General features: G+C 40.7%; 1 protein-coding gene and 1 long non-coding RNA gene across 2 annotated transcripts; one reads left to right on the forward strand and one right to left on the reverse strand.

The window, feature by feature from the left end:
* Positions 1–656: 656 nt before the first annotated feature.
* Positions 657–188714, forward strand: DISC1 (DISC1 scaffold protein). The gene is given in 15 exon segments (XM_059841603.1): positions 657–765; positions 19245–20221; positions 23690–23759; positions 56131–56281; positions 59609–59738; positions 64016–64251; positions 77871–77925; positions 83011–83113; positions 93969–94157; positions 145846–145906; positions 164663–164906; positions 169956–170000; positions 178031–178147; positions 186034–186132; positions 186134–188714. Coding segments are annotated over 15 exon segments (2595 nt in total). The 5' UTR covers positions 657–689; the 3' UTR covers positions 186176–188714.
* Positions 178143–207484, reverse strand: LOC132324941 (uncharacterized). The gene is made up of 3 exons (XR_009485777.1): positions 207328–207484; positions 184728–184851; positions 178143–182907 (listed from the first exon to the last, which is right to left on the reverse strand). It is a non-coding gene; the product is annotated as an uncharacterized LOC132324941 (long non-coding RNA).
* Positions 207485–287879: the final 80395 nt, after the last annotated feature.

Genomic DNA, 287879 nt, shown 5'->3' on the forward strand with positions numbered 1-287879 from the left:
CATGGAGCTCCTGGACCGAGTCCAGTGGAGGGATACAGGGATGATTAAGGGTATGGAGCATCTCCCCTGTGAGGAGAGGCTGAGGGAGCTGGACCTCTTCAGCCTCAAGAGAAACAACTGAGAGGGAACATTATCCATGTGTTTAAGTATCTGAGGGGAGGGTGCCAAGAGGACAAAAGGCAATGGGCAGAAACCAATGCATAGGAAATTCCACCTGAATATGAGGAAGAACTTTACTCTCAGAGCACGGGAACAGATTGTGCGAAGACGCTGTGGAGTCTCCCTAACTGGAGATACTCGAGAACCATCTGGACACAATTCCGTGCCATGAGCTCTAAGATGACCCTGCTTGAGCAGAGAGTTGGACCGCTGCGGTCCCTTCCAATCAGACCGATTCTGTGATTCCCTGTTTCCTCGCCCGCCCAACTTAACGCCGCAGACCTGCGGGAACAGAGCCCGCACAGCCTGGGACCGCTGCGCGGGCGGGACCCTGGAGAGCCCGGGCTCCCTGGGGCAGGACCGGCCGCACCGCACCGCACCACCCTCCGCAGCCGGAGCCCGTCCCGCCCGCCGCCCTCTCCTTCCCCGGGGCGGCGGAGCTGCCTGGAGCCCGCCCCCGGCGGGGAGTGGCCGGGCCAGGGCCGCTTTCCGCCGGCTGCGGGCCGGGCCCGGGGCCGGGATCGGGCGGGATGTGGCGGCCGCAGCCCCGGCCGGGCGGTACCGACAGGCGGCGCCGCGGCGGCGGCGGGGACGCGGCGGGCCCAGGTGAGCGGGGCCGGAGCACCGCGGGGAGGAAGGGAGGAGGCGGGGGGTGCCCGCCCGGAGAGCTCCGCAGGAGCCCCGGGGCGCGGGGCACCCCCGGCGGGGCCGGGGCCGGCAGCGCTGCTCCCCGCTGGAGGGGCCGGGCGGCTCCACTCGGCTGGGTGCTGCCCTCGGGCTGGGAGCAGCGGCAGCGCTTGGGAATCGCTTTGAGTATGGGGAGCATATAGTTGTGGTTTTTTTTTTTTTCCTTCTTCTTTTTAGTGACGAAAAAAAAAAAACTCTACCCGGATCTTTCATTTCACAGTCCGAAAGTTTTAGGATTTTTGAAGTTTTTTTAGTTTTTTAAAAAAAAATTTAAGCCCCTGGTGATGGTGGCATTTATTTCGCGGTTAATGCAGTCTAAGAAAGGGTCTTGCGACTTTGAGATAACGTAGCTATCATTTTTATATCATAACTCAAAAAATAAGATGCTTTGATTTTGCTTCAGCCCGTGTGGGCGCAGTTATAGTGAAGACATTAATGGTTTATTTGGTATGGTTTGTTTGTTTATTTTTAAAATAACCAACTGCGAAGAGGGAAGTAATGGTGCTCTTAGAAAAGTCACCTACGTTATCTCTCCCGTCCCGGCTTAAGTAAGAAAACTGCCTTAGTGGACACTCTGTGTGTATACTTTTATAAATAAATGAATCTTACAAGACCATGACCTCTAATGTGGATGAACTGCTCTCCTTTTCTCTTAGAGCAGCGGCAATTAATTGGTCTAAAAAGGCTGGAGCCACAGGGAAATTCTGGAAAAAACTACTTCACCTTTCCCAGGACAACTGGGAAAGAAAGGTGTATTTCTCACTAGGTGTGTCTGCTGTCTATTGGGTTGTTTGGGATACTTGGTTCTCCCAGCTCCATGAGTCCATCAAGACTTCCCGCAAACACTTCAGTCATCCTTGCCAACAGTTTAATAGAAAACGGCTCATTCCTGTTTTGGTAATCCACATTAATCTTTGTGTACACTGCTTGAATAACTTCTTGCTATGCTTTTGAATTAATTATGCTAGCGTTTTAAGAGTTCTGCGGTGAAGTGCTTTTATAATAAAGGCTTTCACAAAATATGCTGCAGAAGGTGTAGCAGCAAGTGCTGCTGCTAATTTGAAGTAATGAATGTTTTCAAAGAAATGGGTGAAGTCCCCTGGGATGCATTATCTCTTGTTTTGTCCTTTCCTATTGGTTCATTTACTTGCTAATTTGCTATTGGCTTTACAGTAACTCCTGAAAATGGGAAAAGTTCTACTTATTAAAACTTTTCTTAGTGTTTAAATACTGAAGTCCCTTTAATGATGTTGTGTGTTCCCCCATCTCATTGCTGAAGTTGAAATTGTTCTGGTTCATTCTGGGAAGGCATTGACAATGGTTTTCCAGTTGAAGCCCTATTCATAGGGCTTCTAGGTCCTTATGAAATTGCGAAGTAGGAGTGTTTAAAATAAATATTTGATTTAAAAGAAAAAAAAGGTTGAGAGTAGAGATTTGTGGTTACTTAAAATATTGTGATCATGGGAAGTTGAAGGAAATGTGCAAGAACCACCAAATGTTTGTGTGCAGTGTTTTGTATACTTGAGATTAAGACCATATCCAATGTCTTTTTTTTCTTCCCAGTGCTTGACACTATCAGAGTTATCTATTTTCTTTATAGCTCTCTTTGAGATTGGGCTCCAGAAATGGCATGTCCTCATACATGACACTGGAGATTACAGTGCAGCAGCACTCTAAAAAACAGTCAGAGGCAAGTATTGTATTGCCACTGGCTTCCTCCCTCTTTAAATTTAGATAAATCGTCCTTTGTTCCCTTCATTAAAGGGAAGTCAAAACTTTGGGCCTAAGCTGCTTCTGGTGGAATTGTAGTGGGTTCATGAAGAAAAGAGGATTTATTAGCATCAGGATAAATTAATTGTGATGAACAGGAGGACAGAAAACACTGCAAACAATGTTTTGTACTGACAAAAGCGAAAACCCTAAAGGTTAATTCTGACTTTGTTCACAAATTAGGCACACTTGGTTAGGCTTTTTTTGCTTGCTGTGGCTGGGGCCTTTGACAGCTTCTGAACCAGCTGACCTTTCAAGTGTGATTTACTCGAGTGTGGGACGCCTCACGGGTGCTCCTCGGGAGTTATGATTTTTTTCTTTTCCCATTTTAGCCTTGTGTTTCTTTGAGAAAACCCCTCTTCCCAATTGAGCAGAGACAGGCTGTGACCTTTCCTGGTTTTGGCCATATTGCATATGAATGATTCCTGTGGAAAGGGCTTTTCTTACCTCCTTTGGAGTATTGGCCTCCAAGGTGAACGGGAAGGGACCTGCAGAGTTGCCATAGCGATTTCCAAGTTCATCCTCAGCATCTTGTGTCTCTTTCCAGAAAGCAGCCCTTTCATGCCGCGTCACTTAGATTAGGGTTGAACCCAGGGTTTCTTGTAATACTATTCAATATTCTTGAAGGAAAACTGCTGCAAAACCCTGATGTATTCGGAATGAATGCGCCCTTTGTAAACCAGCAGTCACACGAGGGAAAACTTGGCCCTCTGGCACTGAACAAAGGCTGCTGTTCCTATTTTAAGCATAGTAGTATCCTTTTTTGAAGGTGTTTCCTTAATTCTGTGTCATGTTAACTATTTAACACACCATGTAATTTCCTTTTTTCTTTTCCTTTACCATATAGGTGTGGATTCCATTAAGAGCTCACCTGAAAAATGCTTTCAGGGAGAGATATCAAGCCTGCAAGCTACTGATGCTGTGGAAGCTGGGATCCACTATGGATATACTTTGTTTGCTAAACATGAGTTTTCTGTATGGAAATAGAATTAGCTATTGACACGGAGTTACTTCCCTATTTATTGATGCTGAGAATGTGAAGTGGCTTAATGAGTAATCTGAAGTCTGCAGGCAGAGGGGTGAGATCATGTGCTTGCCTGAAGTAGGGTTTCTTTGTTCGGTGTGATTCCTTTGGGACTTGCAGAATTTGGATTCTGCCTCCCCTTTGTACGTACTGTAAAATGCTGCTTGCTGTGTTTCAGACCCTCCTTCATCTCACAGCCAAGCTTCCTTCCAGAACACCTCTTATTATCTCTGTGTGATTTGTTTCTAATTGGGACCCAGCTGTCTAATGAGTATGATCAATGGTGCTTTCTGATTTTTCTCACCACCTCCTCCCTTCCTCTCTTGCTGCCTTACAAATAGGTCTCTTAGTTGTGTCGTGCCAGAGTCAGGGTAAATTGTCTTGTTACCCTGCTCTTTTTGCCCTCTGTCACTATGTTTGTTTGTAACACTGACAAGTGTAAAAAAAAACAAACTAAATTAGACTTTACCTTGAATAGTAAATATTTACTACATAAACAGCTGTGTACTCGGAATAAGGGATGGGAAGTGGAAAATATGTTTTCTTAGTACTGCTTAGTTAGCTCCTCTAAAGTTGTATGCACTACCTGTGTTTATGGATTGAATGAAAGAGCAACCAAGTCAGAACTACAACTGAGCAAAAGTTTGTTAAACTCACTGTATGTATGCTTAGATTATAAAATCTCCTTGGGAAAGAGCTGTGTGGGAAAAGTGGCTCCTTGAAATAAGGAGCAGAATGGATGTGGCATATGTGACCTTTCTCTGTTCTCTGCAATGGCTGAAGAGTTGGTTGTTTGGAGGGGTTTAATGTGCTCTTGTTGAAAGTTTTCCTTTGCTGGGCTGGGAGGTCAGTGGGGCAGGAAACCAATCCAGAGGAAAATCTCTTAGTAGTGACACTTTGAGGCAACCTGTGGAGTGAAAAGTCCAGAGGTTGATAGTGAGTATTGTAAAACTAAATAAAATGAAAAGGTTAGTATCTGTGAGAGAGGCAGGAACTGGGAGTTAATACCATTAGATAACATTTTCTGAATCATTTTGCAAGTCACCAGATCTGTGTAAGGTGAGGCATGTGGCACTGGTGTAGCTTTTCAAGACCCTGCTTAATGGTGAATAATAATACTAATGGAAAATTAGGATCAGATAATAGTGATGTTTTGAATGTGTCTGTAGATAATGAAGTTTGTCAATGGCTTCACAACTTTATTGCTTAATGGGGTGAGTACCACAGTCCTTAGCTCAATTCATCTATCTGACAGCAACTTGAGTTTAAATTACCAGTCTGATGATGTTGAAAATCATCAGACTGGTCTGAAAAATATGCTTTAAGCAATAAAGGAAACAATTTTTAACATCTTTTTGTTAGTTTTTTGGGAAGCCATCAACTCTCCAGAGAGCGTGGGAAGGGGAAGAATAGCTTTTTCGTGATAGTAAACTGCTTTCTTGCTGTTTTAGTGGGATACTTCAAGTATTTTGTTTCTGTTCTGGTGGTAAGCATTCTTCCCACTGAGATAGCAGCTCAGTCTTATGGGTTATCATTACTGCAGAAATGCAGGCACTTGGAGTGGTGCTGGGGAAGACTACTTGCAAGGCCAAATGCTCATAGCCACAGACTTTTCCTTTTTGTTATGGCTATCTAATTCTTGTGCTTGGTTGTTCCCCTTCCTCCACATATAAATATTCTACCTCAGGGAAACACCATGAGGTTCAAAGAAAGGAACATCCCTGAGCCTGTTCAGGGTGGTAAATTGAGGTAGCCTCAGCTCCATAAAACATATCTGACTTTTTGTTGCAAGAGCTAGGCTGATCATATAAACTTAATTTCTCCCTGTTAGAGAGTATGTCTTTGGGGACAGGAGCTTTCCATTCTCTGTTACGATTTTGGACAAAGGTGGTTACTGAGGCAGGAATGAGATTGAATTTCATGGTGCTGGTCTGTTTCAGGTGCTTCCTTTTGCTAGTGGCCCGTGGAGATCGCAGTGATGGAAGGAAATGGGAAGCACAGCTGTTTGCTGGGGCTTGACTTTTCCCATTGAATGAGTAGTGCATTAACCCGTCAGTATTTGCATTAATGGCTCAGGCTGAGCTGTGGCTGTGTTGCGTTCCCTGCTCTGCTCCTGGAGAGCCATGGGCACACCAGTCTCAGGGGGGTGTGACACACAGCTGCAGAGTTTGGTGATATTTTACATTGCTGTAGTAAGATTTCCTTGCTGTTAACATCCTTTTGGTTGCTGTGTCTAGTGTGGGTATGGTGCTGATATCTGTGCTTCAACAGTGATGTGGGGTCTCAGGAGCATCAGGTGCTCTTGGATGCCTTGGATGGTTCCAGGCCATGCTGCCACTGCAGTGGGACAGCGCTGTTTTAGCAGGGCACCATGCTGAAACTTTGCTCCTGTTCTGCCAGAATCCTTGTTTAGGAGAGCAGGACATTTTAATTTGCTCAGAGCAGTGAAAATCTTGAGGACACCCTCACTGAAATAGTGTAAAAAGGATCTGATTACTGTTGCCTGGGGTGCAGAACCAGAGCAGCTGATCCTCTGTGTGGTTTTGCTCCCAAAGTAGTTAATAATCTACAGTTATTGTGTTTCCCTTTCCCTGGGAGAGCCTGAACATGGCCATGGTGAGAGAGCTGCTGTAGTGTTCCCACACATGTGGCTGCTGGGGACTTGTACAGACTTGGCTGGGAGAGAAGAGCTGCTCCAGTTAATGGTTTCCTCTGAGCAGTCCGTCAGAACTGGATATCTGCTTCCTGTGGGAATGAAGATTGGGGGAAAATCCTGTTTTGCCAGGGGGTCTCGAGTTGCTGTAAGCTAAGAAAAGATCAGCTTCAACTTCTTTTTTTTTTTTTTTTTATGTATGCAGTCAGCACTAGCAGTAAGGTATTTGCTCTTTTAGCTAATTGAGAATTTTCCTACTATGGTGCCAGCTTTTGCCAATGACACAGTTTTCCATGGGATCATCTGTTCCAGGGTCAAGTTAGGATCTATTTCATGTTAGCCAAGGAAGTGCTTTCTGCCCACCTTGAGTATAGCTATGATGTAGATTTTCAGGAGTAGATTTGTTACTGTCTTTTCCTTTGTGAGGTAGGACTGGCAGGTAAAAACCAGCCTTGTTGTTTTGGGAAGAATAATCCATAAGACTTCTGATTGCCCTTTGTGAAACCAACTGGCTTGTCCTGTTGTACTTCAAGGCCTTGTGTTTATCTTTTAAAGTGAGGTTAGTAAGGTTTTCCATCTTTGGGCTAAGTAGGCAGTGTATATTCATGTCATTCACTTTCTGAGTTAATTTCATACTATTTTAAAATAATTTATCTTTGTTATGAGTAGCGAGCATGGTGTGTAGCAGCTGTTCTGCTGTGTTTCTGGTGAGTTTGGCCTGGCCCTGAATTTCTTGATGTGAGAGTCCAGACTTTTCTCCTGAATCTGGATGCGCACACACTTCTTGTGTTACTGCTTCATGTGCTGCCATGCCCTAGTGAAACTTTGTGTGCTTTGCCTAGGCATAGCACAATTGGAGGTTGGAAGCCTGGGCATTAAGTGTGACCCTTGCAAGTTTAGATTGGCTGTGGTATTAATGCTGAGAGGCCAGCATGACTCTTCAGTGCGTGCCATGAGAAGTACATGGTGTTGCTGTCTTTCCTGCAGGTCTCTAAGGAGTAATTGTTCTAGGTGTTAGTTGATCTCTAATGGCTTGGAAATCGTGATGTAAAATATGGGAGGAGTTTTTAAAAGGAGGATTACAAGGCAGGGGGCAAGTAGGGAATCATGCCAGGAGTAATAATAATAAAAATAAAGCAGACCAGGTGAAGACAATGCAGAGGATATGGGGAATTCTGGGTAGCAGCCTGTGTACGTATTTTGAGCACCAGCATTGCTAAAAAGTGGAACAAGAAAGAGACCAGCCCCCTCAAATTGTACTAAACCAAGAAAGAGAAGAAATAGAAATAGCAGTGCTTGCTACTTAATTCAGTTATAGATAACATACAGATCTCTGGCATAGTTTTGTCTGTCTGATACATCTGTGTGGCAGAGTGTTCAGGCGTGACTTTTTACATGCTCATGTCATAATCAGACTTCACGGACTGGCTAGGGTAGAGGCAGTATTCCCTGGGCAGAAGTGGTCTTCCCCCTCCCTTTGCTGGGAAATCTGTGAGACAGGCAGGTTTTGCTGCAGCTGTTCAGACGTGATGTTAGTTTTTTTGTGTGTAATGCCCTTGGCACCATTTAAGGGATTATGTTTTTGAAAGGCAAGTGTCTTCAGAGAGTTGTAGTCTCACAGATGGCTCCATCTTGTCTTCCAGTTGGCAAGCAGCCTAGGAATAAGTATCAAAATAATTTTTAATACAGCAAAGAGAAATGCTTGCCAATGTTTGTACAGCCAATAAAAAGCCTCAGTAATAAAGATTTTGCGAAATAACTGCAATAGATCAAAGTGACATTTAAGTGATGCTCATGAGCATCATTTAATCGCCAGCTAACTGCTAAAGGCCTGCTGCTGTGGAACAATTGGAGTTCCTGTGCTGTTATGCTTTACTGTATCTGTCTTGCTTAAGGCCCTGACCATCACTGAAGCTTGTAATTTCTCTCTCTCTCTGTGAGTGAGGGATGGTTAAATGCTGTTTGAGAACTTACTTATTTCTAGTATTGAACTTTATTCTGAATTTTGTTTCTAGAAAGTGAGCTGTCTTCAGCTTCCAGGATGTGATGGAACTATTGTTTACTAACTTCTAGTGACTCCTTTGTGGAGTTATAAATCAGAGAAGTTGCTTTCTTGCAAGGTTGGATGCATCTCCACAGATCACACTCTTGAACTTTTGTTGTGCGTATAGTTAACTAGTGAAATACTGCAAATCCTGAGACATGTATTTAAATCTTAGAAGTATGTTAGGATAGTTTGGGTTCAAGGGAACCTCAGATGATCTCTGGTCCAATTCCCTGCTGAAAGCAGCACTGACTCTGGGGTTGTGTCACATTGCTCAGAGCTTTTATCTTGTTGGGCCTTGAAAACCTCCAAAGATATTACAGCCTCTCTGGGTAGCCTGCTTCACTTCTCAGCTGCCCTCAGGGTGAAAAAGTTTTTCTTTGTATCCAGTTTCCTATTTTTAGTTATGCCCGTCTCTATCTTGTCCTGCCCCTCTGCACTGCTGCGTATGGGTTGCTGTAATCCTCACTATTGTTATGTGGCCTCTTCAGAGCCTTGCTACTAGAAGAGGGTAATTAGGGTAATTTCTAACATTTTAGAAGTCTTGGAGTAGCACACTTGCATTCTTTGATTTGCTTTCCTTCCTACAGCATAAAATAGCACTGTACTTATTGAGATTTACTGTTGCTGCAAGTATGTCTTTATACCCAAAGAGGGCATTCTAACCTTAAAGATGTTCTTAGTTCTGCCTTGCTGGCTTTCTCTGGTACAGTCCTTGCTTATGACTCAGACTTTAGGGTAATTTAAGACATTTCATATGTTTTTGTTCAGTGAAGCACTATGACACTTTTATTGCTCAGAAATGAAAATCTCATTCTTCTCAGTATCTCTCATGGTTTTGTTGTCACCTCCTTGTTTTTGTAAGGCTAGTCATGCCTAAGGTGTTCCTGCTCACAGAGGGCTGGAGAGAGAGGATGCTTTCTAGGTTGAGCAACTATGGCAAGTACATCCAAAATACTGCGAGTTTTCCTTTCTGCCTAGTCAGGAGGAAATTTTAAAAGATTTCCAACATAAAAAGGTAGCACTGTTCCACTCAGTAGTTAAAGGAGCCTGGCAATTAACTATCTATGTCAATAGACTATCTTAGTGGATTTGCTTGACACAGCTATTTTATAAATCTGTTTTCCAGTCTCAGATCTCAGACTTTTTTAGATTTAGAGTACAAAAACGTAGACAGATGCAAGTCAGTATAGACAAAGAGTCCTCTGAATATGATGTTTGTATTTGCTTCATGTTTCTGGTGAAAAATAGAAGTTAAACCTGAGGTTTCCAATAAAAATTCACCAGACAGAATAGCATTATTGCAGTATCTGCCTCAAGGGGACCTGCAACTCTAAGGTTTGATAGCTTAGATGATATAAAGATAAAATTCTATCTGAGTGCTGCTTTTCAATCTCCAACCTTTTCCATGAAGACAGGAGTTCTAAAGGTACAAAGCTTTAGGTGTATTCTGATAGTGAAAATACTTAGCTGTCTTTCAGGAGTCCTGTGTTAGTCCTTTGTTCTGTCTTGGGCATGCTTTGGCTGGGATAAGTTGTGTAGTTTCTCACATGGTCTGCTTCAACCACAAAGCAAATGCATCAGATTACTGCTGTATCTCAGAACTCATGAGATCGAATGTCTCTGAAATTGTGTTTCCTTTTCTTGAAAGGAAGCTACAGCAGCTCTGCCTGCTGCTTCTTAATAATAGTACTTGTCAGGAGTTACGTGTGTAAACCTGAAAGAAGCAGAAGAAATTCCAAATTACACAGGGACCTATCCCATGTACCTGAAAGGGATATGCAAATATGAGCTACCTCACACATGACCCTGCTGATCCTGGATTATGAATTCAGGTTTTCTAAAGCAAATAATACTGCTTTAGAGTTGGAAGTAATGAGTTAACAATCTGTATTTATTCTTTAAAACTATCTGAATGACACTTGAAGTTTTCCTCTGCCAAGCTTTTTGTTGCTGAAGCAGATCTGTTCAGGTGTGTGTGTGTTTAATGCCATATGGTACATTCTGCACCTTCTTTATCCACTTAAAATGCTAAGATGGATCTGGAATATGTTGACCTGAAAAACTGTTCACTGGCTTATTCTTTTAATACAGAGAATATTTTTGAGAGGTCTGATTTTTGTGTTGAGTGCAGTATCCTGCCAAGTCCCTGGCACCCAAGAAACAAGCTATGTCATATAGGGGTACAATTTCTTTGAGGATTAATGCTGTGCTTTCATTTACTTTGGTAATGAAAGCAGATAGGTAAGATTCAGTGAAAGGTGGCAGATTCTGTGTTTGTACTTGGGTAGTAGTACTTATGTGAATCACAAACAGCATGTGACAGAAATATGTTAAACTTCTGGCAGAAGTCTGAGCTTTTGTTGAGCAGCACAGACAGGCGTTAGTAAGAGTAGCCTGTGTTATTAGCTAATGTATGTTAGCCCAGGGAGAATGTCAGAGTAAATTGTGACAGGTAATTATCTTGATTTCCTAGACATGAATAGCAGTGATTTACAGTCCGGGGAAAGAAGCTCTCACAAGGGTGTTTTCCTTGAGATGATTTCCAGGGGGATGAATGGAGTCAGTGTGCCTTTAGAGTGAGGTTTGGTTTGGATTGTCATACAAGCTCTGTGTGCTGTGAAAGACGTAAAAGAAACCCTCAGCCAAAAAGCTGAGCAACTGGAGGGGAGCGATGAAATCAATGAACGCAGCTGAAGTGGGGCTGGGCTTCTTTTAAATGCACCTGGGGAAGCCCAGAAAATTCTGAGCCCTGCTGATGGGCAGTGTGAAGCAGGAAGGCTCTCCACCTAGGAAGGGATGGGCTGAGGGCTGAGGAGGTGGAGGGCCTGGAAGCTCCTATGGGGAGGATTTCTGGGGGTAAGTTGAGAGATGCTTTTTTGCTGTTGTGAGAGAAATGCCATTAAGGGGGCTGGAGGGAGGCTTGTGCATGTTGGGGTCATGACCGAAAGGAAAGATTGCAAAGGAAGAGAGAGGCAGAATTGTGGAAATTGGTATTGGAAAAGAGAGTATCTCTCTTTGGCTTGGAACACTGTTCAGGAGCTTTGTGGATGGTTATCGTTCTAGACTGTGAAGTGTGACCTGTCCAGAGTTTTTGTCAAAGCTCCAGAGCAGCAGTTGGAATGATTCTGGATCAACTGTCTTTTTCACTTGAATAGAAGTAAGACCTTGGTTTGGAAGGAGTAACTGGGGAGTGATGATTGAAGTGCAGTGACTGTGGGTGTAAAAGCAGGCAGGGTTTGATGGGAACAGTGGAAAGCATGTGCAGTGTTGGTACTAGCAGAGTTAGGATGGAGACAAAAAGGAATGAATGACACTCAAAGTAGATTTGTTAGTGTTGGTGATGTCCTCCCTCAGTCCTCCCTAGCCTCTGACTGGCTGCTGCTTGACTGTATTCCTTGATCCTTGTCTGTTTCTGGTGGCCATGGCTTTTGAAGGTGTGTGAATGGGCTTTGGTCCCGTGGAGTCTTTGGTGTGCAGTCCTGGTGTGAGGTGCATGGGTTACTCTCAGCTCCTGCCTGAAGCTGAGCAGGCAGTTGCTTGGATCTCTGTGTTCCTGCCATACCTGGTGATGTGGGAAGTTTGGCCTCTAATGCCAGGGTTCCTACATGGAGAAGTATGGAGAAATAGCTGTCTAGTGCTGGTGGGTGCCTCCTTTGAGTGCTCTCCAGCTGTGTATTGAGGCCTTCTCAACCTCTGGCAGCTCAACCTATTGGCAGCTCTTGTCCCTCTGTGCTGCCACATCTGCTAAATTCTGTAGTTCAGTGCAATTACCTTCTAGAGAGAAACTCTATTCTTTGCTGGAATGTTAATTTTTAAAAAAAAAATTTAAAAGATATCTGACTTGCTCTAGGCAGAGTGACTTCTGACCCACTCTATTTAGAAGGAGCTCTGATTTCTGCTAGAAGTGCTCTTGCCTGTGGTTAGTATTCTGCTGCTGTTTCAGCAATCTCTGCTGTAGTATTTCTTTCGTAGACTGTTCATAGATAATCTCAGAATTTCATCTGAACAACCCACTTTTCTGCTCTATGCTAGAGGAAAAGGATATAGCTGACGTCTTCACTTTTGTGTTCTGGGGCCCAGTAAAACCAACTTCCAGCTTCTGTTTTGTCTGTCTACAGCCTTTGGTAAGGGTTGTAAAGGTCAAGCCATATTCTCAGTGAAGATCTCAAAAGGGATATCTTGTGTGTCTCTCCCACTTGCCGGTGAAGGTCTCTGAGGGAGCTGCACTCTGCTTGCTGGAGCACCGTTTCACCCCTCCCAGGATGTAACATCTGCAGGCTGATGCTGCTGAGCAATCTGCTGGCCTTTGGTGAGGTCTTGCACTGACTGAAGCTGCGTGTGCAGGCATTGAGGACAGGAGGGTGGTGCTGCAGGCTGTGCCTAGTGGGGCCACTGGAGGATCTTCATCTCGCCACTTGGAGCAGCACTTTATTGTCGGCTGGCAAAGGTACAGCTCACACAATTGCTGCTGCAAAGAGCAAAGAACACTCAAGTGCAGGAATTCTGTTAGAGCCTAAAGAGCTGCAGGGCTTCATGTAAAGCCCAGTGGTTTTGTTTTCAGGGGAGCAGGGAGAGGGAGCAGGACCACTTCTTTGCCTTTCTCCTACCTACAGGTTGGCTTCGTGTCCTGTGCATTGCTGTAACTGCAGTTTGTGTTCATGCCTGGCTTTTGCACTGTTCTTGTATTTAATCTGCATCCTGAGGTGCTGTGCTTTCTGTGGGAATTTGGTGCTCAGCTTTCCTGATGTCTGGAGATCCATTCCATCTCTGTCCTTGCCTAGACAGCATGGACATTGCATCTGACATCCTGACTGGGGCTACACGGTGAACTTCCTTCAGCAGGCAGAGGAGGAGCATTTGTCCTGGGACTCTGATATTAAATTATAAAGCTAAAAGCCTTCTGACTCCTCACCCTTGGCAATATAGGAGCTGCCACGTTGTTTTATTTTCGTTATATGTGATCACTACTGAGCTGTTAAGAGAAAATTACTTTCTATTTCAGTAAACTCAATTCTGGTTTCAGACTGACTGTGCATCAGATGCTTAATTTGGAACGCACTCTCTTGGTGAAATTAAAAATTCAAATCTCCAAGCTGGAGCATTCAAACTGTGCTTGAATTAGAAATTGACTGCTGTCAATGTGCTCTCACACTTCACTTTTTTAAAAATTCCTTCTTCCCCTCCCCCCTGATGAGTTTTATATTAGAGTCTTGCTGTAGATGATCTGACTGAGCAGAAGTAGTGGGAATCCACACTGTCACTCTGTAGACAGAGTGATGAAGGAGAAGTGTGGTGTGTTAAGTAGACCATTTTTGAAAAGGACTGCTGTGTACTGATTTCACAGTTTCACAAGTGTTTGGTGGAATTATTTTATGGGATATGACTGCAAACCCATTAAGTGTTGTTTGCAAATTAATTTATGACCTAAGAAAACTACACAGTTACTATGCAATATCCTTGCTCCCCTATTTCTGTGTAATATTTAAAGCTGTTGTCGGATCTTGACTGAAAGAATCCAGAGTGTTCTCTCCACTTTAGACATTTGCATGGACTGCCTCTACAGACTTTTGTATTGAAAGTGGGAACAAAAGAGTTTTTCCCTGGGAAGAAGAACAACAAAACTTACGCCCACACCCCACCTCCTAAAATAAGCTGTTGTGAATATTTTCTGTAGGCTTGTAACTTGTGTGTCCATCTGCCTCTTTGGAAAGTGGGTAAATTATTCTCAATAGCTTAACTATAAGTTAAAAAGAAATTTGCCCACAGGTTTGGAAAAAATTGGGCTGGATATTTTTGGGGAAGTGTCTTCTGTTATTCACTATGCTGAAGGCACCCAGTGCTGGTGCTGGCTTGTTTTTCCAGACCTGCTTGTGTTCATCCTTGGGGTGTTTTGTTGTTCATCAGATGGGCTGGCAGGATGGATCAGTGAGCTGGGTGTAGGGTTAGTGGTGACAGGGGAGCCTGGGAGCTGTTCTCTTAGGCAGCTGGTGGTGTGAGTTTGGCAGTTCTAGCTGGCCAAGGCAGGTATCAGTGTGTTGTTGGGTGGAATATATCTGTGAATTGTGTAAGGAGGTTTGGAGAATGATTGAGGCTGATCAACCAGAGATGAATTTGGAAAGTGAGTTCTAGTAACAAATATGTAATTGAGGAAAGGGTGATTTCTCTTATTCCCCTGACTAAATAGGTGATTCTTTCTGACATGGGAAGTGTTTGCTATTTATCAACTTACTTTTTGGTAGACTTTTTTTTTGCTTTCTTAGTGTTATGACTAGACCAGGTTTAAACTGTTTTTTTTATTTCTTGAGGTGTGAAAATTTAATATCAGCTGATGTGATTCTAATTCTAGAGAGAGGTGCTGTAATTTCATCAAATGGCCTAAAATGAGTTGTTGCATTAAGGGGGTAAGTGGCTTGATTGTGACGACTCAATGACATGCATTATGGGAGTGTGTCAATAAAAACACAATTATTGAAACCCTGGCTAAAGAAGAGCATTCTGGCTTTTACAGTGCTCAACTCTTTGAAGTGCTTTTTAGTGGAGAATGGAAACTGCCATGCATTTTATGACCTCAGAGGATATGTTATTTGCCACGTTTTGGAAATCTAACAGTTGAGTAACTGAACCCAGCCTGTAACCTTAGAAATCGCAGGAAGCCTTGGTGAGGAAATAATTGTTATTATATCCAATACAGTGTAACTCAGCAAAGCTTCCCTCTGTAGATACACTTTATAAAACTTTAGATAAACCACAGTTACAGTTAACACTCGGTAGGTGAGATGAAAAAGCGGAGGCCTTTTCATTTTAGGAGTTACGAAAATCTTTATTTGAAAGTGGCTTTCATTGAAAGCCTGTTTGTGCAAAGAGGTGATACTTGTTTGTTTCAACATTGGCTGTGTTGAGATCCGTGCCATCTTATTTTATATTTTTAGTGGGGTCTTTGAAATTCAGTAAATGAGTCAAACTGTAACTTATCAGGAACTTGTCACATTTTACATATTTCTGTGACATAGGAGATGAACAGTAATGGTTATTGTCATGTCAGATTAATCTCCAAAAATGGTTAATTTATGCTTCTGATAGGTTAAACATTTATGTGCGTACGTTTGTAAATAATAAATATTTGGAACTCACTTACTTTGTTTGTGTATAGCTTGATGCAGGTGTTATGGGCTTCTTTAAGAGCAGCAGCACTACATAAATTGCTTGGAGCAGTGCTTTGATAGTTGGCTTTGAGTATGACCAAATACCTTTTGTTCCACATTACAGTTACCACCCGCAAGTGCTCTGAAGATGAATTTGTTATTCTAATAAAAACAAACTGTGTATAATATAGGTGTATTCAGACAGCTGAGCTACCTTTAAAACTGCATCTATAATTTCTCACTTTCAGGGAGAGCTTAAATGATCTTGCAAGCATTCTGCATCACATGCTTAAAGGAGTGAGAAGGTGATTACGTCGAGGTTTCTGTGCTGGTCTATAAAATTCTATTGGAATAACAAAAATGTAAGGTATTTACACCTTTTCATCCACAGATGCTATTAGAACATTCAGTCAAAAAACCTGAGCTGCCACTTTTGTGGCTGAGAACAAAGACTGGTGGTCTAAAATAAATTAGATGACTGTTTTGCTGTTCTTTGGTGTCAGGTTGGGTACAAGAGAATGTGCTCTTTCCATCGGTGGGAAATGCTCCTAGGCTTCACCTCTCCCTCTTTCGTCTCACTTGGTGTGACTAAGATGTGAACAGCGTTGCTTTACAGCAGTAAAGCTTTTTTTTTTCCCTCTGCTTTGGATCTGAACTGCTATTGTACATGAAATGTTGATCATCAGGAAAGATTGCTATGGTGAAAGAGCTGTTAAGAATATTTCTGAGCTTTCATAATTTGAATTTGAAGTCATTTGCACATATCTGCCATTAAATATATGTTACACCGTCTTCCAAGACTGTGAAATATATATTAAAAAAAATGATTTTTAATATTACTATTGGAAGGCTCTTCCATTTGTGGCGTTTCTCTCTTTCTAAATGTGTGCCTCACACAGTGCATGACACATTGTAGTGTATGGTTTTAAAATTGCCTTTGGTTGTTTTCATTCTGATAATTTTGTAGTTAATTGCGAACAGTTGTTTGCTCTTCCAGCTGAGGTAAGATGAGAAGAATTTAAGAGCCGTCTTTTTATTTTTTAACAAGCCAGCTGAATTGGTTCAGTGTAATTTCTCTGACATGCAGACAAGGCAAGCTGTAGTTGGAAGGCTATGCAGAAAAAGTTTATAGAACGGTATTTCAGATATGTAATAGTAAACAACTGAAATTATTCTAATCTTGAGAAGAGGGATATGGCATAAGGTAAACAGTGCCTAAACAGTACACCCAAGGCAATGGAACCTTCCTGGCTGGGTTTTGTGATGGCTGAAGGCACTGTGGGTGTTCTCTAGCTGGACCTGGAGACCAGGCTTCCCCTTATCCTTTGGGGAAGGTGTGAGTGTCCATGTTCATGTCAGTCCCAGCTCTGTCCACTCTGCCTTGCTCTCAGGGGCAGCCACACTGGGGCAAAGGACCTGCAGCTCTCTCCCTGTAGCATCCTCTGGATGGCTTTTGGCTTGGCCTAGCTCTAATCCTGGTAGAACTTGGGCAGTGTAACTCTGCTCTGGTATCCAGGTGAGCGGTTTGTGCTGCTGGATGGACTCACCAGGAGATAGACCTGGGGTCTGTCAAGGAAAAGAAAGCCAAACCTGTCTGGAGGGCTACCTGTGAACCTTGTGAGGAGCACAGACGTGCCTGGGCTGTATGTGATCTTGTTCAGGACACTGGAATCATACTCCTTTGGCTCCAATAATTTTTAGAATTTCATCCAGTTTACTTGGTGTGAATATCTAATGCTTTGGCCAATTTAAACCTTATTTACATTAGCTTAGTTTAAATTTGGTGTTTAAAGAGCTGTAATTGTCTGTCTACTTTAGAAATTCATAGCGACTTAGTGAGATCAATTTTAAACTGATTTTAATTATACCAGAGAACCTTTTGTGTTTTTACAGAGGAGGCCTATGACAGGCCTTTTTAAAAGGCCATGGGGTATATGCAGCCTTAGAATGTCTCTTATGCATGACTGATTTCTTCTGCTGAAGTCAAATTTAGGCTATTGTTTTGTGTATAAACCAAAAGAATTAAATTTTTAAGAACATTCTGTTCAGTTTTTGTTCCCTTGCTCTGAGAGTGATTCCTGTTTTTTAAGACTTCTATTAAATTATTCCCAGAACAGCATTTCACTGTCTTTTTGTAGTCGACAGGCTGATGGACTCCATGACCTTTTTTACGTCTGATTTCTGTGATGCTTTTTTTCCTCAGACAAAAGAGAATATAAGAGACTGCTGGGATATTCTAATTTATGGTGATAGGAAGCAGAATACAGAGGCTTAACTGCAGTCCCATGGTGAGATGTGCCACTATTCTAGTATATGGAAAATGTATAAATTGCTTTTGTTGAGGGTTATTTGGAGAGAATGTAATGAATGTTGGGAAAATCCTCCTGGGAAGTTTTGGTTCTAATGCTTAAATTCTTGTATAGGATGTTGTCCTAGTGAGGTGTGCATGAGGCCTGTGTTAGGAGCTGCTGAGGAGTTTAGATTATGTGCATATCCATCAATGTAAAAACTGACAAAGGATTGTGATTAGGGTGGAATGTTAAAGGTAAAGAAAAAATCAGAAACTTGTGTATTTGTAAGGGCTCTGTGTGGGTGACATGAATATTTCTAACACCCAATTGATTCTGTTTCTGTGAGTAGAGGGCAGCTAATAGAGGGCATAATTCAGCTAGGCATCAGATCCCCTTGAAGAGTGATTCTGGCAAATAGGTGCAGTCAATATCTTTTTGTGTTACGAAATGGATGATAGTGCAGAGCTTGTATTCCCATTGATTCCCATTGTGCAGGACAGACAAATGGAATTACCTTTTAACTAGCCGTAAATCCATGAGAGAATGAAAGTAGTCATCATGTAATCTTTTACCAATAATGCAAATATAAAAATGTGCAGAAAACACAGACATTAAATTCTGATCTCCCACTTTTAGTGTTTACTGTGGTATTTTTATCTTGTTTGGGTGGGGTTTTTTGTTTGTTTTCCTACCTCTGCAAACAGCAAATTTATCTTTTCATCTGCGTAAGTAAGGTATGTGTAAGGAAATAAAGTTACTGAGCAGAGCCTGCTTCTTAATGATATTAATACTTTAGTAATGCTACAAACTAATAGTTTTCTAGGATAGGTGATTCTTCATGCAAAGATTTGCCTTTAACTTTACATTTTGGTCAATAGGTAGTATCATAAATCTGAATGACAACTCGTACAGTATCTCATTAGACTGACATCTGCAACCACAGGGTGTTACAGTTCTATCTGTTATGGCAGCAGAGCCTGAACCACTGACCACTCATAGTGTTGAAACATGGGTATGTACACCAGAAACTGAACAAAACCTCTTTGTGATCATGGTTCTCACATTTCGGATGCAGATTCAGTCCTATCTTAGATGTGTCTGTAAGCCTGAAATCAGTTTGGATCAGAGAAACCTAAACCAAGTTTCTGCTTCAGCGCGCTGTTTGGCAAGTTGAGAATGGAAAAGCCGAGTGATATTGAGAACGGGGAAGATGATGTGATACATTGTACCCAGGTTTGTGTCCTGACAGACGAGCTTGTTGGTGAGCTCACTTAAGAACAGGTGCAAACTCTTTAGAAGGTGAATGAATGCACACGGTGTTCTCTATCTGCAGTATGGTCAGTGTCTGTGTTTTGTTGAAATGGAAAACGATACACTGCCTGAAGTTTCAGAAACGGCTGTTTTCAGATGCCACAGTATGTTAAGCCTGGAAAACTGCAGAAACACTGACTGACTTTTTCTCCCCTCCCAGGTGATCACCAGCAGTTAATGCCAGCGGGCTCTCTCCGTAAAAAGAAGCTGGCAAAAAGACCTGGATACATGAGGCCAGAAGCTCAGCGACAGATCGAGTTTCAGTCCCTGGGTGCCTGCGCAAGGTCCAGCCCAGCAGAGCTCCAGCATGGCAGGCAGCACTGTGGGGGCTCTGAGGGCTGTGCTCTGCACAGACAGTGCCAAACTGACCTGGAATTCCTGCGCTGTAGTGCTGTAGCTCCTGCTAATGGGGTGACAACCTTGGCCGCTGCTGGAAACGCTCCAGGATGCAGTGGAAATCTTTCTTGTTGCAATAGTCCACGGTCAGATCGCACAGGGATAGGGGTCTGCCCTGCTGCCGCAGCAGGCAAGGGAGATAAGGCTTCTGCTGTGTGCTGTACATGGCAGAAAAGCTGCAGCACCAAAGTGAGCAAGCCCCCAAACATGTATGCTTTGGATCAGGCAGAAGTGAATAACAACTGTGAATATCAAAACAGAGATGGTATTTCTTGTTCTGCTGGTGCACAGGATAGCTTTAGATCAAGTTTCAGTTTCATACAGCTCTCCCTGAACTCGGCCTCTGGAGTAAATGATGTGGAAGGCAAATCTATTGAGCAAGCTGAGATCGTTCTGCATCCCAAAACCACAGGCAATCTGCAGAAGCCAGGAGAGATGGCACAAACTCATGAGCACTTGGGAGATTTGTGTTGCTCCTCCAGTTCCGGTGAAGATTTGCAGTATGAACGTGAGAGCCCAGTAAATGATAAATTACAGGACTGTGAGACTGTCTCTCTCTTGGATATAGACACAACATTTTCATATTCTACAGATTCCTCGGATGCAGCATCTGCTGGCTCTTCTGTCACCTCAGGCTATGAAAGTAGCTTTACTGTCAGTGACCATAACTGGGATACTTTGATGAAAAAATATGAACCAGTGTTACAGGATTGCTTGCTTGGCAACCGCAGTGCGTTAAAGGTCAGTAATCTCACTTTGTTTTTGATACCTTTTCCTCAAAACATTTTATTTGTAGTGCCAAAATCAAAGTTTTTGTGGGAGTTCAGATACTACTGGCTTTTGTGGCCTTTGTTCAGAGTTTTGCAGTAGACCTCTGCATGATAAAAATGAGGTAACGGGATTTGTTTGGTTCTTTAAAAATAGGTGATATTTTTGCAGTACCCTATTCTATTCTCTACTGAAACTTTAATCCTCTCATTTCTAACATCACACATCAGTTTCTGACTTCAGTAAGTACCATTTCTTTTCTCAGGCGGCTGTTTTGTCTGCAGCTTGGGTTATACATAGTATAAAATTAGGAGGCGGTAAGAACTCTTTTCCTGAAGTATCATGATTTAATAACACTAAACTTTTTAATTGGACATGCTGAAGTTGAGCCAAAGACTTCTAAGAATTAGTCAACTTTGTGAAAGTAGTGTGTAATCTAATAGGTGCTCTCCCCACATGAAGAAAAATGGGGGTCAAGTTCCTCTCTGTCTCCAGCTGGGAACTGAACCTTTTTTCTTTTCCCCTTCCACCCTAGGGAAGTAGTGGGCTGGTGAGTCAGGAGTCTTTTTGCATATATGTATGTTCCCATATTTATACCTACAGTGTATACAGGCAGTTTAATTTCACTGTGCCCTTTATAGGAGAGAGGTGGGCAAAATTTAGAAGGATCAGCTGTGTTACATTTTTATGGTGGTAGGGTGGGCATTCTGAGCTTACCCAATCAAAGGAGCCAAGTATTGGCTTTATTGTGCACACAGGAAACATTAATCTAGAAATTAATATGGACACAATGGATTGCACTAATTTGTTCAAGGTGCACTGAGTGGGTAGTGGGGATTTTGTTGGTTTTTTGTTGTTGTTGCTGAGTTGATTCGGTTGTTTTTATTTTGTTTGTTTGTTTGTTTTTTCGTTTTAATTGTCTCACTAGTGCCTGAGTTTTTTGGTTGCCTTTCAGAAACTCAGATCTTTGCAGCTTCTCAGCTCAGACACATACCTGATGAGATGTGCTGTATTGTCTTTAGGCCTAATGAAATAACCTGCTCTGGGGAGACTTTGCACAAACCTCTTGTCTGGGCAAGACAGAAGGCTGAGAAACATTTATTCTTTCTTTGCTTACCATGACATCTGACCTGGGCTTACAATGCTCCATAATACTTTATTTTCATAGATGATGTGTGTAGAGCTCAAACTGAGTTCTCTTATTTACAGACTTCACACATATTTACATGGAGCAATTTCTTTGGTTTCATGCCTGGCATTGCAATGTGCCCATAGTATGAGGTGGTTTGGGAAATTAATTCACTGCAAATTTGGGAATGTATAACGCCATCAAAATAGGAAATTATTTTTCTTTCTTTTCATTATTGCCTATTTGATAGGCACAAAAGAAACATTGCTATCTTTAATTTCTGTATTCATTAATACATTGAATGGAGAACTGGGGATTTGTGCCCTCAGATGTCTTTGCCCTTGGTTAGCCAGTAGTGTATGCTGAATTTGAAGCACCTTCCTATTGTAATGATAATGAGTAGAGTCTCAAAATTTTCAGAAGGGAACAAAGGCAATGGTAGTCAAGAAAAGGAAACAATACCAAAGTTGTTAAAATTATGCTTTTTCTGTACTTAAAAAGTGATCTTCATCTGGTACACATCTAGGACATGCCGCTCTGAAGCACAAGCAGGTCTTTGATTAGCTGAGCTCCAAATGCCTCCCAGCCTGCAAACAGAAAGCACTTTACAGTGCAGCATCAGTCAGTTTGCCGTGGGCGTGCCTGGGCTGTGGTACCCAGGCAGACTTTAAATGACCTGCCACTGTAGGGCGGGATGGAATAAACACTGCCAGCAGCAGCAAGGCTGTGCTCTCGGTATAGGTGGCTGTTATACATCATGTGTATGAAAAAAGTGTCACATGAATCATTCCTACTGCAAGCTTCTTTAAAACTCCATAAAAAGTCGGGCATAAAACACAGAAAATAATTTATGGTGAGGGTTCTGAGCTCCTCCCTTCAGTACCATTCGCATTCCTCACTAGCCTCAGAGAAAAAAGATTGGAGTTTCAGGAAGTAAAAACTGAAAAAAAGTAAAGCACAGAAGAAATGGGAATGTATGAAATGGTTTGTATTTGTTTTTCTTGTGGTGCATCCTGTAGCATATTATTAATCAAACATTTTTGGATACTCTCCTGACTTTATTTTTATAGTTCGTTTCTTACCAGTCTACTTTCACATACTATATTTAGAGGGAAATTCTGAATTTAAAGGTTTGTGTGTTGATTGTATAATTTATGTGTTGATGTGTAGTCTTGATAACTGAGTGCTTCTATTAACTTGTTGACTGGCTATACCTGTTTTTCTAAATATGAGGATTAAATATGAAAGAGCTTCAGGGAGAAGGGAAATATTTTTAAAGATTTCTTAAGGATGTCTAAACTATGGATTTTAGTGCCCTTCCAAGCTCTTTCAGGCTTTGGACTTTGAGATATTCACTGGTTCTTTCTCCAGGCTCACCTTTTTCAGGGCTGATAGTGGCTTGTTTGGTACAGATCATGCATAAATTCAATAAGAAACACATTCCAGTCATGTACCTGCAGCTGTGGCTGTCATGGCAGTGAGGAGAGTACTCAACCTACCTTCTAACCAATTTCTTTTAACAGCAAAAACTTGTAAAGGCCTTACAAATTTTTAGTAAATCTAGAACTTTGGTCCAGACTCTTGATGTTAACGAAGAGAAGCATTAACTTTTGAAATAAAACTTTATTATGGTAAGTTTCTTTTGGAATGTGAGAGAGTACTTTGTATGTGGTTTGGGTATTCTTGGTGTTCTGCTTTTTTTCCTCAACTAGCATTTGCATTGTGAAAATGCAAATATCAACATTATGTAGATAAGCCTAAATTGTGTTCTAAGGAAACTTTTTTTGGCTGCAAATTAACATTATTTTCTGACCCATAACATCAATATACCTGTTCCAAAGTACTCATACTGCATTTCTGTTTACAGAATAAAATGTCGTTTGCATATGGAAATTTTATATTTGTTCTCTGCAAAATTCAGGTAAAAGATTGTTGGAATGAGCTTGGGAACACACTGTTGAGTACAATGTGATCAGAAGTAGATGTCATGCTGACAGAATTCTCTAATAATCATACTTTCATTTATTCAAAAGGTGAAAAATATCCTACGATCACACTATCTCCTTTGCTTTTCAAGAAACATCATTTGTTATTCTCTGTGTGTGTTTGGACTAAAGCCATGCTTGGCTCAAGTAGCTGCAGTTCAGCTGACTTCCTAATAGGTCCGTCTACTTAACAAATGCTGGGCTTTACTATCAAAATTTGACCATTGTAGTGATGTAGTAATCCATTAAATTTATATTGTGTAGAAGTTAATAGTCTCTATGTTTTAAATGCAGCTTCTTCTTAACTAACTTTTTTTCTTTGCGTAGTTAAAATCCTTGATCTTACGGCTTCAGAGGCTTCAGGAAAAAGCAGTAGAGGAAGATGACTATGATAGAGGTGAGAATTGCTCCTCCCTGCTCCCCACTGGATCATGCTGCTGCTTTTTTTTCTTTCCTTCTTTCTCTATTAGTTTTATTTTATATTTCCTACATAGCAGTGACTAGGTGTGGAAAACGAGTTCAATGAACTGTATTGTTTATTCTGTCATATGGCAGGAAACAAATTAAAGTAGGTCAGCAGCAGGTAGCAACAGTTTTTATTTTCTTGAGCCACATCACCATGTGGCAAGGTTGAAATCCAAATACCCACCATCTGGATCAGCTGTTTTGAAGCAGCATGACTGAAAAAAAAAGCAGAAATGAGTGGAAGCTTCAAAAGGAGAAAGGACAGGCACTGGCTGCTGACAGAGTGAGATTTGCTGCTTGCCACATTTAGTCATGACACTACAACAGGGCTCATAGAAGTAAGGTCAGTAGCTATTACAGAAGTGAATGATACTGTCCTGTGGGATTAAGTTGATGTCCACTGAGTTCAATCAAATTCAGCTAGACAATATGGTGGTGATGCAGCTGCTGGTAAATATCTATCTTTGAATAATGCTTTTTCTTTCAAATGCCTTTTCACTTCTGATAAGTTTTATGTGTGTGCACATTAATAATTAGAGCATCTATTAACACACGTTGGGTTTCTTATTGTTTCTTGTTGTTGTGGTCTGTGTTCAGGTACTCACATTTTGGTAATCTTGAGGTTCTAAGGTAAATTCTTCCTGCTAGGTCTGTCTTCAGCTGGAAGAGACTACAAGCATTTCACTGAAATCTGCATGGATACTTCAGAGAATAAGTGTGGAAAAAGACAGTTCTTTTCCTCCCACTTTCATATTCTTGGCTTTTAGGAATTGGGCAGTGGTCAGACTTGTGGTTTGCCTCTCCAAATTAATGTGTGATGCTTTACAGTTGTACCATGACTCTGTTTTCCTGCCCCCAAAGATGTCCCCAAGATGAAAACCTAGTGTCTAGGGGGTAGGTGTGTAGCACTTTTGCAGGAGTGGTTCTGTTGGCCTCTTAAAGGCCTGCCTGTGTGTAGGAGAAGAGTCTGCTACTGCCACAAGTCATTCTTCTAGTGTGGCATCTCCTAATGGGGAAAACACTTAGGTGTGTTAAAATCTGAGGATGTAGTAGATATTTATGGGTTTAGTCTCTGTCAAATAGACATTATTAATGTGTGTGCTTTACATGTGTAACACTCATAACTCTTCTTTTTTAAGTGCCTGTGGGTTGAGCTCACAGTTGGAGACTTCCCAACAGCTGTGTACTCGGTGTGCATGGTTACCACAGACTCCAGCTGGGATTCTCTAGGCAGTCAGCCAGTCTGACAGCAGTGTTTCAGTGCATCAGGTGTGACATCTCCATGTGATGCCATATAGCCGTTGACCACAGGGAAAAATGATGACTTGTGTTGAAATCTCACACAGAAAGCTCTTGTGTAGTCTTCCTGGGCACTAGTCTTATATCCTTAAAACAGGACAAGTTGTCTATTGTCCATCACTTCCTCCTTTTACCCTTTTTAGTTCCACCCTAGTTATCAAGCAGGGTTAGCACAGGGGGTGGTTTGCAGAATGTTGCATTAATTCCCCTCAGGTCAGTGGTCTGGCTGAAGTGTTATTTCACCAGGTGTTGTGGGCAGAGAGAGAAAAAGTGATAAGGAGAATCCACAGGTGGGATTGCTGATTTCTGTGCTAAGTCTGGCATAAACAGGCAGGAAACATTTGTTCTGGTATGGGACTGGATGCTGAGGTGCTTGAGAGACTTTAACTTGAGTTTTTCCATCCCTTTGAAAACTAGACACCGTTCTCAGAAAATGACATGCTTCATGCATGCATGCAACCAGGCATCCTGAACTTAATAAATTCCTAGCTTTTAAGTGCTTGACCTGTTTTCTGTCATACTGGTCTTTGCTCTGTTTCTGATACAAGTATCAACTGTTGGGTTTTTTTGGTTTTTTTTTTTCATGGAGGCTGAACTGGCTCCCTTAGTTTTCCTTTTGTGAAATACGGGCAGTGTATCTTCACGATAAGACTTGCATGGGGAAGGTGCAGTGCTGCAAGGAGAATCAGAGCTGTGACCTTCCTCACCTTGCAGTGGCAAAGCTTTCCACCTTTGCTTTTAGAGCTATGCTGCTGCTCCTGGTGGAGAGCAAAGTCTTCCCTGGCGTGAAGTGAGAGCTTGTTAAATAACTCACAGATTGGCCCAGTACCAATATCTGTTCAAGTGAAATCTGTAATTAGCCTTCTTTAAAGGGATCTTATTGCCAAATATTGCTAGTAGGGAATGGAATTGCTAAATGTGCAGAACCATGATGTGGGGCATAAATGGTGGTGAATTATCAGGGAGTGGGAGAAATGAGCCTGGTGCATGGGGAGGGATGAGGACATTTTAACTGTAATGCTTGAGAGAAAATTACTGATCCTGTAATTTGGGGAGTGACTCTGAATGAGTCCTCTGCTAAGAGCAGAACTGTTTTGGATCAGAGATGATGGTAGTGTTGTGTGTAGTGCCAACACAGGTCTTGCTCATTTGGAAGTGCTGCTGGGGAAGGATAGACCTAGTGTGATGAGAATAGCTGTGAAATGGCCTGGACATGGAAGAGGTGAAGAAGGGAGGAGGGAGAGCAGGTGGGGGAGGTGTATGTGTGGCTAGACTCCCAAGGGAAAAGTTCAATTGCCAGTAAATACATTATCATGTGTAACTACTGCCTTGCTGCTAGAGTCTTCTCTCCAGCTTCAGCCATAGTCAAGATCTTACTCCAGAGATTTTCTGACTCCAGCTCTTTAAGAGTCATGTAGTCTTGGTGGAAGGCCTCTTGGTGGGAGGGAGATGTGTTAGCACTTAAAACTCCTCTAAGTGCTCAGAAATGTTTTCGGCTGTCTGACGCTGCAAACTTCACAGCTTAAGGAAAGACAAGCATCACAGGTTTGACGTTGTTGCTTTCCTGCTCTACAGAGCTTTTTGAAAGCTCCTGTAGTTTGGGGTAATGATTGAAACTGAATTATCAGTAAAGTAGTGTCCCTACAGGGAGGGAAAAGGGATGCGCGGTGTTTTCAGTTGTAGCAGCAAGACTAGGAAATTACTCAGAAATAAAGGCAAGCTTATCCCTCTACAAAACCATGGACAAATACCTTGTTGCAAACAGTTCAGGAATCAGGATACATTTGTTTTTCCACCTTGCAGAAACACAGGAGAAATGCATAGTGCTGGAGCTGTTAGAGAGCATGGTGTCTTCCAGATTAATGTTAATGCATTAGCATTTATTTCCAGAGTGAGGGAAGATGTTTTAAGGGCAGCCACAACCCTCCATTGTTGTTTTAAGAGGCAAGGAAATGCCTGTTTAAGTCTTTAGCTTGTTTCTTCCTAGTTTTTCCTTTCTTTAGATGAATCTATTTGCTTTTTCTTCTTCCTTCCCTTGAGCTTGAGAGGTGCACAGCAAAAACGACTCTTTTGCTATTGCTTGGTTACTTTTGCTGTGCCTCTGAAAGACCTGCCTTGGCATGGTTAGGGTGTTGGTGTAGAGGAGCTTCAATCAGGCATTCAGAGAAGTGCATTTTTTCCTACTCTTTCTGGCAGTGCTGAGTGTGCAGGGTGTGGGATGTGTTTGTTCCGAGAGCATTGGGGGCTGCTCGGGGTGGAGGCCACCCCCGTGTCCCTCACTGGTGCTCATTTTCTAGAGGTCACAGTGCTGTGAAATCTGCAGGGTGTTCTCTCTTTGTGCTGTAGCTGTCAGGGCTTGTTTCAAATGCAGATATTCCTCGGCTGTGAAGTGGTTGTGTGAAATGCAGACTCAGTGAGACAAACATCCTCAGTCCCAGTATAATTTTAAAGAGGAACCCTTGGGATGTTATGTGTTTTATTGCTCTTGCTTCTTTTTAGAAGCAGAGAAATATTGGGAAATAAATGATTTTTTTTCTGTATTTACTTGTGGTCTCCTCTTGATGGCCACATTACTGTATATTTTCAAAGCAGGTGGTGTACCATGGGAATATAAGCATTTTGCCTTGCATAGCATATAGGAAAAATTGGTCTGTTCTCCAAGGATCACTTGGAGTGTTGTCATGGCTCATTATTCATGATGGAGCTTGACAGCTCCAAGGTTAAACACACTGCTGAATACAGGGAAAAAAAAAAAAAAGACTGTGTATTTTGTGTCTGTGGGAGTTGTGCTTGCAGTGGGAGCAAGTGCGTTTTGCTCAGTACAAATCTACTGCCCAAACATTTGAAAACCTTTTTCCTGTTCTTTGCTGCTTGTGCTTCTCAACCTTGCCTGGTGCAAGAGGCAAGTGGATTGGTGACTGTCAGGATCGAGTCTTGCTGCTGAACTCCGCTACTGGCTCACATGCCATCTTGCTTCTGAGCAAAAAGTTTCTGCAGAACTTATGATTCTTTTAAATTTTGATATTTATTTTTTAAAGCATTTTTTTCTTTGCAGATGCATTGCTTGCAACTGATCAGGAATGCTAATTCCCCCATACAATTCAGAGTTAGGGTTCTTTTGTGAAGGTCATTGAGCAGATCAGAGCAACTCCTCATCAGTCCAACATGACAGAAAGAACACAGAAACGTTTATGCCTGTGGTGGCAAAATCTATCCTATCTCAGCGAGAAGGATTCATGCTGTAGATACATTGAATGTCATGTAAGCCTTCAGTTATTTTAGGTGAGCTCTCAAAGGATGAGCTGTGTGAATTGGTAAACTGCCATGGACTTGTGCACTGTGTGCTCTGCAGAAAAATAGTGTTTGCATGGTTTTTCTTTATTTTTTGCTCTTTGCTTGTGTTCTTTAAGACCTTTTAATACCAATTGTCTTTTCCATATCTCAGGATCTGCAGGGCATCAAGGACACCCTATGGTGTGTGTAGGAGTTTCAGTCTCAGTTTGCACATTTCTCCTTAATCACAAGAATAGGAAGGGAAAGGAAAGACTTTGTAGCTGTTAGTCTCCTGTGGGTTTACACTATAAGAGGTGCTGTTGCTCACTTGAACCAACTATTTGTTTTAAGGCAACTGCAGAGAAAGTAAATGAGGGAGAATCATGTTCAGTAATGCTTGGGTTGAATATGTTAAATGGCACTCAGAGGAAAGCTTTTGCCACTTCTTACACTGGTACTTGCAAATACTGAATTTTGCAAAAACTCTGAACACCTGGTCAGATACGTAGCTGTAGGTCTTTACAAGTTGCTTTTTGCAGTTTAAACTGGAGCAGTATTTTTCCCAATTTGGAGTACTGTTTCTAATCATAGCTCTTAAACATTTAAACTAATTTGATATTCAAGCAGGTGGGTGGTGTGTTGTTCTTTTTGTTGTCTTTTTTGTTTGTTTGTTTTTTAATTTATTTTTTTCTTGGAAGAGCTGTTTGTAGATGAGGGTTGGACAGAATCCCTGCTTTACTGTGCTTCTATTATTTTGAACTAAACTGCTTGCTTGACAGATGGTTGCTATAACAGGACACAGAAACGAAGGCAACTTGGCTTCTTTCTGAGGAAGGGCAGGGAATTTGAGATAAGTTATATCTGGAAATAACTCTCAAAGAACATGTTACTTTGGATTGGACTTGTTTCAGTGTGGCATGTACCTTTGGAAGCTGAATCTTCAAGCCCACCTGTATGTTTAGTGAAGTTCTCTAGCTGAGGCTGCTGACTAAATAAAAAGTGGTGAATGCTGGAGGAGCAGAGCTGCTGTGACACGGGAGACTTGCTGCAAGCTTGTAACTTGCAGTTGCAGGCCACTGACTTGTCACTGGGTTTGGGGTGGATGGAACAAATAGGGGTTTCTGTTGTGCCGTGCTGTCAGAGACTAGTTTCATCACAAGCTTGTAGAAGCTTCCTGAAATCTGTGGGTAAGTCTTCTAGGTTTCATTTTTCATTTTTATAGCTTTCCTGTAAAGCTATTAAGAGGATGGGGGGAAAAGAGCTTGTATAAATTCTCAAACCCAAATCTTTGTTACATGGATCTTGTTAATCTTGTCCTACTCTGATAAATTTGAATAACTTCCCCAAAAGACTTTGGAAGGTTAAGGATAGTAAATGATTATTTGAAGTATACATTAGACTTAATTTGCCTTCCAACAAAACAGAGGCAGCACAAGCCTTGCACCTCTACCATCTTGTCCGTGTTCCTCTAAGATAGCAGACTGAAATGAAAAACAGAAGTCTTTTTGCACACATCCATTTTTTGTTTGGTGCTAGTTGAAGCTGTGGACCGAAATGTTGTTGTTCAAATGCTTCATCTTGGCTTCTGTCCCCAAGCAGCAGTAACAACATTACTGATTATTTTCATGCAATCTGTGTTAGGCCAATCCTGTTGCTATTGTGCTTGGGTTTGTTTTATTTAATTGTAACACTGAGCAGGAGTCACAATTTAAAGGTATGAATTTCCTTATCTCGCTGTCAGGTAGACAACTGGGAAAACTTTTTTTAATACTAAAATAGTAGTGACCAGTACTTATGAGAGGGAGGTCTGCTATGCATTTTTGGGTACTTTGACTTCTTGCTTTTAGTCATTACATGAGAAACACATGCATCTTCAGCAAGTTCTTGAAATTCTTTTGATGTAAATTCTTATTTTAGACCAGTTGTTCTGTTTCACATCAATGAGTGTCCTGGAGGTAGAACCAACTCTTGGTGTTGGTCTAGTTATGCTCCACATTGAAAATGCAGTTGTGTTTTCTGTATCTCTAATTGCTTAGCCAATATTGGAGCAGAAACTGCTGTAGTCATGCAGTATCATGCTTAAACCGTGCAGCCTAATTATTTTTAGGAAGCGGTAGTATTTTATGGGATTCTGCTATGCTCTTGTATTTTAATCTTGGCCAGAGTGAAGAGGTTCAGCTACGTCTTGTGTTTCTGGAAGCTGCTTGACAAGAGGGAAATTGCTGGAGTTTTGGCATACAGAGTGCTTGGAAGCTTTCTCTGCTCCTGGCCATCTGCTGTCTAAAGCTGACACTGCCGGCCACCCTCCTAGGGCACTCGGGCTCTCTTTCTCAGTCCATGATGCAGCCAAGCTGTTCCCAGACAGCCTGGCTAGTCTTTCACAAACAAACAAGCAATGACAAAAATACGAACAAAATAAGCAATTATGGGTAATTTAAGATCTTACTTGCTGAATGGCTGTTTGAAGCATTGGGCTCTGATGGGTGTAGCTTGGGAGAAGTGTTGATGTGCTATCTGGACAGTACCCACTGAGTGAATGACATGGCTCTCCTGATACCCAGCCAGCCCATCTGCTTACTTTGCACTTGAAAACAAATTTTATATTCAGGACAGACTTAGCTTTCCCTAGCTCTTTAGAAATATTAGCTCCAGATAAGAAAACTGTGTTTCATTTGCAATATGACCACTGGAGACAGCATGGCTATTAATTCAACCAACAACTAGAAATTGATTTTGTTGCCCTTGTCTTACACTTTGGATATAAAAATTCTAAAGGAAGGGGGACACCTGCTCTTTTCAACTGTTATCTGCTTAATAAATGACTGAACATGGGCAGAAACTTCTAGATGTCATGTTAACGCAATTTCTTTGTGAATTTGGATTAAAAGGATGCTGAATGAACGTGACTACCATTTGAAAGCAAACATGAACATCTTTCAGTGTGAGTCTTCTGTGGGGAAATGATAATGCTCTTTGCTGATTCTTGAATCATGCCTGGTCAAATTCCTTAATAGGATGTTGTTATTGGAGATCTCTCCAGCCCTTCCATTGCTTTCCAAACTCTGCAAAGTGGGATTGCCTCAAGTCAATTAGCTTTTGCTTTATCTTCACATTTCCCTCCTGTCCTCCATGTCCACCTGTCCAGGCCAAACTGCCCATGCTGGGGTGTGTTCATTGTTCTGCACATGTGTCTGTGCTCTCTGATGCTTCACTGCCCTGCCCTTGGCATATGCAAGCTTCTGTGTGCTTCCTTCTTAATGTTAGCCTGTGGAAGGTGATAGCAAATATGGTGTTTCATGGAGATCTTTAGTGCTCTCAGGACAGTGATAAGTTTGTGGCAGTAAGCATTAATGAGAACAGCCAAGTGGGGAAATTTCAAATTCTTAGCATTCTTATACAATAGCGTGTGTTGGACAAAGACAGTGAGTCCATAGGAAATGCTGACTGTGGGAACATCCAAACTGATGTCAGGTAATGTGGGTTTTAAACTTGCTAACCAGTTTAATACCAGTCAGGATTCCTGTCACTGGAACATCTTTCTGCTCTCACTGAGATTTTTTTAAAGTGTGAAAAAAGTAGATGAAATTAATAAGTCGAATTGGTTTGATGTTTGGCAAAGTTGGAAACAAAGCAAGATTTGGAGGCGTAATTCTAACACGATGTTGGAGCCACATACAAATAAAGATGTACAGCCTTTTTTGCTTAGGTCACAGCAGAGTGTGCTATTTATCTGATTTATTTGTGGGTGTTAATTTGGGTGTGCCTCTGGCAGTGCCATGTGCCCCTGTATGCCTCCCTGGAGAAATAACATCTTGGAGAAAAGGCTTTAACCCTGGTGTTGCTAGAAGCTCTCCAGAGGCCATTCAGCTTGAGAAACTCATGGGAAGTACAGAACAAAACCCATTTGGGTTTATATGTTTATATGCTGTGTGCTGTTGCTTTGAAGCACTGTCAGGGAGGGTGCTAAATATTGAAGCATTTGGGATATTGGTCTCGAGAATAAGACCTGCTTAGAAATGAATGGGTTTTTAAATTCCGATTTATTTTTCTCATGATGTACTATACCTGAAATGTTCCTATGCTGTCCTAATATCCAACTCTAAACTTGGAATAGGTTGTTCTAAGATCAGGAATTGCAGTACCTAAATTTCAGACATTTCAGTTTCTTTCTCTTGCCTGAAGAAACTTTCAAGGGGCATGGTGCAATTGATGTGTTCTGCAAAGCTCCTGTACTTGAGTAATACTGAGTGAGAACACACAGGAGACATCTCGAATTGGGCAGGAGTAACAATATCACTTCACTGCTTAAGCACTCTTGAACAAATGTGTTTTGTAAGATTTTTGTCTAACTCTAGGATTTCAGTTGTGCAAAATACGTGGGAAATTTTTCTTAGTTTTCTTCCTTTTGTGTTGTGAGGCAAATAAGATTAGTCATTAGCTATGGGTACAGGTGTTGGCCTTCTGGAGTTTACTCATTCTCAGTGCAGGATTTTGCAGGGCCATGGATTCCAGACGAGGTTTGTCACGGGGAAATATCTTTAGGAGTCTGACCATAATCAGACAAGCTTTTAGACACACAGGTTTGGAAGAGTTTTCGTGCCTGAAAGTTTGGATTACTGTTCTAACTTAACTAGTTGCCCTGGCTGGCTAGTTAGCAGGACAAGCCTTGTGCTGCCTGTTTTGTGGTGCTCTGATAAATATGTTATGGGCAATAGTGTGGTGCTGTGGTGCGTGTGAGGGGAAAAGACAGTTCTAGCTTTGCTTTACAAATCAGTAGACTCCATGCTTGCCTTTGAAACTTCACAGTGAGAGTATGATATTCGCTTCTCTAAAACTGTCAGTTTGGTATTTTGTAGTAGCTGGTAACTGATAATGTCAAGTACATTGCCAGTTTTACCTGCTTCATTAAATCTGAATAATCAAGAGAACATGTAGATAACTAAAATCACTATCTTAGAAGGATTTCTTTTTATGAGAAATAAATACTGATCACTTATTAGAAAATTGGAAATTCAGAAGCAAGTAGTTTGGAATTTCCCATTGTGAATACCAATAGCAGTAAAACGAATGTTGCTGGAATAAAAAGTATTTTTAGAAACTTCTGGAGGAACTTGGCTAATAAAAGGTCTTCTGAAAGCACAGGTGTCACTAAATGGTGTGATTTTTTTTTTTCCCAACTTTAGTTTTCCTTATAGAGGTGAAGATCAGCCATGCAGTCAGAGCAGTGATCTGTGGCTTCTAGAGTTGTGCATGACTTGAAATTAATAATGGCATCAAAAAAAAGGGACATATGAATAGGGTTGTGACTATCAGCCCAATTCTGGAACTTAATTCTACTTTATCTGTTTTTGAAGCAAATTATTTTTAGTTCTAAGAGTTTTATAGTTTTAAAGTGGACTGTATGTTTAAAACTCCCCCAGCAATACAACCTGTAAGTGAATTTTTCTTGTGTTATCAAATGAGTTTGACATGCCCTCGTGTATTTTTCAACTTTTTTAAATAAAGCATATGATGTAATGGGATGACTTTTGGCTGTACCTCTGCACTGGGCTGAAGCTGGGCTCCTTTCAGTCTGAATCCTGAGTGACACCAAGAACTCTCTCAATGGGAGTAATTTGAAATGAAAAGGTTTTCTTAATCATGAGCACGTAGGAACGTAGAGAGAGAAGGTTACTGCTGTACCCCATAACACAGTGCAAAACCTACTAGTAGGGTTATTGCTGAAAAGTCCTCATCTTTCAGATACCACTCAAGGGGAACTGATTTCTCAGTCCTTAATCTGAGCAAAAGTCAAAACTGTTGAACTGGAAGTGGAAAGCTCAATAGCCCATTAATAGTTCTGCTGAGTTCTTGTGTTTGCAGGTTTGAGAAAGTGGCCCTGGTGACTTAAGGAAGCGACACTGACTCTTACCTCCTTCAAATGTGTACAAGCAGTTATCTGCTGCTCTGTATTCACAGGCCAAATGCCCTGCTTTGAGCCCATGTTCATAGAGAATCTGCTGTCCTGGCCTTTCCAAGAACAAACAAAAGGAATAAATCAAAAAGCTCAGCTCTTTTAAGTACACAGCTATAATTAAAATCAAACTCAAATTCATATTGAAGTGCAGGGTTGTTGGTTTGAAGTATTTTAATTACTACCTTTATGTGGTGGAGAAAACACTTTTGAGCAAGAGCTGAAATAGCCCCATTCACTGGTAGGCTTTAACAGCTAATTATTCTGGTTCTGTCTAATAATGAAAATAGTGAGGAGTTCTGAACAAAGAGGTTCTGGTCAGGCTGTGTCACTTGCCTTGCAGAACCTAGAGTAAGAAGATTCAACATGTGTGTGTAAAAAACCTAAAACAATTCATAATGTTGTGTAAAATGACAAGATCTTCCAGGGAAAGAACTGCTGAAGATACTGAGGAGGATAAAACCGAGAATTATTTGGGGAAAAAATATTCAAAGTAGAATTATTTCAGAATTGAAATTTAATTGTGTTTCAGAGCAATCTGCCTACAGAAGCACTGCTGCTACATCGATTTTCTGATATAATTATTCTGCCATCACAAATCTGTTCACGTCTGTGTGTAGAGAAGTCTGAGTTTTGTGCAGTTTTATATTTCCTGTCTCAGGTGCTTATTTCCCCACCTGTAACTCCCAGGACTTACTATGAGGAATAAATAGGATGCTGTTATTTCATTTAAATGGCTCTTACTTTTTTTTTTTTTTTTTTTTTAAATCATGACATTCCAGATAAGAAGGAGGAGAGAAATCTGGCAGAGAAACAAATAATCTTTACTCCCCATGTCATGCGCTGTTGCCACTTTGCTTGTTGAGTGAACTTACCCTTTATACAAGAGTTGTTTCTCTCTGCCCTGCTCCTGATTTCAAAATATTTAGGCTTTTTCTGCCTATAGGTGTTGTACTAACTGACCCACTCAGGCTGAATATATAGGGGCAGCCTTACATGCTAAAATTATCCCATTGTTATTGCTTCTCTCAGAGCGACAAAAAAATAAAAAAGACGAGAAGTCCTTTCCTTTTCAATCAAGAAAGGAGAAGGTGAGGCTGCCTCTCTGTGTGTGAATGGCTAATGCCTCACCAGTGCAAACAGATGGGAGTTACTTGGGAACAGTGTGGGCAGCAAAGCAGCTGAGCTGTATTTGACTTACTTTCTTTACTTGTGACACACTTGTTTCTTGAATGTAGGAAAAGAAATATTCATTATGTCAAAAAAAGTGAAAGGAAGCTTTTTTGACTGGTTTAAAGTGTCCTGAAAATTTCTGCTTTTGCTCAGATGATGAAAAAACAATGAAATTAGTTCCTGTCTAAGCCAGTGCTCAGTTGTGTGCTGACGGCAGGAGGTGTAGGTCATGAGAGGGTTGGAATCCTTTGTGGGATAATGTCGCTGGTTCTGCTTCACAAGCATCTTCTGTGCTGCAGCTTGAAGGAAGCAAACTTGAAGTTTGACTTTAACAGGCCTCTTCTGAGAGATTTCTTGTACCTCCATGCATGCTCCTGTAGGGACTGTACCATTAGTGATGTTTGCCACATTTCCTGGCCTCCCTTGGGTGCCAGCAAACAGCATTGTTTATCCTGTCTCTCTGAAGTCAGTGGCCAAGTTTGCCTTGCACGCTGTACCTGCTTTTAATTTGTCTAGAAGGCCTTTTATCCTTGCTTTTATTTTATAATGTACAATTCCTTAATAGAAACCTCCTTGCCAATGCCTCTAGTTGTTCAGAGTGAATGCTGATAAGAGCAACTAATAGTGAACTGAATGTTTGCTTACAAAATCAGTTTTGATTTCTGAAGTTAGGAGGGATGGAGAATTAGCTCTTTGGGGAAGTGTGCCCTCCGTGACTCTAAACACTCCTGGCTTTCCCTTTCCTAAGAGGCGACCTTTCCTCTATTTCCATTAGAAAAGGGAACTTCTGTTCTCCACTTCCCTGCTCTGGAGTCCAGTGTGCTGCCTGCCCTTCTCTGCACTTCCCCAAATCCATTCTTTCCGTAACAGAAGTGGGCAGGTCAGTGGCTTGTGTGCCTACCCCACTGCTGGAGCAGGATCCTAGAAGCTGTTGTGCTCTTAGCCAAGACTGATGAGGGGTTTTTGAAATTTTTCATGAAAGGCAGATGCCTTTAGGGTTCACATTTCTTTGTCTGTAGGAAGATCTAAGGAGTTGTTTGGATGGTTGGTTTTCAAGTATGTATAGTTGGTGCTTATGACACCTGAGGAGTGTCTTCTTTCTCATGCTTTTTTTACACAATCTTATTTCTTCTCCCCTATCCATTACAAAATTATACTTCATATCTGCCCAGAATTGTCAAAGTCCCTTTTTAATATCCAAGATTAATCTGTCTTGTAATGCAGCAGCACACAGTATTCCTAATATCTCCAATGCCTATGTAAAAGACATATTGTTGGGATGCAGAACTTTTTAAGCAACCTTGGGAAAGCAAAGAAAGCCTTTTTACAGCCCTGTTAAGCAACCAGAAAGGCTCCCTTTACCAAAGTAGACTGGATAACTTTTGGAAAAATGAAGAAAACAGTATGAAATACTAGATATTTTTTCCCTCAGTTCTCATCTGCAGGCCAATTGACTCTTGACAGTTGGAGGTCTTCTTTTGAAGCGATGTGTTGCACAGAAACCTATCATCTTGGCTTCCAAGCAAGTAGACAAATGACACTGGGGTCAGTTAAAAGTCACAAAAAGTACCAGCCATCCCTTCTATGCAAAGGGGTTTAAAGAAACAACCCAAACCTACTTGCAAAGAGAGATAGAGAGACTTCCTTGATGTTAATATTCTGCTCAGCCAAGATTAACTGAGTGCTGCAGACTTCTTTTGAAGGTTAGGATGAAGCTGGTGCTATGCTTATTTCCAATCAAAGAATGTTCTTGGGAGCTTGGAGTAAGGTCAGAAAGTTGAATGAATGTTTCATTGCTGCCAAGTCTCATGAAGTTCATGACTGTCCTGCTTTTTACAGCTTTTTCCCACTTTACTCAGGACTTGTCAGGCCGCACCTGGAATACTGAGTTCAGTTTTGGTCCCTGCTACATAAAAAAAGATAGGGACAGGCTGGAGAGGGTCCAGAGAAGAACCATAAAGATGGCCAGAGGACTGGGAGCCTTCAGTGGCAGAGAAAGGCAGAGAAGACTGGGTTTGTTCAGCCTTTAGGAAAAAAGGCTTAGGGGGACACCTTGTCACCATGTTCCCATATTTAAATGTGGCTTTTAAAGAAGATGGAGAGTTCCTTTTTGCAAGGAATCACATGAAAAGACAAGGCGGTAATGGACTAATTACTCCTTGAGAGATACCAGTTGGATGCAAGGAATATTTTTCACAATGAAACCAATCAGTCATTGGAATAATCTCCTTAGGGAAGTGGGGCATTTCCCAATGTTGGATGCCTTTAAGGTTCAGCTGGGCAGGGTCCTGGGCTGTCTTGTCTAGACTGTGCATCTCTGAGAGAGCTTGGATCAGGTGATCCCTGAGGTACTTTCCAACCTGGTATTCTATCATTGATTCTGCTTTCTTCTGTTGGTGAGGAGCCTAATTTGGCCCCAAATAGCCGTTTGAGAAACATCCAGTAGGTTGGGGTATGTTTAGCAGCATTATGATGTGTTCAGTGCTGAACTGCCTGTGCATAGTCTTTGTGCAGGTGGTGCCCTTGCTGTGCTTGGGTTTTGATCAGTATTTAAATGGCTCTTTCTTTATTGCTCAGCTGCTTCCAAGCATAAGCAGCTGCTTGTTACTGCAATCTGTGGGGATGACCATAGTGGACAAGGAAGTGCTAATTACCAGGGTGACACCAGTGGGAAATGTGGATCTGTCAGAACTGCTGTCTCTGGGTGGATTTTGTCCTCTGGTGTTTTGTACTTGTTCATTTAGAAATACTCTGCTTGGGGTCCCCTCCTGGCAAAAGGGCTGTCCATTTGCTTACTGCCTTAACCTTGGCCGTGAGGAGTCGCCAGGGCTCCTACTGTGCAAATTCAGCCCCAGCAGATGCTGTTTTAGAAATAAAGCCAAACTAAGAAAGGAGAAGTCACAGAGTAGAGGATATCTTAATATCTGAGTATCTTAACCCTATGTTTAGACAATAAGCAATTTAAAGAGTCATGTTAAGTACAAGAACAAATAATGGCTTGTTTAGCTTCCAAAGGAAAATTTGGGAAACTGGGTGGCATGACCAGGATTGCCTGAACTGAACAAGAGATATTTTTGCTTCTTATAACAGAATAAATTTCTGACTTTTTTAAACCTGTATGCTAATTATCTTGTTTAATAACAGTGGAGGAAGAAGGTGAATATGATGACAGTGCAAATGATGTGGCATCAGGGAGAACTTCTGTAGAATTTTTGTTTTAGAAACTTTTGTTTTAGAAAGACTTTTGATCCTTGGTGAAGCTCAGTAACTGGGATATAATGTAGGAGATAAGGCAGTTGTACAGAGGGAAGTATTCAGTAGGAGTTTTTTAAAAGAATAATAGAATTTTACTTTCCTTGAAACTTTATGCAAATACTTTGTTGCATTTTTTATTATAACCTTTTGTGTATTTGACATGTTGCCTGATTTTACCTTCTGCCTAAATGTGTTTTAAAAAGATATTTCTGGAAAGTTTTTTTTGAAAGTTGGCATGAAGGTATTTTGTTTGAGGGTTTATTTCTAAATGTTCATCATGGATAATTGCATTAAATATAAGACACAGCTGCCTGGTAATTCCTGGAGCTTGCTGAAAGAGGTCTGTAGGATTTCCCTGCACCAGAGGTGGGTGCAGTATTGCAGAGGCTGGCAGGCTTTTCTCTCCATCCTTTGAAGTGTTGAAAGATCCAGTTGTCACTGCTACAGGCAGGAGCCTGTGCTGGATGGACCCTGGTCTGATCTAGTTTGGCAATTCTTGTCACTTCAAGATTGTTTTGGTTTCTTCTGCTGGTGTAGTATGCCCATGTTTTGTTGTATGTACTTATTGTGCTGGCAAAGGCATAAGGTGGCATCTGTAAACTTTTGTTTTTAGCCCTTTATAAAACAAAATAATTTTTTTCCCTGCAACTTAAACTCATGTAACCACTTCAGCCTGTGCATCTGAGAATCCCACTGGCTTCAGTGGATATCAGATTCTTTATATTTAGGTTCTGGATCTATAAGCTTTCACCTCTTCAGATCAGAGACAGCTGGCCTGAGGCAAATTTTATTTACACAGTATGCAGCTATTTGATGAAACTTCCAACTAAACAAATAACTTCTTCCAGAATGGGGGTGCTGGGTGGTATTCTCCAGAATATTGTTTTGTGTCAATACAGTTACAGGTATTGCACCTACACATTGAGGGACATTAATCAAACAGTGCTTCATTAGCATAAAAAAATTAAAAATTATATTTTCTGTCTCTTACTGAGAAGCTGTTTTCTTTTGGGTTTTCTTTATTGCACCTGCTTGCAGCCTGACATTCTGATGCTGCTGTCATTCATTGTGCTTGTCACTGAAGAAACCATTGTGGCTTTCTAAGGTCTTGATAGTGTTGTTATTGAGTATATTTGAATAACTACTTGAATTAGACACAGTTAGGAAACCTGCCAGAGGGTAAAACAAACATCACTCCCATTCTTGCATGTGGCAGCTGAAGTGGCAGTGAAGAGGTCTGAAGAATGCCACCCTGTCCCTTTGCCAGCTTCCAGCCTTCTCTTCCCTGTGGAAGTGAAAATCTGTGAAAGGAGATACATGTTACTGTGCTATACCAGATATTTTCTTTTCAGTGGAGAGATTATAATGCTTTGAACAAGGGGGTGTGTGGCTTCAGATACCTGTTACTGTATCCCTTGGAGTACCTAATGATAAGATGGCCTGATTCTGTTCTTACTGGTGATTTAATTTCCCTTATCTCATTGTGAAAACATTTAGGTAGTTAATGTTTATTCTGTGTCTTAGGGACAGAGTTGCAGCTGTCTCTGATTAACTTTCTTTTTCTTCAACAGAAGAAAAAGATTTTTGTTTTAATCTAAAGTGTGCTTAGGATGGAGGCAATTTTTAATTCTAGGCAACTAGTATCTAGAAAGTCTAATAAGACCTAACCTGCTTTGCAGTAAATCTGGAATCCTTGTGCTTACAATCACAGCATCGATTGCATGACTCTTTTATTTTTGCTTGTTTTAGAGTTGACTCAAAAATATTTCTACCACTCTTCCCAGTAACTGCCAAACTTCTTCCAAACTTGTCTTGATGGTACAGGATCTGAATCTTAAGCAATAGAGCTAAATTTTTAATCTTTTGTTAGTAATGGAAGCTGAAAATAAATTGAGTTGTGTATGAATTGAGTGGTGGAGGGATATAGTGAGATGAGGAGAACCTGAACATCTTCTTTTCCCTTCTCCTCCATCATTGCACAGTACTAATCCAGGCTTCCCTGGGTGACAAGGGTCGTGTGTCTGTGTAGGTTGGGTTTTTGATCACTTAGCTTTAGGATTTCAGCTCCAGCATTATAGTGGCTTGATGCTAATTTCTGTATTTGTATATGTAAATTTTATATTTTACAACATACTGTGATGTTACAAATTATTAAGTGCTGCTTTTTTAAGAAGAAGAAAAAGGTTTTGATAAGACAGTAATAAGGAGCTAAAAGAAAGAAAAAACTCAAACCCACAACAGTTTTTCTTTTTGCTTTGTTTTGTTGTAGTCTGCATAATCATATTTGCTTTTTGCTATTTTAACTTTAGGCAAGCTATTTCAGTCTGCTTCAGGTGAGCTGTCCATAAAATGGGTGTATCATCCCTTGCCGTACTACAGTTCTTTGAGTTCTAATTAAATACTCCAAGCCCACTGACCTCCAGACATGAAATGACAGTAATGTTATTTTGTCATGTCTTGGGAAAAAAATGAAGTACTTGAACTCTTTTTTTTTTTTTTTTCTTTTTTTCCCCCCTCTATGATGTAGATTACAACAAAGTTATTTTCTGTAGTAGCAATTATTGGATGGAGTGACCTTTTCCAATCTAGACACTGATGTAGTGGAAGGGACAGTTTTCCACTTGACCTTTATGCAATGTGTCAGCTTTTCCTGTAGTGCCAAATGAGTTGCAATTGACAGATTTGATGGAACACTGACTTGACGGGGGCTTATTGTTTGGAAGCAGTTATGTGTGGAAATGTGGAGCCACTAGTAAATAATGTGATAAAAGTCATTTGCATGTCTTTTATCACTAAGAAACAACTTGCTTCGAAATGACCACTGCCTAAATTGAGATTTGAATGCTGGTTAACTGAGATTCCAGTAAACCTTGTCAAACAGTGATATTTCAGAGTAAAATCTATTGGCTTATCTTTTTATTTCTGCGTTGCTTTGTAACCAAATAACAATGGTTTTCTGTATTTTCATCTTGCTACTTGTTTTATAAACAGAAAAGAGGAATAAAAGATAAACAGTTTTCAGTGTATGACAAGGAAGCCATGTCTTTCAATAGGCTGGCCACATGTGTGTGTGTATAATAGCTTTCTTGGTTATTTATTAATATATTACAGATGTAATGGCCAGGTATAATTTGGGAAGAGAGAAGTTCTGGCTGTGGGGAGGAGTGGAGAGCTATAAGCACTCTAGAGTGAAGGTGGTGGATAGCATAAAGAGAGCCATAAAAGGAGAACCAAACCATCCTACCCCCTGCTCCAGCTAGGAAGTGCAGATGTCAGCTGCTCTTCACATCTGTTAAAATAAAGTAGGGAGAAGATTGTGTTTGTGGAGGAGGAAATTAAGAGCAAAGACTGAAAGTCATTTATTTCAGGTGTCTTGTTCTAATCCAGTATCTCTTTCTGCTCTGGTGGAAGGCTTTTATACTTCCTGTAAATAAAATAATTCCACCTCCAAAATGGATAAGAAAAAGTTATAGTGAAGCTCAGGATCTACCTGACACTACCTGAGTAATGAATTATTGTGGCTTTTTGAAACCATTGAGCAGCAGGACTGAGAAAAGAGCGACAAATGCCATCTGTCTGATCTACATATTTTACCACAGTTCTTCTGAAGCTGTCTGTTGAGGTAAAGTAAAAAGGATCTGAATGGGTGTGGGAGGGGAAAGCAGCTCAGGTCTCTTCTGTTGGATTTGCAGGAGAGATTTGAAAGGGGGGAAAAAAATTAGGAGTTTATAGAGGTTGCTGTTAGCAACAGACACATTAACATATTACTTGTTACTTCAAAGACAATCTGTTAAAACAATTTCAATAGCAGGGGATGCTGCTGGACAGAGTCAAGGTGGAAGGCTGGATAGAAATGTTTAGTTTGCTGTGGTAAAACAGGTTGTGTGGGTGTACTGGCATAGCGTGAAATTCATAACAAGATTCACTAGTGTAGCAATGCTATTTGATTGTAACTCCCAAAGAAAGTACAGATTAGTTAATGTGGAGCTGTATGATAACTTCACAAGAAAAGTTTTTATTATCATTTGTAGCTAATGCATGCCACAAAAGATAGCGGGCTTTAATGCGTTTACTTTATATGCTGCAGGAGATGAGCTGCAGGGGCTGGAAGCAGAACCTGCATCTGGTGAGCTGCAATTCTGGGGTCTACAACAGCATCACAGTTGAAAAATGTTCTGTCTTTTGTGTGTGGATTCCTATAAAATGACTGATCTCTCATCCTTTCTGGAGCACCTGCTTTTCTGAACCCCTTCTGGAGTGCATGGCAATATCCAAATCCCTCTCCCCAAGCTCCATTTCTAGGTGTGCATCCATCAGACTCCCACTTTGCTCCTCTTTCCGCTTCCCACCTGTCTCTGCCAACACAGACAGGCAGCTTTCATTTCCAGCCTCTGGAGGCTCTGCTGAGCAGGGGAAGATGCTGCTGGGGGCAGTGACACTTCATGGGGCCAGGCTGTGTAAGGCAGTGAGCCTGTATGTAAAATTGTCAAGTCTTGTAGCTTGAAGTGTGAGGACCAGTGAAGGTACCTTGGCGCTGCTGCATTCCACTCAGGTTGGGTGTTTGAGGGGCTCTTCTGTGGATCTGCCTGCTGGAGGAGGTTGGACTTCTTGCAGTGGCTGTCATTGGGCGGTCACTGCTGTTGTCTCTTTCATAACTGCCTTGCTGAAGGGCCCCAAAGTAGAGTTAAAGAGCTGTGGAACTTCCTTAGAGAGCCTTTGCTCTTGCCCCTGCTGAGGTCCTCCTGTGCAGCTCTGCCCTCTGTCCAGTACTCTTGAGAAGTAGTTCTTACACCTAAAACACTTCCAGGAGCTCAGAGCCAGGATGAAAGGAATATTGTAAATGCAAAAAGTTGAAGTGCATATGAGAAAGGAAGGAAGGTGGGGAATAATGACTTTAAAAAAAACCAAAAAATCCCCACCAGGATCCGATTTGTTAAAACGGGAAAGATGATGGGCTTCATCTGCTTTTGAAATGAGAAGATTAAGAGGTGACTCCAGTGGGTGAGAGTCTTTTATATGGAACAGTCTGCAAAGCTCAAATTATGAAAGGGTTAATACAAGGTTTCTTATGCAAGGAGCAGTTCAGGTTGTGTAATTACACCTATCCTTTTATCTGAAGATCTCACACAGGTGTTAATTAAGCCTAATGAGGCCCCTATGGAGCAATTGTTGCTATCTGTGTTTTTACAGACAGAGGACCTAGAAGCTGAAAGAAATAAGGTTATTGGTAATGCAGCACTGTAGAATTGGTGTTCATGGGAGAATACCCAGTGTGACTTGAAGCCACCTGGCGTAGGCATGGCAGAACCAACCCATACCATGAAACCATGCCAGTGGTATGTCCCAAATGTTTTCTCTTTGCCTTAAAGTGTAGGTATGTGTAGATGCATAAAAAGAAATTGTGAACTAAGAAAAATTACTATTTCTAGATGGGCCCTCTTCATTATGCCTGAAACTACTCCTGGGTTTTCCTTTTTTTTTTTTTTTTTTTTTTGTGTGTGTGTGTGTGCTATGCTTGTAATTCGCTGGTTCCTGTGATATTTTGGTTAGCATCCAGTGTTTTATGAGGCTTATGGGAGCCAGCAATAAGGAAAATATACCTCTGTTTCTGAGGTTTTGTATGCTAATTCCTTTCCTGTGTTCATGTAAATCTTTTCAATGCAGAGCAGACACATTGTTTTGTCAGCTTCCCATAGGGAAATCAAGCAACTCCTAATTGTTGTTTTGCTTCCTGTAATACTCCTGAGCTGTTGATAATTCCACAAAAGAATTCTGAAAAAGTACTGGCGGATGGATGAGGATGGGTGAATAGAGAATTTTGAGATATTCCTACACTGCTTTGTTTGTAGAATGTTGGTTTTCTTAAGCAAATCATCCAAGCCTTTTGTCATTGTCTGACCCTACCTCACATAGTGTGGGGTGGTTGCCTGCCTTGTATTTAATTGTTCTGTTCTTTTTCCCTGGTGGTGGAATTTGGGCAGCTCCAAGACCAAGCTTGTCAAAATTCCTGCCTTTGTTGTTTCTGGAAGCCTCTGTGACAGGCTGAACTAGTGATGGCATTGAGTGTCCCAATGCCATGATGTGTTGATAGAGATCTGTTTCAAGGAGGTGATGTCTCTGAGTCATCAGCTCAACAAAACGCAAGTGATTTTTACAGTAAGAACCTGCTTAAGCTGCCAATATGAAGTATGGCTTGATAGCTGAGGAAATGCCTCCTCTGAGGTTCTTGCAGTGAGATGTGGCTTTGATCCAGTTCAGCCTGAGACTCTTTCTTCAGAGAAGTTCACTTCCTGCAGTGTTCTGAGCCCCACAAACTTTCTGGTTTTTTTCACAGAATTTGGTGACATTTAGGGGAATGTCAGGAATGCAGGATGTTTTTGAGTTCAGGATCAGTAGGACAAAGTGTGCTTGAGATTAATTTCTAGAGGGGAAAAAATAAAAAAAGGGGTTGCAGCTTTTACATATTTTATATTATTTTTGGCCTTCCAAAGGAAGTTGCAGGATCCAACTACAGTTCTACTGCCCCAAATGATTTAAATTGTTTTGTGTTTATGCTTTGGTACCACAAACAGACCTGGAAAAGCAATGTTGAAGATGGTAGGTAGGAAATAGACAAAAGCTTAGTAGTTGTATGTGTAAGCTAAATAAACTGTAGGTGCAAGTCAGACAGCTAAAAAATTGTATTTTTTTTCTGTTTTTGGAAAAGACTAGAGAAGCAGATGCTAGCTGGAAGATGTGGGAAGGGAAGAGGATCAAGGGGCAGAAACAATGAGGAAAGAAACTGGGGTGTGAAGGTACCTGTGAATTGCTGAGAAGGAATTGATTAATAAGGCCAAGTTCAAATGGAAGGGCAGGAAGCCAATCCCCAAATATTGACAGTCAGCAGCTATTCTGTGTTTAAATTATTTTCTTTGCCATTGTATCCTGATTCCTGGAGCAGTAACTTCCTGGTAGAAATTATTGGATCTGAGTAGATACAAGGCAGAAATTTTTTACAATGAGTGTGCTTGAAACACTGGAACAGGTTGTGCAGAGAGGTGATGGATGGATTTATGCCCCATCTCTGGCAACACTGGAGGTCAGGCTGGATGGGGCCCTAAGCAGCCTGATCTCGTTGAAGATATCCCTGATTATTGCAGTTGGGTTGGACTAGATAACCTTAATAATCCATTTTTTGTTTTGACAGTCAGAATAGTCTGAGAACAAATGACAAATGTTGTTAACCATTCTCTTATTGCTTGATTTCCTAGGATATGGCCTTTACTGTATAAAGCAGAACAGTGTAACTGCTGTGTGCTAGAACAGTGATGGATGGTAGAAATTGGAAAAGTGACTAGGCTGAACTAAGTTAGCATCTTTTATTTGCTATTTTAAAATTTGCCTTTATTTTTTGAAATAAAGTTTTTAAACAGTATTTGGTTTTGCATCTACTGGTGCAGAGTGCTTGGGGAAGGCTATAAGCTCAATTTGATGGTAAAGTTTTAGTTGTTGAAGATCCCTGGGAATAAGGAAGAAACAATGGAATTAGATTTATATATTTGAGATTATGTAGAGTATTAAATGTGAGAGTGGGTACCTGGAATACAATCAAACATTGAGTAGTATTGTGGGAGCTCAAGAAGGAGAATGCAGGGAACAAGAGAGGCAGAAAAAAGATTGCTTTAACCTAAAGTAAAATTCTGGCAACCAGGTACTCATCCATAATGAATGTATGCACTGTTTTCAGCTCTGGTGCCACAAAGACTTACTTTATTTTCTCTCTCCCCTTTTGTTTCTAGAAGCTTCAAGTTTCCTTGTAGAGTTCCCCACTGCAGTTTTCAGAGCAATTGCTTTGGGGCTGCATGCACACATTTATATTCTCTTTATAGTTCTCTGTGTGTAATATTCAATCAATAAGAATTAGTATTTTATACCTTTTCATCAGCATGCCTTGCCACAGAAGGGAGATAACACTGCCTAACTGCATTTTGTTTTGATGGTGTTGGTGGCTTAAGCAGAACTGCAAGCTGATTTTTTCCACTCTTGTAGTCCTTGGGAAACATAGCACAATTTAATATACAGCACACTTCAAAATCTGTGCTCTTTTCTTTCAAATTTCAACTGAATGCAAGTCTACATCTACTCATTGGTGTTCCTTAGCCCAGACTTTTTGCTGCTTTGTTCTACATTTTTGCAACATGGCTTTGAACAGTATGAAGATAAACCTTTGTGGAACACTGTTCATGTTATCTATGCTACTTTGTGGTTTCTCTCACAAAAAAAAAAAAAAAAAAAAAAAAAAAAAAAAAAAACCCAAAAACTTTTAAACAGTGTGCTTTAGGATGGTGTTCTCAATATATTCAGGATAGGCAAAAATAAAGGATCCTTTTCTTTGTTTGACAGCTGGATCAAAGCACTTTAGATTCACAATATGTGCTTAAATAGAGCCTGGTACGAAAAAGTCCTGACAAAATCTGACTGTCTCTAGTTACAAAATCCATGATATTAAAGCCCAGATATAGACAATCCCATATCAAAATTTCTTTCTGGAGTATTTAGAACCTTTAAAAAGTGACAGGGATCTCACAATGTAATGCAGTTAGTTGTAGAGCACTGCACGGTTTACTGTTAATTGAGTCACCTGTTTTCTAATCAATCCATGGCATTTATCCAGAGGCAGTGAAGATGGATGGATGTTGGCTTAGAGCTTTCTGGAGCAAGGAAAGGAACATGGTGAACTGGGATTGAATCCCCCACAGCTGACATTGATATACAGCTGACAGTTCTTGTACATGAACTGCACTGATTGGAAGCATCCACCAAGCCTTTTTTTCTACCATCTCCAGTAAAAGAATAAGCTGTATTGCCAACCAGGGAACTTTGCATGGATCTCTGTGAGCTTGCTTGCCTTGTGAGATCTCTTTCAGAGTACAATTTTATTCAGAATAGTTGTCTGTGCTGTTGTGCTGCACAGCCTGACATTTTTAAAGATACAGATTTGACCTGGAGTCACTGGTACGTGTTTTTCTTCATTTCTCTAAAATCTCATATGTAGTGACAGTACTGTCAGCACTGCTTGCAGAATAATGTTGCTATCATATAAAGGGCAGAAGCAATCAGCTTTTTTCCCCTTTTAGTGTATCTTTTGATGTTACTGTAAATTATTTTTATTGTAAAGTCATATTGGAAATGTAAGGATCTTGGTGGTTTCATTGGAAACTTTGTGAAAGATTGTGGAAAGCAGACAGTCAGTGGGGGCACTGTTTAATTTGTATTGTGGAATGGCTTAAGGAGAAATGATGTCTCCAACATTCACGTGTCTGTCTGTGAACTCATGTGGTGTTTGAAGGAATTTACAAATGCAGCAAATTTGAAGAGAAGGACTCTAGGGGATAGAAACTGTATGGAATTGTACTTTTCATGCAGTTACAAAGATTAATTACTAAGGTTGTCACATACAGAAAACTGCCCACTATTTCACTAACTGTTATGCATGTCAGGCACATTAAAAATGTGATTACTCCTGCATTTAGAAAATTATGGAAGTAGTTAGTTTATGATCTAATGTGAAATATTTATAGAGGTCCTAATATTAAAAATGTTGCTATTAAAGATACTATAAAACCTCAGTGTTTTTCAGAATTTTCAGATTAAGAGCAATGGAGATTAAACTGCTTCTAGTATGCTGAAATTATTGCTCCTCATTTTCACCCAGAGTGTGGGTCTGATACACTGTTCTCTCCATTTGTCCCTTTGGCTGTCATTTATTTTGTGGATTGTAAATTTATTGGAGTAGGGTTACTTCCCCACTGCACCCCCTTGTTTGAGCCTAGTTGGAACTTCCATTGGAGGCTCCTCTGTGAGATGCTAGTGGCAAATAATAACTACTTTCCTTTCAGGATAGTCATGTTACAGGAAATTGTAAGTTTATCCAAATAGTCCTGGTGTCCTTAAACTCAGCCCAGAAATAACAGCTGTGAGGATAGTTCACCCTGCATCATTGTCAGGTGAGGAGAAAGTAGCATGAGAAAGCAAAATTTTTCTAACATTGGCCAAGTAAGTAGAGAGATTAATTGTCCAAGTAAGGACTTGGATATTTTCCTCTCAACCCCCAAATTTCCCAGAGGTGTGCTGGACAAAGCCCTTCTGGCTTTGTGGTTTCTTGCTTATGTTCCTGCTGATGTTGAAAGTAACTGCACCTACACTCTCACAAAACCCGTGGAGTTCTGTGGCTTGTGCCCCTAAATCCTGTCAAGTGTTGTTATTGAGAGCCAGAGGGCACAGCACAGATCTGAGTGACAGTCTGGCAGTCACACTGCTGCTGTGGAGCACTGGTCAAAATTTGTCATAAAAGTCTGCCCCAAGCTTTGCACTAGTGACTTTCTGAGGGGAAGCTTCTTTCTGGGGAGATAGATTTTCCAGTGTTAACTGGAGGTGTATACTGTAGGTGGAAATCTTGGTGGTGTGCTTTGGAGGAAGCATCTGTTAAAATGTCTAAGAATGTAGCTTTTTGTTCAATGCTAAATGAATGCTCTTAAATTCAGTATAAATTAGAGGAGGGAAATATCTGCCAATGTGTCATGCTTCCTTTTGTAATAACAGCTAAAAAGTGTCTGTTCTTGTATATTTTAAAGCTTTCAGACTTCCCAACTCTGCTGCAACACAGATGTTCATTACACTAAATTCTGAAATGTTATATATTTTAAGGAGGCAGGAATTTCCTGGGTTGTAATTGGTGTGAACTGATGGGTGGAAAATGTAGAGCTTGCAGGGAGGCAGAGAGCATGCTTGAGCTGTCCTCCCTCTTAAGAAATCTTGTAGACAGTGTTCTCCGTCCCTTCTCTTGAAGGGACTATTTTGAGTACCAGGTTTCCTTCCCTTTCTTCCCCCACCTGATTTATGTCTAGTGGTGTCTCATTGCTAGGAAAGGAGAAGGAATCTGAGGATAGGCAGCTGATGCTGACTGCAGCAGGGGGAGCTTGTGGCATCAAATGCTACATCAGGTCATTGCCGGGTCTTTTGGTTGCTCTGATACCTTGAGTCTGCCAGGGAATGCAGGAGACTTACTCACTTGTACTCTTCTGGTTGCTAGGCTTTTAACTTTAAACAGCACCATCATTGGAGGTAACTAACCATCCATGGAGCATCTCAGCAGGGATTTGAAGGGTTTGTCATCTGTACTAAGACTGGGAAATAACTGAGGAATACACGCAAACCAAGGAATTATGGAGTTGTAGCTCCTCCAGATTTTGGCCCTCCTGCTTTAGGGTGAATTTTGTGGCTGTAGCTTCTGACTCCAAAGGGCGTTCAGCAGCCAGGACTTTGGTTTGCTCTGCTGCTCCTCAAGGTAGTCTTGATAGTTCAGGAGCAGAGCTGGAGTGGAGAAATTGCACAAAGTTGCCTTTTTGACTGGAATGGAAAAAGTTAAGTGGTGGGTGAGGGGGATAATTACATTTGCATTTTGCTCTACCTTTTTATGAGCTGAACATGAGTGTTTGGCTGTGGTACCCAGGGGGTTATAGCCTTGTCTGGAAAGCTTTAGCCTCTGCTTACTGGCCTTTCCAGGAACTGCTTTTTCCACTGACTGCTGGATGTATTTAATGGACCCCGGCCCAAATATAGTTTTAGTTCAGATTAGGTGCGTGAGCCTAAGGAGGAAGGAATCTCCCAATTGTCCCATTTGCTATGCTTTGCTTTGCACTGTAGAGCAAAGTCTTGTAGTGCAATGGGTTGGTTTTCTTTCAAGTGAGACAAAGTCAGAAGATATGCTGTAGAGCTACCAGAGGGGTTCAACTATCTGTTCTTGATTCATGGCATTGCACTTAACCTAGTTCGAAGTAGAACCTTCTGAAATGCAGATGTTGGGGCCTCAGTACTGAACTGTTTTGCTCTGCAGATGTTCTCCTTTTAATCCACACAGTCAGCAGGGTAGGCATAACTCTGCTTTTCTCCTTGCTTCAATGGTGTCTGTCCCCAGCCCCATGCCTTCTTGGAGTCAGCCTTGCCCAGGTGTTCAGTTTGACTTTGCAGTGGCTTTATTTTGCTGTTTTCCACATGCAGGGCTGAATGGAAGGGAGGAAAGCTTTGCTCTATACTCATGACCAGACAGCACATGGTAAGGGCTAACTGTTCAACTATCCAAGAGTAATCTGAAGCTGCATTTTATGCATATCAAGTGTCTTTACATTCGACTGTGTATATGTTTGGTACTGTTAAATGGTTAATTATTTTATCCTTAAGAGCAGATAGGTATTCCAGGTGCTCGCAAAGCCTTCAGTTCTTATCACAGTATATATCTTTATGTGTCACATTTGGATATGAATTGGTCTGCGTTTTCTCCTGCAAGTTATTTTGCAGGGGGCCAATGCTAGTAACTGGGCTGTAGACACCTTGCATCTGCTCTCCAGATGTGTATCAGTCACATATTCAAGCTCCACATTAGACTCCTACATATGGGGTATGTGTTTATATAACTAATGATTCAATTTTTGTGTTCTTTTATAATGTACTTTGGAGACCAAAAGCATAGGTACCTGAGAAGAGAGAAGCTTCTGGTGGATAGAAGGGAAGTCTTTTAGCTGACAGACATTAGAGATTCAGGAACAGCAAGGGGGCACTTTGCACCCTGGTTCTTAGTCTCCCCTCTGAAGTCCTGTCACTGTGTGTGGTTCTGGATACCGGCTGCAAGAGGGGTCTTTGGTTCTGAACCTGGGACTTCTTTGGTTCTTACAAAATACATAACTATCTTTGGTGCTGAGCATACAAGAAATCTCCATCATCCTGGACCCTTACAGTTTTTAAGAAAGTGAATGGTGGGGAGATTATGTGTTTCCCGAAGTTTTCTAGCAGACAAGGAAAAATATTTTAGAGCTGCAGCGTGTGAGTTATGGTTATAAATCCTACCTAAATCCTCTTTTAGGGCCTTCAGATTTTATGGGGGTGCAAGGGCAAAGGAGAAGAGGTTATTTGCTGAATTGTGGAGCAAGATCAAATGACCTTCCCTAGTTGAACTAGCTGAAGGAACACTTTTTTAATGTCCAGCAGTTTGTAGACTAGCATGATTGATAATTTTCCCACTTATTAGCACAGACATAAATAAACATAAATATATGCAGTACGTAGCAAATTAGTTTCTGTCCTTACTGAGATGATTTTCTTAGATGTTTTTTAAATTATGATAAATAGTTCTGATAAAGTGAACCTTTTCTTTGGAGGAATAAAACCAATGTTAGAGTACTTAAAAAGTAGAGAGGTAGCCAGATGTTCTCACATGGTCAATTAGAAGTTATGGAAATTGCTTCCTTTACTCAAAGCTATTACAAAGCATGATCTTTGGAGACACTTCTGTTCTCAGATTGCTGCTTGTTTAATTGAGAACAGCAGTTAGTCAGCATCTTCCAGGCCTGTGCTATGGTTGGCTTTAAAGTGAGTGGGATGTCTGAGGTACACTGGCAGTAGTGGATTGCACAGAAATGGCTTGCAGTGGAGGGTAATTTAAGGGTTAACTTGTACTCTTTGGTCTGAAGTAGGAGCTTTGTCTAGGGTATCTGTAGGACTCTTCAAGGCAGCGAGCTGGCACCAGAATGTAGTGAAATAAAAGCGATAAAGAGAATTAGGCCTCATTTTAAATGCTTCTGTAAAACAGTATGTACTGATTACCTGAAAGTTTGTTCATTTAAGAACCTCATCAAAAGGGGACAGAGGATTTCTTTTGGCATGTAAGCTGTCCACTAAGTAACTTATTTTGAAGTGAGGAATGGGATAGAGAAAGTATTAAGCCTTTCTTTGTAATGAGTAATGAGTGCATGTGGTTTCTTTTGGTGTCTCCCCAGTCTATCAGCGACTTCTTGGATTCTTTTCTCTGTTGGAATAACTTGTTAAAACACTAAAATGAAAGTAAAAGAAAGTTATGTCTGTGAGTCTGATGACTTAGCAATAGCAAAGGCCTTCTGTGTCTGCTTCCTGGCTGAAAATCCTAGAAAATATGGTGGAAGAGATCACACAGAATCACACAGAATATTCTGAGTTGGAATAAGAATCATCAAAGTCCAACTCCTGGCCCTGAAGAGGACAGGAGATGAATCTCATGATGTGCTGAGTGCATTGTCCAAACACTTGTTGAACTCTGTCAGACTTGGTGCCATGACAGCTTCCCTGGGGAGCCTGTTCTGGTGCCCAGGCACCCTCTGGGTGAAGAACCTTTTTCTAATATCCAGCCTAAACCTTCCCTGACACAGCTTCAGGCCATTACCTGTCCCTGGTCACCACAGAGAAGAGATCGATACCTGCACCTCCTCTTCCTTTCATGAGGAAGCTGTAACTGCAACGAGATCTACCCTCAGTCTCCTCCAGGCTGGACAGACCAAGTGACCTCAGCTTCTCCTCAAATTCCTTCCCCTCAAGGCCCTTCACCATCTTCCTTGCCCTCCTTTGGGCACTCCCTAACAGTTCAATGTCTTTCTTGTATTGTGGCACCCAGAACTGCCCCCAGCACTCGAGGTGAGGCTGCCCCAGTGCAGAGCAGAGCAGAACAATCCCCTCCCTTGCCTGGCTGATGATGCTGTGCCTGATGTCCCCCAGGCCAGGGCTGGCCCTGCTGGCTGCCAGGGCACTGCTGGCTCATGTTCACCTTGCCACTGACCAGGACCTCCAGGTCCCTTTCCATGGCACTGCTCTCCAGAATCTCATTCCCCAGTCTGTCCATACATCTGGGGTTGCCCCTTCCCAGGTATGGAGTCCAGCACTTTCCCTTGTTCAAGCAGGGGAATGCATTTGGTTTTTCTGGCCTCAACCCTTAAACTCTGCCAGAGGTATTCCTGAGAGATGTTTGTCTGACCTGAAAACCAACACTGGAGGAGATTCCCTGTCTAACCCTGGCAGTTAGATTTACTGCTTCACTATATCCAATGTTTTTTTCACATATAATTTGCTGCAACTCAGGTTTGTTACCGAGGTCTCAAGTTCTAAGAGAACATTCCATTACTGCTTTCTTTGCAGCTTGCTGGCTTGTAGTAGTATTGGAAGTTACCTCAGTCTTTATCTCTGCTAGTCTGAGGAACCCTGCTTATTTCCCTCTTTCACATCCTGTTGGCTAGACTTCTGATAATTTCCATTACTTGTGTTTGATCCAGATTTCTGCAGCACTAAAAGCTGGATTGAGATGAGCCTTGTTTGCATGGTTCCCTGCCCTGCAGCTGGCACTGAGGCTCTTGAGTCTCTCCATGCACTAAAGATGTCTAAAGATTGCCGAGGTCAAATTGCACGCATCTCCTTTCCAGGAGAGGATTCTAAAAGCTGATTGTTCCAGTATTCAGCTCACTGGTGCTGGAATCTCTTAAATCATAACCCTTAAGTGTGATGCTGAAAAAATGAAAGGATAAAAAATCATTTAGTGCAGAGAGATAAGTGGATATGAGCAGCCATATTACTTATAAGATGCTAGTGGAACAAATTATTTAGAAACGTCTGTTAGTAGAAACTAATTGAATACCGTGTCGATTGGAATATATGAAGCAGGATGCAGCCAAGACTTAATGAGAGAGAGAGAGAGAAGAAATTGGCATGTGGATTCCCTCATCTGTTTTCCTTCCCAAAATAGTGTGTTTCTAGGGCCAGGAGTGGTAGGAGTAGAATGATGAAACAACTGGACACACAAACACAGTTAAGCATAATTATGTCAAAGAACAATGATGACGTTGTTAAATGGCTATACAGGGTTGCCACAACTCCCAGGAAGCCCAGTGGTGAATGGTGTGAGTAAAAGGAAGTGTTTCCATGTGGTTTGGCATTCAGTGGTCATTGGTCACTAGCCAGCCCTTTCAGCCCTCACTATTCTGTTTGTAATAGTGGTGTTTTCGATGGCTGGGTTTGAAATGCTAAGTGGCATATTAGCATGCAAGCGCTGATATGTTTTTCTGGTCAAAATGTGGGGTTGGGAGTCTGATCTCAGCTCACATTTCAGTTTCAGTGTGGTGATAGGGATTGGGTGAATCTGCTTAGCTCTGGCCCCTGAGAAATGCATCACAGGTGTGATGTGGGAAATGCATCACCTCCACTGCTTTGCAGGGATAGTATGCACATGGGTACATGAGGGCTAGGGTGCTCATTTCAGCAAGGGCCTTCTGACATTTTGCATGTGAATGACAACACAAAAGTGAGTTCACCCTGGAGAACAGTGTGCTGGGACAGGGAAAAATCTAGTCTTATTAGTAAGGTCTCTGTCTTTATTCTACCCTGTTGGCATAGAAGCAGAATGGAGATCAATACTAATGATAGATTACTGTAAAAATGCATCATTTCTCTAAATCAGCAAATGTAAGCAACTTCTCATGTTAAATCCCCTCAGAGGATAAAGAAAGAAAATAAGCAATAAAAAGCATGCACAGATGGATGCTATTCTGATAGTAACATACTGAAAATGTTAAAAGGATTGCTAATCGCACAAAATTGTGTGCAGTGAGGTCATGAGCAGAGTACTGAACTGTAAAAGTTTTCCATTTGTGGGTTAATCAAAACTCTCTAATTTGACTAATGTATCATCAAAGGTGTTTTGACTTGGTTGGCAGGCTTGTTATCTGCCATGAGTGTGATTTTGTTGATATAGTGGCACAGTAGAAGGTACATGTACTGCATTAAGAATTAGTAGTTAGAATGATCTTCCTTTGTTTTCTACACAAGGACAGAAAACAAATAAGTAACTTACATAATAGAAGTGGTTACTCTAAGAAATGTGTAGGGTTATGGTAGAATCAAAGCAGTCTCTTGGGGACTACTGTTGCTTTTATTTAAAGTTGGAGGTAAATCTTTTTATTTTTTGGATGATAAACTGAGCGTAATTCAGGAGAGCCTGGAATGTGGTAATTATTTAATTGCTATAATTGCACATGCATTTTCTGCTGAAGTACACTTTTATATCATATGTGATTCTTCAGTTCTTGACGTAATAACAATACAAATTTTTAATAAGGTCAAAACTTAAATATGTAACTGCTGAATAGGTTTTAAGACAAACTGTAGCAGTGCAAAATAGCACTTTTCCTAGAATTTAATTCTCATCTGTTACTCTAGGAGGAGCATGGATGATAACTTTGAGCCAATTCTTTGAGCCCTATGAAATAAAGTGCTGGGAAGCCTGCAGTTTTGTTCTTGTCATTGAAAAAGGTAGCTTGGCATCCTGGTTATCTGCTGTTTACATTGTAGTCCTGTTGATTTGTCCTTGAGCAGAACAGACTGATATATTTTATGAAAAGAGGAAGAAGAACCATCAGAGAGGTGGATTTTACTTTTTGTTGAGAGACTATTTTCCCCCCCTCCAAGTAAAACAGGACCCTTTCATCACTGTTTAACTTTTTTTTTTTTTTTAAATTTCTAGCTGATAAATTTAGACGGAAACTGGAAGAACTGGAGAAGGAGAAAAATTCTTTAAAATTTCAGCTTCCTTCAAGGCATCCCTCTGTTAGCAGTTTTTTGGATAGGTTCATGACCCAAGTTCAGGCAACATTGCACTGGGCTGCTGATAATTGGTAAGTTTCTTGATTCATTATTGTGTAAAATGGTGCTTCTATTTTTCTCAAAATGCAGAATACACTTCTGAATATCTATAATAAAGAGTTTTTAATGACCATCTAACATGTCCATATGGAGCTTGTTTATGAAAATCCCACCCTGCCCCCCCCTCCCCTTTTTTTTTTTTTTGTTCTTTCTACAATTCTTTCGGAATTCCCTTCAGAAACATTGATCATGATGAACTGGCAAATTAAGCCGAGTGTTTCTCATTGATGTTGAGTGGGAATGGGATTGAATCCTTGACACAGCAGCTTGAGCACACAACAGCAATGCAGCATGAGCAACGCTTCCCTGTGGAGTTAATTCTGATGCTCCCTTTCAGGCAATGAAAGGATATTTAAATATAAAGTAAAAACCAGATTATTTTTTGATATGAATAGATCTTTGGGAGCTTCCTTTTGTGTGCCACTTCTTAGATAGCAATATTGAGCTCAGCACTGTACAAAGTCACAAAAATAAATTCTAAACCTCGTTTTGAAGGGATAACTTCAAAGATGGGAGGAAAGCGAGATGTGTCGGATGGCCCAAGAGGGATGGGTTAGGGGACAAAAACAGTCTCTATTTCTTGGTCTGTCTTAATCTGTGCTCCTAGTTACTGTTGTTAGAAGGGGATATTTCATAGGAATTGAAAGCTATTCTCAAATGCAATCACACAAATGAAAGAAGAGAAGCCTTTTGTTTTCTGGCAGCTTGTTAATATAAAGGCTGCAGAGTGCTAGTCAATACCGTCGTGTGTAATTTTTGACAGACATGAAAATTAGATAAAATCAGTACAGATAATATGATGTTTTTTGGTGAAATTGGAGAATTTGAAGGTATTTTTAGTCTCTATTTATAGCATCTAGTAATAAGGGAGGTTTATAAGAAGCTGCGTTCCTTCAGAGCTGTTTCCTTCTACCTTCTGAGGCTCTAAAAGGAGTTTTACTGTTCCTTAAAGATTAGGATACACCATTCTCTATTTTTTCATTAATATGTGTTTGGTCTATGCATTCATTTGTAATAATGATTTTGACATTAGAGGTAGTGTTGTCTTCTTTGTCATGGAAATTGAGTCACTAAAGCATTCCTTAGATACTGTTGGCTTATTTTTATCCTGCATAATGTATATATAAAATAGATATATATAAAATAAATATCCTGCTTTTATATATAAAATAGATGCTATAACATATTTATGAAAGTGTTCCTGTTCTTTGGATGATTACATCTGTAACTCTTCTTTTTGCACAGGTCTGAGCAGTGCCATTTTTCAGGGTCAGATGAATATCCTCTTCCCTTTTCTGTCTTGTGTACACTCCTTTCTTTGAGCTCAAGTTCAACTACTGTTGTTGTGACACCCTCTTATTTGCTTGCTTGATTCTTGTAGCCTTTTACTTTGCTTTGTCTGTGGCCTGACTCATTGATACAGCAAGAGTACCCTTTGTCTTCTGTACAGGGGTTTAAGTCCTTTCTGTTCCAGCAATATTTTTAGATACTGCAGTGGAAAACATAACCTCTTCTTCAAGAAAAATTTGTAGGCTTCATTTTTAATTGGAACAAAAGAGTATACCCAAGAAGACTTTTTTTTTCCCCTGGAATATTAAAAAGATGATCAGACTAGCCTCAGAATACTAGATCATGGCAATTTTACTGTAGTCAAAGCAATCTCATATTTTTGCAAGAAAAGTCTGTATGGCAGCTTGTTTAAGATATGAAGCTGAAATTCATGCCTCAGTTTTGTTTTATTTGATTAAAATATGAAATGAGTTTTTAAGTAAATGCATTTGATATTGACACAGAATATTGGGGGCATGTGGTGGGAGCCAGATTTGGTTATGTTTAGCCTAGGAACAGCAAATGCTGTGGTTGTGCAGTCAGTCAGGTTTGGTGAGATCAGAGAGATCTTGTTTGTCTTCCAGCAGTACCAAGCAGACAGATACACATGGAATTTCAAAAAGGTTCTGAAAATAAACTATGTTTATAATGGAATTTTTTCTAAGATTTGACCAGCCACTTGGAAATTTATTATGTACATCTCTAGCAATGATGCAGCTCCAGCTTGAAGAAGGTGACTTCAGAGCTGCTGGGAAGTGTGGTTGGTTGGAGCCACAGGAACCTGTAATGTCTGTAAGGCACAGTGATGGCCTAGCACCTCATAACAGGGATGTCTCTTTGGTGCATGCTCTTAATACAGAAATGCAGTTACACTGTCATTATGTCTATCTTGCTTAATGATACCTGTGTTAGTGCTGAAGCTTTATTTTGCTTTTCAGTACATTCTGCAGCCCACAGAGAGGGAGTAAAGCAAGTGTGTCTTCTGATGGTCCTGCAGAATGGATGAAAACCTCTGTGTGTGTTCTACACACTTGTTAAACACCTGTGCGTGGAGATCATAATTGTGTGATTAATCATGCTTAAGCCAGACTTATGATGCATGTTTTATTTGTGGCATGGATGGATTTGCTTTGCAAGATTACAGTGGGAAATGATGCCTCAACACACTTTATTTGAGATACAGTATTTTTTAAAGAAGACACTGAAATGTATCTGTACTCTTTATGTGGAGATGCATGCACTTGTCTCTAAAGATGGACACAAAAATGCAATTGCCCTTTGCAAGCGCACGTGCCCTTACAAGGGAACATGGAAATGAAAATGGGTTTGCATTGTTTGCAGGTGCATTTTGAGAGGCAGATTATGGAATTGATACTTAACATAATGTGCTGATTACCTTGGAGTCCAGTCATGCAAAGATTTACAACTGAGGGTTGTACAGATGACTGGGAGGAAGCCCACTGATTGTGGTTTTGAAAGAACTCGCTGTGCAAGAGAGAAGTCAAATTTGGCATTGTGGAGCGAACACTCCAGATGATCTCTGATGCAGTCTCCAAAAGCTGACAGAAGCTGCAAAAATGGCTTTGGCAAGTTTCTAAACTTCTGTCTAAGAGATTTTTCTCTGTATTGATAGAAACTACATGCCTTAGTTTTGTCTCTTTCAAGGCAGTGATGGATAAATTTCTGAAATATGATAAAGCTGGGGGAAGCCTGAAGCTATACAAGCTTTCCATTTTCTTTCTTCATCATGTTGTAAAAACAGTGCAAATGTTTGAGATAATAAAGGATGATATGCCAAGGGAAAAAAATCTCTTGTTCTCTAACTGTATCTGTTTGAAATGTAATCATTCTGGTGGTGGAGTGTTATGACTCTAAAGGTAACATGCAGCATCCTGATCAGTTTAATCCTTGAGACACTGAAACTCATGAAAACCACTAATTTTTAGCTTTTTTCATTGTATTTTTCATAGGGCTAGACATGAAGAAAATGGTCTTTGTAATGAAAAAGAGCTCAGACTTTTGAGATCAACTTCCCAGGAGAGGACGCAGGTTTCGGCCACAAAACGAAACCAGCTTTTTCAAGAAAAGAAACGATTGCAGGTAACAGGACTGCAAAGTTGTGCACAGGAACCAGTGCTGTGTGGGGAAAACCTTGTAAGCTGTCACACAGAATTAAATAAATTTATTGTAATAGCGACTTTGCTTCTGTGTAGTAATTAGAGCCTTGGCTGGAGTCCAGTCGATAATCTAAGTGATGATTGGAGATGGCAGCCACAGGAGTTGTGTTAATCTCATTACAGAAATGCAGAGCTGGAAGGTTTGGTGGCTTGTGTGCATGCTTAAACTTTCCTCATTATCTTTTTAAGCATGCTCTTTGTTATAATGATGTTTTAATATTACACTGATCTTCCAAAGTTTTTATTTGAAGACAAAAAGTTTTCATCCATTTCTAGTTAGAATTTACTATAAATACATGATTTACCAGCTTTTATTCCTGAAAGATGATTGATGCTTTTCATAAGGATGAAGGAATCATCACGGAGCAGTTAGCATTTGCTAACAATAGCATTACAATGACACATGATGTCACAACGTGATAGTTTGGCAAATTGAATGTTTCAAGATGGCATTAGTCCAATTTTAAGTCTGCAAGCCTTTTAAGCAAAATTTAGCTTTTTCTTTTCACCATCCTTCAAAAATCTCAATGTACTGTCTAGTTATATGTCTTTTAAACCTTGGTGATCACACTCAGTAATGTAGCACCTTAGCTAATTTTTCTTTTTTTCTGTGGTCTCATCTTGAAATATTTTTTTGTGATATTTTCATTCCTTTGGTGGATCCAATAGTATAATAGTCTCTGTGTGTGTTCATAAATTTATATATATAAAAAAACCTGCAAAGAAATAGAGAAAAACATCTTATGTGGTCATTGCAAAATTATACTTAGGTGAAGAAATGTCTTTTTCTTATTCTGTTAATCGCCTTTGTATTTTTTAGGTTCATTTCATCAACAAGAGGAGACATAGTGTAGCTCAGCATTATCAGTATGTAGAAAATTTTTTAAATCTAGGCATCCAAGAGCCACCTCAAGATATTGAACTGAAAACTGCTGTACTTAAGACTCCACAACAGCCAATTTTTACACTTGCTCAAGCTGAATCTTTATTCTTCTGTAGTTATACTAGGGAAAAATTAACCACACCAATATACAGGCATGCTATTTATTAGCATTTTATCAAAATTACTGGGAATTCAAGGTTCTGGGGGATGCTGATCTGTGGTGATTGTTTGCACCCAGGAATCCCTAAAGATTGCTCCTGCCCAAAATCTTGCATGATCAGAAGTAATTTTTTTTCTTAAATTTTCCTCAGCCCCACTTTTTTTTACTTTTTCTTCTGCTCTCTTCTGTTGGTTCTGCATTTGTCTTCAGGGATTTGAAAACCCATGGCAGTATCTATAATTTATGTATTAATATTTCTATTGCAATCTCTATTTCATGGAAACCATCAGTCCATAGGTGAGGCTGGTGGTGTACAGTCAGTACTGATTAGCTGCTGTGTTGGAAATCCCAGTTTAAACTCAAATCTGCAAAGTAGAACTCCAGCTTATGTTTAGTGAGATGAATATCATCTGCTGCTCCATGTTGAGACTTTAGGCCCTTTTTATCTGTCCCTGGAGGCTGACCAAGAGCACGCTAAAGGCTTCTTTGCATTTCTGGAAAAGAATGCAGGAGTATTCCAGTTTACTGATTAAAATTTCCATGCTCCCAAGAATGCCTGTGAACTATTCCTGAGCAGAGCAGCTTTCTTTCTGTGAATGCAGATTGTGTGCCTCTAGTATCTATTTATGTTGTACATTTCAATACTAAAAGTGTGATTATAAAACCAGATTCTGTTCATCTTGCTTTCTGTTCCCATGTAGGTTGCTTATTGCAGTGATTGCAATTACTACATTTTCAGAGTATGGAGGTCTCTGTATTAAGTAGGGCCTATTAAGATTTTGGCAATATTCCCAAGGCACTAAAACAGAGACAGAATTGTCCTTTGTGCACACTAAAAGCCTAATTTGAGACTGAAAGAAACAAAACTGATGGTTTTGGTCTGCTGACCTTTCTGTCCTTGACAAATGCCTGTGGGTTGAAACATGGGCCACACCATTCTCTTCTTGCTATGTCTCAAACCACAGCAGGAGGAAAATAATTGAGGAACCTAGTGTGCAGGAGTATTAGAAGTTGAAATTTTGGAGCTAGTCAACCTTTGAATGTTCAAGGACCATTTCTTGTTCTAAGTGATACTTGAGAAAGCTGGTTACAGTGCAGCAAACTTGAAAGTATGTTTGTTAACAAAATTTGTGAACTAAACTTCATGTAAATTGCATTGAAAACATTAAAATAATGTTAAAGTTATCAAGTGAATCTCTAAAAAGCAAAGAAATGCCAAAGTCTGTTATCTGTGTGTAGTACATATGTTTTATAAGAGTCTGTAGTACTGAATTATGCCTTTTTCCCTCCCCTAGATCCCTGCCTCATACATAACTGGAATGTCTGTTCAGATATTCAGAACAGTATTTTATCTTCATTACTCAGTATTTGACCCCAGAACCCTTTTACTGTGTGCCACTCAAACCTTCCTTTGAATAGAAGTTTATTAATTTGTGAGTGGTCTCCTTTTATAGTATAAATCAAGATGGTATCTTAGTGATTCAAACCCACTTAATTTTATCTCTGCGACACCATTTTGGGAGTTACTGCCATTTGCTCAGATGCAGAATGGAGAAGTGAATTGCCATAAAAAGCCATATGGTTGCTTCTAACATCAGTTTTGTAATGCCTAGTTTTTTACTTATTAAAGATTTGGTTTTTTGTTTTTTATTTTTATTTTTAGTTGGACTGAATGTGATCAGAGTTTGAAATTGAGCTTTGATTTCTGTTGAGAGCCTATAGATAGCATCTCAGAGATCTCTTGCAGGTTGTATAGAAAATTAATGAACATACAATCCGTGGCTGTGTGTGGACATAAGAGTTTAAATGGCTTGCAAAGTTTCACAGAGACAGTAAGAAGTGTAGGAATAGAATCACATTCTCCAGTATGGTGTCCATCTAGTTTGATGACGACTTTCAGCAACCCAGTTTCCTTCAACAAGTGCTGCTTCCTTGGATGCAAGCTGTCTGTTTTGTTTTCAAGGAAAAACTTGTGCAAGGATGAAGTCCAAATTCATGAAGATTTTTTTTAACTTTTGGCCTCTCACTTCAGGAAGGGCATAGAGGTGCTTGAGCATGTCCAGAAAAGGGCAATGAAGCTGGTGAAGGGTCTGGAGCACAAGTTTGATGAGGAGCAGCTGAGGGAGCTGGGAGTGTTTAGCCTGGAGAAAAGGAGGCTTAATGGGGACCTTATCACTCTCTACCTGCCAGGAGGCTGTAGCCAGCTTGGTCTCTTCTCCCAAGTAACAATTGACAGGAAAAGAGGAAATGGCTTCAAGCTGTACCAGGGCAGAATAAGATTGGACATGAGGAAGAATTTCTTCACTGAAAGGGTGTTCAGGCTTTGGAGTAGGCTGCCCAGGGAGGTGGTAGAATCACCATCCCTGGAAATGGTCAAGAAACGGCTTGACATAGCACTTAGTGCTCTGGTTTAGTTGACAAGGTGCTGTTCAGTCAAAGGCTGGGTGCAATGATCTTGGAACTGTTTTTCAGCATTAATGATTCTATAGTTCTATGGTTCTAAAAATTGTAGTTTGCTCATGCAAGAAACGTCAATATCATAATCCACACAATTTGCACTTCTAGAGAAATGAGTGCAACTGACATTGAAGTTCTGTGCATTTTAAGTCAAGGGAAGGATTTTGTGCTTTTAGTTAAAATGAAATGTTAATTGTCAGAAGGGCTGATTAGATAGTAAGTGATTCTCTGCTTGCATCCTGTGCTTCATGTCGAATTGGAACCATCAAACGAACCATTGCAGGGATATTCTGCAGGATAGATGTTTGATCAGTTTAGCTGCCAGTCTGTAGGACAAGATCCTGTTGCCATGGGTGATCTGACATTTGTTTTTTTTGGTGGAAGCTTTTAGCTTGTGAACTTGTGAAATACCTATGTATTTTAAAAGTGAAAGAGGACTGACAGTAAGTGTTGGAAGAGGAACCTGAAGTGCTGTGTTGAAGTGGAGGTGGTGAGTTTCAGACTGCTGGAAGCATTAGAGTTTCTGAGTACAACTGACATAAGAATTTTTGTGTGTCAGCAAGAGGATGTCTCGTTTAATGTTTGATAAATTGGACAAATTTAATTCATGCTACTTCTGACACTTGTGCTGTTTTTTCTTAGGGGCAAACAGGTTTCTTTCGTAAGATTCATAGTATACTTTGGTTTCTGTTTTATGCAGAAAGAAATTGAAGATCTCCGAACAAGACTGGCCTTATTAGAAGGAAAGGATCAACAGCTGAGAAGAGAAATTGAAGAACAAGATAGGCTTATTCAGTCACAGGACTGTGAACTGGCTACTTTACTTGGCTGCGTTTCTTTGAGAGAGCTGCAGGAAATAAGCAAGGCTGTGGACGACACTTTAGCATCCTCCTATCAAATTCCATTCAGTTTAGATCTTCCAGGAGCTATAAAGAGGTATTTAAATTCCAATTTAGATATAGAGTCTTGTATCTTCCTGTATGTTCTGCTGAATTGCCTGTCAGTTGTTTTCTTCGTCCTTGTGCCAGCTAATTATCTGGATTTAGACACTTAAAAAATTTCTGAGAAGAGATGTTGGAGTTGTAATATTGATGCACTACCTCAGAGGAGTTTGTAGTTATTTGAATGTCTTGCACTTCATGTTCTCTTATGGTGAAGACCCACCTGCAGAAAGCATGTGTGTCCATCAACTGTTAATTCCTATCATCAGCTTACCCTATTTCTTGTTAGCTGGGGAAATTCTTTCTCCAGTCTGGTAATGCAGTAATTCAAACATATTTCTTACAGCCTGAAAATGTGTACTAGGCACCATTCAAGTAAATATTAGAGATGCTTCTTGCTTCCATGGACTTGTAATTACAACAAAGTCTGATGTGATGAGGAGTGCTAGACTCTTCAAGACAGTGGGCTTGAGGCAGTGGGGAAGAGGGAGCAGCAGGAATAATTTTGGAACACTCACAGTTAAATGAACAGTAGATGCATCCTTTAAATGGAAAAGTAGCTACTCTAGGCGGTATTTTGGAAATAACCTCATCTTTATTTAAAAAAGCAATTGAAGTACTGAAACTGTACTGGACATTGGTGATGGGACTTTGAAAGTGGTACTGCTGCTGTGTCACCAAGAGAAAATGAAATTCCTGTTTATCCTAATGTACTTTTCTTCCAGAAAAGCAATAACCATGTTGCTTGCAATTTTTTATCTCCCATCATGTTTATTGGATTTAGTTTGGTTGTATTAACATTCATGAGAAATTGCTGCTCATGTGTGCTAATTCATACAGATTTTTTTTTAAGTCAGCAGAACATTTTATAGAGGAGGTATTCTTCTCTTTTGACATATGTTTACAAGATTAAATTAGGTTATGAGAAATAGTTTCTTGCATTAAGTTTAGCTTGTTTTAGTAATATCTTATACCTGTGTTTCTGAGACTGAGGAATAAAAGATCTTAAGCAGTCTGAGAAACTGATTTGAGTTTTCTTGGTTTTGGATTTGTTTATGAAAGAATATTCAGATTATTTTTTTCTCTCATTACTGCTGTATTTGGGTTGCACTTACTTCGCTGGGAAGTTATTTAAAAGTGAGTTAAATAGTATGGGTTCAGGAGGAATTTCTCTGAGTTGTTTGCTTACTAGCACCATGAATAGCACAATCACTTGAGAGAAAACAGGCATTCATAATTCAAAATGAGTTCATAACTGGAATGAAAATTTTAAAATAATTTCTTTCCTTTCTGTTCATTTCTAAAAGATGCAATGAATGAAACCTCTTTTTTTTTTTTTTTTTTTTTTTGTTGTTGGTTGGTTGACTCTGTTGTCACCAGTGGTCAGGTGATTCTGCTCTCATTCCCATAGCTGGAGTTCTGCTGTTGGGACTCTGGTGTGTTGACCTTGGCTGCACACCAGGTGCTCACCAAGCCACTCTATCACTTCCTCTTCCCAGCTGGCCTGGGGAGAGAAAATAAGATGGAGAACAATCCATGGGTTGAGATAAGGCAGTTTACTAAAGCAAAAGCAAAATTTTGCATGCATGCAAGCAAGGGTTTTACTCTTTACTTTCCATCATCAGGGGATGTCCAGGCACTTCCCAGGAAGCAGGGCTTCAGCACCTGTAGTGGTTGCTCTGGAAGACAAGCACTGTAAATAATGAATGGCCTTGCTTCCTCTTCCTTTTGTTAGCTTTTATATCAGCAGACATCCCAAACATCCTGTAGTATGGAATATCCCTTTGGTCAGTGGGAGTCAGATGTCCTGGGTGTGTCCCTTCCCAGGATTTTGCCTAACCCCAGCCTACTGCTGGTGTGGGAGGGCAGAATGTGGGAGGGAGGGGGCTGATGCTGTGGCAGTGCACACTGGTGTGCTACCAACACCTTTCCAGCCACCAATGCAAAGCACAGCACTGTGGGGAAAGTTAACTCCATCTCAGCTAAACCAAATACAGGACACATAAATGCAGTTATTTAACAGTGAGAGTTTATTCAAATTAACTGATGAGTGCCTTCCTTTTCGAGCTGTGCAGTCTATCATACCTCAAGTACAGAGATTTTATGTCTGAATCCAGGCCTGTTCTCCTTCTGTAAGATGAAAAAGCATCATGCACATAGTAAGATATTTGGTGTGGGTATAATTCCCGTGTGCCTATGGGCATCCCCCAGATTGTCATACAGTTAAACAATAGTTTAGGAGATTACCTTGTTTAAACTTCTGCTCAAAGTGAGGCTACAATTTCCAAGTGAGATCAGGTTGCTCAGGGCCCTATCTCTCTGAGTTTTGTATATCTTCAAAGACACAGATTTTGCAGCCTTGCTAGGCATCCTTCATTTCACCACTCTTGCTGTAAACTCTTTTTCCTTTGTCTTGCCAGAATTTCCATGGTTGCAACTTGCATTAGCTTATTCTAAACCAGTACTTCTTGTGCAGAAGTATTGCCTATTAGGTAACAGGTTTACATACTTTGTTGATGCTAGTTCAACATATTAGTTTTAAATTCCAAAGTCTTGGCATAGTTAATCTGGAAGAGATTTTTCTAGAAATTTGCATTTGATTTATGAATAGTTGCAGAGGAGAAAAAAAAATTTTCTAAATTTAGAGCTCTGTGTGAGAAATAAAGCTGTTACTCATGCACATGTGCTAGAGATCAGTGATTATGTAGAAAGTTCAATATCAATGGACAGTAAATTGCAAACTCCTCACTGCTGGGCTGCAAGATACTCTGTATTTATTCTAGCAACATTGTGCTTGTCAGTAAAGTACTGCTCTAATGTGCTTTTGCATAATTATTTGTTGACTACATGAATTGTATCTGGCACTGGAGTAACACAGGCAGGGCTAGTGTGAAGCATCTCTTAAGACAATCTGTGCTGTAATGAATTGTATTTGGTGGCTTGCAGCTCACTAAAAGATAAAAAATTATTCAATATATTGAAGCAAACTTCCAGGAACATGAGAAGATATGTTAAACAAAGAAGACTTGCCAAGTACTTGCCCTTCTATGTGAAGGAGGAAAAGAGCACGTCAAATACAACACTGGGACAATCATTGGTTCTAAGCTTATTTTTCTTGTCGAGTGTTGTTATTTTTTCAGGAGTGTTCTTTGTTTTGCCTTATCTTTGGTATGTGCTGAACTTTTAAAATACAAACAGCCTTTGTCAATACTTAAAGCATGCTTTGAGTTTGAAGAATTAAGAAATGTTAGATGCATTACCCTGGGACCTTACTTGAGGGCTATTGGAAGACATGGTTAAAACCTACTGGTTAATGGGCAAAGAAAAGTGTTTTGACAGGGAATTCTCACTGAGGTTGAGACTGCAGAATATGGTAGTTTTGCTCATCCAGACAAGCTTAATTGCTCTTGGTAAGCTAAAGGGTATAATCATTATTTTAAAATGGGAAATTGCAGGGCAAAAGCTCAGCTCACTTGTATGAGGTTGTGTGCAGATGTGTTTAAAAGGTGGGAGCAGCTGGTGCTGTGTGCCCTGTGACATGCCAGTGTTTTAACTGAAGACAACACACTGAAATCAGAGGAAAATGGGTCTGGTTGTTTCAGCATGAAGTACTTTCTTCTGGAGATTGCAAAAGGTATCCAAATATATAATTTTCATATTCGCTGCTGGACACCATTTCAGAAATACGTGTTTTTAACTAGCGTAACTTGCATTTTCTAATTGTAAAGGAAGACCATATTAATTATTTGACCTATTCATTTCAACATCTGTTACTTCCTTTATTTGTTTCTTTTCATTTAACACAGCACAGACTAGGGGAATCTGTTTTACTTCAGTTTATTTTTAGTTTCATTTTGCAGTTTCTTTGTTTTATCCTTATCTGCAGATGTCTGTGTTCTTACAGCATGCCATTCTTAAAATAAGTTGCACTGTTCCATCTGGACTATTGTCTGGGCACTGATTGCTGGTTGAAAGAAATTCAATTATATACCTTTCAGAATATTAGAATGCTCCACCTCTTCTTCACATGGAACAGTTTTTGATTAGTAGGTGTTTGTTCTATGGTGGGTTTGTGGGACCATCTGAAGATAGGGAAATTCTGTTTTGTGTATTAGTTGTTAGAGGGTAGCCAGTGGTGCAAGGAACTGAACTTGAACATTTATGCAGCCAGTTCACTCAGCTTTTGTGACTCCTGGAGTTCATTTGAGAAAGATCAATTAGAAATGAAGTACAAGTACTCAGGTGGGTGTAAATCCTATTTGTTGGAGTATACTCAAAGTGTTCAGCAACTTCAATTGAGGACAAATCCTGATAAGGGCAAAAGAGCTGGGTTTTTTTAGAGAACTTGGTTTACTCGAGTGAAGTTGGAAAGAAGACTTCAACATAGTTTCACATACTAACTTAGGAAAGTAGGATTTGGAATGGACTGTCATGTTTTGTCATTGGGAGAGACTGCTTGCTGCTGTTCAGGGCCCCACTGGAAAGTGTTCTTCTTGCGAGTAATTAGGCAGAAAGGGCTCACAATCTGATTGTACTCAGGAATGTGAATTCTCTAAAAACCTATGGCACCCAGAAAAGCTTTTGTTTCCTTCTTGCTGGTTGGTGGAGACATTGTGGTGATCTTGTTGATGACTTCGGTGGGAATCTGACGCCATCCATCTTGCCACTTTACTCCCAGGAACTGGATCTCTCTGGCAGGTCCCTTGACTTTGCTCTTCCTGATGGCGCAACCGGTTTCTAGCAGAATCTGGATGATTTTCTTTCCTTTCTCAAATACTTCCACTGCCATGTTCCACCACACAATGATGTCATTGATGTACTGCAGGTGTTCTGGAGCCTCACCGTTTTCCAGTGCAGCCTGGATCAGTCCATGGCAGATGGTGGGGCTGTGTTTCGACCCCTGGGGCAGTCGGTTCCAGGTATACTGCACACCCCTCCAGGTGAAAGCAAACTGAGGCCTGCATTCTGCTGCCAGAGAAATGGAGAAAAATGCATTGGCAATGTCAATAGTGGCATACCACTTCGCTGCCTTGGACTCCAGCTTGTACTGGAGCTCCAGCATGTCCGGCACAGCAGCGCTCAGCGGTGGAGTCACTTCATTCAAGCCATGATAGTCCACAGTCAATCTCCATTCTCTGTCACACTTGTGCACAGGCCAGATGGTACTGTTAAACAGTGAGTGGGTCTTGCTGACCACCCCTTGGCTCTCCATCTCACAGATCATTTTTTGGATGGGGATCACAGCATCTCGATTCGTCCGATACTGCTGGCGGTGCACGTCGAGGTGGCAATTGGCACCCGTTGCTCTTCCACCTTCAGGAGTCCTGCTGCAGATGGGTTTTCTGATAGTCCAGGCAAAGTGTTCAATTGCTTAATGTCCTCTGCCTCTACAGCCACTATCCCAAACACCCATCTGAGTCCCTTTGGGTCTTTGTAATAGCCATTCTGGAGGAACTCCCAATTTCTTATCCAATGTCATAATCCAGCTTGAGCCTTGATAATAAGATTGTCTCATTTTCAGCTAGTCCCATACCTGGGTTTGTCTTTGACAAAGCCATCCTCTCAGCTTTCTCAAAGTATTTGGCTACAGTCTCTTGTTAGAGACTAAGACAAGTCATAGGTGAAAGAAGAGATCTGCCTCATCTTTTGTGAGCTGATTCAGAGGTTCATCTTTCTTATAGATAGATGGTTAGGTCTTTTCCTCTCCATTTTGTCTGCCTAGGATTAATTTCATTCCTTTGTTCTTTGCCTAGGAGTAGAGTTCATGGGCAAGTGGCTTTGTTTCCTTTCTTGTGGCAGCAAATCTAGGAGGAACTATGTGCCGTAAAGTGTCTGTGCTTTGGCACATGATGTGAGTTTGCTTTCTGTGAAGGTGCAAACGTGGCTCAGAAGTTCATAATGGCTCTGATCCTGCTGGAGGAGGAGAGGGGACTCCCATTGGAGGGAAGAAAAAGGGCTTCTGCAAAGTCTACTCCCACACTGTAGGCACTGGCCTTCCTTGGGAAGAACAGGGGGAATTAAAAACAGAGCAGGGAAAGGAAAGAGCCAGTCTTCCAACATAGAAAACAGAGCTATTACTGTCAACCTGAATTGTTTTGGAGCAATCTTAAATGCAGTTTTTTGTCCTTCCAAGCAGTGTTATAGAAGGAAAAAGTCGCAGCAGAAGGATAAGTAACACTTGCTTGAGTGCTCACGTGTATGGTGTAATGAGGAATCTGGTTTTCCCTGTTGAGCATCTGGTTCCCCCTGCTTGCTTGAACAGCATCCAGTGGGATGTAGCAGCCTAAAAAGCCCAGGCCACATATGTGCTGATTCCTCTGGGTATGTGCACAATGAGATTTACTTCTCTTCAGGGAAAAATGACCAGCTGTCTCAATCAATGTGTGATACTAAATTAGTTTGTATATAATGAAGAGAAACAGCTAGCAAAAATATCCAGGGACAGACCGTTTCAGTCAGTGAAGTAAAATGGATGTTATTCTTAGGAGAATAATTGCAACTGCTGCAAGCTCTAGTTTTTGTGCACTCCAGACAGATGTAGCAGAAGAATGGGGATCTATTGATAAGTCAGAAAAGCTGGGGAAAGTATTAGTTAGGATGCGATGAACTGCTCCTGCAGATAGCTGTTTGATTGTCCCTTTGTTCTCATTCTGATGCTCCTGTTCCTGATAGCAGCTGAAGCAACAACTGCTTCAACTGCCCTGCAGCATCAGCTGGCAGAAGAGTGGTGGGAAATCTAGCACCATATGAATGGTTTGGTTGGTTGAAATAACCAGCTGGTTTGCCTGTCTGAATGGTGATTTATGGGATCAGAAGATTTCTCAATACATGGCAATAAAAATTGATGATTAAAGTTGCCAGCAGCATCTTCAGGTGTCTGTGAACTGATTGTTTCTGCTGGAGTGATTTTATGTAAAAGCCCCAAAACCATACTGAGATTCTGCCTCTGTCCTTGTATTGCTGGCATTTAAGAAACCACCTTATTAATCATTCTTATTAAAAATTGTGAAGTGTCATCCAATGCCCTGATTTTTCTTCAGGTCTCCTAAGTGGGGCTCCTCTCTGGCAGCACTCAGCAAATAAGAGTTGACTCTGTTTAGAGTTTTTATGTATGCAAGAGCTGGGCAGGATGATGAGTTTTTTAAGAGAGTTGACAAAGGCAACAGTCACTGAGCAACCCATGAGCCAGTGAGAAACCCTATTGGTAAGCTGAGGTTATACAAACATTGAGAAAGAGTATTTCCAGTTCTGACTCTTGAAAAATTCTGAGTGTGAAAGCACATGTGTTAAAGCAATCCTTGAGGTACAGCAACAGTGAAGAAATACTGCTCTGCAAGTGATAGCTTGAAAAAGAGCAAATTGCTCTTCTTCAAAAGGAAGAAAAACCAGCTCCCTGATCACTCAGAGGTAGGTGCATAATCTCAGGTTCTCATTCATATTCAAGTTCCATATAGAACTTTGTAGATTGAAATGTGCAGAAAGTGCGATGCTCCTGTGCCTTAAAGTAATCTCTTGATAGTTGTCTCAGATCAGATTAATTTTTGAGGTTGGAAGTTTTCCAAGGTGAGACTTTGCATTTCACTTCTAATTCAGGTGACTAGTCCTTGCAGCTGCCAAAAAATTCATTTTTATTATGAGTTAAACACAACTTTTCTCCAATTGTATTTAATGTCCAAGTCCTTTCCTCATGAGCACTTTCAGGGTTAGATAGAGAAATTGGATTTTTACCACGTCAGCTGAGCAGAAATTTTGTATTTTTATAATTTTTTAACTAGCTCTGTCATCATATAGAAGTTTTCTGTGGGCTGCATTATCAAAGAAAAAATCAGAATTTATTTGGAAAACTCTGACTTAGGTTTAAAGAGTGGTTTTACTCCCCATTAAAAAGATATGCTGCTGTGAAAATACCATTGTTTTAAGTCCCATGGATCATTGCACAAAGATGAAAAGGAATTTATGTGCTTGGCTGAAAAATTGCTTTCTCGGTATGGTGATACTCAGATGTGTAACCCAGACAGGCTTATGAGACAATCACATAGAATGAAAATTTTGTTATCCCATTTCTTTCTTGATTAGATAGAATTCAACTTTGTGGTAAAGAGTTTCAAAAGAGAACAAAACGTGGTGGTTTACCTTTGTGCATCTAACGCATTCTAGCCCTGAATGTCCCTAATTGAGCAGAGGTGTAGGGCCAGCAACGCCCTGTAGGTCTTGTCCTGGTAAAATCTGCCCATGGTCTCTGTAAATAATCATCTGTTGGTTTTGCTCAAGAAAACTTTGGAAACAAGTATGTTTTCTCATTTTTTTCTTTAGTCCTAGTTGTACATGTCTAGCTTAAAGATGCCTCTTGTTAAATATAGTTTTGTTCAAAGCTCTCTTTTTATGAGCTGTTTTCAAAACTTTCGGAAATATGCCCATTGAGGGAACTATAAAAAAACAAGGAAGTTATTGATTTGATTTTATACTGTAGATTTATTCCCCAAAGGCAGAGTGAAGTCCATATACTGAAGACTTTTGGTCGATTTTTGCCTTGATGTAGAGTGTAGCAGACATTTACACCAAAGCTTCCCCAAGTAGCACTTGTGATTGGTTTTTTTTTGCAAGGGACTGGACAAAAGCTTTTTTTGAAGGTCAGCTTCTGTTTGTTGTTAAAAGCAAGATTACAAGTGTAGGGCTTGGTTTATATATTTTTATCTTCTAAGAGTATAGCTTCTTGTGACTTCAGAATTGGAACAAGAATCATGTTAGAAGACATTAAGCTGTAAAAGCCATGGTCCCTGCAGTTGTGATCATGAGAATGATCACAATAACCTTATTGTTTGGGGGCAGTCTCATTACTCTGGGCCAAATTCAAACTGTAAACTGTTTAAATTTGCTGATTTTTATCTAGAAGGAAATACATATTCATGTGAATTGAGGGTTCAGCCCATCATGCTTTTTGCATACAATCTGAGCGTGGGCTTCTAGGCTGTTGTTCTTGAATTAGAAATTCAAATATGGGTAATTTTAAATTGTTCTGACTTGTGCTTAGTTTTAAAGAAATTAAAGTGCTTTTTGCTTAAGCACTGTATTGTGGTGTGGAGATTGGGAGTGTAATGACAAGATCTATAAAAATTTTTTAGGTGACAGTAATGTAAAGGAGAATACTTGCTGTTAAAGGACTTTTTACTTTCAGTGTGTTCAGGCAGGGATCAGAGATGGCAGCTTAGTTTCTCTATGAAAAATATGAATTTTTAGTACAGGATTTATTTGTTTTATATTGGTACCCTGTGTGTGGTATGCTCTGTTGTGTGGATACAAAACTAAATTCTGACTTCACTTTTTGTTGCTGTTTAAAAATTTTATTATTAATACAGGAACTGTTTCTGTTTAAGCAGTGTATCTATTTATATATATTGAATATGGAGAACAGCATGAATTACCTTTTGCCCATTTGCATTCTTTGAATTTTTTCTTAGGAAGCGAAACGTAAATACATAATAGCAAAGGGAAGTATACTAGCATAGTGGAAGGAAAGACATTCAGAAACATGCCTTCCTTTTGGAGAAAGCCATTCTTCCAAGTATTGTGCTAGTTAGCTTTCCTTTGAACAAAGCTACCTCCACAGTATCTGTAATTCTTGCATGCAAATTTAAACTTCTCAGAAGATTCTTTAAAAGGCATTTGAAACATTATCTCTGTTATATTGTGACACTTAACGTCCTCTGTGGTAATGTGGGAAGGTGTGATAGAGTGAGGGATGTGGGAACCAGACCACTTGATTCTTATTCTTCCCTCTGTCCCCTATTGCATTGAAATGTCTTCCTTTGTTTTGCCTGCACACCATTCCTAATTATGAGCATCATCATCTCAGCAGGTTCCAACTGTGTTACTACAATTAAATATACTTAGTAGCTACTCTTTAATATCAGTAAAATGAGGTACTTAAAGGGTACTGCCTGAAGTGTTTGGATCTTAAAATTTTTCCCATAATCTGTTGCTACGTGCCAGATCAGCTTCAGTTCCTGAACAGGCAGCATTCCCACACCCTCCTGCAGCTCTCCAGCCAAAGTCTGTGTTTTGCCAAAGTACGGCTTCTTGTGTCATCCAGAAATTACATAATGCCTCAGCTCCTGCTTTCCTGTTCTAGTCTAGCCTGTATGCAGTAATACTCTGGGACGTAGCACGTGTATATTCCTGTTCTTCTTTCCTCCTAATGGATCCCAATGTTTATAAGTCCATGGCATGTCATTCAAGTGAAAGGCCTGTGTGGCCATCTACATGAATGAAGTTATACTGCTCATGAGGTATAGATTGCCGTGGATTCTGCAAGTGTTAAAAACCTTTCTTTTCCTTCATATTTAGTCAGTTAAATTTGTGTTAATTGAATTTCTGTCTTGCTCTAGTCCTTTCATCAGCTGGGTCAAGAATTTTGCTTTCTCTGCGACAGAATTAGCTTATAATGAATTTGAGAAGTAAGTTCTAAATGGTCCTCATAATGGATTGCTAAGACTGTGAGGAGAAGCTGTCAAACTCTTGATTAGCTGTTCTGTCAGAGAAGAATAGCAACGAGTCAAAAGTATGGACGCCTTCCCAGGCAAGAATTTTGTGTTATTCCAAAGAGCTCTTTCTAAAGCCATTTACCCTTGTAGTAATACCTAAAGCAGCTTTTAAGCAGACAGAATACCCCTCTTAAAATGAAATATGATGCTTCAGGGTGGTTGTAAAAGAAAATGCTGTTTCTGGTTCAAGTCACATGTAATAGATCATGGCGGTTAAAGCTCTTTGTTGGTAGAATGAATCAGTATTGACTGCCTGGTTACTCTTGTGGGTCATTACCTTGTCAGTTAATTGGAAAGCTTGTGAGGGGCTTCTCTGTGACAATGTTTTGTGGTAGAAGAAAACAGCCTGGGAATAAATGTAGTTAAAAACAGTTTGTAGTTGGTAACAATGGCTGGTTCCTACGTGGTTTTGATTGCTGTGTGTGCATTGTATGATGGGCTAATCTCTGCAAGGGGTAAGGGATTCCTCTGGTATCACTCTGAAGGCTAACAGGGACTTGAAACAGAATATTACTGTGAAATTCATGCCATAAATAAAACAAATACACTTGTAAGAGTCTGTGTGAATGCTGTATCTGTAACAGAAGGATCTTTAGATTTGAGTCTCTGGTTATTCCAGCTATCACTAGCTTTGGTCAAATTAATTGCTTACTAATGATATCCTTTATTGATATTGGTCAGATTAATATAAAATTCCATTAAAACTATAGTTCCACAAAATTGTCTTTAAAATGTAGTTTTGCTGTCATTGAAGTGGCAGCATTTGATTCCTTATTTATTTTTCAGTGACTTGTTAGAGACTCATGAAAAAGAAATCTGGGTATAGAGAGAATGTTTTTTTTTTTTTCCCACTCAGCACCTGGTCCTGAAAGTCTGCATGGGTTTGTGCATCCTTGTTAGCAATGCAGATTTGACAACTCGGTCCTAGTTTGCCATGCTGTTTTGAATGCATTGCTTCAAAAGAGGTTAAAAATTGATCTCTCTTCCTGCTAGCTGTGTGAATTATGCAGAACAGTGAAATATATGAACCTGGGGGGAGCTTTCTGTGAGGAAAGGAAACAGATGAGAGGAAGAGCACATGGAAGATATTTGTTAGAGTTGCCATCTATATACTGTTGTTCTTCTGGCTAAAACTGCACTTTACATTTTATTATGGCCTGGGTCTTTAGAGTTGAATTTTATGAGGCATTTTCAGTACAATTGGGTCAGTCACCCAGTATTCATTCAATTACACACTGCAGCCTTGCTGCTGCCCCTTGACATCTGTACACAAAGCCCATCTCTTTTTTACATAACCTGACCAGCTCAGATGCCAATTGTGGAAGATGCTGAAAGTCACTGGGAGCTCCAAAGCATAAGAAAAGAAGTAGCTAAATAGTTCATTCTGTCTGGCATGCCCAGAGGCAAGCAGGGAGCTGATAATGGCATCATTACACCAGCAATGCTTTGTGTTGTGCACATATATTCCTGTAGAAGAGGGAGACATTTGAGATTCTGTGAGAAATGTCATTAAACACTTTTACATTGGTAGGCAGCTGCTTTTCTGTTTGTTTCATTGCACAGGTGCTGGGGTGGTAATGAGGTGATAGGCCTGGCTGGGCTGTAGATAGGAAAGATGTGTGCTCCTTGAAGCAGGGTATTAGGGACAGCAATGCAAATAGGTGCCTCATTAATGTGATTAAATGATACTCTGAATTCTGCTTCTGAGGCTATTTCACTCCTTTGTGCAGTTGGCCAAGATGGTCCAACCAGCCTTTCTGTAGGTGATCAATAGCTGTTTGCAACTCCAGCTTCACCTGCTTTGGGATTCATGTTTGTGAAAATGCTGACTCTTGAACTAGGGCTCAGTAAGTGCTGTGCTTGGAAAATCAGGGCAGGTTCTCAAAGGAAAACTGAAATGCATACAGAAGAGGAATGCATAGGCAGCAGGAGCTGTGTGCATGTCAAAACAGGCACTCAGTCATAGTGTGCTCTCTGAATAACCGTGGCTTTTGTTTCTTCCCCCTGTAAAATTAATACAACACTGCCTTGTCATGCAGGAGTATCACTGAAATAAATCCAGTGATGTCTCTGAGATGTTTGGATATTTCAATGCCTAACACTAGAGATAAGCTCAGAAATATATCATTAGTTCTTGTTTGGGAAAAATAATAACGGTCATGAAAGAAATGGAGATTTTATAACACAGGCATGAGGAAAAATTGAGATGCTGCTAATGGGGAGTGCTGACTGTCACATAAACAGAACTGAGGTGTTTGACAGAAAAGAAAATAGTGTGTGATAAAGTAATTGAACACCCTAGAAAAAGTGTACACCCCCTAAGTCAGAGAGAGGGGAGTATTAAAAAAAAATTGTAGAAATAACCTCTCTCCTAAGTCCTGATGTTTGATTTGACTCGGATTTTTGAAATTGATGTTAAAAATGCAAATGGCAGATTTATTTGCGAGAAACCAAGGCAGAGGTTTGCTTTAGATTTGGTAATAGAAAAGTAGGAAACCTACATACTTATAATATATGGAAGAAAACTTTTCATTTTGTTCATATAAGCATGGGTGATGCCTCAATTTCAGACCACTGTTGCATCAATTTGGTACAAATATTTGGTAGGTTTTTATGGATCTAAAGAAACTGAGTACTGGTATTTCATGTAAAATTACTGTGAGAACAAGTGACTGTAGTTGAATTTTTTCTGGTAGAGTTGAAAACTGTGTTGTAAATTGCCAGTTCTTTGTGTCAGAAATGCCTTTGTGTTAGGTTTTTGGATGATAGTCTAGCAAAACACCAGTCCTGGACATTGCTGGGAACTTCTGAGTTTGCTTTAGGATTACACAAATAATCATAATTGTGTTTCAAAGGGTAAGTAAAATCTGTATACTTGTTAACAAAAAACTGTAAAGGTGATGTTGGTTAGTGATTAGCAACCCTGAAACGAAGCATAGTTTTTGTCTTAATATTGGCTCTGTTGTGTTGGTATGAGTCAGCTTAACACTTTATTTCCATATGAAAATGTGTCTTACCATGTTGAGCAGAGGTAAACTTTTTCATTTTATTTATTTATTTTATTTCCTCCTAGCCTTCAGGAGAAAGAACAATTGTTCAGCATGTCCATTAAAGAAACTACTGCCAAAGTAAGTACGTGTTTTCAGTATTTCAGAATATTTACAGAAGCAGATCATAGCATGCATATTGTCTTTGTTTTAGGAAGTTGGTTTTGTGGTCCTTCTAAGAAGATTTTGCACATAAATATTTTTAAACATATACTGAACAGCCCTCCCCAACTTTTTGTTTGAACAGGCCACAGGAATTATTATACTTCAGGAAGTAGATAGAGTAATTTCTTCTTTCTCAGCTTTTTTACTAGCAATCCATGCTCTTGCTGAGGTCTCCGTTCAGGAACACACTCCTCAGCTTCATGAAATCATGGTCACAGCTGAATGCTTTGGCTCTTAATACAGAATCTCTTACTTTCTTCTCTAACTGGTTTTGTTGGTATGAAGGGAAGAGCATAAATGAACTACCTCTTTCCCCCACCATTTTACTAATAATCTAGCTAGAAATCTCATTTTCATACCCTTTAAAAATACAAAGAAAAGTGATACAGCATATTTAGCATAATTTTTGTTTCTTACTAGAAATGTTAATTCTTTTCCTTTATCTTTCTTATTTCATGGGCTCTTTTCAAGAAGTAGAACACTAAAGTTTTATTTCAGAATGGCCTAGTTGCTCCATGAATGCTCTAGAAAAAAGAAAAATCCATTTACTCTAGCCAATTCACATAGATCTATATGAAACAGGAAGTGAAAAATATTTCTGGGTTTTGATTAATAATGAATTTGTACTCTGAAATAAACCTGTTTTTCACATTTTCTCTAATAGCAGTTACCTAAATCAGTAAAAATTTTATCCTTCGTCATCTGTTCTTCCTAATCATCTTGGCCTACACGTTGACTGTGCACTGTTGAAAAGATAATTCTCGGGGTCTCTAGCTGGTCAGAGTGACCCCGAGAAACGTTAACAAGTCTCTTGTCCCAGCCCAGTCCTTGAAGAAGGAGTCAGGGCTCTTCATTTCTCAGTCTCAAGGTTGTTTATTGTATCTTATCTATAAAATTCTTTTCCCTGTCCAGCCGAGGTCTGTCCAGCAGGACAGTCAGAGGCACTCTGCCTGACACTCTGCCTGCCCCCAGGGTGGTGTTATCTCTTTATACTAAAAACTACGTATAACATGTTTTCAATTACTTTCCAATACCTATCACCTATGTTAGACAGTGAGCTCCTAGTCTAAACCAATCTAAAAGTGCCAACATCACAGCAGAAGATGGAGGCCAAGAAGAAGAAGGAGAAAGGCAGGACATGCCCCAATTCCTCTATCTTGCCCCCTGAATCTCCATCCTAAAAACCCCAAAATCTACTTTTTCACCCCGTGATAAATTCACTATCAATCTACTTAAACTGTCGTAGCTTGTAATCCTTCATATAAAGGTTGGTAATTGTGTTTTCCAAGGGCTAAATCAAAGGCACGGGGGTGTTGGGCTCTGTGGCAAGGTGTCTGAGCCCTCTGGGCAGGGTCTCAAGCCCTCCAGGACAGCTAGAGGAATTGTCTGTGTTCCCACAGATAATTTGGAGACTGCATCTCATAACCACTCCTTCCTTCTCTTCCACTTTATTTTGAGCTCATTTTCTCTATTCCTTGCTTATACCCACATCTTGGGAAAATTAATATAGACTATAACAATGATTACCCCTCTGTTTTTTATATGACTATGAATAAAGCATCAAGGAAATTATTGTAACTGACCTACAGCTCATCTACTAAAATGAATGAGACATTAAGTAGCTCAGAGTGATGTTTCAAGTGTTGTTTCAAGCCATTTGCAAGCTAAAGCATAAGGTATGGAATTTACCTTTTTCCCAGAAAATGTCTCATGAGGTTTTATTTTATCACCATAGTATCTAGACACTTTTTCAATAACAGTTGAAGCCATTGGGTAACAGTAGAGAAGTTTTTTTTCCTTTGAATTTTCCATAGATAAAATACTATTTTAATTTTATTCCAGTCTTGTGTGATGACTTTTATTTGTTATAGAAGATAGATAGTAAGCCTGTAGTGAGACTCCTCCAAATAATTTCCTATTTAGTTACTTCATATCATCTCATGTTTCTATTTTCATCTCAGAATAAATAGAGCTGGTCTTTTAAACCTTTTTATTGTATGGGGAAAGCATTCCTCTGTCAAAGGTCTATCCTTTTCCCCTGTGCCACTGGCATTTCGATGGCCTTTTCTCTCTCATCTCTCTCATTTTCAGCTGTGGCTGCAAAAGCTAACTTCTGCCTGCTAATGAAGGGAGTGCTGCCCCTTATTCACCACCTTCCTTCAGAAATTAATACCTGCTTTCACTAATGGCAAGATTGTGCTGTGTGGGAGACCAGGTAGACTGTTTCTTCCTTTAGGCAGTATTAGAAGAATTTGTTTATCTTTTCCAAGGTGCTGTTTTAAAGAAATGCGAAGGTTACTCAAAACTTCTTTTCTCTTGAGATGATTGGAGAGTCAATTCCAGTGCTTTACTTGCTGTCCTTGTCCCTGTTTTTGCTGCTTTAGATTAAGATCATAAGCTGGAAAGTTGGAAGAGGATGACAATGGGCAAACTTGCCTTTAATATTTTGCTGTTTTTCATCTTGATTCCGCATATCTTTGCTAACCAGCTTCCTACTGCTTTCAGATAGACTGCTTTTTTCAGTAATATTTCACTCTGAATGCAGATTTGTAAGGTATATTCCTAAACAAGAGCCCTTTAAAAAAAAAAAAAAAAGAAGTCTGCTTTAAAAAAACCTCAGAAACCACTGAAGAGGGCATTAAAATAAATAAGGTAATACTTGTCTGCAAACACTTTGCTGAAACTGAGAGTTTTTTTAGACTTTGAGTTGGTCTGTGGGTCACAGCAGAGCTGGTCACTGAGAGCAGGAAAAGGCATGGCTGGGACCACAGGCCCCTGCAGTCAGGCTGGCTAGAGAAGGATGGTGCTGGCTGGAAGCCCGGGACACTCCCTCTGTGAATGTTCACCGTCTTTGTTAGCTAAGAAATAACCTTTCCTTAGTGGCTGAATAAGCTACTGTAATGAATAATGGGATCTGGTATGAAAATACAATAATTATAAAAAATGAAAAGGATTGGAGCTTGTAGAGTAGACCTGATGTAACTCAGAAGCAGTGCCATTAGTTCAGGGGTTATTGCTTTGTCTTTCCCACTTGCTCATTTAGTTTTGTTGAGCTATGCCATATGATAGGTCTGAAGATTAATGTTGTTCATTTATCTACAGAATACATGGGACATAGATACAAGCAGGGGCCCAGCAACCTACTTATCTCATGTTCCAGAAGAATCATCTCTGAGTTGGAGGGGCTGCCTTTCTGCCTCTGGTCCCTGCAATTTGGTCCATTAATAAAGAGTGCCAGCAAGCTTTGTTCTGACAGTGGGGCTTACAAAGTGGACAGTGCTCACTAGAAACTGATTAAACATCCCACCTTATTTTGCATAATTGCCAAACAGCTGTCTAGTGATAATGACTTTAACTTATTACAAGCATGGGATATATTCATGCAGTTTTCCTGGAGCTGAAAGATTCCCCATCTAATTGCAATTCACTGAGCCATTCAATGCCCCTAAAGAGAGACTACTGCTTGGAAAGAAGTCATTAAAAACTTTCAGATTTATTTTGGAGATGGGAGACAGAAATGGCCTTTGGGTTTTTTAGGCACTTTTATTCACCTCTGACAGGTTTGGGGTTTTAAAAACATTTTAACTGAATTAGCTGGTGAGTCACTTAGAAGGGGGTGCTGAAACAAATTGAAATATCTGGGAATTAAAAAATTATAGTGGGTGCAGAAGCCATATGTGTTTTTAAATTAATAGAATGACTCTGAAGTCTTTACAAGTAACAGTTACTGCTTGGAGGCTAGTTCTGTTGACTCAAGAAAGATGACCCATTTATAGTTAACAGATAATCTCAGTAAAGCAAGAGGGTGTTATTAGTTTAAAAGGTTTTAAAGCTAGTGTTATGTATGAATTATTATCATTTAATTGCACAAACAGATAAACCATTAGAACTGTAAAATTTTGCGCTTTAAAAAGGAAAGTGATAACTGTGCCTCTGTTAATAAGCACTTGTTTTTGAGGTAGGAAAAATAAAAGTGAAGGAAGGCAGGGAAACTTCTCTCTGGAGATTTCCTTTCACATGACATCATTTCAGAACTGGCCTGTGCCTGCCTTGAGTATTGCTTTAGTTTTGGTTCCAATGAATGCAATGTTTTCTTAAGTGTCAGCTACTATTTTAAGAAAGTGTTTGGCATCTGCCTCCAGTACAAGGGATTGGCCTTAGTTTAGTGAGGGGTTTTTGTTTGTTTGTTCATTTTGCTTTCCTTCCAAAATGATGCAATACGGAGTAAACCCCAACATTTTTGAATATGTGGGACTTGTATAAATTTTGCATGTTGTATAAGCTCTTTCTGGGATGGCAGTGTACAGTGAAATGTAAAATACAGAAACAAGTGAATTTCCTTTATATTTTTTCTTCTATTTTTCCTATCTCCATGTTTTGAGTACCAAATCCCAGTGATTGTTGAAGGACCTCCAGTTAAAAAGATAAAAAAGAGAGCACGGCAAAGTCAGAAACCTGAACCCTAGTCATGTGTGTGTCCTGATGGTAAACAAAGTACAGTATCAAGGTGATCAAGCCTTGTTTGTCACCTGTGTAAAAAATAAGGCTGCTTTGCCTTTTTTCAGTTAAAATGCAGAGCACGGTATATTTTGTATAAAAATCAGTGCACGTTGTATGTTTTGGAATTTTAATCTCCAAATACTGGTTTAGTTGTGCTCCACTTCCAGCATGATTATTAATACTGAAATTGTGCAGAATTTGCACAATGGCCATTCTTCTGTGTGCAGCCTCAGTATGTAGCAGTGGAACATGTCCTCTCTCATGCAGGTAGCTAATGCTAATACCTTTCCCTGTTTCAATAATAGAATGTGCAGCACAGCCTGGACATTTTGATTCAATGTTGGGTGTTTCTGTAAAGACATCACTTTTTATTAAGCTTTTTTACCTTGCTGCAGGATGTTATGTCATGTCTGTTAACCAAGAACATTTGAAGCCCCATTTCAACTGCCTTATACTTTTACATGAATGAATTCTATATCATGGCTGTCTGCCTCAATTTAGGTTTGCACAAGTCAGAAACTCTGCAGTACTTTGAGGAGGAAAGTGAGTGATATTGAGACTCAACTACCAGCTCTACTTGAAGCCAAAATGCTGGCTGTTTCAGGTAAGTTTTAAGTGATGAGAAGTGACTTGTTAGGGAAAGTTGTTCATGTGCTTGAGTAGATCCCTTGAAGTCGTGACCAACCTGGCAGAACTAAACTATGCCTATGCAATGCCTTGTATAAGGTACTTCAGGTTCTTCTCCACAGTTTGGAACTACTGGCAAAGCTGATGCTGTGAGGTAGACCATTAACATGCAAAACACATGGTATTTTTCCATAGGTGAAATTGATGTATAATCATCAGTAACTGTTCCAGGATTCCTCAAGTTACATTCCTGGAGCTCTCTAGCTAAATTGTAAATGTATACCTAAGGTGTCATAATTACAAGTCTGGCTTTAAATGACACTTTAAAATGGAATACAATAATTGGCAGCTTCTGCTGTTCAGATCATTAAACAACTAATGTTGGCAGCAAAAGAGCACTTTCATCCTTGGAGCACTCGTGCATATTATTTACAACCAGTAAACCACTGAAATGTGATTACAGAGTGTGATACATAACAGCCTTACATGCCACTTGCTTGGGATGGCTGCACTGTTCACCAAGGAAAAAAGGCAAATCAGCCCTTTCTTTTAAGTTTGAAGAGGTGGATTTTCTAATTCAGCAAATGTTTCAGTAGGTGTCTCTCTGCTAAATACCTGCCTCAGAGAGGAAGTTGAGTAGAAGGGAATGTGGATTTGAGTGCAAGGAGTTTTCCAGTGTTACACCAAGTAAAGAAAGGCTAAAGAGTTTTTGATACATGTCAAGATGAGATGTAGCTCTCCACATGTGATTTATCTTTTCAATTAAATACAAGACCCTATATTGCACACACAAATGATTTTAAAATGAAACCTTGGGCAGTGTCACATGTTTTGTTTGCCAGAAGTGGATAATGTCAGGCTTGTGCAAAGTCTTAAAGGAAATTAAAGCCTAGATCCTGTATTGGTGCTGACCATGCTCAATTTCCTTTTTTCTCATAATATCTTTTTAAAATGGAAATCCTCTTTATTTTTCTCTCAGCCTTTAAGAGGTAAACCAGGCAATTATCCTTCTCTACCCTTAGACTGTTTAAATATAGGTGACTTTGTCACTTTCAGAAAAGGGGTTTTATGGCTTGGGAACAAAACAGCCCATAAAGTGGACATGCAGTAGGAACTACAGACCACATGTAGGGAGCAGTTGGCCAGAAAAGCTGTATCTCAGTCTGACACTTGGAGAGAGTGAGTGACAGCTTGAGGATCATTTCCAAAACATTCATAACAGCATTTTATACTTGTTAGCTCTCAAAAGAGGTTGGTTGTTTCAGGAATTAATTCCAAAGTCAATTTAATGCTGCTCTTTCTATAAACTGTTTTTTACAATTCTTTGACTGGCTTTCTACGCTTTTTAGGAAGTATCAGTGCAATTTCTTTGTACTGTTAAAAGTACTGTTTCTTCTTGCTTCAGGGAACTTTAATGACTGTGAATGGTACAATCCTAATTTGTTACTAAGGCAAAATTCTGCATGGCATGGTTAAAAATCAAGGACAAAAGGTAATTTAGTGAAAGTGGGTACTGTAATTTCTTTACCTCATTGTAAGATATAGATACATTTAGTCAATGTGGTGGTACATGTTTATGTAAAATGCAGAGTTGTATACAGAGGACACAGGAGAGATACAAAAATAAAAAGAAAATTTTTTCTCTGAAGACCTAAAAGTAAAAAAGAAAAAAAAAATCTGAAACCACCAGAAATAGTCTTATAGCATGAGGTGAATAAAATCAGAAAAGCCAAGATACAGAGTGAGCTGGAGCTAGCTAGCAGAGAAGCAAATCAGGAAGAAAAGATTTGTTAAATGCAGAAGAAGAAAGAGGAAAGAAGAGATAAAAAAGGTGGGGGTTATGCTGTTGTCTTTTGTTAGTTTTTTTTTTTTTAACTTTATAAGGCAAAACCGGTGGATAGTGGATAATGGGGAAGGATAAATTCCTTTAGTTTCTGTGTGTTCATGTGTTAGGAGTAAATGAAGGCATGCCTCTTAAGGAAGGCATAGTTAAGAAGCAGGTCTTAACCTTCTAAATACTGGCTAAGATTTAAGCAAGGTACTTTATGTGCATATTCCCTGGTCTCTCAGCCAACAGTGTTAATGAACAGCCTGGGTATACTCAATTGTTAGGAGTTGGAAGAATGTTCCGTGTGGTAATATGCAATTATTTAAGGACAGTCTTGGAACAGCATGAAGTTCAGAAAGAATTATAGTGTGCATACATAAATATGCAATAATAATATAGTTTAGTGGTCATATTTACGTGTTTTCATTTAGTTTGGGAATATCAGGCAGGGTTAAATGTCTGTAACTTCTTATGTAGCAGTTAGATAATTCATTCAGACAGTTTCTCCAATGGAATTCTAATGGATACTGAGAACAACTGTTTTTCTCTATACAGCTGTCACATCATTTTTGAATAAAGTAGCATTTTTCTTGAGGAAGCAGTAAGAGTTAAGTGACTGTGGAACAGTGTCAAACCAAAAAAGGTGACTTTATCCCAATAGTTTGATTAGATGAACCAAAGAATAGCGTTATTAAGTGAAAATTAGCTTTCAGAGCTTATATGTGGTGGCTAAATGATGTGATGACTTGGAAAGCATGATATATACCTCAGCCTTTAATGCTATCTTGACAGCTTCAGACAACATTCATTTGCTACATGGACTGTACTTTCTAATACAAATACATTGATTTAAAATATTGATGTATTTGCACCAAAAATGTAAGAATATAGTTGATCTTAGTTTTGGAGGAAAATGCCATGATAAATGCAATGCAAGCAGAAGTTCTATTAGTCTTATCAATGCAACACCATGGAATTTAAGGCTATATGATAAATGATACTGTAAAGACATAAGAGACAATACTATGCATATAAATGCCTCTCCCTCCTGTTATTTCATCCTGGGAAGAAGTATAAAATTGAATTTGCAAGAGAAAAAACAAAGTTTGTGAATATTTGGATTATTGAAGGCCATAAAATAAATTAAATTAAAATCCAGTCAGCTTTCTTATGGGAAAAAGAAAAGAAGCCCGTATTTACATGTTCAAGAAGTATTTCTATCAACAGTTACAGTTCAGAACCTTTATATCAACAGCTCACTTACATCTGACTGGCCTGTTGGGACAAATAACTAAATGGTTAATGCTCTGGAGATGCTAGTCCAGAATTTTCCTCCAGAGATAATTAGAAGGATCCTATATTGTTCCAGTTATTAAGTTAGTAGCTTTAGGTAATTATAGGTAACAAGTACTCCTGATGTCATGAAATGTTTCTGTTGATATGCACATTTGCAAATTCTCATCAATGAACTATTATAGTTTAGCATCTGGTAGGTCTTTCTTTAATTTTTAAAAAGCCACTTGAATGTCAGTGCTTAGAAACCTGCATGTGATTTTTCCAACAGCTGCTTTTTACAGTGGCTCTTAACATGCTCATAAAATTTTGTAGTCAGTTATAGGAAGAACGTGTCAGTACCTGATACTCTGTTCTTTCTTTCAGTATTGTGTTTCTATTTAGCATGAAACTTTTCTAGGGAATAAATTTCAGAATAAATAATTTTAAGCTGGTAGGAAAATTCAAATAAGATGATGTTTAAGCAAGTGTGAACACGACTGTATAAATACTGTTGAAACTTATTTTCATACTTTGATCTGTTTTCTACAAAAGGAAGTAATAAGAAATGGTGTGTTTCTGCTGTTTCCTTAGTGAGAAAATAATTTAGGAATAGGAGGGAAGATGAAAACTAAAATGAATTTTTAGTCCTGTTTAATCTCTTTCCTATATTTGAATAAAAGAGGTTTATGGAGGTACATTTTACAATGTTTTCATAGACTCTTTGAGAACTTTTTTTTCCTCTTGAGAGTGCATATTAGCATGGGACTAGATAGCCAGAAAGTGAATTAATGGGACTCTAAGGAGGCATGAATGAAATACTGTGTTCATTATGCAGTTATCTATGAAATTCATGTTGTTAAGTTTCTGTTTCTGAAAACACAGATTAGATCCAAACACAGAAGTTAGAGTGAGGTGACTTGAAGTTTGAAAATCTTTAGATTGTCTATACCAGTAAGAGACCATGTGTCATGGTCCTATAAATATCATTACCTCTATTTCATTAAGTACTGGCAAGTGGGAGCTGCTTGGAAATGATGTTGTGGGATGATTTCCAGCAGTACAATAGTTATATATAATAATATAATTCCTTATGTCAATGCATAGTTTTATAAATAACATGACATAAATACAAGATAGCATATTTCACAAAGCTTAATATTAGGGCTGTTGCCTCTTTGGCTGCTGTTTGATGCTCACTTAGGGCAAATTCTGCATGGATCCAACTGTAACAAAAAGAGCCCCCAGCTTTCCAGATTTGGTGCTAAGTATTCCTGTTGGGAATGAGTGTGTTAGAGAGGGGACGGAGCCATCAGGCTGGAAGATGCCAGTGCAGGCAGAAGGACATTTTCAGCCATCCATCTGTGGTTTATGCTAATGTGGATGCCTCGTTTTCATGCTCCTGCTGTTGTCTGTCATTTCATTCAGAAAAATGAATGGACACATAGCTCTTGGTATGATGTTGAGTTCTTCCCCAGATGTGCTGCATGCAGCTCTTAATTTGTATTTCTCTGGAAGGTAGTGGTGTTCCTGGTTTCTTCAGCTTTTCTGTTTCTGAGAATTGAGGTAATGGTTGCAGAACTCGCCTAGCCTTAGAGGCAAAAATAGCAATGCTCCTTTGTGCCTTCTCATGAAGGCTCAGTTTTTTGATGAGTTGGAGTCCAGTAGAGGGCTGCATCTTGTCAGATGATATGGCTGGTTCCACACTTTCCTATTCCTGATTCCAGCAGCAGCCTGGGGTGATGGATCAGAGGCGTATTCAGATCAAGTCTACTTCATGATTGCAGTGTCTGGTTCCAGCATTCAGTGCTGTGTATGGTCATGTCTTCCCACAACACTCACTTTATACTTCATGAAATAAAACTTGCCACCGCGTATTGGTGCAAGCAGTGTACTTTTTGGCACACCTGTTAACTCATTTGAAAAATAATGCTAGTGAGTCCCCCAAACCAACTCTCACATGGTCCCTCAGACTTCAAACAGCTCTGTGTTGTGGTTTGTTCCCAGCCAAAAGCAAATGTGGACATTCTCTCTGCTCACAGTGAGGGAGGAGAATTGGAAAAAAAAAAAGTAGAACTTGCGGGTTGAGATAAGAACAGTTTAATAATTGAAGCAAAATAAAATATAATAATATGAATGATAAAAATAACAGCAATAATAATGGTAATGAAAAGGAGAGTGAGAGAGGCATAAAGCCCAAGACAGGCAAGTGATGCACAATGCCTGTAAAGTGATGCTTACCACCCATAGACCAGTGCCCAGCCCATTTCCAGGCAACTTTTGGTCCCTCCCAGCCACCTCCCCCCAGTTTATTTGCTGAGTATGATGTTCTGTGGTATGGAGTATCCCTTTGTCCAGTTTGGATCAGCTGTCCTGGCCGTGCTCCCTCCCAGCTCCGGGTGTACTTGCCTGCAGAGCATGGGAAACTGAGATGTCCTTGATTTTAGGCTAACAACTGCTCAGCAACAACTAAAAACATCAATGTGTTATCAGCATTATTCTCTGCCTAAATCCAAAACACAGCACTGTACCAGCCACTAAGAAGAAAATTGACTCTATCCCAGCTGAAACCAGGACATTATGCTTTTAATCTTTTTCATCTCATTCTCAAGTCAGACTGCTGGATGTTACTGGCTTTCAGTGAACTTCAAGGGTAATTCATTGTAGCTGAAGTTCCAGCATGATATGTGACCAGACAGCAGAAAATCTTTTCTTCTGTTGGAGAAGTCAGTCATGAAACAACTTATTCTCTTTCACTCCTCTTACCTAAGCAGCTATCCCTGGAGCAGGAGAGAAGGTCAAATTATCTCTCTGGCAGCTTCTTTTCTGTGGTTGTGTGCTCAAAGGAGACATGTTGGGTGGGAGAGCTGTGAAGAGAAGGCGCTATCACCCTGTAGAAAAGTTGTGCTGTGGTCTGGAGTGAGAGAAAACACTTGTGGAAGGGGACAGTGATGTCTCTCTCTCCATTGTTACTACTGATTTGAAATGTTATTATTTTGGGGTTTATTTATTTATTTATTTGGGCTTCCTACCACCCCTGTTTTTTTTAAATTATTCCTGAGTTGTTCCATGGTGACTGATTCAGTCCAGGTACAAGAGGCACTCTGTGATTGAGAATTGCTCCCCCAAATGTATGTCTGTGGGGTCTCTCACCTTCTTCTAGCTGGCATTTACCTTTCAGAATCATATCAATCATGTAGTTGTGTTATGCTTCATAAAAGCATTGGCATGTGTTATTGCTTAAAAACAATAATTGCAATTCAAATGTGCTGGATTTCTGTAAAATCTTTGAGGAGATGGTAGACTGTCCCTCATTTGCAGTTTATTTTTTCAGAGGTGCAAACACACTGGCAGTCCTTCCAGAATCTTACATTTCTGTCATGTCTTTAGCTTTTTCCCTTTCCTTTGTGTGGAGGTGAATGATATTTATTTTGTTCAATTTCTTTTGTGGTGTTGAAATCACTTTGTATCCTCATTAATCACAGGGTGGAAGATTTTCAGCCTTGAATTCCAGTACCATTGATAAATACTACGGTGGCAAATGCCTTAAGCTAAAATGCAAATTTTCACTTATGAATTATTAAAGGTAGTGCTGTAAGTATATGAAGAATTAATTTATAGATAATGATAAATAATGACCAGTCTATTCCTTGTTACATTTAGGCTAGTGTCAAATAGATATGCTTTATTATTAATGAAACAAATTACTCCTTTGTTTGTACTACAATGAATATATTTTCAGCGGGACTTAGACTTCTCTCTCTGTTTCAAGTATAAATAATGGTCACTAAGAATGTATATAACTTCTGCCATAAATTTAGAGAAAAACTGTGATTAAAAATTTGTGGACCCTTAACTTTGTGTTATATTTTGAAGGGGGAAATATTTAATAAAGTTTAATTAATAAGGTATTTCCTGTTTTTTGGTAAAATCACACAGATTTCATTCTGTATTTTTAATCAATTTGTTGCTGGCAAATGGTATCAAATTATGATATTTTGCTTCAAGACTGCTAAATGGGCAACAATTTGCCCAATACAGTAAAATCTGACAATGAGGTATTATAATAATGGACATGAGTTTGTGGCTAAATCTATAGAAAATATATTTGATGTACAGAGTACTATTTAGCTGTAACCATACAAGTAAAATTTCAAGAATAGAGGAAATAAGGGAAATTTAATAATGTTTACACTACGTAAAAACAATTCTATAGCTACTTTCTGCCTGGAGATTTTTAAAAATTTTTACTATTTTTCCTGTGTGGGTTGTTGTGCTTGATTGGGCTGGTGTTTTTGGCATTCACATCAAGCTGCTGGAGCTTACCTGATGTCACTTTCTGTAGAGGATGAAGGATGCGTGGAAGGAGAGAGCCCCAGAGGGCAAGATTAAGAAGGAAGATTTAACTTTTTTTGTTGCTGTCTTTCGAGGTAATGGTAATGTTCAGTGCCTCAAAGTGAAGTGTACATGCTCAGTTCCTTATGATAGTGCACTGCAAGCACATTACCTGTTCAGAGCACGGGCTACTGCAAGTTTCCTGCCCCGGATTTCACGAAGTGTGTTTATGTGGACATGGATGCAGTGTCTAAAATTGCACATCTGTGGCAAGCATCACTGTGAGACAGAAGGAAAGATGGGGAAAGTGGCATTTTGCTCTTCAGTCACCTTCTCAGAATTTCTGTCCTATGCCCTGGTTTAGAGCAGAATCTCAGCTTTGGTCTTAGCCTTTTGATTCCTTAGCTTTGTTTTCTCTGTATGTATTTTCTGAGTGAGCAGTTCTGTTGGCTGCATGATTTTTGAGTTTCTTGGGAAGAGTTAGACTGACTTAACTAATATCAGCCAACCAGAGCCCTCTCACTGGTATGGCTGTGTAAAACATAGCTCCCAGTGGCTGACAAAGTAATAGTTACTGTGTTCACTTAGGCAAACTAATTATTAAATTATCACAAAGAGGAACTTAAACATTTTGAGAGCATTAGCAGAATAAAATATCTTGACAAACGTCTTCAGAATGTTTGTATGGCATACAATGTGACATATCAACAACAAAAAAACAAACCACAACAAAACAACAACAACAAAAAACAGCCCAGGAGGGCATGTTTTTCAATGCTGGCAGCTATGGATTATATTTTAATTTTTTAATCAACCTTCTTATGGCATGTAGAAAGCAGTTATTTTCATTACTGGGACTGAGGTCAGAGCTCACTGGTAATGGTACTTGTGATGCCTGAGTTTTTATATGCTCTTCTGAATTTTCACTGCAGACTTACAGACATTTTTGCTGTCATGGGAAGGTGCAGCAGCTAGGGTGTCTTTTGCTTTTGGATTTGTATCTGGTGCCATTTCCTTATAGCCTCAGTTTTGATATAAACTTCTCCTCTGGGAATTCAGAGCCATTTGGTGTATATAAAACTTTCATATGCAATATCATACCTTTTTCTTGCTGCCCTCTGAAATGCAACAGCAGGCTCCAGATTCTAATGAAGATTTTCTCACCTTCATGTTTTATTAAGGCTCCTGTGCTTTGATGCTTGGGATGAGTTCAGGTGAATAAAGGTGGACTCAAGTCTTGTTGCCTTAGAAGCATCTGGATATTTGCCATTTTTCCAGTGATTTTGTCTTGCTTATTTTGCTGCTTTGTTTTGCCCATTTGGAAACATGACAAATTAGGGTAATAAAATTTGTGCTGTTGTTTCCCAGTAAAGCTCTGGTAAGCCATATGATCCTGCAATTTGTAAAGCATGTTTATAGTTTTTTAACTGTTATTGTGAGACAGAAGTGGTAAATAGGGTTTTAACTGGGAATTAGAAATGAAGGACTTTTGGCCTGTTAAAAAGAAGCAAGGAAATGTCACCTTTAAATGAGGAAGAGGAATGTAACTATCATGGCCTTGGGACTAAAGAAACCACCAAAAAACCAAATGCAAAGCAAGACTACCATGCTTAGCAATGTTCATTCTTCAAACCTGGCTTATTTGATAAAGTATTTTCCAGAATTTTGGTAAGTGCAAGCCTCCCTTTGGCACACCTGCCCTCATAGAGCCACTTGAGTTTGCAACAGCACCTTTGCTCCAGGAGAATGGCTGTAGGTGTTTGGTGGAAGTGCTCCTGTTCTCTCTGGCACTCTGAAGGAGTGGAACCTCTCCTGGCAGCTGCTGGTGGTGGTTTGCCATCTTCTGACCAGTGTGAACACTTGCATCATGTTCTTGCTTCCTTGTCTTGAAGAAACTGAACAGCAGCCAAACTGTTTCCTTTTAAGGCTTTGTGACCAACACTTTGACTCCACGTCAAAAAGATATAATGCCATAATTCAGGATATTCTGATGTGGATTGGATTGTTTGGATTGTATGGCAACATTTGAAAAGAAACTTTTCAATTGATCTGTTGTGTCTAAGCAACAGTGTATCATATTGTGTAAACAAAACCAAAAAGAAACCTTTTCATCTGAATAATGCTGGTGGTATTATAAGGTGGTTTCAGGAGTCTAAAGTCATTACACATACCTCAAAAGCTGATGAGACATTTGTGTGACTGGATTTGTTTTATGTTAATATTTGCTTCAAGGCTGAATCTTATAAGTGCCTTTACTTGCTAAATACCTTTACTTGTTACATCATATCACCAAATTTTTGCTAATTTAGGATGATATCACAGCTTAAACCTTATGCTAAAGATCTTTTTTCTTTTATTGGGCAATTCTATATGGAAATTATTTTTAACAAAATTTTTTTAGTTTGAAGTGTGATGGTGGGGTTTAGTTTTTTTGTATGTATATTTTGGTTTATTTTTTTTTTCCCCCAGCCAAGTATCTCAAGCATTAAAATGATTCTGGAACAGTTATGTAAATATAGCATTGTTACTCTACTGCTATTTAAAGTAATTTGATGGCTGAGTATCTCACTGTCCTTTTCTATTTATTACAAAAGACTTCTTTGCACAGTAAGGAAACATTCCAGCTGCTTATAAAAGTGGTTTTCAGAACAGTTAAGTGGATAAATGTTACTAGGCTACACTCTAAACCACTTGGGAGTTGAACTTTTTTCTCTGTATCCCTGTCCAAAGGAACCAGACATTTTTAAAAACTCCAGAACAGTGTAAGCTGGTGCTGCCAAGGCATTCTACCAGTCTGTGACATTTCATATTTCAGGGAGAGCCAGAAGTGGAGGGTTGTGACTTCTGAATGTGTTCTCTGAGAAGAGCATCTCCCTGTGGTCTTTGCTTGAGGTGCAGGCCATTTAAGAAATGAAATATGCCATTCATAAACAACCTTTGGTGCTTGTTACTAAAACCAGCACAGGGCTGCTTTGTTCAGGGAGGAAATACTTCAGGGTCCAGCAGGTTGATGGTCTCTATTTCAAATGTACTCTGTGTTGAGGGGTCCTCCAAAAGAAGAAAATGGTCTGATAGATCACACTGCAACAATCATTGAATTACAGTGTGACATTATTCGAACCCTTAGGAACAGGTTTCCTGAAAAACTGTAAATCAATAATTAAAGAAAACACCATTTCTGTGTGTGTAAGGTTAAATCAGCTATAATTATTTTTCTTGTAATATTAATGATATGGATGCTTGCAAAGCAGTTTTTCTCTTTTTTCCCCCCTTTCACTTGCTGTTGGGAAGTATAATTGCCTAATTTCCCAGGATTGCTATGTAAGCTACTGATGTTGCAAGTGTCTGCCTCATTGTCTTTTTCTTCTTTCTTCCCCTGCCCCCACGAAACATGCAGGAAGTAATTTTGGCACTGCAAAGGATCTTGCAGAAGAAATAAGATCATTAACATCTGAGAAAGAGGGACTGGAAGGACTTCTCAATGAACTGTTGGTTCTGAGTGCCAGAAATACACGAAAATTAGAGAGAATTAAAGATGATTACACCAGACTGAGACAAGAACTTGAACAAGGAGAGACTGCCTTCGGTGAGTAGTTTACAGATTGTTACAGCTTTTTGCTCAGACCTGAACTCCTGGAGATGTGCTGGGTTTGATGAATCATTCTGCATTTCACAAAACATACTGATTGTCCTGAGGAAAGTCTGGGAATGACCTAGAGAAGCAGTATGTTCAATATCCTCTCATCCTCCCCCTGGAGTTGGGAGAGGCCGTGAAGAACAAGGGATACCCCAGCAATATACCACTCTAACAAATCTGTCTTAACCCAGTTCTCAAAACCTTTCTTTTCTAAGCCCATTTTTATCACAGTGGTGATGGCGCTGTGCTTGTGTTCTCATACAGAGGAACACAAAGTCTTTATGCAGAAGCAGTAGATGTGTCTGGCTGTGACAATAGAAACATGTTTACTATATAAACCCAAATATTTAGTGCACGCATATATAACACATTTGGTGGTGGGTTTGAATGTATGAGGCTCAAGAGATTCCTGATTCTGAAAGCAAGAGTTCTCAGAGTAAATTTATGTTTGAGAGGGAGTTTAAACAACTTGCCAAGTGCTGCTCTCACACCACTAAGAGCAGTGTGCTCGGGTTGTGGTGTCGTGGTGGAATTGGGGAGGTTGTCTGCGATTACTGGGAAAGCTACTGACAAATTATCAAACAGCAAAGTCATTCCTAGGCTTTACTTACTCTCTTACCTGCTGTACTCACTCCTGAAGTTGAAGCAGTTAAAATAACCTTGCTGCTTGCTTAAATGAAAAGGCTCAGTAACATTTGATTGACTACAAATGTACAGTTACTGTCATTATCTCTAAACTAAATACAATCCTGAGAGCTACTTTAAAGCTTTAGGATTTTGAAATGTCTTTCCTTTTTCAGGATCTTATGAGCAGTAGGTTGGGTGAAGGCAGGAAGGTGCCTCTGTTTTAGAAGCATATGAAGTTCCTTCATAGGCAAGCGGATAAGCAGAGCTGTCTTAGAAACAAAAAGATTTGTAGGCAGTTGGATACATCTAAGACAATGTTTTAAAAGTGCAAAGAATAATATATATACACGCACACTTCTAGATAAAAACTTGCTTTTCTAGAATCTAGATAAAATTTTAAAAAATGATTCCTCAAATTTAGTGCTTTGTGATACAAATGCATAAATGCACATCAGGCAATTCTTCTTTCCTTGGATTTTCAAGGGATTCTGAAAAAGGATTCTGACCTTCTAATCAGCCCATTTTGTTTCTCTTTTATTTTAGGACAATTAAACTTCCTATAACATACATGTACATTCTCATTTGTGTTTTAATTTAGCGGGGTTTTAAATCAAGCCTGTGCAAGATGCTTGCTGAAGCAACAGAAATGGTGTAAGTTTGTAGACCCTTTTTTTTCCATTTTGCATTTATACAGCTGAAAGGAGATACCTTTTTTACCTGACCTCTAGAGTCCCACAATTTGTGACAATAAATTTCAAAATACTGAGTGTTTTACTCTGTAGATCTTCTTTTAATTTTCTGTGATTCTGTAGGCATAAGGAGAAATTTATCCTTGTGTTAAAATAAAATACTGTCAAGCAGATGCTAGTCAGAGATACATAAATTGAAACCCGACATCTTTCTTTTTCATCCTTCCTGCCTCCTTTACATGTGATCAACCCTATTTTCTCCTTTAAAAAATGAAAATATTTGAGAACACTGGCATGGGTTTGTTACCAACACATTTAACTGAATGTAAGCTTTCAGATACTCTCTGGAAAACAGTATGCAGATGGTGTCTTGAAGAAAAGAGGCCACCTTTATGGAACAGTGTTATTTTGCACAGCACTTATATGTTTAGAGAACAAAGCATAAAGAATTGGAATACAATTTTGCTGCCATTTGTTTTTGCTGTTGTTTGAAAGAACTGGAGGTAATTGTGTTGGCTTTGTCTGCACTGTGAAAGGTGTGATTTGGGTTGGGGTAGCTGACCTGATTTGCATCACAGCCCTAGGCATGGTGTTTCATTTATGCCAATGAAATCTGTGTTGCTGCAGAGAAAGGCAGTTCTGCCTTTTCTTCTGTGTTCCTGCCCAACCTGTGCACTAGGTTAGAGTTAGGTCCTATACATGTCTTTTTCTCTGTCATCTGGCACTTGAATTTTTGTTTTGTGCCTGTGAGCTTCTTGAAAACTTTGATTTTTTTTTTTTTTTAACTGAACATAATACTCTTTTGTGTGGAAAATATTAAACAAAAAAAAATTTAATGCTAAAATATGTGTGTATATTTGTCTTTATCTTGTGTGTAAATTGGTCACCTATTTTATTTCATTAATAATTGTTGATTTCTCACACTAATGCAGATATAAGGAAGCAGACGTCAAGGGAAGAGACTTAATCACACAATAATCAGAACTGGAATTTTAAATAGGACACATCATTAGCATGTTAATGAATTTTCTCACTCTGTGCCAGCTGCCCAAGTATAAAAGATATTGCAGATGTAGTGCAAAAATCAGGCTTGGCTTACTGCACTGAGAGCTGTCAGTGCTCTCAGTGAAGGAAATTTGACAAAAAATCCTTTCGTATTTTTAGAGATGCTAAAAAATATGCTTTTCATGTTGGATAATAGAAGCATTGACAGGCAACACTACATATTAGCATTTTAGGATGAATAGTACTAACTTGCCCTTTAGACATTGACTTTCTTCTGAGGCCGTCAAAACTGACATAAAAGTGATCAACTTTTATTGCCTTTTTACAGATAGGAAATCCAGAGACTTAGAGGTCTTGTAATTTTACCTGAAATGGTGGTGAAACAGTTTCCCAGCTGATGGTCCAGCATCAGTCCTGATTGAATCAATCCTTGCAATAAACATATGAGACCTAGTGGTGCTGTTGATTCTGTGTGAGCTTTATATTCTTCTGGACCGCAGCTGAAGACGTGACAGTTCTGCGGACATCGCTGAAGGTCTTGTGCTTGATCATTGAGCAGACCTGTCTTATAAAGTCAGAAGGTTCTGTTATGGCAAAGAAGAGAACTGCTTTACAGCCCAAAACAACCAAACTTGTGTTTCAGACAAGTGAAGCTTAATTACTTGCCTGTCTGCCAAACTGTTGGATTGTGCTCATAAATCCTGGCTTGGGTTGATTGGCATTTGTAACCCAGGGCTGGAAATGAAACCTACCCTCCTGTTGTGGTTTCCTCATCACCAGTACTGATGGGCAAGTTTTCCTGTCTCGTCTGCTGAGTTCTTTCCTTGGCTGCTCTCAGCCTTCTTCTGTCCCTATTACAGTTTTGGGAAAGCACCTCCTGTAAGTAATGTGTGTACACACAGAGCTAGGGGACACCGTGCTTCCCGAGCTAATTGCTGGCTTGTGCTTGCCAAGTCATGTTAACTAGAATTTCTATACTGCATTAATTTCTAGAGGAAATATAAAATAAAGGCTTTCATGCACATGAAAATAGCTTTTTAACCCTTTTTAAAACCACCAAACCCCAAACTACTATTTGAAGGCTGATATTTCAGTCTCTCTGCTCAACTCTTGTTTCCATCCTTGACTTGTATTGTCTTAGAAATTGCTTGTGTAAGTCCTAAAGCCCTTACCAGTCTGCTTGTACAGTAAAGCTTTCTGGAATTGAACAGATACGTTTATTAAACAACAAACTAGATGTAGCAGAGGGGTTTCTTGGGAAGCTGGAAATTTCTATCACACTCAATTTTACTTTCTTTTGTTCAATACACACACACACTCAGCGTGCTTGCACAGAATATCTCACAGTGTTTTGTCCTTTTAACAGAAGAAAACCTATCGGAGTTCATTTTTTTAATCTGTTTTTTTAAAAATAAAATAAACCCCAATGTTTTGGCTTTAGAATTCTAATTAGGAATAAATATGTTCAGAATGTACTTCAAAGAATAATAAAAATTCTGCTACTTTTATACTCATTGTTCCAAAAGCTGAACATTTGACTGTTGTGAAGGATGCAATTAATTAGTCTAAAACTTAACATTGTGTGGACAGCAGAAACCACAAGTGGTGCTGCTTAATGTAATACTCGCTGTTGTATACTGAAATATTTATGAAAAGAAGTTTCCATGCTTCATATACAATTGTGTAGGATGTGATTTGTCAAAGTGTTAATGACCATTTGCTACAAAGCAGTTTTATTCTATTTCAAAGACGTTTTTATTCTGGCAGATGCAACACAGAAAGTCTTACAACAGAAATACATGCAGTGTGCTTTGCACTGGAAAGCCTAGATTTTTTTTGTTTGTTTAAATATTTGTTTTTCATGATAGCTGTAATAAAAAAGGTTCTCTATTTTTCTTCATAACTGGTGTTTGGAATACTATTTGAAGATGTCTAAAGATTATTAAAAATTTTATGCCATTTTTAGTTGTTGCAAAAATACCAACTAAGTATGACATAAACCCATGTGCCTTTGACAAAATCAGAATGATTCCATGTTTTGTTTACTGATTTTTCAGGTGGTGGTTTTAATGTTCTTCCTCAGTGCTAGTTTTCTTCACCAAATAGGCTTTCTATATTGTTTCTATAGTTCATCCTTTGTCTGAGCGATTATCTGATTCTAAACTGAAGAGCTGAACCTTTTGATGGCTTCTGTTTAAATAAATCATTAAAGGAGAGCCCACATAGTGTGTAACAGATGGGCTTCCATGAGGAAGAAGAAGCTGCTCTGAGTCTCGTTGTATCTCTGCCTCTAATCTGGGCGAGGTCATTAAGTTCTGCTTGTCACACCTTAATGAAGTGCTTGTTGCCATTAAAGTGAGTGGTGCAATTGAATGGCTTATTGCCTATGTCTGTGGCCATCTCTACTCAGACAGTGGCCCTGCAGGATTTAGCCAGTGATCCCTCTGTTTAGCTTTCACAGAATGTTTGAAACCTTCAGTGGTGGTGCAGGGATGGACTGGCAGTGCAGCTGGAAGCATCCTTTACTCTGAGCTGATGTTCAGCTGATGCTCCAGAGTAGCACTTGGCAGCCTTCTGTTGGGCAGCATGGAAAAGTCATGTCCACACAGAAAACCAAAAGGATAAAACAACAGCAATAACGAAACCCCTAAGAAGCTCAGTCTTGCAGTGCTCCTTTTGTGTTGTCTTGAGCAAATACAGCATGAGTAGTTACCCTCTCTGCTCATTAGTATTCTCTCTGCTGTTTCATTTGAAAAATTGGTGTTCCTGCATTTGCATGGACTTGCACTCTTATGCTTACTGTGTGCTTATTTGTGTTTCACTGATTGTGAGCATTGGTCTCATTTTCTTGGCTCATCTTAAAGCACCTGGGATCTTATAATTAAAGTATACACATATACATCTTCTGGTCTTATAATTCTGTAATGGTAGTAGCTGTGTATCAAGTGGCTACCAAGCCTTGAGGATCAAATTCAGACTTATGATTTTCATTCCATGTCATGCATCCACAAAATCATCCTCATCATCTTTCTTAAGTAATATTTAACTGTAAGTAGTTGAAGGGTTTTTTGTGTTATGGAATTGCATTTTTTGGATAAACACTGTCAAGAGAATTTAGTAACATAAAAAGAGTAAATTCTGCTAGGCATCTCCTGTAACTAAAATCTCAAATACATTTTAATTTTAGACATCAATGTTTGTCATGATTGAAAAGATTGGAAGCCAGTATGTTTAAGCATAATTAAGTTTGCCATATGTCTTAAGTCACTTGTAATTGTGTTTCTTATAATGGTGATTTTAAAGGTCATCTTGTCTGGTGTTGTTCATTTAAATATGTAAAATACTTTGATTTTCACTTGGAGCATAGAGGTTTAGTCTGTATAAATGCAATGGAAGTATTAAATTTAATCTGGCCTTTCTGTATAATTAGATGCAAATCTGTAATGCAGAAAATATGAAATTCAGGCAGCTTGAACTGAAAAAGCAGCTTGGTTCAGAGCCTGACAATATCTGTGGAGATCTTTTGATCAGGGCATTTTTCTATTGATGCTCAAAGGTAAGCTTCTCTTCTATGTCTTTCTTCCAAGATCTGATGGCAATAACCTTATTGAAATGTTTTATGTACCTGTGTAATACTTTTTGGACAGCAGTATGGGGTAATTACACACAGAACAGAAACTCCTGAAATGACCCAATACAGATACTGCAGTCATAGAGGAGGTTATCTACCAGGTGCAAAGAATAAAGCTTGGGCTGAAGTTTTATGCTGGGTCTCTTCAGGGAATATGATGTCATCTTCAACTAGGATAAGCATAAAGACATCAAAGTTTTGTAACTTTGGGGCCACAGAAATACAGACTGGTTCTGTTGTAGTCATGGAAGTGCAATCTAGTGGCTAATAGTGTCGTTGAACAGCTCCCTGCTGCAATGGGAGATGGGCAGCCTCCCCCCTATAATGCACTGTGGACACTTATTGTGCTGGTGTGCAGGCAAACAAGGAGACAGAAAGTTCTGATGGTATTCCAGGCAACTTATTCCTTTACATCTGAGATGCTGCTGCCAGCTATATGCATGGTGCATTAGACTTTTGGAGTGGGTGTCATATCAAATTATTCTGGTTTGCCCTCTCTGCTCCAGGTTTCTGCACTGCTCTGCTTTTTAGTTCAGCTTCTTCAGCTGACAGCGATGCAACAGAATAAGTAGGAAAAAGCAACACAGATGAGTGAAATTTGGAATAAATGTGAAAATGCATACCACCAATTTTAATCATTCTTCATTCGATTCTGGTTCTGCAGCTGCATCTTCTGAGGTGCTGGGCTCAGATGGAAAATTCACGTTGGTTTTTTCCCTAATGGCTATAGTTGGTTTGAAAAAGAATGAGATGCTAAGATGCCAGAAAGCTAGAATTAAAAAAGAGAGAAAAAATAGTGTCTTCTGTTCGTTGGCCAGATAGAGCAGGTTCCCAAATGTAATTCAAACTCCTTTAGCATGACACTAGCCCTGGTGACAGCCAACATTCTTTAGTTTGCCACTTCTGGAGTTTGAATATATCATGCTAGGAAATTTGTAACTCTCTTCCTGATAGTATATAGCTGTTGTTCCTAATGTAATATTAAGAGAATTCCAGTTTTGTCAGACAGATGTTGTGTCTGACAAGCTGCTCAGAGGCAGGCAGAAAGATCTGTGGGCCTGGTGGTGGGGTGCTCAGAAGAGGACCAAGACAAGTGGTGACTTGGAGTGACACTTAGCAGATAGATAGGATCAAATTATTTTTTGAAGAAAGGTAAATACTGCTTTCTTTGTCTCACAAGGAGGCACTTGGGGAAGTGCCCCAAGTGTGATTGATTTTGTGTTTCTATTCATTTTGCCATTACATATAGCTACTGCCTGTATATATTTGGCCTTTTGGATGGGATTACAGCATGTACTTGTCAACTTGATCCCAAACCATTAATAGGTTGGAAGTACAAAAACTTAAAAACCTCAGGTTTTATTGGAAAAGTCAATGAACAGTTGATCTGTCATTCACAGGTTTAAGTTATGTTCATTTTTGGTTTTGTTCTCTGTGTCATACAGCATGGTTTTGCTTTCCTTTTTTTTTTTTCAATTAGGGTTTTTTTTTTTTGTGTGTGGTGTTGTTTTGGTTTGGGGTTTTTTTTTCCTTTAATGTTGTTCAAGTTATATCAACATGTCATGATATTTTCAGGTCCCAGAAATGTGCAAAGGGCTCATTAGGATACTTTGCCTCATTTAGTTTCTCTTGAGGATAAGTATAGAGATGGATAGAATATTTAAGAAATAGTGTTAATTTTTTTTCAAGTAGTACTTCAGTGAAACCAGTCTCAGGCAGTTAGCCTTTCAAATGTTCAGACTTTCTGCAAATTGAAGATAAAATTAGTACAGCATTTTTTATTCAGTTAATGTTTCGGATTTTATTTAATTTTCTAGCTGTGAGCAAGAAAATGTTGGTTTGGATCATCAGGGATCACTAACGTAAAATTGATGTGCTAGAAGAAGAGTATACAGCAGCAGAAGCAGAGTGAAGATACTGTTTAACCTTTTAATTGCAGATGTTTTTCAGATGTATGTATTTTGGTTCAAAATTTTATCACTTTAGTACATTTCCACACAAAAGTTTTCATTCGAGAGTTTTTACAGTGTTCTCAAGTTACAGTGTACAAATCTAATTCTATGCTTGCATTAATACATGCGATTTGTAAAGAATTACACCTCCTTGCATTGGTGGTAAATCCACCTTACTGACTGAAGTCATATATTTATTTTTGTCAGATATTGCCTTTCATCATTGCTTTGATATTGACTGGCAATATTCAGATACAGCATCTAAAATTATGTACATCTAAGCAAAATAACCCCCTGGGATACAATTCCATTTGGAATACAAGGTGTCCCTCATGAAATACAGGGTTTTTTCTCCAGTTTTTGTTCCTTCAGATTGTCAGATGTAATTTCTGTCTCATTCTTGCTTTTTTTGGTTTAAGGTTTTCTTTGAGGTATACAGTAGTAAAGATACAACCTAAATGAAAGTTTCTATGAAAGATTTTGTAAAATATGGATGTTACCAGCCTTGACTGAGTTTTCACTTAATTAACTATTTAAAGTGAATGAAATTACTGTCTGCTATATAGTTTGTTCCTTCAATCACCACAGGGTGATCACAATCCATGCATGATTGCAGGCTTAATACCCACAGATATGCAGAAGTATAACTAAATCTGGAGTAATGGATAATATTTATCAAAAGCTGGGGAGGTATAATACCTGATTATAAATCCAGAAAAAACCTACTGAAATTCTAATCCGTTCTGGAAGAGCTGGGTTTTTTCTCTAAAATAATTTTAATGCTACATGTATTATGGTAAAGAAGGCTGAAGGCTTTATAATAGAAAACCTCTTCCAATTTACACCTTTTACCAAGATAGACAAGTAGAAATACAGAGAATTTAAATGGAAGAAAGATTTTTTTTTTTTTTTCTGACTTTGATTCCCCAAAGAAGATGTATTTACATCTTCTCTAAGCTTTTAGTCTTTTTCTATACTTCCATTAAATCCTTACTCTGAGGCAATGGAAATCTTATTATTTAGAGCAGAGTTAAGTACCTTCCATTTCTGGTTCAGGAACTGAAAGGTTTCACCCAAGAATTTTCTTTCTCTGTCCTTGGAGACATAAACAGGAGCGAAGGGCAGCACACCGAGGGATCGCTAATGCCTGCAGTTAGGAGCTGGAACTCCGTGTCCTTCAGTTGGATTTCTGCTCTTACTTGAGCAGGAACAGAGGCAGTTTGCTGATGTTTCAGTTGACTTGGGCCTCAGTTTCCTTGTAGGAGGTAGGATGTAGCCACTGCTTCTGTTACAATCCTGTTGTGAGCTGTGAGCTCCGCACGTTCAGTATTTGGGCACGGGACAAGGCAGCAGCAGGTGATAGTATATGGCCCAGGGATTTTGTCATCTATAATTACAAAGAATCTGTGGCCCATGTGCAGCAAGTGCTTGTGATCAGTATTTCTGATGGCCTGCCAGATTTCTACTGATAGGCTGAGATCATGTAAGAAAGGTAAGAAATTCACAGAACTGGATATTTGAAGCACTGCTTTTCTTGCTGTTGCATTTGAACCTGGTTACTTTCTTTACACAAAAATATTGTAGTAGAATATAATGAAAACTTTGATTCTAACTGAAAAGGACATTCCCTCATCAAATTTGTGGATGATATCTTTGGTTTGATGTGCATGTTGAAGGCTTGGGTAAAGATAAACAGGCATGTTTGCCAAGCTGCATAAGATTAAACAGTTCATTACCTGTTGGAATTATCAGCTGCAAGACACCTTGCATAATTTGGACTACAACCTTTATATGCTTTTGGCTGGATTATACCTCTTATCTAGTGAAGTGCATTGAAACATAATTAACAATGTGAGCTGGAAATGACAGGCTGAAACTATGTGTATTTTTGTGCAGATAAACCATCCTGTATCTGGATCAGAAGTCATAGAAACATTTTATCTACTGTTTTTTTCCCACTTCCTGTGTTCTAAAACGTTCTACAGAAAAAAATAATCTGTGCTCTGTGCCAGAGAAGAGCAAATAGGCACCAGCCACATCTCCTTGTAGGATTGACTTTAAGAACCTTTGGAAAATGTTGAATCCTGCAGAAAACAGCAGCTGTTTTAGATTTTTCGTAATCTTCATTTTTAATGTTTTGTTGGAGAGAGAATTTTGAAAATACATGGAGGCAGGAATTCTCATGCATTGATACCGGTAAGAGTTTTGCCTCCAGTTTCAGCAGAGTTCAGGGTTTTGTCTCTGGCATTCTCCGCACTGAAGCTCCAGCATCTGTTTCTGAGCTGAGCTGCTTGGATGCAGATCATCTTACTTTGATGAAAATGCAGTCCACATAAGAAAGAGCAGGACTTGGTCAGAAATTCCTTTAGCTAGGAAATCCTTAAGCTTTATGGCAAAATTATAAATTTTGGTAGTTGGTGGTCCTTGTCTACTAAAGAGGAATCAGGTGCTTTATTTTGAATATTTAAGCTAAAAGCTAATTGCTGCTAATTTTTAGTTCAGTGAACTTAACAGCCTTTTGACTTCTACAGTTAAATTGTTATTGTAGGATATTGTTTCTCTGTAGTTAGGAGAAAAATAGTTTTTTGCAAGTCAGAGCATGTGCAATGTGGAATATCCAACAGAATCACCTGTACTATTTGTTCCTGTTACTGCAGCAAAAAAATTACCTGAATGAAATGCATTACTCTTGCATTTTCAGGTTTCCAGTGTGCAGTCTTCTAGGTATATATTTGTTCTTGATCTAGTTCTTAATCTGCTTAAATGTTCCTTGGTCTAGTGATAAAAATTTTCTTGTGCCAGCAGAAAAATGTTGAAAGTGTGAAGTTTATTTACTTCTATTCAGTGCCTCTGAAAAAAACTCTGTGAGTACTGGTGTAGCATCATTGTTCATTAGCTCATGAAGTGGTCAGCCACATCCTTAGGTGGAAGGATGTAATTCCAGTGGGAGAGATGCCCTGTAAATAAGCTGCAGACACTAGCTGAAGCATCAAAAATGGTGGTGGTGTCCTTTTCAGTACCTTAGATTGCAATGCAAAAACATAGATATGGATTTCTTAGATTAGCTCTTTTTTTCTCCATATCCTTTCTTCTCATGTGGTAAGTAATGACAATCTGGGGAAAACCTGAAAATAACAAAATTCCAGACAGGGACACAACAATACTTCCAGCTTTGTACAATTCCTTCAGCTTTGCTGAACTGAGTTTTTGACAGCTTTTGGCAAGTACTTGGCTTAGACTTTTGACAGCCCAAAAAAGCATGGATGGTGTGTCAGTATTGTAGTCCAAGGATGCTTCAAGAGCAAATTGGCCAATACTCAAAAAGATTTTGCCTGCAGCCTATCTGTGGTATGGATTATAGACCAGAGGAAAATGATAAATAAAGCTCATGTGTCCTAACAGTTTTTCCAAAGAGACTGGTTAAAACCAGTTGTAGATATGAGCCATCTTTGGTCAGTTTAAAGAACAGAAGTCTGAGATTCTGAGATCCTTTTGTTATAGAATGCAACTACCTGCTCAAAGACCAGAACTTGATATCGGAAACATGTTTATACTGATAGACAAAAGCAGAACTGGTCATTTCTAATGGCTAATAATTGAAGCTGACAAGCTTAGATTAAAAAAAAGGAAAAAAAAGCCTATTAACTGACAGGACAATTGTCTTTAGCCAGAGTTCAGTGAAGATTTTATTGGAAATGCCCAGTGAGTGGGGTTTTTGATATGTAGCTGCAGCTGGAATCAGTTCAGAGAGATCTTTCTGTGTTTTGCAAATTAGCAGGATAATCAAAAGCAATAACCTCTTTTAGACTTGTGTTCTGGATCTGTTGTTTTATAAATAGAATGACAACTAGAGAAACTATGCCTGTTTTGGTATTTTTTAGATTAATAAAAAATGGCAATTTTTTTATTCACCTAAAAATGCAAAATGGCATTCACCAATTTTTTATTCACCAATGACAATGAAAAATGGCAACATTTTCTGTTAGTGTTAAAATTAATTGGGTTGTGCAGTAGTGCCTGGTTCCCTTCCTTCCCACCTTTTCCTATATTTTTTTATTTACTAGCTCCCAATACTTTTCAATCTCTGCATGGTTTATTTTTGTCTCCATCTTACGCAATGTGAAATTGTTTTCTTACAATTCAGTAATTCATTGAAGTCCTGCTTGTCTGAGCTCCTAATCATATGGAGCACAATTTCACTCCTTTTCCAGGACAGTGTACAGTTTACCAAGACCACACTCTCTATCTGATTTATTTATTCTTAAAAGAAGATGCCATACAGAAGCCTTCTCTGACTCCATTTCTTCAAGGCCCAGGATGTAGGAGTTTGCTCATTCTTATGCTGCTTGCATTTTGCCTCTCATGGTGACCCCTGCTGAGGTTACTTATGTGGCATGAGGATGGATTGATTGGGGAAATGGAGACCACAGGAAAACACAGAACTGTAAAAGCACAGAGCATTTTACAAGCTGTCTGCCTGACCTTGAAAACCAATATTCACTGGTCTAAGTGGAAGACATATTCACAATTTTGCAGGATAAAGTACCAGGGCAACAGGATCTTTTCCTATGTTAGAATACTTTGTCACAGGGCTAAAATGCTGAACTGCAGCTCAGAACCATCAGGGTATACATTTATTAGTTTAGTTCTGCTTCTGTAGCGTCCCCCTGTAGTGTTCCAGGCAACCTCTTACGCCTTTCAAGAAACATAAAGTAAGAAAACCTCCATCTTCTAAAATTCTCAGGGGTTTTGGGAATTGTTTTAAAAGTTCTGAATGCCCAGAGTCCATCACCTTTGTTATTCTCTCTGTTTGTCTCTATTTTATACCCTCTTTCTAACATTAGCCATTCTGCAAGGCTTGTATTTTAATACTTCCTCATCTCTGATAAATGCCAGGCATGTCTGCAGTAAAAAAAAAGTTTTAACCTCTAAATTCTGAGCATTAATTTGTTGACAGTATTTCTTTTTCTTTCCTCTCTTTTCACTTGTTATATATTCACTTTCATTGTAAGTCTTCAAGTCCCATTGGCATGTTTTCCTTTATTTCTTTTAGATCTTTCCTCATCTCTGTTCAAACATTTTGAATTTTTTTGTATTTTTATTTGTATCTGTGTATGTGTAAAGTAATTTCATTTAGTTTATTATCCTCCTTTTTCTGATAGTTTTTCTAGTGCAGAAGGTTCCTGAAGTAACTTGCATGGGCCCATTTCACTGTTAATTCAATTTTCTGTTCTCCAAGTTATTTTTATTACCTTTGTTTTTTCCCAGTTTAACTGAGCTTTCCAAATTTGATGCTTAATGTTACTTCCTTTTAAAAAATATGGACCCTCTTCCTTGTTTCAACCCATGTACAGCAAACCTGAGTTACAGATTTTCCTTTCCACTTGCATGGTTTGTGACTTGATAGTTACATATGGTTGCTCTAAAAATTGCCAATACTTGCTGACAAGTAGGGTTTTTTTTCTAGCCTACATGATTAGTGCAAGAGAATAACCCAAATGGGCAACTATTTATGCTTCTTTCTTCTGTTTGTATACCTTCTCACTGTCCCAAGAAATTTGTTAGGCTTTATTTTGTATTTGGGCAGTGTAAATGGAGGGTGTTTCACTTCACAGTCCCAGAGGCAATGTATCTGAAATTCTCAAGCAGCAGACCCATCTCTGTGTGGTGCTCTACAGTGCCAGGTCCTTTTCCTGTCCCAGAACATGCAGATACTGTGAGAAGTGCCTTCAATCAAAATCCTGCTCTCTCTTGCTACGAGGTGGTCTGCTCTCATTAATAGTAACGAGGCTGGAAAAAACACTCTGTGCCCTCTCTGGTGGACCTGCACTGTGGGACAGTTTCCTTATCACAGATCCAATAATTTTCTTAGCCTGCCTATTATGCCTGTTATGTTCAATGTGGTACTTAAAGGGTTTGTGGTGAGGTAATCCTGGCTTTGTTGTGCCATCACACATTGCAAATGTGTGTTTCCTTCAGCAGTGTTTTCCAGGTTCCCATCTGTTCTTTTGGTTCCCTGTTAGAAAAAAGGTCCATGTTGAGCTGTGATGAAGTATTAAGCTCTCAAGGCAGAGTATGATGATCCCACAGAGGAGTATTTTTCCTGTATTAAGCAGCGGAGACCCCAAGATCACTTGGCACTGGAATTATTATCTCTGTCTGTCTTTGTTTCTTCCGTGGCGTTTTGCTGCTGAAGTAGGACTGGTGATGAACTTGTATACCTAGAGTGTGTCTAGAAATTACATAAGCTATAAAGCTTAAAAAGGCAAAAATATGGGTTTCTGGAAATAGCCTACCTGAAATGATTGTTTGATGAAGAATTCTCCTTCAGTACAAAGGATATACTTCAGTGAGTAGTTTCAGACTTGGTACTGTGTGCCTTCAAAGTTATAAAATAGGTAAAAGGCATAGTAATAGAAGAGTTGCTGCCCAAGAGTAACTCTGTAATAAGAGGTTAGGTAGGAAAAGTTACCTGTCTTGCAGTCAAAGGTCACTAGCACAGGAAAAACTCATTTAGCTTTTGTTCCCCATTCCTGCTGTAGGTGATTGCTTTCTTCACACGTTATTTTTGTTATTTTGGCACACTACGTGTGAGTGACAGCAGGATCTTTAACTCTTACCAGCTTTGGCAACCATCTCCTTGCCTCTGTGAAATGACAGTCTCTCTGTAGGTTTTGATAAGACATTCTTTAAAAGGGAACTTAATCTGCCATCATTTATTTTATCAGACTGAAATATGTTCCTGCTGCCCTCTTTGTTGAGAGTTATTGCTTCAACAATCACAGGCAAATCTGATTTACTGTAAACAGTTCTAACAGCAGAGTAGGAATGTAGGCTGTAAATTGGTTGGAAAATGGGAGCAATTTGCTAGAGTGAGAAAGTAAGATTAAGTTAAACTGTTGAAACATTCACTGAAGACTTGTACCATTAGCCCAAGCAGCTTAACTAAGGACTGTGAGAAGCCTTATGCCAGGTCATTCTTTGCCACTTAACTTTGTGTTGTCATTGTTGGAGAGCACCCTGCCTGGCAGGGTGTGGCACTGGCTCAGTCCATTCGTGAGTGGTAGTAAATCAGCTGCAACGAAGAAAAAAGGAAAGAGGCTCTTCCTCCCTTGTCTTGAGGGAGCAGCTGTGATTTGGATACTGCAAATAATTTATTTTTATTTCATCTAATGAACTGGAGAATTGGTGAGAGGGTGAAAAAACCCCAAAAACTTCAATGGAAGAATTTAAGTGGTGGCAGGAAGGAGGCACAAAACCTGAGGATGTATTTGAAGAAAAGGTGTTGAGGATGGAAGGAAGCTTTGATTTGGTGATGTATGAAATATTTCCTGCAGCCAAAAGCAAATCTTGTCTGCTCCCCTTGCAAACCTCTGGAATCAGGTTAAATGAATTTCTTCTTCCCTTGCCTCTCCCCTTAAAAAAAAAATAGATCAGTGGCCCAGCACTCTGACAGTGTGCAATATCAGGATGGACTTTCTTCTGTGTGTAGGACTTGAAGCCACCTCTGACCCACTGAAGGGGGGTGATGTGTCCCCAGTAGTCAGACGTGCTCTTGAGGAGACAATGTGCTATTGCCTCTGTGTCCTGGCTGCTATACTGGAGCATTCTCCTTTCAGGGGTTATAAAAGTCATCCTGTTTTATCATGCATTGCCTTTCCTAGTGCAAACTGTCTCTGGAGTAGTGGAAGTTATAATTATGCAATTTGTATGATTTATTGCTTGCACTCGACAGCCACTCTGCACTGCTGTTTCCATTATTGCTGAATTGGATCAATTTAAAAGTTTGATGTTTTTACAAATATCACTTCACTATAATTACAGGTATTGTAATAATTACAGGTATTGTATTATTGGCCACTCTTGTTTGGGAAAGAATTAATTTCAAGAGAAAGTATATTCTAGAATGATTTAATTTGGAGGAAACCCTCATGTTTGCTAAGTTTTGTTTGGTGTGTGGGTTGTGTCACAATTTTCATGCACAGGAGAGGTGGCTTACTGCAGGGTTTGCACTGTGAGAGGCAAGCTCTGCACACACTAGGGCAGCAAATATCAGATTTTACTTTCAAAAAAAAAAAAAAAGCTTCTTTTAATATGATGTATTTTCCACATGATAGCATTTATACTGCCTCGGAACGTTCCTTTTGACCTTGGAGAGAGGCTGTAATTAATCAGCAATTAAGGCGGCGGTGGCCTTAGGGAGCCGGGGGCGCCTCTGCCGGGCCGGCGGCGCGAGGGGGCGGCATTGCCGCGGGAGAGGCGCGCCCGCCGCTGGGACAGAGCGACAGAGCGAGCCCCTCTTCCCGGACACCCCCGCAGCTGCAGCCCGCCCCAGCCACCCCGCAGCTGCCTTCGCATCACCGGCCTCGCGTCCTGCGGCAAAACGCGCGCTCGGAATAAGATAAAGCGGCGCGGTTGCGGTATTTCTTGGTAGCCAGGTGTCCTCTTAAAACTTGCTGTTATTGAGGGGCTTGAATTGCACTTTGTTCTGTCTGGGCTCATCTTGAGTGTGCACCTTGCTGTAATGTTCCAGATGGCTGTCGTCTTAACAATAGATAAGAATTAAGGATGGTAATAGGGGATATTTTATTTAAATCCACATCTTTATCTTTCATTACTTATTCACATTCTATTATACCCTGGTGCGGTATTCAAAACACTTGAGGATTTAACAAGGGGAAAAATAACCATTTAAATTAGGATATTATGTTGACACCTTTACTGATGGTAGTTTTTTCAAGCAGTAGTGCAGTATGGAAGAGCTGGAGCTGTTGCGCATGAAGGAGGAGGAAACTTCACAAACACAACATTTAGTTTGAGTTGCATTTACAGGCTAAGAGTTCATTCCGAAAGAAAACCAACTTATATAATGGGGCAGGGAAGTGTTGCAAACAGGCAGACTGTTCAGTAAGTAGAATTGGTGAGAAGACTTCTGTAAGACATTTTGCTAAGCCTTTGAATTTGTTAAGAGCGTCACAGAGCAAGGGCACACAGAGTTAAAGGACACAATTTGCTGAGACTGCTGGCTAAAACTTCTTCAAGCGAAGGATGCAAAACAGGTAGTAAATGCAGTGGTCTGGGAAACTGGGTATCCATGTGCAAGTCCATGTGTGGCTTGATTCAGAGTGGTATTGGATATTGGTTTCTTCAGAATGAAGCGGTAGAGAGGTGGAGAGGTCACACTGGGCCTCTAGTGCTCCTTGTGCCAGCACCAGATTTCCTGGGATGGGTGAATTTGCCTTCTCACTTGTAAATGGACACTTCAAGAGGACTAATGTTTCTTGAGATAGTGACCAGACAGGTCTGGGTATTGTCTGACTTAGTTCAAAATATCAGAATGCTGCTTTGACACTGAATTATTGTCCTTGATCACTGCTGGTGGTGCTGCAATGTGTAATGAAGCCAGATCTCAAAATGCCTGCGGAGTAATGAGTGATTGAGCTGCATAAAATGCTTCTTAATAGAGAACACATTTCCTCAAATGTCACTACAGTGGGAATAAAAGCGGGTGCATTGACACTGCAGTAGATTTGTTTCAGTGTAGCCACTGTGTGCATAGAATTAGTCTACTGTTGTGAGAACTTTTACTCTCAGAGGTGGAAGTACCATTTTCCTTTGTTGCTTGTGAGATTTGAGCAGGAGCCTTTATTTGGTTCATAAAGACTGTGCTGAGTTTCAGAATGACAGTCAAATCCTTCAAGTAATCACTGATGAAAGGCAGGCCCTTCTGTGTCTTGATTCCCATATTCAGGATGCATTTGCTTATGTCAGATTTCTGATGTATTGGTAGTCTAGATAAAATGAATGGTGGTTACTCTCCTTTTCTACAGCTCAACCTGCAGAGGTATTTTATACATTGATGGGAATTTCACATGAGAATTAGCTCTGCATTATAAGCATGGCGCTTGGATCGTCCCTTAGGCTTGTTGCATGAAAGCTGGGATTTAGGTTCATTGGAATATTGAAATGGAATTGGGTGTATGCTGTAATGTGTATGTATGCTGACTAAATTTAGAGAGTCAGATATAACATCTTTATAATCCATTATCATGATGTATGTTGTTAATGATTTTCATAGCCCCTCAAGTGTGTCTTTTGACTACTTACCTTAATACAAGTTCTTTGATTTCAGCAACTGTATTATAAATGCAATTTCAGTTTTTATTAATGTTATTGCTCACCTGAATCTGATACAATATCAACATGCCATGCTGATATAGTGTCAGACTTACTGTGTTAGTAAGAGTTAATGTATTATTCACCAGTTTGAGCTAGAAGTCAGTGGGGGTGTGCTAGGATGAACAAAAAATCTGGATCTGTATCAACAGGGAACCTAAGAATATCAGTAATTTACCAAACACATAAAATGTCTTGGATAGAACCTTCCTTTTTGATGCAGTTACTTTCTTGTAGAAAATATAACCAGCTGATGGTTGCTGGTAAACCCAGTGTAGTGTGATCTTAGCAAGGTAGTGCATATATAGAAGGAAACAGCCCATGACAAAAATCCAGATTCTTTTTACCTAGCATACACTACCTGCATGTTTCGGAGCTCAGCAAAGTTTCAGGATATGCATGTGTAGATGAAAGTTTTATCAGATTGATCGAAACATTTATAAAACGCCTCTGATCAATGGAGTGAAGACTATGTGAAATATGTTTTAGGGGGAGATATTATTATCTGTAAAAATCAATACAAAAGTTACAGGTGAATTATTGTTTCAGGATATGATTTGTTATATTGAGGTATGTAGCTATTTTCCTTTCAGCTCTAGTGTTGAGCCATTTTTTTTCATAATGAACTATACTGAACTGTTCTTTTTCCTTTTTTTTTAGCATTTTTGTGAGTTCGCTTTACTAGTTCTATTGTACGGAAGATGGAAAAACCTGTTGTTGGACTTGCAGTTGGATTACATTGCTCTCTGGACTTGTCTTGCTTTTCTTTGGAGAACACCTGGTATAAGATTATAAGTGGGCAATTTTAATAAACACAGGTTTCTGAAACCCTTTTATGCACAATGAAAGTGACAGCTAAGGAAAGAATGATACTAATTCACAAAAGTCAGGTCATCATCACCCAACTTATTGTGTAAGAGAATTTTAAAATGAAGGGCAGGATCTAGACCCTGTGTGCTCTGGATCTCAAAGCCCTGCAGTCAGCAGTTTCTCTTCCTTTGGGTTTGTCTGACATGTCATGAGTTAAGTCCTTCATTAAGGAACTTGTCATAAAGCATTTTTCCTGTTGAGTTTTGAGTACAGCTCTGTTTTGCTCAGTACAGTTTTTCTGGTTTATGTATGCTCAGACACATTTTTGTCTTCCATCTAGAAAAGTTCCTTGGGTGGGAAGAAATGAGTTTAGGTGTTTTTCTGTAAAAAGCCACTGTAGGTGTGCTCATTTGTGCATGCAGGCACATGGTTAATCTAGCATGTCCCCAAGGACTGCCCTGCTTTGCCTCAGTGTCTCCAGCTTGCACTGAGACTGGACAAGGGTAGGAGTGTGAAATCAAATTTGTGTTACCATGTGTGGCTACTGGGAAGCTTACATCATTGTGGAATCATCACAGAATACATCCACATGCAAGAAAGAAACAAAGCAATTATGGGACTTTAAAAGGATAGGCTTTCCAATGTAATCCACATTTTGGATTTCTTGAGCTGTGCCCTTACTTGCTGCCGTGGCAGCAGTATGGTGGAAGTGGTGTGGACAAATACAGAATCACTTGAGATGATAAAAAGTCTCCTTTTTTATTCAGAGTTTTTTTCTCACCACTCTTAGAAAATCTGTCATTGTGTTTGGTTTTGCCCCTAAGTTTTAGGAGTTGCAAAAAAACCTGTCTGCCTGCAAGTGCTACTTGACAGCTGAGGGCATGAAGCTGGAAGCAACCTAACTTGGGGTACAGCTGTGTGTCTTGAGAGTCTCTCCACTTAGCTATTCCAGTGGAGTAAGTGCTCAAGTCCTATTGACTTTGATTGGAATTTAGGCTGTTTAATAATAACAGTATCTTTCCGGACAGTTTTTAAAAAACATTGGATCATTAATTGTTTAATGAAACGTGAGTAAAATAGCATTTTTGTATCTCAGTAAAGTCTTGCAATAATTTTTTTAAAAAGTGTACTTCTCATACTACATGAAAATTTGTCAGGAAAAATAAATTTCTATGAACAGAAAAAGCATTTCTCCTAAGTTATTTATCTAAACCTGGGAGTAATTTGATTTGATTATTAAAGATTGGAAATCAGAGCCAGAGAAATTAGTTTTCTGAACATGTATTTTAAAATCTTCCAGCTAATATATCCTTGGAAACAGAAGCTACATTGCAACTGTTTCTAAACTAGCAACTCTGTAAATGCACGCAGCATTTTAAGGCTGTAGCAAATGAGGTGGGAGTGTTCATCTCCCTCACTGTACTACTTAATGTACATTACTTTCCTGAATATCCATTTGGTGTACGGGGAGCAGTACACAACAGATGCTTCATGTGCTTAACTGAGAGCGTTTGTAAAACAAAGCATCTCTGTAAAACCTGTCTCCTCCGTGGATATCAGTATTTCATTCAGTGCTGACATTACTTCTTAGAAGAAAGTTCATCTAAGAGCAGCACAGGCAGCATCTCTGCATAAAAGCAAACATTAAAGATGGTGAAGGTAAAGTTGTTAGGGGTACGTGATTCCAAGTCTGAGTTTATAACCATGAGTCTGTAATATCTTGGTATGTGCGTGAAATATCAGATATTGAAGAGTTTGTCAGAGGAGTGTCCAGGTGTGCCATGCAGGCTGCCAGCAATAACTTGCTCCCACTGATCTTATAAATAATCTGTGGCTTGTTATGTTTTAATTCAGAACACCTTAAAGGGCAGCGTGTCATTATATAACCATGTATGTCCCTGTATGCTCTTTCAAAAATTAACTTCGGCAGATACTAAAATGGTGAGCAGACTTGTTGGCTCCTCACATGGGCTTCTACAAGAGTTTTGTATGAGCCAAAATAGTGTCAATAAATAGTATGAGCTGTGGATGAAACATTTGCATGGAAACAGAGACGTAGACTGATATGGGTTCTTTTAAATATACCCCTAGTGATGAATTGTTATTTGAGAAGTGATGCCTGACTATCCTTTTAAAGATGATATCATGCATACAAATTGTGTATGTCTTTGAAATGCTCCTCATTTTTGTCTAAACTTAAGACTAAATTTTAGTCTTGGTGTTTATTTTCTTCCACTTCTCAATAATTTGTGTCCTCTTTGTCAGTTCTTCCTGCCATTTTCTGTACTTTTCGAATGATTTTTTCCCCCCCCCCCCCCCCGAGTGTTCTGAAAGATTTTCTGTGTTTGTAAAGTTATTTTTTCTGAGACAAGTAGGAGTTATACTGCTGGAATGTACATGAAGACTCCTGCTACTAATGTAATGGTTCATCCCTTGAAAATAATACTACACACTGTGTGCTAGCTCTGACTTCTTCCCTCCCTGGGAAGTGGCTATTATTTGTTGAGCACTGTCAACACACTCGACGCTGGTTGATAAAAAGGAAGAGGAGGATGGGATTTCTGCCCCAAAGGGTTTGCAGTCTGTTAGATGCACAAAACAGATTAGATAATGCTAAATATGGCACCGGTCAGATGCACAGATTAGTCTGAAAATGCCACAGATCTTTTTAATATAACTTCTTCCTTTGATGGATGTAGTCTGTGTTTTAATGAAAGTATAAAAATACTCTTGTCTTCCCTGAAGACTTTACAAAAAGCTACATCTGAATAACTGACAGGTAGGATCTATTATGCCAAGCTTAAGCTTATTGCTAAGCCAACATATCTGATAAAGATGGTTTGCCTACTGGCAAAGAATTAATTGGATTTCATACTTTGAGTCCTTTCTTTTGCTCCATCCTTATTATCATGGAGTTACAGGAGTTAGAGATATAAAAGACCTATTAAGTCATCCAAGCAATAGGCTTCTCAAAGCCTGCTTTCTATTACCCTTGCCTTTTTTTCTAGAGAGTCAGATGTTTCTTAATTTCATCTTTTTATTCATAATTGTATCTGTTTTTTCCATCCTCAGTAATTAATTTCCTTATTGCCATGCATATCCTTCATATCCTTCCTTCAAATATTTACAGGTTGTAACTGTGTCCCCCAGAAAGCTGTTCCCTAGTCAACCTTTATGCAGTTAACTTTTAACGTCTTGATGTAATAACGCTCTTCAATCTTCACTTATCATTTTTGTTGCTTCTCTAATAACTCTGTCTAATGTGTTATCTTTCTGGTAATGAGGTGTCCGGAGCTGAATGTAATATTCCGTACGTGCTTCTGCAAGAGTTCTGCCGTGGGGGACTTGCATCTCTCTACTGCAGGAAGTCACAGAGCTGTTTAGGTTAGAAAAGACTTTAGTATTCAGCCACTAGCTTAGCACTGGTAAGGCCACCACTAAACCATGTCCGTCTGCAAATGTGGACAAAACCCCTTGGGCTTTATTGCTCTATGTCATGTAGCAAACAGGAGACCGATTGATTCAGATGACAATGGCTTTGTATCATTCCAGATGATAAAGCAGTATTATATTGTCTTTCCATGAAAGTGTAAGTGGGAATTTCTAGATTTTTATCTCTGCAGGAGTGAACTATATTCATCAAAGAGATTTGTTTCTTTTATCCCCTCTTTATAACGTAGGCAATTAAAAGCAGAACAGACAAGTGAGGTTAAAATAACACGGAGGCAATTGGCAGTGCCCTGCTGCTGATCTCTCCTTTGAACATCTGCTAGCACCCTCAGGGGAGTATGGTTGGGATAGGAGTGATTTCTGCTGACTCATTATGGTTTATTAACACCAAATTGAATATATTGGCAGTGTAGGTGTCCCTGGGGAGCAGCTAGAAGCTGTAGCACTCTGTAGATGTGCTTTATTTGCCTGTGATTCAAAAATAAATCCTCACACTGGGAAAGGTAGGAGGCCAGAATCAGGATGTGAATGATAAAGGAAGAGTGCTCCTGCAGTAAACCCTCATTATTTTGAGGTGCATAGAGGGAATTTCAGCTGTGATTCATATTCTCTGTGTAGCAGAAGATACAAGACCAAAGAGTGATGGGGGCAGGGAGAAGAAGCTGGGGAAGTGCAGCCTGTCCTGGTGGTATGTTCAGGGCCAGTGCTCCATGCAGCACAGAACCACATCCATCTGCAGATCCCAGCATCCAGGTACAGACCCTCAGCAAATACACTGGCATGGGTTTAGAACCAAATGCTGTGAAACTGCCTTTGATACTATTATGAAACAGCAAAGGACTAAGCTTGCTGTGATTTGCTATATACATTTTTCATCCTTAGTTGCTTGTGTACAAAATGGAGTTATGTGCAGTTAAAATTTTAGCAGGAATTTGCAGCCACTGATCTGAAGGGATCCCAGTTGCTTGGACTCCAGGCAACTGGGATCCCAGTTTGAAACTGAGGTTTTGACATCACGGTGTCATTCTTGTCTCTGCTGCTGGAGCTGTGAGGTCATTTTCTGTTTCAGTGTCTGATTCCGTTTAGTGACTGGTTTATTGAGCACTGAAAAACTGAGTTGAAATACTGAGAGGAATACCTGTTTCTCCTCTTCCAATCTGCAAATAAAAGCTGTGTTTCAACAAATACTCCATCACTTATAATCTTGGTGTAATTTGGGACCTAGAACTGATTGTGTCCACTTCCTTTGAGGAATGTTTCCTCTTGCTCAATTTAAAATTCAAATTTGGATAAACTTTACTTTCCTAATATGTACACAAATAATGAAAAAATGGTTTAGTATGTGAATTTGATACGATTTTTTAGTGTTCTTTGAGTGTCTTTTTAGAAGATCCCACTGTCATTCAAGCTGAGCTTGGTGTAAATATATTAATGTCACAATATAGAAACACAGCTTACTATTTTTTGATAAAATAAGTATGAAGGTATAACTTACCAGAGGTACAACTCTGGTAAGTTATAACTGTTTAAATAACATTTCTTTGTTGTACTCTTAGAACATATAGCAACATATATGATGCTGACATACAGCATCATTTGGTTGTGGATGAACCTGTTTTGATGACTGCTGTACTAAGAGAACCATGTGTTTTGAGGATAAGCTCAAAAGTAGAAATGTGGATTAAGAGTGATTTAAGCTCAGGCTGTGTTTAAAATACAATACTGTTCCAGAGAACAAAATGGCAATTTTGTGTGCTCCCCACTTTTGTATCTTTAGCTCTTGTATGCCTGTACAAGGCTTGCAGTTATTTCAGGATAAATTTTTCTTGTTCTGTTCACTTCAGCAAATCAGTGTTGGTGGGGAGTATCTGCACGTTCCCTGAACTGGCAAGCTATGGTTCTTGTTAGCATTGCTTTGAGAAATTTGTTCCCAGTGTCTGGGTTAGTATCCCAGTATCTAGGATGGCCTCCTTCAGTGTTTATTCCTCTCCCTCAAGTACCTAGTTGGAGGCAGACCCTGGTTTTGTGCAGGAGGCATGGTGTGATGCTCCCATTGTTTTATTTTACCATAATTTAGAGCAAGCCTGATATCCTGATAATATAAAAGGGAATTAACCCTACCAGATTGTACCTAGTTCTCCTTTTTCTTGTAGGTGATCACCAGTGAGTAGGCATGTATTGTTCCCAACCTTCTGGCATGCTGAGGACAACAGAGAGGAACAAAGGTCAAACTCACTTGCCTCATTACAGTCTAATTTTTTAATTTATTCCTTAATTTTTCAGTCAGCCTTACACATACAGAATATGAAAGCAACGAGTTGAGGCCACAGATGCAAACATCAGCCTTGAACTGCAAAGCACCCTGTGGACTTTATTCAGGGTATTTTACTGGGGGATGCACTGATACATGCTAAGGGAAAAGGAATCTGAATTAAATTAACTGAAGAAGAATGAATACTTTGCAAGCAGACCAGCATTATTCCTCCAAGTTTCTGAAGGGCTTTTAAAAGCACAAATTAATTAGTCTCCCAGCCCCTCTGAGATAAAGCTCCTTTTACACAGGGTTGAGGCCAGGAGAGACTGTTACATTATTTAGTCTGGCTTTGCCGTTTGTATGTGTCAGGCAAATGCTTTCTTAATGTCTCTCACAGACAACCTAATGTGACTTTTCCTACTGGTCCTTAGTAAGTTATTGAGGTCTTGAACTGAAAGAACTGGGTGCTGCAAGGCAGGTGTCTGGCTCCCAGGTGCTAAACCTTGCTGTGCATGGTACAACACAGTGTCATGTGTGTGGGTGTCATGTACAGAGCTTTGTGGGAATTAGTGCCTTGGGTGGGATCTGCAGGCCCAGCAGAAAGGCCAAGGAGAGAGAGGAGTCCTCAGCCTTGGGTTTCTACAGAGCTTAGGTATTTTGCTCAGACTTTCAGGGAAATGCTTCTTTCCATTTGAGTTGGTAGACTGTTGCCCTCTCCTGAAGACAGGACAAAGTGTAGGCAGTATTTAATTTCTTTTCTCACCTGGAGGGATAGAAACTGAAGAATTTTCCTTTGTTGGAGAATATCCAGACTGCCAGGGAAAGAAAGAGAGGATAAGTTTACTGCCAGTCCTCTTTGTCTCTAACCAAGAGGATACAGAATAGTATTTCCTGGTGATCTCATCTTCCTCCCCAATGAGCAGTGGAATATTTTAACTACACTGATACCTGAGACAGATGTTGAGGATTGTGTTCTTGCCAAATCAGGGATACTAAACTCACAAGGCTTTTGCTGGTGGTGGAACTTGAAGATTAGTGAACTCAGAGGCATATTGAGTGGTTAAGACAACCAACAAATTATCCAGAATAATTATAGCATCACTTTTGTGGATAATGGGAGCTGGTACTTCAGAAACTTTCCAAGTTGAAAAGTTTGTTAGCATTGTACTAGAAATCAGCATCTAATTGTTTTTTACCCTTTTTCCTTGTTATTGTACCATTCTAATTGTCACATAATGATTTTGTAGTGTTCCAGAAGAGGCAAAGTGTTCAATTCTTTTGTTTTTGAGGACTTAAATGAGATTTGTGGCAAACGGGATCTTATGATTCTATTGAAGTTTACAGGTCCCTACTGCTTATTCCCTTGGTGAATTCCAGTCTGTGAAGAGTGAAGACTGGCGTGGTGTAAATATCAATGCCATTATAAGTGAAGAATGGTGACTTAAGAAAGCAAGTAACCAGTTGTAGTTAATTCTGTAAGGCATTTAAATTCAGGACTTGCAAAATCACATCTTATAACGTTGTGATCTGCAGGAGTCTGTTTCTAAACAGATCAAGCTTCCCTTTAACATCTGACATTAGACTTCCGTGTTTATGGAAGAGGAATTCACATGTGATTTTTTTTTTCCAGCCATGGTTTTACCCCCTAACTATAACTTGAAGGCTTGTGCCCCTAGTTTCAGCTACTCAGTATATGGCTTAGGGAACTCCGTTCAGATCAATCACTTCTGAAGAGAATGTCAGGGAAAGCTCAATGAAATGTTTGTTTCAGATCTGATAGGTCTTTAATTTTTATAGTAGGAAGGCAGTCAAGTGGCTTCTAGTATGCTGGTGACTGCTTTGCTATCACTTCAAAATGGATGTGTCAATTATCTTCTTCTGCTGTACATTTAATGGTCAGATCAGCCTCTGCACTGCAATTTTAGTTTGTTTTTACTGTACCCTTTTTAGTCGTTGTTCTGGATGGTGTATTTCCAATGAAGTCTCTTTATTGAATCTCTTAGGCGAAATTAGAGGAGGAGAAGATTAGAATGGAATTGTTAATACAAAAACATACTTCATTGAGCTGCTGAGGGAACTACTTTTGAGATGTTTCTTGCTGCAGCATGTATGGATAGGAATGTATTGATCATGTATCGAGCAATTTTTTGCAGACCACCCACATTTTTTTCTGCTAAAGAAAAAAATGAGTACTGTCTATTTGTATGTATCTATAAATCGACATTCTTCTTGAATAACTTATTTTCAGCCTAAATTCTGTCCCTCTTGAAGTAGTAAATTTTTTTGTTTGCATTCACCCCCCTCATTGCACAACTTAGTGCAGATGTGTCTTGAGTTATCCTCCAGTGAGCAGGTACAGACCACTTCTTTCTCCCAAAAATCACTGAACGAATTATCCTTCTTTCCCCCTCTTCCTTTTCCCCCCAGATTTCAGCATATTTGTGTTACCTGAAAACAAGCCTTGCTGTGAAGTTTTGCAGAAGTTCTTTATATAAACCCCAAGCTTGGGTTGCTGTCAGCGTTCTGCAATGAACATATATTGGTTGCTTTATTCTTCCTCAGTTTCTTGAGATAGTGGGTTTTGGTACCTTTTGTGATGTCATCTTCATTTATCTGGAACAACAAAAGGGGCAATAACAGATGAAGATGTTACGAAGATTTCAACGGTGTAGCAGGTGAAGTCTATCATTGTGTTTATCTGTTTGGGTAACAATGAAGAGAAGAATAGTAACATACTGCTTTTTTTCCCCTTTTTTTGTTTTGTTTTGCTGCTACAATGTGAAGATTTTTTTTTAATATGCATTTGATTATATTTATTAGTTCAGCAGAATTCATGTCTACAGCAGTAATCTGTTGTCCATATTTTTTGTCCATCACTGCAAATTCTGCCTAGTTAAAGTCCTCTCCATTTTTAAAGAATCTCTCAAGTCACCAGTTTTACTGTGAGCATTTTTTTGTGTCTCCCATTCCTTATTTACCTTTAATTATTGCTATGTGCAATAATCTAATAGTCAGTAATAACCGAAAAAATAATGAAACGTGGAACTTCTCCAGGTGTAAACAGCATCAAAGCACCCAGATCATAACTTTTTATACTTTTAGATGTCTTTGCAGTTTACTTTTGTGCTTAAATATATTGCAGTTTCTTCTTTTTTGTTCAGACTGGTAAGTACTTCTTGCCTCTTTTGAGGCATGATATTCTAGTATTGCATTTCATCCTGTTTGTCCTGCATCCTGGTTGCTTCCCTCCCTTCAACATCTCTGCCCCTGAGAGAAGCAACTGCTACAGCTGCTTCTCTTTCAAGTTCCCTGCCCTCTTGTCCTTTATCTCAGTTGCCTTACTCTATTCTGAACTTTTCCATGTCCCACTAAAAAATAGTCTGACACTCCAGTCTTTGTGAAGAATAGTTAACTTCTGCTTGTCTGTCTTAATATTTTTGGAAAAATCTGGGACGAGAGTGGGAATTAGTTTGAAGATGATGCAGGCTGTTTTTTTAAATAAGGATTTTTTTTTTTTTTTGGTAATTTTAAAAACTGCCCACAACAGTGACTATAATCTAAACTATGATTAATAACAAATTAAGCATGAAAGAATCACGTGCACCAGTACAAATGCTTTGTGATGAATATAATGTTCATATTGGAGCATTATCCCCCAGTTCACGGTAATGATTAAATTTCAAAGTATCTAAAGAGAAGATGGAGCAACTGTGCTTCTAATGAATCTGTAATGAGTTCTAGGGCTGGGTAACCATGCAGAGTTGAGGGATTTGCATAATAATTGTTATAGCTGCACTAAAACTATAGAGCTTTTTTCCAGAAGAAATGAGAATTGTTGCACTATTTAGTGAAAAATTTAGCTTTTGTAGCTTATCCAGCAATACCACAACTGTACCTAAGGAAAAAAAAACTGCAAGAAAGATGCAGTAATGGCACTTCACTTGTGCATATGTAAAAAGTGTGCCTGAAAGCAGTGGATTTTATAGTCTGTGTAATTACAAATAAATAAATTTGAATTTTGTACTAATTGGGTCTTCTTCAGCCAATATTAGGATTCAGAAGTGAATGTCTGAGAAATATAAAGTGTAGGTAAAAAAACAGGTAAAGGCTTTCCCAGAATCCTTACTCACTAATAAACTGAGACAATTATTTTTTAATAAGAGGACTACTAATAAAAGAAAAAGATTATTCAATTTCCATTGGAGGAAGGAGATCTTTGCTAAGCCCAGAGTTGTTGCAGGCTAACATTGGTTTGGTTACTTATTTGACTTTTTTTCTGTTTAGTTTTACTTTCTACTTAGGTTCTCACAGTATACAGTAAAGGGTTCAAAATTCCATTCATTGATTTCCTGTAACACAGCAAGAAAGAGCTAGCACTTTCTATGTTGACTAAAACTAGAGGACTGTGAGAGCTCTAAAACAGTGAGCTGGAAATTCTGATTGTTATTATTTTCTATATTGACATTGAATTTATAATTAAAAATTCCAGTTGCAGTTTTCCAGGCAGACAATGTTCTACAATAAAATTACTTCATCTATATGCTGCCTGTCTTGGTTTATTCAACCATTTATTCTGTCAGGAACCATTTTTCACTTTGTAGAAGTGTTGAATTTTCTTATTGGTATCAAAGGGCAGCATTAAAATGAACCCCATCTCATGTCCACATGGTGTGATAGGAGGAGAGTGGTACACAATGCTGTGCTTGTGATTTGAGACACTGTGCTGGCCACAGTCATCACTGTGACTGCAAAAATAAAGCTCTTGCTATTCCTCTCTTTGGGTTTCTTTCTGCTCCATCAGGTGGTCAGTTTGTGCTGCTTGGCCTCTTGTCAGAGCCAGGCTGGTTCTCCTTCTGCCAGGATCCTTTCTGCTTTTGTTTTCTATGGTTTCACTCATCACATATTTCTCCAGAAAGTGCTGCCTAGAGCAATTTCAGCTGGTCTCTGCTGCCTGATGTTGCACCATTTGTCTGCATTTTTATGGTCTGACCCTGTCTGATGTTGTTGGATGTGAGTTGCTCTGACACTGCAGTCAACTTCTGGAAAAAGACAATGGAGGAAAAAATCCAGAGGGATTCAGCTCTTTGGATGGTGGATATGGTTCAAGAGTGGAGGGACAAAACATGTTACAAAAGCCTGTGCAAAGTCAAGCGGTTCCTTACCAGGTGTAGCAGGTATCATGACATTTCATTCACATTCTTTGCCTCCCAGAGGTACACAAGTCAGGCCTGTCCTTTTCTTTTCCCTGTGCCCTGGATGTGAGTGCACCATGGTGACCCCCACTGATGAAGGATTGAGCACAGCAGCTGCTGATGGTGCTCAGAGCAGTTTGTATGTCTGAGGTCACCCCTGACTCCAGCTGCAGGCTGATGAACTGGTTCATCTCAATGAGACATGGAAGCTGGGCTTCACACTCTTGTCTTATCATGGGCAGTCTGTTACAAAGAAATTCTCATTTCCTGACCCCCATCTCCAGCCAGAAGCCTTGAGGTTGCAACAGGTCAACATTACATGTGGTGTCAGGAAGTATATGGTTAGCATCATGCTTGTAGCACTCCTATGGCTCTTGGACTATAGCAGAGGGAGCCGTCATTTCCTTAAAACCTGAAAACCTTGACATGCTTTCTTGGCACCAATTAAGTTTCTCTTTTTTAAGCTCTTTGCCATGTTCCAAGTCTGGAGTAGAACAAGCATTCAAGTTGATTTGAACTCACAAAAATATTTAATTCAGATTTATTTAGATCTGCTGCTGAACTAAATTGATCTGTTAATGGCATTGGGAACAGCAAATGACTTGATTAGGAAGAGAAAATCTGATTGATAAACTACTTATTTTCTTGGAGAATAATTTGGCTTCTTTGAAGTAGCCTTGCTTTTGAGTCATTACCGTGACATTATTTGTGCACGTGACTATACTCCAAAACAATTTGTTTTCTTCAAAACGTGGTCTCTAACAAGCTTTATCAAATATTCCTTGCTTCAATGCAACTTTAGGAACATTTTGAGATTTGAAATTGATATGTTTTCTACAAGGAAATGGTAGTGTTTGAAAATGCCCGTCACAGTTTTTAGTTTATCTCAGTTGAAAACAATCAAGAGATTAGCAAGTAATGATTTTTGTCCTTAATTCTCATATCAAAACTGTTTGTGCTAACAAGATAAAATGCATTCTGAGGCAATATGTGCAAAGTCTTGTTTATCAGCAAGAAGAATAGTTATCCTCACTTGACCTGAATTTTTTTCTTTGCTTTGTGCATTTTCTGGATACTTCTAAAACATTTAAGTGAAAAAATAATTTATACTTGAACCACACTAACACAATTTTATCTTCCTGTTTTGTATTTTATTGTTTAATTTAAAACAAATCTGTAAGAAGTAAAGGGACTATTAATAAAGTAGTACTGTTTTTTCAAAATAAGCTCAATGCTACTGAGACTCATACATCTTTAAGTATCATCAGAAATGAGTTACTCAGTAAAGAAAATGAAGGCTTGCTACTTTCTAAAGTTATTATAAGCATAAATCCATCTGTGACTACTTGTATTAGAGTAGCATGAAGGATGTTACACAAAAAACTTCTTGCCACAGCTTTGCCGTCTCATTTGAGCCAATTCTGTGTATCCCAGGCGAGCCCCAGAACAACCACATTTTGTGTTTGACTTCCCCTTCCACACAGGCTGTCATTAGAGGAGCTCAGTCCTATGACCCCTTGCTCTATCCTTGTTACATCTTCTTGTGCCAGTTTCCTACTGTGAACCATGAATGCTCATCAGGACTTGAAGCAGTAGGCTTCCAGACTCTGTCTGGGAGTTTTATGCAGGTGGACAAAGGAGCTGTGATTGAGGCAAAGAGATTTTCACTTCCTTTTTTCCAGTGGCAGTACTGTGAGCACTGTCTATTTGAACTGTTTGATTCAATCTGCAATGCCTCACCCCATCAATAATTTGTTCTGTCATTCTCGGTCAAATCTGATACAGTCTTCATGGAAAAGATAAGAGAATCCTTTTAATCCTGGAATGACTTTTTTTTTGGTTTCTTTATAAATTCAGAGTTTTGCTCCTTGTTTCTGACCACAGTTTAAAATGTCTTCAATTATCATTATTTTTTATGCAATGTGCTGATGATTTGGGGCTGTTTTGAAGCAGAGCTTTAGTAACATCACTGAAGGCTGTGAGAGGTTGAACTCAAAATCCATTATTATTATTAGATAAAAAGTTTGATTTCTCAGGAAGAGCAATTAAAGGAAGATCTCAGAGTTGTAGTTTTGTTCTCCAAGAGCCGGAACTACTGAGAGGTGCTAATCTCAGGAGATGACCAGGAAAAAGTATACAAAGCTGTCAATGAGAGAATTGGTTACTGAACTTACTAAAAATGAACATAATTTTGAGTAATGGGATAAGTGATTTTACTTTTTAAATTTCTCTTTAATTTTTTTTTTAATTGTTCACATGTTTTCTCTGGCAGGAGGGCACTTTCTGTCTCTTATGAGGAATATCCCACTTAGATGACACAGAAATGCTTGAAGCTTGTATATCAAGCTTGGTTTGTGAATTTTTGGAGGATTTTGGTAGTTTCAAGGTGTCAGTTGTGAAAATGTTTCTGCTAATGTGGGTCCTTCCTGTTGATTCTTGAGGATGTTCTGGTTTTCTTTTCATTCTTCTGTTTCATTTATAAATATTTCAATCTAGCTGAAGCTGCTCAGAACAGGGGTAAGTTTTTCAAGGGGCTTTTTGAGGAATCTATTAAAATTTTTTTGCGCTTTTACTGGAAAGTCTGGAAGTATTGGACTTGTAGGCAGATTAATTTTTATCAAAATTTTAAAGGAAAATGTGAAAAAATAATAACAATAGGAAGACAGCTAATCAAAATCATTGAATTGAAATACCATTTGACTTGTGCTTGGACTAGGTGTTCCTTGTTATGCCCCATGGCGAGTAACTTGCCTGTGATGGCTTGTGCTGGTGCAGCACTAGAGACAGCTGTTCACCCTGAGGTCGATCTTTGTGTGTGTTGGCCATTTCAGTCTGTGAGGGGATGGTAGTGCTGAGCTGGAAGCATATTAAATAATGCAGCTAAAACAGGATTTTGCTGACATCACTTTTATCAGCCAGTCTTTCAAAGATGCAGAGACCTAAATGCCCATGCCGAACAGAGGGAAATTGCTTTGTGGCATGGGATCTTCCCATTTCTGTTTCCCATCCTTTGAACCTACTGGATTCAGAAGGAAGCACTGTGGTACCCTCTAACCCCTCTCCCTGCAGCAGCTCCTGTACTTATGATACTCCTCGATGTGTCCACTTTCCCAAAGGCTGCCTTCCCCACCAGCCCACCTGAGCTGCAAATGTTCTGCCTGTGATTTTGGGGTTACGCTGCATTCTGGCACTGGCTCTATAGCAACAGAGGCACTTGGTGCAGATACTGAAGCTGTGCCTGCAGATAGATGAAATACCTTTGTTGATAATCTTTTTGAAGGAGGGTAAATGGAAGTAGGAAAAAAAAAAAGAGGAAAAAAGCAGGTCAAAAGCAGAGCCACGCTGAGAGGATGAAAGGAGTTAGAGTTTGTTTCTGTGGTAGGTACCAGCTGATTAACTTTTTGCTTTGACTTTTGCAAGTTACAGTCTCCCTTTGAGGAGAGTTTGAGGGTTCCCTTGCTAGGCATTGTAAATCACAATAAGTCATAAAATCTGTCCCCTGGGGTGCCTTGCCCTCCACGAACTGTTGGCGTGTCCCAGCTGTGCTTTGGTGTGAGGGGTGGGGCATCCCAGTGTTGGAGGCTGGAAAGCAATCTCCCTGAAAACTGGCTGTTTCTGATAGCAGGGATATCCCCAGTGAACTTTTGAAGCGTTCTGGTCCTTCAGGTGACACAATGATCCAGCCCATCACCTGGGGTGAAGCATGCATTGGCAGTGTGCAGTGTATCCTCTTTCCCAGCTGAGGATGGGACTTGCTTTCACCTTGATAATGCTTTTAGAAATAGCCTTAACTTTGGTTGTATTTAATAGTCTTAGGCTATGGGTCTGTTGAAGCAGTGTGCAGTTTACAGCAATAAACTGAGCAGTTGGACACTTGGATTCAGGTCCTGTCTCTGATCTCTGTACTCTGAGCTGATGATGACACCGTACCCATGTCTTTCTGAGACTCTTCATGTAACTGAAATGGTGAAACAGCTCCTCTCTCTGTGAAGAGCATCACTTAGTTTTGGGGATCTAGCAGCAAATGGTACTCATTTAAAGGCAGGGTGATGAGTGGTTTATAGAACTGTAGAATGTTAAGGGTTGGAAGGGACTTTAAAGATCGTGCAGTCCCAACCTCCCCTCCCATGGGCAGGGACACCTCCTGCCAGACCAGGCTGCTGAAGGCCTTACCCAGCCTGGCCTTGAACACTGCCAGGGTTGGGGCATCCACAGCCTCTGGCAACCTGTTACAGGGCCTCACCACCCTCACGGTAAAGAATTTCTTTCTAATATCTAATCTACACCTACCCTCTTTCAGTTTGTACCCATTCCCCCTTGTTCTATCACTGCATTCCTGACAAAGAGTCCCTCTCTGGCTTTCCTGTATCCCCCATTGGAAACTGGAGAGTTGCAATGAGTTCTCTGTACAGCCTTTTCTTCTCCAGGCTGAAGAGACAAAAGTCTTTCAGGGGGAGGTGCTCTAGTCCTCTTAGCAATGCTGTGGCCTCCTCTGGACTTGCTCCAACAGTTCCATGTTGTCTTATGTTGGGGACACCAGTGCTGGATGCAGGACTCCAGGTGGGTGGTCTCACAAGTGCAGAGCACAGTGGTAGAATCACCTTCCTTGACCTGCTGGCCACATTCCTTTGGAAGCAGACCAGGATTTCCTTGGTTGTCTGGGCTGCGAGCGCACATTGCCGGCTCATGTTGAGTTGCTCATCAGCCATCACCCCAAAATCTTTGCTGGAAGGGCTGTTTTCAGTGCCTTCTCTGCCCAGCCTGTAGGTGTGCCTGGGATTGCCCCAACCCACGTGTGGGACCTTGCACTGGGCTTGGTTAAACTTCATAGGTTTGCATGGGCCCACCTCTCCAGCCTGTCCAGGTCCCTCTGGATGCCATCCCAGCCCTGCAGTGCATTGACTGCACCACGAGGCTTGGTGTCTTCAGTGAACTTGGTGAGAGAGCACTCCATCCCACCATCAGCATCGCTGACAGAAGTGCTGAACAGTGCCAGCCCCAGGAGCAATCCCGAGGGACCCACTCTGAATTCCTGAGGGACGCACTCTGAATTCCTGAGGGACCCACTGTGCTTCCTCATGGAGGAGGGTCCATGCAACTGCCATCTGCAGGCTGCCAGGTACAGAACGTCCAGTCTTGGGCTGAAGCTCAAGTGGCCTGAGAGCTGCTCTCTCTTTGCCAAAAAGATCCCAAAGGAGTCTTCTATTAACTATCCTGGCAAGTCCAGAGGACATTTAATCTGCTCAGTGTTTTAGAAAAATAAGAGAATCTTCATTTCATTTCAGCCAAAGCAGTGAACAAAGTACACTTACAAGAGGCTGAGACTTGCCCTTAAATACAGTTCAGCCATACAAGCTGTCACTTTGGTCTGAAGCATGCTTGATCCGAAATAGTTGTGGTTCCCAGCTTGAATTCCCATCAGGGTACCCCAAGTACATTGTTGCCTCTGTGCTTTTTGTAAGAAGTTTTTTCCTGAAATAGACTTTTTTGGACAGTGAAGGATTTTATTTTCTTCATTGTCCATCTGGTTCCTTCATCCACATCGGGAATGCTATGATTACCCAATCCACAGCAACAAAGATAATTTAAGTCTTAAAAAGACAGCAGAAGCTTGTGGAAAGGATTTATAGCTTATTAGGTCGCTTCTATATTTTTTCTCTGTCTAAAGAACATTTGCAGTGTTGTGTCATTTCTAAGAATTAAATTGCCCTCAGGGAAAATTAAAATCCATCACAAAAATGTACTTGAGAGTAGCATTGTTTTCCTAGAAATCACTGTAAATACAGGAAGTGCTATAGGTAAATAGTGAAGCTGCAGAGTCCAATTCTTGGGCAGTTTGGGGCAAAAGAACAAATATTCTTCAAATAATTGGCAAAGCAGGATAATTACTTTTATTTTTGTTGCAAGTGGGATGTGGTTTATCTGTGTGGCCTTGTCCATGCCCAGTAGAAAGCAGATTACCCTAACGCCTCTCAGAACTGATGAAGTCTTAAGACAGTGCAATCAAACAGAGGAAATCCACTGTCATTTAATGCTTTTGTTGCTAATTCCCTAACTAAGGAAGGTGGAAGATAAAAGGTTAATCAAAGGTGATTCTTACTAGACTAAGTAACTAAAGGTGATTTTTATGTCAGGGTGACAGAAGCCGTGACACAAGGGTTTCTTTTCATTCCCCTTCATTTTGTGTGTCTCCCCACTCCTCCTTGCACTGTGCAAGCTGGGCAGGTCTGTTGTGCCATCTGAACCTGGTGAGCCATTGCATGCCTGGCTGGCTGCAGCAGAGGGCTGGCATGGCCATGAGCTCGGGGCAGGAGGTGGCACTGTTCCCTCTCTGCTGGCCTCCAGTGTGCTTCTGGTCCAGAACCCCTCCTGTTTTTCAAGGAAGGCATGACACAAAAAGGTAAGGAGAGCTCCTTAAAGCCTAATGAATGGATTTTAGTAAATTGTGCAGAGGTGGCAACCTCATGTGGCAGGAGTTGTGTGTCAGAGTTCTGTGAAATGACCACTCTTGGCCCACAGTAGTCAATTTGAGCTGGCCAATACCTCTTACAGATCATCTGATTTGGTGGGAGAACAAGTGCTCGAAACTGTGTTAAAAAATAATTTTGAAAATATAAATATGCTAATGCTTTTCAAAGAATTGTAGCTGTCCAAATGTCATGAACCTTCTCACAAAAAATATATTTTGACCAAAGATGCAATGCCAGAAATCAAAGTATGCAGCTGTATTTTCCTATGCTGACATGCTCCATTTTGCATTACTGAAGCAAGACTGGCTTCCTGCTGCTGATTGCAGTCGTGTGCCCTCTTTAAATATCTTCTGGGGAAGACCAAGGAGAATGAAGTTATTAAAATCTGTGTTTCTCTGGCTTCATTTGAAATGAATCATTATTAAGCAATTGTGCCTCACAACTTTTTAGAAAGTGAGTATTTAATTGCTGCTACTCAAATGCATTTTCTTAGGGTATGATTCCCCTTTGGACATCTTTTCTCTTTAGATAATTTAGTTTTAAAAATGCTGAAAATGGGAATAATGCACAATTAAGAATAAGAGTTGCACCACTCATTAGGGAGATGATAGACTGACAGAATCATGGTAAACACAGAGGAAGCAGACATAAGCTTTATTTCCCCACTCTTGTTTGCCCTGACCCTTTGTGGATGCACCTAGAATTCTGACACAAATTCAGGTACATTTGTGGATCTGTGTATGTTAAAAGGAAACTTGTAATTGATATTTCAGTGTGGCTATAGAAAGGCAGGATGACAGAAAAATATTGTGGTTTTCTTTTCTTCTTCAGGACAAAATATTTGAGAGTTTCTCTGCCCTCTTTAATGGTTATAAAAAGTGGTAGAAGAAACATTAGCCATGAAGACCCAATAGAAAAGAGCAGCAAATTGAAAAGAGCAGTTGTAATTGAAATAAGGAAAGAAAACAACTCATAAGCTGATTTGAAAAAATTTGGAGAATTCAAATTCAGCTGAATAGTCCTTTAAAAGAGAGATTTTTTTTTTTTTTCCATAGTAGATCCTATTGAGTCTTGCAGTAGCATATTGCTTCACTGCCTCTGCAAATTCATTTGTGCTTGTAATCTAAGGCTCCTAAGGCTAATCTAAGCTTTCCTGTGCTACTGAGTAGGTATACAGTAAGCACTCCATTGATTTGTGTTATTCTACCTAGTTTCAGAAGCACTTATTATACCAAATGTCTTTTACTTTTCTGGGCACTTTAGCTCATCTCTCTTTGTTGCTGAGTTGTCATGCAATAGTAAGCATCTTATAGTGCTTACTCTCCAAAATACAACTTTCATTTGTTTGTATTCTGACAACATTTTCATTTTATTTCAATTTACGTATGCTTTCTGATCTTTCATGTGTTACTGTCTTCCATATGAAGCATTTTTCACCAAGCTGAGTATTCAGTCCTTGCCAGCTATTTATAATTCACTAAAAGCCCATTTTCTGTTTCACACATCAGTTTGCATTGCAGCTAGGGTGGAATCTGTTATGTATTTGTGTCCTGTTTTCTCACTTAGGCAAATCCTTTCATTCTCACCACTTCTACCAGGAGGTTACAGCTATTTAGCTGGTCATGCACATGAACACCGAAGTGTTTTGTGGATGTACTCAACTCAAAACGTCCAAATTTGTTTCCCGTTGTCTCTTCTTTTATACCTTTCTAACTGGTCCTGTATATAACCCAGCAATTTCTTTCAGGCCTTGCGAGAAGTTTTTCTTGGTTCCGCCCCTATAGATCCATTAGGCTGAAGCCTAATAAATTGAAGAATTATAAATATTAATGATGAAATACCCCTCTGCCTTCCAGCTCTAGCCATCTTCTTGTGTGAGGAATGACCATTTTTATACAGTTGACTATAAAGCCTGTCCATTGAATGACTTCTGTTGTGTAATCTGAAATCCCATAATTTGTTTGAAGGTAAAATAATAATATTGAAGTTGCCTAACAGTTATTTCAAGTATCTTTCTGCAGATAATAATGATGTGTTTTGTTTTAGCATTTATAGAATAATCAATGTTTCAAGGCAGTTACAGCAAAATTTTAGAAGCTTAACCACAAAATGTTCCAAGGAATGAATCTTAAGATCATTGGCCAGGCAGAGCTATATACTGTGCTGACTTGATGGCTTGATAAGACTGACCTGAACTGACTCTAGGCCAGACTCAACCAGAATAATATCCATTGGCCCTTCCTTTCATTTTTTAGGTGGCACCCTCTGGCTTCATCTGGCTCTTGAGGTAGAGCTTCATTAGGATACCTCTTTTTCTGTTGTGTCTGCAAGCTTCTGTTCCAGCAGTTTGTCCAAAGATGCTGTGTGGGCTCTGAAGTTCATTAAGTTCATTAACTGCTTCCATATTTGTCTGTGTGTGCATACATGTATGTTTGTCTGCCCTAAAAGTAGTCCTACAAGTTGTTGCTGGGAATGCCTTGCCTTATTTTGTTGTGGGCCTCCTTCCATTATTAAGCTGTGATTTTTTTAGTCTCTGGCTGTGGGTTGGTACATGCTGGGTTTGCTTTTGTGGAGGAAGCTGAGTATCTTTTGTGCATTAGTTGTGTTTTTATGTAAGCAATATATTCTATGTTCAATTCACACATACTGCATGTTTTCCTCATACTCACCTGTTCTTTTAATTTGGATGGGAAAGGAAGTGTCTCTGTGGGGTTCTAAGGATTTCCACACCTCCTAGGAGTTAATTTTGCCCCCTCTTTAGAACAGGTCAGTAGTGCTTATCAGGCATCAGAATCACTGGCATCAGGCTACACTGCTGTGAGCTGAGGCATTCTGGTTTCTTCCAGAAGTGAAACCAGGCATCTTTTCAGAGGCACTTGGCTGCAAAGAGGATTTCCTAGAATTTTAATCATACCCCTTCTGTTTTTACCCAAAATACTGTACTTTGGAGCTGTGCTAATTGACCTGATGTTCTGGTTTTAGATTCATGGTAGTAACCCTCAGAGCTAATTTACACAACGTGCTTTGAACTGAACTTGGTAATGCAAATATAATAATGTCCTATTAGCAAACTGTGAATGGTTCCTACTGGGATTTGTACAATGATTCTGAGTTCATTATTACTGTCATTCAATAGTGTGGATGAGTAGAGGAAAAATAATTAAACAAAGTAGTACTTTAAATCCCAGAAGGAGTGTAAAATCAACAAAGTTGAAAACCCAGAAGTCTTAACTTGTGTTTAATATATACACTCTGTGGAAAGGAAGGGGGAAGCAAGGGTGTGTGTTAAATACTCAGCGTAGCTGCCCAGCCTAATTGGATGGAAAAATTGATACCCAGTGAATAATGTATTTTCCCCAAATGATTCTGTATTTCTCCAAATTTTAGACTGATAATGTTACATGGAAAATGGCTTAAGAAGTATTTTCTTCTAATCCTCCTTTAAATATAAGTCATCTTCCAAAAGTGTTGCTTGGGGATTTAGCTGTGTGACTCCTGCTGATATCCCTGGAAGTTTCACGGCTAAAATGCACAAACAGCGCTTTGAAAAAGCCTCCTGCAATCCAACACTGTGGAAGCATTTGCTGTGTGAGCATTTCTTATTTCTAAAACTTGACCTGGTGTTAGCAGCAAAATCTATGGGGCACCTTAAAGTTGGGAAAATGTTGAATGTTCCTCAGCTTTGCCTAAGCGTGCAGGCTGGTACAAGTCCACTGCTATTAGATGGTGGGCGATTTGTCCCAATGTATAAAATTGAATTGTGAGGGAAGACTATGGAAAAATCACTTTAATTATTCTACTGACATATTAGTCAGTCAGCCAGACAAAGAGGCAGGAGCTCAATTGAAAAATTATTCTCCTGTGTGGTGAACTGTACCGCTTGGCTCTACTCACACTTGAACAGAGTGCCCTAGAAAGTCGGCTGTAATCTGCTCGTCTGCTGCAGACCAATGGAGTTTCCCTTGGGCTCAGTTCTTCAGCAGCACCTTTCAACCTGCTCTTCATCATGACTCTTTTTCCCTATTTGACTCCCTCCACTTCTCTTTTCTCCAGTGGTTTCTGGGCAGACTGGCTCTCTTAAGTTGTTAACTGTCCAATAATTAGACTGGATACCTCAGGGAAACCTGGGTCATCTTCTCTATTTTCAGGCTGTGAGACTCATAGAACATCTCATTCCTTAGGTGTCACAGCCCAGGTTTGTTGTGGTCCAGCCAGTGGACAATTCCATCTGCCTGTCCACCTTTTCCATGAAGGAGTGGTGAAAAATGGATGGGTGTTGTCTGTAAAGCTGATTAGTTTGTCCAGAGAGTGTCCAGAAGAAGTTGCTGCTGGACTTCTGGAGAAAATGACACACCTAAGTGAGAAGGTTAAGAGAGGAGGCATAATTCTAATCCTAACATTGGACATTTTGAAATAGCCTCATAATGCTGTTCTTGCTGCAGGTTTTGGGATGTTCTGAAGATATGGACGTTGATTTTTGCCAGAGTGGGATTTCTGCCCCATGTCTTCAAAACTTAGGAAATTAAAATTTTCCTTTTCAAGGTGACACTTGAAAAATAATTTAGGTCGTGAAGATTACATAATCTAAGCATGTGAAATCATACCTAAGGAACATTTGGTATTAGAAAATGTTCAATTAAGCTATTATAGAAGAGTCTACACCAGCTATTGGGAAGTTGTTTCAACATCACCAGAATGACCAGTAAGTTGTCCACAAACTGCTGTCTCAGGAATCCTTACTAGCTCATACTTAAAAGTTTTCTTTTCTAGAAGTGGCTTAAGTATCGCAAGTTTGGTAAAGAGAGCAAAACCAGAAGTAAAATTCCCTGTGGTATTGAATGATTTACGGCTTAAATGAAAGAGCGAAGCTGACAAAAATCTGAAAAAGAGGAATTTGAAAGGCAGAGTAGAAACCGAAAAGAAGAAAGGAGGAGAAAATGACTCAAACAGCATCGACTTAAGAGTCAGGGAGGGAGACAGCTTGGGTCATATGGCAAATAAAATGTATGAGAAAGAAAATCAAAGTCAAAAGTCAAGAAAGAGTGCCAGTTTCAACGGAAATTGCTATTATCAGGGAATTTTTTTAAAAGGCCACTGCATTAGAGCATTCTGCTGCTTTGAAGAATGAGTTCACTCATCCTACGTACAATATAGCAATGTAGAGACTCAATATGAAGGGCAAGACCTTTAATTTCTTTCCTTTATGGACATTACAGAAACAGAGGTCTTAGGGTTTAATTCAAACAAAATATTTTCTATTGATGCTGAAACTGTCTGCTTCAGTCTAGAAAGATATTTTGAATAGTAATAAGGCTGCTTTTTTCATCATCTTTCTAAGCTAAATATGAATTATGTCTTAAAAAAACCCGAAAAACAAAAGGCTACAGGGAGCTCAAATATTTTATAGTTTATCCAGATAAGGGGAAGATGTAGATTTATCCCTGGCTCTGGTGAACAAAGAGGGTATTGAGGAAAAAAAGATAAGAAAGAGAGGGTAGCATCAGTGAAGATTACATGGTAATCTGAAATATGCTGGTATTTGTCTTCCATTGGAATGTCATTGGAATCCCCTTTTTATTATGCAATGTAAGGTGGTGTACAACTAATTTATAAAGTGCACTTTATCACCCTATGTAAAATCTTATGCCTTTGTTGTGACCACCTTAGCTTAGAGATATTAAAGCTGTTTTCAAGAGCTCTACTGCAGTAGAGCTTTGCACGAGGAAGTTAATAAGAAAACTAGCAAAGAATTTACAGTGTAAACAGCATTTTGAAGTCAGCCAATTAAATTAATGATCCTGTCTTGAAAGCAGTTCAGAAAAACATCTGTCCACTCAACAGTGCGCCCTTGTGTCTGTGACTCTGCCCTTTTGGGTGCTCAGGATTAGTAGAAGCACTTAGCACACGTACGTTCTTGTAGGTACATCTGTTTTGCTCAGCTGCAGTAATTCTCCTACTTACATTGTGTAAATCTCTGCCCCAGCTTTGTGTGTAAGGAGCAGAGAGGCTTTTAAGGCATCACTGCATGTTCCTGGTCAAAAGCATCATGTTTACATTGCTATGTCAGGCATGGCCAAACATTACTTGTGCACTTAATGAAACTCATATGCCTTTATGTGCAGGTTGCATAATGTCAGGAGGAAGCAGCTAGGGCAAAGATTATTAGGGACTAAAGAAAGTGATATATTAAAGCTCTTTTGTCCCTGAAATGACTGCAGAACAGGCTCTGCTCAACCCCTCTGCTGAGCAGCTTCACATTTTTTCTTGTTTGGAAGCCCTGTAATTGCATTGCAGAAAGGATGACTGGTACAGCCAACAGTGGTCAAATAGTTTACAATGAGTTTCTGAAAAGTTCCCTGTATGTGGGACACTGCTTCTCTGTATCATGGTCTCATTGTCAGCTATTTTCTAAAACAGAAATTGCTGCTTCTCTGAAGTTTCAAGACCTGTTCTAGATCCTTGGAGTGAACAGCAGTACAAAAATGTAAGCTAGTGCTATTTGCAGGTATAGTTTGTAAGCCTTGTTACAGGAAGTCCCCGCTTTATTTGATGTCATTTCAAGGTTGTTGAAAAGTATCTTGGAATTCTGAATATTCTTTCTCCTCAGTTACTTCTAACCTTCAGTATATACCTTTAAGCTCCACTTTGCTTTCTTTAAAATTATCTGAAGGACTGACATCTTAGTAGCAATTTGTTCTACTGTGAAGGTAAGTGTGGTTCTCCTTTGTCAGTAAGAGCATTGGCTTTTCACTTATTTTTTCACTTTTTTTTACTTTTTGTGTTGCTTTTCAAAGCTCTTATGCTTGCATGCTGTTCTCCCTTTAATCTCTTTTAGTAATCAGATTTTACAGCAGCATTTGGGGGCAAATTCATTTTTCTATTTTTTTTTCTGTGTTGCAATGATAGGGTTTTGTTCTATAAAGAAGTTTTGAACACAGTTTCTGCAATAATTATTTGTATTTGTTGAAGTAAAAATATATTTTATCCTCTGACTGACTTAGGGCTGTCTCTCTGTGGGTGCCTGGGTTCTTGCTAATTTGTATGACCTGACTGGCAAGCATGTTGACATAGGAAAAGAATAATCAGCAGTATCCAGACTAGCATGAAATTTTGCAGGGTCCTTTTAGAAAAAAAATTCTGGAGGGGTTAGAGTGATTGAGAAAAATCTTTGGCCATCTTTCCTTTGTGACCTTCAATTAAAAAGCCAAACTGGGTTAGTAATTTAATGTAATCTTTTAGTTGCAATTTAGGTACTAAAGCACTAGGTGTAAGACTGCATACGTGGAAGTTCAGCAGAACAGCCACCTGAAACCAGCTCCTGTGTCTTTCAGAAGCTGTGATGTTGTTGAATGGCTGTGACATGTCCCGTGGTCTATGGATCATCCATATTAGCTGTAAAGTATGCTCTTAAGCCAAAAATTGAATTGTGATTTCACTTGTTTTATAGTTTGTCTGTCAGACAAAAATGTTTGACCTCTTCCTGCCTTTCACAACATAGGCATTAGGTGTTGTCAGTAATTGTCATGGAGCTTAGCCTGTGCATAAAGCCTTAATTGTTCTCTGTTGTTTGTCTTGGATAGCTGTATAAAGGGCTCATTCTGGGTCTTTTTATCTTATCTAACAGTGTTAAAATAAATCTTACTTCCAGGAAAAACTTGTGGCAATTCAAGTAACGAGTTTGAACTCTTCTGGTTCCTTTGCACACGTTGAGTCTGGTTGCCTTGTTCGGGTGAGTAATGATTTCCAGATGATGTCTTGTGACTGCTGACAATCTACAGAGGACAAGCTGGACACATGGCTCTCCTTGATGTTCAGGCTTTTCTTTGTGAGGAGAAAGGAAAAAAAGAAATTATTTTTGTTGTTAGAGCAGGGAGGCTCAACAGATGGTCAGCAGAGGATTGAAGTAATAGGTGGTAAACAGGCAGAGAAGAGAACCAGGTAGGAGAAAATGTAAGCAGATTGCTCTCTGATAGCTCTGCCTTACCCTTCATTCCTCCCCAGCTGCTTAGTAAAGAATGCAAGAGAAATAAGTATAGAAAGTGAAAGGAAGCTTTTCTCATGGGTTTTGGAAAAGAGATGATACTTTCAATACTAAAGTAGTTAGTAAGTTGTGTAACAAAGTGTAAACAGTGATTCTGGCAGCTGCAGAGAAGCAAGGAAAACAGGATGGCCTTATCCATGTCATGGAATGGGAGAGGAAAACTCAACCTTCACTTTCCTGTAGGAGAGCTCAGGAGCCTTCATCCCCTGAGGATGTTATCAGTAAAGATCTCCAGCATTCTTCCAGAAGTGGTACTATACAGTCACTCTGGAGCTAGAAATTGTGCACGAATCCATGTCCTATCTAATTTTAAATAAAGTTAATAAATAAAGCTAACTGTCTGCAATGAAGAAAACCTTTCTGGGGCAAGTTGGTTTATGTATGTCAGCAGTGTAAAGCAGAGAGAGAGTTGTGTTTGTGCACAGATTTCCCTGCAGTGACAGTGTTGTCACCTGGTACCAAACACGTGCAGTAGGAATGGTTTTCTCTACGGTTTTCTGCAGCCAATTTAAAATTCCATTAAGTGCACTCCAGTCATTTGAAGCTTTTAAATCATTTGTGGAAAAATAACCAAACCTGTGATAGGGGATCTGCACCTAGCCTGTGGTTACTACAGAGGTGGTACACGCAGGGCAGAAGTTGCAAGGCCAGGAGGATGCTTTCAGATCTGGGGCTGCACAGGCGGGTGGTCTGGTGCTTTGTGACTCTCCCTACTCTTTATATAGTCTCCTAAAATATCAAGGCCAATCTTTTTTCATTTTATTATGAGCTCTGGTGACTGCTGGGCCTACTGCCCCTTCAGTTTAGAATCAGTATGCTTGCTTTGATACTGTGTAATAAAACAATGTGTAAAATTTCAGCTGTTTTATTTTTTTTTTTTTAAGGTAAATTATTTACTGAAAGTAATTTGCCTCCTTCTGCCTGCTGTCTCCCACATGTAGCATGGAAGGAATCCCTGTGTCAGGTTTGACAGATTTTTCAGAAATTTGAAAGTAACTCAGAAACCGTGTGAAAGTATGGTAATTCTCTTGAATGTAGGCAATTTAATCATCACAGAACTTGAAGGGTCACCTGTCTCTTTGGATGAAAAGTACTGCATGCAACAAAGAAGGTTCAGGAGGCAGATTCTGGGAATGTCTGTTTCTCAAATGTACCTTTTTATACAGGGTGGTTTTCCCCTGCTCCTTGTCGCCTCTGCAAACCTTTTATGCCTTGCTCAAAGACAGAATTGTCAGTTGTTATAGGCAGAGCTGCTGGCACCTCCTGTCATTTCTTTTTGTAAGATCTATTTTCTGTTTTTTATTTCTTTGTCAAAGTTCTGTTCATTCTGAGATTTTCCGTAACTTATATGTGCCTTGACATCTAACTTGAGAGCAGAATGTGGCTTCTCTGTTAAAATCAGTATCTTCTGTATGCTATCTATGTTTAGTTGTAATTTTTTGCATCAAAGGCAAGGTGCCACTTGTCTTATTACATGCTCAAAATCATTGTTGCACCAAGGTCTACAAATTAAGCCATCTGTAAATATGCTGAGAACTTTGACACAGCCAGAAGGAGCATTTTCTTTGCCTACTTTGCTATGTGTTAAATACTGCCATCTTTCCAAATGACCTGGAAAAACTTGGCCTAACTTGGCTTTTATGTGATCTCCTAAAGAGAGGAAGCTGTTTCTCCCAGGCTTGCAGTGCCCACCCATTCCCAGCATGTCTGGAGGTTAGACTAGGCTTCCTGCTGCTCAGGATGTACCAACCTGCTAGGGAGAAATGGAACAGGAGACACTCTGTATCCACAGCTCCAAGGAGAACTTCCTGAGGAAGGCGAGTTGTTCACACTGTTTCAGTCTTTTCCTGTTTCAGTGCAGTATTAGGGCCAAAATGCTGTGCTGTCCTGTGTTCTGGCAGTTTTGTATTTCTCTATTACTCTTCATAGATTTTTATTACTTCCCATATTTTTCCAGAGGTAGAGAGTATAAAGTGGAAATATCCTATAAGATTTTAAATGTGAGAGTGAGCAACGTGTTTTAAGACAGTGATGCTCCAGATGGAACCTTTAGTTGTTTGCTTCTATAAATCAGAAGTGCTGCCCTGTGGTATCAGAGCACCTGACTGTCCAGTGCTGGAGAGGAAAGTGATGCTGATTGAAATCTTCACATGGACAAGATACTACATACTCCATCCCTCTGAGAGCTCTGAAAGCAGTGGAGTGTCATTTGACAGTGCATCCCTGCAAGCCCCCTCTTCTCCTGTGGGATGGGATTATGATAAAATCAACATTAGTGAATCACCCAGCTGTTGCTGCAGACTCTTTTCCATCCAGAGGGACTCAGGCTGTCTAGCAGCCCTGCATGGTACAGCCCTGCTGCATTCACAGATCTCAGACCCATCAGAGCTGCTGCTCCTGAGCTGCCTGCCAGTGCTATGCCACTGCAAAGCACAGCTTTCCATTTCTGTGGCACGACAGTGTCCTGTTCTCCAGGCCAGCTACTTACAGAAGGAGGGAAAAACCTTGTGACTGAGTTATGGAATCATCTCAAATTAGGCAGAGAATATTTTCAACTCTGTCAAGTAAGATTAGGTTGTGTCTTTAAATGTCTGGCTTTCATTTCTTAGATGTTCAGTATACATGTTTGTGTTTCCAGTTCACCTTTATGGAGTGTTTTTAATTGCAGAATAGCCAGTCCATTTGGACTCCCAAATTTTTGCCACCTCATCTCTTCTGGCAGTAGTTTCCTCAGTTATTTTGTGCTGTGTTGCAATGTTATTCAGAGGATTAGCACATTTCTTAGAACAAACCATAATTACCGGAAAAGACAGATAATAAGTATGTATCTTGGTATTTACTTCGTTACTGGATGACAGGGAACCAGCATAGAATTTCATTTGCCTTTTTAAAGTATTGACACTTTTTAAATAAGGCACTTATTTTTGTGCCTTTAATCCTGACCTTTTCTGTACTTGCTACTTGAGTTCCTTGAGAACAATGCATAGGAGAGTGGCTAGTGTTCTTCACAGAGCTTGTTCTTTGGGGTTTTCCTCTGTCAGTCTGCAGGATGCAAAATTCCTTACCATTCTCTAATCCAAAATCTTGTCACTGGGGCTTGATAAATCATCTTGACATGTAGTTGGGCAGCTAAAATGTCATCTCAAGTGTCACTCTTTTCAAGTGAACCTTTAAATTTATCAAAGCCATTCTTTGGTTTTTCAGACCCCAACTTCACACATTAATGTAGTACGTCTTTCATGACAGAAAATATCAGGATGATTTGCATAGAATCATTTTCTGCTTTCATTTTATCATAGTATAAATAACAATTTTTACATTAAAAAAGTATAGTGACAGGAGAAGCAACATGTCAGCCTTGTTCACATCTAATTCTGCCTCAGATCAATGCGTGTCTATGCAGGGTTTTTTTTTTTTATTCCTAGATCCTTGAGTCAGGCAAAAATGCCATTGAAACCACTGGGAGTTTTTGTCTACCTAATATAATATTTGAGAAGGAACATTGTGCTTGTGGATCAGAAAGGCTGATTTTGTCGGTATCCAGCTTGTCATGCAGGCAGGTAATGTCTGGCAGTCCTTTTTATGCTGGGTGTTGATGTAGGAGCTATTGCATTTCTTCCTACCTTTAATTTTGTGTAAAACTATGTGTCATTATTCATCCACACTGTCTATCCATTAAAAAAAAAAAAATAACAAGAAAAAGAAAAAAAAAAAGAAAGAATACCTTCTAGGATGGAAGGCAAAAACTTTACTTCAGACTTTGTATCTCTTGGACTCGGTGAATGACTTGTCTGGGAAAGAACTACTGATCTGTGAAAACTACTGTGATATTGACTACTATTTTTTAAGACTTATTCAATTTTAAAGATCTATTCTTCTGAGTTGCCAACCATTTACATCTGGAGCATCCATATGAACACTGGATTTGAGGTATCTCCAGTCAAATACTCAAGTTTTATAAAGTTTTAGAAAATATTGATCATAGAATCCAAAGCATATCTCATAGTCCATAGGTCTTTTTAAGTTCAATTTCTGAGGCCCAATGAATAAGAGACTGAAGAATAAAAGTGATGTTATGCTTTGATGTGCGGGCTTGAATAATCTCTGTAAGTAACAGAAATAGCATTACCCCACTGGGGCTGCTTTCAGATGAGAAATGACATGTAATGCTATTTTAAAAGAGTGCTATGTAGGTTAATTATTGAATGGTATCTATGCAGCTTCTAAAATGGCAGATTTACATTCTGTAGCAATTAAAAGGCCACCACAGGAGCTCACTGCTGCTTCTCAGTCCTGTCTGACCAGATCTGATTCCAAGACTGGACTTTGCTGCTGTAAGAAGGAAGAAAAATTTAAGATAAAATAAGGGAAAGAAATGCTGACTCACTTTTCTTCAATTAAGACTTCACAAGAGAAGTTTATTTTTAGTCTTAGCAAATAACCTGGTGTTCTGATCTTCTATGAGTATTTATACTTCTTTATTTTAATAGAGAATTTATATTTTATTTTAATAACTCCCCTCAAGGCCAATATAAGCTAAGCATGTAAATCCCCAGAGAACTGATGGAAAAAGGCAACCCCATTCACTTAAATGTAAAAATAAACCATTTGGCTTGCAGAGAAGAATCTCATGAATTATTATTTCTTTTCTTTCTCTGTCATCTAGTACTTTCTTGGCCAGATTGAAAGCACATAGTTTCCTGTTTGCATTTTTTTTGCTTTGAAGTGATGGTGAATAGATTCATTAAATTAGAACAAAAAAATCTGCTAATCTTTTGCTTGTGTTCTATTTCAATGGATGATCTAAAAGACTGAAAGTATTTGTTGCAGTGCTGTCTACAGTTTGTTGCAAGGGAAGTAACCTTAATCAGATTTTTAAGATATGTTTTCCTTCCAGCAAAATCTCCAGGTCACAGCTTTTCCAATTACACGGAGAAGAAGGCAAGGAGACAAAGCTAGTCTGGGGAGCTTTCTCTTTCAGCAGCAAAGTTTGCATTTCTTTTAATGTAGTTAAAACGTTTGACAGGAGAGAGTAGGGTTTAGTGATGTGAGGTGATTTCCAAATGAGTGTTAGCTTTTTGCTGACCTACTTTTGACTAGTGGTGTATTCTTGCCCATTACTTTTTGTCATTGAATAATGCTGATATATTAAGCTGTGTGCTTCAAGGGCATTGTAAAATTGCATGTAGGGGCAGGACTGAACTGTGAAAGTGCGAATTACTCTATCAGATCAAACCCAATTAAAAAGTGACAAGCACAGCAGGAGAAATTGAAAGCAAGGTTTATCTTTCATGTAACGTAAGAAGTCACTATATCGGTTAGAAACAAAGTGAGTGTGAAACAGATTCTCCACCTCTTCTCATCCCTCTCCAAAAATTAATAATATCTGCTGACTTTATTATCCAAAAGAATAAGCCCCTGAGTTGTAACAGCTCACGTTGAAGGACACTGTGACAATGGCAAGAGAAGGGGAAGTACAGCACCCGAACACCTTGAAGCTATTTGCTATCAAAGCGGGCACTGGGCCTCAGGTCAGCACATTTGGGGATTGATGGATAGGGAGTTTGCAAGAAGTGCTGGCTGTTTTTATAAAGCTGTAGTGTGTCATTAAAGGAAGACTTGCCGCCTTGCAGGCTCTCCACAGTTCTGCAGGAACTGTAGGAATAAAAGCATGGTAAGGAAACTGTGAGCTTTTACTAAGCCCTGTAGTTGTTACAGAACTGCTACAAGCTAGGGAAAGTTATTTAGTCTCCAGTGCCATTGCAGAAATCCTTATAAACCCTTTTGCGTAACATCCATCAGCATTTTTCTAATGAGTAATTGGGCCTGTGAACGTCTAAACTACTGCAGTTGTCTATGTACAATACAATACTGCAGAATCCTGCTTCCAGACTACTGGGGCTGTGGTGGCTTTTTTGATTGTTTCAAGGTTTTTTGTTGTTTGATTGGTTTGTTTGTTTGCTAATCTAATAAACTCGTATATCAAGCAAAACAAAACAAACAACAAAAAAGTAAATCAACCTTGCAAGATGTGTTCTATACTTGCCATTGCATTGCAGACAGCTTCAGTGATGTGTGACTGCTGTGTGACCTGGAGAACACCACCTTCTGCAGACAGACAGTGTTACACTGACCCTGATGCTTGCTGCTAATGGTATTATCTCAGTGAACTCCTCTGTGTGTAAACTTTAGCACAGCTCATTTGGGTTATGCTGAGTTTTCAGGTCAGGCTTTAGTGGGTAACATTCGACTTTATGAGAGGAAAAAAAAAACCCAACAAACACAGAAGGGGGAAAGCTCTTGTATGTAAGCTGTGCTTGGAGCCATCGTGTTGTAAGGAAGGTGGGGGAGATGAGTGGGTACACTCACATGGTACCTGACCCATGTAGCGTGTTTTCCTCATAAAAACAGTGATGCTCTGTAGGATGCCTCTTCATATAAAATATATATTTGATGTACAATGAATTAAGGCTTTAAAAGAGACCGAGTGATTTACAGTCCTATGAGACTTGGACTTTGCAAGCAGCTTGTAGGGAGGAGGGAAGAAAAGTTATCATATTGTGGAAATGGTTGTTATCTAAAAGGCTCCACTTTCCAGGAAGAGGTTTACTTTCTACCATTGCTGGAGTACCAATGGTCATTCAAAAGAACAGCTTTGTTGTTGTGTGTAATGGCAAGTAGTCTTTTGGAGTGTCTTCTGGGTGAAGAAGTTGTAGGGGCTCAGAGAATGTCTAGGTCTGAGCTTTAAAAACAAACAAACACAACACAACTATCCCCCAGACACCAAACCACAAACTACCCCAACCTAAATTTCATAACAATCTTGAGTGGTATTTCTTTTTATTCTATAGTGTTTTGGTTTTATCAGAAAATTTTGGTACAAGATTGATAACAGTTTAAAGGACTGTTGTGCATGGACTGATGCATTTGTAAGGCTGGCTTACTTCTCCTAAAGGTAAAGAGGAGTAATGGGTAATATTTCTTTTTTTGTGTGGATATTTTTTTTTTTAGCTGTTGTTGTTGCCTTTGTTTGTTTTTTATTTTGTCAAGAGGAAGCTTCTACGTACTGTGTGTTTGTTTGTCTCAACGTTTTTCTGGCCCAGCCAAGACGTTAATGCATTTGCTATTGATCTGTTATTATAATATAGATACAATAGACTTTAAAGAAAAAAGGGAGAAGACACCCACACTGCAATTTGAATGTGAAAAAGATTAATGAAATTCTTATTCTTAACTGACGTGTAAAATATGTGGGTAAGAGATGAGTTGGTTTAAAAAAAGAAAACCCTCATAGAACTGTACAATTATATCATTACCTAACTTTGGCCTTTTTTTTGCAGTGACCAGTGTAAAAGAAAATGCTGAGAAGTACATGGAGATTCTGGAGGATAAACTACATAGGTAAGGATGGCATCATGAAAACCTTTGAAATCTTAAAAATGCTTGTACATGCAGCATTGATATGCATAAAAGTGTTAAAGAACTTGCATTAGAATAATACCAAAAGCAGTTCAAGGTAGGAAATGTGTGTTAAGAGCTCTGTTCATGGCTGCATTCAGTAGCCTGGCAATGGATGCAGATAAAATAAAGAATCACTGTGTTGTCCAGTGCAAAGGGCTGCTCTGGAGCAGTGGTGGTCCAGCCTCCAGTATTGGGGATGTGACAGCTGGGTGAAAAATCACCCTTCTGCTTCTGTGCAAAAGCCAACACTGAGCAGGGCCAAAGAATCCCTTAGCAGAGTTCTGGACATCTTTAGCAAGTAATGACAGTCCATATAACAGTTTTGAAAAAATGCCAGTTTGGGGTATTGCAGAGAGCAAATACAAACCAGACAACAATAGAGATATTTTAAGAACTGAATCCTAATGCAGAATGTACAGATTTTTATGCCCTTTTTTTTTTTTTTAACCAATGCTAACATTTCTATTTCCTTCTCTTGCTGTGTGAAGAGGGTTCTAGGTGACCCCTTCTGACTTTAGGATTCTCCTTGGAATGTGATTAGCAAATATTATAGAGCTGTTGTAATGGAATCTTCTAGTGAGTGAACTTTGCCCTGCATGAGTATATTTGCATTGAAAAAGGCTTTCATGGGTTGTAATTGGAATTTGTGTCTTAATAAAATGTAATCCACCAAATAAGCACCACTTCCATTTCCATTACTAAGCAGGTATAATTAATAAATTGTTGCCCTTGCTATTTTTTGTTCTATTGATAAAGATAAGGTTTTATATATTTTGCTCACTCATGCTTTTGATTATAGAAATATTTATTTTACTCAACTGGTACATTTAAATGATATTCTGATCTGACTGAAAGAATGATGGAAACAGACCTGAAGCTCAAGCTTTTTTTCTGTGTGCTGCTTAATCCTCTCTTAATAACATTTTTACTCCATGTACTTCAGTCCATAAGTTTATGACAAATCTTAAGGACTTTGTGTGCTGTCTTTTTGAAAACCATACTCTTTATTAAAAAATAAAGTACAACAACATATTTTGATGCTTCAAGAGCATATGGATTTAATTGACATATCAGGCTCCCAGAAGAATGTAAATTTCTCTTTAAATGTTACTTAGAGAAGCTGTATGTTTGTTTCTCCTTCCAGAGGTTTATCAGACAGAATTTGCAGGTCCCAGATGGTGAAGATTCAGTCCTGAACTTGTTTTCCAAGATGTGCAAATGGTGTTAGTCTAAAAATAGTTCAAGTAATTAAGAGCTAAGAATTTGAATACAGATGGAAAGAGAAAATCTTTCATGTTTTTATGAGAAAGAAGTTTCCAAGATACTATGTCTTGAAAAATATTTTATTTTTATGCTATTTTTCTTTTAGGTAGTTATAGATATTTGGTTTTTATAGGTTATTTTTAGTTTCTTTAAGTAGTTAGCTACACCTGCTTTACAGCTTGAGTAATAAAATAGAAAAGCAAGCAAGCGCCCAAGAGGCTTCCCCAAACCCTGCCCCTGCTTAGAGCAGTAACTTGAGAGAGTTGCTCTGTTTTGGTCTTCATATAGATGCTCAGATTACTCATTTGTATGTATCATAAACTAAAGAAAGAGTCTCTAAGGAAAGTTTAAAGAGTAAGTTTAAAGATTACATTTTAGACAGAGATAGAATTTGCATCTGGCTCGTGGATGCACTTTTGGGGAGGCTCTTGAAACCAAAAGAGGATCAAGTCTGGGTAGCATGACTTCAAATAAGCCTCTAAAGCTTTTCTCCAGATGAAACCTATAATTTTGCCAGGTAATGTTTCAAATAGAAACAGCCTAGATTGAGAACCCTTCAAGATACAGCTTCAAAGTAAAGCAGAACTCTTAGAAATGTCATTTTTGACCACTTTGTAACAGAAGGAAAAGGAAGTTAATGAAGAAATCTCTTAACAAAACAGCTTTAATGAAGATTCAAGTTTCAAAGAATCAATTTTGTCAGTTAATTTCCCTCCCCCTTCCCTTTTCTCTTTTATTTTCTTAAGAAAAGTTTGGAATATATTCCTCCTGTCTGTTTTTGGTTCTTTTTTAATGGAGAGAGGGGAGAGTAACCTAGCTTATTTGCTGGAATACTTGTTGGAGAGATGGAGGTTTTGGGTTTTTTTGTTTGTTGGTTGGTTGGTTTTTAAAACAAATGCAATACCTTTCATTGCGACCTAAAAGATGCATCCATTGTCAGGGAGCTTGTTAGAATATGTTTCATTAGGAATGCTACTCTTTTGATAGCCTTGTATCTAAAGAAAAAATGGGAAAACATGCATTGACAAAAAATGGAAATATGTTCAGTAGCTGATAGTTTCACCCCAAGGAAGGCAAAGCACCCGCTAAGTATACAGATTACTTGACATTGTTTTTTCCTGATTTAAAATATAGGTTGTATTCTGACAGGGGACTGACAGTCATCGAAGACAGTATCCTCCAATAAAAGAATGAACAAATAGCATTTAATAATGCTGCTGGCTGTCTCTTTCCTAGTCACCAGCATACATCAAGCCATTCTTCAAGTTTATACATTAAATCATTGGTTGCTCTCTTGAGAGTGTAAATACCATTGCTTACCTTCTGTTAGGAAACAGGAGATGTGCAAAAGTGGTGAGAGTTAGGATAATAAAAGTGAGTTCAGCAGAGACCTCTGTGTGAATATCTGAAGCACAAGATGTTTTGTGTTGGTAACTTCAGCTCATCACTTGAGCCATTTAGGAGGGATTGTACAGGAGAAGTTTACAGTAATTGCTCTAGCTCATTGAAATTCAGATGAGCATCTTCTCATGGGACACTTGTTCTGCCACAGAAAGTGGGAGTTTTTTTCATTTCACTTATTTCTATACCATATGAAGGCTTTGCTAGCACTTTATATCATTACCATGAATAAAGTGGACTTCAACCCTCCAATCCTTTCAAAAACCACCAAGTTCTGCCATGAATGAGCTTTAGTCCTGTAAATGGGTGAGGGTCACAAACTGATCCTAGTCCAGAGTGCTGTAAATGCCATTAAAGATTTCATCTTGAGCTGTTAGTGCCTGTGTGTCATGTTACAGAAACTCTGATGCCTGCTATAGGGAAACTGCTGTGCTAAGGCTACTCAGTAAGTCTTTCCAAAAGGTTTTCCCTCTTGTCTGTGGAGCAGCACAGGCATGCTTGGGAGTGCCAGATGGTCTGTGGTAATTTTGTGTAACCCATGACCCCCCTCAGTTGTGCTGAGGGCTGTTCCAGCTGCTGGTAGTATCTTAGCAATGCACAAATAGGGCTGAAATGTCATCTTTGCCTGCCTGCCCCCAGGACTGTGTGTTTTCTGCTGTGCTTCCAAGATACTTCACAGCCCCATCCCTTGCTGGATAATGATCTGATCTTATTTTGCTTACCAACAGTTCTGTTGTTGGAGTGTTAAAATGCAGGTTAGACAAAATACTAGATCCTTCTAGTGACTAATTTAGTTCCTTTCTTCTTCCCAGCTGGTCTAAGTCATACACAGCTGTGAGAACATTAGCTCCAAAATTCTAAGAAGCAGAGACTTTATATGTGGTGATGCATTCTTTTATATCTCTTGGCCCACATGGTGATGACTTCTAAATCCCTTATCGTAGCTGCCTCAGGCTGGAAACAATTTTTTTGTACCAGCTGATGTAAAGATGACATTTCTTGAGCTGAGGGAATTTAATGTGATTGTACTGTTCTCCAAACCTCAAAAGATTATGTTGTGACTTCCATTCATCACAAAACCAGGTCTTTTAAGGGGCTTTTCCTAATTCCCAGATAGGAATTGTGAAATTATTTTGGGGGAATAATATTGTTCAAGAATAACTGGTGAAAATTACACAAAGGTGTTTTATTGAGCTATTTTCTGTGCTATCCTGCAAGAAAGGGGAAATGCATAAAAATAACAAGATGCAATACTGCAGTGACTGTACTTTGCCATTGTTGAACGATACAGCACCAGGTAACTTTGCAAAACCGGTATGCAAAACCTTTCTTCTTTAACTGACTCTCTTTTGCTGTTTGTCTTGGGTTCATTTTGTGTTCAACAATGTTTGTTTTCACATTAATGGTGCCTTTATTTTTACTCATGGATACACAGTAGGGAAGATGTCGTGGAGTCTGATGTCACTTGCGCTCATCTGCATGGCTCCTTGTTCACTGAGCTGATAAGATAGTTAGTGTCATTTGTAGCTCTCTTTCTCTGTTGCTCCCGCATGTATGGAATATTTTGTGGTTTAATTTAATGTTGATTATATAGGAGTGGTTTTCCCAACTGTGTTATTTGCTTATGACTTCAGGCTGTTGTTTATGAGAGGCCCTTTTCTCCATGAAAAAATGACCTTGGATGGCAGTGGAATCACTTGTGTTGCCCTCTGTTGCAACAAAGGACTGCAGGATGAGGCTCGGTGTGATTAACTTAAGGACTGAAAATTTGGAACATGTTTAGAAATTGATGCTGCATTAAGTGAATATGTACATAGCTTGCCAGATCCATAAATTTGGAAGAAGTCTTTGCACTCTCCAGTGATATTTGAAGGTATTGTGCCTAATCATGGTTTGCTGTTCTTTAGAGTAAAATAGTTTTCTCTTGACCGTACTGTGTAGTTTTATCATCCTGGTGAGTACACAAAAAGCCTTCAACCACTACCAAATAATTTCTCGTGTTCCAGTAATGTGAAGAACACATTGCAGGGTCACCAAACCCTCATGGGAACAATCAAATGCTTTACTTTGGACAATCCCTTCTCCTTCTTGTGAACAATACAGCTGCTTTGTTTCAGTTACCTTATTTTTCTGTCTACATAATAAGAGGCTGTCATGAAAACAGGGCTATTGTTTCTTAAAGGCTTGTGTTTTCCTGATATTTTTTTCCAGCCTGAAAATATCAGCTCTTGTCGTACTACTTACTTTGCTGGGGAAATGTTATGATATTAAAAATCGAAGCATTATGACTTTCAGCCATGTCACTGGTAACAGGAACATAGGAACTTGTGAATAAAAGTAACATTTTAAAGGTGTTTCTATAGGGGAGGGGAAATTTGGCAAGATCCCACTGATTTCTTCGTACTATTTTAGTGAGGGAAGTTTACTTGCCCAAAATACTCACAAATAAAAGGAGCTGTGAATATTGAAAAGCAAATTTATAAGTGTGTTAGTTAATAATTAACTAACTAATTAATAGGTGATTTTTTGGTTGCTATATTGGCCCAGTTTTATCTTGGGAGATACGTCCTCTTTTTTTAATAGTTTAGGAAAGTTTCACAGTGGTGAATCCAATTAACAAAGAAGAAAAATTTAAGTATTCTTTCTTGTTCTATTTTCCCCTCTGCTTTAAAGATTGCGCTCTTTCTTTTTTGCTGTTCTTTAATTGCTCTGTCTTGATGTTAGCAGTCTCAGAAAGGGGACTTTCTGATTCTCCCCCTGCTCTTCCCTTTATTGTGGCTCCTCTGTCTTCCTTCCTTGGACTTGTCTCATTTCCACTTTGTGCATTTTATTCTTACCTTTGTTTTATTTCCAACTTTATCCCTTAGGACACCTATTTTTGCCTATCTCTTTTGTGTTTCATGGAGCAGGGGGAAGTTGGATAGTAGGAATATAATAAAGCACTTTCTTCACAGAAACCCTGTTTTCACCTTTAAAACACATTCAATTACTTTTCAATCTGTCTTATTCTACATGACCACAGTGCAGGTTCTCACCAAATATCCTTATTCTCTTCACAATCACTTGCAATATATTTGAAAATGTTTGCAGTTTCCTGACAAAGCATAGCATCTTGGAAGCTCTTACTAAATTTAAATAATGTCAGAAGAAATTTGATGGTATTGCTTCACAGAAGTGGATTAGCCTAGATTAACTGGGTCTGGAGGAAAGGGGGGAATCTTCACTATGCCTTTCCTTTCTGCTTGTGGTAAGTGTAGCTAATGCCCACAGGGCATGGAAAAGGAAATTGTCGCTATAGAAGTGCAGCAGATAAGAGTTTCTAATCATGTTTCTGCAGCATAATGTGTGTTTTATCATCAGTGTTATCTGGTGCCATGTGCTAGTGGAGATCCTTTGATAAACTCATGTCTGTGCCAGGATGGAACTCTGTTCCCAGCCTTGAACTTGTCTCTCAGCCCTGGCAGAACTAATACCTATCTACAGATGAAATGTATGTTGCACAAGCAGTAAAAATGGAGGGCAAAGAATGCAATCTGCTTCCTGCACCAAGTGAGAAAAGATATTAAAAAAAAACCCAAACAAGGCAAAAACCAAACTGAAAAACACCCCTGCAATCCTTTCTGTCTGTGGCATTCACAAGATAGGAGATAATTGCATTGATGGAATCCCCCATGCCTTTTGTGTCAGTAGCAGGAATCTTCTGAATTTGCAGTGATAAAATTAATTTTTTGCTGCAAGGGGAGGAGAATGTTGTTTTATATCCTAAGGAACCATCTCCTGGTTTAAGGTGTGGAGGGAGATTTTTGCAGAAGGGAGGGATGAGATAGGTGGGCTTTTGGACCCCACAGTACTCTGGGGGAAGAGGACATAACACAAAACTTAACTTTTCACTTTAAGTCCTAGTGGACAATTATTATTGCACCAATGTATATGTGTTGCATATAACATTTTTTAAAGACTTGCTTCTATAGGAGATGATAAGAAGTGAAGAAGGGCACAAGAATTAAGAACCCAGAAATTGTTATTGTTCTTTTTTTTTTTGTATTTTGCCAGTTCAGAGATGTTGGGTCACAAATACTGACTTTTAATTGGGAAGTGGGGGAACTGTGGCACTTGACCATACTGTTTGATAAGAAGCAGCAAAAAGCTCTGTTCTTTTTAGCTATTCTCAGCATTGAAACTAGATCCTTTTAGGGAAAAAAAAAAAAAAAAAGAAAAGGTCAGATTTGAGGCCAGTTTCCAGTGCCTCAGAGCTTTAGAAAAAGCAAAGCACATGGTTGAACAGTCTTTACTAACTCCCTGTCCATATTAATTCTGGTTTCATCCAGGGCTTTTTCCAAGTTACTGAATTAACATCAGTAGTTAGTGTGCAGCATTGTCAAAGACATGGTGACAGGGGATTTTGCTGCTTATTCATGAAAAATCTCGCCCTTCTTTCCTCTAGGCTCTTTGTCTTCCATTCATTTTATTCTTAGCATAGCAAAAATTGTCAGAGGTCAAGGCATCTCCCCTTCTAAAAATAGAAGTATTGCCCTTGCTAGAAAATGAAGTATGATGAAAGTTCACAGCCTCTCGAGCTGCTTCGCAATTGTGTATTTTGTTAGGATTTGTTTTATTCTGTATGCCTTTTTCTTATGCTGCATTGTTCTGGTGCTGGTCATTGGTGCCTGCAGAGCTGCAGTTCACCACTTGGCTGAAATTCATTAGTGTCACAGTCTCTTAGTTTAACCCCAGGCAGCAGCCCAGCCCCGCCTCACCCCTCACTCACTCCCCCAGCCAGCAGGATCAGGGAGAGAAGAGGAAAGGTAGAAGTGAGAAAACTCATAGGTTGAATTAAAGACAGTTTAATGGGGAAAGTGAAGGCCACACCCACAAGTAAAGCAAAACAAGGAATTTATTCACCTCTTCCCATGGGCAGGCAGATGTTCAGCCATTCCCAGCAGAGCAGGTTCCCCCCACACAGAGCAGTTACTTGGGAAGAGAAATGCCACCAATCCAAACATGCCCCACTTCCTCCTTCTTCCCCCACTTACATATACAGCATGATGTTATATGGTCTGGAATATCCCTTTTGTCAACCTGGGTCACTTGCCCCAGCTGTGTCTTCTCCCACCTTCCCTGCACCCCTAACTTCCTTGCCAGTGCTTGCTTGCCAGAACTTCCTTTCTGGAGTACTAAAAGCAGAAAAGGTCTTGGCTCTGTGTAAGCCTTGCTCAGCAATAACAAAAACATCTCAATATTATCAACCCTATGTTCAGCACAAACCCAAAACACAGCCCCATACCAGCCACTGTGAAGAAAATTACCTCAGCTAAAACCAGCACACACAGTAGTTCTCTCTGCTGCAAACTCTTGCCTCATTAAGAGTAAGTAATTCCCTAGCACTTTGCTGTGCCGAGATTTCCCTGTTTTGGAGCAAAAGTAAATTTTTTCTTATCTTTTCCCCTAATCTCCTGTGCTCTTCTTGCTTGAATTATATGAGTTGTATGAAGAGTTTAAAATTCATATTAATAATGTTTTTGTTTGTTAATTAGTGATACTTTTCAATGTGGAGAGGATACCATTTTATAAGGGGCGAATGTCTACCATGACTGACAGCAGTCGTAGATCCTTCCTCTTCCCCAAGAGTAGGTTCTTGGCTTTTTGACCTGGAAGCCTATACAATTTCTCTTGAAGATACTGATCCTAAGGTATGTTTGCATTAATGAAGGGAAGACTGATACAATGGGCTTAGGTGGTTTGTTTTTAATATTTTTCCATTTCCTAGGCAAAAATGCTTTGATCATGACATAGTATTTTTTATAAGAGCTCCACTGTGCTTCACAAAGATTGTTCAGCCACTGACCTCATCATAGAATTTTCAGAGAGAGTTTGAAAATAAGATCCAAGATCAACAGTATGAGGATGCATTTGCAGTGTGCTTTGGCTGTTGAGGAGTTAAATTTGGGCTCTCTGTCAACCTGAAGGACAGTGGTTTCATCATTCCCTTCAAATAACAAGGAAAACATGCAGCAGAATGTAGTAGTGTTAGGTGAGAGTCTGAAAACTAGGGACTGAGTTTGAGAAATTGATAAAAAATATCCCTTTACGCAGAGGACTATTTCCAGTAATTTTATGGGATTTTTCCCAGTCTTACTGAGAAAAATAACTGTAAACTCTTCAAAGTGCTTCTCTTTGCCCTTCAGCATCACCTGTGCCTTGCCCAGCTCTGCCCTGCTGTTGACTTCTCTGTGAGCTGATTTCATGCAAACCTCGACCCATCTTGGCTGTGAAGATATGACTGTGAGGGGAGGGAGGAATAGCAAAGCTGTTTGTCACCTCTGGGTCCGTGGCATTAAGCTTTTGCTTTCTTACCAGGTGCTCTTGGTGGCTGCATGTAAGTGAATACTTGTAGTGAAAAACAGCTGCTCCCTTCTGAACTTGGCAAGAAAAGTGTTGGGAGGTGGATGTGTCTTTTCCTACTGCTACTGTTTTCCAGTGCATCCCTGAAGACAAGATTTGAAACCAGTTTGTGCAATTACAGAGGCTTTGTCATGTGTCTTGAGTAGGATTGTCATCAGTGGTAGTCATGGGTGTAGAGCAGTCAAGGAAGATGAGGATGGATGCCTGACACCATCTGCCTGCTGTCCAGCAGTGCTGCTAAATCCTCCTGTTCTGTCTTTGGGTGATACTTTGCACAAAGCTCTGGCTGGCCAGTTAGATAGAGCGATGATAATTAAACCAGTAGAAAATAAAGCATTGCCATCTGCATAGCAGGAGTATGAAGACATAGGATAACTCTATTTTGCATGCAGCTGGGACAGTCTTTCCTACTAGCATTTGAAAGTTTTCATTAATTAATGTACTTGCTACTGGGAGTGTATTGTCCTAGTCTGGGGAGACAACATGCAGCCCAGCAATTCTGTGTTCTGTCAGCAGCAGTGCAGGGTTTTTGTAGCTAGCAGGGTCCAGCCAGGGAGGATCTGCAGACCTTGCCCTTTCTCTCTGGCTCTTTTTGATCCAGAGCAGGATTTGGCTCCTGAACCTGTTATGACTCTGCAGCTACAGCAGGTCATGTGGTGCCCTTGGATGTTTCAGAGGAACTCCGTAAACACGTGGCTATTGACATCAGTATTTGGCCAACACTTTCTTTTTTCCAGGTGTGTCTTCCTGGTCACAAAAGCTGAATTTCAAGGTACATTCCTACATGATGACAATATATCATCTCTCCCAATTGTACCTCTTCTAAAAGGTTATTTCTTTGCCCTGTTTTTTGATCATTACATATGCTTAATTCCTGTTTGGTCAGTAGTCCACAGGATGATTCACATCCCCAAATTCCCTTGACAATGAAAGTCTAAATCTCTCATGCTTTCAGAGAGAGAAGTGTATTTTAAACTGTTTTATATCAGAGAACAGAGGTGAATAAAAATGATAGGAGAATTGTGAATTCTTTCTCTGTGCTTCTTTGCACTGTGGTCAGAGAATGTTATAAGCAATAAGAGATCAGGCTCATTATCCTAATTGCTTTGAAATAAGAACACATTCTTCTCTTGGTATAAATAGCCATTGCTGCTATTGCAGCAGTGTGGATTTGTGGCAGCTGAGAATGTGGCCTCAATGCAAATGCTGTGCTTTCTTCCTGTGGCATACTTTTAGAAACAAATGTATTCTCTTGGATTAGAACTGGTTGTGACTTGAATGACTTCCGTTTTAGAGGAGGTCACTAGAAGTCAGATGCTTTGTGGGGTTCAAGCTCAAGAAGTTATTGAGGCCTTTGTAGGAGCTGAGCTGAATAGAGCTTAGATGGATATGTAGATACTGAGATGCATGTTTTTCAAAATTGGGGCCTAATTCATTCCTCTTCTTTAAATCTAATTTGGGATCAAATATTAAATAGTTCAGGAAAAATATCTCATTCCAGCAATTCCTATCCAGGCAAAATCAATGACATTGTGGGGCTTTGCTTTTATTGCAAGAGCCAAAGGCAAGCCAGGATATAGACTGAATTATCAGAGTTAGTACCAAACTTGAGGATGTTTTACCAGATTATGAATAAGGTGAATGATAAACTAGGGTTGAGAAGCTGACTTCATGTGAACTGCTGAATAAGAAGAATTCCCTGGTAGCTTTCTCCTCATCTATCAAAGTTTTATAGTCTTAGAATAGATTATTTGTAATAGATGTTTCAGTGGAGGTAAAGGCAGAGGACCATTTCTTCTCTTAAAGAGAAATAAATAGCCCTGAAAGCAGGTAGTAAATTTTTTGCATTATAGATTGGGTAATATAGTAAAAATAAACTGCAAAGTAAATATAGGGACACAATTTAATTATAAATGCTCTCAACAAGATGCCTTCCTTCTTCCCTTGTAAATTACTGAATTTCCTGCATTCAGCGAGTTCGTCCCATTCCTGCATCCACCCTGTGTTAAGAATCAAAGTGAAAACCATCAGCTGCAGCAGTCTATCATTTTGTGTTTCCAGTGGAGATAATTTAAGTATAACACAGTGACACTGAATATTGGTAAAAAGATGACAGCCTGTGATTTAAGTTCTGCGCCAGGTAAAATAAATGGCTGGAGGATTGAAGACAAAATGACGGAAGTATTGTTTGATATTGCGTGGTATCTTGTTTTTTAATAACACTAATCAAATGTCTATTGATGGTTTTAAGCACTAGATATATTGTTTTTAACAGGCCTTTTGGGAAAGAAAAAACAGACACATAATATGTACATTTCACATAAAATACAAGTGGTAGTTCTGTCCTGGAGTTGCCGTATCAGTGCAGGGTTTTTTTTAGAAAATATGTCAATTCTTAGCAGACTGGTTTTAGATTTCAGCATTAATCTTTCAGTATTCTCGATGCAGTAGTTTTACTGAATGGAAAAAATTGTGGATAATGAGTGTAGTTGATAAACCTAATTTTTAAAAATACATTTGGCAGAAAATATTGGCAGATTTTTTTTTTGTTGGTTTTTTTTGATTTACTGAGATTACTCTGAGGGACCATGTGTTTTTACATGAATATTATTTCTTATTTGTTGCTATTAGCTTCTTTCTATGAAAAATTCTGCATGGAAAGGAATTTTTAAAGCTATATGAAGGCAGTTCAAATTTACAGCTTTTGTGAGGTCTGAGAAAATTCCTTAGAAATCTTAGAATCCATCATTATAGTATATTTACTCTTTTTTCTTAATTATGCATTTTATGGAAATGGTGGTATAGCCTCATTATGAATATTTACAAAATGTCTTTGTCTAAAGACACTACCTGGAGCTACCCCAAGTAATAGAGAGGCAGTGTTACCTTCTAGATAACAGGACAAAGAGAGGGAGAAAATAGAGGCAGTGAAGAGCAGAGTTAAGTTTTTTAACTGAAAGGAGTATAGAGACCTGTTGTCCCTGCTCCCAGACCCGTGGAAATGCACTGTTCCTGGAGTGGAAGTTCAGATATGAGCAAGCAGAGATGTGAGAGAAGCAAGGAGCATGCAACAGGCAGCAGCTGTCTGAGGAAGGCTGTGCAGTGTTTGAGTGGTTGCCTTCCAGCATGGCATTTTTCCTTCCAACACAGTGCTACGTTTCAGTTCCATCCTGTGTTTTTTGTACTTGGCATGGGACATCTCCAGTGTTAAATGTTTCAGATGAGAAGATGTCTGAATGTATTTGGGGTTCTCCACCAGGACTCATCTGATATGTATGAACAAGGAGGGAATGGAACAGTTGCTCTTCTTTTTTGCTCACCAAGCCAAGAAGTGAGAGCTCCTAATCCCAACACAGTTTAAGACTGTGGTGGGTGTTCCATAGCAGTATTGTAGAGGTTAGATCACTCAACAAGGACACAGCATATCTGGCTGCAGGTACTCTGTCTACTGCACCTCCAGATTTACTGTCCTGAGGAGACATGGGTGCCATAGACAGCCCATTAAGGGCTGGTTTGGAGGCTCTGCTCACCTTTTCCCTCAAATCTGTCCCTTCCTGCATATTTGCCCTCCTGGGATGCTGTAGAAAGCAGAGCCACTGCCAACACCCATTCTTGAGCTGCCTGAAAGTGATGTCCACACCTCTGTGCTGCACTGTCGTGTCCTGTCTGGGTGCACTGGATGTCTTTTGGGTAGGACTGATGTGCACAGAACCTGACTGTGGCTATAAAGTGTAGATACTAGAAATGTCAGCCCAGAGCAAAATTTTCAGGTGTTGAAGATGTAAAAGTCTAAAAGTTAGATGGGGATTGTGAAGATTGCTTTCTTGGGCTTCTGTGGTTCTGGTCCAGAATATTCTCTAGTGGGTGAAACATCACATTTAAAGAGGGAGAGCTAATTACTGGTTTGTAGATATTATTTTATTTTTTTATAAAGGAGAGAGCAAGGCTGGAGAAGCAAGTTGCTGTTGTTTGTGCCAGGGAAAAGTACTACCAGCTTCAAACTTTGCCTGGGAGTTTAAGCTAGTCTCCAAGGTAGAGAAGGTTGTTATCTGACAGGGGAATATGTGGAGTCTCCTTCTGGGAGTGAGTGTTATTTTCACATGGAAAAATGTGACAATAGTGCTGCGCAGCAAACAAGTGTTATCAGTGAGCTTTAAAATAAGGGAGTAGAAATGATGTCTCCCACACTGGGAGACAACCACATGATTGGAACCATATGAAGTCATTTCATGAAATTTTTGGCTCCTGAGGAGAATGGGGAAGAGAGACACAATGCAAGGAATTGAATTGTGAAATTGAGGTTATGTTGAAGGCATTTATAGGATTAGGGAGACTTGCAAGAAGGGGAGGATAAAAGAGTTTTGATTTCAGATGTTTAGGGAAGGTGACTTTCTAGTGTGCAGGCCAAGGGGAAACAAAAGTTTTGTTGTTTGGGCAGAGTCCACATTTTCTTTGTAGTTTCTCCCTTATCAGTCTGCTGTTGCACACCAGTCAGGTGGGGAAAACAGGATTATGTGCCTCCTTCCCCCTGGAGCCTCATGTGAGTCACTGATTGGCACATTGTAGTTCTTGGTTTGTTCCACAGGTTGGCTGTTGGCATCTTAAAATGTAACATCTGAGGTAAAAGAAAAAGAACTGATCAGGCTGGAAACTTATTTTAAATTTTTTTTAAATAAAAAAGAGAAGTAAAGCATCTTTCTAGAGTAGATTCTTAAATCTAAGAATTATATAGAGAAATATATTTAAGAGTATCTAAGAAATATTCTTAAATTTAAGAAGTGTTATTAATGCATGACTGGGAATTAATATGATGAATCAAATAAGAAGGTGAGGCTCTGCTAAGAGTGAAACAATACTATTGCCTTTTATCTTCAAAGTATCATTAGCAGATACTTTCTCTTGCTTGCCTCCTTTGTTCACTTCACGGCTATTGCCTTCAGAAAAGGAAAAAATGTCACAGCTAAATGTTGAGTGAGAAGAGCTCATTCCTCCCCTGTGGTGCAAAATATAAATAGAAGCAAGTGACCAAAATATAGAGAAACTTTCCCTAGTTTGTACAATAGTTCAATAAAGAATGGGGATATTGAACAAAGTCTTTTGATTCACAGTGCCATTTTATGCAAGCCTCAGAAGTTTCCAATCATTTTAATTGTCATAATGAAAATCCCTGTTGTTTCTGCCAGACTATTTTTGTTGCATTTTGTTTGCTTTTTTTTGTCAGAGAAAACTGCTTTTAGGGTCAGTGAATGTGGAGTGAAAATATATGCCAGGTACTGGGAGAAGATAAGTACATGGTTTCCTGAAAATGTACCTTAATGTGGCTCACCTGTTAAAAGGAAGTTATCTAGAATATCTCTTCTTAGTGATGGTTGACCTTCCCTCCTAAGTTACATTTTGATTATGCCATTTCTCAATAGTTGTCTTACTGTGTAACCTTCTAGCTTTAGTCTCACTCTCTTGGCTCTCAGTGTGAGGGTTCTTACAGGTATTTCCCTTGACATAAGCAACATCATGGTGTTGACCTCAGGGTGTTATAAACCACTTGTAACAATTCATTCACTGAGGAGCATTCATGAAAACTATAGATGATGAGATTTAGAAGCAGTGACATCTCCCTTTGTTGATTCCAATATGCTTTTGAGGAGGTTTTGCAGAACTTTGTTTTGGTTTGGTGGTTTGGTTTGTTTTTTTATTCTTTTTTTTCTAATAGAGTTTAATATAAAATCTTTTTACTATTTTTACACAGACATGTTTTCATTTAGACTACAATGTTCAGGAACTGAATGTGCCTTTTGTATGTATGCAGAGCCCTCAATAAAGAAAAGTCATGTTCTTGTAGTTCCAGTTAGCACTATAAATAGCTTTAGAATAATGTGCTGAGAGCCATAGAGAGCCCCCATAAATAGCTCCCAGAATCTCATCAAAAGGCAGAAGAGCAATGTTCTTTGGAGCTCAAGAGAGAGAACCCTTGCTGGTTATGTCTCTTGACATGAATTTCACCCAACATCACAAGTATAGGGGAGATATCCTCTAGTTTCCTTTTACCCTTTTACCCTGGTTGTGTTTCCTATAAAACTGCTTGAGCCTTAGTAAAGGCCACTGCAATTACAGTGTCAATTGCCACTTTATGAAGAGAACTCAAGGATAAGCTTCTGTGTTCCACATCCATTTCCTCCTGCCCATAAACCCCCCTGTTTCTCTGACAGCTCTTTCATCATCATCAACTTGACCTAACGCAGAATTCTGTCTGCTGCATCCTTTTGTGTTGCTGTGGATGTCTCAGCCATTCTTCAAGTCAGATTAGGCCTGCTCTTGTAGATTCTTTCTGCTCAGTATCCTTGAGGTAAAACCTGTCCCAGCTATCCATGCAGCTAAAAAATTACTCATGTGGAGTCTTGCATCTCACTTACTTCACCATCAATTTCCCTGGCCGTGACTTGACAAAAGCAGTCTTGACCTACTCTCATTCATTTAAAATGAGCACTTCTGTCTTTTTTCCATTTCACTTTGCTTTTCCTTCATTGACTCCTTCTATTCTGTCTCACCAAGACTAACTGCTAGCTTCCAGTGTCAGGGCTACTCAGAGTCTTTAACTCCCTACTCAGTATTTGTCTTTTTTTTTAATATGAGAAGACAGACTTTCCTCAGTAGACGTTAAACCACATTGGTGTCAATCACTTGCCCCTTATATTCTTATACTAGCATCTCTTACCTTACATGATTCCTCCTCCAAGGGATGGAGATCTTGGGTATCTAATGGCATGTTTCATTGCCCTCCCACAAATCCTTAAAATGCTCATTCACTGTGATGCCTCAGTGTTCTTGGCACCACTTAGATTAATTAGTTACTCGTGTAACTAATTAAACTGTAGTACTGTAACTAACATGCCATGTCCAGTCCACTGTGTTTCTCTGAACTTCCTCATCTGTATCCTAGCTCTTGCTGATTGTTTGAAAGAGAAAAGTTGCTTTGAGGAAAAGGCCATCGTTCTAATGTGTTTGGTGTTTGTACAAAGCCTGGCAGTCTGGCTCTTGGCAGTTCAGAATCAGCAGGTGATTAAGGTATGCTTTGTGTCACTGGGTCTGTATAAATGGTTGATGGATTGTGATTTGTTGTGGATTCCAGCAGATTGTTCCAGACACCTTCATTGAACTTGCCACATATGCCACTTTGATAGTAATATACAGGCAGGCATATAACACCTAGAGGTGTTGATACATCATGAAATATTTATAAGTATAGGAATAATGTAAAATCTCATCCAGACTCGATCCATCATTTTGAAACGTTTCATACCTGAAAAATCTCACTGTGTTCTGTACAAGCCACCCATGGAGGCTTCATGGAGACTGCAAATGCACTTTTAGTGTGGATTGAAAATGAATAAACCAAACTCTGAAATTCAATTTAGTTTAATTTTTAACACCTGATGTAAAAGCTAAAGTTTTTTGCATGCTAGAGACAATATAATTGTTAATAATAATTTTAAATGTGTCTCTGTGTTAGCTATTTGCAGCTATAAAATAATTTACATTCCAAAAGTGTGTTTGAAAAAATGCTTCAAGGCACTGAATTCCAAAATACAGACTAAAAGGTGGAGCCTTGATATGTTGGGCTTAGATCTGTTCTGAGTATCTAAGTGTATGTGCATTCACTGATTTTGGTTGAAAAATTCAGCATAACATCTTAGCATCTTAGTTCAAGTTGTATCAGAGTTTTACAAATATCATGATAAAACAATGATGGCCTTCAAATAAAAGCCATCTGTTAGCAGTAGATTCAGTAACTGCTGATTACTAAAATGCATCTAAAACTTAGACACAGACAAAACCACATTGACCAATGTGCTGAGTCAGGGCCAAATAACAGCAGCCCAGGCACCATTATGCTGTGCTGTTATACATGCTGTTCATCTTCCCCACTGTGAAATCCTGCTTACGTCACCATCTCTGTCCTAATTTTGTCAATAAAGCTCTTCATTAAATTAAATAGCCAAAACAAGTTATCCTTTAGAAATTATGATTTAGCTCTCTAGAGTGTTTTTTTTTTTTTTGCCTTTAATAAGAAGCTATATATAGATGCAAACAAACATTTTGAAAAAGCAAGTAAATGGGCTTATGTATGTCTGCAGGAAAATGTTTTGACTGTGTAACTATGATAATGTGATTGACAAGTAGGGAAACAGCAGGGGTTATTTTATTTTTCTGGCTTGCTAAGTGAAATGCTACCTGGATGGAACACAGCCGTGCAATCCAGTGAAGCATTTTTCCCTTTCTAATTAGTGATACTTTGAACTCCTTGGGGGAGACCAATTTGTGGACCCCTTGCTGCATTATGCCTTCAATAAACACATATACTGACTCTTAAGCACAAATCAAATAGCTCAGCTTCTGAAGTCTGATTTTGCTTTCAATCTCAGTATATTGCTGTGTGTTTTTTACAGCTTGGCATCTTGTAGAGTTTGTGGAGTTAAAAACATACTTGTGTTAGTTTAATGAACTCATTGTGAGAAGTGCAGCTTCTTTTTCCATTGTTTGGGATAAAGATAAGCTGGTATTTATTTTAGTCAGAAAAGTTAAAATCAAATGGTTATTTTTCTTCTTTTAAGTCACTTATAATTTCTCACAATATAGTATTTATATAGTAAATAATATAATTTGAAAAAGAACAGTGAAAAAAATATTGCAGTTATTAGCACTGAAATCTGTCTGGAAGTGTGTATTCCCATGGGACTTCTCAGTCCCATCCCAGGCTCTTCCACTGATATTTTAACAAGCAACCTACTCATTTGGTTCCTTAGAGACAACATGTATTAAATGGAGATGTGACCACATCACATATGAGCAGTGTGATGTTAGTATTCAGTTCTCAAAATCTATCTACACTTAGAATTCTCTTTTTTTTTTGAGGTGGAAATAACTTCTGGATGGATCTCAGGAGCATTATTTGTAATGTACATGTTTGAGAGATGATTAATGGATGAAAAGTTTATAGAGGCTTTGTATTTTGAATTCTGTTTTTGTTTTGGTGGTCTAACAAAGTAGAAGGAAACCAAAGCACATTAGTAAGAGATAATGACAACACTCAAAGACTCAAAAAAGGGAGACCACTGTGGTTTAGTCTAATCTGATTCACCAGTGCTGAAGTAAGCACATTTTAGTCTAATAAGAAATTTAGTGTATCTATTTTCCAAAACTTAGACCTGATTTAATGCAGTAAGTAGTGTGATTGTTCACACATGACCTTCTACATCAAATTCAGGAAAGCCACGTGGCTGCAGGATGACAGCCTGTGTATCTGATATTGCGAAGGAAGCCCTGGTTGTGATGGCAAGGCTGTGCATGAAGAGCAGAAGGAAGTCTCATGTAGCCAGTGTTTGCTGTACAGTTGGAAGCAACATCTTAACCCAAGGAGGTTTTTCTATCGTCCACTTTGTAATAGGGCAATAATTTTGCTGCTGTTCAGTTTGATGCAGCAATGTTATCTCTGTGGGAGTACTTGAGGTGCTGTTAGGTTTTTTGGTTGTTTTTACTTTTCTGTCTATAATAAGCAGTTGCTGCGAGTGTTACTTGAAATAGCAACTATTCTCCCTGAACTGCAGTTTTATTTTCTTTTGGCTTTTATTTCAGCTGTGGGAGCCAGCTGCTCCAAAGAGTGTGGGAAGCTGACTTGGAGGCCTGTCAGCTGTTGATCCGAGGGTTTCAGCTGAAAGAAACCAGTTGCTGTGTTTTTGAGGAAGAAGAGAACCAAATGGACGAGATGGAGATGACTGCTGATGCCCCACCTGATTCTGAAAAAAGAAAAGAAGGTCACTTTCTAAAGGGCACAGAGTGGGGTGCTGTTTCCTGCCCCAAACACAGGGAGCTGAAAGAGGTATCTGAAATACTCTGCAGCTGTATTTCAAGGGATGATGCTGGTTTTCCTGTTGAGAGGAGGAGTTGAATCTTGGTGATGGGTCAGCAGGGCAGGTTAAGTATGAACTTAACATCTGGCTTTCAATCTGGGACATGAATAAAACAGCTTATTAGCTTCTCAGAAGTCCCTCAACCCTCTTCCCTTTTACCATCGATCTTTTTAAAATGCAGAAATTATTCAGGCGATAAATACAGAATGTGCATCAGGATTTAAAGGAAAAACTATTAACTATTTAGGCAAAATTATCAGTTGTTCCTCATCTCACCAACGAGTTTCATTCTGAGTTGGTCCTGCTGACTTGTTAGCCTGGGTCATTGTTAGCTGACACGGAGAGAGAGTTACTTTTCCTCCCTTAGTGAAATGGTCAAAGGTTTCTGAGCTAATAGATGCTAATAGGCTTACAACATTCAACGATTATTAAAAGGAGGAAAAAATAATGAAGCTTAGAAGGTTTGACAAATTTCTTTTATGTTTTCATGTTTTGATCTGGAATGCTATCCCTGCTTGAAAAATCAGCCATTATATAATAGTCTTTTAACTGTACTGCCTATGTCAACAAGCTGTTAAAAAATCTTCATCACCCAACAGCACCACTGAGACAAAAAGACCCTCCAACAGCGGAAGTTAGTTTTATTAGCATGGAATTAAGTTGAAAAAAATTTAAATTATGCTTAATTGCATCTGATGTTAAGAGCCATTGAACTGTGCATTGCTCTGAAATCTGATGCCTAATTTTACATTTATACTGGCTGAGTTTTAGTAAAAAGCAGACCCATACCTGACTGTAAAGTCTCCACTTGTTAGTAAAATTCTGGTTTTATATTGGGCTTGCAGTCTTTTCCCAGGGCAAATGGTTTACAGACTGGCTTCACAGAGAGAACATTTTTATTAGAAATGGTCAGCTTGGCTTTGATTCCACCCCCATCACTGCCTTACCATATTTTTATGAGTCTACTGAAATAATATGAGGAGTTCTGTTGGTTATGGAAAGCTGTGCTCCTCTTTCAAAGTGCTTAGAGGCTCTGGAGTGTTTGGGATTTTGTGACTGTTTCTGTAGCACTCCTGATATTTGTGTTATAGATTATCACCTCTTTCACCCCTGCCAGCCCAGATTGTTTCCCTGGAAATCAACCTTGCTGTCCAAGAATGGCAGCTTGGCAGCTGAAGTGAGATGACCTCTGGTTGTGGAGAGATCTGTAGGACTTGAGGGATGGTTCCCCACATTTTGAATGGAAGAGGAAACTGTATTTGCAGTGACAGGCAGTATCTTTTAGAGAAGAGCCATCACATTATTCCCAGACATCTCTCAGTAGTTCATCACAAGGTGGAGTATAAAAGCAAACGAAAAAACCTGACACAAATCATGCTAACTTCTGGTTTTGAACATGTTGAAGTGCAAGAAAAAATTTGTCTTGATTTGTAAATGGGCTTGAAAAACAAACCTCTTCTGAAGAATTTAAGTGCTCTGTTATATGGTAGTAACTTTTTATTTAAAAATAATTCAATATTTGTGGCAAAAAAAAAAAAAATAGTGATGTGGTGCTTAGTCTCTCAATTTAGCCATTTTTGACTTCCATGGAAAAACCTATTCATTGCCATTAGCAGGGGACATTTTCATAGCCATTTATCAGCAAGTGAGGATACCTAATAGAAAAGCATGTATTTGTCAAAATACGTGGTTTCATATTATTTAACAAGGCTGTGGTGCCCCTGTGAGAGGGGTAACTTGCTGTGGTTGCCATGTTTCTGGAATGACTATTCTGTTCAACTGTGTCACAACCTCTGTTTGCCCCCAGGGAATTTCTAGAGAGCACCATTGGCCACTGAAGCAGAAGGAAAGAGTGGTGTTCTTTGTACATAGAGATTACTGAATTAATTACTTCAAGACAATATACAAAAGGCTGATAATAACATATGTGCATGTATGCCTTGGAAAGTACATTACATCCCCAGGTGATTGATTTACTTTACAGTGGAATTCTATAAATGAGGCTCTCCAGTTATTTATTGTGTCATATAGAACTAAGCACTAGTGCCAGGTGAACATTGGTTTTGGTGATGTGCACTATAAATAGTTTTCTTGCAAATTACTGTGTCTTCTTCTATAGGTTTATTTTGAAAGCAAGAAAAACTAAGTAAGAAAATAACAATAATAATAAAAGCAAAACAGATGAAAGAGCCCTTCTCGTAGATCCTCAGATAGTGCTTTGCAACAGGGCCATTTATCATTTTTAATTAAATAACCTCACTAAATCATAAAATATGACATGTTCTGATATAAAAATATGTAAGGTGTAAATTCTTTGAAATTTTGTTATTTTTCTATCATGTGAGCACAGGTTTATTAACTGTCAACAGTTATTTTATAGTTTTCATAACTGTGTTTTTTAAGACACTGCTGATTTTTTTTCTACAGTTTTTATGTGGTAGACTGGCATCCCAAAATAATTCAGTAAATCAGGCTTCCTTTATAACACTGACTGTTTACTAGGGATGAAAATCAGATGCATTGGCAGCTCAGCTTGTTGAAACATCATTAATGATGTTTCAGTGAAAGCTAAATAAAATGGGGCCAGCAAAAATCATCCTGTGAACCACTCAGAGTTACTGAAATAAGATGTGCTTCTCTCAGTTGAAGATAACTCATTGTGCTCATTAGGCTAGCATTAGCAAAAGACTGGAGCAAAGTTGCAGACAATATTGCTACCCTCAGTCATGTGGAATGTGTTTGATGTAGATTCTTGAATTCTCATATTAGTGTGTACTTTCCAGCTGGTAGCTGTGTTGGTGAAATTAAGGCTCCCCATCATTTCAGTTGTAGTTTGACTTTTTATGACTATTTGGCTTGATTTTCTTCTAAGCCTCTGAAGAATTTAAGGTGGGTTTTAGTTTTCATCCCACATTTGTTTCATGCTTTTAAACTGAGTGAGGTAGAAATTGCAATGATCATTACATAAATCATGGTTAGATGCAATCTGGGGGGTTTCTAAAATATACAGCACCACTTCATTTCTCTTCAGACATTAATGCCTGCTTCTTCCACTCCTTATAATATCTTGCTTTATTTTTTTGCTTCTTGATAATATATGTGTAAGCAAACACTTTCATAAAAAGCTTTTAAAAACAGCAAAACCTCCGGTGATCACTAATAAACTGAAAGATTTGTGTGTGCTGGAACCTCCCTAACAGCAAGTAACCTGATGAACATGCCTATGTGTGCACCTGCAGGCTTGAGTTCCTGACCTATCCTTTTTTCTTCTTCTGCTCTCTGGCATGCTGTGCAGTGCTCCCTCTTAATCACTATGAAGGAAAGAAACACCTACTAGATTTCAAGAAAATTGAGGTGATTAAAGTTACAAGGTAAAATCCAAAATTCAGTAGTTTTACCTTCTGTAAGTCAGCATTTTTTGGTAGTTGTCCCATCAGAAATGTTTGTAGTTAATTTCTCACTTTTTCATCACAAAGAAAGTAGAGAGCAGGGATAAGGATAAGGTCAGCTGTCTTTTTCCTCTTCTCTGCATCCTTCAGTTTAGCCATCTGGGATAATATTTTGGGGTTGGTTGAAGATCACACTGGTGTTTGGAAAATGTTCTATAATTGTAAAGCCTTCATGAGATTAAATTTTTAAAAGTTACTGAGGTCTAAGTGATACCAAATGGACCATCACAAAAAATAATATTTATTGTGGTGTCTGCCATTAAAAAGAAGTTATCACAGAACGTGATACAACATTTTTCAGAATTTAGTGCTAGCAAGCACCAAGAGAGCCTTTGTGAGCAGACTATAACTGATTACTGTGCCTTGGGATAGCCTGTGGTCCAGGAGGCAAACCTGTAATGTGTAAAGGACAAAGCCTTTTGAAAGCTAAATAAACTCTGCATTCATTTGAGCTTTAATTAAACCCTGTATTTGTGGAGCTTAGAAAATAATTTGGAAATTTAAAATTTAATCTTATTTTTAAATGTCAGCATGAAGCATTAATGAAAGTCAGTGTTTGTGTGTTTCTTGTATTGATCCAAGCTAAAAAAGGATGTCAGTGGCAGGAGGCAGCTGCCTTGTGCACAATGGTCAGATCCTCACTGCACAGCCACGTGTGGAGCTGTGCAGCACAGTGCCCCTCAGCTGCATCTGAGACTGGGGTGGAGTTCTGCTGGTAAAAATGCTGGCTCTTTAGGTGGGGATTGTGGCACCTCAGGAAGCCTAAAGCTTATGTGTAATTTAGCAGTAAAAATACAATCAGAAAATTGATAGGACAGGCAAGAGAAATTTAAACCATTTTTTCAAATTGATTGCTGAAAATAGTAACAATTGTGATTTTATGGCAGATTAAGGATTTTGCACTTTTTTTAGGTGTCTCTATATATGTGTGTGTGTATGTGTGCATACCAAAGCAGTATCCCTATCTCAGTTTATTATCAAGAACACTGTTATGTGTGATTAGTATTAATGATTTCCCAGTGGTGCTAACTTCAAATTTCTTTGCTTCTCAGCCAGTGAATGAAACATTGGCTAATTTCTTACAGACTTCACAAATGAAGGAAATTTTGAAGGAAGAACTGACTATAGCATTTGTTACCAATAGGAAGCATTGATTTGGCCTCTCATTCTCCTGCCCAAGAAAATGTACAGGGTTTGTACCAAAAAAAAAAAAAAAAAAAGCCTGTAGCCTCTTGAATGGTGTACAGATCTGCAAGAGCTTGATAGAAAAGTTTGTTTCAATCTATAGTTAGTCCTTCAGTTTTAGAGACAGTATTCCTTGTGGGTTTTAAGTGAGAAGCCAAAGCAGGCCTTAATAAAATGTATTCAAATATAGTTTTAAATATTGGGTGGCTGCCACTGCCCCATTATAAATGCAATTTAAGTCTTTCATGCATGTGAAGAAAATTGATGCAATTTTTCAGCTTACATAACTTTTTATTGTGCTATATGGTTTTTATAAGTTCCATTAAAATCATACTGTTTATATAGCATGTATCTACTATATACTTAATAATTTATCTCTAACAGGTTATGGAAGACATTTCATTTGGAACAGAGGGTCATTTATCTGAGGTAAGTGTTTCCTAGGCAGTATAAAGTGGTGATATTGTACAGAATTTTCTTTGTCTCAATTAGAATAAATGACACTTGTTTTTATAGTGTTACCTTTGCTTAGAAATTGCACTTGTGTGAGCACTTGGAAAAGCAACCCAATCACAACTACAGTGGGCCAATTCCTTTTTTCCTTTTTTCTTTTTTTTTTCCATTGAAGATAAGGACATAATTGCTGAGTATTTCAGGGAGTGTATAGTTAAAACCTGTGCTAATATTTTTAACACATACCAACAACAGGATGAACACACTAGGGTAAAGGAGAACCAGTAATACTTAGCCAGCCCCACTGTAGCACTGTCATGATGCTTAGGGGTGGAACAAAATCATGATGCTTAACCTCCTTTTCTTGTGTGCCACTAAAAATACCTTTTGAATTTATTTTTGAATTATAGCAACATACTGCAGCTGAATACACAGTAATAGGAATTTCATCTCAACATATTGGATGTTTGTAATTTGCACCATTTTCATAAATAACAAGATCTGAGAAAAATCTGTCTACCTACAAAGAGTTTAGGTAATACATGTGTAAGGAGAGTTCCCCTGGGTCTAAGAGCTGTACTGTTCCAGTCTGGTCCATTTATATATCAGTATGCCTTGGGTTGCAACTGACCTAGTAAGGAAATTCAGTACCCAAGCATTGTGTCAAGCCAGCAAATAAATTACATGGACAAGTAGCCCCCAGTTCACCTTCCATAACAGCATACGTGCCTCCTGTCAAGTACAACTGACAAGTGCTCCAAACCAGGCAAATATTACATAAACAAATAATAAATTTTGGATGGCTATTCAGATAAGGCATTTCTTCAGATTCTCACCAGTGAATCCAAAGACTGTGGAGCAGCTGGAATGCTCCAGGAAAGATAATCTAACTGCAACACCAAGCTCAGATTGTTGACTTTGTGTTTAAGGAGACTGTGACATGAGGACACACCTAGGATAGGCTGCTTGGCTGTGTGTGCGTTCAGCATAAATAAAAACAGGAAGCCTTGAGAATGCAGGTGAACCTTGCAGAAAATGCAAATGGCCTTCCTGATCAGTGAACTTTGCAGTGAATTATGGATAAACTGTGTGGCTGCTTGTGTCCACACATGACATGAAATAGGGGCAGGTAAGCCTGTGGGATAAAGGCAGCACAAAGCCCTACTGCCATCAGAGCAAAATACTGAGGGCATCAGAGTTCACAGGTACACAGGGCTGCCACTGTAGAAGTGTGCACCAAGAGCTTTATATCTTAAAGTCCTCAGAAGCAGACTTTCAAGGTTTTGGCAGAGGGGGACAAAAATGCATAAAGAGAATATAAAGCAAGAATAGAAATAAACGGAAGTATGGTAGAAAGCCAGGCTCTACCACACTGCCACAGCTGGACTGATGGGGACTTTTAGAGGGCTCTCCATAAAGCTCTGTGAAAGTGTCAGCAGCCTGTACCATGTCAAGATTTTACCTAAATGTACCTTTGGTGCTCTGGTCCCCTAATTCACTCTGGTCAGTCTCCTCACTCCCTGCAGGAGAGCACCCAGTTAGTCATTCCTGACTGTTGAATCTTAGTGACTTGGGAACAGAGATGGGAATGAACAACACTAGGAACCACCTATAAACGAAACCCAGCTCTACTGACTCCTTGCACAGCAGGGTGTGGACAAAGGAAAACAGTTTGGTACTTTTGTTTCTTTCTCCAAGTCCTGACCCACTGAGAATTTTTATTGGTAAGTCAGTAAATAGCCACATCCTCCCGCAGCAGGAGCTGGAATTGTCCCAGTGTAATTAAATGAGCCAGTGCAGTAGTGTGTTCTCATTTTAGAAAGTCTGCAATTAGGGAATATCTTCAGTCTAGTAGGGATGAGAATAGAGATTGCTGTCAGGCCACAGCAGGGTGCTGGAAGGCAGTGTAAAACTCTGTTCCTGCAGAGATGCTTTTCCAGGGACATTCCTCTGTAGCTGTAATGGGAGATACACAAAGGGAAGAATTGCCAATGTCCCACTGTAATTCTGATGAGTCATTTAACACCCCCATGTGGAGTAGGGTTAGGGATCAGTGCAAGAAAGGGAGTGTGGGAAAAGCATGTTATGGTGGGAAAGAGGTAGGTCACAGCTGGCTGGAAGGCTTTATGCCTAAATTGTTGCATATGAGAAAGTGGGGAGTGTGTTGTAGTGCTGAAGTCTCCTAAATATATAAATTAACCACACTGATGGAACAAGGGAGCAGCCTGTAAGAGGAAGATGTTAAGAGCAAAAGTAATTGGAAACAACCTTGATCCCTCTTCTGAGAGAAGTTAGATAGCTACATGAAAGAAAAGCTTATCTAAATAAAATCAGGGAAGCAACAGGGAGTTTCTGTGGGACAAACTCTGTGGGAGGAGGAATCAGCAGGTATTCTTTGGTACTGTCCAGAAGACATCAGGTTTATAGTACAGCTTCTTTTGGTGCAGAAAAGTGCAAACACAGTCACAGACTATGTCAGCAGTCTTTCAGTGGCTCTAAAGTTTTGACAAGAAAAGGACAAAAGTGTTTGTAGAATTGAGTCTGGAAGCGTACTGCTCAGTTTAAGTGTGAAGCAGCAAGACCCCTGAGCACGCTAAGCTACATTAAACAGAAGACATGTGAAATGGCAAGGGAGTTCAGGGATAAGTTAGATGCAAGGGAAAGGTGAAAGAAAGCATGGAAGGTGAAAGGTTAAGCACCTTTCTAATAGGAAAGGTGAATGATAAAATAAATGAAATCAGAAAAATTTTCTTCCTTATTCTCTGTGCTTTTGGTCTTTCTAAAGATTGTAAGCTGTGTCCAATTATGTAGTGCTCCTAGTATTCACTACAAGGTAGCAAGAGTAAGAGATCCAAAGGCAAATGAGATGTACTCAAGTGAGGCTAGACTGATGAAATTTCTCCTGAGCACACAGGAGCCAAGAAAAACAATCTCCAAACCATTAACAAGCTCCTTTGAAAACTCCTAGAGGAAGCTTGAAGTCCCAAGGGATCAGTAAAGGCAGACTTTGTGTTTGCCTTTAAAAAGGAGGTAGGCCAGGAGTTTATGTGCCAGTCAACATAATTTCAATTAGGATTAGAGTTCCAAATGGTCTTGATAGATTGAAAGAATAGTCTGAAATCAATAAGAAGGGATATATTGAAAGACAGGTGCAAATTACATTTGAGGGAGAAAAAGAGTTGGATTTATGTATACAGATGGTAAATAGCAGCTAAATTGACAATACTGCAGAAAAAGAATCTAGGTTTTTAGTGGACTGCAAATATAGTGGGATTCATTGCCTTCATTGTGTTGGAAGAAAGGGCAAATGTCACTTGCAGCCTCATTACTGGGAATGTCAGTTGTAAGACAGAAATAATTACTGTGCTTAGCTGAGAATACCAAAGCCTCCAGAGGACTATGGCTCTAGTCTGGACATCTCCCTCTATAGAAGACAGGAACATGGTGAAGAAAAGAAGGAAAGGAATAGAAATAAAAATTTTAGAAATCCTAGTCTGGTTGAAAGTCAAAGTCTTCAACCGCATAAAACATAATGATATATATAGGAGAACTATTAGTTATTGCTGTGTGCTATGTAAGGGTAAAATGAAATGTAACCATCTTGGTTTGTAGCAGGAGGAAAGCCTGCTCACTGCAAGGGGTCTTTAGCCCTGAAGCAGTCTGTACCCTGCACCCAGAACCACCAGATCCCATGTCAAAGAGCCATGCATGCAGGCACCAGCTGAGGACAGTCACAGCAGGCTCGGTCACACTGCGAATGACAGAGCAGGCTCTGGTGGTCCCTGGCTGCTTCCTGAACAGCCTTGCCATGCTGGTGTTGGTCATGAGTAACATGCATTGTTCTCAGTGGCCTTCCTCGCTCCAACAGCTGCTCGGGACAATGCATATGGGTCAGTGAAACTGGGATGTGGAGGAGGAACAAATTCTTTTGTTTGTTCCTCCCCTGCACTGTGGTCTCCTTATGGCCCTGCAGCTCATTTATCTCAGGGCATGTGCACTTAGCCTGCATGTGGCTGAAGCATCTGCTCAAGCAGGACAAATATAGATGGTTGCATTTTTTTTTCTAGCAATTATTTAAGATACATCATGGCCTAACATTCTGGAGTTTCAAGTGCTGACAATTGCCATTAACTTCTGCAAGGGTCAAGGGAAAGCATGCAGCTCTTCTGTCAACTGTAGATCACTGTTCTAAACCTTGTGCCATAATGTGAGGTATCTGCCTGCAAGGACAACTTTTTGTAGTTGTTATTTATCTTACTTTGTGTTATTTTAACTATTATGTGCCCGGGGATGTTTAGGGTAGGTGAAAGAAATCTGGCTTTCACTCTGCAGAAGGTGTTCTAAAGCTTCTATTTTATTTGGATTATGATATTGGTGCTTGGAAAAAAGGCAATTCCCTTTTACAAAAGTTCCTCTGTAGGAAGAGTGAATTTTAAGGATATATCTGGGAATCCTCCTTCTCAGCACAACCACTAAAGACTCTAATATAGACTCTAATCCCAAATAGAATTAAATTAATCTAGCTTCTACAATGCCAATTCTTCTATATAAAATTGCTAAACTAGATGGAAGAGCATAGAAGGTGTTTGCATTGAAAAAGCTGATCAAAAGTTTTCCTCAAGTATTGCTGTCAAGGAGCTGGTGCTCATAGGTGGCTGTAATGTCTTGTAAAAGGGTAAAACAAAACACAGAAGATGAAAGTGGAAACCATTCCTCTGCTCTTGATGCATTATGCTGATGTTACAGCAGTGCATCAGCTGGAACGTTGTCTGTTTTTACCATTTCTTGCATCAGACTTTCACATCTTTGGGAATGAGAATTTTTACTTTGTCTGAGAAGGCAGAAGAATTGCACCTTAAAAAGTAAATCACACCCATATTTGTGCTATTTTCACCTGCTTAAGGATTTAGAGGGGAAAAAAAAAATCCGAGCCAGCTACATTCCCTGTTCAGAGAAAAATCCATAAAACAATATTACATTTCAGCTCTCTCCTGACTCCTGCAATCTCTCCCAGCTGCTTCCTAAAAATACTGTTCGAGCAAAAATAACCAAAGTCTTCAGACTTACAGCATTTTGTAGCATTGACATAACCTACAAGCTTGCATGAGTTGTATTTTATGAATAAGTTGAGCTTGAGGCAGAGTCCACTTTCCTCTCAGAGATATTGTTGATCAGTGTAAAGTGCCACTTTCCAACCAGGAGCTGTTCTGAATAGTTTGTGTATCACTGACAGGGGTTTTCCTGCCTACGTGGACAAATGTCAAATAAAGATGCTACCAATGATGTTACCAGGCATGAAAGGCACTAAGAGAAATCTTTTCTCTCTATTTCTCTGGGCTATCAAACCTTTTTAAAATGAGGCCCTGGAGGCAGAAGCTATGGAATTGGTTGAATATTTAGAATTACTGTTGTGTATTTTTGAAAGCACTGTATGTCTCTTCCATTTCTGTTTATTTATTTATTTATTTATTTAGTTAGTTAGTTAGTTATATAAACTCTGGAAAAATCATAATGTATATGTTGATTCTCCTGCATTTTTCACATGACACCTGCAAGTAAATTCCTGGGAGTTGATGTTTGTCTAAGGTATTGGAGGAACTTCTCATTTCAACTAAAAAGGCAGCTGTGTTATGTAGGTACAGAAATAGTTCATTCATACACAGTTATGGCTGTAATAAAGAGAAATTAAGCTGCAATTTTAGGATTTAAAGACTAATTAAATATAGCCTCAATCTTACAGAGCTGTTTTCGTTGCTCTGAAGAGCAGCCGTAGCCATTTAGTTACAATTAAATTGGTTTCAAGTGTATAAAGGCCTAAACAAGTTTGATTTGACTTTTACACTCTCAGATTTCCCTGCCTTCCCATATTGTTGTTACAATTGGTTACATTTGCCTAATATTTATTGTTCTTTTACCTTAATTTCCAAAGTAAATGGGATTTTGTTACATTTTTAGACAATGCCTTATGTACCCAAAATGTGATCATTCAGGAATAATACCTGCATTTTTTCATATGTGGAGCTTTCTCTACGTGGTCATAATTTTAGATGTGCTTTCAGAGTACCTGTTTGTTTTTTTCCAGTTTACTGATTTGTTTAGCCTGAGCCCTAAGTTCTCTTGGACAGCAGTCATCTGTTCTTGCATGCATGTCCCAGAATGCCAGATGATTCCCTAAGGGCTTTCTGCTGATATAAATGGCCTGGGTTGTCCCACTCCGTAACAGCTCATGGAGTCCTGCTGGTATGCTGAATAATAATTTAGTAGCTGGATGGAAGACTTTTTCCTCATCTTCTGTCACTGGTCTTCAGAAAAAGACATTCCTAGTTGCTGCAAGGAGAGTGTTTATTTTCCCCTCCCATGCTCTCAGTTTAAAAACAGTGTGTTTTTTTCACATCCATACATTCTGTGGGGTGCTGCTGTAGGTTCTCAGGTTTGGTAATGCCTGGAAGTGGCAGCTCTGGTCCTGTCCACAGAGCCAGGGACTCTGTGCTCCTCTGTGTCTGAGCTACAGGGGTTTGCAACATAACCTCTTAATCCATCTACCTGTCCAGGGCCTGAGCTGCAGCTGGTCCCAGTGGGATCTGCTGCATAGCCATGTCTGGGAAAGGCCCAAGGAAAGCAGACCGGTAAGGCTCAGTGCCATACCAGAGGATGTGCCAGCAAGAAGAGCTCTTCTGGCATTTGACTCCGTGTATGCAACGTACTGTGAGATGCAAAGTGAAAGGGTAGCACACAACTGAGATTTGGTGAATGTGTTCACCAAAATTCAAATTGTTTCACAGTGGGCAGCATTCCAAAAAGTATTGGCATGATTTCGTTGGAAGGTCTTGGACTGAAGGTTTGATTTCTCTTAAACAGCCACTGATGTCTTATAGCAACAGACAAGTGCAAAGGACCCCAAGTACTTTTTTTTTGGAGGAGAAAAATTTTCTGCAGATAGTATATGGCCACGTTAGAAGCTGGCTTTATTAATGAGTGCACAGACTAGGTCTAGCAACAATCCAGTTTTATGGATTCCAGCTGATGAATTACTCTTTTTTTTTTTTAACATGATTCTAGCAGAAGTTCATCTTGGCACCATAATATTTTTTTGCAGATAACCCCTGTCATTACTGTAGGCAGCACTGTGGTGCCATGGGAGGGAGAGGAAAGGCTTGTCTCAGAGCTGCGCAATTGGATTGATTTTTTTTCCCCTCTTCTCATATTTTCTGCTTATTTGGGTCATTTCTCAAAGTACCACTCAATGCAAAATACGAAAAAATAGCAATTACCCTTGTGCAATGTATCTGAAAAACTTATGAGAAGGACTTTGAAAATGGTTTAAAATACTCACTTTAAAATAGGAAAAGTATTTGCCATCTGTAAGTTCTAAGTAGAGAAGCATTATTTTTGAAAATTTAGTCTTGTTTAATGATAACTTAGTAAAAAAAGTACAGTTTCATCTTGTAATCTCAAAGACTTTGATGCATTTTCTTTTACTGCTTGAGCAAAGCCCCGAAGTACTCTAGCCAGATTTTTCTTCAAAAATATAAGTACATTTTATGTGTATAAGAGTTACCAAAATGTTGCTGCTTGAAATATTTACATGACCTAAAAGTGTAAATCATATTTACATGAACAACTTGAAATTTGGGTACCCTAATGAGTGATAAGCATGAGACTTCCCTCCCCTGCTGTGATGAGATAATGGGGGACAAAGAGAGCAGTTCAGAGTAGCTGTCTTCACACCCCTAATCATCTGCTGAAAGTGAGGTTGTGACTTTTTTTCTGCTGGGAAGAAGACTGAGACCACAAGCTCATTCTATTTCATATTAATCACCAATTTATTATATAGAAACAGCTTTTCGTCTCTCTAATGGGAATTTGCTTTTAGGCAATGTCTTTGACTGCAAAGTATCATATTCCCTTACTAATATTTTATTTTCCCTTTAATTTGATGCTAATTTGATGTAGAAAAGTGCAGTCAGCAGCAAATGTGCTTTCTTTTATTTTTCAACTTTCTGTAGGAGTTCTTCATATTTTCTGCAGAGTTGGGAGAAAAATGTGAAGCAATAAGTGAGAAATTGGTGCATCTGGAAGATCAATTGCAAAGTTCCGCCTGCAGAGTTGATGAAGGAGTTATTCATATCCTTTTTGCTCTAGCTATGGATACGTATAAATCTCTGTAAGTATGCACATGAGATCCTTGCCTGTCAGACTGGCATGCAATGCTTGTTCTTAGTGTAGGTTAGATACATTAAGAATGGGAGAAATTATTGTCTTGCTGAAATGGGCACTTTTGTGGAGTAAGTTTTCCTATAATGCATATTTTTTAAAAATTGATTTAAACAGAAGTTAGTTCTTTGCAAATTAAGACTGGGTACTGAAAAGCCTTTATTTCACTGTTAAAATCTTTTTTTAGTAATGCTCATAATTGAATACATAGCACACCAAAAGCTGCATGGATATGAATGTCCATGTACCTGCATTTCCCAACATGATTTAGCTGAATTAGATGCTACATTATTGACTCAGACTGTGTATATTGTCACCTGTAGTTTGGGGTTTTTTTTTTCTTTTTTGAAAAAATGGGCAACAGATGTATCGTGTGGCATCCTACACATTGTAATCTGCCTCTAACACTCCAATGCAAGTAACAGATGAGATATTGTCTTATGCCCACTTATCTCTTTCTGTGCTTTATCTGTGAGTTTTTCTGAAGATTGCTTAACCTTTGTGAGAAATTCCTTGGCCATTTTTTCAAAATTTAAGAACACGAAGTTTTGTTTCATTTGTAACTTTTGTAAGAAAAACTTTCATAAAAGGGATTTTGTTCTTCTAAGAAAGGGCAAAGAAAGTAGGAACCAGTGAAGCTGAGGAAGATGAGAGTACTGAGCTGGTTAGGTTTTAGTAGAGAAGAGGTGGCAGTAGAGAGGATCATGAAGAAAGAGAGATATGTTCAAGGTGCAGAGATTAGCAGAGGAGCCCTTGGAGATATCTGAATGTGAGTAGGGGTGATGATGGTGCTAGAAAGGAATCAGTTCCTGCTAAGAGAAGGTGGACAGTCCTACAGAGCATAGTTTAGAGAAAGGAGTATAAACAGTGTGTGGAAATACCGTGTTTTAAGTAATTGGGCATTTATTACAAGTCGTTGCAGAATTCCTACTCTAGAAACTTGGTTTCTTTCAAGGTAGCAGAAGGATAAAGTGCGAGGGGCAGAGGGAAGGAGGAATGGTGCTAGGAGAAAGGGATTTGGGTTGGAGGAGAGAAATCCAGTCAGTAATTTGTAAACACTGTAAATGTTTCTTTTCTAAGCATTTCCATATTCACACAATATACAGAAAGATTATTCAACCTTCTTGGTTGCAGTTGTGTTTCTCCAGTGCATTCTTCTCAGAGCTCTATGGGTGTGTCTTGTGTGTGCAGAGCATCCAATTCCTTTCTCCCTTGCGTGTATTCACTCTCAAATGAGCTTTCTCAGTGTCCCTTACAGAAGAACACTGAGGGTTGGAGTTATAGATTCTTTGCAGGGGACTTAAGTTAATATTCAAACTGAAGAGTCACATCTGATCATACTTAAACTTTTCTAGGTAATGTGAAATAAGCTAGAAAAGTGCATTTTTGGTTCCAGAAGATAATACAATACATATATGTTTAATAGTAGTGGTTTTTATGTTCTATGGAGTGTGCCTATTTCTTCACAGCTGTTGACATTGCAAGAGTTAGTTAAAAAATAAAATTAGTAATGGTAAATTTCAAGAGAGTTGTAGATTAGTCTGATTTTAAGCCACAGTTTTCTGATAGAGATCTGACTTCCTCTCTCAGCTCATGTCATCTAAATACAGAAATGCACAGTGTGTGATATCCTGGTCCTAGCAAGACCATCAGTCACAAAATAAGAAATCATGTTTAAAACACAGAGACATACAAAGAAGCAGTTCAGCAATTCAGCTACCCCTCATTAAGATTAAGTTGCTATTTCAGAGGTAGTCCAGGTCAATGTGCATAAAATGTTACCATCTGGTACATATAATCACTGTGCTGTACTTCAAAAAGGAATGAGAAAAATAGCTACCATAGTGCTACAGACCTGTAGACTGGGGGCTTTTTTTATATAAAGACTGCTCAGTGCCTATAAAATTAGCTTTCACTCATTGGTAACTTGCCTGTATTGCAGGAATTAGCACTAAGCTAAGAGACAACAATTAGCCTCAGTAGAGGAATTTATTCAATAGATGAATCTTCTGTTTGCATGGTAATCTATTTGATTTTAGATAAAACAATTTCCTATCACAGATACTGGACAATCATGCAGTTTTCATTAAAATCTATAGAACTCTGGGAGCAGGAGCTTAAACACCTGAAATAGTAATGAAAGCAGGATAAATTTTTACAAGTCCATTCACTAGTTATTTTCACCCTTCCCATATTTCTCCCAAAAAACTGTCTTACACATAAATGTTACAAAATGTATTAAGTCAAAAATCTAACTGGGAGCCGCACAGATGTAAATTGGTTCTGTGGTCTGATTATTAAAAGACTTCCAAGGACTCCACTGAGAAAAATAAATTCCTGATGCTCTTGATCCATTTTCCAGTATTTAGTGTGTGTCATAGCTTTGATTAATAATTAAGTTTGTATTGGAAGAAAAAACCCAGATGTCATTGTTTTGCATTCTCCGTTTTGATGGCATAGCACACTTAAATCAACCATGCTGCTCATCATAAGTGCCAGCATGACCTGAACAAAGGAGAAATCCAGTGATATTTCTTGGCCTTGAGTATAGGCACAGACTCACTTGCAATTCTAATTGATTGTTGAAATATTTCACAAAAAACACTAAACTGCCCTTCTATGTAAAAGCATCAAACAACAGGGGCGTGGGACTGGATGTTAAACTTCTCTGTAGCACTACAACATGTTTGCTAAATTCTATGTAGTATAACCAAATAAACCTGCAAAATATTCAGTTAAGGTTGATCATTAATGAGTGTATGAAAACAGTCCACATCATTAATTGGAAAAACCAAAGGGTGAGAGGTGACTCATTATGGTGTCTGCAGAGCTGATGAGAGGTGTTATTTTCCTAACAGTAAAGGCCTGGAATTCCCACTAAAATTAAATGGAGCCTATATTGCAATTTCACAGTGATTTTTTGTTCTTAATGAGTAGTTACATTTTGATAGACAATTTGAATGCATGTAATAGTTCCTTTTGGTGCAAATGCTTTGTTGGAAGAAAACCTAACTGTAGTATTATTACAAAAACAATCTTCTTTCCTTGCCCTAAAATGGGCATTTTAATCAGTTATTTTGAAAGCAGAATTTTGTGCCTAAACATTGATTAAACTTCTCAGGTCACTTTGCTAGCCTTTCACCTTTATTCTGCAGCAGGCTCCCACAGCAGTCTTATTTTATACCAGAGCAGGTTTTCAACAGAATCATGTAAACTTTAGCCCTGTCTGCAGCTCAGTGAGGAATCTCTGGCTGAACCTGTAAGAGATTTTGGGATCCTTCAAGAGTTAGAGGTGGCAATGGCACACTCTTTGATTTTATTTTAGATGACAGGAGGGTGAGCTCTTCCCACTGTGTGCCGCACAGAGAACATGGTTCCACTTGTATAGTTTATGCTCCGATAGAGGTAGGTCAGTGTATTTCCACCCAGGTGCTGAAATTTCTTTGCCTTCCATTTTCTGTTGGAGCAAGCAATTTGAAAGTAGCTGATATTCAGACCACTGAAGGATTCCATTCTTCAATATGTAGCAGTCATTCTGTTGCTGTTTTTTTGTTTAATGTTTTTTGGGGGAGTATTTTGGGTTTTGCATGGGAGGTGTATTATCTTAGTTTATAGAAATAACATTCATGGATGTGAAGGAGGGCGACAGTAATCAAGGTGGTAATTTAGAAAATTCTAATTGGTTACACTACTGCAAATACCCCTGAATTTTGTAAGAAGTGATGGATTTCCAAAGGCCGTTTTACGCTCTTGCTGTGACACCACACAGAAACAGCAGGCACTTGCTTAGTATCTTTCTCTTGCTCCCAAGAATGCTCTCAAAAAGGCCAAAGCCCAGGTAATTCAAAAGACTTACTGAACTGTCTTGGCTCTTCCCTGGTCCTTTGGCATGTAGCACACACAGTCAAAGAATTGTTTAGCTGGAAGTGATATTTTGACATCATCTGGTCCAAGTCCCTGCTCAAGCAGGGTCACCTAGGGGAGGTTGCCCAGGATGTTGTCCAGTCAGATTTTGAATGTCCCCAAGGATGAACACTCCACAACCTGATTGTGCAACACAGTCCAGTGTTTGACCACCTTCAAACAAAAAAAAAGTCTTCATGGATTCAGATTCAATTTCCTATTTTGGAATTTCTCCTTGTTGCTTCTTGTTCTGTTAGTGGACAAAAAAAGTCAGAAGAGTCTTGGCTCCCTCTTCTTCATTCCTGCCTTTCGGCTATACGCAGTGGGAGTATCCTGTAAGCCTTCTTTTCTTCAGGTTGGAGTCCCAGCTCTCTCAGCATGTCCTCATGGGATGGATACTCAAGTTCATTAAACTGGTCCTGTGCTGGAGTCATTCCAGTAAGTCCTTCTCTCTTATTGGGGAACCCACAAATCCAGATAGGACCTTAGCAGTGCTGATTAGGGTGGAAGGATCATCTCCCTCTGCCTGCTGGCTGTGTTTTTGTTAATCCAGCCTGGGAGGCTGTTGGGCACCTTTGCCTCATGACAGGTTGCTGGTGTACAGTTTATTGTCCACCATGACTCCAAGGTCCTTTTCTATGGAGAGCTGTTTTCCATCTGGCTTAGCCCCTCCATGGGTGCTGGTGCCTGGGGTTAGGAGTGATGCTTGCAGTTAGGTGGTGGCACATTGAGCTGAGCTTCTGTCTGCAGGCACTGTGGAGTTTGGCTTTTGGAAACAAGCAGAAAAGTTAACCAGGTTAGAAACAAGAGCAACCAAAAACCTCTTTTTGATTATTTCTGTTCTTCAAGAACTAATTTCTTCTTCAGATGTCCAAAAAATGCTGTTACTTTCCAAAATCCCATTGCCCTTTATCTCAGAGCAATAGTAGTCCTTCATTGTCCTTCCAATGTCTTTTATCTCATAATATGTGCTCTCAGTTTCTAACCTTTCCTATAGGAAGGCAACTGATCCATAACATCTACTTTTTGTCTCTTTTCCCTGAACATCTGGGCTGAGAGATCAGAAGCTGCATTTGAGCAAAATGATCCCATTTTTTCCAAAACTTAAATATGTCTCTACAGTAATTTAGTCTGCTTTTTATCTGCTTGCAAATCATGGGCTCTGAGATGATGCTCAAGTTTTTCAAAGAGACAAAGTTAAATAGGTGAAAAGCTTAAAGCAAGACAATGTTAGACCTGCAGCATTGTTGAATATGGGTTGTGCTTGTTCCCAAGTACTTTAATTTACTGCTTATTTGACATTGTGGAGTTTTTTTTCAGTTTTCAGAAGAAGAGAGCAGAACCAGAACATATTCCTAGTTGGAACTTGTTTTCACTCATGCCTCGGATACTGGCTCAATATTTGCAGCACTGGATAGAGAATTTGAGCACAAAGGACACATATGCATGTGGACCCATGCAGAACTGTTTATTTGCATTTTTAAAATGGGTGAAGCTGTTTCTCCAGATCCAGCCTGTGTGTGGATAGAGATGCCATGCTCAGCCATATATCATATATTTGTCTTAGCCATAAAGGAACATTTGACAGTTACTTGTCTACATATCATTGTGGTGTTATTTATGAGGTTAGTGGTACTTGCTGTACTTAGACTATGCAGTCATCTTTTTTTGTTGCTCCATCTTTCTGTTGGTTGACAGGTTTTTTTCTATCTTCCTCATTTTCTTCCATCCTTTAAGATTCCTCATCCACTGTCACTGAAACATTTCAATTTTGCTTTTTCTCTGAAGAGAATTTTGTAGTTGCTTGGAATATTACAAGTAACAGCATGTAGTCAGAGACTACACGTCAGAATTAAACTTCAGAAGGTTTATGGTGTTCATGGATTGCAGGATTTACGTTTAACAGTTAGGTTTTCAGCAGAGCCTTATGATTAAGTTGCAGAGGGGTGGAGAATCCGGGACTTAGAAGAGGATAATAATATTTCTTACTTCAGAGAAGATGCAAAGCATAATTAATTTGTCCTTGTTCAGTGCTTTGTGATCTTGGGATAGGAGAAGCTTTATGTACTGCTGCTACTCATAATCAGAGACAGAAGCCCAGAGCTGTCCAGAAATTAGAATTATGCATGAACATATTAAGAGCAAAACATCATAGCAAATGCATGTAAATACACAAGATAAAGTTTTGGAGAATTGATAACAGAATCAAAAACAGCCAAGGCTTTTCAAAGACATAATAATGGTTGCCTGAAAGAGCTGTTGTTGGTATAGCTTTACCATGGTCCAGTCACAATTTTTCAAAAGTAGCAGCTTAGTTTTTACAGTCACCTAACCTGAGGCCATCTTTATTTCTTGACATTGCATTAACATTGTGGTCAAGCAAAATAACATTTCCTAACGTATAAACTCTGCAAAGGACAGACTGTCCTTGTGCATTATTTCTGTGTGTTGTACTTTTGAAACTGAGTTGTTCCAGTGTCATCCTTCTTTCACTTCCCTTGAAGTGAGATTCTGTCATAATTTGATAACATGCTGCTAGAAATGAACCAATTTCTGTTTTTTGGTGCCTTTGCCCTTCATCCATACCTGTCCAGATGACCTCAGTAGGATGGGATGGGCCCTAGGGTTTGTTTATAAACTTGATCATTGGTTTCCCATTTCAGCAGGCTCTGACATGCCTCTGCGTGCTTTCTTCTCCACACAAAGTAAGCTATAGAAGAGAGGATAAAATTGGTTGTCTCATTGAGCATGGACTTCTTCCAACAATGGATAGTGTTGCTGATTTAAGATAATCAGCAGAAAGCCCAGTATATTTGTAGTACAAACTTATTCCCAGTCATAGCACAAAAAGCTGTACTGCCAAGGAAGCCTAGCCACTTATAAAAGATTTGTGCACATGACAGTAGTTGCTACTGTCTCTGTGAATGTCCTGCCTTCATCTGCCAGTCTGGTCCCTGCTGCACCCCTTGTTGCCACCACGTGACACCCTCCCTCTCATCATTGTGGAGCTGGGAAAGAGGGAAGTGGAAGGTCTCTTTCAGAGGCTGAGCCATTCACCATCAGTTTCTTCTTGAATTCATTGCAGGAACCCTGAACTAGACAGAGAAAAATAAAATGTGGAAAACTCTTTCTTAAGCAAATGAAGCATTTTATACTAATTATTGGATACTTCTCAGGGCCTTCTTCCTTTTAATGCACAGCAGTACAACCTCGTTACTGCCCTCTTTGCTTTTCAACTTTGCTTTGTTCAAAGCATTCCCTGTGGAGTCTTGTGTAGCTTTATGTTTGTGTGTTCTGCACTATAATTATAATGATAATTCAGCTAATGTGAAATCTTTCTGGAAGTAAGTGGAGCAGAAACACTTTCTCTGCTGTAAGCTAGTTTTGCTCCTTACCTAGATTCCCACCCCACCTTGCATAGCACACGTTGTTGAGCTCACTAATGCCACACAAGCTGTGGTCATACTTGGCATTTGTTTCAGACTACTCCTGTTGCCTTCACCTGGTCTGTGTCTCTGGCATAAAAGTCAACCCTCCATCCATCAGGGAACTCACACCTAGTGCTACTGCCTCCGTGGTACACAATATTTTTTGTCTCTTTCCTTCCTTTCTTCCCATGAGAACAGTATCCAAGCAGTATCCTCCTTCCCCTCCCTTTTTTAAACTGCTAAATAATGCTACTTAAGAACTTGAGTTTGCCTGCATTTTTCTTTTGCTAGCAAGTGTGAGAAATGTAATAATATTTAATCCAAACAATTTGGAAGAAGTTGAAGCTACAATTAGATAGCCATGGCCATCTGTTGTGAACAGCAGAACAGGAATGTACTTAATAACTTGGAAAGAGAAAAGGGACTGCCAATCACCTATAGAATATTCCTTAATAAAGCTTGCACAGTCTCTGCAGAGGGAGATCCAGGTGGTGAAGGAGACACTCCAGACCGTGCTGGTGCAACTTCAGTCAGCCAAGGAGGCAGGAGAAGAAAAGGCTGGAGACTTCCTCTGTGACAGCTGGTGTCCAGGAAAACAAGACTTGAAGGAATAATGAGCAGAAAGAGCTGGTAGGATGACATTAATTCACAAAGGGCTGCTTTTAGTAACTGAATACTGTTTTACTAAGCCTCAGGGATCTCTTCTCTCCCCTGCATAACTAATAACTAAATCAATTATGGAGAAACAGAGCCTGGAGGTCTATCATCAGAAGTATGCTACGCAGCCTCATATGTTTTGGCACAGATTGGGAAACAGCTTTCAGAGCAGAGCAGCTCCTGTAAATGTGTAGATTACAAATTGATACATTTCAAGTGAGTCTGCAAAGTTGCCTTTAATGTCAGTGAAGTGTTCTCCTTGAAGGCTCATAAACACTGTCTTCCTCTACTCATGGATTTTTCCCCTGATTTAAAATGCAGCATTAAAACTGGAACATCTAGTATTTCTTGGAAAATAGCTCTAAGAATAATAAGAACTTTTTTTTTCCCTCTTTGGCTTTAACAGCTTTCTTACACTGAATGTATTTTCACATTCCTGCCAATAATTAAATCAATAAGGTGAAATTCAAGCTAACTGTGTTCTTTCAACTGAAATTTGGATCTCATTTGCTCTGTGGTATTAAGTCCAGTGGAGGTAACTAACAGCAGCCCCTATAGGAGTAGTTTAACTCAATTTATTTAGGTATTAATATAAACTTTCTTTAGTATTACAGGGGTTGTAAAGCAAAAAAAAAAAAAAAATCCTATGTTGGTTATTTGTGTTGCTTATATTTAAATATTGTATGAACAAGAAGTCATTTAAGTCTTGTCATAAAGATTACTGCCATTACTTTGGTCTTCCTTGTAAGCTTCAGAAGGAATGCAGATTTTTTTGTAAGACACGTATGTCAATATATACACATGCATAGTTAAACATGTATTTTTATAGGAAATAAAAGCAATACTCAGCTGAAGCCAACTGGATAATTGTTCAAAAGAGTTAATGTCTTCAAAAATTCATGTGTACTTCTACTTTGATACCAGTATATCTCTGATACCATAAAAATCCTGTTGCAGAGGGAGAATTTAAAAAAAAAATCTTAATTTTAAAAAATACAATAGAAAATGTCTTGCAACTGATACTGTTTTTCTGACATTTTCAGAATTACTCTTCTACTTCAGTTACATTTTTATAGCCACATTGTGTTTTTGCAAACTTTGAAGGTCATTGGACTACTTTCCCACTAAGATCCTGTTCATTTTTTGTGTGTTTTAGTGCTAGTTGAAACTTCTACCTCAGTGTTAAGTACAGAAGGAGGGAGGGGAAAAAAAGTGCCAGGCAGCTGAGACATACAACAGGATTATAATTGCCTCCAGGAGCATATGGTTGTCAAACCAGGACAGAGAGCTCAGGTGGTTTCTAGAGTCACCAGATCCTCAGGGTTGCATTACAGCCCTGTAATTCAGAACATGGTTGACTTTTCTCACTGAGTTATATATGGGCCAGCATCCACGTTGTGGTAAAGACTCTTGGAGCTCCACCTTGCCTGGTCTCTAATACTCAGTTCCCTAATGGAGATCTCTTGCTGTTCTGCTTGACAAGTGTCTCTCTCCATGTCCCTGTTCAATACCTACCTCCCCACCACAGCTCTGGCACTTTCTGAAGCTCCCCTGAACAGATGAACAAGGTGTTTGCCTCCAGCTCAGGGCAGGAGACAAGTGCAGGTGGCACCCTGACATTCAGCCCACGCACAGGAGCAGCTCCGGAGCAAAACCTGCCGGCCAGAAAGCACTCATGGAAAGCCACATGAGTTCAGGTGGAGGAAGGGGAGCACTCTGACAAGATACAGCTCTTAAAACTGTTTCTTTAACGCCCATAGAAGCTCCCTGGGGTTCAATACCACAGAGGGCCCAGGTACTGCATTTCCAGCAAGGAGCATTTATATAGGACCCTGGAAACAGTCCCAGAGATGATGGCCAGTACACCAAACTAAGGTTTCATGACACCTCACTCTCCCACCCTGCAGAGTTTTGTCCTTTGAATTCTTAGTGCCTGCAATGTAAGCAGTTGTTAGGCCCTAGAAGTGCCTTAGAGCCAGGATCAGCTACAGCTGAAGCATCAGGTCTGCCTCCTTGCAGCAGCAAGGGCTCAACAACAGGAATAGGACCCAGCCATCACAGGGGCAGGAGAACAGCACCTTCATTCCCACTAGCAAGGTTTCTTGAAGACATTCCCATTCCATTAAAAAAATTGTATGGCTTTTTTGTTTCAAAGCTTCAGAGCACTACTACATCTTAATAAAAACTCAATTAAGGCAACCACTCTAATAAGACACTGAATTTCTGAGGAGAAGGGAAAATGAATCAGTCATCATTGCTGTTGTTTGTATCTGTTAACATCTATTTTATATGTAACATGGACTACTACTCCTTTAATTTATTGTTCCATTAACTTCATTGTTTGTTGTGGGAAGTTAGAGCCAGTAACCATCCCTTTTCTCAGACAATTGATAATAAGCATACTTTAAAAATAGGTCTACTATGCAATGTATCACCTGCCTTTTATCTGTGAAAGCTTTCAAATAAAGAGAAGTATGTTTTTAACTAACCCAGTGTCTGTTTGCATTCTGTGCAGTGTACAGCATTTTAGGAGTTTCATCACAGGGAGTGGAGGAAAGAAAAGGAGAAAGAAACCATGTGTGTGACTATTATTGTGCTGCTGCCAGCAGTAATTCGTCTGCTTGGGCTAGCCTGTTATGTATTTGAAAACAGTCTAAAGACATATTCAAGACTAAAGCCTGACAGCAACATGTAGTTCTTTTCAGTATGAGAGGGAGAAATAAGTATCACACAGTGAACTGTACAGACAGGTAAAACCTGCACTTGGGTCCCAGCTTGACTCAGTCTTGCTGTGCAACTGAGTTCTGCCTGCCCTGCCTCAGTTCCTCACCCATGGATAAGGGCTGAAGGAAGAGCAGCACGACTGTGCCTCGACTACAGCAATACCTGAGGCCAAAGTTATGCTCTTACACACATTCATTGCCGCAATGAGAGGCAGGAGAGTGTGTATGGTGTCACAAGGACCAGTTTCATACATTGTTGCTAGAATTCTCACTTCTGGGCAGACTGGTCTCTCACCACCTGCAAACAATGAAAATCTCCAGAAAGAAGTTTCTTTCCTGCCCAGGTCATGTGCTGTTCCTAGACCCAAGAGGTTTAAAGCCCAGACCCAAAAGGTTTAAAGACTACATAGGCAAATAAGGCTTTGTGTGTTTTTTTCTGCCACAGCAACAGAATAATAAAATAATTTAGGTCTTTAAATTAAAGACCTTAAGTCTGAGCCCAACCATTCGCCCAACACTGCCAAGCAAGTGCACCACTAAAATACATCCATAAGTGCCACATCAATACATCTTTTAAGTGCTTCCAGCACTGGTGACACCACCACCTCCCTGAACAGCCTGATCCAATGTTTAACAGCCCTTTCAGCAAAGAATATTTTCTTGATATCTAACATTAACCTCCCCTCACACTTAGAATGCATCTTGAGGGCATTCCCTCTTGATCCTGTTACTTGTGACCTGGGAGAAGAGGCCAACCCCCACCTGGCTACAGCCTCCAGGTGGTTGTAGAGAGTGATATGGTCCCTCCTGAGTCTCCTTTTCTCCAGGCTGAACACCCCCAGCTCCCTCAGCTGCTCCTCATCAAATTTGTGTTCCAGACCCTTCACCAGCTCCCTTGCTCTTCCAGAGCACACACAGTGGAATGCTCCAGGAGAGCTGCAAGATAGTAGCTCACCTTTACCAGTCCCTTTCATGTGCTTTGTGGAGGAGTAGTTAATTTTGTTGAATATACCCCCCCCCCTCAGTGTACAAACATGCTCTCAAGGGACTAAAGACTGAAGCAAGGAGGAAAGAGCACTCCAAAGGGTGTTCAGCTCCAGCCTAATATTGCTTTTCACAATCAATTAGCTAATCCATTATTTCTAAAGCATGACAGCTCAGGCTTTTGCTATCATTACTTGTTAAATCAAGATAAGTGCCTGCTTTCTAGAGCATTGGAGAAGGCAGTTCAATAATGGGTCCCAGATAGGCAGTAGTGCTGGAGAGAGCTCCAGGGTGAGATTAGAATAATCCTCATGTATCCTCTTAGTTTACTATCCTATTAAAAATGAGGCTGGGACCAAGAGATTTTTTTTTTTTTTAGTCTCAGAGATTACCATGCTACAAAGAAGCTCTAAAATATTGAATATTTTTCTGCACTACTAAAGATAATAATACAAGTTTCTGGAGAAACATTAAAAAATAATAAGAAGAAAGGGCCTGTGAATAAAGGAGATTCTGCCTGAACCTGAAAAGCTGCCAAGCCAGCAGCCACTGTAAAGCATTTCTCTCAAATTTCTAATGAAGACTTGGATATGAGGCCTAGGAAAAGAACATCTGGGATTGAGTGAGTAAGGAAATGTTTGAATTCTGCACATGCATGGTATTCAGTCACACTTTCCCTGTTTCCTTATCTGGAAGAGCAGTGTCTTTGGGAAGGGGTTGTTAGGGCATTGTCAAAGACACACAATGTGAATACAACACTAGACTATTCTTGTAATCACTTGCAAAGTTGAATAAATTGTTTAAAATAAAACCAGCCATACAGGAATACTAAGTGGCAAGAGAGAGAGAGAGTATTAAACTAGTCAGGCACAGGTAGGAGACACATGATAGATCTCACTGGAGGAATGGAAAATTAAGAGACCTTTTCACAGTGATGATCCAATTTACAAGAAGAAAATGACCTTGAATTTATTATTTCTCTGACACTGAGACTTTGAAACTCCAAAGGAAAGACCTCTCTGTTTTCTTGTCAAAGTAGGCTTAAGATATTGTCTATCAGCTCAATCCCAAAACCTAGAGTTTTGTGCCCACTCTCATGTTTCCCTGTAGTAGCAGCTCCAGGGCAAGGCTCAGGAGTAGCAGTAGGGAACCATGCATAGCTCTACAGGTAGAACTTCAGGGCTGCATCACAGTTTACTCCTTTAATTTCAATAACATGAGCTCCTGGAGCAGCAGCTGACTGGTTCACCCAACTATTTTCCTCACTTAGATGGGCAGCTCTGAAGAGCAAGAACATGGCATTGCATCTGTACACAGTACAGACAAGCACTGACACCTATGGTATGCCCCCACAAAGTAAAAGCAAGTGAGGTTTCAGAAAAAGAGATACAAGAACCTCTTAGGAGATTAGGGCAAACTAATGTAAGTTGTAAGACCAGCAAAATTCAGCACAGATAACTTGCCAACTAAAGCCCAAAATGTGATCCACTCATGTCCTTTAGTATTTACATGGAGAAAGATTTGCCTGCTGGTTGTTTCATCCAGCAGAAATCACAAAACAAAAAAAGGGGGAAATAAGATATTTTTAGCACGGAGAGTAATTATCCACTACATTTTTTTTTTCTCAGAAACTGTGAATAAAGCCCTTCTGCATCCCAGATGTAATGCACTTGATGCAGAAAACACCACAATTCAGTTTTATAATACAGCCTGTATGATACCTGTAGAACTGAAGAATAGCCACAGGGCTTTACCTTAAATATATGTATTTTCCCTACTAGCTTAAAAAAAATAGAGTAACAGAAAAAGAAATGCTTTCATAAAATGGTGCTTAGCTCAGAGCAGAGTTGGAGGACAGAACAACTGGATGCCAGCAAGTTGGGAAAGCCTATTTACCCATTCTCTGATCTTGACCTTAGCTCAAAAGGGCAAGTGAAACCAAATGCTAAGGAAGGCCTTCCTGTAAATCTTCCCCAGGAAGCAGAGACTGAAGCTATTACTAGATGCTTCACAGCCTGGCTAGGGAGAAGCCGAGGCTTATGAGCCAAATTTCTTTCTTCCCACGTGCAGGCAGGTTAAATGGGCTCGGGAGCTAGGGGCACATGCCATGGTGCAGTACCAGGGAGGACAGGCCACCAGACATGGTGGCCCAGGAGCAGAGGCAGTGCCACAGCACCTGGACAGCGCTCCAGCCTGAGAGGCAGCACAGCTACTTGCAGCATTGCTCATCATCCTCTGTGACAGAGGAAAACCCAAAGAAACTCAACCAACACCAAGCCAGCAGGCACTGCTTGTCTTGGCTGGTAGTGCTGATCAATGTGGTGCTGCTTGGTTTTGTTAAATGAGAAAGAAAAGGTGAAAAGAGCACCCTGCCTCTCACAGCCATACGTGATTTGTCATGGCTAATTTTCTATAATCAACTGTAGCAAGTGAAACCAGTCTCTCTCCATTAATCCTGACGGGAAATGTTTCTTCTCTGTCCTCTCACCAAGTACCTCAAATTCCTTGAATGAATACAAGCTATTGCTGTAGCAAACACCCAACTGCCCTTGGAACTCCTCTCCAGTCTCATGAACTGAAGGCAGCAGCACAGAACAGCTCTTCCAGCACAGAAACATTCCCTGGGTATGACATGGGAACAATAGGGCATCACCAGCTTTATTTCCTTCTATGTGTGGGGATTTTATTATCCTGAATTAGAAATGTAATATTGGTTGGGTTTACTATAGTGGGGAAAAAAGGGGAAATAAAACCAAACAAAAATCCAATGACCAATGTTGTGTTCTGAAGGAGAAGTAAATCACCTGGTTAATGTCTCCTGTTCTGCAGCCTTAGTGCTCGGGCTTTAGGAAGTTCTTCCCACAAGATATATTGAGGTCAGCAGAACAATCATTTAGGGATTTTTTTATTCATTTCCCCCATAAATTGGTAACAGAGCCTGCTTATCTTTTGCGAGACATTTTAGTAAGCTTCGAGTTTTACCTCAAACCATTAATGGTCACTGGGTTATGGGAGATGTAATTTAGCTCTAGGGGTTGAATCAGTAGAAGAAAATATTCCTAATTCCTGTGCACAGACAGTCTAAATTGACCAAACTAACCAAAGTGTCTGATGTCTTATGGTCAGGAGCTCCCAGAGTGCTTAACTTTTCTCCAGTCAGTCCACCCCGAGGTAAAGGCTCAGGCAAACACATGTGCTCCACATTCAGCCCTCTAACACCTTTAACATATGGTTTATGCATGTCCTTAGTGGTGCACTGATTGGAAAGAAAGGAGCAAACTTCATGCTGGAATTCAAGGCTTTTTCCCCACTGCTGGTAGTCATCTTTTAATTTCAGCTTTCCTCTTTGATCTCCCTGCACAGCATCCTGCCTCTGCCATGGGCTGGCACATCAGCTCTGGGACACGGGTGGTGGTGGCAGCGCTCACCCCTGCACTCAGCACATGTGCACGGGCACACCCCCCTTCTCACATGCATCCTTCATGCCAGAGAATAAACAGAGCCCAGATGCTTTCTCCTCACTCCTTTGGGTCAAAGCCTGCCAAAAGCCTGATGCTCAGGGGAGGCAGGCACGCTCGTCAGGGAGTGAGGATCCCCAGGGCTCAGGTCAAAGAGAGCTGTTTTCATCCAAGCCTCGCACACATCTGCTTCTTGAGAGGTTGAGACCAGCCAGGCAGAGAGCAGAGCCAATTGTCTCTAACCCCCACACCTGAAGTGTCTACTAATCTTCTCCCTACCACTGCAAAAAGCACTGGCAGAACACCACCAGACAGGCAAGAAAGTTTAGATCCACTGGTAGAAGTAGGAGGCAAAAGGTACATTTTGGGCAGGCAGGGGCCTGCCCCATCAGCTCCCCCAGAGGAGTTAATCTCATCACAGAATCACAGGAAGAGCTACAGGATCCTGTCAGCTCCACACACGCCTGAACTAGGGAGCCCAGGATCTCACAGGGGATTATCTGCTACCGTGGTACATTCACACGCCTTCCTGCCCATCTTTGCAGGAGGGAAGCAAACTCATCTGCCTGGAGATACAACAAAAGCAAATTCAAAAGTCAAGGATAGCCTGGGTCTCCATCTGACCCTACCAAAGCTGGGCTGTGTGAGCACAGGCTTTCAGCACTGCACCAGCCTCAGCTGGAGTTAACACATCAGTCCTGGATGATTACTGTGCAGCTCAGTTAGTGATCATTAAAGGCTTTAGAGAAAGAGGAGGGATGAACCTCTCATGCCTTATAGGTGACTTCAAACTATCCCCAAATTAGCAATCAGAAGTGCTGCCCAGTGCTGAAGGTAGATGAAAGGCCAGAGGTCCTGGTCCCTTAGGGCTTTTAAGCACATCAGTGATTTTGAGAATGTCTGAGTCTCCAGTAAATTTTACCAATGCCCTTAAAATAAAAACATTGCATGCTGTCAAGGCTGTGCAAGGTGAACTTTCTGGTGATTCTTGCTTCACTGATGCTAGGATGAAACCCACGTGCTTCTCTAATTTTTGTGCACCCACCACTCACCAGTCAAGAGTGAGGTCTCTTGACCAGTCTGTGGGGACCCTCTAGGCAAGGATGCACTGTGCATCAGGCACAGGATGTTCAGACCCTTTCTTTCATGTGTGTCTCTGACTTTGGATACCAGGTTGGTTTTGAAAACACCTACAGTGCTTCAGTGAGGCTGGGGGGTAATTAAAAAGGCATCATTAAAGGCCCTGCAGTTAGGCAGGGCTTTGCATAACCCTGGATTGATGTAGAGGAAATAAAAGTTGTGAGACATCCTCCAGGACACATTTGGCATAGGAAATGGCCGAATCTGTGTGACTACACAGACTGCAAAAGCCAGCACCCACTAGAAGACAAGCCTTCCCTTGTGATGTGGTGACAGGATTTCAACCATATGCCCTTATGTCAGTGGACCACTGAGTGCTGCTTAATTCTCACCCAGATTGAATAAATTGCCCCAGAAACTCCCAGACAGTGGCCAAGAAGTTATATCAAGAGTCACCAAGAGGTGAGACAACTTCTCCCATGCAATTTGGGGGTAAAAGTAGGACTTGACAACTTTTACTATGCCCCACATGGAAGAGCAGTGTTGCTCTGCCTCTGGGAGGGAATGAGTTTCAACAGGAGCCCCTAACATGGATGCATCCAGCAAGCATTCCCTTCCTCCAGCCTCAACTACTCCCCCAAGGGCCTGATACTGATTTTCAGCTGCTCTTTCTACCTTCTGATGCACTCTGAAGACCTTACCTTCTTCTTCAGGTTTCCCCTAGCAGATATAAGACCTTCTTTAGCAAAGAACAAAGTATAAGAACTTACATGAACAGTTGTCAAAAGGAGAGCTTCTCCTGCACCTAAAAATAAGCATTCCCTCCATCTCCAGGCTAAACACTGGGCCTTGTACCAAACACCACCTGCCCTTCCAGGCATCATTTGCAATCTGACAACTTTGAAACATAAGCAATAGCTGAATCTGAGGAAGTGGGGGGAGGGAGATGACTAGAAGATCTGCAGAGGTCCCTTTCAACCGCAACCATTCTGTGATAAGGGGAGGGGGGAAATCCCAGCAAGCAAACTGCACAGCTTTGTTGAGTTTCAGATCTGCCAAGTGTTCCCTGCCACTTCTAATCACAAGTCAAAGTAATCCTTTAAGAGGTTTTGCTTGAGGGAGCATTAAAGTGTGCAGGATCATGTGGAGCTCTCCAAGGAGAGTCACAAAGTGATACCAGGAAAAAAATGCAGGCAAGAGGCACACCACTGACACGGCTCCAGCGTTCTGCTGTTAAAATGCTAGAGAAACCTGAGATTCGACAGACACTGACTCAGGTTTCTCATAACAGCGACCAGTAAGTGCAGTTCACTTCTGAATTGCATCTTTATGAGTGGCACTGGCCCAAATATAAAGTTTAAGCTAAAGTAACAATTTACAATTTACTTTTGGAGAAACAACCGAGCTGCTTAAGGGAAGCTTGACTTAAGGCGACAAGAAGATAGAGTTTCAGTGTCTGCAACAACATCCCTACAGCATCTGAGCTCTGCTTAGGATCCTCATGTGCCTTTACCCTTTGAAGGTGGTATATGATGGTCCTCTCTAAGTTCATCTCTTTGGGGCTCATAAAATAACAGGAATGATGGCATTTGACACAGAAACTCTGCACCAGAAGGTAGGCATTGCAGCAGTAAAGTAAAAGGCTGAATATTTCTGCTCAGGGACTTCAACATTTCAAGACAGCAGCAATGACATAATTGGATTCACTAAAATAATTATACCTTAGGGTTGTTTTAATTTAATATTTAATCCAAAACAATGTTGTGAACATTTTCCCTGCAGATGAAACCTCACAGGTTCATTGACCAAGGAAAAAACCTGTGTCTAAGCATGGAGAGAATCCAAAAAACAATGGCTCCCCACCATTTGCCTGCTCTGTACAGGGACATCGTGCTCAAAGAGTTCCCTCCACCTACTACTGCTCCTTTCGATTCTGCACCCCGCACTGGAGGCCCCTTTTTCACTGCCTTCTTATCCTCTCTACTAGTTGATAAAATGAGTAGCATACTCTTGCCAAAAGGCAGCCCAGTCCAAGGCAGCAGAGAAACCCTCCACGCCACGCACTCAGGGGCAGGAATAAGGAGTTTGCTGTTCCCACCACTGTCTCTCATCAGCTTCACACTGAGAGGGGGAGGGAGGGACTGTCTCACCAATGACCCACCAAAACCAAGAGAGGTGAATGCAGTGATTAGTAAACCTCACTTCATTGGCAGATATACCACATTTCAGGCAGCAGTCAGGGAAGAGATTGTCTAGATGAGGGCAAGATAATCAGGACTGGCTGACAGACTGCAATTCTCTCTTTGTAGGGCACAACATCCAATCCACAGGGCCATTTCCTCCTTCCCTACCTTGCAGCCCTTTGATACTACTAATTCCTATCTGCATATAAAAGACCCTGTTTTTTTCATGACATGGGCTAATTAACTGATTCCAACACAGTAATTAGCCAGTAAAAGTAGGTCTACATTTTCTTACTTAACATAAATGCTGCAGTTCTCATTCCGTGCCAGGGAAGCTTCTGAGTGTGGCTGGGCAGCCTCGCTGTGCTGCACTGCTCCATGGTGCCAAAGACTGGCTGTGCACAAAGTGACAGGATGCTCTGCATCAGCAGATGCAAAGGGACACAGTAGGACTAGAGAAAAGTCCACACCTGCCTCAGAACTCGCTCCACCAGTGAATCTCTAATATCTTGTTGAGCCAAGTCCTACTTCAACACATCAGACATGTTTTGTATGAGAGATCTGGCACCTCCATATCTGTGTCAGATGATGCTTAGGCAGTTTTAAAGTACCTCTGTGATTCTAGGAGCCTGTTTTGACCACAGCCATGTCACAGCAGGTGGTGCCAAATAGTCTGCAGAGAAGGAATAACAGCTCTATTGAGCCCCACTGAACCAGGGAACAGAATGCACACCCCCAGGAGTGCTGGCAAAGCAGCACTTCACATGTCATTTTGAACCACACATATCAGCTTACTCTGCAAATGTGACTGAGTCTTAAATCTCAAATGCCCTACACAACATGATATTTCTCCTCACCTTCCCCCTCCATTCCCCACCCTCAGGGCCATATTTCCCTCCTCTCTATTTCCAGCTTGGAGACTTCTAATGAAGTTTTAGTAACTCTCTTGACTCTCTCATGAGCAGCAGGTGAGTAATATTGAGGAACAAACAGTATCTTCAGCCCAGAGCAGATGCACTACGTGGCTGAGACAAAGAGATTATTCCATTTATTTTTATTTCAAAACTTTGTCAGGATAAGGAACACTGACTTTCTCAGAGCAAGCCAAAGCCAGCTATCCCATCAGTGCACACACTCTGAACTAGGTCCAGCTGTGGTTGAGAAGGGCAGAGCTGTCTGTCTGCACCCCTCTGCTGGGTGTCTGATGGGTGAACCGGTCTAGGTACATCTGTCTCTTCCCTCCTCCTATACCTCTCGCTATAGGTACAGAATTCCAGTGCCACCAAAATTAATGGCACTTTACAGCCACTACTGTCTGGGACAAAGGCTAGCCATGCTCCAGATCAGCTCCTGGATTTTGGTCTAAAATTAGAGTCTGGGCAGGGTGCTGAGAGGGGTACTGAAATAATCCATGTTTCACAGAGGAACGCATGAAGTCTGCTGGGAGTCTGGCCTGTTGTTATAGGCTACCATGAAGATGCCACCATCTCATAGCAGATGGCAGCATCACATGCTGCAGCATTTTTAAAGTGCTTTATATGCCAGGAAGCAGTCACATCAGGTTAGCAGTTCACAAGCACACTGAAGTTCAGAAATTCATTTACTGCTGTTTTAAATTTTCCCAAATGGCACTTGTGAGCCCTGCTGGCCCTCCATTACTATATTGCTATTTCCCTGCCCCCAGTAAATGGAAGATGCATTTTATATGGTTTTTCCCCCAGTGTGAATTCCAAGGAACACAGGATTGTTCAGAAAGACTCTTCAGGGTTGCTCCCTAGCACAACTCATCTGCCTTGCCTGGTTTTGTACATCTTTGAAGAAAACACTTTGACTAGATCCAAGGTCCAACAAATAATGGTGGCAGAACCCAGTGAAGCATGACCTTCACTAGTGGGCTGCTGACACCATTAGTAATGCAAACTCTGTAACACAAAACAGAGTCCAGTCAAACACTGAGCTGGTGTTATCAGCTGAAGTTGTCCCATTGCTGTTCTCCATCAAGCCTGAAGTGTTCAGTTCCAGATGTGTTAGATGGTCACTTCAGAAACCCCTTCAGCATCCTCAGTTTCAGGAGGCATGAAGGGTGCTCAATATCTTAGCGAAAGGGTCAGTTACTTTAACCCATGCCATGATCCCTTGATGTTGATGATTTTCAAATTTATATTTCAGTCCATTTTATAATGTGTAAGGTGTTACAGCTTAGCTACAACCTCTTGTTGCAGGAGGATACGTAAGTAGTCACACTCCTCAACAGCTTCTTTAGAGAATATTACTCTTCTGTGAGCCTGTTAAAGTGTTCCCTCTGTCCCAGCAGAGACATGAGCAAGTTAAAAAATCCTCAAATAAATTGTTATTGTCAGAGATATCCGAGCAATTACCAAAGTCAAGAGGGAGAGCTGGGATTCAAGCAGTGAAAGGCCAGTGAGCAGCCTGAGCTGAGCCATCTCCTGTGGGGACTGAGACCCTGAAATCACAGTGTTAAAACAGAGAATCAGGAATGTTAGAAGTCAAACAGATGAAGCTGGACTGAATTTAATCCCAAAGGTGAACCATGTAAAGTATGATCAGTGATTTTTGTTAAGATTTCTTTCATTTGCATGACTAACACCACAGTAAGAAAATAAGAACACAATTTCCTGGACTATATTTAAATAAATCCCTGATTATGCTGCGCCTTAAAGCAAGTTCAAAGAGTGGTAAAGTTTTCCTGCCTCCTAAATGTACGATTGAAGCTCCACTCCCTCAAAGACAAATTATCACTGTCAACCAGAGCCCAGACTGTGGAAGGGCAGCAGTACCTTACTAGAAAGGTCTTCCTGGGGTTAAGAAAAAAAGCCACAAGACATGTACTAGCACATCATGAAGCACTAGCTGATAATTCTGTATTTCTCTAGCCCAGAATGGCCAGGTCCCATGGGCGGCAAATTCATGGATTAGTATAATCCATACAAATGTAATTACAGATCTCGATGGCTCTCAGCAAGCTCTGCATACTGGCTGTGTGCACAACTATGAGTACTTCTCTAATCTCATTTTCTAATTTTCTTTCCTCCCCAAAAGTACATCACCAAGCCTTCCTTTTTCCAGACTGAAGTTTGATGCTTTTGATCTCTCAGGACTGAAGACTCTGTTGCCTACCACAGGAGCTTATTTTTCTTATCTCTTCCTCCATATCCCTTTAAGTCTGTATGGGCACAAGAAAACATTCAGGACAGACATCAGGCGATGAGATCTGTGACATCAGTCAGATTTTAACTGCAGAGAACAGACTTAGCACAGGCACTGTGCTGGTCTCAGGCTGAGTGCTGTGTGTGGACATACCTGGCAAGACCTGGACATTGGGACTGCTACTGTAACACAGGTGGTTGTAGCTGGCCCCTGCCAGCAGGCTGTGCAGGGCAGAAGGACCAACTCTTTGCCCTGCCCTCCTGTCTCAAATGCTTTGTGCAAGGGCTGGCCCAAGGCACTGCAGGCGTGGGAGCACAAACACAGAGGAATGGGCATCACCCTCCTCTCCTGCAGTCAGGGAAGAAAGGGATGACTTTCCAAGGAGGAAGGGATTTCCCTGGAAGGCATCATGATCTGAGACACATTCCAGTGGCCAGCCCAAGACCAGGACAAGCCTGTTCTACACTTGCCTCTGACTTCCCATGCAACTAGCTCAGGTAGCTAAAATTTAGACAGGGTTTTAGGTAGGTATTTTGGGTGCCACAGCTAACCCAGAATCTTGTCAGACCTGTGACCTGCCCCTAGAACACTCATGGGGCTCCACTATCCTTGTATTTTCTCCACCCAGTCTGTTTCCAGTTCCTCCACTTGAGGCCTGGCCCTGTATTTGGATATTCCCAGGGTTTAAGAGGAAGATCACAGGGCTCTGTGATGCTGCTGTGGGAGGAAGAGCACTGATTAAATTGGCAGCTCACCCAGCTCTGGTGCCTAGTTACTCTGGGAATGCAGAGGAGGAAGGCAAGCTCCAGGGCCAATGGAGCATCTCTTTTCCCCAGCAGCTCTGCAGGAAGCCCATGGAGGCCAGGCAGGTAACAAGCTATTGAGTGCCACTTCAGCCCAGAGGCTGCTCCAGGAACAGGCAATTAAAAAGCAGCCATCAGGGCAGCCTGTCACCCGTATCACTCTCCCAGATGTCATGTGGGGGTGTGAATGCTAGCAAAAGACGCCCTGACAGCCCCAGGTCTGAGCTCTCTGCAGTGGATGGGCAGCTAGAGCAGCTCCCTCTCCCACAGACAACATGCTCCATCCCCACACTGCTGGGACACCTTTGAGGGCAGAGGCAGAGCTTGCTTTCTCTGACCTGTTGTGTTAATAGCCCCTGTGATGGAGACAGACAAGAGCTATGCCAGTTAATAGCACTTGTAATGAGGGAGAGAAACAATTCTTTTTCCAGTTGAGATCGATAACAAGGCTCCCATGGGTACCTATGGGAAGTGGATTAGGGCTGTTACAGGAAATTAAGATGCACACAGAAGAGTGCAGAAGGAACCCTGGAGAGGAATTTCAGAATTCTTGTAGCCTGATGAGAAACGATTCACTTATTTTCCCAGGTGTATTTTAAGAGAAGAGGCACAGTTGGCCCTGTGGAAGAAATGCCATGCCATTCACTGGTTATGGGTAAACTGCTCAGATTTAAAGCTCTTCCCATACTTCAACAGATGTAAATGCAGGAATCATTCCGACTTTCCTCTCCAGGCAATGGAGGCCTCACTTCCAGTGCATTTCACTTGAAAAACAAGTTGGGACCCAGTAACAGCTGGCCTTGTTATCTACCAGGGTATCAGATGCAGTGGGTTCCTTTAGCACAGACAGCTCAGAGGTGGGAGAGCTGTGCTGGCATCTGAACCAGAGTGACAGCCCTGTTCCACAGAATGCCAGTAGCCCTAAAACCTGAGCTCAGAACAGGGCTCAAAGCATACGGAGAAGAACAAAAATTTTTCTGAACAGATAACATTTTCTGCAGGCAGAAAGGTCTTAACTTCAACAATCATGACGTGGCTGTCCTGTGCAGGGCTAAGAGTTGTGTTTGTGGATCCCTTCCCATTCAGGGCATTTCATGATATGCTCCTAGCTGGTTAGAGCTTATCCCTTCCCAGTCTCTGCTAGCATCCCCAATCTGGAGTCACAGCTTCACCTCTCACATGATGAATCATATCTCAGAGCAAGCCTCAATGGCCATTAAAGCAAAATCAGTGCAAGTCTGACTTGTCTTCTGCTTTCAGCCCAGTCAGCAACAGAGACAGCATTCCCTGCTCAGGGCCAGTCCTCTCCCAGCTCATGTGCTCAGGGCCTGCTCACCCTCCCCTCACATCCAGGTGGCCTCTGCCATGCCAATTAGTATCAGGTCTGATTTTTTCTTTCTGATGAGAATACGAGCATTTGGGACAGAAACCAAACAGCCTGCCTGACTTCACTGAATAGCCAGGTCCCAAACAGCTGATGCTGCATTATCAGCAAGGACCACAGCTGAGTACTGGCTCATTAGTTATCTCTCCTCTGGCCATTGAGAGCAAAACGAACAGAAAATACTCATGGGCTCTGAAGAGTTGCTCCTTTCCAAATTCAAGGCTCACCTCCATTTGCTGTCTTCCAAAACCTGAAAAGTGTTTATTTTCTCCAGGTAGCTAGTTTAGGACTACTATATAGCTCAGTTTAGGCCAAAAGAGCATAGTTTCCCATGGTAATGAGATTAACATTTGTGCCTGACAGCCCAGAGAAGCAGGTAGCGTTTATTTATATAAATGGTAGCATTTATAGGTAGCGCTTTCAGACCCAGAAGGCCAGAGTGTGCACTGCCACTCTGGGCTGCTATCACCTCCCAAATTGTGCATGGACAACAGAAACCCACAGATCAGAACTTTCTCAGGTAACAGCATTTCAAGTGAATAAACAGGACTGCCTTTGTCCTCCATGGCAGCTCCTTACTGTCTGCACCCCTGGCTGCCAAATGTAATGGCATAACCGGGGCACTGGAGCAAAGACTTTGTTTATCTTTTATTTGTGGGACTCCACAAATAAAACAGAATAGAAAAAACACCGCTCCCCTCCCAAAAACCAACAAACTCTGTGATTAGACTTCTCTGAAGAGCTGCATCTCACTAGCATTTGAGATTCTATCCCAATAGGAATATAGCAGCCATGTTTCTCCTATATTATCTCCTTCTGTTTTTCTTACAGGAGCCAAAGAGGCTCTTCTGGTTTTCCAAGGAGAGGAGTGCTCAGGCTTCTCACTGGTTTCTAAGGAAGTTGCAGGTGCTACAATCTGTGAGGATAAGGATCCTTCAGGTCAGGCGCTTACATGCATAATTTGAGTCAAGTTTGTTCCATTTAGCAACAGCTTGGATTGAGGCTCAGGAGGTCAGCTGTAAAGGATTGAACAAAATGACTGCAAAGCAGAAAAGGGCTTGGCAGTCCCAGGAAGAGCCATGCCCCAGAAGTCCTGGGAACAAGCAGAGTCAAGAGTAGTGCAAGGTTGTGCTTTTGACCATCCAGTGTTACACTGGAAACAGCTTCATTTTTAAGAGCTATTTCTTAGAAGATGCTCAATGAATTAGTGATGGCAAAATCCTGCAAGTGCCTTCAACCTTTTTATCTGACTTTGAGTCATTTCAGTTTGATTTCCCAGGTATTGCACTTCCTTGAAGTGCCTGGTGAAGAACTTCAATTACAGACTTTTGTTGCCTCTCAAAAGTCAGCTCAATAGTAGTCTTCTGTATTTTCTCTTTTATTGTAGTTATGGTGAAAAGGAATCTAGAGTTATTTTTGAAATGCTGACATAAAAGCCTATCTAAGATTAGCAAAGTACATGCTTGCTATACAGCTTTAAGGACTCCAGCAAGCTTCTTCCTTATTTCGCAGCTATATTCAGCTCTCTAATGCTGCACACTCTGTCTTACTCTTACCGACATCAGAAGCAGATAGGATGCAGGGGATACCCAGTTCTTTACCATACAGAACAGTAGTAGGTTTCAAGTGAGAGCTCTCATCTGTCCCAAACACACACCATAAATGCAGCTGGTGATGGGGGGAAAAAAAGAGCATTTGTAGCATACAGGTCAGAGGCAATATGTCCTTCTTGGCCCTCCTTCATTTTGGCTCAGCCACAGAGCATCTGCAACAAATTAATTTCCCTTGGTGTGTTGCAGCCCCCTTTCTGCACGCAGACTGTGTGCTCAGCATCTGCTGCCTTTCCTCACAAGTTCATGGTGTACTTTCAGCCAGTTGTCACAGCACCTATCACTGCAGGCTTTCAAAGTCTTTCACGACTGTGAACAAGATGGATCTCCAATTCCAAAGATGAGACAAGGCCTCTATGTTAAATTTCATACACTGTCCAGATGAGAAATTGAACTTGGCTCTTCCTACAAGGAAAGCTAGGTACAGAACTTCAAAGGACCCACGTCCTTTCAAAAGCCATAACTTTCCATCTTCCAAAGGAGATTGGATGGGTAAGTCCCTACTTTGGACTGCTGTTATTTTGAACTTTTATACTTTTCCCTACCATTCCAAACCCAAGGTAGCATTTAAACAAATTTCATTGTACCACACATTTTTACTGCCACAGAGCAGCAGCTGTAAGTTATGAATGAACAATTGTTTGGAAATTGCTCACCAGAAACCCATCAAGAGTAGTACTGTGTAAGGAAATTTTTTTTTCTTAAAAGAATTTATAGCTTAAAGCATCTATTTCAGAAAGGGTGTTAACTTCTGAAGATCCTTTCTCATGCAAGGTGCAAAGCTCAGAAGAACGTGATGTAAACAGGAAGAGGATGCAAGGTCTATAAACACAGAACTGCCAGAGATTGATGTGAGCTACAGCAAGTCAACAACTTTTCATCCCTTAAATTCCTACTTCTCAAAGCTTCCTGCTGCAGACAGGCCCTTCCTCCTTTGTTAGCACCTCCTGTTCAGTTTCCTTTGCCACCAGCTCAGAGGAACACCCAAGCACACCCTGAAAACATACTTCAGTTGGGAATTAACTCATCCAGCACTGTGTGCCAGAGAGAGATTTCTCTTTCCAGGATGGGGGACACTGTTCTGTGGATCAATGTGCCATCCTCACTGGTAGGAAAGTAACTAGGGAAGGGTGGGGGAAAAGGAGCAAAAGCCTAGAACTGCTGTGCTCACTTGCCAAAAGGCTGTGGTGGCATGCAGCAGCCCCCTGGAGACCAGGAGACCTGAAGACCCCTGCTGCTATGAGGCCAAACCCATGGGCAGGAAGAGTTGCCTCCAAAACCTTATCTCACACCAAACCAGCTGATGCTCTGTGGAATTAACTAGCTCACCTTGACAACCCACCTGCTAGGATCACTTTGTTGTGGTCCCATTCTCAGCATGCCACCCCTGGCTGCTGAGGCAGGACATGCCCTTCCCTCTGCTTTTGTTCGAGGTTCAGTTTTCACCAGTAGGAATTGTGGCTGTGGAGCACCACAATTTGCTCAAGGCTGTTACAGGACCCTAGTAGAGCTTATTTTTTCATTTACTTAAGCCTGAAATAAATGAACAATTCTGGACAGGAAATCCCAAACATTAAGCAAAGAATCTTGGATAGCTCTCATGGGTTTTCCTCTATTATATACACAGAATCCCTCTATTATATGTGGAGAATTGTACTGCCCCTTTAGCACATGAAGTGCCTCAGATCCCACAGTTAAAAACCTCTCTGCTCTCTAAATGCTTCCTCCACACACTTGCTTTTCCTGGCTGTTTCTGCAGCACAACATATCACAGCTTGGGGTTTCCTTCTCACCCAGTATTTCACAGGACGAAAAGGTAGAAAACTCTGAGAGGTAAGGAGGAGAGAGGCTTCATGCTCCTTTGACAGAACTAGCAGGCTAAGAGGTGATCCTGTGCAGATGTTTGTGCTCTTATGACTGCAGAGCAGCTCTTGGTGAGCAAGAATAAATACACAACAACCAAGAATCAAGACTAAAAGGTACATCACCAGTAGCACTGCCATTTACAAGGTGTGTGCACCTGACAATTTGTACAAGGAGGCAGCAGACAGCATTTCAAATTTCACTGGTAATACAGATACGAATTGGCCCAGCTTTAATGACCTTTAGCTGTTATATAAGGCTTCAGCTTGGTTCAGCAAAGGCCACAACAAACAAATTGACAATTATTGTGTTCTGTACCCACCTTTGCTATGCACTAGGAATTGCTATGGGGGGGGTAGCTAGCAAAGCTAAGCTCCAAGAAAGGGGAAAAGCCAAACCCACCATTTCCTTGGAGTAAAGCTGTAAGCAACAGGGCTTTCTATGTAGTAGCCAAGCACTGAGGCACAGGATCTGTTTGCAGGTTTATTGAATGCCAGTGCCTGCTGGAACCAACCTGTATGCACAGACTCCTCCAGGACTGTTCACTTCCTGACTGCAGCAACTCAGCAGGAGCCAGATCACACCCTGCCCCAGCCTGTGCTTCTCCCAAGAAGTGCAGGAGCAGCACAGCAGCACATTGAGAAGTCACAGGAGAGGCCAGGACACCAGCAGGGACATGCCCCAGGTGCCTAGTCAGCCCTGCTGCTCCCTGTTATTCACTGCCCTTTCGTAAAGCTTTCTGCCCTGCTGGTACTCACTGCTTTCACCCAGCAGAGAGAGCAAAATTCTTAGGTTTGAGGGAGCTGATGGCATTTCTCTTCCCCACTGACAAGAGCACCTAGGTGCAGGCTCCTACAAATGGCTCTGATGAGCTTGGATGGGGGAATTAGTGTTGACAGAATAAGAGCCATCAGCCAAAATAAAGTTCAGCTTGGATCAAGGCTGAGCTGCCTTTCAAGCCTGACTAACCACAAATATGAACGACAAAGCCTTCCCTTCCTGCGCACCTTCTGCCTTCTGAGTGGATGTAAATGTGGGGCCATCTTTGACTAATTCTGTGCTTGAACAAAAGCCAGAAAATATTTGAAACAGATGTCTTTAGGGGAATATTTTTTTCCTGGAAGTTTCCCATCTTCCCAGAGACATTCCTTACCTGAAATACTGTCAGAACTTACAGAATATTGTCATTAGTGCTGTGCAGGAAGCGTACTTCCTATCCTATTAAAAGAAACCTTCCCTCTGTACCCCTAGTGAGGAAATCATGCTTTGTTAGTCTTCTTACACAAGGAAAGGAAAGGAAAACACAGTAACAAAACCCCCCATCAATTAAGAAACCACCTGTGTTTTTCACCATAGCTAGTGGGCAAGTAACTGCACAGAATATGCAGAGTTGGAAGAGACCCACAAAGTTCAGCTCCTACACAGGACCATCCCAAGTGTCACACCTTGCTTGGAGATCAAATTCAAACTCTTGATTCCCTGACCTGATTCTCAGGTCAGAGAGGCTTTAATCTTGCTTTAGATCCCTAATAATTGGATGGGTCTCCAGGCTGCTGATATCTCACTAATGATATTTTCAGGAGTTTTGGATGACATGAAATTCTTTGCAGGATGGCAACCTGCCTGGACCCTGACCTCTGCTATGGAGTTGGGATAGGGAAGTTCACAGAGTACTTCTTGCAAGTAACTCAGAGCCATGGAAACTGCCAAGACAAAACCCAAAGAGCTTTCAATGGTGTTGACAGGCAACTCCAGATTGTTATCCAGGACACTGTCTACGAGCAAAGCACGAGAGATCACCAGACATATGCAAAATACGTTGCAGCTTCTGAGGAAAAAGCTTACCAGAGTCAGGTAAGAAAAGTGCCCCAGCCTGTTATTCCCACCATATTTCAGTCAAATGTATTCGTCTTGCTCATGAAACTTGAGAGGGAGTTTCACACCATACAAATTCAGGGGTTCTTCCAGCTCATGCCTGGCCTTGTAAGCTGGGATAGGTGAACTCCACAGGCAGGATAAAACCAGTTTGGCAGCTTTACATAGGGAAATGCTTGTACTGATAGGCAGGAGCTTTTGAACCAGCAAAGGCAGACACCCAAGTTGTACAGCTATTATAGGCAAGGTATTTCACAAAGACTCCCAAAATTGCTGACCTAGAAGATCTCTGGAAACTATTTGTCATACTGCTTTGAAGTTGTACAGGAAGTCTGATAAGGCAGAACTTTCCTTCCCTGTGTGCTCTCTGCACACCCCTTCTTTACTCACATGAGGGGAATGTCAGGAATATCTGGTGCAAGAAATTCTGTACATGGTCCAATATAGCACTCCAGTAATTGCCACTTTTGCCTTACACTTTCTTTCTTTTCTCAGGAATAGTGCTGAAGATAACAGCGCATATTTCAAAGCATGCAGCGCTCCAGTACAAACAGGTTAACTTTGGACAGAGAAAGAAATACCTTAGTGTTATGGATAGCCAGATCCCAAGAACACATATAATTCTTTATTTCAAGAATAGAAAAAAGACCCAAAAACCCTATTCTCAGTGTCTTTAACCAGGCTGTGAGGCATAAAGGCCTTTTACACTGACGTTGTCATACAGGCAATTATAAGTGTCAACAGATTTGTCCTTAGGAGCAGAAACTTGGAAATTCATTTTCCCTGATCTAGATTGAAGCAGATTAGTGCCAAAATACCACAGCAAGATCTCAAACTACAGACTATCCTTTCCATTACAAAAACCAAAATAAACTTGCCCATGCTGACACAGAAAGGTTCTTTTCTACAACTTCCATAGATGCAACTAAGAAGCCCCCAAAATTAAACCAAGCGTTAGTTCATTCATGTCTGTTAATGAATGTATAAATCAAGTTGTCACAGATATCTATTATCTCTACCTTAAAACAATAAAAATGCAAAATTATGATTTTTTGAGGGGGCATATCTAGCCACAGACCTTATTTTTGACTGGAAATACTAATGTGACTTTAGAGAAGTTATAGGCAGTTCTGCATAAAACTAGAATAACTCTTGATAGAATCTGCAAAATCCTAATTAGCGTATGCCCAGCAGAGAAAAAACATTTTCAAATGGGCAAGTTGAAGTTGTTTTTTTTCCTACCATCTTTAAAGAGGTTGACAAAACAAATTGTATTTTTGTTATTTGTTCACGGGACCATTGCTAGAGTTCATTAAAATATGAATTGCTGCAATACCACGACTGAGTCTTGACTTCTTTCACTATGCCAGTTGCTCCTACGTGGAAAGTCTCTGTACCCATTTTAAACCGTGGAGAGAAAAAGAAAAAAGTTATGCGTTTAACAAAGGGAGGGGAAAAAAAGTCCTGGATCTATGGCCTCATGGTGAAAGTTTCCAGAGATTCCAAAACCTGACAAATTCAATTACCTTAAAATCACAGACACTCAACCTGCCTGAAAAACTAATGTTTTAAACAGAATACCTGGAAGATAACCAAATTCAGGTAGCCCTCTGATCAACCTTCCTGGTCACCATTTGCGTTGCTGGGGTAGTTTGAAGCCAGAAATTTTGCTACACAGCTGCTTGAGGATCAGGCTTCATCACCAAATGCTCACCTGTTGCCCATTATCACTTCTATAAGCCAGGAGAGTCAGCATCCCGCCCTGCCCACTCCAACCTGACACACCTGGAGTACACATTTCCCTCACAACCAGCAACAACAACCTCTTGAAGCATTTTTATTTTTAAGACTGGTCTATCTCATTCTCTCCTTACTCCCTCTCTGATAAAGGGAGGTAGACTCTGGGTAGGCTATTTCTTTTGTTCGAGGCTTGTAGAGCATGGGCTGGTTAAAGGCTGCAGCAGATGGTGAAGATGCCTTATGGGAGCAGTACCAAACAGAGATAGGATGGGATGCACCCAAGATCAACACAGAGCAGACATCAATAGCAGCAATACGGAATGGGGCATAATTTATCATTGGAAAAGACAAGACATGGTTACCTTGAGGGACTATTTAAATCCCACTGCATCCTTCCAACTACCACCCTGCAGTTTTGGCTATGGAGCAATTCTACTTCCTTTCCTCCCACGTGGCAAGTTTGGCATTGAGCAGGACAAGGTGCTTTACTGCCCATGTAGCTCTTTATATGGTGAAATGAGCAGACTCACACAGAACTAGAGAACCAAAGAAATAAGTGCTCTTAAAACTAGAAAAAAAATGGCATGAAGCAAGATTGTCTAGATTAAGGCTATAGGGTGAAAATCGGGGGCAGAGCAGGAATGAGGAGTTACCCCAGCCATCAAGCACTGCTAATTCCTCTGGATGGTGCTTACCCCCTCTTGCAGAAAGGGTGAACAAAAGCAGTTTTCCTTTGAATGCCAATCAGGTTCTTTACCAGATACTCTTAAATCTAACTTTAAACCCTGATTGCTGCAATTCTGCCACATTAAAGCGATTCTGTGAAATAACACTGATTTATTCACAATGCTGCTATTTAGCAGCCAGAGCATCAGAGCAATACAGTTATGTTTTGATTTCAATTCAATTGCCAACAGAGTAGAAGCCACAGCACAAAGCTGAGATATGCACAGCACAGCTGTGATAGTGGTCACAGCCCAGCAGCTCTCTGCCTCTCCTTCCCCAGTTTAAAGTCTTTTTGGAAATAACCTTCTGCTGCGTGGCCCTGGGCCAATACACAGGGGCTCACACCATTTACACACAGGCAGACCCCCAAAGAATGAGGGGGTATTTTCACTGAGAAACAGATTGAGACCCCTCTTCACCCACAGAGAAAAAGTTGGTTTCTGGAGGCAGCACCATCTGGAGAGGCTGTAGGAGCTGGGGATTGAGGAAAGGGAAATACCATGTCCCAGGAGGACTCAGCCTTTTCACATGAAAGAGATCTAAAAGCTGAAATTAAAAAACAGTTCAAAAGGAGCAATTCCCTTTTTAGGGGGGAAATGAGAAGTCACCCCAGGCCAGAGCAAGAACAGCTCTTCCAGCAGACTTATTTCAGCATAGTTAGGACCAGTCTCTTCAAGCAAAAGGGATAGGTGCCCAGACCTCACTAGTCAAGAAAAGTCTGGCTAGAAAAGACTACTCTCAAATTTAACTCTACTGCAAACTTAAGTATCAGACCACCAGAGCTTCAACGTGCAAAAATACAACTGCCTCTTCTGAAAATAACACTTTTCAAAGGACTTTACCAATCAGGTAGCTAAAGAAATGCTGAAATACAATTAGAAAGGACAAAACCACTTTCAGCAGCCAGCTTTTACCACCATGCTCTGCTCTGCAATTGTAGCCAAGCTGCTGCACAAGGGTTTAGAAGGTAGAAATAAACATTCACCAGTAATTTTTTGCAGAGATATATAAAGCTGAATCAAGAAAGCTGCACTTGCACCTCTCAGCACCTACAGCAGGCACCAAAAGTCAGTTGAGACCCCCTCACTTCCCAGCAGGACTGACCTTACTCCTTAGCCCCGTGAAGAAGCACCTTATCACTAGAGACAGCTGACGAGCATTCACCACAGTTGCAAGGCAGAGGAATAATTACAGCTTTGACTACCACAGTGGTAAATTGAATTACCCCCTTCAGGTGGCCTGAATGAGCAGAAGTATCCCATCCTCATACACATTTATAACAGTAGCAGCCCAGGCTAATAGCTCAGCCTACTGCACTACCAAAAGTCTTGGTGCTTGTCTTAATTTTTTTTTCCCCAGTGTCTCTGCACAATAAAGAATTCAATTCTGCATGTTCTAGACACATTTTTTTACCCAGAGTCGAAGGAGCTCAATGTTTTGGGAGGTCTATATTTTACGTAGAGGGATAAGCTGTTTTTATGCAGAGCTTGCTAATATGACAAAGCCTGGATGACTTCACCAGTTCTCCTGGAGGAAGTGGCTGCATTTCTTTAGTCTCCCTGGGAACTGTCTTGGCCCTCATGGGCTGCCCCAGATGGGCTTCTGCAGTGCTGGGAGGGTGCAGTGAGCTCCAGAGAACAATTCCTTCCCTCCTCCTTTTTTCTCCTGTGTCCAGGAAAAGCCTTTTCACAGTAATGCCAAAGACTCCATCTCTAGCTAGTGTGATACTACAGGTTTTTTACCCTCAATTCAAAAATAATAATGCTGTTGAAATAAAAGCATCCCACCCTGCTCCTCCTGATTCTTGGAGACAGAAATGAGGCCACAGCAGTAGTTACTTTCTGTTCTTGGGTCCCTGGGAATCCCTAGGAGTTCAGCACCCTGCTCTTAGGGGCCATCCCCAGCCAACTTCCTGCTGGTTCACTGCTCCTGAGCAGCTGAAATCTCAAAGAGTAAACACAATTGTTTTATTTGATATCAAGGTTGCTGTGTGTGTCATGCTCCAGGTAACAAAATGCAGTGATATTTAATGCATTATTAAATATTCAATATTTAATGGGGTAAAGGGTGTTTTCTCAGAGCAGGATTTTATAAACCAGTTGTTTGAAACAGATTCAACTACGAAGCCACAGAAATTCCCCTCACCAAATTTTTTGAGTTCTGAGTCACCATCTGAAGAAGCTGCCTGGCTGTGGGGGAGGCCAAGGGATCAAATTCAGATTGGAGGCCTCACTTGGGAAGACTAAAGTTAGGTGAGAGGAATCCCAACCAAGATGCTGCAACAGCTGCTGAGAGTATTTCTGGAGCAGCCACCAAATGAAATGCAACACGAGTTTTTTTGAGAGGGTACACTGCTGCTTTTAGAAATTAAGCTTTACAGCCCTGCTCCTGTTTTGGAATTCCTTAAACTGTGGGAGATGCAGGACATGCTTTGGTTCATCCCATCCAAGAAGAAATAGATGCCTAAATCCCAGTGATTTCAGCAGGAGCCGAGATCTTCCAAACCCAGGGCTTTGGAACCCATCTATGATCCATCTCTCATTCCCTCTCCCGAGGCTGGTTTGTCTGAACACACAACTAATCAGAATAAATGGATAGACTCCATGATTTTTTTTCAAGCAGGATTAACTGAAATTTGGGTGGAAAAAAGGTCTCCTCTTGGGTGTGGATCTGCTACTGGATGGAAAGAAATTTCCCTGCATGGTCACTCGTGGCTGAAGAGACCAGTGCAGGCAGTGGCAGACAGCAGTGGCTGGGTGCTGGGCAGCCCCTTCTGCTGCCTGACCTGACTGTGGCTTGCTCTGATGGGTCCCTTTGGTTGGCTAACACGGTCCAACTTAATGTAAACTCTGCAGATTTTTGTTTTGTTTTGTTTTAGTTTTGTTTGTCTTGTTTTTCTTTTATACTTTTTTCTATCCATCCCCATTTGCCACTACTGCTGGGTAGTAGCCATATATAAATTAACAGATTATTCTATCTGTGAGCTCTGAAATTAGCTACTGTTAGCATTCATCTTACACATCCTGTTACTGCATCAGTGTTTAGCTTGTTTGTAGGCAGATTTTTTTTTCTATTTTATTCCCCTTTGTGAATACAGGCAAAAAGGGCAATAGTGGATGAAGAACCAAATAGTTTTCTGCAAACTATGTCTGCATACAGTGAAAATGGGCTGTGCACAGCCCCCAGACACTAGATTGCCTGTTGGCAATGCTGCATTAAATTTCGGAATGTATCTGGGCTTTCCTATCTACTTTTGCTTACTCTGAACACTCTAAAGACATCCAGGGAAGAAGTATCATTTCCTAGTCGGAAAGAACTGACATCTCCTAGAAAGCATTTATTGTAAGCGTCAATGAAAATTTACTTCTACACTTGATACCCACTTGGATAAGGGGAAGGGTTTTTTTTTTTTAATTATTTAGAAGATAGGAAGAAGAAGAGTATTCAAACAATCACTGAGAGATTCTTAACCTTTACTAGGCAGATTTTTTCATTTAATTTTCTTGCTTTAAGTGACAAGGGAAAAAAAGCCCCAACAAAAATCAAACCTACATACAACCCAGAAAAAAAGATTAGGCATGTTACACGCATGACAGTAGGTTAAGAGAGATGATGGACTGGTCATTTAGCTTGCAAAATCAGACAATGTGGAGCTGTGAAATAAAAAAAAAAAAATCTCAAAAATTGTAATTCCCAGAAACGTTAACTTGATTTATTACTGGCATTTAACCAGTGAATGAAGGTAGGAAACAGTGGATAGACAGTAACTAGTCATAGCAGACTGTCAAGTATTCACCAGCTATTTGGGCAGAGCAGCTGTCTATCGTGCATGTAACATACAATCTCTGGCTGCAGCTCTGCACAGATGGCTGCAGCGCTCTGCTTGTAACACAACGAAACACAACCCAGCATAGCAGAGCATAACACAACACAGTGTAATGTTACATGGAGCCCTGATGTGTTCCCTGCTCTGCTACAACAAACCAAGCATGGCATGGTGGTGGTGGCCCCCATTTCCCAGCACTTCCTACCAGGAGGTGATGTGGGCACAGAATGGGAGGAGCTCAGAGTCAGCTTCAAATGAGAACAGTAAAACAACAGCTACGGAAAGAGACGCGTTGCAGACCGTGACAAGATGCACTCAGAAAGGAGCCCAGCTGGAGTTCAAGTAAGACACGACTGCAGATTTGAAAAGACCTTTTTGCTGGAAAACAGCTTGATCTTGCCTGAAAACACACACCAGACTGCAGAAATTTCTATAAGCAAAAAGAGGAATCTGTCTGTGAGTAAAGTAATTAAACAACAGCTTTAACATTCTGTGACAAATGTTTCAGCAGCATCTGAAGTCACTGAGAGGCCCGATACTACTTCTTTTAAAGAGTGCCACAGAGACAAGAAATGCCTTTAGAAAAGCAATGGAAAGCCACTGTGTGTAAAAGTAAAACCAGGCTCATTCTGATGCTGTTGCTCATTCCCAGCCCTGCCTTTGCCTCTGAGGGAAGGTCCTATTTTAAGCTCCTTGAAGTGGTGCAGCAGCAGCTAAGCAGCTTGCTATGTGCCAGAGCACGTGGGAGTCTGTGGTGCAGAAAAATGGGCAGAGGCCCAGCTGACCCCTCTCAAGCCACAAGACCTGCTGTCTTCAGGCCCATCTTGTAAATTTTTGAGGATTCTGTGAATTCTGTGAAAATTTCATGGCCTTCAGCTGCTGGAGCAGAAAGTGGCAGTAGGAGCAGGAAGGTTGACAGCGGAATAAGAAGGAACAAGTTTATTTTTTTCCCACTAAAGAACTGGCTGACTTTGGCTAAACTCAAACACACACATGCACTCATAGTTGTCACTGGCATAAGGCAAAATACAGGAAAGTTATCCCAAAAGTAGGTTAGCTTTTTGTTGTGGCTTAACCCCAGCCAGCCCTCAAGCCCCACACAGCCTCTCGCTCACTCCTCCACTGGTGAGATAAGGGAGAGAACAGAAAGGGTAAAAGCGAAAATACTCATGGGTTGAGATAAAGACAGCTTAATAGCAAAAGCAAAAGCCATGCACATAAGAAAAGCAAACCAAGGAATTAATTTACTTCTTCCCATAAGCAGGCAGATATACAGCCATCTCCAGGAGAGCTGGCTCTCATCATATGTAATGGTTACTTGGGGAGACAAACACCATCACTCCAAATGTCCACCCCTTTCTCATTCTTCCCCCACTTTATTTACTGAGCACGATGTCGTATGGTCTGGACCATCCCTTTGGTCATTTTGGGTCACCTGTCCTGGCTGTGTCCCCTCCCACACTTCCATGCACCCTAAACTTCCTCACCAATGTGGCTGTACAAAAAGCAGAAAAGGCCTTGGCTCTCTGTAAGCCCTGCTTGGCAATAACAAAATTATCACTGTAATATCAAGCCTGTGTTCAGCACAAATCCAAAACAGCCCTGACTTGCCACTGGGAAGAAAATTAACTCTGTCCCAGCCGAAACCAGCACACTTGTGTAAGTAGATAAATTAAGTACATTGAACTAGACTTGATTTTAAAGTGAATACTAGATGGATATGATATTATACTATTTTTGGGTACTAAAAAACTGGTCAAACCTTACAAGACAGGAATTCCTCAAAAAATGTCTTGCCCTTCTTGGGCACAAACATTGAGAAGATGAATTCTCCCAATGTATCTCTCTAGTTAAGGGCAGCATTTAGTGGCTGAGAATCTGTCTGAGCTTCTCTGAGAGCTGGGAGTGCTTCAACTAACCAGCTAAACCATCTCCCTCTTGGCATCACAACTCAGGAAGGCTCAGTTGACATGAGAACTTGTGGAGTCCAAGGCTGGCAGATGTGAGTTAGGACCCATCTTACATTGTTCAGGGGAATGTGAATTAGAAAAACTTGTTCCCTACCCATTATCCTGAGAGGCCAGTGAAGGAGCTGTGAGTTGCCATGGTGTGAAGAAGTGTTGCTGACATTGGCTTCTCAGGGCAGAGGAGAGCATTCTCCTCCATGGGGGTTGGTATCACAGAATCGGCAGAAGGGAGAGGAGATTTCTGATTGTCCCTTACAAACCTCAGCTGCTGGGGCAGGCAGGGCATTGCTCAGCCTTCAGTGCAGACTGCAACGAAGTCCATCTGTCCACTTCGGACTCAGTTACTGCTGCACACTTTGAAACACTGAAATATACATGCTTAGAGTAAACCCTACTTTGAATCCCCCATCCTCAAGGCTCCCTGGGGAGACGTATCCCTTTGGTTTCCAACAGAGCAAAGCTGATGGTGGTGGTGTGGGGGTGGTGGGATAGAGGGCTGGGATTGTGTTGCCCACCATGTCCAAGGCAGACCAAATTTGGTAGGAGGTATCTGTGAGGCTGCTTCTTCCCTGGAGCGCTGACAGAAGAGAAGTACCGTGGACTGGCCATTGCTGAAAGCTCCTTTTAGAACAAATGCTGAATGCTCTCATTTGCTATTTGTAATGATGCCTCTTCTTCAGATGTGCTTACAATAGGAGCTTCCTGGTCCACACTCTTCCTCATGCGCCTCTCGACAGTGTTTGCCCCTGTGGGTATCCAGCCAGGGCTGTGGCCACAGTCACTGGAGCAATCTGGACTTGAGCACCTGTATGACTTGCCAGTGTGACAAGCAGCTGCCTGTTTACAACATATTCCTTTGTATCTGGATGGTGTTGAATCAAGCCCTTGATAAGCTCAAAGAGTGATGGGGATATTCCTTTTTGTACTTGTTTAATTGTTTTGCATGGCTTAGAACAGCAACTACAACAAACACAAGCAAGCAAACCATGACAGGGAGTGCTTCTCACCAGCTCCAGGCAGCATCTACAATCTTTCTATAGTATGTGTTTGATTTCTGGGAGGGGGGAAATGAAGCAACTAGGTCAGGATACTCTCTTAATAGGCAGGACTATTGCAGGAGAGCCTTGTAACATGCTGCTAGTGACATGCTAGGCAGAAATGACAGCAAGCTCATGGAAATATATGGAAATTTGACATCCCACCCCTTTGTCCCCCTCCCCACCCTCTGGTATATATGACTTGAATCTGCTTTCAAGAGTCCCTGCTGTGCAGGGGCTGTCCATCCATCTGGCAATGTTACAAACGCATTTTGGTGCTGTCTACAACATGCCTGATGTAACCTCCTTTCTACAGCCTCTGCTCTCCTCCTCACAATCTTTGTTTGATGTGGAGGAATGAAGCCTTGCAAAGCAGACCCAATGAACTGTGAAGAATCACAGGGCCCAAACTGCTGGCTCCCAAGAGGGAGAGGGGGATGGGGGGGAAAGCACAAAAGGAAGAAAGGGGAAAGGAGGTGGAAGAAAAAACTAAAAACCACAAAGAAGATCTTACAAAAGCAGGGTGGGGGAGAGAGGATAAGGAGAATGCCAGCAGAGACGGGCTGTGCCCTCTCTACAGGGGTTTAGCACTCAGTTATTACTGGCTTTGCAGCTGTATTACATCTGTCAAAATCTCAGATTCTGCCTGTCAAGGTATTTACATTATGCTCACTCATGACAGCAGCAAGCCTGTCACCAGCTTCCCTTCTCCTCTCCAAGGCTGTTAAGGAGGGAGAAAGCCTTTGTTTATTTGTCAGTTGTGACTTCTTTTCTGCTGTGAATCTTGCCCCAGCCAGGTCACAGATGGTCACTACAGAAGCAAGGCACAGCAGCATTGCAGGTGCTGGGGATTGTAATGGCCACTGGGGAAAGATGCTGAAGTTGCTGTTTAATCAAGAATTGCATTTACATATTTATCTAAGAGCTAAAGTGTTAATCTAGTTGCTCAGTAATTGATTTTGGTTTCTTTATGGCACTAAGGCAACATATTCTGTACACATTATTCAGAAGTTCTATGGCCCATGACTTTAGGACTTTTTATTAGAAGTTAGCTGTGGGAAAAAAAAATGGAAACATTCAAATCTCTCTCTGGTATGGTATGACTCTGTGGAATCGCTGTTTACAAGTTCAGAACCAATGCACTGAATACAGATATGAGAGTCAGAAGCACTTAAGATTGAAACAGACTCTTGTTTTTTTTCCCTAAGAAAGAAATTTAAATTGTGCTGATAATTTATGGAGGAAGCCTAGGTCTTTCTAGCTTGATGCCTTTGAATGACAGCATGAACAGGAGAAGTTTTCCTGAAGAATCTGCAGAGGGAAAATTTACCCTTAGGACACATAGAGCTTTTCTGGCAGTTTATTGAAAGGTGGTGGGAAACTGGGACACTGATGGTGGCCTGATCTCCAGAAGGCCAACTTCTGCTCCTGGATAAACTTTGCAGGTGCTGTTCATATGCAAGTGCCAGTCTGAGCAGTCATACATCTTTAACAGGGAAACCAAATGTGTTAGCAACTAATACAGGAGCATCATTCCAGTTTTCCTTCTCATTTTTTTTTCTAGAGCAGGTCACATTCTGACTCAGCCTAACTAAAATATTCCCCTCAAAAAGAAAATAATCCCCTGTGTCCCAGCTTTGGAGATGGTGAAACTTCCTGACCTGAGACCTCACATGGGCCACCAGCAGATTTCCACTGACTTTTGAAAAACTAAAGTAATTTCTTTGATTTCCGCTATTTGTACTTTGCACATTCTAATAGAAGAGCACATACAAAGGCAGGGGAAGAGTTGTAAAGCCACTGCTTTTGTTTTTGTTTGGAGCTTCAAGGATGGTTTGGAAGGAATACAAGGGCTGCAAAACTCCCAGCCAGATCTGCAGCCTTTAGAAAAATGAGAGTTCAGCTGGAGCCAGGAAGCTGGAGCCTTCTTCTTTGGAAGAACCTGGCCCCAGGCTCCTGTGTTTCAAAGTGGGCTACTAATGAAAACATTTCCCCTAGAAAAGGAGAAATATAACCCATTTAAAAAGGGAAAAAAGGAAGACCCAGGGAGCTAAAGGCAGGTCAGTCTCACCTCTGTGCCTGGCAAGATCATGGCCCAGATGGAGCAGAGTGCTCCTTCAGCAGTTTGCTGATGACTCCAGGCTGTGTGGTGGGGTCAACATGGTGGAGGGAAGGGATCCATCCAGAGGGACAACAAAAGGCTTGAGATGCAGGCCTGTGAAAACCTAGTAAAAGTTTAACAAGGCCAAGTACAAGGTTCTGTGCCTGGGCCAGGGCAATCCCAAGCCCAAAGACAGGCTGGATGGAGAATGGATAGAGAGCAGCCCTCGTGAGAACAACTTGGGGATGTTGATAGATGAGAAGCTCAACATAACACAACAAAATCACACTTGTGGCCCAGACGGCTGAGCTGCATCAAAAGCAGCATGACCAGCAGATCAGAGGAGATGAGTTTCCCTCTCTGCTCTGCTCTTTTGGGAGCCCACTTGGAGTAAGTACTGTGTCTAGCTCTGATTCCCCCAATAAAAAGGACATTGACCTGTTGGAGTCACTCCAGAGGAGGGCCAGGAAGAGGATCAGAAGGCTGGAACTCCTCTGCAGTTGCATGTTTGGAGTTGTTCAACTTGAAGAAGAGAAGTGTCTGGGGTGACCTTACTGTGGCCTCACAGTACCTCAACTGGGCTTACAAGAAGGACAGAGAGGGACTTTTTACAAGGGCATGTAGTGACAGGATAAGAGGAATGCTTTAAACTGAAAGAGAGTAGGTTTAAATTGAATATTAGGAAGAAATCCTTTACTGTGAGGCTGATGAGGCACAGGAACAGTCTGCCCAGAGAAACTGTGGATGCCCCAACCCTGGAAATGTCCAAGACCAGTCTGGAAAGGTCTCTGACCCGGTCTAGTGGAAGGTGTCCCTGCCCATCGCAGGGAGTTTGGAACTAGACACCTTTAAGTCTTTTCCAACCCAAACCATTCTATAATTCCTCATCAAATTTGCATTTTCCCCCTTTTTTTGCAACTGGAATCAGAGCTGAGTTTTGCTTACTCCCTGCTGAAGTGCACAGTCAAAATCAGCTTGCATAACCATAGAGGAAGATCATGTATCTGCTGCAGCCTTTTGTATCTATTAAACCTAATTCAGTCTGCCAGGAAATAAGTCAGAGATGGGATCACTCGTGTGTTGCATTACTCCACTTAAAGGTCTTTTACCAATTTGCTATTGTTTGAAAAAAATTTCTTGTCATCTGTTGGTAGAATTCTTCCTCCTAGGAACATAAGCTTAATTAGTGTTACTAGGTTTGTGTGCCTGCTGTGTTTGCTCCCACCTATTTCACTTGTGAACTGATTATTTTCAATGACTTGCTTAAAAAAGAGGTACTTCATTGTGACTGTGTTGCCTCTTCACTAAATGCCATGATATTTAGCTTTTTTCCAAAGCTGGGAGGATGAGCAGAGTGTTTTGACTGCTTTGTTTTACACTGTGGCATCCCCGGTGCTCCCTGTTATTCGCAAACTGTATGTGTAAATGGTTATGTGATTTGACCCCAGCTGGCAACTAAGTAAACTAAGTACCCTGCAGCTATCTGCTCACTCCCCTACCCCCCATCCCCTTCCCCGGTGGGATCAGGGGAAGAATCAGAAAGAAAAAGATCAATGAGATAAGAACATTTTAATAATTGAAATCAAAGGAAATCGAATGAAATTAAATTAGATTAATAATAATAATAATAATAGTAATTTTGAAGTAGACCAAAAAGAAAGGAATAAAACGCAAGAGAGGAAAGGGATGTCCAATAAAATTGCTCACTACCCACAGACTGATGCCCAGCCTGACCCCAAAGCAGTGATGGGCTTCTCCTGGCCAACTCTCACACAGTTTATTTACTGGGCATGATGTTCTGTGGTATGGAGTATTCCTTTGGCCAGTCTGGGTCAGCTGTCCTGGCTGTGCTTCCTCCCAGGTCCTTGTGCACCTGCTGGCTGGCAGAGCATGGGAAACTGAAAGTCCTTAATTCAGGTAAGCACTGCTGAGCTACAGCTAAATCATCCATGTGTTATCAACCTTATTCTCAGACTGAATACAAAATGCAGCACTGTACCAGTACTAGGAAGAAAATGATCTCAGCTGAACCTAGGACAATGGTGCCAAAAAAAAAAAAAAAAATTATGCTGGATGTTCTCCTTTTATGACTGGCTGAAACTGAAGCCTATAGGATGGGAGGAAAGGAATGTGGTAGCAAATGCCCAACTACAGCAGCTATATGTTCCAGAGAGGCCATCAGAAATAACCCCACTCATCTACAAATCTGGGGGTGTTTTACACATCCCTCGCTGTGTTCCCCTCAGCTCCTCAGAAGCTTCTTGGTAGCTACTGTTTCAGGATGTACAGTGGCAGACTGTTTTTCTCTCCCTGTCTACATACCAGGGTAAGATGACTGGCTTCTTTACCTCACTTCCAGACTTTTTTTTGCTTACTTTCTGATTGTAATATCATCACTTTAGCATGTAGCCTGAGCACAAAGAGCAATAACTTTTCTTAAACTTGACTTTTTTTATGGTGGGTTTTCAGTCTTTGTTGCCTATAATAAAAATGTTGAAAGACAGTAACAGTGCTGCCACATTGTCTAGTCTTCTCTTTTCCTTTTTCTGCACTTAATAGGAACCATACATACAAATGCCACAAAAGCAAGTTAGCTGGCCATCCTGAGATACAGAAACAAAGATCCCAAATTCTTTTGACCTAATCACTTTATTTTTTTTCTCTGAAATTATCCTGATTTACAGTGTTATCTTAGTTACATAGCCCAGTTTCCCACCTACCCATCCCTTTCTTTCTACTGTAAGACAGTTGCAACTTTCTGAAGAAAATTCATCTCTAATACCGGATACCAAAGGTCACAGGAGAAAAGAATCTGCAGAGAAATGTCTGCTTTCCTGTAAGACAGTGCTTCAGATTGGTTTTTGCTTTGTCCCCAAGATGTCAGCTTTAGACTTCATTTTCCATCAGCACTCTTTCCACCTTAAAGCCTGTTGCAGTGTCATTAATAAGAAGAATTTCTTTAGGAGATTAGATCATTTAACATGGAATTCAGCAATGGTGGTACTTTTAATCTCATTCCATCCCAAAGGTGATAAATGACTAATTGAGTTCAATACAGGCATTGTTTGTTTGAAGTCTTTGTGTTTTCAAGAGTCCTGCGGAGTCAGGCTGAATATATTCTGCTTTTGTCTAAGTTGGGGGCTAAAAATTTCCCAGATGCCAGTCATTACAGGAAAAGCAGCACTGAAAAGTAACATTAAAGTTATCAAATTATGTGCTCAAAATTTAGGTAATTGGGAATGCATCATGTCTGAGATCGCCTTACTCACATCTCTTTTCTTATCTTAGAGCCCATTGCAGTGGCTGTACCTAGTGGATTGTGCTCCCTTGATGGGCAGATATTCAATAACTTCTGTTTCCAGTGCAGCCTTCTGCAAATGAAATCTGCTTTTCTGCTCAAGATACAAAACCTTCACAGGGAGCTGTGTGTTTCTGGTCTGACTGTCTGCCAGATAAGCACTTCAGTCTTCGAACCCTTCTTGAATGTTAGTCCAAATATCCCAAGCTGCTTTTCCCATTACAGTCTTCCTGGTGAGCCCTGTAACATCCCTCTTCCTTGGCTGAGACAATGCAGCATCCTCTGACAATGCTTCCAGCCAGCCCTGTGGGGTGTCCCACGGGCCACTGGCCTCCCTGCAGGCTCATTCACACCTGGATTTATGCGTGACTCTGCACCACAGCAGCCATGCTACCAGGGGTGGAAGCTGCCTGATCCTGTTTCCCAGCTGAGGCATTGAAAGGATAAGGTCAAAAGGTAGCACTGATTTCAGCACCTCAAGGATGTGATGATCTGGGCATATTTGACAACTTAGAGCATGAAACACACCCACTAGCATTGTCCATTGTCAGCCTCTGCAGCTGGGAGAGCTACAGCATCTCAAGTCAGGTAGCAAAAAAATAGGAAAAGAAATACAGGATCAGTGATTCCCTAATACTAGGTTTGGTTTAAGTAGCATGTCAAACATGGCACAGGATTTCTTTGATGATTGTAAGGACAGAATTTGATCTTTTAGAACAATGATCAGTTGCTTTAACCTTGTGATAAGCTTTTCATTTCTGGTTCAACACCTAGTTCACCCTGCAACTTCTGATTTCTGCAGCAGATGAGGCTTCTTTCTCTTCCCCAGTCTTGCCACCTCTACCAAATCCACTTTCCATCCCATCCCATCCCATCCCATCCCATCCCATCCCATCCCATCCCATCCCATCCCATCCCATCCCATCCCATCCCATCCCATCCCATCCCATCCCATTCATACCAATTGCTTCTCCCTGGGCTTCTCCTATGCTGGTGCCTTTGCCCAGGCTGCTCCCTTTCTACTGTCCCAGTCTCCTCTCTCTCCAGCCCCTGACAAATTTCTATCCTTCCCAGTGCCCCCACCTCCTCTTCAAGACCATGCCTCCCCTTTCCTGCTGTTTTCCAGTTCTCCCTGCCTGCCCCCTCCCTACTTGCTGCTAGCTTTCCCTTCCACCTCCTCCCCATCCCAGCCTGCTCACTCCATCTCCCTTTTCCTCACCTCAAATGGGATCCTGCAGGGAGATGGTGGCAGCAGGCTTCACACCATCACACCAGCCACCTCCTGTGACAAAGGCAGTGTGGGATGAGCCTGGTTGTGGCACACTGGGATGGGATGACACCCTCTGCTGTGAACAGACCAATGGTTTCTTCATCTGAAGGACCACAGGGGGCTCAGGGTGGACAGAGGCAGCTCCTCACTGCTGTTGACACCTTAATAGTCAAATTAAACACCTTAATAGTCAAATGACACTAGCTAACAAACTAAAATGATTACACACAAACTGATAAAAGCTGTTTCCAGCTGTACACTGTGAGAACTCAAAGGCTACTTCAATAATAGCAAACACTGTCAGAAATTTTACAAAATAGCAAAAATGCGCTGCAAACTGAGAGCCTATCAGAAGCGCAAGGGAAGGTGCAAATACGTTAAGTAAAAATGTTCATTTTTAAGATATGTCCATTTGTTCCTTTTTTTCTTTTCATTGTTCTAGTCAGAGTCCTTTTATCAGTGACAGAACAAAAGCAGAATGCAGAAAAACTGTGTAAGTGATAAAACCATCAATACACAGGCTTAGTATGCCCAAATACTCGAAAAATCTACTCAGAATTATGACAACTACATGAATAAAGACCATTTTTATTCTTACCAGATTGTCATCAATTGCCATCACCTATTCTTTTAATGTCCCTACATTTTGTATTGTGAATTATTATCTTCTATTGTGAGTTATTCTCTTCTGATGAAGGAATTATTTCTAAAAAAGGGCCATTAATCAAATGATGGTGAATTGTGAGGTGTTGACCCACTTCAACTGTTTACTGTATGAACAATAATCAGTGCCCAAAGTCATTAAAAACCTGTTGAAACACTGTGAATATGTAAAGCATGAACTGAGTTACTGCACCGGGCTAGACCAGAACCTAATCTCTGGACTGGCTCTCTGAAAGAAGCTGTGTCTGGCCTGGGAGGTCAGGAAATGACCTGAGATGAAGATGCATACTTTGATTACCGAGTACCCCTCCAGTGACTACACCTGAGCAGAGATACCTCCACAAGTCTTGGTGGAGCTCTCTTCCAACACAGGACTGTCAGCTCCTGTGACAACATCACCACTGTCTGTGCAGCTCTGCAGTCACAACTCCTGCTCACAAGTGTGAGAAATAACTTGCCCACGTCTCTTTGGGCCGTTGATGCCTTGGAATGGCTACCTCAGACAGAGGCTAGACAGAGTTAGAGAATTAAGTTGGTATTTATTAAAGGCTTTCAATAGATACACCTTGGGCAATGCAAAAGCCTCGCAGATGCTACACTCAAGATGGATGATGGTCATGAGTTTCTCAGACTTAAGTTTGGTCTGTTTGCATATCAGGGGTTAATTGCCCAATTACAGTTTCAGGTAATGAAGTCATGTTCCCCCCATTTGCTCCTCCCCAATTCACTTTTCAGGGCTTGAGGCTGTGAAGGTGACCTTGGTTCTCAGGCCTGGAAGGATTATTTTATCTCACCAAAATGTGAAGAGAGCTTACAAATACTCTGTATGGAGTTCAGAGTTATACACTAATGCAGTACAGGATCTGAAAATTATAAAAGCTAAAAACTCAAAGCATGACCATAACATCAAAGACAGGCGGGTCTTAAGTGTGAAGATTAGAGGTTCTGTCATGCAACCTTTGGTCCTTCGCAGGTGCGTTCAGGAGAGTGCAAACAAGTCAGTTAATGGTACAAAGTTAATAAGCAGAAGTCAATAAGCACTCAAACTTCTGCATTCAGCTCCTATGCAGATGCCCTCCTCTGGGAATATAGCCATTCTCTAAGTAGGATGGTGCACTGAAAACATAACACACAACTGGAAGAGTCTACTCACCTGAGGATTTAACACACTCTACACACCTTGTTTAGGTGCATTAACATCACAGCTTGGGTTGAATGGCTTTGCAGCAGTTGACTGTGTCCCATGTATACATGCTGGTGGTACGCTCTGTCTGTGTATCTGTTCACTCTGTTTCTTCCTCCACTTCTGTTTCTTTTGAAGAAAAGTCTTCAGTGCCAGAACCCTCTTTCAGCATGGGCATCTACACGGCCTACCAGTGACTCTACACAGCCCCACGACCCTACAGAAGTGCAGCCAATACATGTGGTGATCCTGGCTCATCTGGTAACTTTAGGAAACAGCTGAGACACTGACACTGAGAAAGTGCCTCATGTGGTAGCCAGACACATAGAGCAAATCCAGGCCTAAGGGGTGGATTAAAGGCCAAGTTTGGTGCATGAGATAGCACGAGTGCTGCAGAATGGCAGGGAGATCACAGACACCCATCCCTGCCAGCACCAAAGCCAGAAGCCCTGTTGTCGTTATGTTATCACCATTCCTGTAGCTGATTAGTTCTGCTGACAGGCAGACTAATTACCTCACATACAACCCTGTTATCTTCCACCTGTACATCCTCAGGGAGTCAAGCTAGCATTTGTTATCACTAATAACCTGCAGACCATGTCACAAGGTGGCCCAGGATCCATCAATGGTAGCCTGGGATTCCTGGCACCATGCTCTTGTGTGAAATACAGGTAAAACAAGATCGCCCCTGAGCATTCCCTAATGGTCAGCAGCAGTGCTTTCCCTTCATCAGAATCTTCATGCCACCTTTTGTAGTATTCCCCGTGACATAATTTCAGCCTGCTGGACAAAACCATGTTTCCTATTCCTTCTTTTTGTTCTGGCTGTTCCCTTAGACACGATCAGATTTTTTTCCCCCCGATAATCTATTGATCTAATGTACTGCAGTTTTATTGATATTCCCATGTTAATTTGACTCTTGTCTGGCATCACAGAAACTCCTGCTTGCTCATGCAGTGTAAATTAGCTTCAGCTCAATTAACCTCTTGACATATGTTGTTTTTTCCAATTTCTCCTCAGGCTTGCTAGTTTTCCTTCAGAGCATCAATGCTCAGCTCCTTTGGTGAACACTTCTCTGCATTGCAACACCGTGCTGTTTCAGCAGTGGTTGTTGTGACACAAGGGCACAAAGTCATGTCACAGCACAGATTTCGGAGGAAGGCAGCAGGATACCCTGGAGCATGAAAGCCCCTGAACTCTTGGTCCAGAAAAGGAATTAGGGAATGCAAGAGCACAAGAGCTAGGGGGCCTGAAAGAGAGCTTAGGAACTTGAATTTCCATTTAATGCCTCTGCTTATGCAAAAAGAATTTGCCCCGGTACTCTCAGGGTTAGGTGCGTACAAGATGCAGTATTCTGAAGCAGTTTACCTTATTCATCTTTATTAGCTCCTTTCCTTTAAATTCCCCCTAATTCAACACAGGGAGCTCCACTCATTATGGTCAAGAAGGCCATTACTTCATGTGAAGAATACACAGATTTCTAATGGTGTGCTCCTGGTTAATTGAATTCAGTGAATGACAACACCATGACATTGCTAAGATTAATGACTCAATAATTTTTGAGACAAGGCAAAACGTGAAGCAAATTGATTGCATTATTTTTTTTTCCCTTGGAAAGAGTACTGCATCCCAGCTCAGCGCTGTCCTGGAGAGGAGGCTTTGCTGATACAGATTGAAGCCCAGCTTCCCCTTCTCCATTCAACTCTTGCACTCTGACATCACTTTGAAGTAACTTTTAATGTAATTTCCTAGTTGCAGAGATGCAGCCTGACAATAATTGAGCTGAGATCTTGACAGACCAAATGATTAATGCAGAGAGCTTTTTGGAGTGGAAATTTCAGCTATTATTAGATTATTCAAGAGAAAGAGAGAAGGTGTCAGAGCACAGAATGAAGGAGTGCAGTGCCTACACATCTCACTCTTTCAAAAGTATGAATAGATTTTAATTTCTGCCATTTTGTTGGTAACTCTTATTCACATACTAATCAGTTCTTGCATTAATGCAATGTCAGATGTAACATCTTGTTTAAAAATCCATTTGCAGACAATGAGTTGGCTGCTTTTTTCCAGCATGTGCCATAAGTTGAGATGGCTTTTCATGTAGTATCTGTGATGGCATCTATCAAAAGTGTCTCTGAAAAATGTAAAGCATAGTGTTTGGTGTTGCTCAACATGATCTGCATTTTTTTTATAAGATAGGCACCAAAAAAACAATGGCTAAAACTCCAGTGAGAAGAATTACATGGGCACGGTGGTTTGTTTGTCTGCAGAAGACAGTGACAAAGACAAGTATTACAGAGCTAGGATTTTGTTAATTAAGGTGTAGATCAAAAATACTAATGAGAGTATCTTGAGAAAGAGGGAAGACAGGGGTCATGTAACTCATTTTATATGATGCCTTGTAGAGTCCAGAAACTAATCACAGATGTTTAGAAGTCAGTTTCATATGTAAGCTGTGTGAAAACTGGGGTATCTGAGCTTGGGGTGGGATAGCAAAACAGTTTTAGCTTTTGCCCTCTACCCTTCCCTTCCTTGGGTTAATAGGGAGTGACAGGGAGATAGTGGTGGTGACAGCTCTCTCTGACAAAGAAACTCCACCTTATGTCAGTGAAAGGAGATGCTGGCACCTAACATAAGAAAAAACAAAAATTAAAAATGACTGAGATCCACAAAGGCTTTAAACAACAGGACTTTTATTATTTTATCTGTTTGTGTTCTATTCCTTTGTTGCAAATATTTTTCCCTTAAATTTCATCTGATAGTTGAATTTACCCAAAATCAAGTGACATGTGACACATGTTCCTCAACCAAAGTTTTATGACCTAAAGAACAAGACTCCTGGTATGGGTATCTTGCCTTCCAACACAGTCTTTTCTGGAAGACAAGGCAGATCAGGATCACAGAAGCTCTGCTGATCCCCTCCAGGAGTTGCTTTCTCAGGGCTTACCAGGAAAGAAAGACCTCTTGGGAAACAGGCACAAAAGAAAATCTACAGGCATGTCTGAAGAAGAGCACAACTGAACCCTGTGAGTTCCAAAGGAGGTTATAACAGTGCCATAACACTTTTGATTTTCCCATTCATTCTCTGGGCTTCTCTGCTTTTAATCTAGAGCAGATCCACTGGCTGTCCAGTGGTGCAGAACAGGCACTACTGAACCAGAGCTCAAGATAAGGACTGCTTGCGACAACAGAGCTTCCAGTTCCTCTGGCAAATTGGGAAGTCAGTGGCTCCTGTGAGAGCTGTAGAAGAGTTGATATCACTGAGAAATGGGATCCTTAGAGAATACCTAAATCCTTCTGACCAGCAGCTGTCTTATGCAAAAGGGCCCTAGATGTAGGCATCTGGGTGATACTTCAGTGGGACTAATAATGAGAAAAAAGATCTGAATTCAGGCCTACTATTCAGGCAATGTGATAGGCCTTTGAAATTTAATGCAAACCAGCTATTAATTCAATTTATATTTGGGGCACCAGCAGCCAAGGATCTTCTGTCTGACCAAAGAAAATTTCATCACTATGATGAGATATTTACAAGAATTGCAATTATGGTATCTCCCACAGCATGCCTTGTTCTGTAACAGTCAATATTGAGGGGAAAAAAGCATTGTCAGTCTGAAAACAGATAATTTTCTACCTCAGTGGCTAAATGTGATCTCCTTGTTTCAGCGCTGTATCATTTACTATGCTGTCCAACTATGAGCCACCTCACCCAGACCTAAGTGCAAAAGAGATGATATGAGCAAGGAAAACTGCTTCTTTCAGTAATTTTGCAACAGCACAGGGAGTGTATGACCCTGGAAACATGAAAGCTCACAGTCACAGAACACTTAATAGTTACAAGTTTTGAAGGAAAAAGGGCAAGGACAAGGTTTCCCCAAGCAATAAATAAACTCAGGAGGTTCAAATACCTTTCACTATGAACTGATGGTCAGCTCTTACTCCTGCTCCTCTTTTCTGAGGCTCCATTACAGAGACAGAATTCAAGGATTTCTGCAGCAAGGCTCTCACATGCCTGGAGATCGCTCATTGTGCACTTACAGTCACATTTCCATGAATGCCTGATCCTTCCTTTGGGGGGCTGTCAGCTGTTCAGTCCCAATTTCAGGCATGATGACCTGTCTCTGAGTAGTGTCAGAGGCTCACTAGTCTGCATGAATTTTACAAGGACTGAAGTTAAAAGACTGTCCCTTGAAATCAGAGCATGATTGTTATATCCCAGACTTACAAAACCATTTTGAAAAGGATGACATGTACAATCTGCCATGAATTTATCAATGTTTGACCAGGAATTCCAGCCAGCTAAAAGGACTGCTAGCTAAGGAGTGTATTAATGACCTGGCCTGCTCCTAACCAGAGGAAAAAGCATAGAGTTATAGTCCACAGTCAGCCGAAATGGCTCTGGAAATGTCCACCAGTCAGTGGAGGAGCATCTTTAAGGTATCAGGGAAGCAGGGAACATAGGGAGGGAGCAAAGTCTGTCCAAAGGTTCTCCAGACAAGTAGGGATCTACAAAACCAGTCTACAAAACCAGTCTTATTACTCCCTCTGCCACTGGAGAAATAGGCAGGATGAAGACAATGACTGCCACTGTTAAAAGTCCTGCTCCAACAACAGTCACTGCCTCATACACTCTTACTTCCTCTACCTGGCAGGAGCACCAGCAGCAGCCTGGCTTCCCAGGGTGGTGGCACAGGCAGAGCAGCCAGAAGAGAAACCAGGAGGGACCTGAACTAGTGGTGTATGATTCACTTAGAGATGCTGTTCCCTTCTGCCTCCATCCCAGATGGTTCAATGACTTTCCCACTCTATCCTCTTCCTTCTTTCCTATCTGTTGTAGTTAAGAATTTTGGGAAGGGCTTGGTTGCCAAAGATGACCATCATTAATGCATTCCTAATTAAAGTGACACAAGTGGGCAGCAATTCAGGGAATCCACACATGATGTATAGGACTCTGGGATTTATTGTGAGATGAAAGAATGGGACCTCATCAGGGTTTCTTTGCCCTCATTAATCAGCAGATGAAAAAATCTTTCAGCAGTGCTGACACTTCCAGTTTTGGTTCCTACTAGATTTAGACCAGATGAAACTCAAGTAACGAGACATTTGTAGAAAAAATAGAAATAGTAACAGTTCCTATAGTCATAATAGTAAGTGAGAAACCTGCAGAGAGTCAGCTTCTAATTAAATAATAGTGATAGTGAAATGTGCAGGTGAAGGAAATATCCAGATGGATTGCTGGATTTTGGTTTTATGTTGCCACAAGCCTTCCCTGACTTCAGCTACTTCAGACAGGCTGTTTCCCTTTCCTCTTCTCTCTGTGCCAGAGGTGGCTCAGGCTTCTCCCTAGGGGCAGAATATGGAAAACTAGCGTCCTCCAAGGGAGAGACTGAAGGACTTCCATCATAAGAATTGGAGGGAGATAACTGAGCAACCATTCTCTTTTCAGTGTTGTCAATTCCATTCCTTCCTTCCTTTCCACATTCTCCACTGAAGCAGCAGCAGGGGACTCTGCCAGTGGCCAAGGCCATCTTGCTGCTGCATACTCACAGACACCCACCAGGGATAAACATTTACTGTGACATGTTGGGGCTAGTTTGGGGATCACATATGCCTGATTTAGTAGTGCCATGGCTCAGGATGATAGACATGCCAGTGCCAGAAGCTCGCTGTACTCCTGTGGTACAAAACAACTGCAAATGCGTCTTAATCTGCTGCCTAGATTGGGCTGGGCTTTGATTTGTGTCACCACATAAACCAGCGCTATCAGGACATCTTGGTGAATCTTGCTATTTTGGTTATCCAACAGGAAAAAACAGCACTTGTAGTATCCCTGGGCTGTAAACACCAGGAAACCCATCAGGTCAACTCTGACTTATTCTTACCAACTTATTTGGAGTCAGACATTGTTTTTAAAATGCTGGTCTCACACTGATTGCTCTAAGCATGGGTGTAAGCCTGCCAGTAAGAAAAAGAAGTGGGTTTCAAGATGGCTTTACCACAATTTCTGGTATTAACTTTCTTCTTGACAGTGTCTGCAGGACTTAGACTCATGAAGAGCATTTGCACAGCCACAAAAATTCTATTTTTATTTGAGATACTTCACATAAATTTTTCCAAGTCCTTGGAACAATAGGCACAGTATAATTGGCCTTCAAGGAGTCTTTAGATACATTACAACTAACAAATGATGGGAACATTGGTGGTATATGGTGTCTTTCATCCAAATAAGATTATGTTCCTAAAATGTTGGGCAAGTCCAATCCAACTGTATATAGTCATGAATTGCCCAGCTGCAGAAATAATGTCTGTCATGCAGCTCTGAGGAAGTAGGGGAGAAAGGTAGGAGGAGATGCATTGAAGAGCAGAGGGTCTGGGCTGTGCCCAGCAGCGTTATGAGCACACCCAGCAGAATGGGGAGCAAAGGCTCATGCCAAGACACATCTTTCAGCTTTGAAGTGAACAGCAAAGGGCCAGCTCAGGATACAAGATCTGAAGCACCCAGGGGAGTGGGTGTTCCTCTCCTCATCTGTGCTCAGTGGGACTGCAGGGGAGGAGTGATGTGTGTTGGTGCGCTGTGCGTGCACAGGTACAGCCCACCCACCATCGCTCAACCACAATCTGCTCTGAAGTGGTAGAGGGATGCCTCTGAATTGGATACATGTCTGCACAGAAAGTTTGTCCTCAGTGCTTCATACAAGTAAGTTATAAGGAACCTGAGATGTGTAATAATATAACTGGAACTCACCCAGGACACTCAAGGCAACAGCCTTTCATTTCTGCTGAGAAGATTGACACGGGACCTAGATATTTGTACCTTGCTCAAAAGACTGCACCTCTGATAGCCAGCTGTCCCCTGGCACTATTTGATTGCACTGAGTGATAAAGGGGAAAAAAAAGCCAATTGTTGACCTACTTTTTGTGGCACCAGCACTTGCTGTGTGTCATTTCAGGGACTGAAAATTCCCAAACTCACCTTATTTATACTCTTTAGTTGTGTTACAATGCACGTTTCAAAATTAGGCTGTGGAAGAGAAAATGTCCAACTACGAAATGAAAGGTGCTGAGAATAAAATCAAATAACAGACCCCAGAGAATAATGGTAAATGGCCAGGTAGCAGAGAAATAATCATTTTACCACACTGAATTACAGCATATCAAGGGAATTGTCATTGAGTCCAGTTTTATTAATGTAATACATAACTGATTCAGATGCAGCAAAATGCAAAGTCCCTCCTGAATCAGTTTAACCAGTGTGAATTTGTGGGTAGACCAGGCCTCAGTCAGAACAAAAGAGAGAATAATCCCCTTGTAATGCAGCATTTAACACCTAGCAGTCAGGTGATAATTGCTTCAGTCCAAAGGGATTAGCACATTTCAACCTCATTATAATGTAAAATGTAACTTCCCTATATGGGGTTGTCTACACGGAAAACTTACAGTGGCATAAACAAAGGTATGAATTCAAACTGATTTAGTTTCTAGTGTAAATTTATTTCTTTGGGGAAAAGAAAGTGATTTGTTTGTGGCGCCTTTTTTTCCTTTCTTTTTTTTTTTTTCTTTTGCAGCTTAATCAACTTCAGTTTATATAGTGTGTTTTATAAAAGTCCATCCAAAATGTGAGATGCTGGATGTCAGCCAAGTCCCCCATCACTTGAAGACAACTGAACATTAAGGAAGTATAAGGTTTGGGGGAGTCAGTTTTTATTAACTAAGCTTAATTGTATGGAGCCAAGGAAGAATGCATTTAAGGAATACTTTTGCATAGAAATGCTGAACATACCCATGCTGAAGCAAAATTATTTCTGCTCTCAGTGACAAGTTTGGCTTAATTGCTGGTACAAGATCGATACATGGGATACTTGTGACATGAAGATATGTGAAAATAAGCAATTGCCAGTGGTTCAATGTGGAGTGAAGTCCCACCACAAGACCTGGTGCCTGAACTGGCTGCCAGGGTCCTCTTAGCAGGCCTGAGTTATGCAGGGAATGGCTGGATCTGGCAGAGGGGCAAAATTCTCTGAGAGAAGTTTGGTTATAGGAGCCTGAGTGAATGCTGATGCTGAGGCTTTGCGGGTTGGAGGTCTGTGTATAAATCACAAATGGGATGGGACTGCTGTGGAACACACCTCGAGCTGTTTATTTTCCAGCATCAGTCTCATTACATGGTTATGACAATGGAATATGCCAGCAGCTCACATCCCTGGCAGCAGACAAAGACCTCAATGTTACAACTCTCTTTAAAAATTTTTTCACTGACTGCACAAAACAAAAACATATTAACAATAAATGTATCCAACCACTATAAATACACTTACTTTTTATCAAAACAATACTGACTTATTTTAAATACAATACTTACTTGTAAACCTTAAAACACAATACACAAAACTCCATTATTAAGCTTAGACCTTCCTAATATCTTGCTAGGTATACTTTTCTGTAGCTTAGGGAGTTATTCCAGACAAGCATTAATACACAGACTGTTGTTCCATTTGTCCTTGCTTTTCTACTTCTTATATAATTTTTCTGCTGACAAATCTTATGGCTACTGCTTAGCTTTAACCACAGTTCTGCTGTCTCTGAGGCTTGCCTTTTGCAGCTTTCCCAAAACCCTCTGATTTTAAGGTATGCTAATAATTCCATGCCACTCTATCTGTCCTTGTTCTTTGGGGCTGCTCTGCTTTCCTGACTTCTTTAGGTCAACAGCGTCAACAGCTCCATGAAGGACTGCGCATCCACCTCCTGGGACTGAAATGCTAGCACTCTAGTATAGACAAGTCCTGAGGAGAGTTTCCAGACTATACCCTATTCTAGGATAAAGTCCTGTTATTCATTTCATCAAGCCAGTTCTGTAGCAAATAACAAGACCTCATTTTATCAAGGATCCTGAACCAACATAAACTAAAGCTCAAGTCCGTTCTGAAAATTTCTTGAGCCATTTGGATTTTAGAAGTGATCTAAGCAAAGGAAGGGGTTAAAACAGCTTTGGCCCACAGGCAGAATGTGTAGGAATGGAGGAGTGCACCTTGTGAGGGTCTTCTCCAACGTTATGGCACAATCAAGAGTTTTATCACACACATCCTTTCATTAGTCCCTAAGGAACAAGCCCCAATGAGTTCTCACCTGCTGTGGTTTTATGCATAGCTGAGGTCAAAACAAAGAGCAAAATATGAAAATCTGATCTGCTTTGCTAATGCAAAATAACTTCTTTCTGTATGTAACCTCACACAAGGTTCAGCCACTTAGTTATAACAGGCTAAAGACGGCTTTCAGAGGTTTAATTCAATTTTGGAGAGCTTGCTGTGCACTCCCAGAGAATAATGTGGGTTCCTCCCTGCCTTTCCTGAAAGGAATATTTGGCAAAGCTCTTCAGGATGAGCTCTTTGATCTCAGATGCACTCTTATACACATCAGTCAGCTCAGTCGCAACCTTCAAATTTGAATCACCACATTTGGCCACCTTAGAAACAGTGTATGTTGCCACTAAGCAGGCATCTACATATCAGAGAAAATTCTTATTCTATATGCTGTATGCTTTCTCTTAGCAAATGGTCATATACACAAAAGCACATGTTTCTAAACAGGATTTCCATTATAGATAAAACAGTGTGTAACAGTCCACCCATGTTTTACTCTGAATAAGTACTCTAAGGTTTTTTGACTCTTTTTATACATGGGTGATCAAGAGCATTTGTTAATTACGCTGTTAACTTCTTATCACTGGCTGCACTCAGTGGAGTTATGCACCAAGGAGCATCTAAAAATCCAAGCTAGAGGCCTATCTCTTCAGCCACTCTGTTGTAAACACCCACTGTACAGTCCTTTGCACCTTCCTCTGAAGAATGTGTCATTGCTAGTATGAAATACTGGCTACACAGGCTCAACTTTCATTGTGTCTTGTGTTCACCTCTCTCACCCCATCCCCACCCTGTATATACATCTGGTGCCTATGGAAGCTTTTCATTTGGGATACGTGGGATCATACATTGGATCATCACCAAGTCCTATATTACTTCCCAAGAAGCCAGGGTGACAAGGCAGAACTGACTGTAAAGATAGAAAAGTGGTGGTATAAATTGATCAAAGTGCACTTCCTTACATTGGAAGTGTAGTTGCAAGTATCTCCTGATCTTTCTGTTCAAGACCTTACCAGGCTTCATAGACAAATACCTTCCTTTATAGTGGCCCTACTTTCAAGTACTTAGGATTGTCAATTCTTTTCATAGAAATTGTTAGCATCAGTAACAGGCAGTAAAGAATCTGTAAAAAAAAAATGTTGTTCAATTTAATTGGAAGTATCCAATGGAGGGGGTCTATCTTTAAAAGAGTTTTTTGCCAAGAAATAAATACTTATCTCCCTACAGCAGTTAATGGTTTGCTAATTCTTTATAGGAAGCATTAATCACTCTGTGCTTATTCTCCCAAACAACTAGAAGAAATTGTTTATTTTTAATTGTCCTGCAGCATCTTTACTATATTATTCAACTCAGCTTTAATACTACACTACTACTACTACTACTACCACCACCACCACCACAACTACTACTATTACTAGTACTACTACTATTATTTAGGACAGACATTTTACATCTTCATAGTGGCCTACAGCATTAACTAATGCGTTCCAAAATATCCTGCACTTGAATTAAATAGGTGCACAACTGAAGGTAAATATTTATTTCCTTGGCATAATTTGTGGTGTAATTAAAGATTACACAAACATAACAGAGATCACATTCCTGTTCTGTGTCCAGGACAGACACAGGTCCTATGATTTTTCCCTATTCTCTTTACTGTCACATGGTGTTTGATGTAACTTTCCCATCACATACACATGTCAAAGAATAGAGCTCTTTTGGGATAAAGTATATGCAGCACTCTTTTAGGGAATTATAAACTGGAGGCATTCTCCAGCCTGGGAAAGGAGATAGTTATTTTTACTCTTAAATTCCTTTGAGGGAAAGGCATTTAGATATGAGTGTGACAAAAGCCATACAAGTACATAGAATGAGAGAGAGCAAGAGAAGGAAAGCAGTGTTAATGCAGCTTGGCTACAGTACTGTCTAGAAGATGAAACTGAACCAGGAAATGTGAGGTTTTGGAGAAAGACTGCTTTCCAACTACAGTTACTTTCAAGTTAAAGATACCAGCGGCTCTATGGAATCTGTGACAAAAGCCATCACCACCAGCTAGGAATGACTCCTCTAAAGCAAATGGCTAGAGATAAGCACTACCACTTGCTCTTCCCAAGCTGCCTAGTATGCTCAAATCACGGCCAGGCTCCTCTCAGGACTTGATGGAAGTGGTCTGTCTCCAGGGAAGCCTGTCAGAAATCAGAAGAGTGGTGATGTCTCACTAGTGCACCAGCTGGGGAAGAGCCAGTCTTTGGCAGGAGTCCCTGCACTGTGCCACAGCCGGACCCCAGGGTACCATGTCCTCTGCCCTCTTGCCCTGCCAAGCTGCAAAACCAAAGCTGCCAAGCCAGGCCCCTCCACAGCTACAGGTGACAGCATATCCAAGTCCAGTGACAGCAGCCCTGGAAACTCTGCAGGACCCACAGGCATATGCAGGAACCGCCAGATAAAGGTAATTGATTTGACTCTGGAGCAGATGCACTGGCCACCACTGGTCCTCATGATGTAAACCAAACAATTCTGAAATGACTAGAAGAATTGTGGGCATGAAGAGAGTGTCTCAAGGCTGGTTTTGCTTTTGATTGTTTAAAGAAGACAGAAATGTCTAGAAAATTCAGGCAACAAAATCACTTGTGTTTCTAGGAAGGTTATGTATTTTTATGGTTTTCTTGTAGGGGTGGGGCTGGGGGAGAACATCTGTGAGATTGTGCACATAATCAGTAGGTGTATCAAACTGCAGCCTAAAAAATCCTGAAACAATTTCCAGAGAGGACATTTCTCCTTAGGAGTTGTTTGTGACCCACTGTTCCCGTCAAGCAGGTTAATGTGCCTCTAAATTTCACCTGACAGGAAATGTATCACAGTGTCAGCTGCGTTAGGGAATGACGAACACAGCCCAACTGTGGTACTGATGGACACCTCGAGGTTGCTCTCAGCAAGGACAGGTGGAGCAAGGAGCCTATGATTTTTCCCTATTCTCAGTTCTGTTGGAACTGTTGCCTCAGTTCCAACAGAAGGGTTGTGGCCAGCTTGAAGACATGGTAAGGCAAGTTCAGCCACTTGTAAGAGCCATCATCAATCTCTCTGAAATGAGCCTCCCAGGTTCTTAGAGGGAAGGCATGCTGAGGTGGAATCTGTCTGACCTGCTTATAAGCAGAAAACTGACTTAGAAACAGTGTTTGGCCTCTGAACAACTTCTGTTGTTTTGAAATTGCCTTCCAGCAGTCCATCACACATGGCAGGTGCAGCCTGTGCAGCCACAAGGAGCCTTTGCTCTTCCCTGTGGGTGGCTGGGACATGCTGAACTGTGGCACTCTCAGGGTGGGGGCCCACGTGCCATGAAGGTGCTCATGACTCTGCTGACCAGGGGAGCTCCAACAGCTTGTCCTGCTTTTGGGATCTAGCCTTGTATTTGTCTGCTCCATAGATGTGCCAATCTACATGGGTTTAGCTGGAGATATCCCAGTGAGTCTATAGACCATGACTGCCTTGTAGTGAGGATATCAGTGCTTTAGCCTTAGCCATGATTACTTCAGCTTTTCTATCAAAATAGAAAAATTGACACCCCATACATCTCTAAACTGGAATTAGGATCACACACACCTCACACAGAATTGTCTTTGTCTTTCTGGAAATGAGGTTTCCAAGCCACAAGACTTTTGTTGGACAAAATGATGCCATCTCCTGTATTGATGGTCCTAGGGGTGCACTGCACCAGTTACCAAGGAGTTGGAGTCTTGGGTCTGGAATGAACTTGGGTGCAAAGAGGGAAGCATTACAACTCTCATCTTCTCTGACTCTCTAGCTGTTGTTATGGTTCATTTTGTTTGAGCTAAGGCTGATGATGTTAGCTTCCTCTATGAGATTTCAATTCCCCCTTTACAGCTCGATTTATCTTGATTTTTCAAAGTCCTTTTTAATCCTTTTTTTAAACATCAGAAGAGTGAAAAAAAAATATACTAAAGCAATTACAATCAGTTCTCAATTGTCTATCTATATCTTTATCTGTTCACTGATGTCTTTTTTGCATAGATCTTTAAGAAATGCATGGTGGATGCAAGGCAATGAATAAATACCTCCAGCCAGACTCTTATTAAAAAAATCACATCTAAGTAAACTGGTTTTGATCTGATGTCAAAGGTCCCAATTAAACAGAGCAGATAGTCTGGGCAACCTGTCTGCTCTGCACCTCTTCTTCTTCATCCCTCCTGATGCAGCACAGATGTCCAGCAACACAAACATCTGCCTGTGAGGCACTTCTGCAGTAGGCCACTGCAGCGGCTATGGTGGGTAACCCTCCAGCTTCAGCCTGATTTCTGCTGCATCTATTTGCATGAGTAATCTGCAAAGTCCTTGAAATGTCTGGTTTTCTGGATTCCCTCAGCATCCCTTCCTTCACACTATAAACAAACACTGTAAGAAAGATTTACTGAAACAATGGTATCCATCTGCTGCTACGAGTCCACAAACCCACATTTGCGAGGTTGAGATTAAGCAGTTAGCCAGACAAGATAGCCCTGGATTAACAAACATAGCTGTTGCATTAAATAAAACCACTGTGTGAGGGCAGCTAATGTGAAATGGACCTATTTCTCAAAACCCCTGAAGTTCTCCCAGGAAGTCCGGGTGGTTTTTCTGCCTAGCTGCATTTCTCTTGATCCTGCAACTGCCATTCTCTCCCCCAAATAATCAGACAGGCTTCAAAATCCACAAAACCAGGTAAAAGGTTGCATTCTCTTCAAATGTCATTTTTGATTGGGTTTTGTTTGCTTATTTGTTTTCTTGTGAAAATCAGAAATACGTTAAAAAAAAAAAAAAGAAGCAACAAGAAAGTGGCCCTTAACTGGTCACCTTTTGTTTCCACAGCTATACTCTCATTAAATTATCAGTAATCACAAGACCATGGATGAAAGATAAGAGCTGGAAATGGTGAAATTTCACATGAATTCACAGCTGGCAGAGAACATCTGGGCAGCACGGCTGCAAGTAACTCCTCCGAGGACTCCCCCCCCCCAAGGAGGTTCTGCTCACCATTCACAGGGCTGTGTTAACCTCTGGGAATCTGTACCTTGGAACTAATGGAAAGGAGCTGCTGCAACCTTAGTCAGACCCCACGGCTCAAACTCATTTCCACTAACTTCAGTGAGGATGCTACAGAGCAAGAAGATAAAATTTCTCTTCCCACAGACTACTGCATGCATGGTAAGAGTTAGGTTTAGAAACAAACTCATCTGTCCAGAAAGGCTGGGGAGCATGGAGCAGGCAAGCTTGCTGTCTGTCACCCAGGAGGTTTTTGTCCTGTTGCTAGAGTCCTACGCTTCTTACACAGCATAACATAACAACTAACAAATCTTTGAAGCCTTAGGGAAAAAAATAAATGCACTGGTGCTTGGAGCAGGTTTTCATCCACTGCTAACGAGGCCCTGAGGAAAGGCTGCCTATTTTTATATCCATGTGTCAGGCAGGAGACTAAGCCACCACTCCAAGGCAAGAATGCCGCCAAGGCCACTCCCTTCCCATCTGCATGCGGCACGCTCCACCCACTTACAGCCAGGGTACCAATTGCTACCTCCAACTGAGGAGTTTCCCTCTTCCTGCCAGGACAGCTGCGTGTGGCTGCTGAGCACTGCTCGTCACAGCCAGCTTAAAGCCCAGTTGTTGCAAGGCTTTCACTGTGACCACTGAACAGAAAGAATGCAGGGCTGTAGAGGAGTCAGAGATGAGCCACTTCACAGCGTCTTTTGTGGCTTTTGACTTCGGAAGATTTAGGTTGGCATGCATCACTCCTCTTTAAAGCCCCTTTCTCAGCATTTTGTACTTTCTTGTTTCTCAGGAGGTGTGCTTAACCCTCACAGGCATTCCACTGCCCTCCACTCCATATATCCTTTACAGCAGAGCCATGGGTTGGAGCCTTCCACAGCAAGCTTTGCCTTCAGGCCACCAAAGTGTTAAACACCTAATGTGCTCACAGACAGGCTGTGCCTCTTCATCCTTTCCATCTTGGAGGGCAGGCTTGTATTAAGGTGCAGAACCCCCTCCCTTGGGTCACTCCAAAGGCCATTAAAGTAGGTTGTGTTGTAGGCCCACAGGACCAGGTGGGCAACAGCTTCATAACTGAAAGGACTTAAAAAATTCAAGATGAATTGATCAGATGTGGCAACCTATTAGCAAGCAACTGATTTCTGAGATGTTGCCAACCCAGCCTCCAGAAAGCATCCCTAATTCCCAGGGTGCCAAAGGTGAGGTGTGTTTGGCATTCCTGAAATGAGTCTCAGGAACATCATAATGGTAAGTACTAAGTACCCAAAGACATTTCAAGTTTGGAGTTTGTGTAATTCAGAGGTCAAACTCACTCCCAAGACTTTGTCTCCAAAATGTTGGTGGAAATACTTTGCCACATACAAGTCAGATATTTTTGTTGGAAACCGTTGTGGTCACCCCTGCTGCTTTACTGAGTACATATTGTTACTATTTTTAAGAAAGAGAGTCCCACAGTTTTTCCCCTAGTCTAAGAATAGGAGGTTTTGGGGGAAATAGCTTTATTGCAGAGTGGTCTCAATGCAAAAATGTAACTACCCCTGCTCAAGACAGAGGGCTTCCAAACTGTTAAAAAATGAATGCATTTGACAGTTTTACTGTAACTTATTATGAGTGTGAAGTAAAATAGGGGGATTTTTGTGGTTTGACTTGTATTTCTGCACTTATATATGGTAATTAAATGGAAAAAAAGCCAATTAAAAACAAACTTTGGCAAGAGATTAATCAAAATATGTACCCTTGAAATTTTTAGGGGCCTTGAAGAGGCATTCCTTTGACATTTGCTTTTTTTAAAAAAAAATTATTTAAAGTATGACACTTCAAAAGCAGCTGCTTTGTGTGTTCAGAAAGCGGTTTCCACATGCAGAGTTCATGTCAGATGTACAAATATGTGTATGCTCACATGACCATAACCATTGATAATAAGCTAAATAATTATTTACCTAGTGCCTTCTCAAGACTGGTGGATCTATGTTAGTGCCCATTTTATAAGAAAATAAGCTGTACCAGTAATAGATGTCTCTACCTCATTCACTGTGCCAGGGAATGAGCTGCTGTTGGTGTCATGAAAAAAGAACAAGCGACCTTATATAGCTGTCAGGATTTTCTTACCTGTTTTTGTGAATGTGATTGTGTCTTGGCCTGGTCACATGACTTTTAGTATCTCATCGTCCTCATTTGCAGAGTGGGTATAATTGTCTCTCTGAGTGCTGTCCAATATAACAAAGCAAAGTGCACCAGAAGCACAGAAAATCATTCTGGGAAAGGGCTGTTCATTGTTATACATAAAAATTGCCTGATTAGCTAGTGCTGCTCTGAAGGATGGGAAGGTGAAGTGCTCGGATGGAGTGAGAACTCATCAAGGTTTTTTTGTTATCGCAAAATATTACTTAAAATAAGCTGAAGGTTCAGATGTGCTCTTGTGGGAATGGGTTGTGCTCAACCTGCTGTGCTTTGTTCCTGTCTTGTGGGCCTCTGCTGTCTTTCTAGGCAGCAACTCCAGCTATCCATTCCCATTCCTGCCAGAAGGCTCAGAGACAGTCCCACACCTGCCTTGGGGACTGCTCAGCTGCTGGGCCATAACTGTTCCTCCTGCTAGAAAAAAATGCAGCCTTTGGGACCAAAACCATCTGCTCTGAGCAAACCCCTGCAGGAAAGCCAGGCAAGCGTGAGGTCTCGTGGGGACCAGGAGCGTTAGTGCAATATACAGTCATCACTCGAGACAATTAAGAAATCTGCTCACAGGAGAAGCGATGATGAAACACAGTGTTGTGTGCTACCTGGTGTTTATCCTAGAGATTTTGAATTGAAAAGATAAATAAACACACAGCCTCCTAGCATTAGTCAGGAAGAAGGTACAGAGCTGTGTCCCACCAGGATAGAGGTCTGGTTTTGTCAGGAATAAGGAAACCTGCCTTGCTTGTGCCAATGTGTTTATGCACTTTGTCACCCATATTCGTTTTCTAGTCTGCAGCTCCCTTTCCCTGCTTGGCAGCCTACCCAAATGTGGAGGTATTCTCAGTTCATCTCCTTTAATCCCCAACTTTCCCTCTGCTCTGAACCCCACATCTGAACTGTGTGCTTTCAAGTTCACAGTGCTTTCTGGCCCCTGGTGCAGTTGTGAGCTGCTGTACAGGGTGCAGGTGTTGGGGTGTCCTCCTCCTGCCTTAGGGGCCAGTGTGGGAAAGTACAGTGTGAGCTGGGTCCCCTTACAAAACATAGGCAGCCAAGTCTTCCCTCTGGAAACCAGGGGAATATGTGTCTGTGGAGAGGGTTTGCCTGTTTCTGCTGGTCATGGACAGATGTATAACTTTGTGTCCTTCTCTGAGTCCTAGATCTGCATGATCCAAAATTGTTAAGTATAATCCCTTCATCAAGCCCAAATTCTTGAGTCACACACATCCTGATGCTGTTTCTCCCAAAGTGGCCGAGCCCTTACCAACACCAGGAGGTGGCAGGCTGTTAGTCATGTTCTCCATCCTCACTTCTCCACTGAGTTTGGGACAAGCTGGGGGCTGGTGGCACAAACACAGCTTCAGTGAACCAGCAGCAGCTGGCAGGGATAAACTTATGCCTCCACATACAGGCCTGTCAGCAAGGTGCTCCTGGTCTGGACTAGTGTGCAACTGATGCTGTGGAAATCAACAAGATTTGTGCATTTCAGGAAAAAATGGCAAATAACTAGACATCTGCCCTAGGATCTTGCCTACCACATTTTTATAAAATATCAATATTGATATAAAAATCAAATGTCAAATTTAATAAGCACAGTAGAACCTTCCAGTCACTAAATGCAGACCAGTAACCCCATGAATCTCCAGAAATTTGGGTGGAATGAGGAAAACTGGGAGAGTAAGAAAGAAAAGCATTCTTTGTCAAATAAAATACAGACATTCCCATAATTAAAAGAGGAATGCAACCTGAATAACAAAACACAGACATTAACACCAAGATGAATACGTTTATAAAGAAAATAATAAGCAAAACAGATGTAATTGCCTCCAAGCAATTTTGGCACATTTCTTCCTTGCATTAAAGCCCAGAGGATTTGATGGAGAATTTTTGTGGCAACTCTTGCAAGGCATGTGTCACAGTACAGGAGAGAGGTTTTTTTCTGTTGCTTTCTCTGCCACTGTGCTGTTGAGAACCAAAGAGGCACAGTTTTTCCTAAATGTGTTCTTGGTTTTTTGGTTTTGGTGATGGTAATGCTGCAGGACTAGTGCCTTTTCCAGATGGCATTCTTCTCCCCTGGCTGAGCCATCAAAGGTCCCTCAGGAGACAGGAATTGTCACAACCAACTGGAGGGAGCATTCATCTTACCCAGTTACCCAAATCTGGCAGTTGCCTCCATGGACTGCTTAGGAGGGATACAGCACTAATCTGCATCTGCCAACTGCCCTGCTTCCCACATTCTCTTAACTTCTCTTTGAAAATTGTCATAGAAAGGGGCTTCCTGTCTTCTTCAGATTTTTCTGTATCTTTATAACATTTACTTTCATCTTTTGGCAAAGAGTTTCACAGGCCATGAACCTATTCTTTAGGAAAGCACTTTCCTTTTTTCTTTCTACTCGTCAGTTCATCACTCATGTGAGACCAGATGCTGAACTGGGGGAAAGCAGTTTAAAGCTTGTCCAAACTAAAACCTTCCTTTAAAGCTCACCCTTTCAGGTCTTGTCAGCGGCTCCAGGCATCGCCGGAGCATATTGAAAAGCAATTTGTGACATCTGGGTTCTGCAATTTAAGTCTGGGTCTTGCCACAAACTGCTTAAACTGGAAGAGCATTAAAAGGTTAAAAGGACAGCTGCACAGAGCAAGCCCTCCTCAGGGATCCAATATTAGTTGGTCCCATGGTCCTGGAGGTAGAGAGGTTAAGAAACAATTGCAGACAAATCACTGAGTGGGGCTGAGAAAGTCACTCTCCCACCGTGATTCTAACCAGGCGAGGAAGAAGCTGAATCTCGAGAAAAGACCAACACTTCATCTTAGCTGAGCATAATCACCCTTCCTGAGCAACTTCATTGACTTCCTGTGTAAATGAGCACGTGTTGAGGACCCTGAAAGCTCAGAGCAGGGGAAAATGACAGCCGAGCACAGAGAGCTCACATCTGTTGTCTGCAGAAAAACATTCAGGATTTGGCCCCAACAGTCATGCAGAAAATCAGAATCAAGAAGCACAGCACCGGAGCAACAGTGGGGAGGAGCTCTCTTTTCATTCCCTTTCCTTCTTTTTGCATGAGGTGTTATTCCCTTGATCTCCACATGCAGCCCTTTGGATGTGTGGTTAGGACCACACCTCCAGCCTGCCAGCCCTGCTGTCCTGAGCGACATGCTGCATGGAGCTGGGCATTTCTCTCCAAGACCCCCATCCTGGCCTACACTGGTTCTCCATCCCATCCCTCCCACCCACTCTGGCATCAACATGATCTCTGACAAACTACCTCAGCCGTGTTCCCTCTCTGCTGTGGTGTGGGGCACAGAGGGAATGCTGGGACCCTTTCCCTGCTGTGATGTGTCTGGCAGGGAGAAGGAAGTGTTACCTGATAGTGAGGTGGTGATGGGAAACTTCATGGTTTTGATTCCCTTCACAGGGGTAAGGGAAATCAGGCACAAGTGATTTTATTCTTTTCCTCTTTCCTGTCATACTGACACTGATGAGTTTAAGTGACACACAGTTTGAATAGCTTAAGTGAGTCTTGAAGTGGATTTCACACACTATGTTATGATCTTAAAGTATAGCATTTAACTAAACTGTTAGTTTAAATCATGTTGGTCTAATTCTGAACCAAAATGTTCTACATTGCTTGAAATCCAACTCAGCTCTTTTCTCTGGCACAGAGAAACTAGAAAAGAAGGCAAGAAAACAACTCTGTCTTTACTGTTCAAGCTAAAAAAAGCACTCCCAACACTCATCAAATAAATTCCAGAAATTTAATCTTTCAGAAGGAAAAAGATTTGATTTTAAAAGCTTGTCCGTGACAGTTTGACCCCTACTGTGCTACATGCAATTGTGTTACATACACAGGTTGCATATGAGAACAGGGCAACAAACAGAAAACAAACTAAAGGAGGCTGGATATAGGCTTGGTGTCCCTTCTGAGGGGTGAATTTTTATTCCTCCTGAAAAACCTGATTTCATGCCACGTGTGTTAAAATCATCACTTCTTACTAGCAGGTACTGTTGAGAGATAAAACAGAAGAGCACAGGGTAATGTTAATAAAAGAAACATTGCTTGTTCCCCAACTGCCAACAGAGACCAGCAAGAAGATCCCTGCACAAGAGCCAGCATGGCGTGCAGCACTGCTTCACATTTCTGCTCTTTCCCAATATAATTTGTTCCACATGCTGTTTACCCACTGATTCTTCCAAACCACGTCTTGGCTAGAAGGCAGGTGATGACAGGTCATGGAAAAAACCAGAAGAATTTTGCAGCTTGTCTTGGCTGTACTGTATATGCCCTCGTGCTTGGAACAAATCAAATGCTTTGTGCCATTAACAAAATGTGGCAAGTCCAGTGAGCCTTCCTTCCCTGGCAGGAGCTGGAAAGATGCACCACTGCTATGAACAACAGTGAGCTATGGGATGACTTCAGTGCATTGACACTCACAGCAGAGAAAACAAGGTATGGGCTGGCTTGTATGAGCAGATATATGAGTGTGCTTTGCTCTGGATGGGTGGCAGGGGAGAGGGAGACTCTTTGCAACCAGTATGTGCCATGCCTTCTTTTACTGCTTACCTGGAAACTGCCCTTGAAGCATCATCCACAAATACCTTGTCCTATGAGCCAATAAAGTGTCACTTGTTAAAGATACACTGGGAAGCAGCTCCTGAAGATGATGAGTATGGCAAGGTTTACCTATTTCATTGTGTCAATAAAAGTAACGCCACCATGAAAATGCATAAATTATAGCTCATGCTGCAAAAACCTATCTTTAATTAATAGATAGGAGGAAAACCTCCTCTTTTGCAAGTTATCCTTACTTTGCAACATGCAAAGGGAAGGAACCATATAGCTCTGGCTCCCTTGGAGAGTGAAAGAGCTATGTGGCTCTTTGGTAATATCTTTGCTTCTCACTGAGGGAAAGCCCAAGACTTCACAGCTGGGCTCTGAGCAGTGGAGGTGAAAGGCTAAGAAAAGGGGGAGAAATGTGACATCTGGAGGCTGTGCTGCTCCAGTGCCCATGTCTTGTCCTAGCAGGCACATATCCAGAAAGGGCAGTACAAGCTATAGGACTGAGCCTGAGCATGGGCTCAATGGCAGCTGAATAAATGTGCAGGCATTTGCATCAGTACGTTATTTTTGCTGCTGGACCCCGCTGAATTTATTTGACCTGGAAGTCACCAATCATCTCCCCAGCTGGGAAGAGAACAGCAGCACATGCTGTGACCTGTATAAAAATCTAAGCCAGAATGGCCAAGAGAAAGAGAGGAATCTGTGGAGGTATATTTATGTGTCCGTGTCAAAAGATCAAGTCTGCAAAATCACTGGATTGTTACACCAGTATGATATGTCTCTGTAGCTAAAGATGAATGGAGACAGAGGTGGAAAAATGCTTGTGGTGCCATGCAGTTCATCTAATTTATCTCTATGAAGATGTATGTCCATTTTCTGCCACAGTTTTTGGCTAGTTTTTCAATGTCCCAAGAAATGAAACTTCCCATGAAAAGTTACTTTACAGATCACATTGAAAATGCTCATGGTGTTTGTTTTTTTTTTTTTTTAAATCAGTCAAAATGTTAAACTTACTAATTTCACTTCAATACTAATAGATGCATCATTCTGAATCTCACTTAGTGCCTGAATCTCTCAAAAATCTACAGATAACCAGACCTTTATCAATATGGTTCTTTCAAATAGTCTTTTCAGTGATAGAATTATTTTGTCCTGCCTGAATTCTACCAGTTTTTCCTGGTAATACAATGCAAGGTTCCTTAAACCCCAGCCATCAGCTGCTCTGTGATTTTGTTTGCCATGGCAAGTCAGTGCCTGGCTGCCTCTTGGCTGACTAAGGAGGCTTGAAGATCTTGTATTTCACTGGAGTGAATCAGGATCTATTTTAAGTGAAAATTAAAATAATCCAACAATACAAAAATGTTAGAATATGGCCATTTATGCATATGGATATTTCACTCAGTTACATACTCTTTCCCAGCTATTTGACATGCACATTTTCCTCCTGACTCAAAAGCTGTGGGTACACTGGAGGCTGTCCAAAGGAGTGAGCTACCCCAATGCCCAATGCTTTTGTTACCTGTTGCACAGCCTTAGCATCTAATCTTCCTTTTTCAGTTTGCTTCTCCCGTAAAACTTACCAATGCATTGAAATCCAGACGCAGCCATGCAGAATCCAGCTGTGCCACTTTTTGGGAAAAATTAATTAAAATTTGTTTCCAACCTAAAACATGCTAAAATTTCTGCCTTCTTCAAGATTGTCTCTTTATTAGGTTGTGATTGGCAGTTTGGAGTTAGCATGTTAGTATTTCCTTGTATGTGCCAGCATTAAAGGGAAAAATACTTGCTCCTGTCTCCAAATAAGAGACGTTTTCCATATGTGCACTCTCCACTCTGTCCTGCCTAATGACTATACATTAAGATATTATGCAGGGAAGGTTGCAACATTTTGTAGCATATGTCTGTGCAAGTGAGAAGCGAGTCTCACACCTGCTTCTTGGCTTTGGGATATTATTTCTCCTAACTCTCTTACTGCCTGGCTGGCTTGTGGTGCTGCAGGTTTCAAGTGGAGAAGCAGGGCAGCAAAGCAGGACTTCCCCTGCTAGGAGTGGCAATATATATGAAAGCCTGTGGTCCCTTCTGTGACACTGTGCTCCTGGGGAGGGCATGCCCTGCAAGAGGTAATGGGCAGCCCCCTTCAAAACAAAGTTGCCAAACCACTTCCAACAGAGCCTCACAATTATTAGCATGAAAAGAAATCTTATGACTTCTTTCGTCCCTTAGAATTCAGAGAGCTGGTCTGAAATAGAGACCATGTTTCTTTAAATAGTGTAAGCATTGCTGGAGCAGGATTACATCTGTCACGGATAAAAATGCTCTATTTATGCCTTATTGTAATCTATTCACTGGTTTATGGTCCCTGTGTCCTTCAGGGAGTGTTGGAAACCCACACGGCACTCCTGAGTGCTACATTTTGCATTCGTATCTCCAATTCTGTTGACAGATGTGTACAATCACACTCAGCAGTCAGACAACTCCCTCTTGACTCTGTATCAGACGAAGAATAAGGGGGCAAATTATTTCAGCTGAGGTCAGCATTAACTGAAGCTCAAAATAACTCCCCCCAGATACACCTGTTTCAGACAGAATCATGCAAACAGGAGGTGATCTTCAGTGAATTCCAGCCACTTGCCTATTTCCCATTCTATTTGGGGGTTCTTCCATCCCACGTGTAGGAGGCACACATGCACTCAATTAAGCTACAAAATCTGCAATCAACCTGATAACTGAGGAAAAAATTACCTTCCCTCTGAAAGTGAAATGTAATGGGTCAGTAAACACATATTTCCCATTTTATGAGTAAGTGTTGAATATGTAAATACAAAATGTTACTGGATGCTCCAGGGAAAATTTACTGAGGACAGTCCACTAAAAAAGGGGGCTGATTAATTCATTAATGTTAAATTAAACAAAGGTTTCTGAGAAGATACCATTTAAACATTAGTTTCTAGTTTCTCTTAGTTTCAATTGCTGGGAGTATCAGCTTCCTTGCTCTTAGCCTTTCCATATCAAAAAATATCTTCTCTCATTCCTTATAATGGGCCATTCCTAATAAAGCTGAGTAGTTCCAAAGAAATGCAATGAATCACTGATTCTCATTCCTTATTGTTTTGTGATCAGAGATCCACCCTGTCCTCCAGGGCAGGGACTTATTCTTTTGACTGTGATCCACCTAACCTCAGGTTGAAGGGATCCTGGTCTCTCTGTATCCTGCTGAAAATGTGGGAAATAGAATAATGTTTTGTCAGTCTCAGTTACCAATATTGGTGTGTACTGGCTATTGTCTCCAAAGTCTTTCACAACTGCATCTCAGATAGTCACCTGGGGTTTAAGCAGAGATTCTCAGAAGGATTTGGGAAATGAAACCAGGACTTTGCTCTTGAAACCATCATTGTTCTTGAAATAACCCTTAGTGGCATAAATCCATTCTCTTTCACATCCACTTAAACTAGAGTTTAAATTCCTATGAACTGGGAGGTTTTCCCTGAGTAACCACAAAGCTTCTTATAGCTGGAGGCCAAAGCTGAGAGAAGGTGATATCATATTAACCTCAGGCAGCTTTGGTATTTTTGTTGGCTGTCCTCAAAAAATAATAGCATTAGCAGGTCCGACTTAGAATATAAAGAGCTGTAGCTCCCTCACAGTAGGTGAGCAATCTGTGCAACTGGACATAAATGCTGATAACAAGGCCTCCTTCCAATTAGGAAGCAATAAAACAAACTACATCAGCAAAAATCCTGCAAGCATATTCCTTAAGGCTTCTTTGTGCTGTCACAAAACACAAACATCTTCACCATGCAACACCCCCAGATTCACCAGCTGCTCACAGATATATTTCAGCCCTGCTTCTTTGTGAAACTGCTCAGGAAAGTCTGCTTGGTGCTGCTGCTGGGGGTCAGGGCTGGAGGGACCCCTTTACACAGCAGAGGCACAGATGGACATGCACAGACACAGAGCTGCAACCTCTCTGCGAGAGGAGTTTGCTAAGGTAAGCTGAAAGCTCTGGGTACGCATTTCAGCTTTCATAAAGCTGCTTGAATAGAATGTACTTCAAAACCAAATGTGTTTTAGAGCAGTCATAACAAATATAAAATGCAGGTTACATGAGGGTCATAGATTACACCCCCAGAAACATCCTTGCCCTTGGTTCCCTCCATCTGAACTTGGAGGGATGGCTTCTAATGCTGCAGAAAGACAGGAGTGCTCCTAGAGACACACAGAAGACAAATTGTGCAGTTCATTTTTCATCCATGTCTACACAATACCCCAGCACAGGCAATTACATTGTTTGAGAGTCTCAGCCATTTCTTACATTGTCATAAGTGCTTGGCCTCCAAGAGAGCCTCCCTGGTGATGGTGCACCCTGTGGGCTTGTGGTGTCCATCTTCCCCAAGGTCCAAGTCACAAGTGTTTGGCAACATGTTTGTGCACTGCTCGTACAACACAATTGGATTTTAACATACCTCTGGAGCACTGAGGAAAGAATGAAGGGAATTGAGGAGCAATTAAGACCATGAGTTACTGAACTCATGATGAAACAGTCAATGACTGTATCTGAGGCTTGTTTCTGACATCTGGAAGGTCACTTGTGAATGACAATGAGGACTCTCAAAAGAATTACTGAGTAAAAGTATCTTGAGGCATTTTGGGGTTCAGGGAATATGACACATCATCAAACAAAGAAAAAGAAAAAGAAAAAGAAGACCAAAGGGAAGAACTGATAAGATGGCACAGAACTTGATGTCAGTGTTGTTAACACTGGAAAATACATTTTTAGGGGGTTTTATAATGTTTAAAATAAATTTTTAAAAATTAAAAAAATAAAATAAAGTAGCATGGCTACTTTTTCCATGGTGCTGGAAGGAGTGATTTAAATTCTCACCTGGATGCAAAAGGCACTTCTAGAAGATGAACAGCCCTTCCTGGGGCCAAGAGCACCTGGCAGGACTAGGGTGGGAGCAGGAGAGGGGCCACAGCACAGCAACCTGACAAAGCAATCTCTCATCCTGATGCAGTTGACCTAGAGACTTCCAGACCAGAGATTTAGTGGTGACCTAGGAAGAAGCAGTTTTCCTGACAGAGGGTAGCAGCACTGCCTCTGGGAGACTGGAGTTCAGTAGCAGGGAATGGAGTTTGCCAAAAGTGGTTTTTAACAGCCTCTTTGGCTGTGATCTTGATAGACATTTCTGTCAAACTGGCCTGAATCATCTCCAGCACAACTCTGTCTAAGCAAGAGACATGAGATTCATAACAATCTCTTGGAACAGTTTTATAAATGCTTTGTCAATGGCTTCTTTGATTTGCACATAACCTTCTTCTGTGGAGATACTGAGCATCACTGAAGTGATGTAGCTGTCTGTGGACTGGGTAAATATGAGCTAATCTTTCTGGAGGCCACAGCCTTTCTTTCATTTCATGGTAGGAAAGGCCCCATCAATTACAGTTATGATTCATGACTATGTTGAAAGTTGACAGCTCAGCATGCCTGTGTCCATGCCAAAAGCCTGTGTAGGATGCCTGGACATAGCCCAGGTGAGGAGAGGAAAACTACGGTTGGTCTGGCTAAGAGACCCAGTCAGGTCCCCAGAATTAGTAGCAAACCAGATGGCACCATAAGATAGTTCAAGACAAATACTCCTATTTAGATATGTGTGAGGCTTAGACTCCTCTGCACTGTTCAAAAGACTGTCTCACCATATTAAAAAGGGATGGATTGAGTGGGAACTGTTCCATATCAGCAAGATCTGCCCTTATACATTTAGTGTGGCCACATTTTTCTCCCAAAGTAACAGGTTCATAACTTCAGGAGTGAAGCAGAAAGCATGGGTTTTTCTGCAGGAACTTTGCCTTCCCAGAGGCAGACCCACTGATAAGGACAGTGCCCTTAGATGTTCCAGATTTTTCAGCAATGGAGCTGAAGTTCTTTTCAAACATGGTAACATAGAGGCCTTCAAAGGTATTACACAGCTGGTAAGAATTATTTTAAAGGTTCCTGAGAAGTTCTGAAAGCAAATGAAAAGGTAATAATGTGAGAACAGAGTAGGAAATAGGTGGTGTGAAGTGGTAGAAGGCTGAGAAGAAGTGTCATGTTAAAGAAAAAATGGAAGGCAATCAGGTATTCGCCTGAGGTGTGAGGTGTGACTGCTGTAAACTCCACTGCTCTTCACAGGTTTTATGAAAATGGGCTGTTGTGTGAAGTGAACTACTAGAGACATTTCTAAGGGCACAAACAAAGTCAAGAGCAGAGTTAAGAAAAAATTGATAGATTGTTTGATCTTCACCAAAGTGCTAGGAACAAGAGCAATCACTAGATAGAAGCAGCAACAGCATATAGAAGGGCACGGAAACAAAAGGGTGCACTTCCAAAGCCTACAGCAAGAAGTGTTAGCCTGCTGCAAGAGAGAAGAATCAAAATCTATAAAAGACTTTATTGAATAGGATGAAACAGATGCACCATCAGGAGTTAATAATAAAGGATTGTTGCAAACACTTTTCATACTGTTGGGGATCTCCGCAATTTCCTTTGATTAGAAAAGAGCTGTTTGGCAGAGCAGTCCAGAATCTTTCTGTTGAAAAACACTCAGTCATAAAAATATTAAATTAACAAAAGCATTTAGATATTTCTGTGTGTATGCATGTGCATGCCTCTGAATATTTGGACCAACACAGATGAAATTCTCCAGGATATAAATCATAGGTTTTGAACAGATCTGCTTTTCAACACTAGAGCTCACTTTACAGACGTTTATTGCTTTTCAAGGATTCTTCCTGTCCAAGCAGATAAATTGTAACAGTTCTGCAGTTTTAAATGTGTCTTCTTTCATGCTGTAAGGATTGCTTATGTCCTATTGAAGATTTTTTATGATTCTTTTTTGCTTTTATTGGGAGTATTAGAAGAAAAGCATATAATAGTTATAAATTGACTGTTTTGATTCTCAACTGATCTTCATGGCTGGGAGCTGCCAGAGATATGTTTGTTATGAAAGAGAAGAGGAAACCCTTTGTGTATTGCCTTGGAAATTTCCACAGTTATACATGCACCTATTTCTATCTGCACATGGTGCAGCCATGCAGTGGGAACGTGAGTCCTCTCCTTTTACACCCAAATAATGGCAAATGGATGACATGACTGAAATATATCAACAAGAGTCTTGCTGTAACCATGCTAGTACAAGGACATGGGTAGGACAGGGCAGTTGTTTAGAGCTGCCTTCACAAATAAGTACCTCTGCTTTTTGTGCTCATGCCTTCTTGCAGAGCAAAGGCACATTTAGAAGTGGTAGGAGTCGGGTAGCTTGCAACCATCTGTAATTCCAGCAACTATCTGTAATTCCTTGCAACTATCTGTAATTCCAGCCCCACAGGCTGTCTTTTCTTAGGCCAAATGGCATGGCTGGGAAAGATTATGTAGGGTTTTTAGCAGGTAGCACCTTTGCTAGGTCTGAAACATAGCAGCTAGCCAGAACTAACAACAAACCAGAACCAATTACTTAGAGTTTGGTCCCTCCAAACACAGAGCTCCCTTATCACGACGATGCTTTCAGTCATTCCCTCTAGCTGAAGTCAGACAGCATGATACTGAAGCTTGAAACATTTGTCTGAAGTAGATGGCTTAAGGGAGGCATCTGGGAGAGGACAAGAGCAATTAAGAGACCAAATTCACTGCTCTGGGAAGCAGGCAAAACTTAATTGCTGCCAACAGTGAGCTCAGTTATGGGGAGAACACTGGGAAAGAGACACAAAAACCAAAGCGTATAACTTAGGCAGGCATTGCACATCATTCACTCTATTTATATGTTTTAAAGGGGACATCCCTGTGGCAAACAAAATATTCTACAGCGTCTGTTTCTGTGGGGTTGTTTTCTTGGGATGCTTCCCTTGATTAACAACAGGGCCAGAATGGCTCTGCAGCCCACTGCTTTGCTTTTGTTGAAGCAAACCCCCAGACTCTCTCAGAATTCTCAAGCCTTCCTCTTTCTTAATGGATTCTTGGCCCCGTAGTTTCCCCCACACTTCCCCAGTTAAAATGTTCCAGTCCTGGGCGTGGGAAGCCGTGCGCAGCTGTGTGCCCGGCTTTCCAGCCTGCCATTGTGATGGCTGGAGCTGCTGGCAAAAACCTTGGAAACAGATTTTTAATTTAGATTTCTGGCCAAGCTGTGGCCTATTTTAAGCCTTTAAAAATACTCTGGATCTCATGCAGACCTCCACTGCTATTAAGTTAACCAGCGGCAGCAGCACAACTGGTGATCTTTTCGGTGGCAGAGCCTGGGTAAAATGGAAATGGAGATCAGGATCCTGCCCATGGTTTTACAGTTTGCATAGAGGTTCAAGTAGCTTCAGGTTTTGTTTCAGATTCTCGGCAGAGGCAGATTGTCTGCTGTTTTGTCAGTTTAATGGGAATTTAATGTATTTTTTTCTTCTCTCCAGATGTGTTAACAGATAACACAGATCTGCGTCCTTATAGCCAGATCCCTGAACAAATGTGCAAAGATGATAAGGGTGAAAAGAGCTTTCCCTTGTCCTCTCCAGAATGTGCCACAGGCTGTTCCAACCCACACGGTGTTCCTGCTACCTCCCTGCTGCCCTGCACTACTGCATGGCTGGGCTGGGCAGGGAAAGCCAGGGAGAACCCCATCACCAGCTTAGTCCTAGCAAAAAAAAAAAAAAAAATCTCTTCTCCAGAGGGGGGAAGTCCTGTTGTAGGGCATCATAGCTTTGTTATCAGCTCTCTCCTGGCAATCCCTGGCATTTTGCACAAGGTGCCCCTAACCCAGAACACTGTGTCTGGCAGGGTAATGGGAAGCAGTGGGCAGGGGAGCCACATGAGCTTGGCCGTCATCTACAGTTCATTTCAAAAATTTCCCAGTCAGAAGTGTATTTAGGTGGGAGAGAAGAAGGTTTTTATGGAATCAAAACAGTTAAATTCTGTGTTAGGCTCTCATAAACAGGAAGACCAGAGGATGAGCTGGTTTAAAGTGTAGTTTAGGATGTGATTGGGCTTATATGGTGTGAGCTGGGCTGCAGCAGTCCTTGGCCCCCTGTGCCCAGGAGAGCCAGCCTCTCTAGGGCAGATGGTGCAGGCATCTCATTCTCCTTCAGGAGCAAGGATAGGCCAGGTTGTGCCGCCACAGCATAACAGGGCTCCTCTGACAGAAACAGTGTCTTCACAGAAGAAAAAGCACATTGTCTCATCTTTTACACTGGGCAAATAGAGACATCAAACATTAACTTTCTTCTGTTGCCAATGAGTGGGGTTAGTTTAGGTCAGAGACCTAAGGAAGATGGTCTGAACATGAACTGTTCCTCTCATTTGCTCTTTAACATGGAGCATAGATATACAGGCCAAATATAAAGGCACCTGGAGACAAATCCACAGCACTGGCATGCAGACTGGGTTATTCTCTGCCACCAGACACGGCTGTGGAGTCTGAGACTTTGCTGTACTCAGTGACACGATCTTCTCTGTGCACAATGGCTGAATGATGAGTGTGCACTAGTTTGCTGCAGCAGTTTTATAAATCCCTCCTTAAACCTAAACCTTACTGAAATCTGTGTTCTTCTCAGTTAGACTTTGTTATAGTTGTGTCTTGATGTTAGGATACTGGGTCATCCATCACTATGGGGAAAATAGCAGCCAATTTCTGTACTTTGGAATGACACAGGCTAGGTATCCACTGTGGCTCAGTATTTGCTGAACTGTTAACACATTTCTTTTCAGCTGACAGTGCTCACTGAAACTGGAAGTCTAATTGGAGTAAGGCACTTGAACAAATCTGCTGTCCTGTAAAATTTGATTTTGAAATCAATAGCAGTGCAGTCAGATTCACTGATGCTCTGTTTTGTTGGCTTTTTTTAATCACAACTTTTCCTTCAAATACTATGCTGATTTATGTGTAATCAAAATTCATACAGAAAAAAACCCCAAGGGACATGAGTGACACAATACAGCTGCACAGAACCCTTGAAAGCTATGCAGATTTAGTCAAACAAATCAGATATCTCATGATCCCTGACCCAGCAGCTCTCCATGTGTGATGAAAGCTTTTGAGGGGAGACAAGACTTATGTGCTGTGGGCAGCTTTGGTTAGGACAAGATTAAAAAATATTTCATGCACCTCCTCCTCATCAGACAACAGCACTGCCTGACTATGCAGAGTAAGATTTTTACTCAGTGTCAGCCACTTCCTCACTCCATCCCTGTGGCCTCTCTCCTGTGGATCTGCCTCTGGCCTGTTGGGGGATTAGGTTGGAGCAATGAAAATTATGGGCCCTCAGAGTGGAGTTTAGGGAAGGCACAGAGGGTGAGTGAAGTATACCAGAAATTAGATGCTGATGGGCAAGGGAAAGGAACAGAAGGATCGTATTGCAGGTTTGGAAGTCAGAGTTGAAGTCATCAAGGGATGTATAACACAAGTTGATAGGCAGCAATATGTGCAGGAACTCAAACAATATGGGGATTTCAACAACAGTAATTTTCAACTGAGATAAATATATCTTCCTTCCAAGAGGACAGCAATGATTAGGGAGAAAGTAATTTCACAAATGAGCATAAACAAAGACCAGCTCTTCAGGGTAGGAGCAGTGAGGAGCATGGTCTCTTCCCCTTGAGACAACCTTGGGATAAGGTCCAGACAGGGAGGGACACATCAGAAGTCAGTGTGACTTGGCACTGGCCATCGCCAAGGGAATGTGATATGTCAGACTCATTTCTGAAAATCCTGCCTCCGTCTGTCTCAATTGTCAAGGCCTGAAGCACAGCCTGCACAGGATGGGGCACGGGCACACAGTGGCTTTCCAAACCTGTTCTTTGGCCTTGCCAAGGTCTCCCCTCAAGTAAGAGCCACTTTTCCCTTCTTTTCTCCAAGGCATGTCTCTTCAGAAAGAGATGGGAAACAGGCCAAGGTTTAGATGGTCTTAATCTTTTCCCTTCTGCCTTCACCTCATGATCCAGGTCTCAAGAAGGGATGTAGCCCCAGTTTCCATATCCTGGCTGTGTGGCAGATGGTGCAGATACTGCACAAACACTGGTCAGTAGTGGTGGTGGGGGTTCAACTCCTTCAATTCCTCCCCAGAGTAACTATGTCTGGTCTTCAATTAAACCATCACTTACCTTTTGATCTTCCTTCAGTGCATAGGTAGGGTGATAAAGGATCGAAACAAAAGTTTTCTGGCACAAACCAGGAAATGTCACCTTTGTGAAGCAGTAATTCCTGTGTGCAAGTTAGCTGCCAGTTTGCATACAAAAGGCACAAACCTCTTAGGCAAGGATATTAAGTTCTAAAGTCAAAAGCAGATTTACTGTGGAGTTTAAGACTGATCAGCTTTGTCACTTTTCATTCCTCAGATTAAAAATCAAATGAAAGACTGCTTACTGGCTTTTTGGTTTCTGAGAAATACGGTTTAAGAAATGAAAGTATAAAAATGTATTGCATCTGCAAAACAAGCTATAGTAAATAATATCTATTCATACTCTATGTAAATTCACACCCTAGGTTCACAAACACTAGTTCAGAAATTTGTTGGCAGGAGATGCAATAGACAAATATACAGGCTGTTGGCAGAAAAAACGCTTCCATTATTCATTTGTCACTGGTACCCAGGACTGTGATGCTATTCAAGGTAATGTACCGTCCCAAAATAAATCTTCTATCGCTACTCACTTCAGCAGCCAGAGCTGGCGGAGTGTACAGGCTCAGACAGATACAAGGCCAAATGACAGCCCTCTCTTGCTGAAACTACTCTATTGCAACACAGCTTCATTTTAATACTATGCACCATTCTCTTGGAGGATTTTATCAAGTTAATGGTCAGATGTGTGTGCTGATGGACTCACTGCTGGTGTGTGCAGTGTCTTGTGTGCACAACACCTAATAAGGTACCTTTGCAGAAAAGTCCAGAATCTGTAGCAGCCTGTGTAGAAATGTGATAATGGCGAGTGACTGACAGCACTGGAAAAAGTGAAGGAACTTTGTGCTTCCTTGAAGTTTGGTCCATGAGAATGATAACAAGACCCAGAACAGAGAGAAGCAGCAAGATGAACTTTTAAAAAGTCTTTCTTCCTTAGACTGGACTGATGCAAATTTAAATGAAAACTTGGTCCCTGAAGAGATGAAACTGTATATGGTGTTAGTAATATTGATTCAAAGTCGAGTCCATCTTATTTGAATCAAAATAGGCTTTTCATCCATTGAGATGTTAGAATAGACTTGAAAATTGACAAAAAGAAGAGCAAAGCTTTCAGACGAAGCTTTGCATAACAACAATACTGAAAATATATATATGCACAGGCACATTTAATTACAGTTCCATACAGCAAAAAACACTGACAACTTTACCTGTTCTTCATAGAGTATTTAAGTTTAGAACTTACAATTCAGAGTCTTTTCCTCTGTCTGGAACATGATGGAGGTGATTTGGCGTGTGGAATCTTTAGCATAGCAGGGGAGATTATTTTATTGTATACAAACTCCAAGAGATAGAAGAAACTAGGCAGAGAAAGATGGTTCCCACAGAGACTGATTCACTCTTTTTCTGGTTAAGTGGTACCTAAATATCTTTGTACTAGGCTAAAAGACTGAGAAGTACTTGATAACCTAATAAAATACCTAAATAAGAATTGATGGAGATTACATGAAATTATGGGAAGTGAAGAAGGCCTTTCTCTAGTTTATAGCACTGCACAGCTTTTCAAATGCAGTTGTATTCCTCTGCTGTGTTCCCCTTCAAACACAAAGTTAATAAATAGTAGCAAAAAGAACGAAGAAAGAGAAAAAAATACTCCTTTTTTTTTTTTAAGAGAAAAACAACAGCATTTGTGGGGCATGGGGCACACAAGGGAGCCACTGGTCCCATAGTCATTATGGGACCTGAGGACCCTCCAAAGGCATAGACCTTGGCTCTAGTAGATTCACCTCGGGGCTGGTGGTGGCAGGAGATGGGCTTGAGGAGGTGAAAGCAAGGCTGGCCATAGGAGAGCCAGCAGCACACATGGGAGGGGGCATAAGCTGGCAGGATTCTCCAGGAGAATGCAGGGTGCTGTGCAAACAACATCCAGGTGAGGCATGAGAGGGAGCACAATGGGAAAGCACCTACAGCACTGAGTTTCTAGAAAAGAGGGGTTAGGACAGCTAGACTTTAACTGTGTGGTGCTGCTCATGGCTGTTGGAATGGCCTCCAGTGTGTGGCAATGCAACTGGGATCCCCCTCAGCCTGATGTCTCAAAGCAGAACCACTGGAGAAACACTGGGTGCTGTGGTGACTATCCAGGGGCTTTTGTCTGCTTCCTTGCTGTGCCCTGAAGAACTGCCAGGCATTGCTAGTGCTGGACCACAGCCCTGCTCCTTCCCCATGCCTCCAGCATGCACTGGTGCCTGCATGAATCTTGGCAGAACTGCAGTATTCCAGCTGCTCCTCATGCATCCTCAAAGAGCTCCAGGACCATGAGCTGAGAGTGGCATAATGGCCCAGACCACATCTGCGAAATCAAATTCCTTCTGTGGCTTGAAGGCCAGCCTCACTGCTTTCTCCCATCCTCCAGCACCTGCCAGCTGTTCTCCTATGGGTGGGCTCAGAGAAGTCACTTTAACAGCATCCTTCCTTTTTTGTGTCTATCTGGCCAGGACTGGTTTTATTCAGGAGGGGCAGAAAATAGCTTTTAGATAGGCAGATGTGTTGGCTGGGGGCTAGGATGTGCAGTAAAACATGCTTGAGACAACTGTGTATGTAGTTCTTGGAAACTTACTCCTTAAGGGTTCAATTAGCAAGGATGTCCCTACTTCTCAAAAAGATGATGAAGGAAGCTGACAGACATAGGACAGCTTTAATACAGACAGGGAAAATACTGTCTTTTAAATTAATTACATAGTTCCTGTCATTTGCTGCAAAGATACCAGCAACACTTAGACTCCATTTAGTAACACTAAACCACTTCATTTTTCTTTTCCATATATTTGTTTCAATATATATTTTTTTGTCCTTCAAAATTCTTTGAACGCTATCCAGGTTTCCAGGTCACTTGAAATCACAATATTTATTGATCTTCTACATATTAATGCACTTCTCACTAGTGGATATAGTCACCACAATACAATAGTAGAATCAGTGTCATGGGATAAATATTTGGTCAATCTTTTGGCAAGCAAAACAGGATTGTCCACTTTGGCTGGAGAGTGTTTGGTCCTGCTTGTTCTGCTGGATGCCTGTACAAACTAAACCTCTGCTTTTTGTGCAATGTGACTGTTTCCTCTGAGGGTGCACCTAAATGGTCTTGTTCCACTTCTGGTGACTGAGCCATGAGCAAAAGCTAAGGCAGCTGCTTCAGTTTTGACCAGCACTGCTAAGTCTTTTCACATGGGCAACAGAATCCATATCTATTTAGTGGGATAAATAACATTTTTTTGGTGGGTTAGATCAAAGATACTGTCAATAGGAGTCAGGTGAGACTTGGAATAGTTCAGAGGAGAATTCCCACATTTCAGCATCAGTGATCTAAGATGGAATGTCAAATTCCTTCAGGGAGTTGCATTCCCAAGAATATTCACAAAATAATTAAGAGGTTAACTTTCACTGGTCTGGTGCTGGTTGTTGGTTGCAGACATGTAATGAGCTGGTTGGTTAAAGAAAGGATGGTTACAGAAAACCAAAAGCAAACAATCAAATTCATGTGCAAGTGGGAAGCCTCTTAAACCAGACAGTGAGGCAACAAGAAATCCCCCAGTGAGGTTTTAAGGTGTTTGCTAGCATCTGTACAAGCAGACCAACAATATTACTCATCAGGGAGACCTGCTGGGCTTCCTCAAAGCTTATGCAATTGTGTAGGTGTGGGTCTTCTCAGCAGTGGAAGATTCCTTGGAAGAGGAGCAGGTTTGAGCACTTGCCTTTGTGCCTCACACCAATCAGAGCAACTAACAAACTCAGGCAGGGCCTGGCAGCTGAAGAAATAATTCCTCTTTTCTCCTGACCTACAGAGTGCTGCCATGGAGGTGGAAGTGATATTCTCTGCCAATGGCATCCTGACTTGTGTAAGCAATTATGAGGCCAGCAGGACCAGGAGAGTGAGCATTCTCCTGGCACTGGTGAGGTAACATCTGAAATCCAGCATTTAGCTTTGTGTCACTCCCTACAAGACAATGATGTTCTGGAGCACGTCCAGAGAAGCAAGGTGGAGGTCAATGTCTTCTCCCAGGTAACAAGTGAGGAAATGGCTCAAGCTGTACCAGACAATGTTTAAGCTGAATATTAGGAACACTTTCTTCACTTACAGGATTGTCAAGCATTGGAACAGAATGCCCAGGGAAATGATGGAGTCACCATCCCTTTAAAAGATGTATAGATGTGGTGCTTAGGGACATGATTTGGTAGCTGTCTTGACAGTGCTTGAATAACAGCTGGACTTGATCTTATAGGTCTTTTCCAACATCAATGATTCTATGTTTCTATTCTCTGTGTTTCTGCCCACTGTTAACCTGTTTTGCCCCTTTCTTGATGTGGTTTGTCTTTTCTGGTGTTTCTAATGATCACAGTCATGTCCCCTGAGCCCCACAACATGCATTATCACACACAGCATCATGAAGAAATTTTGTGTGGATACAAAATGTCTTTAGCTAGACCTGCATGATAATATGAACCTAGAGTTTGATGGCCTCAGAAAGTCAGAAAACATCAGGTTCAACTAACTGCCACGTTTGTGAGCCTAGAGGCTACTGAGAACATGTTTGTGAGGCCAAAGTCTACAGCATCCATTCCTGCTCCTCTCTTGCCTTGGCTTCAAACCAGCACCTCTTGTTCGTGGTTGTACCATCCCAGCAGAGCAAATGCAAAAAAGCATTTCTGTGCTGTGTTTGTAAGAAGGACATAAATACACTGGGAACATCTTCAATGAGGAGAGAAAATGTGGGAGAGCATGGGCTTTCATGTGGCATCACATCAATTAAGGGATAAATGGATGCAGAGAAAATGGTATTGTGGGAATCTGAGCTCTCAGCATATGCAAGTCCCTGGGATAGTACATCATTCCTATGCTACAAGATCAGAAGGTGCTGCAGGGAGACATGAGGTATTTGGCTGGGCAGTATTGATGGCTGTTAGTCTCACAAAATGGTCTTGGGTGTGAAGAGTTTGTGTTCCACAGAGCAGTGAAGGAAAGACAGCCCCATGAAGTACAGAGATCATGCAGAGAGAGAAATATAAATCCATCCCTGTGTATGGACTGAAATGCTGGTCCCTGTGAAAGGCTGGATGTGTGGCTGATGCCTTTTACTCCCATTGAGGAATGAGTATTTTATCTTATCTATTCATCGTCAGATCAAATTTTCCATTCCCTTAAAATGTCAAACCTTACCTTCCCTGTCTCCATGCTGGCATGGGGTGCATCTTTGGGGTGCATCCACATGATGCCCTACTGCCCTCTCAGCCAGGTGCTTTGCTAAGGCAATGCAATTTGCTCATGTGGCTGGAATTTTCTGAGGGCTTGTTTGATCAGAACTACCTCTGCCTGATGCACCTCTATGCCAAATCCACAGATAACAAAGGTCTGCAAGGCACCTACGGAAACAAATTTCCACCTCTTCACAGAATTTCTGATGCATTTTTGGCTTTTGCTTTATGAGTCCAGGTCCTTGTTTCTCTGACTGTTTAATCAGATAGTTTAGCCTAAAATAAAGAGTCTCAAAATGGCTCCTTAGGTAGCTCACATTTAATTGCAATCAGTCCATCTAAAACGTCTTCGTGGTAAGAAATTACCCTGCACTGTTTAGGATATTATAAAATCTTAAATAAAAAATGCACAGATGTTAGTTTAACATGAGAAAAGAAAGTCTAATGAACAGATTCTAATCCAAACAATCCTTTCACTTAATTTGCTGTTCAGGTTAGATATCACATCAGTAACCTGATGGGTAATATCTTATATCACAAAGATATTTGTAACCAAGGAAACTCAAAATTCCCTTTTAATTAAAAAGAAAAAAAACCACCAAATAACAGAAAATACCTGAAAACTCAAAGGTTTTTCACAGAAAAGAATGGTGAAAATTCAAGAAATACAGAAATACCTTGGACTAGTCAAAACAAGCAGTGTGGCTTGTTCTGCCCAAAATGAAAATTCTTTGTAGCAAACTGCAGAGCAGCAGCATCCACTAGTACTTATTTCTAACTATACATAATGTGCTGAGAAAGACATAATTGCTAAATAGTTAAAGATTTTCTCATATACAGGAGTCTTGCATAATTTCATATGTCCATTAATTTAGGCAGATATTTTTCTTTCCATTAAACAGGTGAATAAAAGCCTGCTCTTTGAATTGTATTCTGTACTTATGGTACATATAGGTTATTGGATTTTTCACTTGATTTGGTGAGATTTCAGAGCAGCTTATCAGTAAGAAAGGAGTTAAAAATTATGGTACATTAATTACTTGTAGACTCCAAAAATGGCATTGGTGCTGACATAAGGGAAATGTTGTACACACAACCTATGTCTTATATTTAAAACTGATAAACCTAAATAAACCCACAGGCATATACACATGCACACACACACACAAATGCCTGCTGCTGCAAATTCAAACAAAAACTGCTTCTGTGTGCAGTTTCACTTCTCTGTGCAGCTGGAAGGATGAAGGCCAAAGCATCACTGGAGACTGTCAGTCACTGAAACCTTTCCCCCAGGGATTATAATTACCCAGACCCAACTGCTCAGCAAAGGATACTAAAAGCAAAGGCTTCTGAATAATGCCATCTTTCTAATTACCTAAGGGTTTCTATCTTCAAGAGACTTGGCTGATCAATTCTCTTCTCAGAAAAGCTAGAGCTAAAGTTCATGCCGTGCTAAGGGAACAGCTTGGTGAATCTGATGGCGTTTGCTTCCCTCGAGTCTATGCGGCAGTGAAAGCTGTTCCTCATCCCACTGATTCTGCCGGAGAAAAGCGAAGACCCAGCTGGATGAAGCTACATATACATAAGCATCCAAACATCAGATGTTCTTTCAAGATGTACCTATGAAGCACCTCAGACTCTTACGTCTCCAAATTTAGGTGAAAATCTCATGAGAATAAGCTTTTCTCGGAAATCTCTGAAAAGTCTACTCCTTACCTGGCCAGAAGTTTTCCATTAACCACCTTGACTACCTTTGACTGTGCCAAAATATAGTCCATGTTCAAATTCGATGGTATCCCTGACTTTTAGGAGCTCATGCACATGTACCTCCGCATGTTTCATTAGCCTGTGGCCAGAAATGGGTTCCTTTGTCAGAAAATATGTGGGCTGTTATTTCCAGAGTCTGTCCCCTTTTTCTTTTCGCTATAAAAAGAAAGAACTGAAGGCCCTAAAGTACTTTCTCTCTACCAGTGGTTTGTAATAATTTTAGCTCCTGTTCCCCTTTCTTCTCTGTATGCATTCAGCCCTTCCTCTGCTCCTGGCATCTGCTGCCTGCTCTGGCCTACCCTGATGCTCTGTATCCCAGCCGCTAGCCACCTTCTCCAGATCTGACATGTAACCTCTCTTCTTCCCCTCAGAGGAAACCTATGATCCCCACTCTACAGCAAAGGCAGCCTTGCTCCCCTCTTCCTTCCCCCCAACCCAGCCACAATGCCTGGCAAGATCCTGACTGCAGCCCTGCTCTCTCCACCAGCCCTGCTGGCTCCTACTGTCGGGGGTCCAGACGAAATGTCTGTCTCCACCGAAGCGCAGCTCCCCCAGGCCGGTGTCCCCAGCGCTGCCCGTGTGACAGATGCAGCCCCAGCAGGGGCACAGGGCGGGGGCATGGCGAGGAGGCAGCCCCACACTCATGTGCACAGGCAGTGCCACCACCACAGCACAGCCTCTGCCCCACGGTCACTCCATGCACCACCCCATCCGCCTCTGTCCATCCACCCTCACTCTTCAAACCCTGTCCATGTGACTCAAGGCAAATCCTGCTGCCTGGGAAGCAAGAACACCTGGGGCACAGGAGATGGGAGACACAAGGGCTGATGGGGCCCATGTCCCCCTCCCTAGCTCCAAGATCTGCCCTCGGCCTCAGTGCTATGCCGCTCCCCTTCATGCAAACCATTCCCAGTGGCTGGGTGATTCCTAGTCAGAACTGCATCCCTACCTGCATGCCATTATGTATTTGTTATTCAAAGCATGTTAGCTTTGAATTTTTTATTCAAAGCACTCTTGCCTCTGCAGCTTGCCTGGGCAAGTGAAGCCATAGGAGCAGGCTCAAACACATCAGTCTCAATGCTAAAGGAGTTGTACAATTTTAAGGAAGCTTATAGATCTCCAGAATGAAACCCTGCCTCATAATTAACATTCATTGCATGTATTTATGTCCGTGTGCAGCTCCAGATATATAGGTTGATGCTCAGTGAATGCTTATGGCTGTGTGTGTACTAAACAGATGTTCTGTCACTTCAACTCTTTGTGAGTTAAAGTCCACTTTAATGGCAACCACAGGTTGGCCTGGCTCATAAGAATAAGTCACATGCAATTCTTCAGCTGAAGGGATGGGATTTGGTTGTATTTCAGTGGAAAGATAGAAAAGCTCTCATTGTCTTCCTTTGAGCTGGGTAAAAAGAAGGCATGAAAAAAGAATAGAGATTTTCTGTGTCGTGGTAATCATTTCAGAAAGATTTGTGTCTGATAAGTTTGATAAGTTCCATAAAACTGAAAGGTGTGTGAGTTTGATGCAAACTTTTGTTCAACATTGTCTTTGGCTTAAAGGAAAACACACATAATTTAAACTGAAAAGAAGATTTTTCAGGCTTTGACGGGAACAAGAAAAAAAGAGGGTTTAAAAATGGAACTCCCAGGGCAACCTCAGCTAATGCATTCTGTACCACGGGGTGATAGAAAAAGGAAAAGCTTGTGTTCCACATACACCAAAGGACATTTTTAACAAGCTGTTCTTTATTGTACTGAATCACACTGTTTATATGTTTTTCCCTCTACAAACAATTTGTGTGCTTTAGACGGAGAAGGGAGGAACAAAGAAGCAAAAAAAAATGGCAAAACAAAGCGATTTATAAATGAACTCAGACCCATTCAACTGAGATAATCAACACATGCTGTACTTCAAAACTGTTGGAAAGGACTGCAGAACTACTTCATTAGACAGGCTGTTGTATAAAATCCAGACCAACAGAGGCAAAATACCTTGTGAAACCATAGATTTCCTCCCCTGTAGCATATCCTGTTGAGAGTGGATAAAATGTAACATTTGGGCTGGAACTGCTGAAGTCCATCAGCAAGGTAATCCATTTCATCTTTCCTTTATATTCCTTCTTAATATTCCTTTTCTCCATCATGTTCTCTCTTCCTTCCCACTACCCTGTTTAATTGGTATTTTTGATGCAGCACTGCAGATTCTGATTGTTTTCTCAAGACAATCACTGGTTTGGGCTTTAGGGAGCCCATGAGAAAGACAAAGCACATTAAATCCCACAGACGTCATCCTGAACCACTGTCACATATTTCCCTCAGCAAGGAGGAGATAGTCCCTGGCAAAGAAAGGAAGAGCTCTAACCTTGAAAACTTACTGAATCAATGACCTGCAAAAGTCAGAGGTGACAGAGTCATATGGGTGCTTCTGTGGATATCTTGTTCCTCTTTGGTTATTTCTGTGGATGTCTTCTTCTTCTTCGGTTATTACTCATTTGACAGATTTTCTGGAGGCACAATACCTTCAGAAGACTTGGAGTCATTGACTCCTTCCTCTGTGATTGTCCACCAGCCATTCTACAGAAATGCAGAACCTCAGGATGTTTTTAATGCTTCTCTGACCTGCTCTGAGTACCTGGCAGAACTCACTCAGAAGAAGGGGGATTCTTTCCTCTAATCAACAAGCTTGTTTGCAAGTGTCCATGGAGGGCACAAAAAAACCCCAAAGAGCTTATGAGCAAAAATGCAGTGGAGCATGAGATGGGCTCCATCTCTGCATTGTTCCCTTGCCTATGCTGGCACAAAGACAGAAGAAACACCTGTGTCCCACTGCTTCAATAAACAACAGCTTGCAAGTGATGTGGCAACAGGATCCATGCATGAATCTGGAAGACACAAAGCAGTAATGAGCAAGAGCCATATGTCTTCCTGTGTGACAAATGAGAAGGTGTGGAAGAAGCCATGACCTGCAGAAAACTGATTAATACAATGAGTGGTGCAAATTTTTTGTGGAATCCAGGGATACTGCCCTGCTTGTCAACCACAGAGGGGAACTGTGCTGTTCAGAGCTGCCATTAGATACCAAATCCTACTAGGAAAACTGCTTGATTTTTATACATTACTTTGCCCAGACTGGTATCTTTATGGTAGCTCAGTACTTTAAAAGAAACTGGATTACAGTGAGTATGGGAGGCAAAACCTGCTACATGGCTACACAGTGTCATTTAGCTGCAGCCTTACAAAACACTTGCAGGTCTGCTGCTCTGCTCTGCTGGTGCAGTGTTTTCTTTTAATGAAAGAAGGTCAGAGTCTCCTTGTGAGGGTGAACAATACAGCAGATCTATGGAGCTGACCATGCACACAGTAACAAAGGTGGAAACAAAAGCTGGGAGTTCTTGAAAGGCTTTGGCTCACAGGTCTGACAACTTTTGAGCTCTGGGCAGACTTTTCCAGAGCATGAGGGTTGGGAGCATGTTGGCAGCACAGGGTCCCCCTTGGTCAGCATTCTGTGCTGGAAATGTTCAATCCTTGTCACAGTTAGATATTTCAGACCCTAATCTTAACCTAGGACTTGTCCACCAAAAACTGCACAGTTCAGCTGCACACCATGTTCATTGGGTGGGTCTCCATACCAGCACACAACGGGGCAAAGATCCAGGTGTTCTTTGTGATCAAGCAGTACAAGGTGGGGGCTGGCTGTCCAGCAACAAATGTTCAAGAAAGCCTTTCCTTCATGTGTATGTGTAAATATATATGCTTCATCTTCTTCACATTGCATAATGTGTTCTCCTTCGTCACAATCTTCTATCACACACCTACTTTACATTGTTTCAATAGGATAAATATCCACACATTTAGTACATAAAAATATAACAATCACTAACAGTACCTTTTATTCATTTAGTGTCATATCACTGGGTATTATATTTGGATATTGCCTCATCCATTCAGTTTCCTTCACACTATACTTTCAGTATCTTGTTCAGAACTCAGTTGAAGAAAGATGTAATTTTCCTGCTTGTTGGTATATTATCAGTTATTTTTTCAGGCCTTCTAATACTGCCCTTATACTACTGCAAGAGTTAAATGTTTCTTTTTTCAGGTCTCAGTAGAAGTGCTTTCACCAGCTGGGGTGACATCTCCAGATCTCTTTCAGCATTTAAAGACACAGTTGCTCCTGCAATGGTTAAAGACAGCATGAGACCTCTTCACAGACAATGAGGATCAGAAATAAATCTTCAACATGAACAAATCGTCATGCAAATGGTACTGGTAGTTGATGCAAAAGGAAGGGTCATGACAATGAATTGTCCAAGAAGGTGGAAGATGAAAACTGATGAAACTCAAAGTTGATGAATACCTTTGTGTATTTCTGTCTTGCCATTTGCACCCAAAAAGTAGAAAGGAGGAAACTCACTGAACATTCCCAGATGGCAGAAAAGAGAATTTGGAAATACCCCAGCAGTTCCTAAACATGATGAGAGGAGACCTGTTTTGTAAGCAGGATTAAGAGTAGAACTACAAAAAAATTGGTGTTGCTATCTGGTCTGTGGTGTATTGACTTTTAGGGTATTGACGTCAAACCTCTTCCTGACATTTGGGTACTCTCGCATTTCCCATCCCCAGAAAATTCTGGTATATGCATTTCAGTCACTGATAGGAAATGCAAGCGTGCACCAGCCCCTCGTCAGCCTGCCCTCAGGACTGTCTGCTGAGTGTGTCAGGCAGGCTAAGCATAACAGATGGGACTGGAGGATGGATACTTGCCAGTAATAGAAATCAAACTGGGATCTGTGTTCCGAAGTCTGGATGAAAGATCTAAACAGGCAGAACAATTTATAAACCTGCAAACTGACAGACAACCTGTATCTCTCAACCTGTATCTCTCATGCAGCCAGTTCCTCAAGCTCTGCCCAGGTGGATTGGGCTGTGACTGGAGAATGTGTGTGGGAACGTGTGGACTGGATTCTAGGCTTGGTGAAAAAATAGGGTCTCAAGGATAAAGAGGAAGTCAGTTCCTTAAAATGTGTATTTTGTCCTTTTTGTTCTTGTCTCATCTGCTCTTTCTCACCTATTCTGCATTCACTTTTCTATTTATCCCACCCATGCCTATTTAACCTATATACAGAAAGACAGAAATAAAATAAAGCAGTCTGAGATCACTACTCATGAATGTGATGTGTGTTAGATATTTTCCCCAGTCCTTTCTCTGGCTACTGAACTGTAACTTCCATGATTCCGGGGCTGTCAGATAATCTTGTACAAGGATTCATCCATGGCTGGTCTTCGGACACTGGCACGCTAAACATGAATAATGGTAATGATGATACATCCTGCACATTGCCTCACAATTAGCTTCTCTTTGACCTGTAACAAATCAATGAATCAAACCTGTGGCCTGGCCACTTACTCTAGGGTCCTTGGGCTCACTTACTCTAGAGGGTTCTTGGACTTGACATGTTCATGCAATGAAGTCTGTTGCCTGAGCATCTCCTGGACTCACACATTCTGGAACCATCTGCAACCAGAGCATTAAAAGCATTATTTCATCCCTAGAAAATAGCAAAGATGAAAAATAAAGCCAGATTTAAATATGCTTTGGCAAGTTTTGTGTTGTTGTTTTTTTTTCTCTTGTTTTGGTTTGGGGTTTTGTTGTTATTTTTTATAGTGTGGTGCAAAGTGAATTTTAGTTATGTGGTTCATGCCATCTCCAGGGAATAAAAAGCAAATTTATGCCAAGTTACCTGTGCAAAGACTTGGGAGAATGGGAATACTAATACTAAATATATTGTCAGGAAAAGTGCAAACAGTATCCTATGGAGTAACATGTATGCAGCTCATGCCAGTGGTAGTGCAGCTTCCTAGGGTCCTGTAGAAACAGGTCACAGCAGGGCATTGCTGGAAACACATGGTTTGTCTTTTCCACCAGTTGTTCCTGCTCTGTTGTGGTTCTGATGGCTGTCCCTAAGAAGAAAAAATCCATTTCCAAAGCAGAACATTTGTAAAACAGAAAATACTTTCAGATGGGCCAAACCTCCCCTCCATCCTGATGTCCAGAAGAGCAGGGCATGCCCTCAGGTTTCGTGGTCCCAGGCTGTGCTGGAGGGGAGGTGTCAGGGGGTTCTTGGGTGACCCATGATGTACAGGGGAGTGGCAGCGATGTGCTGATCCCAGTGTGTCCATGCACAGGGTAGGTGTCTGTGCCTGGGTGTTTTGAACACAGCCAAGAGCAGTAGAGATTGCTGCAGCGTGGAAAAAGGAAGCCAGAGAGCCCCATGGCCCCTTCTGACCAGGAGACAGGTCACCCTGGCATTGTACTTTGCTGCTGTACAAAACATTTGAGACCCAGAATGCATGTGAGAGGCAGGAACACCCTCAGAGACTGGAGGTGAAAGGCAACACTGGATGGATAACTCAAAGCAATTAAACAGTAGGTTTTGAGGTGGGCTCACATGTTTCCCTGTAGGGTAAGGCTGATGTTGGTAAGTGAAAATTAAATGTCTTTTGCCAATCCCCTCAGGGTGACAATGCCTGTCAGATGTAGCCATAACTTGCACTCAAATCTCTCTCACGTCCTTCAGCTCTTGAAAGTAATAGTTATCTTCAGCACCTCTGGGCTGGTATCCTGTCACTGAGCTGGGAGAGAACTGAAGCTGCCATCACCTCCTGCAAGATGGGACAGAAGAAACAGAAAGAAAAATAAAACAAAAAGAGAAAATGAAAGAAGGAGGAGGGAGCCCCACAAAGTGTGCTTGTTGGTAAACTTTCCCTACCTTCTTTGGTTTGTTCGTTCATTTCTGGCTCAATGCAAGGTGTCACAATCTTATCTTTCACTCCCCCACTATGATTTCCTCCCAGTTTCCTTATGAGAATTTGAGTAAGATATGGCAAAAGCCTTTCTAAGCTGACATGTAAGTCAACAATGCCTTGCTTGTATCTGTGAAGGCTGAAACTGTTTCAGCAGGAAATTAAATAAGTTTAACACAATTTCCCCTGGACAAATCTACAACAGTTACACACCTATTTTTCTCTCTTTTCTTTTTTTTTTTTTTTTTGGTTGGTTTTTTTTTTTGGTTGATTGGTTTTGGTTTGGTGTGGTGTTGGTGGGTTTTTTTTGGTTGGTTTTCTTTTTATTTTGTTGGTCTTTTAATTTTTTTGGTTGGTTGATGTTTTTCATGGGGTTTTTTGTATGTGTGGGGTTTGCTGTTGTGGGGGTTTTGTTGTTATTGTGATTGTTGTTGTTCTGCTTTTCTTTTTTCCTTTTCTTTTCTTTCTTACAAGGGCATAGAGAACTAGTAGCTGACTGGCTGTTGCTGTAGCTGAACTGCCAGATGTGTCATCCTTGAGATCATCTTGGCCCTACTCCTTTCAAACAAGATGCAGTATTTACCTTTTGAATGACTTTCTGGTACTTCTCATATTCTTCAAAAGATCTTAATATTTCATATTTAACTATATAGGATTTAAAGGGCTTAGGACAACAAATAAATAATAAGTTAAAGTTCCATAAAAGGAAGGTTGGAGCCTTAATCTGGCAGCAAAAATGAATGTCCAAAAAAGAGACAGGAGACATCAGATTTGTTCTCAGGTAATCTTTTGAGGTCACTGGCATTGTTTCTGATGTAGCTGCTTTGAGGACAAAGTGTCTATGCAGGTTTGGTTACAAAGAATTTTGGGAAAGTTGGAAATGGAGGCTAGGTCAAAGAACTGTCCTTGACTGTATTTCCTTGTCTAAAAGAGGTGTCTGAAGTACAGAGAAAATCTATAAATGAAGAATTTATAAAATAAGGGGTCAGTGGGTTTTCTTGATCTAGAGCTAAGAATAATCAGGGCTGCAGCCAAGGTGCCTAGAGATACGGGTGACAGTAATTAGTTTCATGCTGTGTTTAAAAGATAACGTTTTAGATGTAATCATCAACAGCTCACAAGACAACAGAGGATGGGTTCAAATAACATAGAGAAAGAAGGTATACCAGGTCAGCATTGTGTGAGATACTCAGTTTTCCTTTTGCCTTCACTTAATAATGAAATATGTAGAAAAATATGTCCAAATTTTGATGCAAAATTTGTGTTACTTATTGTGCATGGAACATAAGCTTTCTTGGTGGAAGCAGCAAAAACTTCAGGGCAAGTTTTAGGTGTAAGCATTGACATTGCTCACTTGTGGATGCCATGGGACAGAGAGAGAGAAACGGCAAGTGTTTCTCACAGTGGCTTGTGAGAAGTTTTAGGGAGCTAGAAAGATGTGATAACTTGTTAACTATAAACAATTTGCAAGTGGTGTTGTTCTACTTTATTTTTCTGTTCCTCTCAACGGCAGTGCGTGAGAAAGATGTTTCTGTTAGTTAGCCAATAGATCGTACCTCTCTATAAAAACTGCGTGGTTCCTTTGAATAAAGCCTTCTTTGCCTTTGCTACGATCCTGCCTCTCATCTGTTCATGCCCCAACCTCGGCGCAAGAGTGACACTCACTCTCCCCAGACTTTTAATTGTGATCCAAACTGCTGTTCAATAAAGACCCAAACTGCTCCCTTCTCAGCTGACTGACAATCTTTAACCTGGGAGGTGCCCAGCTGGTTGTAAGGTTGTAGGTAGGTGATTATGAATTGATTTGGTTTGCAGATTCATCTCCCTGCTTCACACATGCCTTTAGTCTGCTCCCCAGACTGGTGTGTCACAGCACCAGCTCTGGGATGGTGAAGGACACCGCCAGCCTGGGGGACTGCAGTAGGAAAGTAGGAAGATGAAGGAAGGAAATAGAGTCTTGTTTCCTCTTTCCACCAGAACAACACAGAAAAGATGGAGAAGGCAGCACAGCACACCCTGTATTTCAGAATGACCATCTGGAGTAAATGAGGAAGCAATTTCAAGCTGGGATTTCTGTGTCATGGTGAAGTCATGTCTTCCAATCTGCTCTTGGGAAATCTCTGTCCAAGGCACAGCAGAGTGAGGAGGAAGGTAGCTCAATACCAGCCAGGAATGGAAACTATTCTCACAAGGTATTCAAAAAGAGGAGGTGAAAGATGTTAAAAAAGGCAGGCAGTGTCGGTTACACAAGCTGGGATCCTAAGACTGCTCCTTTTCTGAGTGAATATCAAGCAACCTGACTGTGGGCTTTGGTAAGGCACTGGTTTATTCAGGTTCACTTCAGGTTCATGGAATCACAGAATTGTTAAGGCTGGAAAAGATCTTTAAGACTGTAGCCTTATTAACTTAGAAGGATGAAAGAGACAGCTATGCCTAAAGAAATGATATGTAAGCTATACATACTTAAGAGGGCTTACTGCATCTGGGTAATGTTCATAGTATGCAACTTTTTTCTTAGTTCATGGAAGAAGAATTCTGTTTCCAAGAGAAATCAAACAAAAAATTTTCTGCTTATGCAGAAAAGGTAATTTCCTTTATGCTGTATGCAGATTGGAGTTTCAAAGGCAATAGCTACTCAATAGGAAATTGGTAGCAGGTATCAGCCCTGTTCCATGTGTAGGGACTGCTGTGTGTCCCAAAAGAGGATTCCCAGCATCTAGTAGGCTGGACAGGCTATGACTTCATGAACTACTGAGTTCCAGGTCTAGTTGAGTAACTACTCTGCACAATTATTTAGCTGAGATGTCTTTCCTAGAAGTAACCCACTGAGCTTAAGGGAATGCATCTCAATTAATAAACAAACTAAGTTCCAGAAGTATAGGAATTGCCCTCATTTTTCTTTGGCATTTTCATTAACTTAGGCAGTTCAGTAAAGAGGAAGCTGAAGGTCACTGATAAGACAGGAAGATTCAACCTGAAACAGTTCCTTTTGTCACTTTGAAACTAAGGCAATTTCTCTTTTCTGGACCATAAATATTCCTGCATTTTCAAAATAAAGTCTCCACTATATTTCATTGACACTTAGTTTATTTTACCCAGAATGTGTGAATTAATGACATTTTGTCTGGTTCCATGGGTCTTTTCAGGATACTTTCCTTTTTCAGCTAGATGTTCTGAAATCCTTTCAGTAGCTTCCTAAATTACCCTTTACTACTACTAGCAAAAAATACCACTACTGAAAACAAGGAACAGTGCAATATTGAGAAAAGAAATACAAAACATACAGATAAGGAACAGGGAAAAGAGCCATGACCTTTTTATTTATACCAGGCAAACTTTATGGTACACGTTCTATGTACTCTATTTTATCAGTGTCTCTGGGACCACTGCCAGTACAATAGCATATCCAATTTATAGAGAAAGCAAAGACTACTCCTTGAACATCATTGTGATAGCAAATTTTCTGTTTAGCAAGACATACATATAATGGTAAATCCTGAATAGTGAGATTTAGCCTGAATAACTGGTAAGGCAAGGCCCTGATTCATCACTGCATTACTCTTATTTTACAGAATACCTCTTTCAAACTCAATGTATTTCTACAAGCATAAACCCCAGAGAAACATGTTGGTGAGTCAAGCGACTGAGACAGAGACAATCAATATATATTTTTTAGTGTTTTTTTCTTAGTCATTTAATGTCTTTCCAGATTGTTTTTCTGCCTCAAGGAAATAGTAATTTAAGATTTGATTCTTCCCAGAACATGTGTTGCTTCCACAAATACTCAATCCGATAAAGGGAAGCCAAGGAGCAATGCAATAAATACAGCAAGCATGTATGAAATAAATGCACAGCAGTCAGGTCACCCTGCCTGGTAATGAGTAGGAAGACTAAGCAGGAGGTGCAACATTAGTGCCTGACCCAAACCCCAGTGAAATCACTGAGTTGAAGAGCACAGAGAGACTCAATTCTTCTGCTGAGTTTAGAGGCTGATACTTTAGAAACACCATGATCACATTTACATGGAGAGTCTCAGCTCTGCCCCCTCTTCTCTACACCATTCCAAGGCTTGGCAGAGAAATGCTGCCAGTCAACTCAGAAAGGTGTCAGGCTCTTTCAGTCTAAGACAATGGCCATCTAAAAGTTTTGGCCAGCATCAAAGGAAATGGAGAGGCACTACATTAGAAAGAAATAAAAGCAGCAAACTTAGCATCTGGAAGAAATGATACAAGTGCTTGCACTCATTGCATTTTGCTGACAATGGTAGACTGGTGTCTGTTGACACTCCCCTGGAGTTCTCAGACAGCACAGTCCAGCTTTCCTCACCATGCTATGGCAGTGCCAAGCTCTGAAAGACTAACTGGAGACTCAATTCAGCAGGGATTCCAGATATTGAACAATTCTTAGGCATCTAAACATTCAAGGAGTGATTCCAGCACTGAACCACAGGTTTCTGGGCTCCTTCAAAATGTCCTGCGACACCTGAGACACCTTTCTTGACCAGACAGACATGACATAGAAGAGAGTCTGGGAGAGCTGCCCACTCTGTGGCAGTGTTGGAGGCCTGGTAGGGTGCCTCAGGTGCTCTGCATGCCACTGGGTACATATGTTTGATCAGTACACTCTGTCTGAAATATGATGGGGAAACAATCCTCCCATATAGTGCACAGATGGCTGTCATCCTGCTGCCTCAGGTTTCAGGGAGGCTGAGTCATGTCAGGGGTTTCCTATCACTTTCAGTTGAATATGGACTGGTTTAGAGCCCTAATTCTGATAGCTGGAATATATGAAGCTCTGATCCTTCATATTGCAAGAGTGAACCTTGTGGTGTTAGTCAATCCAGTTATTTGTGAAATAACTGGATTGACTAACACCATGATTTTCAGAGAACTACGGAGTTATAGAATACCATGTCAGAAAGGACCTCAAGGAGCATCTGGTACAACCTCTCTTTGCAGATGGACAGTCTAGAAAATATAGGTCAGCACCCTATCTAGAGAAATCTTAACTGTGTCTACCACTTCCCTGAGAAGGTTATTCCAACAGCTGATTATTGTCATTCTGAAAAATTTTCATCATGTCCAGTCAGAATCTCCCCAGGAATAACTTGTACCCATTACCCTTTTTGTTTCCATGTGCCTCCTTGCAAAAAGGGAGTATCCAATCTCTTTGTAGCCACCTTTTAAATACAGGAACAGTATTTAAACTCTGATAAGGTCTCCCCTAAGCCCCAAGGATGAAGAAACACAGTTTTCTCATAATTTCCTTCCATGGAAATCTTCCCAGTCCTTTGATCATCATTGCGGCACTTCTCTGGACCTTCGCCAGTCTGACCACGACTTTTCTGCATAGCAGGGACCACAACTGAACACAGTATTCCAGGTGTGGCCTGACAAGCACTGAATAGAGTGGGATAAAGGTTTTTTTATCCCTGTTGATGATGTCCTTGTTGATGCAGCCCAGCATCCCACTGGCTTTCCTTGCTACAGCAGCACACGTCCACTCATGCTGAGCTTGCTGTTCACTGGACTCCAGCTCTCCAGCCAGGCAGATCCCAGTCTGTGCTGCACTCCTGGATTCTATTTTCCCACGTGAACATTACATTTTTCCTTGTTGAACTTCATAAAGCTCCTGTTAGTCCACTTTAACAGCCTATCCAGGTCTTCCTGCAGGGTGGCTCTCCCTTCCCAAGTGCCCACTTCCCCACTCAGTTTGGTATCATTGGCAAACTCCATCAGGGTGGCTTGATTCCATCACCCAGATCACTCCTGAAGAGATACTGAACACCATTGGGCCCAATGTCAATCCCTGGGGACCCCACTTGTGACAGTGTCCAGTTTAGAAAGGATTTACCCCCTCTGGGTGCACCTAGGCAGTCAGTGCCCACCCACTGCACAAGACCCCTTGCCTCCACCCTAATGCATCAGTTTATCTGGGAGTCTGTGGGAAACTGTATGAAGCACCTTGGAGACCCCTTGGATTTTTGTGGTGGACAATCAAGTAAAGACAATCTCAGTAATTTAGGCAGTTTTCCAATCCTGAATTAAGCCACTTAATTCAGATTAATTGAGACGGAAAACAGGTGATGGGGTTAATTTTAATTTTATAACTCTCTGGAGACAGATGGTGCAGCTAGTATATGAAGTGCCAAGTGTACTGTTAACTAAACCTTTAAGTGAATGCTATGGTGGGATTAGAAAATCTGAAAGGACAAATGTCATAGGCATACAGAAATATACTATGAAAGAGAAAGCACCTCTAGAATACTTGACATGGGAGAGGTTTTGAAGAACAGATGAGAGAAACACCTAGCAGAGAGCACAAAGAAATAATTGATCCCACCATGAACTGGGAAGAAAGATTCAATGGCATTTTACAGACTTTCTGTTACTTGATTAATTCCCACGAGAGCTCTCAATATACCATGACATTCTTCATAACCTTACAACTTCTTTGTCCTATGACCTCTACACAAACCATTGTGTTCACTTTTCTTTCTTACTTTCAATTGGTTTCTTCTCCTTTTAAAGTACCTGGCAGTAATATCTGCAAATAACATAAAGAAACAGCTTAGATCAAGCTGTCAAGTAATTAAAGCTGTTTCAGTGGATTTTATTTCTTGCTGTTGATGGGATTTTTTAACTTAGAGTGAAAAATAAATAATATGCTCTGGATGGCAACTAATGTTTTTATTTGATTAGGTGAAAAAACACAAAGGGACATACATTCAAAATGTCTTATAATTTATGATATACTAGATGAAAATCCAAGGTACTTCACTCAAAAGTGTGCTTCAACCCTTGTCTTTCTGCTGTTGAGAACTGCATGGAATGTGAACTGCCTCTGGCTCTGATTCTAATCTCACTTGTGCTAATGCAAATCCAAAATAACTACTCTGAAGCCAGTTTAAAATGCTGTAATTGAGGGAAGGATTAAAGCTTTAAGGGCATTTTTAAAAATAGGGATTTAGGTACCTGGTCTCTGAAATATCAATTTAAATCAGATTAAAATTTGACAGAGGAATTTATCCACCTGTCAGTTACGTGTTACCATGACCTCAGTAGCGTTCAGTGCCTGGGTATTTCAAAGATAAAAGCCCAGCTTCACATAATAAAATTTCTAACCTGCTGATGCAAGTGTTAACAGAATGGGATTTGACCCTTGCTGGCATCAGAAATATACTTTCATTTTTAGTTAAGTCTCTTAAACTCTGACGTATCAATCTTAAACTCTGAAGTATCAATTGTATTTTCTCTCTTACTGATACTGGGCATCTTTGAACATTTGTTTCATATTTTCAAGGAAAATTTTGCATTTTTTTCTTAGCTGATATTTGAATGAACATGCATTTCCTTTGCTTTTCCTTGTTGTCTGTCCTTGTTGACCATGAAGAGATGTTCAGTCAGTAGAGGCAGTGGGATTATTCACTGTGAATGAATAATCAGATAAAGTCAGCTCTGTCCTCAATACTTCAGTACAGAACTTACATCTAAAAATATTTCATTATTTCTAAATATTCTTGATAGTTTACATGTGTTTAATTCAGTGAAGAGCATTTTTGAATGCTTCTATTAGACCATAAATTACTTATTATTTTTAGTGTACCATGATCACCTAGCATTATTTCTTCTCCCTAATTAGATGATTGTATTATTTGAATCAGAAATTAAAAGAAGTCAGATAGGGATCCATAATAATTAGCATGTATCTGTGAAACTTTCTTGATAAATTTCAGCTCTGGCACAAGAGCAGTCTTATTAACCATTTTCATATTAAATTATCTTTCTGTTTTCACTGCAGAATATTTGAGTCATGTGAAGTCTGAAATTCTTCTTTGCACAGAGATGCTGGTACATGGTTAATCTGCTTTATGTGGTTGATCCACTTTTGGATCTGATCAGGGTGACTGACCATGATTGCCAAAAGGGCCTGGGGTGACTAACCCAGGGGTCTGATGGGATGGGGTGCAGCAGATGCCTCTGTTGACATGGGCACCACAGGACAGACCTCTCTGGTGAGCAGAGCCACTGTGCTGGATTCAAAGGGGAGCAGTGGTGGAGGTTTGGAGAGCTGAATATAAACATCTGGGTGACTGAAAAGCATCTCAGACCTCCATGTATGGGACATGATCTGCAGATTTTCTTATAAATGTGAGTTAAACAGAAACACCTAAAATGGTTGCAAAGCATGGGCAGCTGAGCTCTCGTCCTCACAGGCAGTGATGCCAGCAGGTGGCTCAGCCTACCAGCTGCTAAGGACACAATTCAGCTCAATAAATGTCGGGATCCAGCCCAGTTGCACACAAGACATTGAGGCACATGAGGTGCAGGAGCCCTGGGGGATGCGCAGCCTTCTGGGATCGGCACTAGCTGCTGTGCTGAGTGTGATAGAGCATCTAAAATGATGTTCTATACTGATCTAAAATGATGTATATGTTCTATACTGAATCCACTGAATAAATATTTAGATGGCTATTTTAGAACAAACTGAATAATTCCCCAAGCACTGGTGTTTACTTTGGCTTAAGTACCACCAGCTATAACAATAGAGCATATGCAGGTGCCTGTGAACATGGTTGTGAAATCCCTCCCTTATTGACTATACGTGCCTTTTGGACAACGAATGGGCAAATTCTGACTACTCACATGTCTACTTAAATTGAATACTTAAATTGAAAAATAAATGCAGTGTGATCTGCAGGCAGAAATCAGAAGGGGGAGCAGAGGAGAGAGAACTTAGGAAATGCAGAAACTAGAAGTGGGTATATGTGACTGGGGAATCTTTGTCTAAAGAAATAGGAAATCTGCAACCTAAATTAAGCTACAGAACAGCGCTGGTGGGCAGAACACCCAGGAACTAAGAGAAAGGCTAAGAAGTGTAGGATATGAAACTAGAAGGTGTTAAGATAATAGATATGTGTCCCACTTGTTTTCCAAATTGTAACACAGATATTGAAAAGTATGCACTGATGAGGAGCAGCAGAAATGAAGAAAAATGTCATGGAGGAGTACTGTAAAAATGCAAGAAATATGACTGAAAGCAATGAAGAGAAAATATGGGGGAAGAAGAATCTGTTTAAGTCAAACTCAGTTCAGGGAAGGACAACTGAAAAGGTTTTAGCAGAATGTTGCTATGCAGTATTATTAGTGAGGAAATACTGTCAAATACTTCAGTGGTATAGTACAGTGTAGCAGGATGACTACATTTTTTACAGTTTGGCCTTAGACTGTGTGTGACTCATAATCCTACATTGTTCCTAGATAATATGAAAATGATTGTTGCATTAGCTGGTAATGTTGCTCATAATTTTATTACATTTAATCAGAGTCTGTAAGTGGAGAGGCTAAAGGAAAAAAAGCCTCCAAGTAGTTTTCTAAATACGTTACTGTTATTATTTCAAAATGGCAAACTTTGATAAATTAAAGGAAGTAAATGGCGAAGTGGATTGGATTTGCATTGGATTTGTGGTGACCCCAAAGTCACGAGTGCCAGGAAAGCATAGAATTTCCTCAATCAACAGAATAAAATTTGTTTGGACCTTAAATCTCCAGTGATGGAAAGAAACCTGTCTGAAAGAGCTTCTCAAGGAGAATTGCAGGGTGCGAGGGAAAGGAGAGAGATGACAAAACAGCCTTTGAAAATGTTAGAGCTAAGAAGCAATTTTTTAATGCTTTAATAGAATAGTTTTCTTGTGCTACATTCTTCTCAACTTTTATTTTCTTTGTTAGCACTCTGCATGCCTTAAATTAAATTAAAAAGAATAGAAGAATGATGAAAGGAGGCCATTGCTGAGAAGTTTTCTTGAGAGAGCTCTTAAGCCCTGTTTTCCATTTGCTGTACCAGATATACCAGATAACAGAGAGTAAGCACAAATAAATGGCACCAGCAAGTGGAGGAACCCTGCAAAGTGGAAATGACATTTTCTCAAGGCAATACCTAGCTGCCAGTGTAAGTCTTTTTGTATGTCTCCCTGGATCTGTCATATGATATGGAAGGCTCAGAGACACAGCAGATGGAATTGAGGAGTATCAGCTCCCTGGAACTCCTCCCAACAGCAGAGGGATGTCAAGGGCTGGGGGTGAAAACAGTTTGACATTATGTGTTTGTCCTGGTTCGTGGAGACCTTCGCAGAAACAGGTTTGCAAGAATTACAGATACGTGAGATGGCCTGGGGGCACACCAAAATGTCCAAGCCCAGAATATATCTGCCCAGGCATCCACTGGCTTGAGAATGCTGTACTGCCCCTGTGCCAGGCAGGCACTACAGCCCATGATACAGATCCTCGCTGGTCACCCCCTCTGTCTGGATGTTGGCCAGTGTTTTTTATGAGGAAAAGGGAGGAGAGCAAAACCTTTAGAGGTACAAGATGAAAAATTCTTATTAGCACTCACAGTCTGCTCTGTGTTTTGAGATATCAGGTTCTCTGGGAAGCCCAGAGGGACAGATGTTCTCTCCTGCTTTATATTTGCACAACACTTAGCAGCGAGAATGACTAGCTCCTATTTGAGACATTTGGGAATAAGACGGCACAAATGAGACTATTAACTCTTCCTCAGACAAATGCATCATCCCTATAGTGGTTACTGGAATCTGAAGTGTGCTTCAAAAGAAAAAACACCACAAAAACCATTCTCAAAAAATAAAAATACTGATTTTGTTTAAATAAATCTTGAGGGTAATATGTTTCCTTTACCTAAAGGAAATCTCTCAGCTATAATGTGATTTCTGATTTTATTATATACTTTCTCCACTAATTATTACTATTCCTTCTCAGTTTGGACTTTAATTATAAAATACCAATTACAATTTCTGCAGGTTTATTGGATGGAATGACTATCCGATCCAACAATTGTCTGGAGTACTACACTGAATTCAAGTGCAAAGCTCTATTTTTTTTAAAGGAAAAAATAGTATGAAAACCAGCCGGTCCCTGACTGACCACCGAAGATAATTCCTTCATATCAGTTTTGAAAATAAACTATGAAAATTGACTTCTGAATACCAATTAAGGTTTTCCAAAGCAATTTTCCAGGTTAGCCATTTTTTAATTGTTATTTTTATTGAAGGTATGAAAAACTATTAAAAAAGGTTATTGCAGATCTTTCAGCATGGGAAAAAGATGAGATGGAACATTTTTATTACACAGATTTGATTCAGCTATTCCATGGCTTCATCTAGTGCAGTTGCTGGCCCCTGCTACTGTCCAGGAAATGTCTGGATTCATATTCTAGGGATGAGCAGCTAAAAAAGCTCCAGGCCAAGTTTGTATTTTAAACAGCAGTCTGGCTTCATTATAGAAACACACGGGAGTATAGTGCCATTCAATTCAGAGGTGGTGCTTTTTGCATTTGCATTGACAAGGAATATCATCCTTCCTGGCTGTTTTTTGCAGGGCTTGGGACAAAAGTGTTGCATTTCTGGACTGCTGGTTGCAGTAAGGCTGTTCCTGTATTAAACCATGTCACATAAATAAGGGTAGCAACACCTAGTCCTGTATTGAATTTATGGAGGGTTAGAGTCCTCCATGCAAACCTCAGAGCATCATCTCGGCTCGCTGAGTTTCTTTCCTGCCACAGCACTATTAAGTGTGCTCAATTCTAATTAAGAGCTGGTTTTGCTGCAGTGTGCTTGAAATCTGTTTAGAGTCAGAAAATATCTGAAATCTATTTAGAGTCAGAAAAAACATACCAGCATTGTCAGAGCCATGCTGGTGATTGGCTGGCAGTGGGGATGGGTGAGGAGGTATCCCACTCTTGGTGTATTTTCCTCTGGCAGTGGCTGGATGTGCCTACCTCTTCCTTCTGCTTGATCTCACACAATACGTATTCATATGTGTTTTGCATCCAGCCTTTCTTTTCCAGAGTGCTTGTCCCCCGTGCCTCCAGTGAGAACTTGCCCTCAAGTTGTTCTTGCTGTTCCTGCCTTTCTACTCCAAAGGGCACCTCCCTGCCCAGCTCCTCCTTCCTCATTTTTTGCGCTTCTGCGGTCTCATCAGTGAAGCTCTACATCAATAGCCAGTCATGCTGGGGAGGGCTGTGACAAAGTGAGCCAGGCTCTTCAACCATGATGCTTAATCTTTGATGCCTTGCCAAGATCCTTTCTGCACTTCATCTTCCTCTTTCTCCTTCCTCTGCTAAGGACCTGACTGTCTCAGGACTTATAACTGATGACCAGGAGCGCTTTTTCTCAGGCTCCCTCTTTACCCCAGCCATGGCTCTTGATCCCTCCTTTGGGGCTGGGTCTGCTGCTGAGATCTTGAAACATCACCAGGGGCTCCAACATCCTGCCTTGAGAGTTGCCTTTAGCAGTTCCTACAGAAGTCCTTAAACTCTTCTGGTCTATGAGAAGGAACGGAAAGAGAAAAGAGAAGAAAGATGGGTGATGAGGAAGAACAACCCAGCAAGTAGAAGTTTTGGGTAAGAAAATCAGTAGCTGAACTGAGAGCTGCAGAACAGGCAGGTTGGGAGGTCTGGCATGGAAGTTTAGACACCATACTGCTCCATTCTTCCAACACACATGAGACTTCCACCCCTTCTCAGGGGTACCAGATAATATGAGTGTGTGAGTCAGTTCTTAGAGGCTAGAGAAACCACTTGTAGGGCTTGTTCTGTAAAACATTTGCAGCTGCTACTTCAGCGAAGTATTAATTTTAACACGCAGTATCTTATGAAAACATTCATATATAAAAAACTTGATAATCTAGAGCCACACAGAGTTGGCAGAGAGCAACGTTTACATGAGAGAAGTTGGCTGAACACTCTCTTTAACAGTGCAAGCTCTCGGGCGTTGCAAAGCTGATGGTCATGCTGCCTAGCAGACTGGGGAGATGCCAGATGAATTGCTCAGCAAACGGCTGTATATGGATGGTGACATTTCACCAAGCAGTTAGATGAGAAGTATTTGTGGATAGAAGCCACCTTTTTTTGGTCTCTCTTTGCACATCTCTTAGCACAGTGAAATCCTGGCCTTTTTTGTGGGTGGCAGTGTTGCTGCGCTACAAATGAATAACAAAAAGCACAGCAGGAGGAACTGGTTGTAGGCTTTCCTATTAACTGCATGAATGCATATGGTTGACAACATACATCATGATTGTATCACAGTTTCTTGTAGGTCTTTAGCATTGCTGCCAATTAGTTCTTTTCAGTGTTTGCACTCACCCTTAGGTGTCACGTTGGGCAGCAAGGCTGTTTGCCACCAGTCTGCCTGATGCCACTCCAGGGTGAGCCACACCAGGACTTGGTGTGCTGCTCATGTATTTGCCATGCTCAGCTGAATGTGACCATGACAAATACTTCCACGATGTGAAACTCAAACTGACCTGTGTGTAGCACCCAGCTGGAACCTGGTACTGCTATCACCGTGCCCAGCTCTAGTGTCAGACATGAGAAATCTCTGTGTCTTGGCAAGTAACTGGCATTCTTATGATTGTTTGCAACATGCTGTGGATGATGAATAAATGACTGCAGGTACAAACATGCTTCTGAGTTCGTGACTGGACTGCACCCACTGCAGACAGGTTGCTGCCTGAACAGGGACACAGAAGTGACTGCAGCATCTTCCCGTTGCTCCTGTCTATCACATTCACTGGCTCAGTGTTTGTGGGTCATGGGAATAGTTGGATGAGTTACTGCGCTTGCGTGCTTCAAACTGTGTGTTGTAGTATGCCACAACTGGTCACCTCACAGCTTTGTCTAAAGAAAACAGCCATGTCTAATAGCCTTCCAAGGATACTCCTGCTCTTGACATTTCTTTGCCTTTCTATCCCTTGTGCTTCTTCTCTGTTCCAAGCACACCAAATTCAATCTGTTTGCTCCCATCTGCACAGAAACCTCAGCAGCCGCAGACCCCAGAGTCTGAGAGTGATTGCGCTTTTGCCTTCTATTCTTGGGAATAATATGAATGGTATCCATATTCCTCTGCTCCCCTGCAGTCTAACTTGTCTGACATCAGCTACCCTTCAAAACCACAGTCACAGAAATCACTGAGTTGTGGGAAACAGAGCTGGGAGGGCACCCAGACTTCCTTAGACTGTTCCTTGTTTGACTTTCAGACCCTTTCAAAAAACAAGCCTGCATCTCTTTGCCTGTACGTGATCCTCATTATCCTCAAAAATCTCCCATACCTTGCCCATAACTCTGCATAACTGTGCTTTAGTTCATGTTCCCCTTTATCTGCATTGCTTGCTTGCCAATCTTTTTGGGATTTTGGAATTCCTTACCATCATTTTGATGATGAACCTCTGTCTGAAATGTGGGAAGTTGTTTGGAAAAGCTGCTGTGTACAGAGCACCCAACCCAGAGAATCTGGGTACTGCTCCACTAACATGATTGCAAAACTAATTTTGAGGATCCAGTTTTATAGATCAGAATAAGAACATGAAATAAATGAAAAAATGTCAAAGATGGTCAGAGTAACAGACTCTCTTGCACAGCACACTGTTTATGGTGGTAGTGATGGGAAAAGCTAATCTGATGGCATGTGTGAAGCTGGCCACTTTCTGCAGTCTATTTCCTTCATGCTCCATCATTATTAAATACCTATGATCAGAGTAGAAAAAAATATTGTCTGTGATGATATTCATTTCCTCTAGAAAGATCACTGGTATGTTCTGCAACTGGTAACTCTCTCTTTTAGAGAAGATGAGACGTGCTCATCTGTGACTACTTCCAAATTGAGGATAAGAGTGACTTCCAACTAATCATACCTGCTACACTGGGAATGCAGCATGTGCTAGAGACATCCCAGGCTCTCCAGAGACAGACCTGATACTGTCTTAAAACTACTCAGGACTTTTCATTCTATAAAGTTGTTCTGTTGCTCTAGTTGTCATCAACTTCTCCCTTATTTCCTTGCCAAATTTATGACCAGCAGCAGGTGTTGACCTATTTTTTCACATAGCCTTCCCTTACTGGTGTTTCACAGCCCAGCATAGAAAGCAGTCTTCCCCTTTCAGCTTCCACTTTGAAGGGCTAACCAAGGCGGGCTCTTGAAATCTTTGTATTTTTCTTTGGATAATATGCATTACACTTCCCTGCCCTTTCTTCTAGCAAAGATTTATTTCTGTCTGGAATGTTTTTCAAATTAGCCTTAATCCAGTTACGCCAGAGTTTAAGGGTTGGGTGAAAATTACAAACTCACTTCACACAGGCTGTATCAAAAAAAGACTTCAGGGGAACTGGTTTTAATTACTAGCTTTGTCGAGATTTGAATTATCAAGCTGTTTGTCTCCAGTAAACAGCATCAGTCAGATTTTTAGGTCACATAAAAATGGGTGAGTCAGGAATTCACAGTTAAAAAAATGTACTGAACAGAAAACCCAGACGGTCTCATAAGGATTCCCTCACCTTGGGTGGAAGTCTTGTGCAAACCACTGGGGCTTTTCTGATCTGTTTTTCTTAAGCTGCAGCTGCATCCAGCTCAATGCAGAAAAACAACATGACCTACTCCCTAAGGCCCATCCCTCTGCAAGCCTCAGCCTCTCTGTGCTCCATAGAGCACTCAGCCACTTCTGTGCTCCATAGAGGACCACATAACCAAACTAAGCGAAAAAAAAAGAAAAGTTTTCAGTTTCAATAATCAGATTTTGACCAGTGTTCATTAATACTGCCAACCTAGAAATCCAAGATCACAGTTTGCAGATACGTATGCACGTTCTCAATGCAAGATCTCGGATGGAGAGAGTGTAAGAGACAGTGTAGATCTTGGGGAATTTTAAATCATTTTTCTGTGGAAGGTTTTAGTGCTGCAAGGCCTGGAGCTACACTATCAGGAACAGTGGGAACCCCACTTCAGCAAAGCTATGAGGGAGTGGCTACAGAGGGAGGAAGAAACCAACATAAATCAGGAGAGATATTTTCTGAGAAAAAATACCTCTTCTGAAATAGTTTATACACAAAGATCAGAAAGTTCAGTCTTCATAAAGTAAAGATCCTTTGTTTCCAATAACTGCATGTTTTCAGAAAGGTTCATAAATACACAAAAGCATACCAAAACCAGCTTTAGCAGTGTGTGATAGCGCAGCATAAATGCAAAGAAGAAAAGGTAAATTTTTTGAAACAAAATGTCTGCTCTAAGAAGTTATCTGCCAACACTTTCCCAAACTTCTATTTCCAAAGGAGCAAGAAAGTTCTTTGGTCAAAAGTACTTAACACTGTCTTCAAAAGTCACAATACCTAAAGTCTGGGTGTTTTTTTTTTTAATTTGGTATAGAGATGTGGTTATAGTGTGAACAACACAGTTGTGCTAATGAATCTCTTCGTCAACATTCACATACAACATCTCTCTTTTTTGCATCCATTCTCAACTGTGATACACCTCACACAACAGAGTTGTGAATTAATCTTTGACTCTACTTGAACAGCAGTTATCCATTTCATTTTGTGGAAATTCACTGACCAGAGAGTCTTCCAAAAGCATTATAGTCTGGATATAATATTGTCAGGCACACCTACATTTGCTAATTTAATCTGCAGAAAGGTAACTAGCTATTAACACTCTACCCACCTCCATTTCAAGCATATTTATTCCCATCCTCATTTTCTTATGTAGCTTATACAAGCTTTAGGATATTGGGTTGGTCTTTGATCCTTACATGTAAGAAAAGTTGGTCACTTTTGAAGAGTTGCAACGCACATTAAGAATCTTTCAAAAATTATAACCTCAGAGTGTTTTAATACCTGATCTGGAGGGATTAGCTGGCAGGTAGGAAGTGTGGATTCTGCAAATCTACCATTTTCTGTCCATTACAAGGAGGCAGCTAAGAGTGGGCAGGGAATGCAACAGAAGTTCTCTGTCCTTAGGAGCTTCTCAGAGTCTCCATGTCACACATGTACATATATGTATGTATGTATTGATTGATACATG

Source organism: Haemorhous mexicanus, chromosome 3, assembly GCF_027477595.1.
Source record: "Haemorhous mexicanus isolate bHaeMex1 chromosome 3, bHaeMex1.pri, whole genome shotgun sequence".
NCBI lineage: Eukaryota > Metazoa > Chordata > Aves > Passeriformes > Fringillidae > Haemorhous > Haemorhous mexicanus.